General features: G+C 44.7%; 7 protein-coding genes across 24 annotated transcripts; 3 read left to right on the top strand and 4 right to left on the bottom strand.

Moving 5' to 3' along the window:
- Window positions 1-9,474: 9,474 nt before the first annotated feature.
- On the bottom strand, window positions 9,475-16,073 carry CORT (cortistatin). Of its 4 annotated transcripts, none has more exons than XM_009461028.2 (4): window positions 15,695-16,073; window positions 14,409-14,556; window positions 12,999-13,094; window positions 9,475-9,804 (listed from the first exon to the last, which is right to left on the bottom strand). In XM_009461028.2, exons 2-4 carry the CDS (start codon window positions 14,526-14,528, stop codon window positions 9,589-9,591), a joined length of 432 nt encoding a protein of 143 aa, XP_009459303.2. In that variant the 5' UTR covers window positions 14,529-14,556; window positions 15,695-16,073; the 3' UTR covers window positions 9,475-9,588. The 4 variants fall into 4 exon arrangements, with proteins under 4 accessions (XP_009459303.2, XP_087611605.1, XP_087611606.1 ...); XM_087755479.1 differs by lacking the exon at window positions 15,695-16,073 and adding an exon at window positions 14,661-14,690; XM_087755480.1 differs by lacking the exons at window positions 12,999-13,094; window positions 15,695-16,073 and adding an exon at window positions 14,661-14,690.
- SRM (spermidine synthase) lies at window positions 15,700-27,161 on the bottom strand. Of its 4 annotated transcripts, XR_015704332.1 has the most exons (11): window positions 26,952-27,161; window positions 26,657-26,777; window positions 26,243-26,335; window positions 24,868-25,021; window positions 23,942-24,025; window positions 23,459-23,604; window positions 22,408-22,530; window positions 21,566-21,823; window positions 18,300-19,687; window positions 16,083-17,708; window positions 15,700-15,835 (listed from the first exon to the last, which is right to left on the bottom strand). XR_015704332.1 is itself a non-coding variant. In XM_087755477.1 (8 exons), the coding sequence occupies exons 1-8, from the start codon at window positions 27,095-27,097 to the stop codon at window positions 21,806-21,808; spliced, it is 885 nt and encodes a 294-aa protein (XP_087611603.1). In that variant the 5' UTR covers window positions 27,098-27,161; the 3' UTR covers window positions 20,630-21,805. The 4 variants fall into 4 exon arrangements, 1 of the variants encoding a protein (XP_087611603.1); XR_015704331.1 differs by having other exon boundaries at window positions 16,083-19,687; XR_015704333.1 differs by lacking the exons at window positions 15,700-15,835; window positions 16,083-17,708; window positions 18,300-19,687 and adding an exon at window positions 19,708-20,494.
- Window positions 27,162-29,290: 2,129 nt separating this feature from the next.
- On the bottom strand, window positions 29,291-44,709 carry EXOSC10 (exosome component 10). The gene is made up of 25 exons (XM_087755498.1): window positions 44,543-44,709; window positions 43,576-43,712; window positions 42,991-43,114; window positions 42,392-42,496; window positions 41,804-41,969; window positions 40,919-41,030; window positions 40,550-40,625; window positions 40,296-40,406; window positions 39,722-39,865; window positions 39,193-39,383; window positions 38,318-38,474; window positions 37,516-37,664; window positions 37,150-37,200; window positions 36,247-36,358; window positions 35,531-35,581; window positions 34,914-34,992; window positions 34,630-34,751; window positions 34,222-34,317; window positions 33,513-33,587; window positions 32,954-33,041; window positions 32,639-32,712; window positions 31,918-32,086; window positions 31,367-31,428; window positions 30,078-30,151; window positions 29,291-29,465 (listed from the first exon to the last, which is right to left on the bottom strand). The coding sequence occupies exons 1-25, from the start codon at window positions 44,702-44,704 to the stop codon at window positions 29,435-29,437; spliced, it is 2,718 nt and encodes a 905-aa protein (XP_087611624.1). The 5' UTR covers window positions 44,705-44,709; the 3' UTR covers window positions 29,291-29,434.
- A 715-nt stretch (window positions 44,710-45,424) lies between these two features.
- Window positions 45,425-111,600, bottom strand: MTOR (mechanistic target of rapamycin kinase). 7 transcript variants are annotated; one of them, XM_087755222.1, is made up of 59 exons: window positions 111,514-111,600; window positions 110,063-110,226; window positions 109,592-109,700; window positions 108,039-108,271; window positions 107,468-107,668; window positions 106,614-106,748; window positions 105,874-106,149; window positions 105,444-105,552; window positions 104,357-104,543; window positions 104,038-104,166; window positions 102,954-103,198; window positions 102,560-102,775; window positions 101,673-101,878; window positions 100,995-101,117; window positions 100,557-100,646; window positions 100,370-100,462; window positions 99,717-99,851; window positions 99,243-99,372; window positions 98,813-99,063; window positions 97,904-97,945; window positions 96,693-96,779; window positions 95,929-96,096; window positions 95,551-95,663; window positions 94,978-95,140; window positions 94,625-94,717; window positions 93,767-93,913; window positions 92,819-92,961; window positions 91,500-91,662; window positions 91,204-91,349; window positions 75,274-75,349; window positions 73,170-73,309; window positions 70,397-70,497; window positions 69,418-69,533; window positions 67,981-68,058; window positions 67,464-67,571; window positions 65,308-65,433; window positions 64,523-64,654; window positions 61,627-61,742; window positions 60,189-60,306; window positions 59,197-59,403; window positions 58,475-58,575; window positions 58,114-58,210; window positions 57,385-57,483; window positions 56,679-56,801; window positions 55,878-56,060; window positions 55,100-55,234; window positions 54,638-54,812; window positions 54,269-54,404; window positions 53,408-53,555; window positions 52,575-52,697; window positions 52,027-52,109; window positions 50,418-50,490; window positions 49,986-50,060; window positions 49,340-49,475; window positions 48,871-48,936; window positions 48,083-48,163; window positions 47,699-47,779; window positions 46,947-47,052; window positions 45,425-46,412 (listed from the first exon to the last, which is right to left on the bottom strand). In XM_087755222.1, the coding sequence occupies exons 2-59, from the start codon at window positions 110,180-110,182 to the stop codon at window positions 46,397-46,399; spliced, it is 7,608 nt and encodes a 2,535-aa protein (XP_087611348.1). In that variant the 5' UTR covers window positions 110,183-110,226; window positions 111,514-111,600; the 3' UTR covers window positions 45,425-46,396. The 7 variants fall into 7 exon arrangements, 3 of the variants coding, with proteins under 3 accessions (XP_087611348.1, XP_087611349.1, XP_087611350.1); XM_087755223.1 differs by lacking the exon at window positions 97,904-97,945; XR_015704269.1 differs by lacking the exons at window positions 45,425-46,412; window positions 46,947-47,052; window positions 47,699-47,779; ... (1 more) ...; window positions 48,871-48,936; window positions 49,340-49,475 and adding an exon at window positions 51,464-51,604 and having other exon boundaries at window positions 49,995-50,060.
- On the top strand, window positions 84,346-88,993 carry ANGPTL7 (angiopoietin like 7). Of its 2 annotated transcripts, none has more exons than XM_009460944.1 (5): window positions 84,346-84,724; window positions 86,090-86,190; window positions 86,529-86,723; window positions 87,585-87,783; window positions 88,824-88,993. In XM_009460944.1, the coding sequence occupies exons 1-5, from the start codon at window positions 84,346-84,348 to the stop codon at window positions 88,991-88,993; spliced, it is 1,044 nt and encodes a 347-aa protein (XP_009459219.1). The 2 variants fall into 2 exon arrangements, with proteins under 2 accessions (XP_009459219.1, XP_087611352.1); XM_087755226.1 differs by having other exon boundaries at window positions 86,087-86,190.
- Window positions 111,601-111,902: 302 nt separating the features above from the next.
- On the top strand, window positions 111,903-118,086 carry UBIAD1 (UbiA prenyltransferase domain containing 1). Its single transcript, XM_009460947.2, has 3 exons — window positions 111,903-112,141; window positions 112,413-112,970; window positions 113,891-118,086. Exons 2-3 carry the CDS (start codon window positions 112,448-112,450, stop codon window positions 114,376-114,378), a joined length of 1,011 nt encoding a protein of 336 aa, XP_009459222.1. The 5' UTR covers window positions 111,903-112,141; window positions 112,413-112,447; the 3' UTR covers window positions 114,379-118,086.
- A 37,531-nt stretch (window positions 118,087-155,617) lies between these two features.
- On the top strand, window positions 155,618-258,734 carry DISP3 (dispatched RND transporter family member 3). Of its 5 annotated transcripts, XM_087755309.1 has the most exons (24): window positions 155,625-155,718; window positions 171,449-171,822; window positions 213,346-213,421; window positions 214,124-214,318; window positions 235,833-236,769; window positions 238,052-238,271; window positions 239,902-240,038; window positions 240,473-240,607; window positions 240,833-240,993; window positions 241,359-241,498; window positions 242,286-242,431; window positions 243,935-244,096; window positions 244,527-244,688; window positions 245,121-245,243; window positions 245,855-245,991; window positions 246,677-246,858; window positions 247,315-247,445; window positions 247,553-247,728; window positions 248,767-248,893; window positions 250,056-250,201; window positions 250,564-250,723; window positions 251,099-251,212; window positions 252,214-252,380; window positions 253,116-258,734. In XM_087755309.1, the coding sequence occupies exons 4-24, from the start codon at window positions 214,268-214,270 to the stop codon at window positions 253,476-253,478; spliced, it is 4,077 nt and encodes a 1,358-aa protein (XP_087611435.1). In that variant the 5' UTR covers window positions 155,625-155,718; window positions 171,449-171,822; window positions 213,346-213,421; window positions 214,124-214,267; the 3' UTR covers window positions 253,479-258,734. The 5 variants fall into 5 exon arrangements, with proteins under 5 accessions (XP_009459224.2, XP_087611434.1, XP_087611435.1 ...); XM_009460949.2 differs by lacking the exon at window positions 171,449-171,822 and having other exon boundaries at window positions 155,618-155,718; window positions 247,556-247,728; XM_087755308.1 differs by lacking the exon at window positions 171,449-171,822 and having other exon boundaries at window positions 155,618-155,718.
- Window positions 258,735-259,664: the final 930 nt, after the last annotated feature.

Here is a 259,664-nt window from a genome sequence, read left to right as displayed (position 1 = left end):
TTATATAATATCTGCCAGTGACGTCCGCTAGCCACCACACAGCCGCAAGAGCTTACTTTGCTCCAGCAATGTTCAGCTCTACCGGAAAGGCAACCAAAATCATTTGGCTATATGCAGAGTTACCTTGGTACAAGGATATTGGATCTAACCCGGATTCCAACCTGAATGCCAATGCACTCACAGCACAGAGTACTTAACGGTTTTAGTCAAGCTCTGAGCCTCCTTAGCTAACAATTAAAACTAAAAGAAGAAACTCTGGGGCGTCAAAATGAAAATACTTTGGGTACACCTCTGTGTGGCAGGCAAAAGGGAAACAGTCGTGCTATAGCATGTGTTTATCTGAAGTGGCAAGAGCAATACAGAGCCACCAAGCAGCCAGCAAATTAAAAGATCATTGCATATAATTTAAACGTTTGGCTGGGATCCCCTGAGGCCCAGTGGGAAGAATCTCTGAGGAAAGGAAGGTATTTTGTTTGATATATGCTAGCAAGGAGGAAACTGAGCCAGAGAGCTAGCACGGCTGGAAGAATTATTCTTGCTGAAGTCAGATTACTCTAACTTGTCTGTTAGCCTCTGCTTAGCAGCACTGTAATGACCCAAAATTGCAGCTGACAGATTGGTGCTGAGAGTTTGTCTCATTGAGGCTACCGCATGTGGATGGGCCATTATTCTTTCAATTTTGGTCTCTGATGCCTGTTAACGTACATTAGGCTTTTCCATATGGTGCTTTTTAGCCTGGTGTCCAGGGCAGCTGCCTGGGCCTCTGAACCCACCCACATGCTCAGGCCCTGTCTAATGAAAATGGATGACGGCCCCAGCTTAGTAATGGGACACAGATGGACCAAATGGTTTTTCGCTTTGAAACATATTTTCATTTAAGAAAGTCTCCAAAGACTGTGAGGTTTTTATTCTTGTATCACTGTAATATTCCCCCCTAATACACTGCAATGTTCAGACAGGTGAGGAATTCAAAGTTGCAAACTTTCAATTTAACTGAAGCTGGAAGTCTACAGACCAATGCCCTACTCTAGTACTGCTGTTCTGCTGATGGCCTTGACAGTCCCTTGCATGTTCTCTCACCTTCCTCCTCTCCTATCTCACCTCTACTACTCATACTGAAAGATCTTCAGCATGAGAAGCAGCATTTTTTTGGGCAGACCTTCTGTTAAAAGAAGGTTCTGTCAAACCAGCCTCAACTGAGGGACTGTACTGCCTCCCACAACACAACAGTAATGATTGATTAAACAACTGTTTTACTATTATGAAAGCCTTGTACAGACATAGCAAAAGGAGTCTCCAGAGCCACATGTGAGAACACGACTGAGGGGACTGCGCAATGGGCATGGCAATCAATGGTCATCTCCCAGCAGGACTCCTCATTCTTCAAGTTATTCTTCTTCTTAATAATATTTGTATTTCAAGAACAAACAGACACAAGCAGAGACCAAATGCCAGAGAAGAGTCAAACACTTCCACATCATTTCTGGGAAAACAAAGCTCATCTTTTAGATGACACCAGTGTAGTACCACACACTCACCAACAAACGTGCAGAGTTAAGGTATGCAGTAGGCAAACATCTGCTGCAAGATGGGAGCCATCTGTATCTTGGGCCAACCGTCCTGTGCCATAAGTTGCCACTGCAAGCCTATAGCCCAGTAGTGTTTTGCAAACAGCATTTCACACACCTCTTATGCTAACTTGCTCTTGGTGGCCAGCCTGGGACATCTCATACTCAATTCCACACTGACTAGACAGGACTCGGTTGCAGCCTGCATTGCCACAGTGATCTGGGAAGCCACACAGAACGATCTCCCCTTTGCTGACTGCTTTGGTGACCCACTTGTTCTGCGGTACATCCTCTAAGAGATGGAGATCCCTTGCGTTCCGTGTCTGTACTCTGCACTGGGAAGTTCCCAAGGGCTCATGAGGCTGTCTCCAACTTTCCCAAGTGCTCCTTGTTATTTATGGTTTCTGCCCTCGTGCTAAGTCTTTTCAAATAATTTGGAAATAATCCCCTTAATGCTAGGGCAGTTTGCCCATGACATCTCATTTACCAGACAGTCTATCTTCCCAGAGAGGTGAAGCCTAGTTAAATGTTTCTGAGGGACAGGGCAAGTGTCTGTATGTGCATGTGTGAAAATGGGATAGGACTCAGGAAAACAATTCTCCTCGAATCTCTCAGCCTTCATTACAATTCTTCTTTTAAGTGCCAGCTCTGATTTATGGCCTGTCATTCAGAGGCTATGGGGGCCTGCAGCCAGAACTGACCAGCTGTCAGAGCAGGGCTTAGAGAAACAGGAAACATATTAACCTGTCTCTCCGCCTGCCTAGATCCTGCAACTGATAGAGGAGCTGACAAAGATGGGCTCTTCTTGGCACATTACTTCCACCCAGGGCACTGCTTGGGGCTGTGACTGTTCAAAGGCGGAGGCACCCAGAACCACGTCAAGATTCCCCAGGTGCAGTAATTTGGACATAGCCATATCTTGTGCCCCCAGAGAGAGACTTCTTGGATCGTGGTCCCCACCCTCCTGCTTGCTTCCTGCAGGATCTTTGATACATTGGGTGGTACTTCGGTTTGTCTCCTGTTAAATAGGAATGATTGTTCTTGTTTGATACACAAGAATGCTGGCAAAGGTGGATCATCTCACAAAGACTCCTTCAGGAAAACTACTAGTTAAATAAAAATGGAAGCAACTACTTATCTGAAAAGAATATGCAAATACAGCCATGCACAGCCACTTTCTCCTTGCAGCAATAACACTCAGTAATTTCATATTTTATACCAAGCCACAGTAATAACATAAGAAGGTTGACAAAATGCAAGCCTGCCTGTGACTAAATGGTTAAAGAGAGGAGGACATTCCCTTACCTCACTCTACTGGGTTCATGTACCCGCTCACACAGCTTCTGAGTCACACACTGGACAGCTTTGCAATATGGAGACATTCCCATTTTTATTCTGGAATGGAGCAAAAGGTCACCAGTGGCATTTCTCCTCAGTTATTCTGCTTCTAGCCCACTCTGTCCCATGGCATGACAAGCTGCCTTCCAGCACTGAACAGGGTTCAGTTATCCTTTTCGGAAGAGCAATCATAAGGCACTTTCCAGCCCACTGGCTCCCAGCAGTAGGTAAATTCATCAGTTCACAGACGAAGATGAGCACTGCTTGCAAGCCAGTATTTTAGAGCACAAAGACTGCTGTTTGCTCCCCATGGTTCTGGGCTCCTAAAGTGTAAATCCACTTTTTAGGCAGCTGCAGCTCCCTGTCTGTACACCTGCACCTAAGCTTCTGGCAGGGCACCTCTCCCCACGGGACTGATTTACCTCTGACTAGATTAGCAGCACAAGGCCAAGGACAGAGGCAGAGCTCTCGGAGCAAAAAAGGCTTACGTGGAGACATGTCCTGACCTCTGGGTTTCACTCTGAGCAGGGGACTCCCTGCAGAGAGTCTTGTCCCAGCTGGAAGAGTTAAAAGCTCTGTATAAATTATTATCACAGAAATACTCTCCCTTCGCTTTCTCTATTAATTAAGCTGCTGCTTGTGCCAGGTTCAGCAGACCAATACACCCAGTGCTATCTAGACAATCTGCTCTTGTTTAAATACATAAATAAATTCAAAGCGAAATCAACCAGATTTGAAGACTCTTCCTTCTATGCAACAGTGACCAAAGCTACAATGTGTCTAAAATGATGGGCTCTAAAATCATCATCTAAGGGACCAAAAGTCTCCTGGACAAGTTCTGGAATGTACAAGCCAGGAGTGGGCAGCTTTCCACAGCAATAAATCCTTGGCTTCTTCCTCTCTGTCAAGAGGAGACTAAAATACACCAGCCAAGCACGGCCCAGTGAAATTGAAGACATTTTTAATAGCAGGCTTACCTAACCAACAAACAATCTTACAATAGGAAGTTGGCCTGGCTTCAAGCCAAATTCAACAAGGTCCCAGCTATAAAGATTGCTTATAATTTTTTTTTTTACACTAAATATTAATTGGTTTAAAACAAGAGTCCTCCAGGTCCCCAAGGTACTGCTAGAACAGAACTCCCTCATTCCCAGCTGAATGCCCTGAGCCCAGGGAAACAGTATGCTCTCTCCTCTGGCGCAGCAACTAATTCCCTTGTGCACTGCGGTCCTGCTAGACAACAACCTTTATCCAGCCCAGCCTCCCACTTAAGACTAAGACATCCTCTGGGGAGGTGGAAGACATGGATTTGAATTGTTCAGATTTCCTTCACCTCCGAAATACTTCCTCTGAGACTTTATATGAGCCCTACATAATTTTAACAAGTGGGAAGCAGACATGCTGGAAGGTTTTAATCTACATTCAAACAGCTCTCTCCAAAGCTCCTATCTTAAGGGACTGAAATGCTGGCTTTTCTTTCCAAAGTTCCTCTCTTAAGGGACTGAAATGCCAACTTCTTTTCATTTGGTACCTCCCTCTCAAGGCTGCAAAGCGAGATACAAATCTAAGAGTGAGAGCGCAGTCAGTTCCAAAGGTGCTGGAGTCAGCAAAGAGGAACACACAGATCAGACATGCCTGTTACACGAAGGCTCACAGGCTCAGCGCAGGTAGTTAAACTGATCTCCCTTTGCACGGGGTACAGCTGCTCCCCAGTAGTCTGGGTTTCAGGCTGATAGCTTTTAGAGTCTCTGGTTGTATTCCCAAGCTTCTGCAAAGGGCATATTCACACAAGCTGATTAACAGCACTGTGCTGGTCTCCATTAGCTCCTGTCTCACTTATGTGGCAGAGGCCCTTTGACTCCCAAATATTTCCTGCTTTAAAGGCTCAGTGATTACTATGAAATAAAAAGCAACTTTAACCGCAACTGATATTCTGCACTAACACTCTGTCAGAATCTTCATTCTGAAAGTTCCCCCTATGCTGACAAGTCCCAGTTTGCTCTGTACCTCTGGATAACTGATTTTTACCTACCCGCACTTCATCATCTACTACCTTAGTGGTAACTCTGACTGTAACTCCTTATGAATCTCCGAAGAAAAGCTACATCTCTTAAATCCTTGTTGGAACAATAGAGAGCACCTTCTGATTTCCCATCTCTCAGGCATTTACAGCCTTCACACTACAGTTTCACCAAAAAGCACAAAACATTAACACTGTCCTTCTGACCTAGTCTACAAAAACTACAGTGCTCCAGCAACTCCCTCTCGCTCCCCGGCATCTCTCTCAAATCCCTGCAAGTTCTATCAGGGTTCAGCAAAGACAGGAAAAAATCCACTGTGTAAGACATCCTCCCAATTCACCAAAAGGTCATGTGTACTCAGGATTTCCTATGTTGCACACGTCGTACATGAAGCTACTGCACATTCTTGAATGGTCAAGGTAATAGCTTATTTCACTGAGCGGTCTTCATGGAATATAACATGCATTACAGCCTGCTGTTGCTGAGGGGTTTGTGAATACAGAAGCTCAGAGAAGTAACTAAAGTTAAATATTCAAAGCCCACTTCACAAGTAAGAGAGGCTTTCAGAGCTCAGAGAACAAAGTCACTGAACAAACTATTTACAGTGAGTAACAAATAGACAGTGAAAAAAATGCTTTATTTGACCTGTGTTATTCTTCCACTCAACAAAACCTGGAGCGACAGGGAAGTCAGCAGAGCCACACGCAGAGCTACATGTGGCATCATGGTTAGAACAAGACAGAGAGCAATGTCTCTTGGATCGGTATCTCCCACCACCAAGCCCAAGGCAGAGACAAGGGAAATCTCCCAGCCCATACTGCCAAGAAAGATAAATAAAAGCAGTGCTTCTGTGTCACAGGGATGTTGTCAAGTTTGTTGCTATCTAAACCACCAACTCATCAGACAAAGGTTGTCAAAAACAAGCATCCCATCAGAACGCATTCTGTGAGCCACTACATCAATCTATGACCAGGAGCAACAGCAGAATTCACTCAACTCAGCAGAGAAAAGATTCCCCTTTAGTGCAAACCCAGTTACTCTTTTCCCAGTTTGCATCTGACTGCTTATATGCCATCAACCTCAAATTTTTTTTTTTTTTAAAAATAAACGGACTCACTGCTTTTCAAACATGTTTAGTGTTTCTGAGCAGAGCCAAATATGGTAACAGTGTGAGACAAAAGACACCATGCGCAACCTTATGCTTTATTGTCCCTGCAATACTAGGTTTAACCATAACTTTCTGTAGCTGTAATCAATGCTGAAGGTGCCTCCCAGGCCACGCATTGTTTGGGAATGTGAGACATAGGATCACCAGGCTAGGCAGTACTGTTGTGTTCCCACTAAATTTAACTCCATTTGCCAGCTACCTGCAGACAGACAGCATCTTTGTGAAGTCCGGTCAGATTGCAACTCTCTCCTTTGTCTGCAGCTGATTCCCTGCTAGCTTACCTGACAGTATATATTAAAACAACATCTTTACTACTAAAAGCACATACAAATAAGTCAACGTGGAGGATACTAAATTTCAAATTAATACCTCCCTAGTTCCTCCATCGTATCTGTCCACATACGCACATGCTTTGATCTCAGAGTAAATGAGATTTACTCTGTTTTCATCAAGGAATAAGCTACCTTGGACTACTTCACGTTTATTATGGGATAGGATATGCACACCCGGAGCTACCCCTGGGTACTGAATAAGCTGTATGTTCACAGCTGAGCTTGTCCCCATGATAATTTCTTCACTTGCCTGCAGCTTGATGCATAAGCATGAACTAGCTTGAGGTTAAAAAAATAAAAAATTAATAATTAAAAAAAAAAATACAGTGAATACCATTGGACCGTGCATTGAATTAGGTGAGGTCAGCACTGTGTGTGCTAGCTAGCATTAAAAGTTTGCCTTCTGGCATGTTTTTTACTTTTTTATGTGTCTTTTTCACTTTTTTAAAAATCTGGAGATAGCTCATAGGTATTATACACACACACAATTATTCTGAGCTGTGACAAGATTTTAAAACGCATTGCATCTAAAAAAGAAATAACATCCTCTCCCTCCCTTCTACTTGACATATACCATTATAAGACTCACAACTCTTTTGTGAAAATTTAAATAAAAAATGCCCATATATGACATGTTATTTATAACCCTTCGTTAAGCCCCTCCTGCTGAGTCTGATTTATCATGCCACACGCCCTAATATTAAATGCCATCATTAGGCAGGATCTCACATTGCTTCAGCCTCAGCACACTGACTTACTGAGGAAACTGCAAAATTAAATCCAACTCAAACGCTGATTTCAGCACTGATGAAAGAAGGTGCCTCAACTGCACTGGCCCCTATCCACAGCACGTGCACTGGCGGTGCAGACTTCCTGCTTGGTGCTCAGCCAGCGTGCCTCAGCCTACACTAGCAGGAACCATCTGCAGGGATGAAAGAAGTGTTCAACTTCCAAATTTACTTCCAACTTTGAGAGTAGCCGGACTACTCTCTCCTCCAGGAACCACTAAATAATACAGTATATGCAGTTTGCTGAACAGGCAGTCTCTGTTAGGGGTAATCTCTGTGTCCATGTGCTGTGGGGTTTCTCATTTTCACTACACATTGTCTTGAACATTACTATCACAAACAAGATTTAACGGTGGATAATAAGGTAACTCTTATAAGAACACTTCCAAGATACTAGCATCCTGGTTGGTCTCATACTGCTACACAGATCTTAGTAACAATAACGGCTACAATTAGCTCATATACAGCACTTGTCACCCATGTATCTCAAGAAAAATTATAAAAGGAGACAAGAGCTATCACCCCATTCTAAAGACAGGGAAACTGAGGTATTGAAAGGGAAGTAATGACTAAATGCAAATGCCAGCAGCAAAACGAGGCATAGAACCAGGTCTTCTGCGTCCTAGCTGGGTGCTCCAGGGAACACAGCTGGAAAGCTCCATATCCCATTACCCGTATACTGAGTCGCTGAGTTGCCCCAGCAAGGATCTTATTTTTCATTATGGAGTGAAAAATAGAACAAGCCACAGGGCTCCAACTCCTCCTGCAAGCCAGAGACACACAGCCAGAAATTTCTATGGCAAACGACGCAGTGAAAATGCAGCCTGACAGAGAGCAAAGTGGCAGCAGCAAGCCAGCCCATCTAGGTGCCAGAGTGGCTGTATCACTCATTATTCAGGGAGAGCAGGGGAGTTGGAAGCGTTACTTCAACTGTAAGAAAACAGGCTGGCTGCTGATTAATCCAAAATGCTGCTGTTGAGCTGAGAGACCTCATGGTCACTGGCCTCCAAAAACAAAATGCAAAGGTTCAAAAGCAAGCCACTACAAATAACTACCTTCTAGTTCTCACCAGTGGCCGGTCAGGCCTTGGAGATAGGCTCAGTAACATACAGCTGAAGTCTGTTATTTTGTGTGGTCATTCCCAGCAACATAATATAGCTCCAAAACTCAACTTGTTAACGCTAAGAATTAAAGCAAATAGAGCAACTGAATGTCATACTTTTTTTTTTTTGCCAGCATGCGAGACCAAGGCGTCAGCAGTCTCCTTTAAAGAGAAATACCTGTGCTGAACTCAAACATGTCTGCCTTTCTTACCTCTACGCTGTCAGTTCTAAAACTAAGGTTCAAAAAGCTCCTCAGCAAGCCAAAAGAAATAAAACAACAGGCCGTACTACTCTCCAGACAGCAAAGGGCACCCAAGAAGATGAGTAAGAGAAATCCGGTGTGTTTCATTTGTTTTTTTAAGCAAGATGACAAAACACCAAGAAACCACGAGAGAACCAGAGCAGAGTCAGAGCTGTGGGCCAGGGTCACAGCTGGTTTATTTCAATCAGTTTCAGATGCATTTCAGCTGCACATGCAGCCCCAGAGCACCCGGGGAACTGCTCTGCGGATACCTGCCGTGAACCAAAAGTTGGCCAGGGCCCAGCTCTGGGTACATCTCCCCCTCCCATACCCCCAGCAACCCCCAGACAAGGCCCCTGCACCCCCCAGCTGCCCAACACTGCTTGGGTGCTTCACTCAGCCACCCCCAAGTCACAGCCAGGGTGGAAAGGAGCACAGGGGGCTGCTCTCCCACATGCCCGGGACCAAACCATCCTCTCCAGATCGCAGCACAGCACCTTATCCTGACCGGGGGCTAGCACAGAGGGCCCTCCCCACGGGGCACAGCGCCTGAGGCCTCACCCTGCCCGCCCTGGCACAGAGGGAACGCGCACACCTACCTGGACCCTCTGAGGCCGAGGGGACAGCGGCACCCCTGCTCCCACCGCGGGGCTCCTCCAGGCGGGTCAGAGCGCCTCAGCGGCCGCCGCAGCCTCACCACACCCCCTCAGCCCCTCGCCGCCGCGAAGCCCCCTTCCAAAATGGCCGCCGCCCTCCATGGCCGCCCCACAAGATGGCCGCCGCCCCCAACGGCTCCCGACGGCCCCTGCGCGGCCGCGCCCGCCCGCCTTCCCCGCTGCGGCCGCGCACTACCCCAGCCCGGCCTGGCCCGACCCGGTGGGCGCAGAGAGGCAGAGACGAGTCCCCGAGGCGCCATGCTTTATTCTCAGGGGTGGAGAAGAAAAGGAAGGGAGCTCGGGGGACGGGGCGGCCGAGGGGAGGGGGGGATGTTCGCGGGCAGGCGGCCCGGCAGGGCCAGGCCGGGCGGCACTAGCAGGAGGTGAAGGTTTTCCAGAAGAAGTTCTTGCAGGGGGCCTTGCGGTCCCGCTGTGATAGCTGGGCAAACCGGCCCAGCACCGCCCGCTCCTCCTCCAGCTTGCCCTCCTCTTCCACGTCCGGGGAGGCCGCCTCGCGCCCCGCGTCCACGCTGTCCAGCAGGCCCGCCAGCATCTTCAGGATGGCGTCTTTCCGGACTGTGCTCTGTTCCTGTGGGCAGAGAGCAGGGGAAAGTGATGGACGGAGGCCCTGTCCCCCACGGCCGTTGAGGCAGGGGGTTGTTGCAGTGTGCAAACATCCCCTGTGGGGTCCCTTCTCATTTCTCTGCCTCCCCTGGTGCCCTGGCCTCGGAGCTGATGCTTTTCCCATCGGCAGAGCTCTGCTGGAGCTGGGGAGTCTGTGGCTGCAGAGGTCACTCTTCCCTTCTGTCCCCTGTCCAGCTCAGCCGGCTGGAGGGGGCGAGGCACACGTGCCATGTTATAACTGGAAAAGAGCTGCTAACAAATAGGCACGAATTGTTTGTAAAGTCCCTTGCTGCCTGCACTAATTAAATTTCATTGAATGCCAAACTGCCTTCTCTCCTAGTAAGCCCGTGCTCCCTTCACTGCTCTGACTGCCCAGCATCCACTGTGGGAAGATAAGGGAAGAGGCACAGAGTCCTGAGCGATATTAAATTAAGCGCACCGGGGGCTGCAACCCACTGTAAAATGCTGAGAATGAAATATAACAAAGGAGAGGGCTGGGTCGGTGGGGAGAGAGAGAGACCCTAAGTATCTGGAGCAAAATATTTAATCAGTGGAGACAGGCAGCTTGTATTTCAAGAACAAGAACCCATATTTCAATAGGCTGACCTTGGGGGAAGGCAGAATGAAAGAGGAGTTGCGGAGCTCCATCCCTCTGCCACAGCAGTATACAAAAGAGCACAGCCTGTGGTTTGGGGCTTGAGGCATTTCCATCAGTAATAAGCTGTGAGTTATCTTGTTTCTCTTAACTTTACATCCAGCAAATCTGAGGAATTACCTCTTGCCTGAGTATTCCTGGTCTCTGTGACTCATTAGCGGAGACAGCTGGTACAGGACAAGCTGGGATAGATGGTTTGACAGGAACAGATCCTATTTCCCATGCAGATGGGAATCTTGGAAACACATGTCCACGTCACTTCTCACAAATGCCTTGTTTACTGCTGGGACTGCTGTATCTATCTGCTGGCTCTGTCAGCACCAGAATTTGCTAAGGACCACTTGGTGAGCAACTCAAAAGATGGATAAATACAGGCAGCAGCAATTATTTTGAATTTACATTACAGAATGTTTATGGATATTTTTTAATCACTTTCTTAGCTCTAGTAACTAACCCTGCTTCCACACAAGAGAAACTGATGCACAGAAAAATTACATGCTATGTTTGGAGCAGAAGAAAAGATAAAAGCCAGCTTGTGCCAGTCCTGATTCCTACTCCTGTGCTGCAAGTACAGAAATGTCTTGAGCCTTTGGGAGATGGACTGGGACTGGGGAACCCAGCGAAATGTCTCTCCTGGGTCATGTCTTCCTCGTAAGCTTCTTTCCTAGCTGTAAGTGCTATGTTTTGAAATAACCTGCTCCAAGCAGAGCCAGCAGCTTCAGACTCAGGGGTGGGGAAGGCAAAGCTCAGCCTGCTGTTAGGGGATATTCCTTACGCATGATCGGCTGTGGCTCTTAGTGAAACTAGGCAGCTCTTCCCCTGCACTAATCCACTGCTAACATCCTTTCTGCTTGTAGCTGTTCCCGAGCTGCAAGAGACCAAGAATCTTTCGCAGCAGCTAGAGATCTTAGCACAGGTGGGTTGAGGCACTCCTTTGGGTAGCTGCTCAATTCCCTGTACTACATCCACCAGTGCATCAGAATGTGCAGATCTTTCTTTTGCGTTGTTATGCATTTTATGGTGGTTTATATGTAAAATCCTGATATTCTTCATACTTAAAACATTTGTCTGAGTTACAGCAGTGGTGACTGTAGGGATTGGTTCATCAGTATCTAACAATTTTTCAGTTTGTAGAATGCTCTAAAGAGAATCATTATATCTATTATATCATTATTTTTTAAGCAACAGCGTGTAGAAGACTAAGAGTCATTATGCTTGAATCCGTTTTTACCAAAGCCTTATTTACCGGTTTATTCCCTACAACTTGTTTCTTTTTTCCCCTACAGCTAGGATTTGCACCACAAAGAGTTTACTTTTTAAGTACTGGATTTGTTATTGTAAGAATGTACAGCTGAAAGTTTACAGTTATCCCCAGAAGGGTTAATCCCAGCCAGCTGCAGAAGCCCTGATCTCTAACAGAATGCTAGCCCTAGCACCTCACACTATACATTTCTTTCTTGCAGCCAGTTTTGTTGTTAATGGGATGTGAGCCCACTCCTGAAGCAGTAAGACACTGATGGATGAGCTGGAGCCAACGCTAAGACAGGAAAAACGATGTGGATACGCACAAAGGAGAAGTTAGTGCCTTTGAAACCAACACTGGAATCCTTCACTTCTCTGGGTAGCTCCTCTGCAGGACTGAAATAACAGCAGCCTTATGGATACAGCTGTGAACCGGACTGGCAGAGTGCAGGGTGATTAACCACAGCTCAGAGGAACCTCAGGGATGGCAAGGAACATGCAGGTGAGGAAACTGCGGGGCGAGGGCAAGCGGAACAGAGCGCTTGCTTGTGATTATGTTATGCTATTGCTTCCTACCCCTTTGGCTTCTTAGGGAAATAGTCCAGCAAAACAAAGTTATTATTTTGCCAGTTGGTAGGATAATTATATTGCTATAATAAGTTCTGCCACTGCATAGAGCTGTGCTGGTTCAGAGTGTAATTATTCTAGCAGAACTATGTCAGTATAACTCCCCTTGTGAATACTACTCTGGAAAAAGCAATTTTATTCTGATATAATTACTTCATTTATTATTCCTCTGTTACTTTCCTACTGAACCCATCTTTTAAACATTTGTCCTTCCCATGAGTCCTATTTAAAATATCATCTCCCTTGATCATTTTACCAATTACGTATCTTTTCTCTCCCTCCCTAGTACTCTGCTTTATTCTCTCAAGCTGCACTCTTTCAGCAATATTATTTTCTCCTTTTCCCTCTCCTCTCTGCTCTGTTCTTTTTGCTAGTCTTTGCTTAGCTCAGACTTCACTTTTGCAGCTCTCTGGCATCTGCCCTGCTAACTTTCCTAAATAAACTGGCTAGTAAGCTGTAGTAATAGCCCATGCTTCAGCAGTGCATGAAGCTGTAGTGCCTCGGAATATAGAGAGGTGGAAGAGTTGTTTGCATCAGGTAAAGCCTAATTGCCCTTATTACCCCTCCCCTGGCTCCAGCCTGCTTCTTCATGCTCCCACCTCACCGAGCTCCTGCACAGGGTGCGTTATACTCACCCTAGTGTTCTGTATTGCGAGTCTCTCTTCTCCGGGCAGTGCAGTGGCTCTCACGCTCCACACCAGCAGCAGAACGGACACCAGGCTGGCCACCAGCTGCATGATGTACAGGCTGTGACTACTGCGCTGAATTAGGAAGACTGGGAGAGGGAGCTGTTTCTGGGCTCTCTTCTGCCTCAGACAATGGCTGCAGCCCCTTTTATAGCCCTCCCCCTAGCCCAGTGGGTGACGCAAACAATTAAGTCTATATCAAAGGCAAATTAGACTTTGGAGAGGTTGTTAACACTTGGCTGCTTGAGTGGGATACTTCAGTGCCTCTGGGCTTTCCATGTGCCAGACCTGCAGAGACTGAAGAAGCAAAGGTTTGGGACTCTCCAGTACCATGCTGTTTCTTCACCCCGAGAAATTGTAGGCACTATCTGTGCCCCTCCTAGTTAGCTGAATTCTGCTTGGGAACATAATGTTGGATAGAATAGGCCAACAGCTTGCACAAACCTCTGGCCAATGCTAGATGATTCAGAGGGAAGAGGTAAAACTTCTGGCTACCAGTACTTAGATATGGGCTTGGACCCTCAGCCTGTGTGTCCAAACAGCTGCAGACTCTAGGGGTATTTGGATCTGGATCTCTGCATCCAGTGATGCATCTCACTGTGGAATGCCAATATGCCTGGCTTTCCCTTTACGGTAACATGGGGACACAGGCTGCAGCTATGCAGTAATATCATCTGTCTTGTAAATGTCCGTAAGACTACCTGGAAGCCACTTGGAGGTTACTGGGTTTTGTTCCTAGTATTGTTTCAATACATCTTGAACCTATCCCAGAAGTATAGGTCAACACAGTGAATCCTGACTTGCAGGTGCTGGGTTTAAATGTATTAAAGGGAAAACGAAGTACTGAAAGGCTGGCCAGAGCTGGAGCTGCTCTGCTCAGTGAGGCTTCAGAAAAAGGCTCATGGTATGCTGGCAATGACTGCAGGCTGCTTCGAGTAAGTTCCTACCGTTTCTGAGCTCTGGTTAGCAGTTGTTAATAGCTTAATAAAGCTTCTCCCTTTGCCCAAAACGCTGTCCTACCAGTGAGATTAGTTTGTGGGCCAGCAGAAGGTGCTATTAAGCACTGCTATCTGCTTTGCATTGCCCCCATCATGCGGGGATGGCATCCACTGTCACATGCCTGTGAGGTGCAGAGACAGAGCTGAGATCCCATCTCATCACTAGCCCTTTCTCCCGAAGCACTTGCCTCAGGGCAAGTCCTCTTCTGACCCTAACAACAAACTACAGTCAAAAGGTAAATTGTTATCCTAATTTAGCACATTAAAAAAAACCCACAGGGAGGTAACTTGGCCAAGGGGAGGCCACGGCAGAACTAAGAACAGAAGGCAGAAAAACCTGTTCCCCACTTCTACCACTTACCAGCGTTACAGTTCCTGGAAACAGCATGATGAAGCTTTGCCTGCAAATAATCCAGCTCCTAATGCCAGTTACACCACCCTGGATGCTCTTGAGGGAAAAGATGCCATCACTTCCATGCATATTGGAAAATAAATGCTGGATTCCTTCACTGAAAGATACAAACAAAAAACCTTTTCTGAGTCATATGGACTTGTGAGGAAAGGACAATCTAGCAATTTCTAGAAATCAATTTTCCTCAGAAAACTTTGTAACCTCATTGTTTCTCACCCCTCCACCTCCCCCTTGTGAGAGCTGGCTTCCATGCACCAGTTTCAGATGAAACATTATCTGTTTCCTTTTAAACTGATCTTGCTAGTTTATCAGAATTGCTGTGTTAGCCCTTCGTAATGGATTCTGTCAAACACTTCCCAGCCAGTCTGGGGCTCGAGACAGAGAGCAGTGAAGTACCAGGCTCCAGCAAGCAGACAAATTGCAGGGACTTGCCAAATGACCCACAGCCGATTTGCTCCAGGAGAGGTAAAAGTGGGAGAATAGCAAATGGAGAAAGCACACTTGGTTGCTCAAGAGGAATGAAGGGCAGGTACCTGTGAGGGTGAGATGTGCCTGGGCTGACAGGCAGGCAGAAGGTGAATCCCGTACTGTTGGTTATGAGGCAGGACTAAACCTTGTGGGCCTACTAGCCCAAAAGCTAGACAGACAGCAGAAGCATGCTGGGGGCCATCTGGTCTAACCAAACTGCTTGTTCTAATAAATATGGTTTTGTTTGCAGCTTTGCCTTCTGAATGGGCTGTTTTCTATAAAGCTTCATTGAGAGAATGGGGTCACAAGTATGACAATGCTCTTCTGCCAAAAAAGGGATGATGTGCTGAGTCAGAGGTCAGCTTCTGGGGAGGCCCACAAGGATGTAAACAGTGACCAGGCTGCCATGAATCTGTCCTGGGATTAAACAGCAGTAATAAAATAATTGTAACCTCTTGAGGGGGTTGGCTTTGGAGAAGGTTTCTGCCACCACCAAACCTGTGGACCTGCTGACGAGCACAGCGCAGCCAAAACCTGTACTTCTAGCCTGGGCAAGGCTGTGTGTCTCTTCCCAGCTGGGAGGGAGGGGATTAGGGACACATCAAAGCACTTACACTCTAGTGCCCACAGTAGGACTGGATCTCTAAATTCAAAAAAGTTCCCTCCAGGCTCTGCTACAGCATCCCTCCGTATCAGACACCTCTTTTCCAGATTCCTCTATCTTCCCTGGTGCCCTTCCCTTTTCCCACATTCCTCCTGCTGCTTACCCTACATTGGTCTGTACTCCTCAAGCTCTGGTCCTCTGGCCCCTTTGCAGAGACCCTGCTGGTTCTGCTACCACCACTGCTGACCACCTCCCCATCACAGGCTCTAGCACCATCTCCTTCTCCAAAGGAAGTAAAATAACTCTGTGGGGATAAAATTTGCTCTTTTTAGTAACTGGAAAGAGTTCAACATATAGCACCGGAATTGTACCTCACTCCTACTGTTCCCTGTCGCATTGGCTGTCTGACCTTTAAGAAGGCCCCAGTCATTTTTTTTGCCAACCCTTAAATGCTTATCACTCTGTACAGGAAAGGTTAAATAAATAAACATTTCTGACAATTCTTTCCTTGATTTCCTCTTATCGCTTTCTCTCTCCGTTATCTGACTCACCCCTTGAGAAGTCTTCTTCCTTGATGCTGTCTTCTGTCTGGAGTTGCACATGGTCTGAGTGAGTTTCTACCACTTTACAGTGAGGGTAGATCTGTCTGAAATCAGCATAGCCGTGAACACATCCATGGGAACCTGGTAAGGGTGGGGATGCTCCAGAAGGAAGTTCAGCATACAGTAACTTGAAAAGGCCTGGCTATCCAAGGATTTTGGCTCACAGTTAGCATGGCTTCAGCAGAGATGCAGAGTGGGTTCAGAAGTACAGCAGAATATGCTTACACAATCACATAAGACAACCTCCATCTTTTTGTGATTAAGGGTGCACAAGCAACATGCCATGGGAGAGGTTTTATCTTTCAAGAAAGAGGTCCCTGACCTCTCCTCAGTGCGTCTGTACAGCAGCGAAGACTGGGCATTGCTGGAATACAAAAGCTAAGACTATGTCTGGCACCAAATGCCACATTAAGGAACGAGATAATTTCTCAGTTGCTTTCCTCTATGACCTGGATATTTGCCATCTTCTGCCCATTTGTTGCCTGGGTTCAGATCACCATGCAGCAGAATTGCATCAGGCTTCCAGAACAAAGTCTGGTTCCCAAAGGTGAGGCACTCAGCTGCAGCTGAAGGAAGGGTCCAAATGCTTCTGCTTTCCTGTCATTGGAAACTTTTCTCTCTGCCCTCAAGAGTCCCTAGTTGCAAAGGGCAATGCAATAAATAAAGCAATAGTCAGCTGACAGTTGTGAGCCTTCCTGGAAGGGGAAACTAATTTGTTCATGGGCCTGAAATCACAGCTCATTTATCAGGCCAGGCTTGCAGTATTCCCTCACACTGCGCTCCCCAGGGGCCCCCGAGAAGCATGCAGGTGGCCGTTCCAGCCATGGCTTTTCATCGGCACTAATCTAACAAACCGAAGGAATAGACTGCGTGAGCGTGGGCTGGAGCCTACTGCTCCCACTCATCTCTGATAAGAGCTGCAGAGCAGGTGCAGGGAGGAGGAGGGGAGTACCGCAGGGATGCTGCTGTCAGAGCACGCACGACTACAAGCCTGTTACAGCTCTCTAGGGAGGTGGAGCAGGGGGAGTTGTGCTACCTTCTCTGTCTGTCGACCCCAAAGGGACTGCAGGAGGATGAAGGGAGGGTGAGTGTAATGCTTCAGTGGTATGCTCAAAACCTTCTGTTATTTTAAAATGCACGCAAAGTTAAACATTTCAGTTATTCTACCAAAAATCTTCCTCAAAAATAACTGCATGCTATGAAACACTTCTATTTCACTATGTTCCACTGAAAATGTTTTGCCCGGCTCCAAGTAGGAGGCATTTCAGGCTGTGAAGCAGACTGAGGACACCTGGGGTTACTGCCCACTGATGTATGAACTGAGCTCTGTTACACCAGACTCGTCCTGTTGATGGCAAGATTGGCGGGACAAGACTTGGATGGAAATGTTTCTTTACCATTTGGATTTCCTGAGGGATCGCACACGCGCTGCGCCTTGTGGGAAATCAGTCAGAAAGACCTCACCAGGGACATTAACACGCGGGACTGCCAGCACCGCAGCTCGGCTGGGAGAGCTTTAAACAGGGATTCACGCGCTCCATGTACTGTGGGGTTCTGGTTACTCCTCTCCTACGGCTGCAGGGGGATGAAACACATGCAGGGTCATCACATACATCATCTTGCCCTTAACCCAGAATTAGCTTTGTTAACCAAACTCCTTCTCAGAAATGCCTGGCCGTGGGCTGCTGCAGCAGCCGTTCAGTACCAAGGAGAGGGCAGCCCCCTGCTCCAGCCAGCCCTCCGTCCTCACCACCGGCACTTCAGACCCCATTAGCTACGAAACTGGCATCCCTGAAAGGCCTGCCACCGAGATCCCTAACATTCATAAGAATCTCCCCCGCCTTTATCTGCTTCACGCATCACTGTGCTGTAATTGAGAGTCCCTGGCTCTAATTCCCCACCTTTTGCATATTTTAAAAGCACTTAAACTCCATCCCATACGTGACCAGGAAAGAGCATCACCTAGACTTCTCAGTATTTAACTTGGTTAAATTTCTCATCTGACTTTTTAACAACATTTTGTCTGACTCTTTTACTAGACCTGAGCTCCTGTTTCATGCTTTTGTCCACACACTTCCCTCTTCTTCCCCCACCATTTTATCAAAAGAACTTTCCTCTCCCTGAACTTGGTGGCACTTGTTATTACTTTTTTGACTGTTTGCTTACTGAGGCTGCTGTTCTCTGATGAAAGATGAAGTGCCATTCTGACTTCAGCAGTCTCTTGCTCCAGCCAAGCTCCATCAGTAATTCAACCAGGCCTCGATAACATTAGCTCTGGATGAATACAACACTCATGCCGATTAACTGGCTGAAAAGGCTCAAGAGATACAGGCAAAAGATTTCTCTTAATTTTTTTAAGCTCTTTTCTGAACTTCTAAAAATTGAGTTATTTCAATGAGTAAAGCACAGAGCAGGGAGTCTGACATAGTTCGAAAGGCGCCAAGAAGCTTAAGCAATTGATGTGCTAAAGCCCATCAAGCTCTGTTCCTTCGCTTGTCTCCACCTGCTCGGACTGATACTACATTGTACATTACTTGGGACAAAGCCTATCCCTGTTCATATGCTCCTAGCTTAATAAGATGCTGGAACATAACTGCAGCATGTCTAGACAAACATCTTTATGGATCTTTGCTTATAAACAGCCTCGCTTGACTAGCCTTGGGCAAAAGCCAGCTACATCTCCAAAAAAGTTACTCAAGTATTTTAGTTGCCCACCTGGAGACGCTGCAAAGATTGCTTTCGAGCGTTCAGTGCTCAATTCTATATGAGGCCCCATTAGTTTTCTCCTGTTGGGCACTACCCAAATCGCCAGTCTCTTTTCAATCCCCAGCGTCCTTGGCCACAGCAGCCTGCAGTGTAACAGCTCAAACCTCATACATTTGTGGAAGGGATAATCAATCTGTAGACTCAGTTGCCCGAGAGATGACTGCCATGCCAAATACCATTCTAGCAGCTTAAACGGCATGTAGACCTTGTGGCAGCTCTCAGCACAGGGGTGACCAACAGTCACAAAGCACTCAGGTGGAACTAGCTGTAGATGCACAAACTCTTGCTCCCTCGCTTGCTGCACTGTTAATGAGTGCTTGATTCAGGCACTGATCTCTGTCTGTTGCAAGGCACTGAGGTATTCAAACCTGCCAGTAAAGAACAGTGATTTGGAGTTACTCAGAAACTATATATAGGACCCTATGGGGACAGAGTATGTGTGACTTAGATGGCAAACAGCCTTGTCTTCCTGCTCTCATCACTGGCCGCTCACTGAACTTACTTACAAATTTGGAGAGAGCTCAGAGAAACAGAAGGAATAATTAGCTGCGTGGGGGCTAGTAACAGGTTTGAGGAAGCTCTTTCCCTCCTGGGCATTGTTGTACTCACCAAGGGTGGGTGGAAGGCTTGAACTTGTTACTAGTTGGCAGCTGCTCTAAGGCCTTCCTGGACTACAGTCCTGGTCTTGATTCCCATTCCAGGGGAGCAAAAGTGCCAGAGGGCTGAATGGGGTTGAGGTCGCTCAGCAATTTAAACAGGAGTAGCTGGAACCAGCCTCCATTACTGGCCTGCTCTTTATAGGAAAAGTACAAGAGTTGAGCAATGAAAATGCCTCAATAGCCCTAACTAATCAGTAGCTGTGGGAGAAAGGAGACAGCTACTCAGACAGTTAAAGAAACAACATGGGTGTAATCTTCTCAACACAAGAATACAAAGGAGATCTAGACTCAGCTCTGCAGCTTAGCAATGCTTTGCAAACCCTTGTGACCACAAAGAAACTGTACTGATACTGGTAGTAGAAGGGGGCATGGGGAAAGAAGTAGTAAGTCTCATCAGAAAGGGGAGAAAGTAGGAGGGTTGGTACTGACACCACAGAAGTCCCTTGCTGTAGGCACACAGTGGCTGCACCACCGATGCTGTTTGTAGGGTCACAATTATGGTAAAGCCCAACCCCAGCCTTTGCAACAGTCTGCTCCTTCTAGTTTTCTCTTATCAAGCCAAAAAGCCTTCCTCAGAAGGAGCTTTTTTGTCTTCTCCAGATGCCACCTAGCGACTGTTCCCAGCCTGTTCAGCTTGAGTTCAGGCCCTCGGAGCCACTAAGCCACTGCAATTTTTGCAGAGGGAAGGATGGTACAACTGAGTGGGGCCAGTGATTGACAGGAATTACGTGATGCTAGCAGGGAGATGGACAGCTAGAAAACAGCTTAGAAAGCTGTACTAGAGGCAGCATTTGGACAAGAGAATAGCTTGGATAGAAGGTACTTCTGCAGCATAGAGGATGACAGAAGCTGGAGCTATTATGCAGTCAGGTTACAATACAAAACACGCAATGGGGTCACTCTTCAGAGCTTATTTTTGATGGTAACTTGTCATCCCTAGAGACAAGGGAGAGAGGAAGTCAGACCAACTACAGAGCACCCCTGGATGTTTTCTGACAAGCACAGCAAACTTTCAGGATCTCTGTTTCCACCCCCACTTTCCCCAAAGAAGCACACCGACCCACACTGATGTCACCTTAACCAGAGCCGAGTGTTTAATTCATTGCAAAGGAGTGACAGCCGCACAGTGGTTGTGCTGGGAAGATACCCACTGCACAGCGGTGGTACGGAGTCTTTAAAACAAAAGTAAAGAAGTGGAGGCAGATCCATCTCACAACAGAGTACAACGAAAAACAACTTACGCATCTGGGGATTCTGGGGGCAGCATTAGAAGTAATGATGCCTCCTAAGGACTAGCAAATACCCAGGCCTGAGGCATCCCAGCATGACTGAGATGAGAGATTTGTCAGCACAACTGACTCCCCAACATCAGTACTTAACAGCAGGCAATGGATCTAAGGTTTGTTTTTTATATATATATATTTATATTTATATATATAAAGCGCCTATCACCATATTGATAAACATTCTTTGGAACCACTCTGATGGCAGAGGTAAGAACAGCAGTCAGCCTGTTAGTACCTCAGCACTTCTGTTTTCAACCAATTAAAAAAAAAAAAAAAAAAAAGCCACAAGACTTTGCTGCCAGCCTGCCTGGCTGGTGTTTAATACTGCTACTCCATCAGGGTTGGAGGGAGACCTATTGTGAATGGCAACAGTTTGCACTGTGACTTCTCCAACTGTGCTGCAGAACAGTACAGGTGTCACAGAAGGGCAGTGGGACATGAAGGCTCAGACCCGTTACCAGTCAAAACGTCTCAGCAGCAGGGAGCTCCTATTAGGAGAGAGCAAGCTAACTTTGCGCACAAAGCTCTCGCTCTCTGTGCTTAAGGCTGAGTCAGTGACTCTTCTGGATTCTTCCCAGGTTTCAGAAGATCACCAGACAGAAATACATGTCAGTTATAAATATATCATGTCAGTTGCAGGGGGTGGAGGTGGGAGGGGGGCGCAGGGAGGGGAGAATTTAGAATGGGTGCAGGGAGGAGAGAAAGGAAAAAGACATCTTACGTTTCCAGCACTGGAAAGAACAGTTTTGACCTCACGCAATAAGTCACTGGACCTTTTCAATAGTCTTATCTGGCTTATGCCCCATCATCTTTTAACACATCATCAAAAGGAATGTTGGCTGGCAAAGGGTTAAACAATCCCACACAGTGGAGAGCAAATCTGCAGTCTGCTGGGAAGGTCCCCACCACATCACTGACGATCTCAGGGTCCAACTTGAAGGAAGGAAGCAGCTTCTCAGGCTCACACATCGCTCAGGGCCTGGAGACAGCCAAAGACAAAAAAGTGTCAGGATGGACCTGCTGCAGCTCTACCAGTCCTCAACAGAAACGTGGCTCTGAAACGCAACCATGGCATTCGCCTTCGTCCCTAGGACGCTCTGAGGAGTTTTTTTCTGGAACCTGCAACTGCAACCCAGTTAGGAGATGACGGAATGATGCAGGAATACAGACTATCCTTCAAGAAGGCAGACTACGCTAGAGCATCCTTTCTTTACCATCTGGTTTGCACTGGAAACCACCACCACATTTTATCTAAGACTTTGGGAGCACAGAACGGGAAACACCAAACTCTGCAAGCTCTTGGACTTAGTTTTGGTAGGTGAAGTAGGAGTGATCTGCCATGAAGGCATGGGACAGCAACACAAAGAACAGTTCCAAACCAAACTCTACTCTTCCCAGACTGACTCATACTCTGCTATGTCATACAAAATGCCATCCTGCTCCGACTTGCTCACAGAAGCCTTTAGGGCTGCAGGAAATCCTCAGTCCTGTATACTCCCACTTCTGCTGAAGCAAAGTCATACCTTGTCCTTGATGGAGGAATAGCAGCGCAGCCTCGCTTACCTTCCGTGCAAACTCTGGCAGAATGAAAGCTGCCCGATGAATGTCAGAGTTGTAGTATTTCAGACTCCTCTCCTCTACTTGTTGCTGTGAGAGCTGCTGCACAGGCTCCCGGAAATTTGTGTTCTGCAATAAAGAAGCCAGGTAGCTCTGTAGCGTTTGGGTAACGAGCAAAAGGCTGTGTGACAGGCATCCTGATTCATGGCAGAGAACCAAGAGGACTCGCAGGAAAACAGATGACTTTCTGTTCTAGTATGAGGTCAAAGGTTCTGCACAGCTCCAGCCCCAAGGGCTAGAGTTTACGCTCCGTACTTCGTGTGACTAGCCCTTATTCACAGATGTCAGCGTATGAGGTCAGACTGCACGTGAGCCATGTGCCAGATGAAGCTGTCAGATTGTGCCTGAGCATCTAAGAAGCAACGCTTTTGCTCTCGAGAGGAGAATCCACATCTGTGTTAAGCCAGGCACAGTGCATGCTGCCAGTGCCCCAGATAAATAAAATACAGCAGCAGAAGTGCCACTGGCTCCCTGAACCAATGCGACAGTTGCATTACAGGCTTGCTGTAAGGCAGCAGATTGGGAAGAGAGCAGACCTCAGTGGTCTGACACAGAGCCAGCCCACATCCTAACACTGACTCTCACTTGCAGGCTTCTGTATGAGCAGATTACCAGTCACAAGCTGATTCTTATCAAGCAGGTGCCTGCTTTATAACAGCCAGCATCACTAAGCCAAAGCCTTAACAGGCTCTGGAAATTGATAGTGGCTTCCTCCTCCCTCCCAAGTTTGATGTACTAGAGAGAAAACCTTGTCCTTTTCTAAGGCAATTGGTTGCATTACTGGTCAGTTCTGCACTTCATTCAGCACTGAGCAAGCTACATTGCAGCTCTGGGGCCCTGGGCTGGCAGAGCCAGGGCCCAGCGTGAGCCTAGAGGCCCCACAGCTGGGAGAGAGAGCTCAGTGCAACAGCTCAAGCTCTGTAAGGGAGAGCCTGAGGCAGGCTCTGCAGGTCCTTTCACGGAGTGGAAAAGGGCACTTCAGGTGCCTGAAACTCACCGGGTTCTTGCTGCAGAGCATGAAGCCAATCTGCCCGCTGGGATACGTGGGGATGGTGCAATAGGCATATTCCACAACAGGGAACAGAGACTTGCAGAACTGACGCATCTCCTTAATGAGATCCAGGTGCAGCCACTGGCACTCACCTACAGGGAGAAAGGAAGACAGGATGCAAGGTGAGAGCTGCCCTCTTCTCTGCAAAGGCCTGTGCCAGGTTAACAGTGGTTCCAAGTCCAAACCTGCTCTACTCTGCACAGCTCATGCGGTTTCAAAGGCAAGATAAGACCCTTCCGCCAGTTTTGCCAAGCGCAGTCCAGCAGTTAACGAGTTGACGTATACAGATCAAAAACACTCCTGTACCTGGGAGCTGAAATGGATTTCACTCCCTGCGTCATGTCTCCCCAAGAAGAGAGTCCCCTTTGTGCCTCACACTTTCCATGCAATGATCTGGCATCCGTCTCTGCCCAGAGACAGCATCCTCACCTTGGCAGCAAAGAATCCCATCTTCTCGCAGTGCTGTCTTCATCAGCTGGTAGTAGGATTCTTTGAATAAGCTTTCTGCAGGACCTAGGAGAAGAGCGAGTAAAGAGAGATGTCTAGAGAGACTTAGATGGTAAGCTTCTAAGAGTTTTCTGAACACCCAGACTGCACAGGGACTGCTCTGGAGAAGAGACGTTTCAAATGGCTTCTCAGTGATCATAAGTGTTGGAGAGAATCTGGAAGCAAAAAGTTTTGACCTTGGGTGAACCCCAGCCTGCACCTAGTGCAGCAGAACCATCAGGATTTTAGCTTTGCTCAATAGCAAGCCCAGGACCTTTATCAAAGAAAGTCCTAGCAGCTGCCTCTTGCTTCAGCGAGCATTTTTTAAACTCAACTCCCGCTCCGGACTGCCTTTTAGAGACACCTCTCTCTGTGTTGACTATAGCAAGAGTGAAAGTGACTCAGGCACTCGTCATTAGGTCCCTAAAATGAGGCACCATAGCTATACTTGGTCCCTCTCTACCTCAGCTTTCCCCTTCAGAAATACAGCAACCTCACTACAGCCATCTTTAGGCTAGGCAGCTACACCAACAGCGTGTGAGCCACTGCTTCATTACTGGGCACATGTGCAAAGCTGTCTTTGCCAGCATAGTGCTCTATCCCCCATGGGATTATTGGACTCAAGGATCAACTCTCTACCAGAAGCAATAGCTGCTGGAGTTGAATTTTGAGGACAAAAACGTGACAGCTGGCTTGAAGCCTTGCTAATACAATTTTCTGGTCTTCATCCTTCCCTTTCTCTACCAAAAGAACCAAGTCAGTGACAGTCTTTTCACTTGAAAGGAGCCTGGGCAGGCTGGCATTACTTCCAGGAGGTAGGCAGAGGAGGAGTGTGGGAAGCAGTACCCTTTTATGGCCAGAATTCTTACCCATGGGGTCAGACGAGTCTGTGATAATCACATCAAAGGCTTCTTGATTTTGTTTCATGAACTCAAAACCATCTCCCACATGCAAGGTCAGCTTAGCACTGGAATACCCCACTGCCATCCCTGGGAGGTATTTCTTAGATACCTGGATCACATCCTGCAACACAGAGAGCACAAGTGGGTCAGTGGGCACTACAAGGAGCTACTTCTCAGGCTACTGTGCAGCTGCAGCTGAAAGAACAGCACAATGAGTCATTTCCTTCCATGCCTTCAGCACAAATCCAACTCGCTAGCTAGCTAGATATTCCAGAGCTGTCAGCGTCTTCAGCCAACAAGCTACACTCAGCCCTTTCCTATGGCCTCAAGGTTCAGTGACACTGTTGGTCTGTCCTTGCCAAACTCAACAAGAAGGACTTGGAGCTTCAAAAGCTCCCTGAGGAGCTAAGAGGATACGATTACAGATCTGACTGCTCTCTGCTCCTTTTCCTTGTGGACATCACTTGCAGAGGTGATCTCAACTAGAGACTTTTTTTTTTCTTCCTAAATAAAACCATGCCAGCAGGTTTCTGAATGCAAGATGAGAAATATTCCCACCTCTGCTCTATAGTCATTATAGCAATCCCCTTATAAGATAGTTTTCTCTCTAAACCAGCTACAATGGTTAGACAGCCGCTGCCCCAGGCCCAGCAACTGTACTGAACACTACCACCTTCTCACAGCTGGCAGAAACAAAAAAATATGCTGGTGTCAGGCAGTGCTTGTTCAAAACCAGGCGCATATGCCTACTTAGCTTGGCAGATAGCGTACACAGTCTCGTATGGCAGCATTTCCCATTCCTCATACAGCCCTGCTTTGAGGAGACAGCAAAACTTTCTAAAAAAGTAAAATATCAGAACAAACCGACTGAGAGGAGGAGGACCAACCCATCTATCACAGAAACAAATACCCCCCGCTTATTTCCTGCTTTCAGTCGCAGGAGGCTGCTTAACAAAGCGACCATCCTCCTCTGGCAGGGGGAGCACTCTGTTCTGCATCAGGGGAGAGGGAAAAGCAGCACCTTCACAAAGCCAGAGCTCTCCTTCTCCAGATCCCACGCTTGGCCCACGCTGGCCTGGAAGGGCCTCTGCCATACGTGTGTGAAACAAATCACATGCAAGAGGCAGCCAGCTGCCACGTAGATGACTCGTAAGGCAAAGAGGTGGCGCTGTCAGTGTCACGCCAGCAGAACCGGCAGCAAATGCACTCGCTGCTGACAAGGGACAGCAGGTGAAGCAGCAGCTCCTGTGGATGCTGTGAAGTAGGGCTGCTTTTTGCTGGGCAGCCTGCCCGTCTGGCCGAAGCCCCGGGGCACCTCCACGCAGCTGGGATCCCAACGCACCTCATCGATTTCGCACTGCACCACAGACTCCACGGTCGGGTGTTTCACCACCTCTCGCAGCACTCCCCCGTCACCGCCACCGATGATCAGCACCTGGGAGAGGAGAGGGGAGAAAACCGGCCATCAGCGGGGTCAGCTCACGGGGGAACTTTCACAGCGTGGCCTAAAGAGAACGGCTCGAAACCCAGCAGCCCTCCGGGCTCCTCCTGCCCCGGCACTTGGAGATGCGCTCCGGGGGCCTACGAGGGCTGCTTCTGTCAAGCGCCCAGCGTGGGTGCGCCAGAAACGACAGCCCACGCCGGCCTCTGGCCGCGGCAGCTCTGAAGGAAGGACAGGGGCTGGTCTGCGGGCCCCGGGGCCGGCTCGCAGGCCCCGGCTGGGGAGACCCCGCGGAGGGGGCCGGGGTCGACTCACCTTGCGGGGGTCGGGGTGGCTGCAGAGGGGCAGGTTGGCGATCATTTCCTGGTAGGAGAACTCGTCCCGCTCCGTGCACTGGATCACCCCGTCCAGGACCAGGACGTTGCCGTAGGTGGTGCTGGGCAGAGCGGGGAAGCGGGGTTGGAGCCGGCCCCGGCCCGGGGCCGCGCTCCCCCGCCACCAGGCCTCGCCGCATGGCGCTGGGCGCCGCAACACACCCCCCCCCCCCCCCCCCCCCCCGCCGCCGCCGCCGCCGCCGCCCCCCCGGGGCGCCCTCCCGGCCGCGCCGCACCTGCGGAAGACGAGTATCTCCTGGTAGCGGGAGCGCTGGTGGTGCAGGAGCTCCTCCACCTGCAGCGACATGGCCTGCCCCGGCCACAGCCGGCACGTTTCGCGGAACCAGCCCTCACGGATCAGCGCCGCCGCCCCGCGCTCCATCCCGGCCCGGCCGCCGCCGCCGCCGCCTGACCCCGCCGGCGCGGGAGCCGAGCAGAGGGGCCCACGCGCCGCCCCGCCCCCGGCCGCCAGCGCGCGCCGCCGCCGCGCCCCTATTGGCGGGCCGGGCCTCGCCGCGCCCCCATTGGCCCAGGGCGGCGGTGACGCCGTGGCAGCAGGCTAGGGCGGCCGGAGCCCCCGGGCCACGTGGGGCGGAGCCGCCCCCGCCCCGGGGCCGCCGGGCCCCCGCGCCCCCGGCCAAGGCAGAGCCCCGGCGGCGGGCACGAGACCGGGCGCGGCAGCCCGAGCGCTCGGCAGAGCTCCGCCGCCCGCGGAAAGGCGGGCGACCAACAGTTTTCGGGAAAAAAAAGTCTCAATTTGGACGTTTTAAGGGCTGGACGTTATGAAAGCAGACGCCTTTCCAGCGTTCGCAAGCGTTACGGCACGTGCTGCGGGAGCAGACTTCGGGAGAAATTCACCACGGTCACACCAAGAGCGGTTCTACCACCAGGTTGTGCAAAGATCCTGAACAACTGCTCCATGACAGCAAAATAGCCTTGGATTACGGGATTCCAGTGCTACAACTTCATATGATTCATAGCTGTAACCAGGTGAATAAAGCCTGTGTGGATCTGCCAGTCACTTCCATTAAAGACATTTCTAAAACCTGTGGCAGTAAGCCGCAACTCTCAAAGGGAAAAAGAAAAAGGCTAAAATTAAGATCATCCTTGAAATGTCACCTTGCATGGAATTTTAAGCAGCGGACTTAAAGAAACTACAGAAACTCCAATAATCTCTGCAGCCAGTGGGGCTTTTGGCAAGAGTTACTCGTTCTTCAAGTTACAGAAATATCAGAAGTGGTAAAGCTGACAAGAAGGGCAATTGGCAGCCCCTGCAAATGCATTTAGAGACAATTGCTATTTAACTGCCTCTTTTCAAAAACATTCTCCAACATTCAGCCATGCAAGCAGATTTTATGAGCAGAAAGGGACTCTGTTCTACCATTACAATGCTGCTCGGTTGGCGCTGTTCATACTAAGATACCCAAGGAGGAAAAACCCTCCTCTGTTCCTTCCACTCCCCAGAAATGTGTGAAAAGACTGAAAACAAACAAACAAAATCCCAAACCTCCTCACAGTCTTTGTAAAATAAAGCCCTCAGGTTAGGAACGGAGAGGGAAGTTTTTACCACTACGCGCTCAGTCCTTGCACCGAGCCCAACAGTCAGAGAAGTAAATTCTCTTGTTGCCAAAACAGGTGAGCACGAAACGGAAAATCCTTTGTCAGAAAAGGAAATCACAGAGTAAAGACAAGGCCTTTGGGAAACGGAGCAAGACCCAGTAATCCCGGAACCAGCTCTGCCACTGATTTAATGTGGCTTCAAGCAAGGTCCCATCAGCCCTACCCTTCAGCACTCCCGACTGTTGAACTGTAACGTTGCTTACCTCTTTCACAGCAGCGTTACCAGCCTTCAGTTGTCAGTATTTAGAGTAAGCTCTGCTATCCATCCAGCAAATTATGGACTGATACTCTTTCTACAAAGACCTCAGGATAACTCACTGTGGGTATTTAAAACTATGAAATGTTAGTATAGCTGTACCGAGATTCAGTTGCAGCACAGAACCTCACTGGCTTTCCCCAACCCAATATTGCACTCTGTGTTTTTACCTTCCACCTAATGCTGTTGCTTTCACTCTCTAACTTTATGGTGAAAAACTTTCACTCTCTAACTTTATGGTGAAACCACTGGTCTCTGATCCAAAAAGTACCTTAACCCTTTCTTCCCCTTAAAATCTTTGCTTAAAAATACACAAACACTGCCAAGTAAACACAATTTTTCATATTACCTTGTCTTGTAAGAGATGAGCTGTGCAGTTCAATTTGTAAGCAAGATCTAACATAAAAGAGAGTCTGGCCTTATTTCCTCCTCTGGACTGCTGGGGTTTGAGTCACATTTACTGAATGTCTCTATTATTTTTGTGCTGGCTTTAGAAATGCCAAGAGGTTCCTCTCATACTCCACTGACATGCTGGTTCTGGACTTCAAGCAACTCCAAGAGGTGACCAGTTTAGCCTAACTGTAGTTTGAGGACACAGGATAAACTTTCAAAATTAGAAACAAAGCAACATGGCGAGTATAATTAGAAAAAGAACCAATGTGAATATAATAAAAGTGAAATCAATTAAGATGTTTTTCCTTTTGGAAAAAAAAGGATTTTAATGGGTTTAAAAACATTTCTGTACAAAAACTGCTCAATGACCGGTATTTGCCTTCCCATGGTGACAATACTTCTGATGATTGTTCTGTTCAGCAGCAACTCCCACAGGTCCTCTAACAAGGACTATCTCTTTGGCCAGTGGTGCCTGGAACCCCTGCAAAAGACAGTTACAGGAACACTTCAGCTCTTGCTCTAAATCCATTCAAGGTTGAAAACCTATGTTGGTTACAATGATACTATTGAGAAAGGGTCATGATGCAGACAGAACCTTTCTCCCTCCAATGCTGCTCTTACCTAGTGTTGCTTTTTTATGACTAAATAATACACAAGGATCAAGTCTTGTAAGCCACACATTAAGTATCTATTCAGAACAAGAATGTTCATATTTGGCAGCACTGTTCTTCATCTTCCTCCCAAGCTAGGCAAATGTTCTCCCCACTTCTACCTATCTTTGTGGCCAAAGAAAGCGACTCCCACATCTATTAACACAAACTTTTACCTCAGCATTTCAAACCTTCCACCCAGAATTGTCTTTGATTGCATTAATCCTAAGCTTTCTCTTTTTTTCTTTTTTTCTTTTTTTCTTTTTTTTCCTTATAAACTGACGTCAAGCTGAGTAGGTGTTACGCAACCTCTTCCCATTAAACATGTGCTTAAGCTCCCACACTCTGAACAGAGGACAATAGCTATGCTTTGCCCATAGCTCCAGGGCACAGGCATGAAAACACTCCACCACTGCGATGAGAGCAGGCTGACAACAACGCACCTATCGGCTTTCCCCGCCAGGTAGGACATGCTTCGGTTTCCAGACTGTTGAAGTTTGTTAGCTCCAGCAAATTTCTGCACAAAAAAAAAAAGAAAACACCACCACCACAGTGAGGTACCTGCCAAATACAGTATATTCCATGAGATTCATGTGCTGTCAGGTCCCTCCAACTTCAAGAAACACTGCTCGTTTACACTGTGAGCTTTATGGTTTAGGACTTTACATGCATATGCGCTGAATGCATCTGAGTAAGTGCTGTGCTACTGGTCTAACCTTGACACGTGAGGTACAGTACCCCACTGACAACAAATCTTACCCATCTAGACAGAAAGATCTGCGCAGGTTGTCTTAAATTCACCAATCGGTTTCTTTTTTTCTCCTGAAACAAGTTTCAACTGACACAGAAAAGGGATTGCACAGGAAACTCTTTCTTACACTATCAGGCATAAACTTGTTCAGCTTCTAAAATACAACTTTTAATGAATATCTAAGATGCTCCCTGGTACCATTTGCCTTCCAGTTAAATATGCAGGAAGGGTGAATGCCCAGGAAAGAGGCTGAAATGCAAGAAATGAGCTTCAGAACTTAAAATTAATGCTCGAGCACCCAATGAGTTCACGCGTGGGCATCCTATTACTTCATGCCTGAATGCCCACTGACATCGCACATCAGCACCCAAACCCTCCCCACGTAAGCACTATGCAGGGTTTTAGGTAACCCAGGTCTGCAGGGGTGACCTGGGCTGAGGCACAATGAGAACACAGGAACTGCCCTGTGCTGGTCACAGGTTTCCCTAAGTATGTGTTTGTTTATGTCTTCTTTCTTCTCTTCAGTATCTCAATTAGCAATAAATTAAGTAAAAAATTCTCTGAGCCGAGACAGTTTTCCTAATGACAGTACCTAGCGGAGAATGTGGGCAACACGCAAACCTGCCATGGCATGGAATAACTGGACTGACTTTGAGATTTTTGAGAGTGCCTTGAATTTGGTATTGGGAATTTGTGGTGTTGTGCTGTGGTCTAAGTGTATGGGGGTGTAGGTGTGAACAATGTATGAAGAGGTGGGAAAAAACAAGAGAGTTGGAGGAGCCCCAAAAAAGCTCTTCCTGAATGGGAAGAGGCTATAAAACGAAGTATGAGCTTGTGATTGGAAGCTGCACCTCAGTACCAAGTGCTGTTAGGGAACATTCTGCAGATCCAGAAAAAGTCATCCGCCTTCCCCAGCGAGTCCCCAGCTGGGCACATGCCATTATCGACATTTCTGCTCCTTCTTTCATGACGTGCCCGTACCTTGCCTGCGTAAGCTTGCTTGGCAGGATCAAATTGTGGCGACTGCTTCGATTTGCTGCTTCCTAAGGGAGAGAGGAGAGAAGCTGTCACTAAAATTTTCTGTTCAATGAAAGAACACTCATTCCATGGTGTTCCTCTGATGATAAGGAGGTTTCACTGCAGTCTCCCACATGCTAAAACCCACAACAGTCTCTTAAGAGTAGGAGATGCTTTTCAATAGATACTTGTTACAAAGGAGTCAAATCTCCTTTGCCTCCTAGTTCCTGGGGTCCAATTAAACAGATGACTCTGAACTACAGAGAAAAGCAGCAAAATATGAATCCACAATCCCCTTGGCTGACGGTTTCAGGATTTTCTTTCCAAATCAGAAAAGGGATGTTAAACTGTACATTCTCCATGTTAATTTCTTTTAATATTTCCCCACTGTAAGGTAAGTGCATTATAACAGTTTGTACTGCCTTGGCACCTACATTCACACACAGCCTTCTCAGGGCTCAGCTGGCAACATTTTCCACAGCCTGCAGCACTCTAGCAAGAGATCCAGATCTTACCCGCAAACACTTTGAAGTTGGACTTGCTGTAATCAAAGGGAGTAAACTGCTTCGGTGCTTCCAGCTCCTCTGGTTGCTGGGAGGCTTTTGGACGTTTTTTCTCTTGTTTTGGCAACTCTGTTCCCGTTTCACTCATGACTCTCTCCCTCTTCTTATTAGCTTGCTCCTGCTGTGGAAGCAACCCACAGAACAGAAACAAGGACAAGTTCAGGAGAGGAGAATGAAACATCTATGTACAGGCATGAACGCCAGCATGCAAATGAACTGCCCAATGGACCGAGGCCCCAGTGACAGCTATTGCCTTTGGCAATAATAGTGCGGGGAGAAAGCCCTGTGCTCTTCTTTGGGCCTAAACTGCTTTTATTTTTCCCCTTACAGCAGGGACTTTTCAGATGAAAAGCCAAGTTGTCATTCCACAGGACACTAGAGGTTGAGATCTGCTGTGGCCCCACAGGCAGATTTGGGGAAACCCAGGCAAGTGAGGAGCAGTGAGGTGCAGCTGTGGAAAACATTCCCTACTCAAGATAATGGAGGGATGCAAGGATTTGCACAGCACAGTTGCTAGGGGCCTAATGCTACACACAGGGCAGAACCACAGAAAGATGTATCAAAAGACTGTAATTCGGGTATTTCAGAGTTATAGGGCTTAGGGTTTCATTCTGAACTATGTTATAAAGGTCAAAAGGGGCAAAGGCTGGAAGTAGGGAATTGAATGACATACCATAGCTTGCTGACGAACAGACACAATATTTTCTGTTGCCTCTTTATACACCTTCTGTGCCTGGTCACGAGCAGCTATGGAAACAGACAAGCATTACTGTAAAAAGCAGGAGTAAGTTACTCAGGAGCTTAGAAAAAGCAAACAAACCAGGTTGTAGCAAGTCTCAAACTAAAAAGAGTACAATCTCTGTCAAACAAACAATCCCATCCATCAGGAAATCCATCATGTAAGGTTTTCTTCTAACTGGGAAACAACCCATGTGTATTGGGAAAAGCATGCTAGCCAATGCATTGAGGAAGGGAAGAATGGCTGTACCTGACTGCTGGGCTGCTTTCTTTTTGGTTTCATCTTTGGACTCCTTCTGTACTTGCGTCTGACTCATCAACTTCCATCGATTGCTGATCTGCAATGAAAAAAATTACCTGGGATCACCTTCTTTGAAGTTTTATGGCAAAAGGGAGTTTATAAACTTGCTACTACATGCTGGTCTTCATTAAGAGTACAAAAGATCAAATTGGATTGTAAAAGAGATTAAGATCTGCTGCACCAGGTAAAGTAAACCATTTGCTTTAAAAGTTCTGAGCTACAAACAAGCCATGAGAACGAAGGCAGATACAGACTTCAGTAATAGTTTGTAGCTTTGACAGACAGGGAATATACAGTGGAATGTCTCCAATCCCTGGTTCTTCGAAGGATACGAATGCTACAGAAACAATGAACTACAGATTCGGAAACGTGTCAAGTCTCTCAAAACTTAGATTCTTTTTCTAAGGAGAAAAAAAAAATCCTATATTGCTGAGGTTCCCAAAGGAAAATAATCTACTTATTCGTTTCTTTAGTACTACTTGGCAGGAAATTTCAGCGCAAGTCTTACTTCATAAATTTTTGATGACGGGTCAAACTTTGCCGATTGTGAGACATAGGCAGGATTCTGTTCTGAAGGTAGGTACTGTAGAGAGGAAAAAAACATTTTGCTTTAAACACAGCACATGACACTTAGCTCACTGCTAAAATGCTACTTAAAATGTTCCAAATCAAAAGTTCATATTTAAGAAACATTCTACAGATAGATCACCTTTTGGAAAAAGAAAAGTTACCACAGCTATGGCCAAGAGAAATGCTAAAGAAAAACCAAACAAAAAAACCCCCAAAAATCAACCCCCAGCCACACACCAGAAAAAGTTCTTTTCATATTATTTCCTAGTAATTTGCCGCTCTGAATCTGTAACAAAGTATTCTATTGTTCTTCTGATTTATTAGAAGAGTAAAATCAGCTCACTAACTCTAGCCATAGAGATGAAAATGTGATGCAAATTAAAAAACCCTCAAACTTGATTTAAAAAAAACAGCGAGTGATCTGTTTACTATGTAGAAAGACATATATCTAAGAGGCATTTCAATGTGTTTTGAAAACAAGTCCACACGTGCGTGCTTTGCAAGGAGGACAATCTCTCGATTCCAGTACGAGAGCAGCAGCTGATGCTATATCAAGCTCTTTCAGATATGCCTGGAAAACAGCTCAGAGCATCCTCTGCACTAGGTAGTTTATGAGTCCCACTACAAATATGTATTGGAGCTTTTACCATTCTAAATGGATTTTCAAAGGACTCCATTATACGCTGAGCTTTCTGCTGTGCAGTGGTTAAAGCCTTCTCATTTCCTTCATCTTCATCACATTCCTTAAAAAAAAAAAAAAGGAAGAAATATTAAACATTAATACTTTTTGGTTTTGGCTACTGCCGTTTCATGCATATTATTTCTCACTCTATCTGAAACTCCGCTGATGGCAGCAGCCCTCCAAAGAGATGTAATTAACTTGCTGGCCTCCTAACCTTGTCTTGGTTATGCCACATGCTTGACAGCAAGCCGGTATCATTTCCATGCACGTCCCACCTTACTATTTCTTGCAACACTTTCACACAGATTTATCAGATTATTAAGTACGTTTTCTAATACTTAAATACCGACACTATCACAAACACGTTGCTTACACTGAATATGCTGACAGTGGCAGTAGCAACAAGACATGTTGACTCTGGCTGAACATCCTGAATATTCATTGTCCTCTCACTGTCTGAAAAGAGACAACCACGTTCCAAAATAGGTGCAGGCTCTACGTGAAAAGGAGACAAAATTTTGATTAGATACTTGTATATTTTACCGCTCTTTTGTGTAACGAGGTTTCACTGAAAGTGTCTTCAGGGCTGCTTACTTCCCCACGTCAAAGCCACATCATGTCATTATTAGCACAGTTTTTAGGTTAAGTGCAAATTACCCAAGGCAGGGTTGTTCTGAAAATCATCCATAGGAATCCGGGAACTGTCATGTGGTCCAAAGAAGGTATTCTCCAGCCTCTGCAGAGATTCAAATTACAAACACCATTAATACACTACTCTATGAATCTATAGATGTTTTCACACATTGCAGAGACACATCAATGAAAATTCAAATAAAAGTGTGAAATTCAGAGACTGAATATTCTTCATATAGCTCACCTGCCAGAGCACATTGCATCTGGCATCAAAAGGAGATCTGTGCAAACACCCACTGGCTAATTCATACGCACGAGGAGAGAAAACGAGTCAGCCTTAGAAACTCATCTGAAACTTCTCTTCTTATAGATCAGTCAATATAGACTAACGCACATGAAACTGTCCAGCAGCTAGAGCATTTGCTGATGAAGCCTTAAGTGCTGCTATTATGGTGGTTTGTAAAATACCAATTTACAGCTGGTAATGTGATGAGTCTAGCACAGAAAAGTAACATTAAGCTAAAGTGACGAGTGACCTGTAAAATGGATGAGATCAATTTACTAGAAGCTAGAATTTTGCTACATTTGTTTCCGAGTTTAAGGCTTAAGACATTAGGTAACAAGTATTATGCAAACAGTACCTCAGGGCTGGACAGAGGTGCTCTCTTCTTGACTGCCAAAGTGATCTCTGACTAGAGTGGGAGAGAAAGGTAAGTCACTTAAATGCACCTGGCCCTACTTCTTCTAGGTTGGCCTCCTTATCAATGTTTTCAACACATTTATTACAAGCTAGCAGGTTAATAAAATTACATTCTTTCTTCTTCTCCTGCTGGCTACATTTAAACAAACATCCCACACAGAAAGGACAGGGTCATGCTCACAAATGGTTTTGTTTCGCTAGAGGAGGCCTGTATTAATATTAACATGCTGATAATGTATTTTAACTAATGAACCTCTTACACCTAGGTTTTTTCTTTTTGCTTCACCATAGTGGTAAAAGATTTATGAATCCATTTACATGGCCAACAAATTCCACAAGGTCCAGTTCTTCCTCACACAGGCAAACATGATGTGCAATGTAAGACAGACAACTGCACCCTGTTCAAGTAGTGTCTGTTCTTTTACTGCTCTAGTTCTCCAGGAAACTACACTGTGTGTAAGCCAGTACACAGCAGACAATAGACAGGCAGGAAGAAGTTGCAATATATCTTTCAGCTCTACTACAGAACACTATATTCACAGTGTTCAAAAAGCAAACTTCAGCATATACACATCATCATAGGTCACCATTTAGCTTCAGTCCCTGACTTATGGAAAGCAAGTGATGAGTCTCTTGCGTGGTACGAACTACTCCTACCTTGACAAGAGGCATCTCCCGGGCCTGCTGAATGAGAAGATGCAATTCATTAATCTGCTGGCGAACTAGTGGTGGGACTGGATTACAGCAAGCAATGATGCCCTGGGGTTCTCTAAAGAGAGATGAAAAAAATTCAGTGTGCTGTATTTATGGCTGATATGTTAGCCATTTGCATTCAAAGGATGTACAACCAGACATAACTACGGTCCTGACTGTGACAGAAAAAGACAAGTCAGATTAATCTGTCAGAGTTTATTCTCTGTGATGAAAAATTCTTTCATAGCAGGTTTGTGCAGATAAGGAGAAACCATTAACTCAGCTCTCCTCTCACTTATCTTTTCTGTGGTCTGTCTCTCTGTCCCCATCTTCATTTTGTTCCTTCTTCAGCATTCATCTATGGAAGTTGAGCCCAGCAGTGGACTTGCGTTTAAAGATGCATTTTCTTTTTTATTCTCAAGTATGGATGTTAGATGATGAGTGCCAAGTGTTTGAGGAAAATGTTGTATAAATTGCGTGTTTTAAGGAATCTGCCCCTTAGCTCCCCCTTCCACCCCCAATCCCTTTAGGAACGGAAAAAAAAAAACAAATAAATGTTATGGAGGAACTCATCCCTCTCTTGCTCTGTAATACTGTAGGAATCTCAGGGGAGATGTGTGACATATAGCAATGCAAAGGAATGTGTTTTATTAGTGGAATAAAATCAGAGAGATATATCCCAGAAGCAGCTTGGAGGCTTCTGAAGGAGTATTGCTATTTATTTCTCTTCCAAACTGAAGGACTATAGAGAAAAGCAGTATTGACAGCTGGAAGGAAGGGACCAACTGCAGAAGCAGTTACACACTAGGAAACGACTTGCTGGTTATTAAAATCAAATGAGACTCCTCAAGGGTGAAGAAAACTTACTTGGGCAGCTCCTCTGCTATCTTCAATAGCATATGATTTGGTAGCACATATCTACAACACAAAGAGGTGGTGTGAATGTAACAGAATATTAAAAACTCTTAAAAAATACCTTCAAAGTGCACAAGTCTGCCCCAATTAAGGTCTGAAAAGATGAAATCAGTTAAAAAGAAATTAAGTAGGGTTGATCTAGATACTTGTAAGAATTTACTGCTAACATAACAGGACTTCTGTGTAAAAAGCAGCCTGAGGTAGTACACTAATTTTTACAGGTAACAAAGTGGTTCCACCTCAGGGGGGAGGAGAGGGGCACAATCCAAGAGACTCACTGAAGTATTAAGCCAGTGTCTGTGACAAAAGACTTCCTACCCTGTACTCTCATCCTCTTGACGCGCCATCTTGTCTCTCCATGCAAACAGCAACCTAAATGCTGCTAGCTGCTGTGTGTTGAGATGTTTTTTCTGCCTCCTGTAGAGCTCAAGGTAGGATTCATCTGAAAAGAGGGGCTTGATGTATTTCTGGACAGGAAAAAAAGAAACACTCATGATCAGTATCAGATTTGTGCTTTCTAGTTTGCCTTGCTTCACTGAGACAGACAGAATCTCACACAGACATAAGGGGACTAAATAAACTCAGGTACAATGTGTCTTGGAGCTTTTGCCCTAAACTATCGGTAGGAGCCTATCCCTGAAAAACATTCATCTCATCCATTTTTAGGGGAAAACCACCCTTGCCAACTCCAGGAGCAGCTTTAAACATATACTATCTTCATGCTTTACTACATTAAACAAGGTCTACTTTCACAGACAGTGTTTTCCACAGGCACAATATAATTATCTCATAATGCAATTCCAGCTAGACTTTGAACTTCTAGGAACGTCCGGTAGAACTGGAAATGTAACCTCTCTCTTGGGAGAGACACACCTGAAAGCATCAGGAGGCCAAGGAGTGCCAGCATTCAAAAAACAGGAATAGGGCATCTGAATCTAAGGATTTTAGATAGTGAAACAAGTGACTGCACACAACTGAGTCAGAGTTTACACAGCTGTTTTCAGACACACAAAGAGGAAAAAAACCTGCATCTATGCAACAGACGTAGGATAGGTACAGGACTTTCTGTCCTACTAAGCCCATACTCTGATCCGGGTAATCCAACCAGGCGAAGCTTTACCTTCAGGCAGATGTCCTTGCTGCGTTGCCACACAACCTGCAGCTGAGTGGGCTGCTCGTTCCCTCTCTCCCACAGCGCCTCCCTTACTTTATCATAGATGTAGAGCAAGTAGTGAGTGTCATCACGGGCATACTGAATCATTTCTTCTGGCAAAGGGCTAGAAAAAGAGCCAAAATTATACTAATACATTTCAGTTGCCCTGCCAAACCGTCATTTTCCTCTTGCAAGGCATATTAGGGCAAACTGCACTTAAAACATGCCACAAACTAATAGGGAAATTCTTCTGTTTCCTTATTGAAGGAGTTGTTGGGCAACAGCAGTAACATGCTGTGCACTGTCCAATTCAGATGGCATCTTGTTCACATGCTGGAGAGCAGGATTGCCATGTAGCTAAGTCAGATGACAGAACTGCTTGCTATGGTATTTGTCGTAACTATTTTCTCTCTGCAGAGCCTACATTAAGTAGATCTGGGACCTCTGTGGTGTGCAGGGTCCATCTGCATAGTCAAGCTCATTGCTCCAACCTAGTGCAGGTGACTGAATGTTTTTGTGGGGGCTCTAGAGGAGCAAATACTGACTTTCTCCATAATACTGCAGTGATTAAGCACTGTTCCTAAGAAGTGAGCTTCCAGGAGCTTTTCATTACTTAATCTTTCCTGATATTCCCAAAAGAACACATTTTCTAAAGAAACACAGGAAAATACAACACTCATAAAAGAACTTAAAGCACAGCCAGGTAAACGCTGTGCTCGTTCACTTTGAGACTAACCTACAACTATGGGGCTTGCAACCAGAAACATGCTCCTGCTCTAATAATACAAACAAGGATAAGTGCTACCTTGCAGCTCCAGCCCATTTAAGGGGTCAGTTTTTACCGTATCCTCCAGTCAGCCAGCTGGTACTGCTTGTCAGCATCTACATTGCAATACAGCTTTAGCAAGTGGTCCAAAGAATGCCTGCCAAGATTGAGGAGACGAGCAGCTTGGTGAGTATCGAACATGTTCACCAAGTACAGACCAAAGTCTTTTTGCAGCCATTCCACATCTGAATCAGCACCATGAAGGACCTTGAAAAGCAAAACAAATTGAGAATGATATGAAGAACATTTCTACTCCAGGCTGGCAGTGCTGTGGTTTCACATTCATGTGTCTAGGACCAGATTTCTTTTCTCTCTGTCCTTCACTGTTAAGTGCAGAACTACTAAATAAGTGCACTTGGCAAGTAACTCCCCACTTACATCAAGGAAACACGCACGTGAACAAATTACAATGGAAACAGAGCCAAGTGACCAAGACAGAGCACACAGTGTGCTTTTAACTATAATAAAGCTTAAAGTAAGGGGAGGGAGGGAACCCAACAAAAAAAAGGAATTCTGGTGGTAAATTGGTGAATTTGGCAGCTGACCTTCACAATTGCAGGGTCTGTGAAGGTCTCGTTGAGAATGTTCATGTCGCTGCGCAATTCCAGTGTATCAATAATGAAGTCTTCTGTTCGGGTGGAAATCTGCATCAGGCATGTCAAGCCCAGGAAGCTCCTGTAGGAATGGTGCTGAAAAACATGGAAGAGAGATGTAATCTAGGATCCGTTACAGAAGTAATACTATAAAACAAAGAGCACCCCAAGTGAAGGAATAAAAAGTAACAGAGGACTTCTTAAAGAAAAAAAACAATTGGATGAGCAAGCTTTCTCTTTGCAGTCACTAACATGACATAAAGAAACATGGGATGAATTGAAAGACCAAATTCAGTATCGAGTGTGCAGCCAGTACCACCATTGGAAAACTTACAGTATTGACACAGATTAATTCAACCTTCTAGATAATAGCTGACAGGTCGGGGTCATGGTCTGTCTTTTCACGTCAGAAAGTACAAAAAGCAGGAGAAAGAGAAGACTACAAAACAGACTAGAAGAATATAATGGTCTCCTAGGTACTAACAGTACACATGGAACTTTTAAACAGAAAAGGCAATCTGATTACCTCTAAGTCCAGGGCAAATTCTTTACAGTTCATAAGCTTTTCATTTAGTTCTACGAGCTCATCCAGTGTGGTGATAAAATGACAGGGTGTTTCCTTGATGGGCCTGTACATCTGGCAGAGTAAATTATTAGGCATGGTATGTTCTCTGTCAATTCCCACCCCTGACCTCCACCCTCAATCCTGATATTCGTCAGGTATGGCTGGCTGTAAACTTACCGCATCTGCAGTAAGTTTAATTTAATGTGGGCACCAACCTGGGGTTCTGGTTTCTTGAGAACTCCATCTGGTGGAGAAAAATGCTCCAGTTCATACTGGTAAGGGTGAGCAAACCTGTGGAAATTAGGAAGACAGGCACAGACTAAATTTCAATCATCTTTATAAAGCCAGAATACAAGAGACTTTGAGAGCTATGGCAGTTTCCCTATTGAGTAGAAATTTTGTCTCTTATTAAGCATAGGTTTAAAATAACTGCAGATGTCTAAAGCAAATCACACGCAACGTAGTGTGCAGACGCAAACACATGCAGAGCTGTCACACATGAATAGCATCAGCACGACGGGACCATACAAGTACATGTTCACCAATGGTACTCCAAGCACCTGGCTGTCAGTTTAATTTCTTACATGTCTTGCTCAGTTTGCTGCGTCCTCTGCTGGTGTATGAAGTCTGCCAAAGCAGCTGGTACATCCAAGTCTTCAGGGCGCTCCTTTCGTTCCCGTCCACTTTTTGTGAGGGCTGAACAACCAATATGGAACAACTGGACCGGGTCCCACACATAACATGTTCTCAGCCTACTATGCTCTCCCCTCCACCCACCACAAGATCCTATTAAAATCATAAAGTATCAAAAATCTTAACAATTTAGACCTGCAGCTTTTGCCATCAGCAAGATTTCTGTCTGCGCCTCTAATGACAACTCAGTTACTAGGTTTAACCAGGCTGTTGTTAAGCAAGATGCAAGGTGGTTCTGCTCAAGAGCTTGGAAGGAGATTGAAAAATCTTCAGAAAAACCTTTCAATCATTCCCAGTTACTAAAAGTACAACCGCATCAGTGCAGACTATGGATGAATCATCAGCAGCAGAATAACATGTTGCCGAGACAGGATGTTACACTGGTGGCTTTGATAAAGCACCCAAAGCAAAGGTACGTCTAACCAAACACCTAGTGCTCCTAATTAGAAAGAAGTATCTGTAAAGCCGACTAGACTAGTCAAGACCACTTCTGGTGCCAGAGTGACTCTCATTCACATTCAATGGTGGTAAAAAGAAGCAGCAGAATATCTGTTTGGAACAAATTATTTACTGTATACCAACAGGAAGATGCTGTATGCTGACCTACCCTTACATTACCCATATGGAAACAGCGTCACAGAGCTTACTGCACCTAAATGGTCAACATCTCTGGCTGTTACCTGTTTTTACAGTCAATGATTTCTCCTCTAGACTTGTCTGTGAGGACAGATTTGTGTCAAATACTCTCAATACCCAACAAAAAATAAACCCCTTACCTTCAGGCAAAGGTTTCAAAGCATTTGGCTTGATAAAAAGTTTAGGTACAAAGGGAGTGTTGGAATTGTCAATCTTTTCCCGAAACTTGAGCTGTGGTCGAGAGATATTCTTGGCATGAAGCAGTCGGAAGGTTTCAGACTGAGTTCTTTTGTGGGATTCTCCCGCCTATTTAGAAAAAGGTAAACCACAGGTAAAACTCACATGACTTAACAGACGTTTAGTTTCTTTTACTCAGCCTGACCCAATACTCAGAGGAATAAAGTTATACCCCAAACTCTAAAGCAAGTCACTCTTTTGCAGTGAGTTCAGCACCTAATAATGAACATTCTCTAAATCAGGATCCTGAATTAATACGCATAAGCAAAAGAAAGGCTGTTGTGTACATGAAACTGAAATGGCAATAGAAAGCACACAGAATTCAGAATCAAGTTTGAATAAATAGGAAAAGGAACAAAAGAGGAAGGAAGTTAGGACATATAAAAAAAGCAATGGAACGTTTAATTACTCAACTCCACTAGAAAATCAGTAGTGCCAATGCTGGGAAAAAAAGCTACGATAACACAGCAAACTGAGCGCAGAGGCCTCACCTTGCGGTTCCAGCTGGAAATGATCATCTGTGGGGGCTGTAACCCAGCAGGAAGAACTGGTTGCTGGTTTTTGTTCACTCCTGCTGCTTCATCCAATAAAATACCCTAAATTCCAGAAAAGCAAGGTGAAAACCACACTCCTGTTAAATTACCATGCTCAGCCACTCTATTCAGACCGAATAAAGAAAGTCACACAGGTAGATACCTCCACAGCCATTTCCCCCAAATTCTGTGCAACATGAGACAGACTAATGCGGGAGGAATATGTTGAACGTCAAGGGTAGGAAGAGTTTCCTCAGCAAAGCAGCTCTATGAATTTACAGACCCGTTCCCAGTTGTATTCATTTTCCTCACAAGTCACGTATTACCTTCCTTCCCTTTGGGCCATAACCCATCTACCTTAGCTGCTGCGACCACTGGCCTAGCACATGGAAATGTTTTTAAAATAAAAAGGAAAACTAGCAGATTGAGGAAACACTAAACGTAATTGTGAAAGCACTACCACTGAAATTCTTGCACTAAAAAAAAAAAAAAAAAGACAAAAACCTTGCAGCAACTGAACAGTTTATAAGAACAACATCCAGAAATAATTTACCTACCACTCTTTCAAGAATGATGTCATTGGAGTCAACCAGCATATCAAATTTATCTTCCAGCTCTGTCACTTTGCTGCGATCTTTCATGTGGCTACGGCAGCCATGGTATTGCATCACCTTGCTCATGCTTCCAAAAGAACGGTACAGCTATTAGCAATTTGAAAGCAGGCATGCTGAACACTAAACCATCCAATTCTGCCCAACTTTCTACATCTTCAAAGTTTGAAAATAAATAAATGCAGTACCTATAGATAACATCATATGAGCAGTGACTAAAAGGAATATCTATACAGTATTAAGTGCTAGAATTAATTTCTTACAGACCATGTGACTTTTTAAATAGATAGACTAACGTGTTTTATATCAGCCTCTGCTCCCTGCACAGCTCTTTATCCAGATCATTATAAAGGCCCTCTTTCAACTTGTTACTTAAACTGTCAAGTGCTAGAAAAACTAGCTAAAATCAGGTAGGTGAAATAAACCATCCTTTTAGCTACAGCAAGTTCGGAGTCTCCAAAGAAAGGTGCTACCCTCTCTTTTGGATTGGAAGCTATTAGCAATGGCCCAGAGACGCAAATGCATCCTTACCAGTGAAGGAGACGGTCACCCTGTGTTTCACAGTACGCCCGGAAGCCAGGGAAGCTTCGGTAGAAGTCATACTCATCACCAGGCTGAGGAAGCCCATTAGATGCCTTTGTGGCAGCCACCACTGTGCCAAGAGCATACTGCGCAAGAATGTCATGTTATGAGCATTTTTTCAGTATTTTGTTCCTCCATTTACCCAGGATACTATGTGATAGAAATGAATTTCACCTAGCTTGTTTGAACTGCGTGGTTCTAATATGCAATACTATGGGACTTTTTAACACGAGTAAGTTTACAGTCATTTAGTTCACGTTGTCTATTCGGAGACCTTTAAAATGATGAAAAGTCTAGTAACAAAAACAAGACTTAAAACTCAGTCTAGTATTTAAGGTCTGAAAGAAAGCTTGTGACATCAGCAGGAATGCACGTAACTGCTTTATTATTTTAACAAAAAAAACCCCAACCCTGCAATGCTTCCTGCTTGAGCACCGTAGGTGTTCCCTCTCTTGGAAGCAGCAGCATGCACGGGTGAAACACAACGTGGCTGACGCCGAGATCTGCAACCCAAGGGGCAACGCCCATCGCCACACGCCCAGCAAGGGCCCCACGGGGGTCGCCGTTCCTCTGCATTTCACGGACTCGCGTCGGGGAGGCGGCAAACCCCCACCCCGGGACGGTGCGCGTACCGCACTCTGCTCAGGACAAAAGGCCCGAGCCCAGGGCGGTTACGAGGCCCCAACGCCCCGCTCCGGCCCCCGTGTGAGCGGCCCGCACCCTCCCTGCCGCGCAGGGCGGGGAAAGCCCACAGGGGGCTCCTCACGGGTGGCCCCTACTTAAGTGGGGGTCCTCAGCGGCCCCCACAGGACAGAACTACAGCTCCCGGCATGCCCCGAGCCGCGCACGGCACGCCGGGAGCGGTAGTGCACGGCGCCCGCCCCGCTCCCCCCTCCCGGGCCCCGCCGCCGCGCACCTTGACGAAGGCGTCGGCGTCGTCGAAGCCAGGCAGCACCGCCGCGGCCGGGCTGCCCCTCTCCGCCTCCGCGGGTCGCCCCGCCTCTCCGCGGCCCCCCTCCTGCCCCGCGGGGCTCTCCGCCGCCGCACTGCCGCTCCCCCCACCGACGGCGGCCGCCATGTTACCCCCGCAGCCACGCGACGCTCAGACGATCTCGCGAGAACGCGGTCGTCGAGGCGGCTCGAGGGGGGCGCATGCGCACGGGTAGAGGGCGCCAGGGCTGCCCTCTGGCGCCCCCAGGCGGCGTGGCGGAACAGGCCCCTGGGCGGGCGGGAAGGAAAGGGGGGGCCCCGCGGTTGGGGGTGCCGATGGCCACCCCGCAGGGCTACAGGCACTCGTGCCCCACAGGCACCCACCAGACAGAGCAGTCCCCATGACAGCCTCACCAGCACCTGGAAAGGGGCCAGGGGCACTGCCGCCCAAAGCCCCCGACTGCCACCTCCCCATTTCCCATTTTCGGGGCGCAGCACCGAAGCCCACGGAGCCGCATCTGGGACAGCGACGCACCCCACGCTGCCCCTCGAGCTGCGGCTGCAACCCTGAGACCAAGAAATCTGACATTCTTACCGCATGGATGACATCGCATTAGCTGGCAACTAAAATTTGGGGGTCGTATGGTCAAGTTTCTTTTATGCAAGTGACAGACACCATGCAGTCTTGGTAATTTTGCCTCCAGCTGCTATCAAAAAGCAAATATAGCCAACCACCTGAACTGATGCAGAAAAAGACAAGTCAAATCCATGGCAACAGGAAACACAAAAAAAAAAAAAAAAATCTTAATCTGCTTCCCTGTCTCTTCCTAAGTAGTATTTAGGAATAAACAAGAACCCAGACAAAATGTTTACATTTTGGTGTAATTTATTGGCACAAAAATATTCAAATACAACATGGCGTCTAAACATGGCTACTCTGTTGTATTTTGTGCATTGTTTTTAATACGTTTAATTCATAAATCATAACTTTATCTTCACCCTCATGTTTAATAACCATTATTTTCTGTTTCAAGTTATGACCAGTTCTCCCCACATCTGCCTCCTATGCCAAGTACTAACTTTCCCTAGTTATTTCCCAATACTGCTTTTTAATCCAGACACTGCGGGAAGCTCCCAAGTGGTATTTCATTTGTACCCTGCACCCAGTTTGCCACCGATCAATCCGCATAGAGGCACCTGACTTTGCTCAGCTCAAGGTCTCCAATTCTTGAATCTGCTCCGATATCCTGATCTAGTCTGAAACACGACTCCTGCACTAGTGTAATGAGCGGACATACAGTTTCCAATTTTGGGGCAAGAATCGAGTTTGAAAACAAGGTAACAGGATGAAACAATGGTAAAATTCTGCTTTCTTTCTTTCCAGTTATCCAGCTCACCCCCAAACCTAAATGAAGCCTCCTGCACAAGCGCATTGAGCTCACTGCAGCCACACCAACAGGACTGACCAGGGCAATAATTAATCTGCAAATGACTTAGTTACATTGCAAAGTAAGTCAAAACCCGTATATAGTTATTTTCGATGGATCACCAGTTCCCCAAAGACCAAGTGGAACCATAGACATCTGTGGTACAATCAGTCTTCACTGTCCTGGAAACCCAAATCAACTGTTGTGTTTCAGACAGCTTGTGTTTTTCCAACAGCAGCTATACATTGGCTTAAACCAACTTTTAATATACAATAACTCTTTTCATTTACATTTCAAAATATCTGACAAAGGCTGTATTTCAGTCCCAACGTTCAGTTTGTGTTTGTAGAAGAGCAAGTTTGGAGTGCAAAAGCCTCCAGAATAAAAGGCTGTGGATACTTTGGAATCTTCTGTTACCAGAAAGGACACCTAAAGAAAACAAAGATATTGTAGTAATGCCGACTTGCATATAGTTTCACAAAGGCAACACTGAGAAGGACTGAGATTCCATACTAATTAGGCACCATTTTAGTACAGGAAAAGTTGACAGGTGATCCCCATGCTTTTTTCCAGCTAACTAACGATTAAAAATGCAAAAAAATTCTATTTCCTTAAAGCATAGTCCAAAGTTAGCTAACTCTCAAAATGACATTTTAGAACATGTGGTTCTTCACTGTAACTGAAATCAGCGACCATCACATGCCTTATTTCAAACACTTAAAATGTTGAAGCTGATTGTGGTTTAAATGTTCTAAAATCCCTGTCACTACTTACACCACCAACCTTCTTACAGAGGACTGTCTATGGGATGGCTGTCATTGGCTTGCAAAATTTACCAGAGCAGATGCAACATGTGGTAAGGCTCCTACATAACTAACTACACAAGTGACATTTTCCTTAGCTGTTCTCTGCTCAGATTATTCGGAGAAGAACTTTGCAAGGTTAGCTGAATGACAAACTCACCATCCAATGTAGCACTGGCACAGATTCTCATGAGAAGTAGCTTGCTTAATGAGCAATTCTACTTGTGTGGGTACATCAAGAGTTTCATCATGAGAGAAGTCTCGACCTTTGAAATTAAAGGATGAAAACCAACATAAATGGAAGTCACAAATCATATAACATAACTTGGATGGCAAGTTAAGGACTGATAGGACTTCTAACTACCCTTCCCTTACAGTATACAAAATGCAAAATTTTCCAAACATGGAGAACCTCTAAAGGCATACAGAGCCTAGAACTCTGTTTTCCCCGTTATTGTGGTTTCTTCCTTTTACCTTTGCCAAGTAACGGATAAACCAACGATAGATAACTTCCCAGTAGCTGGAATCCTGGTCCTAATCCCTTCAAGTAGATTATTTGGCAGGTGATGGGTAGTTTCTTATCAACTTTAAGAGCATAAAATTTCGCAACTAAATGCTGCCAACTATAAAGCCAGGACAGTAGAAATTCAACTTCCACTAACAAGCTAAGACATGCAAAATATGAAGTTTGTTTAGTTACAATCGCCTCTGTACTTTTCAAATCAGGCTCCTTTGTATCTAAATGCAGGCATCAGTACTTCGGTGTTAGTCAAAACCAGGAAAATGGCCTCATCCACTTAATCAGAATATGTTAAATTCAAGGATTAACACAAAATACAAACACTAAAAGTAGTGCTGATCTATCTCACCAGATTTTATGTTTATCTTACATAAACTTAAAAACGTGCTCACCAGTGAGCTTATCTCGAACCCTGTTGATGATTTGAATTGCCTTCTTGTTTAGAGCTTCTGGCTTCACTAGACCATCTCCTACTAAAAGACAGAAGCAGGAAAGAGAATTAGGACTTCATCTGAACAATAAAACCAATTGTACTGCTGTTACATCTGCCCTTCTCAAACACCACAAATACCATTTTGAGAGCAAAGAAACCCAGATACCGGTACATTTTCTGTCACTTCTTTTTGGATGTGAGAACACAGATAATTATATTCCTCATTTGTGCTGACAAGGAAATGTATCTGTCCCATCTCACATAATTGCATCCGGATCACGATGAAATTTTCTGATCTAAGGACAAATTTCTGCATCAGTATAGAAACAACAATGAAACTTACTGAAGGAATGGATGGATTCAGGCACTGTGGTCCCAGTTTTCTTATGGGCTGTCTCACCCAATTCCACACTGTCCAACATTTCTGTTGAAAAACACCATGAAAACATAAAAGCATATATGTGAAGCTGAGAGGCAGATAAAATAATATTCTTCTGGAAACATTAACAAAACTGTTAATCAGCTCATTTGAAAAGCATATTTGATTGTGACCAAGTGTACTGCACATCTCTATCACTAATGGGACCATGTCACAGGAGCAAACATGATCTTTTCCCTACTAACACACCGAAATGCCTGATCCAACTTGTAGGAACAGTTTGTATAAAAGTGTAATTGAAGGATATTTTGAAATTACGTACAATTAACCTAAAATTACAATCAAATAAGTATGTTCATTTCTAGAACTCTCCATATGAAATACTGTCCCTATTCTGCAGTCCAATAGCAAACAACTGCTAAGATTCAACGCAAAGCTCTCAACATTCAGTCAGATGACTACTTGCCCGGTTTTGTATGCTAATATTTGGCAGCTAAGTAAATAACTATCAATTATACCTTGGATTACATCAGTTTGCATGTGCTCCAGAAGGGCATTCATGTAACTGTAAAGGAGCATCCGCTTTTTGAGCCGAAGTACTGAACTCACCGCTTCCAATCCTAAAGCTAATGATAATAAGCTGTTTATCTGTCTACTTTTGAGAAGACAACTGAAAATATTTACCCAGTCTTGTGCACTGCTAAAAAAACCCACTCCACACATTCATGATATACACCATCTTTTCTACTCACCTACTGACTGACTAGCTGAGTAGGAGTCTGTTCTTGTTCGTGAGCGCTTATTGCCCTTTGTATTTGCTGCAAGAAAATAATGGGTTGAAAAGTATGAACTGGAGTTCTAGTGCTTCATAGCAAATTTGTCCACAAACAATACAGACTTGATTGCCTTTCTCCTTCTCCAAATTTTATGTCACCTGAAAATAGCTTCCAATCTCCTGATGACAACTAATACAAAACCAACCCAAGTAATTTTGCTTGTAGCTTAGTTCAGTGTCTGTGCTTCAGGGCAAAACGGTTTTAACCACTGCGGTAATTTCACATTACAATCCCTAAAACTGTGTGCGCACAGAAATAGCGCTTGCAAAACAACAATTTCATCAGATTGTCTTCAAACAGACACTGGATGTCAGGCTTCTGGATTTCTTGTATGAAGTCAGACTGATTACTCTCTTGAAGTCACTGTTTTATCAGAATCACTTACTGTCCATCAGCCGCCAATTCAACAATGGATCATACACAAAGGCTTCAAGCACAGCCATGACGCTGTCCTTATGTTCACGCAGGACTTCCATCACCGTGTGACAGGTGATTCTGTAATTGCCATCGAGGCCTGTCACCTTCAGAAGAGAAAGAAGTAAATCAACCATGTTGCTTTGTTCACTATGCAACTCCAACCCTACCATTCAGGGAGCAGGAAGCAGCTTGTGCTTTGAACTGGAATTCACTTCCACTATGCTTTGTTCATTAAGAGAACACGATAGATGTTCATTACAAACTAAGATGCTCCCTTCTGCCATTACGATGATCTTTGTGAAGTACCATGCCATTGGCTGTGTCTGGTTGATGCGAACAGCTATTTGAAATGAGGAGCCTAAGGCAGGCCTAAGAAATTAGGGGAATTTCAGGGTTTTTTTTGCATCGATGAAAAAAATTGCTTTCCACTGCAATGTATTGTAAGTATCACAGGAGATATTTTAACTTAGAGAAAATGCAGCTGAGATATTAACACCTCTGATTCTTACAGGAGTAGAGAGGTTTAGCCACAACAGAAAATACCGGAAAAACTGAGAAACTGGTGCCATTTTCCCTAGGAACAATCCCCTTCATATTAAAGAGGAGTTGCTTACCTCCATAGCATTTGTCAGCATCCTTGTTAACCTAAATGGAATCTTCTCAGGGAACTTCTCTCTTGTCATTGCAACCTAAACACACAATGATGGAGAATTAGTAAATTAATACTTAACTTATTATTTAGGAGTTAATAAGTATTGGGTTTTTCTTGCTACAACCTTGAAGGTTGTATTCCAAATAGGAAATAAGTGATGTTAGCACTTCTTTCTTTGTTCCAGTGGTGAGCTAATCCGCAAAACATGCCTCTGAGATAAAGTATCTATTATTTTCATCTTGCTTGTAGGTAAAGTGAAGCCCAAAAGAGAGCCAAAGGGCTTGCCCAGGATCATGCTCCAAGGTCAGTTTGTCCTGGCCTATAGATTCATTTCTGTTCTGCCAGGAAATGTGAAATATCACAGAAAATTTAATGTCCAAGTACAAAGATTTACCTCAAAACAGTCCCCAAAGTCGATATGCAGGATCTTTCCACTCAGTCTGTCTAACATCAGATTGGAGGGGTGTCTTTGATGAAGGAGGAAGAGAAAAAAACAGTGACAGACCATTATAAAAACACAAAGTAAATCACAGCAGCTCCGGTCTGAAATGATATTTATCTTCATGGAAACGAACAGCCAGTGACAGCTTGCTTGTCTGAGATCTTCAATCTCAGGATGAACAAAATAGCTTCCTGACAGTGCATCTATCACATTATTTTTGTAATTACCTCTCAGGAGTTAGAGATCTTCTCACCTTGGAAGATAAACAACCTATTGGACCAGAGGCATCAGTACGTTTCTTGGATATGAACATTTATTTTTCAGTTAGGGTAAATTCTTCTACTTGTTTTATGCTTTTTCATTTTTTTCAGTAGAGAAAAATGTAATGAATTATGCTATAGGTGAAGTAATGCAAATTGGATTACCACCAGAAGAGAAGAGCATCAGTCCAGACTAGGAAAACCATGATGCTGCTATTCATGTTGGCTTGTTCCAATTTTGTTTTAATTCAGTTTTCAAAGGATTATAATTTCATTATGAAGACCTTTAAGTCAGGAATAAAAGCTTTTCTTGTGAAAACATTTGAGGGTTTAGCTGGTTTTGCATTACAGACCTTAAATCTAAAATATATTGTCTTCAAAAGTATTTTGGAAGTTATGACGTCCCCTTTTGACAGTAACCCATATACTAAATCAAACATTTGTTCATTTTATCTTTTTTTTTTTCATTATTTGCTCAATCCATTTGGATTGTACATACTTCTCTCGAGAACATGTCTGCGCTGCAGATCAGAAAAAGCACCATGTTAAGTAATAGTTAAACCAACATGAACTTTCATTTATTTTAAGTCTAGAGCAGTCTTTGGGGAGTATTTCTGGGGACTTCATGTGTCTCTGACAACTGCTGTGAACATACATAGCACTAGAGGTTCCTGCTTCACAGAATAAATATCCACCAGGCAAAAAAGTATGCGAAATAAGTAGTGTTACTGAACTCACTTGGAGGGAGAATCAGAAGACCTCTGCCACTAAATACTTTCTGCATTTCTTTTTGCTACTTCATGGAACAAAAACTGATGCTTGATCATGGTGCTTCTTTCTTCCCCAAAAAGCTGAATGTATGCATACAGTCCTAACAGACTTTGCAAAAAAAAAAAAAAAAAAAAAAAAATGCCATCTCATATGCATGAAGCACATGCAAGCACACAGATTGGTGGCAAAAGTCAACAATATTTCTGTTTTATAGAATGGATGGAGAAAGATTTCCCATTCTGTAAGTGAAAGGACAAAATTAGAACTTGTGGTCCTTGATGTAATTCTGTGTGTATTCCTCTCAATATGAAAAAAACTCTTATTTGCACTCAAGATACACAAGCCCTACATCTCATGCCTGCAGTGCTGAAAATAGTGGCAGCACAATTAGGTCCTGAAAGACAGTACCGTTACAACTCAGCAATAACCAGAATAAAAGATGTTATCATAAGAACAGATCCAAGGAATGAATTGATAGGCCTACACAGTCTGCGCTTTTATTTAAAAGAAACTTTTACAATTTCACTTACCTGTCCCCAAGGCCCAAAATGTACCCAACCATTGACATTACAGCTAATGAACGAGTGTAGTTTGTTCTTCTGTCAAACCACACCTACAAGGAGAGACAAAACAGAAAAAGCCAGGCAGGCATGTTGCATGTTTCAGCTTATATTTTAATTTATACATTAACTACTTGCATTTTGCACAAAGCGAAACTGTGATATGCTTACGTTCAATACACTCCGTAGCCTGAGGGAGTTCAAACATCCTGTGGCCTTGAATTAGATGTCTAAGCCATTAAGAGAATATATTCTGAGGCTCCTGCTTTTCTCTTCCCAGGCACAGTATATGGAGCTTCAGTCTCCAGTCTTGTACTTTGGACTGCACACTGGCAGCCACTGTGATCTGAACCTTATAAGGCCCCTTGTGAGGGGATACACATGTGTGGATACATGTTCTGCAGTGATTCATCTGGAGTTTATGATGAACAAACACCATCTCTCACTCATTCTGCAGAGAAGGTAATTCCACATTATGCTGATTGCCAAACACAAGCCATTACATGTGCTGAACTCACCTCCGAGCTTGGACTTTTCAACCACAGCAGTTTGGCAAGGTCATCACCAGCTGTGTTATTGACAGCATGTTCAAATACTTCTACTTTCTGCATCAGAGTCAGGTGGTCATAATCTGGAGCCATCTATAATTGAGAAGTGACACTCAGCAACTTAAAAAAAAAAAAACCAACCACCCTAGTAATCCCTAGTTGTACTATGAGAACACAGTAATCACAAATAATTTCATATCAAGTTTATATTGAAATTATTTGTAGACTGACCAGTATGTTCCCAAACACAGCGAGATGACTACCTGACAGTGAAGAATTCATTTTAAATGGGATAGCAAATGATTTAGCATCCACAAAGTATTCCATAGCCATATTTAATTAAAATACTGTGAAGGTAAATATGTTTCAAAAAACATTATCCAAGTCAGTCTTCAGGGTTGGCACATGCTTTCCTTTTTGGCAGGAAACTCAACTCTTCTAGTATTGTTCACTTTCTCCAGTCTATCTAATTTTGGCCCTGTTGCTTAGACACAATGTTTGTAAATGCCAGCAGCATGGCACTGTATAAGGCACATCATAGTCACGCAAAATTCCAAGCACATTTTAGTCACCAGATGGTAACAACTTGTGGTCACTGCTAAAACAGGAAAGGAGAAACAAATAAACGTATGGCCAATTTTACCTCTTTGTAGCATTTTATAACTCTCATCTGATATTTTTGCATTTATTACTGGTACCAATAACAATCAGAAAATGGGCGAAGGAAGAACAAGCTGCACACCATTATTCTTCATTAAGACACTGGAGTCCTAAAAGAATGTACCAAAAACTCTGCCCTTTACCCTCAGCATGATGCGATGTTCAATGTTGAGCAGGATCTTTTTCTTCTCTCTGTAGTCTCGGATGAGAGCATGCAGTGTGTCACAGTGGGGAACCCAACCAATCAAGCCTGAATTTGTAGACAGTGGAATAACAGCATATCTCTGGATGCTACAGGAAAAAATAGAGAATCAGAGCTCAAATTGTTGTGTGTTGTGAACTATTACATTTTGAGATGCTTAAAAGAACTACTACTAAATCTCATTCTGATCCAAATTGTCTCTTCAGTAGTTGCCCTGCTTTTCTTCTTTTCAAAAAGACCTGAAACATCCATTTGCATAGATTGCTGCCAGATAATCTACAGACATTCTCAAAGCTTACGTGGGTTTCACTAACACTGCTTTCAGAAGGTAGATGTTATGTCACACACGATGATCTATTATTTGCACATGACATTTGATATGTTCATGCTTGAAAGACACTGTACAGAACTGCAGTCAGTGACTACTCACCAAGCTATTTAGTGAGCTATTTAGTGACTATAATAAAAAAAAATCCTTGACAAAAAAAACCTGTTCTCAGGCTCCTACGGCAGTGCTCAAGCTATCTTGAAATAGGGGTTGCCTCAAAGACTGTAACTGTTTATGAGACGGGACTTCAATTACGTAAAGCAAATGATCCCCTCAGGGTATGTTTCCTCCAAGTTTGAATTCTTGAATGTTTCTTTCTTTCTCTCTCTCTCTTTTTGTTTTAAATTAACTTAGTTCCAAGATTCGTCATTTTCTCACAAACCAGCTGGTTGTGCCAAGGGTTACTTGGGAACGGCACCTATGTAGGGTGTCACTTGTGCACAAGCACATTCAGTGATTAGCCACAACGCATACCTGAGGTTTTTACGAAGAGAAGTTGGGTCATTTGCTAGCAGAGTGTTGACCAACCCAAAAAGCTGCATCACTCTCTCATCTTGGCGAAGGTCTTCGTGACCTTTCAGAAGGAACACAAACTCATGCCCATTGCTTCCTGCGAAAGAATTAATACGCAAAAAGTTTACTCTTGCCAAACTAACAGACAAGAGTAAATACACGTGCACTGAAGAACTGGAAAGTGTGGCAGTCAGACTGACCAGACTACTAAGAAATACCTCACTTGAAAGGAAATGTTAGAGATGTTTTACCTGGTAAATATGCAGTTTGACCTAAAAGCAACAACTGTTTAAATACTAGAATAGCTAAGTGAAAACTGCTCTGTCTTACCCATTAATGTTAACTTCCTGGGCCGCTGCTTGGAGGTGATGACCTGCAGCGAGGGTGCAATGGACTGAATGCGTATGATGGGCTGGTTGGGATCGTACGTTCCTGGCACTGCCAATTCCAGGTCCCGGCACATTAAGAGTTTTGGTGACACGTACTGTAGTTCCAATGAAGTGAGCTACCAAAACCAAAAGAAATACAACCCACCAGAATTTCAGTTAAATCTCACTGACACATTTGAAGAGTTCATGCTGTTGAGGGACCTAAAACCGTTCAGTCAGTTGTCAATACTTCAGATGCTTGCAGAAAGTGCTGCATAAGCAGCAAACTTGCAGCAAATCATATGCAGGTATTTCCAGAACACTGAATTTGAATGTTCTGAATAATCAGAAAACATGAAACAAAGATTGGTATTGGCAACTTGCACTGTAAGACCCACAACAGAACTGTACCGTCTCCCCCCACCTGAGGCAGCTGCTTTGAGATACGCCGGAACACATGGTAATAGAGATCCCAAGCCTGCGTTAGGTCTTTGACATTTCCTGATTTCATGTACTTCCTGCACCATTCCTGAGCTTCCATTAGATCTCTGCCATAGGCCTAGGGAAGAAGTGAAAAAAAACAAAAGAAAAACATTTCTACAGACTATAGTGGAACAGGTGGAAACCACTTAATACCTACATCACAGTCTATTTTCAAATTGCATTACAAATTCTTGATCTCCCATTTTTATAGCATATCGGAATTAAAGATCCAGAAATTCCTGGATTCAAGACAGGCAGCGAGTTTATTAGACAACGTTGCTCGCAAATAGACTTCACGATAGGAGGCAACAGAATGAATAGAATCACCCTTTAACAGTAGGCTCATGAGCTCAAATTAATTCCTTTTGCTGGCTTGAGAGAGGTCATCTGTACTAGTGGTTACCATGAAGCAAAGCAGACTGGAGTTAGAAGAATTAACTGCAGAGCAGTTGTATGTTTTCCAGACCCTATCAGGCACGCAGCTGATATAAGACTCCAGGGCAATTTGTACTACCATGGCCCCTGTAGTACTGTAGTCACCAAAAGCAATACAGATCTGAAGATAAGTGTCAATAATGAAGTCTGCAACTAACATGAGTCCCAAGAGCTTTACTCTGTGTTAGATTGCAAAGGTCCTTGTAACACATCTGGGGCAGGCGGCTGTCCTGCCTGTTTTTGAGGGCATGCAGAAGGTTATGTTCTCGGCCATTTGCTGATACCTGATTGAAGGATGTCTCTTTTAAAGTCTGAGGCCCACGCTCCATCATTGCATGAAGTGGTTCCAGCACCTCAAACATTCCCTTCACATTCCTTTCTCCAAAGTATAGACGAGATGCTTCTTCCAATCCTTCATGCCACATCTCATGCCATAGGATGGCTACACGGATTAGCTCTTCACTCACCTGTTTTAGGACAGGAAAAAAGATTAAACACTTAAAGAAAAACGCTATGACTGTATATTGACTTACAAATGCAAAACTACTTTCTTCTCTAATGATTATGAAATATTTGTTGCTGGCAGCTAGAGGGAGCCACAGGAACACCCACAATTCTATTACACTTTTTTTCTGCAAGAAGCTGATCAGACTTTTCTCACCCTATTTATTGCCTTTGAAATTTTCTATTTATTTATGTAGCGTGGCCTGAAAGCATTACTTTTTATTCATAAAAATCTTTAGCAAATGAATTAAATTACTCTTTCCATGCTATACTTGGTAAGTTTTGTTTCCATTTTTCATTAAGCAGAAATATCTATTTATGGAACAATGATTCTTCCTTTATTTCTTCTCTAAATCTATTCATAAGGACACACAAGAACTCAGTGTTTGAATGTTATGGTCCTTTTTAAATTAAAGCATTCTCTTGAAATTATACTAATACTGTAACTTCTTCCAAATGCAAAAAACCCAAATGAACTGTACTTGAACAAAATTAGCAACGAATAGTCATTCTGTGTTATTACACCTGTGGTACATCCATTCCTGAAACACAATACACTTTATGGGACACTAAGTACTCACCATCATTGCCTGCTGCACCAGAGTGTTACTGTGCTCGCACATGTTTTTCAAGATCTTATTTGCAGCGTTGTGGCGAGCAGTGGTTGTAGATTTAGAGGCCACAGTCAAAGGATAGATCAAAGCCTACAACGGATATCAACCAATAATATTTTAGAACCACACAGAAGAGCTACATAAATTGAAAGATTAGCAAAGCATTAATAAATAGGAGCCTTAAGGCTAGACAAGAGAAAGCAAGCTTCCTTCTGGAAAGAGGCGATAGGAATTTGCTATTCGAACTTTTCCAATCTGAAAAGCTTACAAGACTTTAATTCACTGAGTAGCAGAATGTATCAAACTGAAACAACAGAAAACTGTTTTTAGCGTTTTGTGATTTTCACACTGTAGGAAGAAATTCAGATAAAACATCTATGAGGTAGCCCTCTTAGTAGTCACTTAATGAGATTTAAGAAGGTGATTTGCACTACCCAGTATTCTATTAGACGGAGAGAACTTCCCCTGCTGCGTGGCTCATCCACCTCTTCTTTCTGTTTTTATGTGAACAGTGCTGAGGCGAAAGAAGCAGCAGCAGAAATAGTCCCCACCCTCACTATCCTCACTTGCTGGGACTTCCAGTGCAGGCATCTAGACTAGGTGAAATGGAACACAGGAAAAGCTTTAATTGGCTATCAGTCTACAGAAATTCCTCCTCTAAGCCAAAGCTTACCTGGGGATGATACCGTCCAATATCTGTGAGGAGCTGATGAATGAGACGTCCTACTAATGGTCGAGGGGTGTCAATTCTTGCAATGAGCTGAGGGATAACCTAGTAGTAAGGATAAGTAACATAAGCATCCCTGTCATCTCACGTGTTTAGTTCACAAGCTGTTCTGCCCTCTGCTAGAGACCTCACAGTCTCTAAAGGAGGCCACCACTCATTTTTGAGATGGTCAGAGGGTAACGCAAAGTTCCAAACAGTGTTAGAAACGCAGAACAGCTCAGTGAGATCACAAGTGTTCTGTGCAAAACTGTTACAGGATCCTCTTATGGAAAGAGTAAGACGTGTCTTGAAGCATAATGCTCAAATAAGAAATAAAACCTTTTTTTATTTATTTACAAGAGTTATTCTACAAAGCAATCCTGAAATAGACTGTCTGAATTACATCAGAGCAGCACAGTGGTGTTTTATACTTGATCACCACTTAATGCATGTCATCTTCAATTTTAAAAGTTTTCATTCTTCTCATTCATATGCACTAGTCTGCATATAAATACAGAAATGCATGCAAGAATGTTTCTCATGTCTCTGTTCAAGATGCTTGTTAAATCAGTGCACACTGCTCTCACCATTCACCTACAGAGGACTGTTTAGCAAAGGATCATCATGGATATCACATAACAAATCCCCAAGCTCCCCCCAGAACTGAGATTTGTCTTAGCCCTTTGTGTGCCTTACCTGCAGCCAAGTATCTATTTGGATCGCCTTGACTCCTTCTACCAAAGCCTCATTCACATCAGGCCAGTGACCATAGTCAAACCACAGAGTAAGGACTCTTAAAAAGAGAAATACATTCATTGGGAATGAAACAAAAAAACCCCAAACCATTCCAGTTGAATACCTTCAGACCCATTTACAAGTGACTCTTCCCAGAACCTAGAGATAGTAGGATAAGGGCTAATCCGCCTAACAAATTAGCTTGGACTGAAGCATTCTCTTAGTTTAACCATAACAAAAAGATCAGAAACAAGTTCCACCAAATCTTAAACCATGTGCCCTTATCAGCTGGATTTCATTTACTGTTTGCTTTATTATGTACCTCAGAGTGTCTTGCAGGTTGTTTCCTCGAGACAGAGATATGGATCGGAAGAAACCCTGGACAGCAGGGACTGTGTACATCAAGAGGGTTTTGGATAAATCCTTTTGGAATGAAAATTGCTGCGTTAGTTCTACACAAGCACGTTAATCCACACGAATCCTAAACTCAGCAAGTGGAAAGAGGGACAAATATGTGGAAACATAGATCTAATCTACATTATAGTTGACTTCTGCTCATACTCCTCACGGGACATGTTGCTCCTGGAATTTATGTTTTGCTTGACTACGCATAGGCCTTTCAGCCTGACAGGGAACATACTCTGAAGTGTTTTTACAGTTTCAGTTCATTGGCAAAACTATGGACAGCAAAGCAGCCTAAAAAATACAACCCTACTATAACTGGTAAGTAAAAGAGATGCCTCAGTCTTTCATGAAGGGCTTCAGCAGCAAAACTTGTTAACGCACATCATATCACCTATGATAGCTATCCATGCCTTTGCTAACTTACGATCATTTGCATTAATTTAGTCCTCTTCCCTTAACACTGAGTTAACATGAACTTCCTCACTTTTGCTGTGAGCTATGAGCATACACACACACACACACACACACACAGAGCTTCCACAAGCGAGGTACGCACAGTAGCTTGTTCCCTGCGAGAACATTTTTCTGCATTTAAGCAGTAAGTACCAATCTCTCAAGATAAACAGGGAAGAAGGGTACCTCAGTGACTTTTTTCTGCACTGGAGATGGGATCGGACTGTTCTCCGTGCTCTCTGCATCACTCTCACTATTACTGCCCTCAGTGTTAGCGCTGGTGATGCTGGCTCCACTGGCATGACGTAGTTTCTTCTTTTCATCTCTGGCCTGATTTTGGTGCTTGTAGTGAAGCACTGCTTCAAAGTTCATCACTGCCCAGGCATGCCAGGCCTGCCAACAAGAGAGAACAAAAGTCAATAGGAAGATGAATCCTTTCTGCAACCTGTACTTTCTAATTATTAGAGATAATAATCCAACCTTTCTGAGTCCATGGACAACAGTAGTAAGTAATACCCTGCAGACAACACAATGCTTTGCTTTCTCTAATCACTTGTAGTTTTAACTGTCTTATTATCTTAAATAATATCATGGTGAGTTCTTGGCCAGGAGGTCCCTGTTGGATATTAAGGCAAAGGAGTTCTGTAGCAAAAATTAAAATCACATTCCATTCACATACACCTTAATTTTTCGAAGCTTAAAATGAAGATTAATATGTTAGGACTAGGGGAAGTGTAACAGGAAGAAATGCAGAGCATGGCTGCCCCGAAGAAGATCTGGCACCACATATTAATTGAAATTTCACAACCCTGAAATCAAATGCTCTTTGGAGAATCAGCAACAAGTAGTTCAAGTATCCTAAGTGAAAATAAGTTAAACTTTTTCCGTTTAGATTATCCTTTCTCCTTCACTATTAACTGATGGGAGAGACAGTCCCAAAAGCAGGAATAGAAACTGAATTGTGGCCCAGTTTTAGCAGCCAGATAAAATTCTAAACAAGAATCTCATGGTTGCCTTGGGCTGCTTTCTCTGTTGTTTTTTTTTTATTCCTGCTCACAGCAACAAGGCAGATAGTTATACGAGATATTCCTATGAGCACCTTCCTTTCCTGTACTATGGGATGTGATCAGATTTACTGATCTCTCTGCAATGGTGCCTGGAACCTTTTCCTTACTGACCTTGTACCAGTTGCGATCATGCTCTGTTGCAGCACTGTAGTATTGCAAGACTTTGGGGATGGTACTCTCGTTGATGCCTTGCAGGTTTAGCTGCCACTCACCCAGTTTCAGGAAACACCTGGTTAAGCAAAGGGATTATTGACTCAACCTAGAATGAAAACGAAGCCTGCTGGATTAAGAGCCAGACTTCTTATCCGAAGTCTGAAAGACATTTCATGTGGTAAACCCACTCAGTAAGTCTCTGCTGCAGACTGGGAGTGTACAGGTTAGCATGTAAGGTTCAAAACACCTACATCCTGATTGTAAGTGTGGAGCTAACTAGTTAACGGTTTAACTTTTGGGGGAAAGGTGAGGGTCAAACTTTGTTGCTCATTTATATCGGTTGTAAATGTAAGAAGTAGCTAACAGTAGCATCAAAAGACTTCTTCAGTATTGATAAAATGCACACAGCATATGTGCTGGCTAGTTGTACTTATCAACATACGAACTAGCCTTCTGGAGAGAAAGCTGTGATGGACAAACAGTGGAAACACAGAGCAACTGCTCTTCCCCCAAGCCAGAACCCCATTAAGTCATCCCCTCCCCGAGGAAAGGAAAAACAACATATTTTTTACTGCAGCAGGGTGGGGCTGTGAAGGTTTGTGCAAAGCTTAACACTTTGCTCCCTCAGCAGGCTTTAAATACCACAGTTACACAGCTGTCCTTTCTGTATTTTGAGTTTTCCAGAAAGCATTGCGCAAGAAAAATATCATGCGCAACTCATTACTAATTTGCCTTCCATGATAGTCACTCTGAAAAATATGAGACGATGCTGTTATCAAGTTCCTATTCTCATAAAAGCAAATTAAGTGCGTGCCTCCCTTTAAAAAAAATTAAAAAAAACCTCTCAGTAGTAAGCACTATGGGATTTTTTCTTTAAATTTAAAACAACAGATCTGGCACCTCCAGATCCATAGAGGAAAGTGGAGATTATAAGATGTGTTTTTAATGCAACAATATTTTAAGAGACCATCACATGCTGGGCACCTATTGCCCAAAGCACTGCTGTTGTATTAAGGGCCCACGCTGCCAAGCACAGATGTGCCAGGCATGTGGGAAGTGTTTCTTTCCTACTGACTGGACCTCCTGAAAACCAAAGAAATAGCCATGCTGAGAGCTCTGCCAGTGAGCCACAGTGCTGGAAAAATACAACCAGCCGCCAGCGACAAATATAAGCTTGTTTACGCTGATGTGTCACAATAACATTTACTGAAAATTATGTGATAGATAACAATGTAATACCAACTGGGCCTCTAACAGCGAAATGAGAAATCCCGTGTTCCTTTTAATCAAAACATGCGCCTTGTCTGAAATGCGTCATCTGCATGGACCCTGCAACCTCAGGAAAGGCATCAGTTTCACTCTATAGTTAAAGGGTGTCCAAGGACCAGGTGCTGACCGTGCCATGAGCTTGTGGAGTTCCTGCTTGTGCTGCTGGTCCTCAGTTGCAATAGCATGCTGTGCCTGCTGCTGCATTGTCTGCACGAAGTGCTGCATGTGCTGGAACGCATCAATCTGTAATTGGATGATGGTTGCAGTAAGGACCACAGGGGTTAAATACAACTTCACAAGAGAAGACAACAATGTGGAAATAAAATTTTCACTGAAAGCAAAAAGTACAGTTTTGTTTTCTTTCAAAGCTTTTTAGCCATTTACACCCCTCTAAAATCAGTTTATACTCTAAATATGCAGCACCAAATAAATGAAGAGGTTAGAGATTCTTGATGTCTCAGAAATCTGGCCACTGAATTGCTACACTGAGGAACAAGTAACTGCATCCTTCCAATGCTAGGCACACCTTCACGTCATACCTAACAGTCAAAAGCATGACTGACCATAACATAAGCTAACATTGTGCACTGATGTACAAAAACTCAACTCCGGCAATGCAACAAGTTCATCTGTACAAGAAGAAAACTTCAGCAGCAGAGAATGTCATGTTACTGCTCATGCAGAGTGAGATTCTAGTAATGATATAGAGGTGTGTCAGTTGCAATTGAGCATGCACATCAAAGACAGTCCAGCAATTCCAACAATCAAACAAATGTTTGTAGCTTACAAACTGTATCTGACCAGGTCACTATCATAATAGACAGGATCACAAATCCAGACAAGCCTGTCTGTAATATACTATGGCCTGAAAAAAAACCCAATTTGAGAAAATAATGCCTGAAGGAAAACTTGCAGCTTCTCGATCTTCCCTCCTAACCCCTCAGCTTTGGCTAGGCTTACAGTACATACCATGGGACGTAAACTTTGAGTTGTTTCAACAAATTAAAGTCTAGATGTCTCCTAAGGTTATTTAAGAAGTACAAATGTACATTGCTCCTTTGCCAGCAGATTACATAAGGCAGTAGTGCTAAAGCAACTTGCACAACCAAATTTTGAGGGAAGACTCTTTTTGAAATTCCTTGGAAAGACTTACGGGGTAAGAAAACCTGAAATTACAGATTTAAGAAAAAAAGCATGCATGCTTTGCTGGAAACAATTAGAGTAAAGCTCTTGCAATCTGCAAGGTCATTTCAGGTCAGAAACTGCGGAATATGCTATTAAGAGTCCAATTTACATCTGTTCCATCTACAGGAATGAGCTACTTTAGAGTGAAACAAGAGTCACCTGAGCTGAAATGCCTCATCTATCCCATTCAAATGTCAGTGTGCACAAGTCAATTGTCAGGAAAAAAGGTTTTAGCCCAGGGTGAAATAAAAGAAAGTATCACACTATTAACATTAATGGGGGGCATTCCACAGTTTGTAACCTAGATACTTGGTTAGAAGGGGATGAGGGGGAAATAACGATCTTATAAATAGTTATGCTGTTATGCCAGACATTTGTCAAAAATAGGCAGAAAGATATTGCTGAACAGTTATGTGCCCCTCTCATATCCAGACACACCCAACAATCTGCTCTTCAGTTTCCATTGATATTGAAAACTGATCACCATAAACTGACAAGCAGAGCACTTAAGACTGAAAGCAGTAAGTTTTCTTTAAGAACTGAATTCCTAAGCTTGTATGCAGCCTTGTTATGGTATATATCTGTAGAATGCAGCTGCTAGCAAAGGTCCTCGTTAGAAGAGATGCAATAGGGTTTACTTATCCATATTTTTATCTGTTGTTTAAGAAAAGATTGTTGTGCAGCTCTGCAAGTGCTATGTGGCTGGTTCCATCTAGATGCCAGCTTTTTTCCTGCTGCTTTTCTAATCTTTTTCCTGTTTTCATGGGCTCCACATATTCTTGCATCAGTTGATTTTAGAGACATTCTCTTCCCCCATCCCCTTAATCTTTGTGCCTTCTTTCATTCTGCTTTCTACAACTGCACCAGTTTCTTGCATCTTGTCTGTTTGTTTCTTTATCAGAGGTCAAACACACAAAAGTCCACTTTCACTCAAAGAGGTAGGCAGAAAAGACCCATATACTTCTTGGGTCATTTACTGAAGAAGGTAAGAGACCATTACACTATTTTACAAAGCCAATCGAACAGGGCCTCAGCAGCAGCTCCTTCTGGTTTTTAAATTCAAATAAAGAATAGCTAGGTCATGGCAATGTTCCCATAGCAATGGCTCTGCTCCAGTGCTGGCAATCCCAAAGACAGGAAAAATAAAAAAGATGTGGCAGAATATGAGAATAAATGGAGGCTTTAATGTATATTAAAAAAAAGATAAAGTTATCCAGTCTGGAGCTTATTGGATTTGATTATGTAAATTCTCCCTGTGTTGCAATGTCAAAAACATTCACCCTAGGCTCTTTGGAGCCAAATTGTTCCCATGACAAAACCCTATGTACTTTTCAGCTGTCTTTCAGTTAGAAATTTTCAATAATGTCCTTAATAAAAGTCAGTTCTGCTCAGCAACTAAGTACAAACTGTTCAGGATATTTTTCTAAAACCCTGACCATAGGTACAGTGCAGAGACCTGGCAATCAGAACAGCGGATGAAAAGTGAAGCACCAAACCTACACAGTAAAATCCTGGTGAGGACAGCAGAGCTACTATTGACCATTAATCTTGGCTACATCCCTTGGGTACCTGATATTGGTTTAGCAAAAATAATCTTTCCACGTAGGAAATAAAATTAGGGCCAGGCCTTTTCTGTCACTACAGAGTGTTAAAAGAAAATTTCAAAAGCTTATCTCCTGAATAACAATAAGGAAAGGGATTAGTTACTCTTTTTTAGGTGAGCAAAAAGAAAACCTTCAGTCTTGACTTTGTTCTGTGGGGATTATGAAGAGCTAACGTGCATGCCACTGCACAAAACCTGAGCAATGAAATGTAGAGAGTACGATGGTTTTTTGTACCTTGCGGGCACTCTTCCACATGTGTTTCATGTACGCATAAGTCACTTGGGGATGTACTGTTGGCAGTGGGTGATCCAGCTGTCGAGATGGATCTACTCCCAAGAGCAGGACAAGTGTCTTATGGGCCAAAGCCTGGAGAAAGTTGCAAAGAGAAAAAGCAGGTTAAAACAAGCTCATTTCTACCTCCATGTCATATTGACTGCGGAGTTGCCCATCACTAAAAAATACTTCCTCAACATAAAACACAGACATAGCAGCCTTATTACCACTCCCTGGACTCTTGAGAATACCACATGATAAACCATATGTCTTCACTGGGATCAGAGTGTTAAATTCTCATTTCAGAAGCCAGTAGAGAGCGTAAAGTCTCGATTTCAATTATTTTTGGTAATAAATCTTGTGGTGAATGTTGAAATAGGATTGTAATGTTCAACAATAACAATATGACACTCTAGATTTGACAAAGAGTGCTTTAGCAGAGAGAGCCATTATTAATAATTACCAGTGCTGCATAAGAACTTTCAGGTATAGCATGCAACAAAAAAATTGGCCCTGAGGCTCTCAGGTATAATACTAGTCCCACAAAAATAACCTTGGCCACAAGCATGAGCTCTACGCTGGTTACAATTTTAGCATTTCAGCAATTTCTGACCAGTCTCCTCCTCAGAGGAGAGCCCATCCCACTTGGGCAATTAAAGTATTTGGAAACACTCAAGGTTGAAGCAGCATGACAAAGCCAGTCATCTAAAAACCTGCTGTAGAGGGTAGAGCTTGATAATGCTTACCAGTCTCCCACTCTTGCCACACAAGCTGGCATACTTGAGCCAAGTTCTCATGTCCTCATGAGGATTCACAACAAGAGATCGGACCATCAATATTCTTTGCCAGTCTTCCACAATTCGTTGGCAGCCCTGAGAGAAAAAGGAAGAGAGAACTTGTTAGCATTTTTTCTCCAATCTGCTCCACAGAGGCTTAATTCAGAATCTGAAGGGACTTTTCCCAAGATGGAGAGACTTCAGTACCCATAATTCACAGCAGGCTGACATTACAAACTAGCTGGCTATGCCTTTAATACTGCAATGTGTGAAGAAGGTTAAGTTCTTGACTCATTCTCTGCAGCCAGCTTGGTGTTTGCAGTCTAACGATACCCTCTAATGGAAAAAGGTGAAAAGCTTCTAAAGCAGAAATGCATCCAAAAATCAGGAAAGCTCTTTGTGCAATTCCAAAACAAGTCAAGAGTTTTATAACCCTTCTCAACCTAGTTTTGAAGCCTATCTTTGGTTTAAACAGTGACAAACCTCAATATGGAGATGGTACAAAACCAAATGGTTGCAAAGATATTTTTGTTATTGCCCTTTTTTGTTCTCCTTGCATGTGTTGCTTTTAGAGGCTGGCATGACTGAACTGATATTCTGCCAGAAGCTGCAGTTCCAACTGCTATGCTGCTTGTGCAAGCATTGTCTGGTTCTTGTCTGTCTGAAGGGAGAGGCACAACAACATTGTCAGTCAGAGCAGGATGAGTCTGTATTTCAAAAATTCAAGGATGCTACAGAGAGTTAGAATTGTGGAAGGGACAGTAACAACCAAACACATGGTGCTTACTGTAATGGCCAAGTACGTCAGGGTAACAGTGATGCTCTGAAGTTCGTAGTGATCCAGAGATGACTTAGACTTAGTTTTGAGGTAAACAAAAGAATTTCCAATGGCAGCAAGGACCTTAGCACCAAGCATCTATTTCTTTCCCTTTTTCCCCCAAAATTGAGGGCTGGGAAGTTAGGCAAAGCTTGTTCCCTAACACCCAAATAAACCTCATCCAATAGGCATTTTAAAATTATTAAAAAGCAGCTATAAAATGTGCAAGAACTGTATGTACTGCTTTCAGGACTATAAACAGCTGTATTCAGACATTACACTTCCTGTCACTCAGTTTCTCCAGCCCAGTGGAATGCTCCTGAGCTTTTCCAGACAGGAATGCAGATGGGAGACTAAAAGCTTTGTCACAGTTTCCCAAACAGCTAAAAAATATACAGCAGCAACAGTCTTTCATATGGAGGCAGATATAGCAGTCACATTGAAGAACTCTGCACAGGGAGAAATTCTTCCTCCAGGCAGCGTATCAAAATCTGGTATAATTAGAGCATTTTACCCTAATTATGGGGTTTTTTTTTCCCCACTTCCCTTGCAGAAATCACTTATTTAAACAGTATTCCTACATCTCATGATGTTCACTTTCACTGCAGGGATGCCTCTTGTAAGGAAATAATCTCAAAATATTTGGCTGATTTAAATCTTCAGAGGTGCTTTGGATTTTTGCTGTTTAGAGTAAGAAAGGCGCAAACTTCTCTTTAAATACAGGACAAGCAGCATTGGTAAAGGTCTCTTAAGAGGACAAGGCTAATCACAAAATCATAGAATCATTTAGGTTGCAAAAGACCTTCCATGTGCCTAAGTGCCACCAATCAATTGGAAGTGTTCTTGTAAGTAGTCAAAAAGGAACAGGACAATCTTTTACAAGTGTGTGAATTCTCTGTCCAGTTTTCCAGCATTGTGAGAGAATTCACTTCTCCTTAAAATGCAGCCAGCCAGGTAAAAAGTTCAAACTAGTCTTATCCAAACCAGTATTTCCAGGTGTGATCCAACACTGAGATAAGCAGCCTTGGAGATGTTACTAGCATCTCCATTCTATACACATCTATTTCGAGGCTTAAGTCACCCTACTAAAGTGTCACATCAGTAGACACCTCAGGAACATTAACCAAAAAAAGCGCAAACAACCAGGACAAGCACAAAGGAGACAGACAGCATGCAGCCATGTAAGCATATATGCTACTGGGATAGAAAGAGAACTGGAAAGATTTGCTGAGCCATCACACTGACTCGAAAGGAAGCTGTTCATGCCAGCACATCAGCATCTCCAGACTTGATCTTTACATAGACGTACCTGCAGTCTTTCCCACCAGATCTGGCGGATGATCTCACGGCGTTCTGGTACAAGTTTATACTGGATAACCTCTTCCAGCTCTGACAGCATCTGGCAGGATACCATAGCCTGAAGGAAACAATCACATTCCATCCCAATCACTACAGAACAAATCTATAATTAAGGAACAGTATTTTGGCATCAAAATCTTAAGTACATATGCTGCCCAACAGGTAAGGACTGACTGCTACATACTGGTATGTAGACGATCTGCTGATTCAAACCTTCTAAATGTCAACTCATTTCTTTTGGGGGGTGTGTGTGGGGGTGTGTGTGTGTGTGTAGCTCACTTCACTGTTTAATTTTTCCCAAAGCTGTTCCTACAAAGTTATATTTCTTACCTGACAAAAGCCATTTAGCTTGTGGGTCTACACAGGTCTTATATTTGATACAAGTGCTACTCAGAAGTTTTATACAACTTCTAGGGACAGTCTGAAGCAGCAATGAAGAGAATGAAGGCTGAGAGTTAGACACTTACCCCGTAGGCTCGACTGTAGCTCTCTCCTGCCATGGCAGTCAGCTCAGCATCTAGCAGATCTCTGGCTTTGTCAATGCACTGAAATAGAACAAGATATTGGGGCAAAGGTGGTATGTTTTATCTAGACTCAACTGTTGGAACTGCTATTCATCTGTTCCATCTCATGAACAAAGCTGGCATTGTTCCCATTCTCCAACAAGACCCAGGAAAGGATGCTATCAATAGAAAGAATTGACAGGAAAACAGTGTCCAGGGACAGGTATAGGGGAAGTCAAGGGGGCTTCATTTATCACCTGCACAGTCGGAAGTTTGTCTTTCTACCAAATCAAAGTTTGCAGTATTTCTAATCCTACTGTCATTGTAGAGATCATAATTAATAACATTTATAGAAAAAAAGAGAGAAGTTCACATTTTAGTGCAAGAGAATCAGTTACAAAAAAGCCTCAAGGAATGCCTCTTGATAATATACAATGATAGAAAATTGCTTTCACTGTTTTACATAACCCAACAGGTTTTTATGAATTTTACCGGACAGCAAATTCCATTTTTCTTCTTCCAACTAAGATACGCTCTTCAAGCATGAAATAAATCGTGCTCTGGTTCCAGTCATTATATAATCTCTCATCTATAGTTTTTCCTGTTCAAGATGTCAAAGGTTAATCACAAACTCTACCCCTTTGAACGCCTGGCTAATTTTACTGTGCACATCACCCAAAAACCTATGTATGGGTTTTGACAGAGCAGACCAAATTACTCCTTTATCTAAGTCGGCAAGCCAGCAGAGAATTCTGAGAAATGGTACTTAAGCTTCCTTGGAAAGTAAACAACATGCTTCACATCTATAGAGGGGAAAAAGTCACTCTGCAAATCTCCTCTGTGACAAACAAGCATACCAATATGGCTCTGTTTAATAGACTCATTCCTTGACTTGATTTCTCATCTCAATCTAAGATTTAAGATTTACCACTGCTACCAGAAAAATTAGAGGAAAAGTTCCGGTACATGATATATATGAATGCTTCACTGAAAAAGCTGCAACAGAAAGAGGCGTACAGAACATCCATGAAGAATCTTCTGTGTGCCTTATGCCATGAATGCCTTTTATCAAGCAGTGCCTTGCAGAATGGAACCTCTGCTAAGATAATCCTTGTGCACTGTCTGTCTAGAAAACAGACATAAAAGTAAAGAAGCATAAGAATGACTAAGGCATTCTTACACTCTACAGCACTGGACCACTACTATCTGTACATATATTCATTGCTGTGTTCCTGGAAATATAGGATAAGCTCAGTCACCGAGGTCATCAATGGGAAAAAGGTTATTGGGCAATTCATAGGTTATAGCCAAGTGCTTTAAAACAGCACGTCTTTCCATGCAGCAATATAGCCTAGTTCATCGTAAACTAGGTTTCGGGAAGCCAACAAGGAAGATAATTACCTGCTGAGCCAGCGAGAAAAGGTCCTGATGAAGAGCCAGTACAGCCCTGTAGAAAGCACCATCATGGGTGTCCCTAGGAATCATGCAGGTATATTCTTCCATGCTGTCCCACTGACCTGCAGAGACACAGATATCCTCAGTAATAAAACAGCCTTCTCTGCAAGGTAAGAACAGAACTATGCTACAGTCCTTAGACATCAGCGACTAGGCCTTAATGCTGTGTAGTACTTCTACATTTAATTCAGCTCTCCAACAGCTTGTCTTTGACAGGGACAGTCTGTGTAGTATACAGAAACTATATACACATACACAGAAGAGTTACAGACAAGCAAAAACATAGGCATTTTTCTTTTAGGCAAATTATTATCCTCATGGAAAAGGTTCTCGCATTCCTTGTGATGAAAGTTGAAATGCTAACATTTCCAGAACACTTGAGTGAATTAGTGTCCTACAACACAAAAGATTAATTTTTCTCAGCAAAGGCTGGCAGACAGCAAGTGATTTATAAGCTTCTCTAGTAAATATCTAGCTATCAGGATAACTGATATTTGGACCATTTATAGATGTATTCAACTTAAGGTTGTCTACTCAGCAGACACAACCTATCAAAATGCTCAGTGCATATTGTTCTAGTTTGTAAATAAGAGTCTGCCACAAATCTGAGAAATTCCATTAATCTCATTTTAAGTCTGAGCTATGTTTAATGTAAAACTAAGTAAAAGGGACCAGTTAAGCAACTGATTATCTGCTCAGACCAATAAGGCAGTCTCTTTGATACCTGAGACCACACTGGGAGACCTTATGTAAATGCAGGTTTTCCAAAGGGCTTCAGTATTGAATGACACTTACTTCATATCCCAATGTAAATAATTTTGTTCTTTGATTTTCCTGTTTCTTATATTTTGTAGTTCTGAAGTAAGTTAAAACTACCTGTGCTTCCACACTGTGGGTTGTCATATACTACCACAGGATACATTACCCAGACCCCAGGCAGCAGCAGCAGCCATCCTAGCCATCTTAGCTTGAGTTTCATCATTGACCTGTGTCCACTTTTCACAGCATTGCTGGTGGAGCTGCCCCCTAAGAAGAATCCACAATTTCTGATCAGTGAAAAGCCTCTTAAGAATTCTGCCTTATTAAATAACCACTTTCCACAGATAAGATGACAACCAGCCCCATTGTTCTTTTTATATAGAGTGGAGAATAGGATTCTTCTCGTCTAACTCAGACGTGCTAGTCTTATTTTCTGATAATAGGGTATTTGTCATCATTTAAAGGCACACTATTCTTTGAAAACACAAATCCGGACAAAAGTTTGCATTTGTTCGTCAGCTGTTAGTAATGCCTGCTTTACAAACTGAACTGTCAACTCCAGTCTACAAATACAGAAAAAAAACAAACCCAAAACCAACCATTCCTGAGGAAAAAAAAGAAACCACCACCAAACAAGGGATGCTTAAAATTTTTTTTGCAAGCGTCAGCGCAAGGAACATATGATCTGAATAGTTGTGCATGGCTCCTGCTATCAAACACTTTGGATAAACACATCATCAAGTTTGAAGACAGAGGCTAGAGAATCAATGCTGCTGTAACCTAGTATGAAGACTTGTCACGGCAAGATCTCAGAGGGGATCTGAATCTTTCATCTCCAGTGGAGAGGAAGTATCAGGATTTTTTTATATTACTTCTTTTAAGTCAACTGTGAATGCCCCATTAATCAAACCAATTACTGTGGGTGTTGTGGGTGTCCAGAATTTCCCAGGCTGGATACTCTGTAGCAGTGGCATAGCTACCAACTGTGAGGGAAGCCAACTTGCCTTCTCTACTGTCATCCTCTACCCTCCCAAAAAGGAAGATGAGTTAGTCGAACAGAACCGATGGGCTGCCACAGGCAAGACAGTCATTCTGACAGCTTAATGGCCCAGGAGGAGAAAAACAAAACCAAAACCAAAACCAAACCCAAACCAAATGAAAAACCAAGCCAAACCTAGCAACAGCAGTAAATCAGAACCTCACAGATGCTAATAAAGGAGTATGGCTCTTGCAGACATAACTACATCAGGAGACAAATAGCTAAGAATATTTTGGCTGTACTTTCAAAACATCACTGCACAGAGTACTGAAATAATGATGCTGCATAGTATCAGTTCTAGATTAACTGTCATATTCTGCCAAGCAGACACCAGCAGCACAAATAGTCAAGTTGAACACTACTGAAGAATATCAGCAGCCAAACCATGGAATCCCCAGTCTCAGGATGATGTCTCCGACAGTCAGGTGCAAGGTAGCAGACAGCACTTTGCAAAGTCTCTTCTGAAGCGTAAAAAACATCTGCGTAGAGACAGAGTGCAGTTCCACAACAGCAAGCGCACAGATCTTTGTGAGGCTGTGATTGCTCTCATCACTACAGACTATCAATAGATCTCTAATACCTAAAGCATGATGCAATACACTCCGGGGGATGCCTGGGAGGAGCACCTAGCTCCAACAGAAGATAAGCATCCTTTTGTAATTTGTAATTTTGTAATTTGTCACTGATATGTGAAGAAGCAGGAGGTTCAGAGTGGACACTTTACACAAATACATGACCTGCAGGAGGGAAAAATTCCGTAAATCCCTGGTGGGAACTGCCTACTCCTAGAAAAGACGATTGAGAAACGCTCAGTAAGAGGATCTACTTTTTCCTACTGAAAAAGCTACGCCCAATATGCCTCACCCTCATCTAGAAACAAAAAGGGCAGAAAAATGCTGTCAGAATTCGGTTTCTCAAACAGGTCTGTTTCTCTAACAGTAAAATGACTTTAGTGAAGAGGAATCTCCTTACTGTGTGCCATCCCATGGGTTCACGTCAGGACCCATCAGGGGAGAGCTCTAGTGACATGAAAAGTTCAGTAGAAAGGCAGAACCTGGACCAAACCACACATGCCCCTGGGTAGAATTGCATGCTACAGTGCACAGGATGCCTTCTCCAATTATCTTCTTTGAATTGAAGTGAACAGGGAGAAAACCAGAAGCCCCTAGTTACCTAGCAAGCTATAAGTCACTACCAGCTCACCCTCTCACAAAAACTGACTCTAGTCAGTTACATGTTGACAACACACATTTAACACAGAGTTTGAAATACCAAATGTCCACAAAGACAATGATAAATGAATGCTAAAAAAGAGTAACAATGAAAAAAATCAGCCATCTACAAAATGGGCAAAAAGGTTTTAAAGGGGGGAGTAATTTATTCGGCATAATCTTATACCACGTGACTATTGGGAAGCAGACAATTTCCCTAAGTTGTGCAGAAGACCATGCATTCTGGATAGGCATAGGTCTGACCATGAATAAATACAGGAATCTCTCATGTTTTAATCAGAGCTTAAAAAGGAGGGCCACAACGAGCTCCTTTAATGATTGTTTTTGACAAGTGCTGCCCAGTTAATGTTTTCTGAGAGGCCCTCTCTATTTACAGTTTCTGTCTCTGTTACAAATGGGGTTGATCTGACCATAAGACTGCAGATTCTCATTCAGAGAGACCTTAACTTATCAGATGGCCCATCCCAAAAGCCTTTGAGATGTTGTTACAGATTCTGACTTCAATGAACTAAGTGAGAAGTTGCTGGAAATACTCAAACTATTAAGTAAGCAGGAGTAAATAGGAATTCAGGCAAAAAAATTTCACCTGGATGACAGCATCCAGAGAAGAGTTAGGTACCATTTTTAAAGGCAGCATTTTCCTCAGTCTTCAGACATTCCCCTCTTACCATTCACCAAGTGCTTCCAAGCAACGCATCCGTCCTAGCATCAGCTCAGGATCATCTTTATTTGTGTCCATCTTCTTGTCATAGGCCACCAGAGCATCTTCCCATTCATGAAGCTTTTCATACCAGGTAGCTTGAATTTCCTGAAGTGGGGGGGAACCAGAATGAATAGCGGGATTAATATTCACCGTTCTATATTAACTACCGCAGTTTTTCCTGAAAAGTTCTGTGTCTATGGTGGTCACTTAGCCCTTTTTTCATTCCAAATATCCTCACGGACTTCTACGATACAGAGAAAAGCCTTGAGCTAGTGCGAAAACAGGAATCTTGAGTATTGCTTAACCTGCACAGAAATGGATTCAGGTTTACCAGAGGGATCAATCCAACATCCTCCTCCTATTCAGTGCCACTGAAATACTAGCTCAGTAGCTGGTGCTTTTCTTTTTGGAGAGGGGGAGTGAGTGGAATAGGAAAAAGGCTAAATCTATAAAATATTCTACTTCCCATTGTTGCACATGTTTGCATTTAAACAAGAACAACAGTCCTGTGTTCAGGAATGGAGTGACTAACTGGAAAAAAACCCAAACCCAAAAATTACACTGTGTGTCTCGCTACTGCTAGGCCATTTTTTAATACAGCAGGTAGTATGATGTTTGGGTCTAATCAGGGAAAGGCTGTGGTTTGTAACAAAGAGTTTAAAAGTAAGCCAAGCAGTGATCCTTATCAGCTGCACAAACTTTTCTTCAGTCTTTGTTTCTAGATTTTGTTTCTAATTTTCAAGAAACAAAATGCCTTAATATTTTTTCCATACATATCTCTGCCAATGTTTTTCTGCTCAGTCCTTGGCAGCTCATGTCTTGACACAGGCTGCAGAACAGATTCTTTTCCCAGCCCTGTGGGCAGGGTCAGTATAAACCATGCTCTGCATGCCAGGTGTTTCACTTAGGACATTTATATACCAGTCCTTTAACTTCTCAGCTCAGTCATAATATTTCAAGTAAGTTTCTCAAAGTACAGCTCACAGCTCCTCTCGATTTCTTTTCACTGCCTATTCTGGCAAACTCTGTGTTTTGAACTACATTTACTGCTAGAACTACATTACTGCTAAAGAGTGAGGTCAGAATTAGGTAACAGAGAGCTTTGCTCAATCCACCCAAGGAATCACAAGAAGCTGCAAAGATGTTCTGAAGTCTGTACTTCTCCCAGAAAGGGCTTCTTTTCCAGTCTAGATCAAAACCGCACATAAACCTACACCACAGGAATTCCACCATTTTATGCTTATACCTGTTCCCACTTTCTAGTGGTTCCTAATGAAAGAGGCTAGTCTACTGTGCTTCCAGGACTACCTTCATTTTCCCAATCACCCTAAGGCACTGCAAGAATTATCACTGCAAAATCATCTTTTTAACAGAGTAGAATTGGCAGGAGAGCACGGTCCCTGAACACAAATTAAATGCTTAGAAAAAAGAAGAAAGAAAAAAGGTAAGTTGTGCAGAGAAAGACACAGAACAAATAGAGAATGGGGTTATTTTCTTTCTGTGAGCAGTCAAAATTTTAAGGGACTGGCTAATCTGCTATTCTAAATAATACCTGTGAACTCTCTGACAGGTTCACATGCCTCCTAGATGAGAGAGGCTAGAGGCACAACTTCCATTAAATCCTAACCTGGAAGGCGTTGATGCAGTTTCTCAAAACGCCTCAAGCATTTAAAGCTTAGAACAGAAACTTATTCCCTCCCTTTGCAGCTTCTTCTAAATAAAATTACTTATTTTGTTAAGTTGCTAGTTCCCCACAGCTGCATTTAGTGCCAATGATAGCTGCTAAATTCTCCTCCAAATCAGGTTCTTGCACAAGTTCTTGCAGCGTTCCCCAGCGTTCCCACTGCACCTGGATGCAGTGTTCGCTAGTATCCAGCTATGTACACAGTGTACATTCCCATAGGCAGCAAGGCACCTTCAGCATGAGCGAGGCAGTATTATAAGCGGGGATAGAACCTCAATGTGACTGACTGAAAAAACAGACCACCACCACCCACCCACCCAAGAAAACCCTACAAAAACCATGAAAACATAAGACACAAAGAAGAGAGTTATCGAGCAGGACTCACCAGCTCCCCAAAGTGCTTCATGGCATATTCCAGTACCCCAGCAGCTGCTTCTGGCTGTTGCAGTTTATTGTTAATGCTGAAAAGGTAGGAAGAGAAAGACCATTTAACACAGTTGGCAATTATTAGGGGCTGATATGAGCTTCTGCTTGATAATACCAAGCTCTGTCATTTAGAAATACCAATGGAACACCCTCCTTTTTCTTTAAAACTTTCAAGTGAATGATTAGACAACAGAAGACACAAAATGACTACATATTTGCAAAATAGGTGCACGCATGTTCTCTGCATTTATTCTCAAGACTTGTTACACAAAACAGTGATTGTATATGATTATCAATTCTAAATAGCAACCTGCATAGGGAGAAGACTAGTTGCCAATAGTTTGAAAGGCATAATTTCTCAAACAGCTGCACTTAAGAGCTTTACAGTACCGATTTTTTTCCCCTTACTCTTAAACAGACCACCAACTCCTTTAAAAATCAGAGTAGATATTTTACTGCTCCAGGAAGCAATCTACATCATCAGAACAGTTGACAAATGTCACCAGGAACACACCTGCTGACTTCACAAAAAGCTTGCAACCCTACTTTCAGTTTCGTGTTTCATATAATGCCTCTGCACTGGTACTAACCACTACTGGTGCTCTTCTCTTGCTGGTTTTCAAGAACGTGTCAGAAACTCCTGCCATCACAACCAGTCCTCATTCTGTAGCAGTGAGGCACCTTGCTTTGCAAGGGCAGCTGAATTTTGTGAGGCACAAGCAAACAGGCTGCTCATGAGCATGGTTCTCCAGTTCAGCAACATGATGCACAGCTATTCTCTTAAGTGCTTTCTATTTCACATTGGTTTTCTGATCTTACTATCAGAAATGGCTCTGTCTGCACATTTGTGCTTGATGATCAGCGCTTTTGCTAAACCCAATTTAATATGGAAATAAACTTTTTATGAAGCTCCTGCTATTTTATAAAGCTTATTTATGAACAGTCTCTGGCTCATTGCTCTCCTCTTTCCCTACTGGCACTGGAGAACAAGAGGTTCAAGTTGTCCAAAGCAACGTCACAACACCTGAGCATGCTACAACACACCCTACAGTCAATATCAATACTAGTTAACATTTGGAATGGAAACAGCATAACCTAGCAAAACATGTCAACTGAGAGCAATGAAAAGAGACTTTCAATGGTCTTTGAATATGCTGCTGTAGATATAGGCAGCTTTCAGAAATGTCCCTTCTTGCTTGCTATCATCAGAATGATTGCATATTTTTCCCCCCTATGAGAGGTCTGTTGATCAGTAAGAGACAAGGAAATCTATAGTATTAAAGGGAATACTCTGAACAGTCAAAAGAGGGAAAATTTTCAAATGAGTGCTATATTTCTTCTCTCTGTGGAAGTTTCCTTTTTGACAACTGAAGAACCAAGCTCCTAGACACATTCTGGATATCTGGGAAGGTCTAGTAAAATACTCTTAGGAGTATAGGACCTCAGAATGGCTTGAGCTCAAATCAGGTTTAGTCAGGCTAAGAATGCGCCATAATCACAGTTCAAAAAGACAGGCACTCAAAAACAGGAAGCACTTGAAATACATTCATGCTTTTTATTTTAGCAAGATAGTCAAAGAACATACTACCTCTACGCTTCCCAAGGGAAAGCTAGGCAGCAGCGTCTCATAAAAGTGATAAATGGCTGTCACATTTCATATCCCGATGATTTAAAGAGCCATTGGCAGACACATCACTTCCAGCATGTCAGACAGTTAATTACTTCCAACTTATCTTTCTTGTCAAGGCTTCCTGACAAAATTGGCCATTATCTTTTATTCTTCAACAATTAGCACTGCTCTTTTGCTGATGCTCCCTGGTGCACTCAATTACTCTTTTTTTGTTTCATACTTTCTCGGCTGTCCAAAGTAGAATTAAATGTTTCAAAGCTGTCTATGGTGAGGTTTAAGCAAAGGGAGGGGAAAGAAGGGAAAGGGGAAGGAGAAAGACTTTGATTTAAAAGAATACACAGCAGTACATACAATACTGTGTTGTCATTATTAATCATAAATTACTCTCTTGTAACAAACGATCTAGCCCACACAGTGAGTAAAGATAAGTAATTTTGTGGACTAGGATAAGCCACTGACTGGGAAATCTGTCACTTATTTCATGTTTTGATGTACCACATTAAACTAGCATATACACAAAATGGGAGGGGAGGGGGGGAGCAACAACATTCACTGCTTTGGCAGAAATGTTATTTATAGGTTATGTATATAGATATGACCTAAACACAGAGAAGTACAATTGTCAGGAAGAGTATAAAAATCCCTCCAAAGCAAGACTCATGCATCTAAGCGGGCCTTATTAATATGACTGAACATTCACTAACTTATTTCTTCAGAGTAATAAAACCTTGGTAATCACTGCATTGTTTTGCTATTCAGTTTTACAGGCTAAGGAAAACACAGTTGTGTGTGGATTAAGTTCTGATCTTGTGTTTTGGAGGTTTTTTTGTCTGTTTTGAAAGACCTTGGATTTCTGCTTTTTCTCATCCACTGGATTCAGCGTGCTCCGAGTGTTGGAAGTATATTGACAGTTCCCAAAAATCACTACTGCTACAGCTGATTGGAATGTGTTTTCAACAGACCCACAACTCTCTGCATACAAATTGTGAGAGGGGGCCTGCAGACAGGACTTCTCTTGGAAAAGCAATTCCACACAGAGCCCTGTTAACACACTCAAAATACATGTTTAGAACTCATGGCACTCTGTGCTTCCCTAACCCTTTCACCTTCCTACCATTAAGGCATTGCCCCTCTCCCCACCGATCCAATGAGGTCTGCGCTCAGGCAGAATTTTCTTGAATTCTGTAACACTCAAAGCACTACAGGGCTGTTTTCTAGTTATTGTGCTGGAGACTGGACAGAATGAACAACACTACAGAAAAGCATCCAGGCACGCAGAAGAGGCTCCGAAGGGCTAATATTCTGGCCAGGCAGAGTTGCCAGGGGGTTTTAGTCACAGTGTTGCTGCTGGAAATCAGGGCAGTTTACTGGATTAGAATCAGGGGGGTAGATTTCTCCTTGTATCTGGAAAAAAGATAACTACAAAACCTTTCTGGATTAAAGAAGACAGAAACAACGCTGCTGGCTAACTCAGCAGACAGTAACTTAAGTCTTTGTTTACTGGGTGGTGTCCTTGCAGTTGTTCCTAAATCAGGATAATATTAAGTTTAATATTAAAGGTGAAGATCAACTGTTCTCCATGTCCACTGAGGATAGAGCATATTCATCTCTTAATTTTTGTTTAGAAGCTAGAAAAAAGCCACCCCTACCACCTACTTTACTTGAAGGCTCAGCAGCAGGCCATAAAAGACAACTACCATATCTCCTTACTTGGAAGTTTGTAGGTATAGGTTTGGTAGGTCATAGGATACACGTCATCTTTCATGAAAGGCCTCAGCATTCAGTTATGCTGCCTGGTACGGACTGGCAGCCTTCCAGTATGAATGCTCAAGTAAAATGTTTCAAAATTCTATATTTTAAATGGCACATCTACGTACATAAAATCTTCTGAAACTATTTCAGGACAGAGCTGTCCTTATGTTTGCAGGTAGACTATTCAAATGGGAGTCCACAGAAATAACAAGATTGCCTATGTCATGTCAACAAGATTTTGATATAGTTTGAACTAATGTACTAATTTCACTGTTTAATATTCACCATTTGATTGCACATTTTATGCAATAAGCAAAGTGATTAGAAGAAACAACAAAACAACATTAAGATCCTTACACTTTTCTTCAAAATGAGGATTAATTAGTTGCAAAAGTGATTTTCATCAATAAAGTTTTGTATGAGTTTGGCTCACCTGGACTCACTGCATAATTACATAATGCAGCACAGTAGAATTAAAATCGATGTCAACCACAATAACAAAAGCATTAACTCCTGTATTCCAAGTGCACAATCTTCAGCAGCATTAAGAGGCAGCTGGATAAGGAAACGAGACTGGCACAGAAAGCTTTATGAGAGGACAATTAAATCCAAGATTACAGATAATTTTTCCCGCCTGTTTATTAATCAATGTCTGTACTGTAGCCAGGATAATATCCAATCCTCCTGTCCAACCCTAACCTATTTGTAGCACTTGATCATGATGAGTGGGATATTAAAATGTGACAAGCCTTCTGATGAAAAAAATTTTGTAGGGATGGAATGACATAGTAATCGGAAAAAGTGACTAGTAGTGAAAGGTTACATAAACCTACTGTTTAGTTATTAATATATCAAATAAAAATGTAAGTCTTAGATGTGCAAAGGACTAAAATTTAGCACACTGAGCTAGAATCACAAAAAAGAACACTATTTAAGAGAAATGTACTCCTATTGCTTGTATATTATAAAGGCTATTTAAACAGTAACCAGACATGAACTGGGAATGAAAAACAACTTTACTATCTTCAGCAGGAAGAGCACTCAAATGATGGACTTTTCTCCTCCACAAACCCCAGGCATAAATGTCTAATGCTTACTAGAAATATTGTCTTTTATACAGTCCTGGGAGCTTTACAGTCTTCCATTAGCTTTGAGGGTCTCTAACAATATTCTCTGTCACTCAAAATATATTAGATTTTCAAGAACTCAGAAGTAAGAGACTGGACTCTTCCCTATCTTCCCATAAACCCAAAAAACTTTCTTTTAACAGAGCCTTTTCAGGAGGTCCCAAGCCAATCTGTGAGGGAACACACACATTTCCTATTGCATCTCAAAACTTCGTAGAAAAACCTCATTTTTGCAATAAAGCAGCTTGTGTGCAAAGTCTAGACAAGAAGCCAAACTCTTTTTTTTTTTTTTTTTTCTTCAGTGTCCCCAGGTTTGTTTAAAAAGCTCCTCTATTTGACAGATTTTACCAACCTAAGTCAGTCAAGCTTGTTTTTCCTTCTGAAGTGCTAAGAGCTTGCTTCTGGGATTAGAAGTGGAAGGCACTGCTACTTTGTGGATACTTTGGGGAACAGATAATCCTCTGGCAAAAGGAATTGGCTTTGTTGGCCAGTTTCCCCAATTCTACAGTTTATTTGTGTTCAGGCATCCCTGAGTCAACAAACCTCAGAAAACAACCAATTGCCCCCCAAACAACTCCAAAAAACAATGCATTTCCATCACGCCACAAAAATTATTCCTATGCTGGAAACAAATACACTTGAGAAACCAATACCAGCAAAGAGCTGTTTTCAATAAACAGTTGTGCTGATTGACTGCTTACAGACCAGAGTAGCAGCCCCTTCAGCTTTTCACAGAAAGGGTGCACCACATTGCTCACAGGCATTAAAATTGGCCAAATTCCCAATCTTGATATAAACGCTTACAAAGGAAATAAAAACATTCATGAGTTTTTAAAGGAAAAGCAGTGAAAACTGTTACAATAAAATTCTTAGCCAGCCCTGCTGCTCAGGCTGCAAATCCAGCACCTATTCTTTATTAACCAGATTCAGTGAATGAAGAGAAGAAAAAAAAAATTGCAAAGGAAGATATTTAGCAGAAAAAGGTGAAACACAGAGCCAGAGTCTTTGTGTATTGGTTATGCAAAGAAAAGATACATTAAATAAAAAAATAAATCACAAGTGATTGTAGGAAGCATCAGTGTTTTGTTTCTCATCAAGCCCTCTCACTTCTTCCACCTGTTCCTATATAGCTTCAGATATTTACAATAATTATTTGCAGTAGACAACAAACTTATTTGACTTTGCTAGGGATTTAGTCATTAGTGTAAAGCTATAGCAGAGTGAATGTTAGAATATTTATGAACATTTCCAAAGCCAGAGGTGAACAGTTTCACGCTTCCTGGGAGGGGAAAGCCCTATTTCACAGAGCTTCGACAAAGCACGGACTCCTCCGATCTGTCAGCAGAGAGCTGATGAGAGCCTTTACCATCTCAGCAAGCACCAGGAATGCTAGATCCTAAGCATTTGCCGGATGCATATTAAGGGTTTTGCAATGACTGGCTACCAAATAAATAGCCACAGGGCACTGAGCTTTTCTTCTTGTCTCAGCTTCACATATACCTGCCAGAACAGCTTCCCAGAGAAGGCAGTCATTTAAACCCACCTCTGATTTAATCTGGCCCTCCAGGGACAACAGATATCTGGTTCTACTCAGGTAATACTAATATATTTTAATTTGGTAACATCAACCAACATTATAAGCATAGGGGACATACTAACTGCAACCACGTTTAGCCTCAATTCTCCCAACCACTTCAAACCTACATCATAAACAAACTCAAAAAGGATTCGCCTCATGTTCTTCACTTTAGGATCTCATCTTTTTAGCTACCATGCAGCAGAACATTTCCACATACAAAATATAATGGAGAAAATCTAGGGTGATGCATTTCAGACCAAATGACATTTGATTTCTCTATCAGTATTGAGGGAAAGGAAAAAAAAAATAGGACTAGGACCCACTCAGTAATCACAGAACTAATTTCTCCCTAGCTATGCCCAAAACTATGCCTCTTTCCAAAATATAACAGGAGCCTGAATTGAAGTTGTAAGTACATCAGTACATAACAGTGGAACAGTTTTCTACAGACTGTCAACTTCTACAGCTGATCTAATCTGGCAATGACTAGCATCAGTAGCTATTGCCGCTTAAGTGACTACAGTCAGTTCTCCATGCAACAGGGAAAGATTCATCTCTCAAATACTCATAAAGAAGTCAAATTCCATTACGGCTAAGGTCTCTGCCAAGAGAGATCTGTCTGCCCAAATCTCTCTTAATGCTTCCTCAAAAGTAATGACAGATGGGAAGATTTGTGCTGTTTTCCATTCCTGCATAATATGTCTGTTGTCATCCCCTTACACAGAACAAAGTGAGAGACCAAAAAAGTATTATCTCTGTTTTAAAACAGGTAAATCAAAGTACGCAAAAGAAAGATGGCTTGCATTAAGATACACAAATCAGAGACTGAACCCAAACTAAACCCCTGGCTGTCTCATTTCCGATTAAATACTCCAGTTTAGAGAGGGATTCAGAGGCCTTTCTGCACTGTTTCGTAACATCTGTGTGCAACGGAGTTTGGCTGAATCCTGGATCCTTCCAAAATTTGTATCAAGAGGGAATGCATGGACCTACAAGTGGCTCCCCTCTTCCACATCTGCCCCTCATGATGTGGGGGTGTGTGAAATTCAGACTGTACAAGACAGAAGAGTTACAGTGAGTGAGAGCAGCAGCAGAATGGATCAAAGTCCTATGTAACAGGGTGGGGTGTTAGCAGGGGGGCTTTTTGGGGCAGAGAATCCAGAGTCTGGCCTGTCCTATTCTTTCTTCCAACTTCGACAAAAAAACATTTCTCATCACAGGAAGTCCGAGAAGAATTTATCCCTGGGAATGACAGAAGCTCCAGCTGGAAGAGGGCTCAGACAGGATTAGAGGCAGAACTAAAAGGTCAGGCTTTCATCTGTGTGCAGTGGCACTTTCTGGTCTGAAGTATGAAAAGCAATTTTGCTATGGAAGGTTTCTGGAATGTCCATGACGAAAACGTGACTGAAGACTATGGTCTGCTGTGGAGGTATCCTCAGTACTTTAATCAAATTGTACTTGCATATCTCTGGCAGTATCTCAGGTCACCAATACCACACAGTAGCCTCGCCAGCTGATATTACAGACTACAGTGGTTTCTGCCTGAAGTACAGCACACAGCCAGTCACCCACAACAAAATTCAAGACATGCTGCCAGTTTGGAGATAGACGTCTATTAGTTATCACAACTGGAAACTTTGCAGGAAGATGCAAGAACCCACATGTCGGGCAATTACAGAGCAGCTGGCCTGTGGAGAAACAACTTATCCGTAAGGATCTAGAACAAACGTTGCAAACCTTTTGCAAAAGGCTGCACCATTGCTGAGACGGTTCTACTTTGGGATCAAACAGCTATCATCAACTTTTGAACTGTTAAAAGATATAAAAGAGGAGACTGGAAGGCACTATCTCAGCCAGCTGATACTTGACCTATACTCTGAAAGTCTAAAGATTTAAGATGTACTCTTAAACCTACACTTTATGTAACTGTGGACATTTTAATCACCCATAGATTTTCCTCTCTTAAAATCCAGTTAATAAACTGGGCTCCATAATGCTGGAGTTAGACCGATCTCATCTGTGAAAAACCCATCTCTTGTCAATTTTAATTAGACTGTCTTGCAGCATTACTTAATGTACTTTCACTTGTCCTCTATGAGTAGACAGAGGCATGGGTTTTGACTTACATGTTTTGCAGACTTCTTTCCATCCCCTCCTCAGATATCCCATCTCTAAAAAGAACAGCACTGAATTCTACAAAACGAATAGTGCAGAGACACCGGAGTCCAGAGAGAGGAGGATTAGATGCTGAACTGATGAATTTGCTAAAATATTATGTAAATTAAGAAACACTGCAGAGTTACCCCCTACACCTTCTGGGGAATGTATTAGCAGGACTTGTTGCAGCTAGGGCTGCCTACCTGCTAGGGAGTTACCTTCCTTGAACTTTTATAAACTCATCCTGTTTGGACAGCCTTTTCGCATTCTGGACCTCTAATGCTCTTACGTTACTGAAGTGCCAGAACTAGTCACCAAGAGGGCTACAATCCAATAGGCAATAATCGCTGGCAACTCTCCTCATTTCCTAGCCCTCTCCCACACCCCTTCAAGACAGAACTGAGTGAAGTCTCTCCTGCTCTCCCCAACCTTTCTTGGCTGAAATCTGTTCCAGTTTCACCCTGTAAACACCTGATACGAACAGATGAACTGGGAGGGGCCAGAAAGCTCTTCATAGTTGCAGAGGGTGGAGGTAAACAGCGAAATATTATATAAGATGCTTTGAGACAGACTTCCACATTGCATAGACTCTAACAGGAGGGGTCTGGAGAAAAAAAAAAAAAAAAAAAAAAGCTACTTCTTCAGGCTCCACCTTCAGAGACTCACTTCATTGGAAGAAAGCTAGGTACCAGTCTGCTGTAGCACTTGCAGAAAGTTTCATACCTACCCCAGCTGCATTCAGACTACCCGCAGTCAGCTGGAAGTTTTCTGTTGCTGTAAGCAAAAATGCCAGCAAGATCCACTGCTCAGCTGGCATGGCTCTGCATTGTCACTGTGTCTGTGGCAATCTATCCAGCACTGCTGCAGAAGCCTCCTAAAAGGAGAACAATCAATGGGAATGCACAGTCCAAGATGACAGGCTGCTGCGATGAGATTAAGGAGCTCAAGTTGCAAGTAGCCAACCTGAGCAGAATGCTGCAGGAGCTGAGCAAGAAGCAGGAAGGTGACTGGGTGAATGTGGTCATGCAGGTGATGGAACTGGAAGGGAGCACCAAGCAGATGGAGTCCCGCCTTATTGATGCTGAGAGCAAATACTCTGAGATGAACAACCAGATAGATATCATGCAACTCCAGGCAGCTCAGACGGTCACACAAACTTCAGCTGGTAAGAAGGGAGTCACCAAGCTCCCAGATACACCTCTTAATGTACAAAATGAACTAATGACTAGTTCTTAATGCTAGCATGTCCCATTAAGGTGATTAGCGAGTATGCATACTGAATACTTCTGCTTAAAAGTACTTCTGTAGGCAGGTGATCCTGAGAAAACTAGTTTGAATTTATCTGTCAAAAGTCCAAAGATCCGGCTGCACTTTAATATCTGTATGTCTGCTATCAGGGAGTGGAAAAACTGAACAGATACTGTATTTGTACAGTGAGGAACTCAGCTTAATATTTCATTTTCTGAGCACTATAGTACCAATCCAAAAAGAAAGGGAGCTGGTTTCGTCAGGGAATGGCTCTGGCAGTAATATCCTCCGAGTTCACAGTGCTGACAGGGGCCTAGAAGTTGGTAAAACAATTACAAATGCTCTCCAAGCATTACTGGAGATTTGTAATTGTATCTTTATGACTATCTCTGAACCAGAGTAAAAGAGTGATCCATTATTTGAATGCTAATTCTCAAGATGCAAACTGTGATATAAGCCTAGCCAGAACACAGTTAAATTGTTCAAAATTCTCTCTTCCCCGAGGGAAAATTTCACTGCACACAGTGATTGCACAGGCCTGTACTAAACGTGGAATGCAGGTGCATTTTGTAGGTCAGCTACCAGTAAAGCCACTTCTAGAAGAAAGTGTCTTTTTTGTTGACTTTTCTCTTAACATAAAATTCACTGCAACAAGCTTAAAACTTCCTTAAGAGACTGCTGTTGTCTGGGATGACTGGGTTTGCAAAAAGACTTTGTTTGGATTTGTTTGTTTGTTTTGAAATGCAAGGGAAAAACTTCTAAATCCATTTACCAAATTCTTCTTGCAAAAAGTTCTGCTTGGCTAGTTTTGACACACAACTGTTTACAGTGGGTCTTAAAACAAAAGTCTTACCATAACAAATCTCTTTGGAGCTGTAGTAAAGGTTTGGAAAAAACACAGTAACACACAGAAGAAACTGGCCCAGAAGGTATTTAAAACAAACACATCTCACCTCACCAGGTAAGAGACATTTAGTCTGTACTAAATTGAAAACTGTCAGAATGGATAAAGCCTTGCTTCATCTAGTTTAGCTTCCTCAGAAGAGTAGCTGTGCAGTTTACCACCTTGCTGAGAGCAAATACAAAGTCCTGGTGCTACAACCTCTTTTTCCAATGCGTGGATTGATCAAAACTAAACCATTTCATGGAAACATTAGACTTGTGGGAAGTCCTCTTCACTTAATTACTCCTTGTATTACAAACTAAGCTTTATAGAAACCTCACTTAGAGGGGAGTTCTCCTTGCTGTTCTGATTCTTACTTTCTGGTTCTGATTCAAGTAGATGCTGTCTATGATTGCTCATCACTTTACCAGAGGAACTACCGAATCTCTGGTGTTTACAAGCTACCTCCTGATGAATTTTTGGGGAGTCCAGAGCTGGAGGTAAGGATGTCAAGAACACAATGTACATTACATGTCTCTTCAAATATAATCAAGAAATACTTTAACACAGAGATGAATAGAGCACATACTGAATTATGATACCCTGCACTTTGAATCAGTATCTTTATGTAGGCAAACTTCAAGGAAGGAAAGAGTGTACATTTAAGAGGGAAAACAGAAAAAGGGTTCATTTAATAGATTTTTTTCTATGACTTTTAAACAAAATAGGAATTTCTTCAAGTTGTGAAATCTGGAACAATGTCTTGTCTTGTATTAAAAGAATTGAACTTTCCTAAGTCTGCTGACAAGTAAACACCGCCTTTTTCTTCCTGTTCTAGGTGTTCTGTGACATGGAGACAGATGGAGGTGGCTGGACTATCATCCAAAGGCGTAAAGTTGGTTTAACATCTTTCAATAGGGACTGGAAACAATACAAGGAAGGATTTGGCAATATTCGGGGAGATTTTTGGCTGGGAAATGAAAATATCTACCGACTCTCAAGACGCCCCACTGTTCTGCGAGTGGAGCTGGAGGTAATTAATAAGCTCTTAATTTCAGCAGCAAAAGGTTTTTTGTACAAAGTGATTCTCTAGTAGCAGATACCATCTCCTATCTCTGCAGAAGGGCCAAAGAATTTGCATGCTTTAATTACAGGAGAAGGAGGTAGAATAGACCTAGTGATACGTTCAAGGACAAGACAGAACTACGTTCTCTGCCGTGCAAAGTCAGTAGGACAACCTTCTGTCTGCATACAGATTGTGCCTAAGGGAACATGTGGGGCTCTAGAGAATCCTGAAGAACCCACTGCAGACAGAGATCAAACTCCTGACCACCACAGATTTAAAGATTCACAGAGATGTCTCAAAGTTTTAAAGACTCTTAGTCTTCTCCTTTTGCAGCACTTCCTTCCAGCCTGTGTACAAAAGAGTTTGCACTGTATTACCACAAAACAATTTCTACAGTCTACTAAAGGCTTGGGTTTTACTTAGACTAGTTTATAGCTGGTACAATAGCTTTGAGGGATAGGATACATATAATGGAAAAAGTGAGCTGAAAGGCTTTATTTCTAAAAGTCACTCTTTCAGAGAGAAAAAAAAAAATACTTCAGGCAGTACACTATGAGACAAGGATGCTGAACGCATCGCCAGGTTGCTGCGCACCAGGTTTCCACACATATTGTTTAATACCACTGCAGATAAGACTTGGAAATATGATGCTTTGCTCTGGAAAGTTTCTTTGCCTTAACAGAGAAGTTTCTGCAGTCTGAGACAGAAAAAAAACTCGTGAAAAATTGAGGACTGAGATACGTAACACGCACTGTATATAACCACAGATGGTGGAGTCCTTCATAACTATTCTAATAGGACCTATTTCATCTTCATTGTTCTATGCAGGACTGGGAAGGTAACATACGCTATGCACAATATAAGCAATTCACCCTGAGCAATGAAATAAATAGCTACCGTCTTTTTGTGGGGAACTACACTGGCAACACAGGGCGTGATTCTCTAAGGTACCACAACAACACAGCCTTCAGCACGAAGGACAAGGACAATGACAAGTGCGTGGACGACTGTGCCCGGTTCCGTAAAGGTAAAACACGCATAAACACCTTCCTGTCCTGAGAGAGCTGCCTGAGTAATTGGTAGAGAGCCCAAGACTCCCTCTTTCCAAGTAACTAGTAAATAGCATCTGGATGGCAAATCAAGGGAGAGGTGACCAATTCTGGAATACACACATATCGGTTATGTAGGAAATCTGGCAGTTAAAAGCTGATTTACACAGAGCCAGACTGTATGTTATAGACATCAGTACTCTTCAAATGATTTAGTGTATGCTCTCACCTACATACTGTTATCCGGCCCATTATGCATATCTGCCAATCTGCCAGACTGTCTCAGATGTCGATGCAATTCAGTGATGCAGGAAGTTATTCCTGTATATCTATAAGGTTTTTATTTTTTCTTACATTTTTATGAGGTCTCAAGTTCTAGTGTTAGGGGCTTGTAATTATTCTCCTATATTATTATCCTACATACACCTCAAGGTTCAACCTGAATTCTAATCTTTATTCCTACTCTATTAAGAGCCTCTAATGAGGTTACCCTCTTCATTCAATTTATTATCTTTAATCTTTGTCGGTCACAAAGATAGTTGTCTTCACTGCATCTTGCACTTTATTTCTAATTTCCCCATTGTGCCTTCACGTGACATGCAAATAAAATTGTTGATATCAGTCTCAATAAAATAGCGCAGCTTACTTGCAGAGGCCAGAAACCTTTTAAATGCCTTAAGATGCCCAAGCTAAGAACCCAAATTCATTTCCTATGCTAACTCTCAGAGTCAGTGACAGAAACATGTCAAGGAAATATTCTAACAGGAATAAACAACTAAATGAAAAGCTACTGGGCTAATTTGATTATGTAACTGTAAAGCCTTTATGTATTTAGCGTCTAAATAAAGTTTTGAATTTACCTGCAATCCCAACTATTAGGGCCATAGGCTCCAGGGATTAAGTGATGCATTGTGGTCACTCTCCTCAGGAAAGAGCAATAATTCTTATTTTTAATACAAAACATATCTGTTTTAAGTAAATGGCTCACCAGGAATCTATTAATTTGTTTTCTGAAAAGGTGGATATTGGTACAACTGCTGCACAGATTCCAATCTGAATGGGGTTTACTACCGCAAAGGAGAACACACCAAGAACATGGATGGCATCACCTGGTACGGGTGGCACGGATCAACCTATTCATTGAAGAGAGTTGAGATGAAGATTCGGCCAGAGGATTTCAAACCATAGAGGGAACCAATATTTGATTGTACAGCTACATGATGCCACTGCACAGAAGAAGGTGGGCAACGGACAGCTCAAAAATCAGCCAAATAATTGTTCATTTCATCTAATATGTGCAACAGCTACATACTGGCTATGTATACACACAGACACTGAGGCACACTAAGCACCAGCCGCAGCCACTAGTGTTATCAGGGCTCAAACTTATTTCTTCCTCTTAAGGCTCTTTCCAAAGGGAAAAAATAGTGTATTGGAACAGGTTAGAACAGAATGCACTTACAGCACCTTCAGAAAACCTACTGGTGTGTTTTCACTAGCATTGTGACTAGTGGGTTGCCTTAGTATTAACTAGCTAGGCAGGGACTGAAAAAGAAGGCCTCCTTGTTGCCTTTCCTTCAGTGCCTAGAGTAAGCATTGCTGACTAACTCCTTCCAACAGGGACTCAAATCACAAAAATGACACACTCACTTCAAACCAGAGGAATCAGTCAGAAGTGTCCCTGATGCACCTTTCTTTAGCATATAGTAAGTGGCTTATGTTCCTAAAGAGAAAAAAATGAAGCTCAAAAATTCTGGATTAATTACTATTGCCCAGGTTCTCTCCTGAAGTTTTACTGCCATCTCCTGCTGCTGCCTCAAATAAGTCCCCATAGAGGGCTGCACCCAGCAGACAGTAAGCCTGGAGAAAGTATTTGTCCCATACGCTCCGTGATGCTTATTCCTATCCACAAATCACCTAAAGGCTGGTAAACTAGAAAGCAACTTTCTGGGCTGCCATCAAATTATGTTCAGGTTAGAAGATAAGTGTGCTATATGTCAGTAAGACTAAGAGAGAACAACAGGTTAGCAAAAACATTCAGACCCAGCTACCGAGCCAAAAAGCTCCACTCCAACACTTAAAACCACTGTATCCATGAGGAAAACACTAATACACACCAGAGAATCCATAAGTGCCAAAAGTTATTCAAACGTAAGGGAATGTTTGCTACCATACCGCGCTGAGGAATATTAAAATCTGTTCTGAAAAACACCCCAATTACAAGTTACCTAGAGATGTGTCAAAAATCAGTATGTTTCTCCCTTACATAATGCAGCGTTAAAAATAACAGTTAAAAAAGGAAGAGACTCCTCCTGCAGTCATACCGTTGTTTGAATATGTTGGAAAAGATAGTTAATATATGTATTTTTATTCACCTTAAAGAAATTTGAATCTAATTTAAAGCGTTCAGTCTTGTGTGAAAGGTGTCTCGGGAATTACCTTATATATGTTTGACTATTCATACTGTAAATTTCAACTGTGTGGAACTATAGTTGGAACTATTTTAACTGTGGTTTTTAAAGGTTTCTAAACTTTTTCATTTCTAATAAATTGTCTTTCATTTTTAATCCTGCTTTACTTCAAGTCTTTGCTCCCTAACTTGCTTTTTGATACACAAAGAAACAGCTGCACAAGTGACTGAGGCCAGGAAAGGGAATACACTGAATTCTATGTTTTCCTCAGAAAAACAAGAAAGGACAAAGGATGAAAGAATAAAAGAGAAGAAAAAAAAAAAAAAACCAGGAAAGAGCAACTCCAAGGAAGCAGGAGGGCTGAAAAATTCACTGCATACAGACAAAGCTAAGTTTTTGCTCAACCAAAATCAATTTGTCCATCTCAAATGGTAGAGTTAACTGTGATATGAAACAGAAATTCACATTTTAAAACACATAGTTTAGTACCAAATCCTGTGCAGGTATTTCAGGCTAACATCTTTCTTGTTGACAAAGCTCAGGAAACAATACACTCTTGTTATAATATTTTCTATTTGATATACGAAGAATGAGACCTATCTAAGCTAGATGAACAGAATTTGATGAGAAATTTTAATTAAGAACTTCAGCTTTTCCAGCTTATTTATATGTAGGTGTAGAAATCTCTCTCATCTAACTTACAGCAAGGCCACAATATCCCATATTGAACTTGAAGGGTGAGAGGTGGAAATCAGAAGACTCCACTTTTTCCTGCATAACTTCCCATGGCTTCTATCATAATTTTAATCACGTAACAGAAGGGCAGAACTCAGCAGCTAGGAGTGTACATCTGCAAGACAGTTAGAAAGCCTACAACAAAGTCTTGTGGCAGAGATTGAAATCCTAAGAATTGTCTAGATTCGTCCTAATGGTATCCTAAATTGGGTACTGATGCAAGAGCAGAAATCCCACCAGTTGTGGTCCTACCTGATGAGAGACTCTAGAATGGCCGGGGTGGGACCCTTTTGAAATTCCAGCTCCTTGTAGTGAAGGGCCTTGGCATATGCTCGACATTTTGCAGCTCTTTCCCCCAGGAGGACAATGCCATTATCATCTCTCAAAGGCAGTGGACCCTGGGTAGAAGCACATACATCAAAAGTAGGATGAGTATAAAAAAAAAAAAAAAAAAAAAAAGCATGCACGAACTCTTCACACCCTTTCCATAGACTAGACTTCAGCCAGCTAGCCAGCATTAGCAAAGAGTTGCCTAACAGCATCTCTACCTTGTCACTGTGTTCCATGAATTCTGCCAAGTTCAGCAGTGTCTGAGTGACTTCTGCAATGTCCTGAGAGGTCAGGGCCAATTCAATGCTTCGGATCAGCTCATCCTGCTGGTCTTCATTCAGTTCAGACCAGCATGAAACAAAAGCAGCATTGAAGAGATCTCTGAGGAGGGAAGCAAAAGAGAGTGAGAGGTAGGGATTCATTATTCATGAGAAAAAGTCTATTTGACAGTGGACTTGCCTTCATACTCAGAAAAAGAGAGCTACAAAATGCATTAATATGTCTACCTGCAATAAACAGTGATTAGCTTTTACAAAGCTAACTTCTGTACCAAATACTTAGTGAAACCTGCATTTTAAAAATATATAATAGGATAAGATACTACAAGAGTAGAAATATTGTACTATCATATGCTAGCAAGTATTTTAGGCTAGACCAAACTCTTCACAGCAGCAAGAATGCTCTTCTCTTCTGCTATGAAGAACCAGGCCTAGCCTGTCTTAGATCACAAGTGAACGCAGTGAAAAAGATAGTTGTACATTTCTCTGGACACACATGCCACAACACTTGTGTTTTCTGTGCTCACTAGAGGACTGGAGTTTGCATTAGTGGCAAAGCTTGAGAAGGAAGAAAGGTGATGAAAAACAGATACAGTGACAGCCCTTGTCACTGCTAGCACTGTGCAGAAATACTGTGGGATGGGTTTGAGATGCATGGACTATACAGGGAGGACGTTAGCATTACCTCTGCCTACCTAGGAATTGCTGACTTCTCATCATGCTGTTTGCCCTTCTATTTCAAAAATTATAAAACTCACACTAAGACAAAATTAAACCAGGAATGAACACTTTTCTAACAGCAGTAGTCAGATTCATACACACTGAGATGTGCAGGTGCATATCATCAAGAAGAGATAAACAGGCAACTGCTTACAGAAACTCAAAGTTTCTCCAGACATACTGGTTGCAAAAGAAATAAAGCACTGCGACTTATTCCACTCAGAGGCATTTTTATTCTCCCACAGTAGATCCTCAAAACTATTTCATACACTGCAGTTTTTCCAGCTTCACTTTTATGTGCCTTATGTTATTTCTAGACTAATATGCAGAATTCCACTGAGAGATTTTGTGCATATCACAGAGCAGCCAACTGGGAAGGGTGGAAATGAAATCAAGTTGCCAGCTATTTGATTTGTCCCAAAGCAGGAACTCTCTCTATTTATGGAAACTAAGAGCTTTTAAGTAACTTTCTTTTTCCTTATAATATCTGGCTTGCATCTGCAATTTCAAGTGATCTGAAAAAAACAGAGTTACTCTACCGAGCCATGGGATTATATGCCTGAGCCAGGGCCCAGCATGAGCGCAAGGATGGTGAGGAGGAATCTTTCAGTAGCTCCAAACTCAGTCTTCTTAACCATTCCAACCAGTCATCTTTGGAAACTCTTCTTGCTGCTCCCCAGGCCTGCAGTACAAAGCAAGACAATTCAACTACCAAATGAAGCACTATCCAAAAGCAGAGGAAATCCATCAGCAGGCAGCATTACTTCTTTACAGCTCCAAATCACATTGCTGAGATTCCCTTTTCAATTCCCTGAAATCCGTTACCTTTACCATATAATTTGCAGTACTTCAGTCAAATTTCTAAGAAATCTTCCCTAAATGTATTCCTGTCATGACATGCCAAGTATTTAACATGAATAATTCTTTCCCTACAAAAATACATCAAGAGCCGAAGCCACTGTTGGAACATCAGCTTAAAAAATACTTAATACATTTAGAATTACATTTTTAAGTCCAGCATTTTCAAACCAATCCATCCCACTACTGAACTGAGTGGTACATGCATTAACTGTTCAAATTAGCTAGTGATAAGCTATTAAGTTCTATACTGGTTTCAAGAGAATATAGCACTAAGATATAAGAGAAGTGGCTGATAAAAAAAAAGGCAGAGGCTCTGAAACAGATGTCTCTAGAAGCTACAGATGACTCCTTGTGATCTAGGAAGTTTTGTTCATACTTCACATAACAAGACAGTGTCAAGATTACTTCATGGCCATTAATAGCCTGACAATTCAGCTGCTCCTATCTTTAAAGTTGCTTAGCACCTTCTAATTTTAAATAGAGTCTCAGACACAACTTTGACCTCAGTTTTGTACAGAACTGGCACAAGAAAAGAGATGTAAATGCACTGGACAAACTCCTTAGATGTGACACAATAGCTCCTTCCTTCAGTAGCAAACTCATGCTGTGCAGCGCTCCAGTCTTACCTTCTGCAGGTTGATGGTGCTAACATGCAATTTCTTCATGGGACCTGTTTCCACAGGACCACTGGCCAAAGTTTCTCCCTGGTTGCTTCTCAACATTCGGTGCTGATAAATCAGGGGATCCTCTTCTTCATCAGCAAGAGTATAGCCCTACAATAAACGGCTTACAATGAAGATCACAGCCACATAGACAAAAGCAATTTTTTACAAGCCAAATGGATGATAAAGTCAAAGCACTATCCAGTCTCACAGCAAAATTTGTAAAGCAAACAACCATGTTTATTATAACAATTACACCTTATAAACCAGAGAACTCGAATGATATACCTTTTCTATTTAACTTAAGAAATCTTAGCTGCTAGTATTAAAAGCCAAAATAATATACCTTAAAACAAACACTCTTTCCTATTTGACTCACTAGTAAGCCAAGAACAGCAGCATGCTGCTTGTTCCACACTAATCAAATCGCAAAGCAGTTATGGAGTTTCTGAAATGTAGGACATACTACAGAAAATACTGAAACAACAAGGTCTCCTTAAGTCCTGAAACTGTGGAAAAAATAGGGTAAATCCACATTTAAAAAATAGTGAGAAAAAAGTAATGACACTGGCTACAAGTCTAAGTTCTTACCTAGAACTTGCAGTGATTTTTCTATAGGAAATAATTGATACCAATTGACAATAAGTTTTCCCAGTGCAATCTCAAGGTCTCCTTGAAAAGCTGTACTTAACACACAAATACAGCAACAACCATTCTTCATTTTATGACTAACTCAAAGTGAAGTTTCCATCTACATCTGTTTCAACATGAAAACATCCCCAAAGTGCCTTTATGCAAACAACTATATACTTGCCAACTCACCTTTACAATTCTGCAGATAAGAACATCATAGCGTTGATGGTTAATCCTGTGTCGCACCAGAACTTTGTTCACCATCGGGATAAAAATCTGGTACTGTACAGGGGAATGCATCAAAAGCTAGTTACTCAGTCTCACCAAGAGCAGTAAAATTTCATTTTCATTTCACTGATCTTATAAGAAACCAATTCTGCAAGTTTTATTTCAGTAACTCCTGATTCCAGAAACAACTAAGAGAAGATAATCTGTTTTCTTTAAAATCCAGAATAAGCGCATTACAAATATTCAACTTTAAAGCCTTAATCTTTGGGACAGTCCCTCCTTCTATGAGCTTTCAAGCCTAAGAAGAATACTACCTTCTTTCCCAGCTGGAACACCAGAGAGGAGAGGGTGTCCATCGCAGTTGTTCGTAGCTCAGGGCTCTGATCTAGTGTTCGCACAATAGGATGAATAATCCGTGAAGCATAATCAGTGAAATCCAGGGACTCTGTCAAGCGGTCCACTGTTTCCAGAGCAGCTCTAAAGTCAGAGCAGAAAGAAGGGAGGACTTATCTCTTGTATAAGACAGGAGAAACGAGATGTAAAAATACATAAGCAATTCATGCTCAGTCCTCCTAGGCCTCAATAGTAACAGGAAAAACAGGTCACCAGAACCCTGTTAATGCAGCTAGTACTTGCAGGACAGCTTGCAAGTTGCAGGGACTAAAATACTGGCAGGCGAGAACCAGAAAGTAATAGTCTATACCCAAGAAAAGCTAGTAACAGTGCTGTGACATCCAATCAAAAATAACCTTCCATAATGACTTAACACAGAGAAAACCTGTGGAAGGAACTAAGTGATATTTCATTCTACACATGGCTAGGGCAGCCATTGCAGAACTTGGACATCACAGGCAAAAAAAGGAGACTGCAAAGCCACCAACACTTACTTGCGAGCCACCACTGGGACATCTGGGGCATCAAATAGCTTTACAATGGGAGGTAGTAACAAATGAAGGTAGTCATCCAGGTTAGCTCCAAAGAGCTGGATCGCATTCAGTAGCTGGAGGGAAAAACGACCCAGTGTGACTCAAAGTCATGAAAGAGATGCATTTTAGGTAAGTCGGTATCCAGTGAAAAGTTGCTTCAGCCCTGCACTTTAAACAAAGTACTGTCTGCATCATTTCACACCAAGCCACTGCTGAACTGCACCTATCCCATTTGCTTGCAACACACAAGCAAGAAGCCCTGCTGGAGCATGGTGCATTGGGCACACACCCGCCTTGGCAATACCCAAATCAACCCAGCTGCTGCAGCTTCCCACTCACCTTGACAGAGACAATGCGACTCTGACTATTGTCATGCATGAAGACCCGTAACATGTGAGGAATGAGCTGAGGCAGATAAAGTTTGAATTCGCCTCCTAGAGCTACGACAATTTGCTCGATAAGTAGGATAATTGTGCTCTGTATGGAGTTGTTCATGACCCAGAAGTCCTACAGAAGAAGAAGAAACAAAAAAAAGGGAAAAAATTAAACAGTTCTTCAATTGAGCTGTACCAATTACAAGAAACGCAAATTGTAGGAGACATTCTCTAGATAAATTCAAGATTGCAGGGAAGGACTATACTTCCCTTATAGACTAACATAAATTGGCAGTTTTGGTCCATTTTTAAAACACTCTGTGCCTTTAGTATATTTATAACTGTTAAAAACAACCTCTAGGCAACTGATTTTTCCTAATCCTTCTAAGTGTTTGCAAACCGTAAGTGAAAATGAAGTGAAATGCCACCTATTTATGAACTCCAAACACTTATTGCTAAAACTATGTTTCCAAAAGTAATAAGTGCACAAAATCTAAACACTCAAAGGAACTCAGACACTAGAAGCTAGGAGCTGCTTTTATTGCAGTTACCAGTAATAATGTATATTATTGTTTCAAATACACGTTATTTCAAAATACAATTATTATTTCAAAAGGATGGAATTCTACACTTCATAGGAATTTATGAAGTACTTGATATATTTGATAATGACAGAAACAACATCCACCTTTTCTGACAGCAAAATACGGGCTTAAAAATTGTACTCACTCTCATCAGGGTGACAATTTCATCCATATAGGGACGAATGTGACTTCTCACAAAGGACACCAACATCCCTAGCTGCTGGAACAGGAACTGGAAGGAAGAAAGGTGTAGATCAATGTAGCTTATTCAAACATCAAAGCAACGCTGGGTAAATGTTTCACAGGCCAATTGCAAGCTCATTTACCAAACAAATAGCATGCATAGCTCCTATATGCTCAAAATCTGGGGCTAAATTCTTGGCAGCTTCAGCTCAGTGGTTTTCTTTTTGGTTTGTTGTTTTTTTGGTTTGGTTTGTTTTTTGTTGGGTGGGGTTTTTTTTGGTGGGTTGGTTTGGTTTTTTTTTGGGGGGGGGGGGGGGGGGAGGTGTAGTTTGGGGGGTTTTGGTTGTTTCCCCACCCCCAACTTGCATCAAAAATTTTATCAGCTCAAAGCCTTAGACAGCCAAGCATACAAATAAGGGTTTATAATGTATCAGCAAATTTATAAAGTCTCAGAACAGACTTGCCAGCACAAACATCTCAACTACAAAGCTTTGTAATTTAGGTTTGAAGGATGCTTCCAAAAATTTAGCCCCTAATCTTTTCCCCCTGCCTGTAAACCAAACTGGCACACATTTTAAGATACTCTTTCTGTACTCTTTCCCATCCCCACCAAGATACATTGGTGAAAAGTTACTGGGGAAGAGAGTTTGGTCCTTGCCGGAAATACCTTTTTTTTTTTCCAAAGATGGTTGATTGTACCATAGAAAAATTTTGATGGAGACAATTTTGTTCAGATATACTATGACAGTTTTGCAATTCCTTTTGCCCCAACACAATCTTATGCACTCCCTCATGACAATGAATTTACTTTTGAGATTTGTATGAAATAATGTGGGTTAAATCACTTTGTCCACAAAATAAATGAATATGGTCTTTTTTCCTCTAGAAAAATAGGAAAATTTAAGATATCGTATATTAAATTTCATTTCTTCATGCAGTATTTGAAGGCTATAGTGACAAAATACAAAGTGGAGCTCAGAAAAAGAGAGAACAGATTTTTATGAAAACTAAGTAAGAAATAACATCAGCTACTTTAGTGAAAGCAGTACACCTACATTTACCAAAAATGAAACCTGAGCTCCTCTACTGTGCCTTTTTTTGGTGTTGTGAGAGGATGCTTACATATAGGACAAGGACCTGCCTCCTTTAGGCTTTAGTGTCACGCATACCCACCTCAGCTCTTCTCCCCAGTACACTTTCACCATCTTCTTTTACCTGAAAATTTTTAAACAGAGTGTGCACAACTGCATAGCTTTCAAGCAAGTTAGATCAGTCAGGTCTAGGAGTTCGGCCAACCCAGGCGTGTGAGATGTTTTCCTTCCAATCTGAGTAGTGGTTCAGTCTGGGAGAAAACAGCGGTTCTATAGCAGGGTTGGGATTCTGCTAAGGGAGCACCCATCCCACCTATAAAACACAGTACCAATAACTAGTACAAACTGCCCTTCCCACCCCAGAGATTATTTTCAGCTGCCTGAGGAAAAGGCTTGGCAAACGGCAGCCATCTCTGGTTAGGTGAACCTTAAGCCCATTATTATCTTCACACAATTCTCATTTCCTTCTAAAACTGTAACTTAAGTGGGAAGGAAGAGAAAGCACTGCTGTGGAATCACCACCCACACTGCCCTGAATGTTAGCAGACTGTAGCAAATTGAATTTTCCTTCTCACAGATGAGCCAAGTACATGGTTGCACCAGAAATTTAAAGAATCTACCTCTGTCATTTAATAATACTGTTTGCAACAGTACATTAATACAGAGATCACTGAAAGCTCTGGAAGCTGCACAGGCTGTTTTCCTAAATAAGACCAGCTTGATAAAAAAAAGAATCAAATATTGGCCTTCTAAGGATTATGCTCAGAAGCAGCTGTTTCAATAAGAAGCAGAAAAATTGTTTCCACTGGATATTCTACCAAATGCTCACAGGAGAGAAAAAGCAAAGCTGAACCTCATTTCTGCAGCATGCTTGGCAGCAACACATAGCACAGCAATGCCCAAAGCCAGTCGCATTCTCTTTTAAAAAATGGATTCTTATGTTAGGGCAGCGGAACAGGGAGGCAGAAGGAGTGGTCCCTAGTACACTCACCTCTCGGATGGCACCATCACAAACCCGTATTACATTAAGGAACGTTGGCATGACCTGGGGCAGGAACTGCACACACTTCAGCCCAAGAGATTTGAAAATAAAGGTGATGGCTTGAACTACCATAGTGTGGTGTTGGGACAAGGATTGGTCTCGGAAAATTCTCATCAGTGCCACCATAGAGACAGCTGGATAGAACTCATCCAGAGGGAGGTTTCCCATGTTCACCAACATCTCACTGGTACTGTAGTCCGCTAAGAGAAAGAAGCTACATGTTAAATGGTCTTGAAGCACCCGAGTATTAGGTGAAAACATGTACACTAATAGTTTGTTAAGAAGAGGAGACAAACTGCTAACAACAAAACAAAAACAACAACAAAATCAAGACCTGTTTGTAGATTATAAAGCTATTGAAAGAAATTCAGATGCTTACAAGAATCCTGGCTGGATTTGGACTCCGAGAGGCTGACAGCTGAAGCATCTCGTGACTGATCAATCATCCCAATGTTCACTTTGTGTTTGTAGGGGTCCAAAGCACCCAGTAACCCTAACACACGAATAGCCTGATAAGACAGAAGGAAAAAGAAAATTCATCAGAACATCAGCAAGGCAAAAGTCAACACATGAACCCACATGTTTGGAGAGGTTCTGAGGATTAAAGAGATCTAGAACTAAAGTGACTACCTGGAGAAAACATCAATGCTTTCCACTCAATGGCTGGTGGCCATTTCACTGACTCAACAAGTTCACCCTCTTAATTCCGCTTATTGTACTTCTATCAGCCACAACAATGATCTTTCATCTCCCTCCCCGCCCCTCCCCAAATCTATGCAGACACATTTATTTGACAACTCTCTCTCCCTGAAAAACTTTTAGAAATAGTTGTGTGATAGCTTCACGTTCATACCTCTCTACGGGTGCCCTGGTTCTGCTCAGTCTTCAGGAAGTTCAGAAGCACCTCCAGCAAAGTTGGGTACTTCCTGTATGGTTCCACCACATAACCAGTACTGGCCACAAGCTGTCCCAGTGTCCAAAGAGCCACCTGGAAAGATCAAGCCCAGAGAAGATTAGTTTTGACCAGGGAATTTATTATATCTCCTGATCAATCAGTCATTCAACTTCAGTAAAGTTTCTTTAAACATTTTAGGATCACACTGCAAACCATAGTCCCTCATTTGAAAGTCTCTATAAAGAGTGTTTTTTAATAAGCCATAGTAAAGAAAGTGATAATCAACAATTTGTTAAGACTCTGACTGCCATAACTGCCCTCTCTCACAGATACAATTCAAACAGGCATTCAATTTAGTGAGTCCAAGCCTTCCAATAAAAACTGCTTCCTTTTTTTTTTCTTCTTCTTTTCCTTTCACAATTCTGTACTATGTCACAACAGACAGGCACTGCAATCCCTGACCTGTATGCCCCGAGTGTGACCATACACTCCACAAGAAAGGCTTCAGCGATTTAAAGGTTCATTTTAGCAGCTATGATGGGACACATGGATATTTCGTTACAGCTTTGGTCACAGCAGATGGCAGTTTAGTGCAGTTGTCAAACACTTACTTGTCTTTTAGCCAGCAGGGAGGAGTCCTGCAGCATGTCCATAATTATAATAAAGAGCTCATCCACCCACTTCCTCATCTCCAGCCCACTGACCTATTAAAAGACAAAAATCAAAGTCCTTCATCTAACATTGCCAAAAGCTTAACAACTGACAAGCAGGCCAAAGAGGCACCTGCAGTATCCTTACCTGTGCAAGCTCCCCTATGGTAGCTAGGACATTGTTAATCACCCCTGGATTTGGATCTGGATCAGGATCTTTCAGTTTCACAATCAGTGCCTGGTATGTGACAGAGGAACAAATTAGAATGGAGGAACAAATTAGAATAACAACACTTAAAATGATCTTTCTTTTTGTTTACACCTGAAATTTATTCCACAGGGGCTTAACTTGCATCACGGTGAGCAATTCAACAGTAAATGAAACTTCTGTTTCACAAACTTTATGCAAATCCAGAATCAAGTTAGACTACACTGTCATATACATGCATTACCGTGGGTAACATCCACACCAATCTGATTTTTTCCTGCTATGATGAAGCAAAAGAACTGCAGCTCATGATGGTCACGTATCCGCTTGCACTATCATCTCACTCCAAAGTCACCAGGAAATGTACAGAGACTCTACCTTAAGAATAGGCTCCATATATGGACGAATGAGGCGTGGAGCATTAGAAACCAGGTGACCCAACATCCTGGCACTTTGCTCTTTAATCCTGCCAACACCACTGTGTTCCAGCTCTGTTAGAATCTGCAGAAAAGACAATGGAAGCATGAGAACAGGGAAAATAAAGGTAGGCAAAAATTCTTTGGATTTCCTCCTCTCCTGTCCAACTGACAACAAAAAGAAAAAACAAGCAATCTCAGCACTTGTAAAGGGCATTCTACATTTACACTCCATCCAGTCATTCATGTCTAAATGAAGCTAAAATCAATTAGCATAAAACAGAATAGATGGCTCCAAAACCATCTACATTTGTGAAGTGGTGCCACCCCTTCACCTAAAAGAAGCACAGAACATTCTTCCTCAATACAGATGGAAAGCACTCCAGCATGATGAATGTGGGGTGAAATAATGACTGCTATCCTTTCCTTTCTAATACATCCTTAGAGCTTCAGTCCAAACATCTATCACTAAAAAGACTTCCTGAAACCGACTAAGCTGGGTAATAAATATTTTCCAAAAGGGACACTATTCCCCCACTCTCCCACACATTCACTACAGCTAGATAGCCCAGTTCTTTAACACCATCTTAGTCTCAATACCAACTACTCTATTTTCACTGCAGGCATCCCTCTTCGTTACCTGGATTAACATCTTGCGCAGGAAAGGCATGACAAAAGCAGGGTTCATGCTGCTCAGGCGTCCCACAGTACAGATGGCCAGCTCTCGGATTTCAAATACTTGATCATTCAGGGCCACAAAAAGAGCTTGTAAATTTTCCGCCTGGGCAAGGTGAGCATCAAATCGCTCATCCAGAGAAGCCAATACACAGAAACGTATATCAGGGTCTGCAAGAACACATTTGTTTCTCTTTAAATGCAGTAAAGTCCTGTTCTTATTATTGCACTTATGCATGAACTGGCCTCAAAAATTCTTCACAACCTCAGAGAAATGCCGAGAGCTTCCCCAGCATGAGACAGTATACATCAGTGCTTGACACATGAGAAACAAGGTGGGTCAGCCCAACAGATTCAGTGCTGCTCAGTACTGCCCCAATACCCAGATCAGTACAATGCCAACCTCTTGCACCTACAAGTGGCACATTTGGAGGCAGTGTGCAGAAAATGAACTCATCTCTGATTAACATATTGCAACTGAAAGAATAATAAAAAAAAAACAACAAAAAAACCCAACAAGTAGGAAGATTCAACGGAAGGGACCAATGCCTTCCCAAACTACAAAGTTGAAGACCACCACACAGAAAACCAGCAACAGAGGTCTCAGGGCTCTACCTAGTTCAAAGGATTACCAAGGGCACAGTTTGAGTGTTTTGCACTAGTGTTCTATTAAAACGTCCAAAATCAAGATCTGTGAAGAGAAATTGGGAGACCTTTTTAATTTGTAAAGAATGACAGCTTAAGTTAGTGGCAAATATGTTCAAATTCTACCACAACCTTAATATCGTGACCTGCTCACATGCTAAATTTAACGTGTGGTAGGAGAACCCTTTTCTCTGAACCCACACTAACCTGGGTCGGTTATTCCAACCACAAGCAGTTTGCTGAGGACGTCAGCCACAACCTGCACTGCCGTCTGACTGACCACATGGGCATGACCACTGATCAAGTGGATGGAAGGCGTGAGCAAGCGAGAACAAGTGCGGGCTGCTTCCATTCGGATCTCCTTGTGTTCACTGTTCAGAAAGTGGTCTGCACAGTGCCGAACAAACTGAGTCAAAGAGTGGCCTAGAAAGAAGAAGATGGTGAGTTTAACACAGGTTTACACCTCAATTACTCGTCTTACCAGGGAACAGGAATTTAAAGAAAGTGCTCTCAGAGTTTTCCTGCTACTTGTACTCTACTCCAATGCACTAATGTCTATATCCCATACCCCTTGGCCCCCTGCTTCCTTCTTTCATCTTACCTTCAAACTCAAAGCTACCCAGTGTACGAAGGGCAAGGGTGATGCTACCCACATCACTGGCTTCTGGGATGTTGGTGAGGCTAGGGGAGGCAAGCTGATGGGCAAGGCCCTTTGGCATGCCTGGATGTCGCAGAGGCTTGTGCATTAGAACAAGGGAGAGCATTTTCAGCAGCCCATCCTGGATATCCTTCTTTAGCTGGGGGATCTGACGACTCAAGTCGTACAGCACAGCTGTTAGAGCAGGGCTGAGGGCAAGAAGCAGGCAGATAGTCATTAGAACAGAAACAATACGAGGTGCGTATTTCACCTTTTTGTTTATGCCTTTGCCCATCAGAAGATAATTGTGGGCATTCACACCTCACAGCAACACCTGCCAGCAGAGCACAAGGGTCCTTGTGTGAGCTCAGGCACATGAGATGACCTTCTTGTATGAACCTGGTGAGCAAACTGCTGGGACTGCAGCACACATTGCTACATTAGGCAATGTTGCTAAAATACTGTTACAAATCTAAGTGATTCCTTATACTTGTGCTTTTTAGACACAAAGGCAACTAAATTCACTTCCAGACAGTAACATTAATCTAATCTAAACAGCTTTGTGCTACCTGGATACTTTCTCCATACCCTCCTATACTAACAGCTTCAAAAGCTAGGAAATTTCCAATACGAACTGTCAGCTCCAAAGGTGAAAAACTAGGAGCAAATAATTCAGCGCTTCAATTCTCCTTCCCTGCCAATTTGATATGGCAGAAATCTGCTGGCCTTCAGAGGCTTTCTAAATTTTTGCAGGCTGTTGTCAAATGTGTTTGAATAGCGGAAAGTAAAGGAGATTGCTTTTGAATTCACTAGCTGTTCTACAAAAAGATATCTTTACACAGAGGCCAATGCTCTTAAGTAACTCAACAGACACATTAATACTTAAAACATATTATTCTTCTGAAACAGCTATACGGGTCTTCTGAAAGATCATTTAAAAGCAATAATCTTCCTTCTCAATCTGAAGACTTTCAAGGTCTCATTCTATATGGCCAACAATGCCATCCAGTGGCTAACAGAAAAATGTACTCCTGTGCCTTGTACTTACCTCAGGCCAACAGCCAGCATAGGTTCCAAAAGCTCTTTGATGTCCTGCTGGATACTGGGTCCCATGGCTCGTGCCAGCATACTAATGCAGGTGAAGACTGTGGCATCAACCTGCACAGACTTCTGCCTCCTGGAAAGGAGCCACATAAAAGTTCATTAAGAGGAGGTGCTATTTTTCAAACATCTTTCCTCATCCCACTTCTGTGTTATCAGTCTTACCAAAATACCTCCCATTTTAATACAATAATTTGATCCCACATCACAAAAATTACACAAAGAACAGGTGCTTCAGTTTCTTCCTCTAACCTTCACATACTTACTTGTGGGCAAAGTCCTTTGGTGGAAGAGCTGCTTTTATGATTTCAAGGACTTTTGGCAGGTAAGCTTGAAACTCAGACCTCACAGCCACAGAAAGCAAACCCAAGGCTTGGAAGGCTGCTGTTCTCTCCTTCTCCTTCTTCACACAGCTGAGAACATGATTCATGGTGTCTGGAAGATACTGATCAGCTGCCCCCAGAAGAGAACAATACAGATATGGGAACTCATTTAGGTTTATACAGTTGCACCACATTTGCAACTAAACTTTTACAAGTATAAAACCAGGGAATAGCCATAGCCATATAAAATTTGCTGACATGAGCAGTTGCACACACATGTGTATATGTAATAATATATAATATATATAATAAAATTTTCAAAGTCCAGAAGGCTTGCTTTTTTTTTTTTTTTTTAAATTCACCAAACTAAAAGAGCTATGAGAAAAAAACATTGCAACAAGTTCTATACACAAATAACATCCAAGCATCTTGTTTTTATAGTGATTGATCAGAAAGTTGGAATAATAACACAAAGTTTGTTCCAACCCACTTAGAGCAGCTTGGTGACTTGCCTCCAACCTTGGCACTCACCTAAGTTGGCTTGATAAATCAACTGAACTGCTTTAAGAACTGCTTTAAAGCCAGCAGGTAGTTCCTATTTTTACTTGATATTTCCTGGCACATGCACCAGAAAAAAAAGGAAGACAACTCTGCTGATAATACTTGGGATACATTGAGTGGGAGCAAGAGAGCAGAGTTCAATGCTGACATACTGAGGAAAAAAAACAAACAAACAAAAAAAACAAACACCACACAAAGGAGGTTCTATTTCTTATGGTATTGATCACAGAATTCAGACAATAGTTTTCAACCCATTTTCTTCATCAGAGCAACACTTTGGCATCAGATATCAAGTCACACTTATTCAGAAAAAAAAGACTGTCCTCCCACAGAGGAATTTGCCATCTTACAAGCACCATGTTCATACTGCTGCATTGCCTGCACAAGCTCATCTGGACCAAAGAGAGTTGTGATAACTTCCAGCCCAATTTCAGCAACACTTCTAACATCCAACCATCTGTCTTGTCACCTGTGAATGCTGAAGGACGGAAAGCTGCCAGCCGTGGTAGCAGATTGAGAACCGTCATCTGGATCAAAGAATTTTTGCTGGTTCTGCACTTGAGAACCCACTGGCACACCTGAAAGGAGACAGATTGGGCTTTGAAGGATCGCCATTGGCAGTAATGCATGAATGTTTACTACCTGGGTGCTTTAAGGCATTCTACTGACATTTAGCTTCAGAGTCCAGAGAGATGGATAATTAAGACTGCTTCCAAAGAAGTAAATCACTTGCTCTAAGAGAGACAGTGACAAAGCCAGGATGCATATAATTAATGAGTTTTGACGCCTCAATTCAATACTAGGCAGTATTGCCTGCTAAGTAAGGACATGGAGGACAATGGCTCTATAAGAACCAGTGTTGGTTATGTTCGTGGACAAGTTGAAGAACGAACGCTTACTTGATCAAACTTCTCTTCCATTAGATCCCTGCAGCATCGACTTTCTACCAATGTAGACTTTGCTGGGACAGGTGAGGTTGCAAAACCCATGATTCCTTGGTGGGCACTGTACCCCAGAAGACCAGCCAAAGCATTTGACTGAGAGGGCTGAAGAGACTGGAAGCTAGTGAAGGGAGTGATGTGGCGAGGTTTGGTACTGAAGCCCATCAGGTCTTTGCAGTACTTGTCGTGCACAAGCTGCTGCTGAGTGATCTCTTCCATCTCCTCTCTAAGGCGCTGGACAAAGTAGAAAAGCATGGTTTTTTAAAAAAAAAAAAAGTAGCTGAATAAGAGATTCCCAACACAGTGCTACCCAAATCTCCTGAGCAGCATCCTGTATAATTGATACCCAAATGGCTGTAAAACATCAACTAAGCAAAATCCAGCAAAAATATTTGGGTATCTAACATGAAACAAAGAATCCTCATTCTATATAAAATTCTTTTTCATTGTAATGAATCCAGTTAATAGCACTTTCCATCAGAGCTTAATACCTACTCAGCCCAAACTTGTCGCTGTTATTTCTCTGACACACTTCAATTTGTAATAATCAATCTCTGACTCCATGTTCAGATGACTTTTCAGCCCAACAACCCCATTTCAAACACAATGGAGTATTTCCACAGATTGCTGAGTTGCTACACATTGTCAATCAATCTGGCAACCAAAAGCCATAATCCCCATCTTGTTCATTTGCTCACCTCTCCCTCCATACTGCTGATTCTCACTAGCTCATTGAGGATCAGTAAGGCACCATGGATTCGGTCATCACGGTTCATTCCTTTCTCTTTGGCCAAAGTCTCATCAAAGCCCTTCTCAGCCTCTTCATATGTATGCTTGGGGGAAAAGAAAAAAAAAGTATCAGTGATCATGCAGAAACAAAGTAGTACTACCAGTCAAGAGTTACTGATGTCCTGTAATTTTCCAAGAGTAGCCATTAACCTCAACTGAGTAATAACTGAGTGTAACACCACAAAATTCAGATTCACCCAGAAGTTGTGGACTCTGTTGCAGAGCATTTTTAACAGCACTAATCAAACAGCCAGTCAACGATGCCATGGTATAAACTTAGTCAAATATGTGATGCAGATACTGATGACGAGGAATCCAAGTTCACAACATTTGACATTATGAAGCTTGAATTCATGTGACAGGCAGCAAAGCTAAGGTTCAAACAAAAGAATCCTTACCTTTTTCTGCTCATGTTTTATCTACACTAATAAAACCATCTGCTAGTAAGAGATGACAATAGATAGATGATTGCATGGCTGCAAAACTAGGTCAGGCCCAACAGCTGAAAACAGAGAGACAGAGCAATGGATTCTTGATGGAATTAAGTCTCTTGCTTACTTTTACAGTGGGCTAAAGGTACTACTCATTTTGTAAGCCATTGTATTTTTCAACCCTTTCAAGGGGAGGCAGTTTTCTACTGACAATCAGACATACTGACATAGGTGACACAGGTTCTTATCTTAGACAGCTCTTCTAAAAACTGGCACTTGATCATTTGCATTGCATTATGAGGAGCTGCTTCAAAACAAAGTTATTTTCTTACTCTGTACCACTGGGGCTTCTGCATCTCTTTTGGCTCCCGTTGAGTGGTGAGGATAAGGCAGGCTCTTAAGGCAGAAACAGCTCCCTCTCGGATGGCCTGTTTGGGATCCCACACAGCCACAAATATATTGTCAAAGAACGGCTGCACTTGTTGGAAGAAGAAGGTAGGCACGCTGATTGCCAGCTCACGCAGGACAAGAACCTAGAGGTGGGGAGAGAAACAGTAACAATCTGTGAGGATGAGCATCCATAGACAAACCTCAATTCCTAGACCATAGTGTCATTTATTTAGACTGTTAATGTCTGTGAGCCTGAGCTGTTTCCAGCTCTATACTTTTACAGTTCCCAGGACAATGGTGTCTCAATCTTCTTTAGTCACTGGGCTAAGGTAGAAGCAATGAAGCAGCACTATATCCGTCATGAGAGCATCACAAATTCTCAAACATGGACTGGCAGCCATTCTGATCCTGATCAGAGCTTTTCTACAGCTTTCTGTGCACATCTCCTACCCCGGCTAACTAATCCTAACCATTTTGTTCCAAGACAGGTGAAGATAAAAAAAGATCACTTACAGCTGCATGTCTTCGACCTTCATTCCTGTCAGCTCCCAGCCATTCCAGAGCTCGTTTCACCTCAAACTCCACATACTCAGCTGTGAACGTGTCACCAGCCATCGCAAGCCGCCCGATAGCCTTGGAGGCCATCTCCATTACAACAGGGTCGTTGGACGGCAAGAGGTTCCTCAGGTAGTTGGCAAACCTGCCGATACGGGTGGCGTTACCTCCTTCAACACCGATAAGGCTTGCTGTAGAGAAAGGGAGCAATGCTGTAGGTTCTCCCTAAGAGTCAGTGAGGCAGACAGTAGGCAATCCCTGGATGAGAGTTAGTATTCCCTATCTGTTCCTTAAAGATTCCCACTAACTCCTCCTAAACTGAAAATCCACAGGAAAAAAAAAAATAATCAAGCAATAGGAAAGGGCCACCATTCTTTTGAACCTGAACTTGTTAAATGGGCAGGAAAATGCATCCAGTAGCTTCACAGATTTTCCCCATTTTTAGTTTAAAAAGAGAAAAAAAAAAATCCACCCTGGGATCACAGACCCATTCCCAATAGAAAGGCATCCATCCACATGCAACTACTACGGCTGGTCCGCCTCAGTACAGAAGTCAAAGACTGAATGGACCAAGGAAATTGCTCTCCCCCTCAGCCCTAGACATGGTCTCTCCTGGCCAGGGTGGAGGCACGTTGGCAGGCAGCAGTGTGGCAGAAGCTTTCACTGCCGGTGCCTGGGTTGTACCTGCTCTGTAGATTAAGAGGCCATCAGTGTCCAGGGTTGTCAAGCCGGCACCTTTCAACAGCACTAAATTCACAGAAACAATTTTAAAGTGATACTGTCAGCTTAAAATCAGATGTTGTCAACAAAGATTTCTCTAGCTAAGGGACTTCCGCTGTCTTCAAACAGGTTGGAATTGGATGATTATGTGTGTGAGCCTAAATCATAAGCACCTCCTATTTGGTTATTAAAGAAGTAACTGCTACAATACAGGCTACTTGTGTGGAAGGCAAAGTATTTATGCAAGCTGATTTCCCTAAAAGTCAAGATGCAGGCAGCTCTGCCATGTCACAGCAAAAGCACAACCAGAGCAACTCGTGGAGCAGCTGATCAGAATCAAAGCAGAAGATTTGTGAGCCCCTCCCAGGGATGGAAGCAGCTGTTATTGAGCCAGGTAAGTTTAAATAACAAGAATCAATCTCCTCAGACAGAAGAGAGTTGAGGAAGTCAGCCCACTCTGATACATATAAATGGACAGTACAAACTGTTCTCAGCTGAGCCCAAGAACAGAATGTTCACATGCTCAGCACTCACATTTGATGCTCAAGTCCCGGAAGAGCTCAGGGCCCATTAAGCACCAGGTTTTCAGCCACTCTCGGCAAGCGCTCAGCAGCTCCCATGCTGACACTTACAGACAGATTTTCAGAGCCCAGCAACTAGCACACACCCAGCATACTGAGCAGTCAGACATAAGGCACCAATAAGAAAAGCTCGTTCCTTTTGAAAATCTGTCCCTAAAGACAGACACATGAAGAAAAAACTCACCATAGGAATTAAGCACTTTCACTCACCTATAGCCAGAATGCCACCCTTCCTTTCATTTGCATCAGAGCTAGAGACCAGCTCAAATATGTGATGGTTCAGCTGATCATAAAACCTTGTAGATTCCTCTTGACTCATCTGTAAAAGCAAAAAGTTCAAATCAGCTTTCATCATTCTTTCCCTGCCCCCAAAACCTCCATAAAGACAATGCTTCTTACATCACTTAAACAGAAAGAAATTCAATCAACCATATATTACAAACACAAAACAGTCTCTCTTCTTTGTGTCCTAGATGTGTCAAGTTTATTTATTCAAGTGCTTGACCACCCATCTGTGTCACCAACTCACTCAGCTCTCCTCCATGCTGGGGCAAAGATAAGCTCCCTGATATGCCCCACCTCCTCTCTAAGACCAGCTTCCATATTCCAAAAATCTCCATCCCCAAAGTACCCACACTCATATGATAAACAAGGATAAATGATCTCATTTGCAGCACTCACTTCACGGAGCTCCATGGTGACATAATGCTGCAAGTCCTTGGCAGCTTTTGCCCTCGTCTCTTCACTGCGACTCTTCAAGCCATTGGCAAATTGCTGGAGAATGGACACAGTGCCCGACATGATGGTGGTATGTTGGGGCTCGGGGGCATCAAGTCCTGTAAGTTCTTCAGAAAGACACTTTTTTTAACTTCTTTCAGCTATTGAAATCTCTGAGCTTCTTTCTTAATGCTGCCTCTGCTGCCTGTTTCCAAAACGCACATCCCATTGCATGCAAGGATGCTGTATGCCAGTAGAGCATAAAATTACAAGTAACAACCATATTCCTTAGGCCTTACAACCCTGTGATAAAACCGTATCACCACACAATATCTTGACTGCCAGCCTATTTGCTTTCTAGTTGCTCAAATACCGAAATATGCTCCAGTAGGTCAGGTGCCCGAGCCCATGGTGATCTAATTCTAAATCAAGGGTCATGCAATAGCTGAAAAATAGCACGGTCAGATTAGGGTTTGCAATTACCCTCTAAGCAGGCACAATCATTCCCATGATTAGATCATTATCGTGTCTGACTCCTCCTTGAACACTTTCATCCAAGTTTCTCCACAGAAATTCTAGCGCTATGCCACCACAAGAAAGGCTCAGCACTCCGGGCCTAGCAAGTGTTACATTCTCCAGTAGATATTTAGAGATGGGAAGTCTACTTATAGCAACACCAATCATTGCAACAAGATGTTTACTATCATAACATGTAACCAAACTTTCTCATGAATCTTTTTTTATGTGGAAAATATTTTAGAGGTTTGAACCCCCCAATTTCCAGATTACATAAGCCCGAACCGACCACTTGACAGAAGGGCCCACAGCCGCACAAGGCACCAAAACTTCAGCTCCTGCTTCCCCAAATATCCCCCACGCGGTCACAAAGATCCGCCGAGATTACAGCGTGAGGGGGCTCCAGGGCTTCCCCGCGGCTGGCAGCCAGGAGAAGCTCCCCCGGACGAAGCGAGCAGCCGGCGGCTGCGGCCCCATCGCGGCCGGCGGGGGTGCCCCCGCGCCGGGGCTCCCTCACAGCCGCACTGACAGAGGGACGCGACAGCCGGCGGGCGGGAGCCGGCAGGCCCGAGCCCCCGGGGGATCCCGCCGCCGCTGTTCCACAGGCCGGGAGCGAGGGAGGGGTGAGGGAGGGTGAGGCAGGGCAAGGCGGGCGCGGGGCCTCTGGCGGGAGCGCGGCGGGGGGGCGCGGGCAGGCTGCGCCGGGCGGGGAACCGCGGCGCGGGGCCGAGGCGCCCGCGGGAGCGCCGGTGCCGCTGACAGGGCGCAGGGCGCCAGCCCGGCGGGCATTGAGGCGGGAGTGCGCGGGGAGGGAGGGCGGGCCGTGACGGCGGGGCCGCGGCGGGAGGTGAGGGGAAGGGGAGGGCGATGCTGAGGGGAGGCTCCGGAGCCGCACTCACCGCCTCCGCCCCGACCGCCGCCGCCGGCTCCCCCGCTCCGGGCCCCGCGCCCTCCCCTCCCCCGCGCCTGCCGGACCGGCGAGCCGCTGCCGGCCAATAGCCTCCCAGAGGGCTTTTGATAGGCACCGCCTCTGACCAGTAGAAAAAGAGAAAAAGGGAAAGAGCGCTCGCAGCTCCACCCCTTCTCCCAAGGAGCCGCAAGGAGAGACTGTCTCCTCCTGGCCAATCATCAAGCCAGTCGGGAGCGAGTGGCAGTAGGGTTGACCAGTAGAAAGGCAGGATATGCTCGATTGGTGAAAAGTCCCCCCTAGGCCCGCCTTCCAGGCGCTGGCTGGCTTCCGCCCTGCTGTAAAGCCAGTGAGCTGTGTGCGCATGCGTGGAGGGAGCAGTGCGGTGCGGTGCCGCGCTCGGTGTGCGTCGCTGAAACGTGTCCGGCTGCCCGTGACAGGACCAAGGGCAGCCGGGGCGGTGCCCGTCTGTAGGCGCTCCGTTCCCGCCATGGCGCGTATAGCAATGGCGGGGCGTGCTTCAGAGTGACATCCCTCGCAGCCGCGCGTGACGACGCGGGCCGTTTCATGTTCACGCCGTGCTCCGGGAGGTGCTGGCGGGTCGCTCAGGCGCTGCTCCGGTACGCGACCCCTCGGCGGAACCCCCTGCGCCGGGCGGGGGCGGTGAGGAGGGGCGGGAGCGGCCGTTGCGCGCAGGCGCGCGGTAGGCGGGCGGTCGGGGCGCGCGCGGGGCGCGGGCGGTTGGGGCGGGAGCCCGTCGAGCGGGTAAGGGCGGCGCGCGCCGGGAGGCGCGCGCCTCCCCCTCAGGCGCGGCCATGGCGGCGGCGCCCCCTCCTCCCCGCTGGGCCCCGCGGCGGCGGGCGGGCTAACGCGCGGCCCTTCCCCTTCTAGGTGCTGCTGCGGTGAGACGGGGCGGCGGGGAGAGCATGGGGCCGGGAGAGCTGGTGCAGAAGATCAGCATTAACGCTGAGAGCCCCCGGGGGAGCGAGAGGAACGACTCCGGCGTCGCGCCGGCGGGCGCTGAGAGGGTCCCCCCCGGCACCTGGAGGCAGAAGTGTGCGGCCTACGTGCTGGCGCTCAGACCTTGGAGCTTCAGTGCCTCCCTCACCCCCGTGGCCCTCGGCAGCGCTCTGGCGTACCGGGCCGAGGGAGCGCTGGACCCGGGGCTGTTGGTGGGGAGCGCCGTGACTGTCCTGGCTGTGCACGGAGCCGGCAACTTGGTGAATACCTACTACGACTTTTCCAAAGGCATCGATCACAAGAAGAGCGATGACAGGACTTTGGTGGACCAGATTTTGGAGCCTCAGGACGTAGTCCGGTTTGGAGTCTTCCTTTATACTGTGGGCTGTATCTGTGCTGCTGGGCTCTATGCGGTCTCAACACTGAAGCTGGAGCACCTGGCCCTGATTTACTTTGGAGGACTTTCCAGCTCCTTCCTTTATACTGGGGGTAAGTGCTGTATCCCGTTTGCTGTGAATCTGAATGTAAACGTGACAGAATTAGCTGACTTGTCAAGGGCTTCCACAAGATGCAAGTGGTCTATCTAGTTAACCACCATAAAAATATTTGGTGGTGTTTCCTGGAGTACTGGTACATAAACTTGTGTTCTTTGCCACTGATTGTTGTGGGAAGGTGTGGGAAGAGGCACGCTGAGTTCTTCAGTTGGAAAGTGGTGTTGAGATGTTATTTATGTATATGGTTTTAGATACTATTGCTGAAATCTTTCATGATGTATCTCGTATCCCTCAGCGGTATAGCTCATTGCATATGAGCTTTTCCATTGGTGAAATCTGTTATCTTGTTTTGGAATGTTTTGTTGTTATTCTCTAGATGGAGTTTCATTATGCATATAGAACAGTTTGCGTTTGTTCTTAATAAGAGGATACTTTTATTGTCTTCTTGTGTTGGGTACATACAAACATAATTATTAGGAAAAGAAAAACAAACTCAGTTTTAAATCATCAAACTTTCAAACAGTTGTGTTTCCTTGAAAGAACCTTGTCAGTTTTGCATTTTGTTCTGAGCATTTTATGTATTTCTTTAGGATCAGGTTCTAGTATGCGTGATCACACTAAAGAGTACCTTATTTCTATACATTTCTGCAGAAACAGGTACTTCTTGATGCGAAGGTGGGTATTAGAACCTGGCCCTTAGTTTCTGTTACATTGTTTGACTGGAGAAATTCAGAAGCTGTATTTCCTTTGTTATCTTTGGAAAAAAGAGAAAATATGCTTCTCAGCCATAGCTACATGTGCGTTGGTCGTTGTACAATATTTGTGTGGGAAGGGCTGGTCTGTTATATTATCCATTCTATTCTGTCATGTCAGTTGTTTGACGATGCTTCATTTTATTCTTGTGTCTTGCCACAGGAATTGGATTTAAATATGTTGCACTTGGAGACGTGGTGATCCTGATCACCTTTGGGCCCCTGGCTGTCATGTTTGCCCATGCTGTGCAGGTTGGGTATCTGTCTGTCTCACCACTGCTCTACGCTATCCCACTAGCTCTCAGTACTGAGGCCATCCTGCACAGCAACAACACACGAGACATGGAGTCTGACCGGCAGGCGGGTATTGTCACCTTGGCTATCCTCATCGGCCCTGCGTTCTCCTATATTCTCTACACCGTGCTGCTGTTCTTGCCCTACCTGATTTTCTGTGTGCTGGCCACACGCTATACCATCAGCATGGCGTTGCCGCTACTCACCATCCCGATGGCATTTTCACTGGAGAGGCAGTTTCGGAGTCAGAGTTTCAACAAAATTCCTCAGCGGACAGCCAAGCTCAATCTCCTCTTGGGGCTTTTCTATGTTTTTGGTATTACTCTGGCACCAGCTGGTGCTCTGCCCAAACTGTAACAGGAGCTGTAGAGTCAGGCCCCAGAGTTCAGTTTTAATGCCAATTAGCAGTGGATGATGTTGGTAGATGACCCATTACGGACAGTGGGAAGAATGGAGTGACTGTCTTGCGCTGTTGATTGTATGTGAATTTTATCATTTCTGGTCTTGGTTAGCTTGTACAACAGACTTTAAGAATTTGTCAGTTCTTCGGAAGGGGTGAACTGTGCAGCTTTGCTTCAGGGGAGCAAGGTGACGTAAGGACAAGGAAACGTTTAAAGAACCTCATCCTTCTGCCACTGAATTCTTTCACTGTCAACTCAATGAAAGTAAGATTGAGCCTCAAATACAAACTCTCCATTTCCTTCACAAGCACAGTGATTGCTCTTATGACTCCTTTTCTTACCATGGTTAAGGAGTCCAGTGGCTCCTGTGTGGTAAACAGAAAACACTGCCAAATGTTAGCATCACAGTGATGTAGGTGCTATTACTTTACTCCCTTGTGAGCATAGTTCATCTTCATCTGTTGTATGTTTTAATTTTTGTTGGTTTTTTTTTTCCTAGCCAAATTTTGAGCTTTTATTTCCAAGCACCCTGAAATGCACTAGATACTAATTCATTAACTGTTGCTTCTGCTTGGTCCTTATAGTCTAGAAATTTCAAAGTTATGTATCTCTGTGGGATGTTAGTGCTAAACTGGAGCACAAATAGCCCACTGCACAAATTTTAAGCCAAAACCAGTAAATTTATATTCCGCTATGAAAGCTGAAGCTGTAAATGCAAATGATGCAACTGAAAAGCCCTCAATGCATAGAAAAAGAAGTGGTTTCAATTTTTGCATTTGCTTAGAATTTATTCTCTGAAATGACAGCCTTGGAGTTAAGGGGGAGCCGACAGAGTGCCAGATTTCTCTGGCTGGATATGGATTAATGGATACATGAGTGGAAGAACAAATTCTTAGTTTAAAAAAAATATTTTCTCAATTGTCATTCTCTGTTTATTTAGAGGCCCAGAGTATTATAGGCAAATGTCTTATTATAAGAAGCCCAGTTGAGCAAAGGAGAAAGATACAGGGTTAGAAAAAAGAAATCAGGATTATTGCATTGGCTCTGCATAAAAATTAGGACTGGAAACAGGAAGAAACCATTTTTGTTAACAAGATTTTTCCTAATAGAGTCCAGAGTTTGTGTGACTGAATCACATTTAAATGTTAAGCTAGCTCTGAAGTGCCTCACCTCTTTTCCCCCCCCCCCCACCTACACCTTATGATGTTGTTTTGTTTTCTCCTGCAGACCTTGCCACTTGATATTCATGTGGCCATTTGGAGAACTGATTGTTTCAGCAATTATGTAGCAGTGTGAAAAACATGCCAAACACAACTGAGAAAAAGTGTGACTTCCATTGCAAAGATGAATTTGATCTGTACCATGTTAGTCGGTGGTAATTGAGTTATCTTCTGTGTTGAAGAAAAAGTATCCATTTCCTGTATGCAGGGTTTTGGTGAAAAGTTTGTTTATAGGAGTTGTGGAAAGCTTCAGAGGAATTGATACAGGTGTTGAACTAGAGCTGCTGGTGCTTGGAGCACAACCTTGCTTTTGAACCAAGTGGGAGTGTGCTAACCACTATATGAAGGGCTTTTAAACATGAGCAATAAAGTAGCAATAAACTAGCATGGTGTTATCCTGCATCTGTCACAGGTAAGTTCTGCCCTTGTGGTGTTCATCTGAAAGTGCTGAGTGTTATATTAGTGGAGTGTACTGACAGCAGTAAAGCTGAGTTGATGGCACAAGATTACATGGTATAGGTAGTTAAGTGGCTGGTTTTATGGCTTCATGTTATCCACTGTTACCCAGCTGTTGGTCTCCTGCTTTACAGCTGAGCTGTAGTCAATGAGAATGATTCTTTGCAGGCGTATCTTATGAGCCACAGTTTCATCTTTTATTAAAATTGGGCAAATGATCTCTCTAATCTGACTAGGCACAAGACAAGAGGAGATGGACTTCAGCAACTGTGTGCTGCTTTCTACAGCAAAATACTTGTTTAGAGTAGAAACATGAGGAGAAAATGCAAAAGTTCAGCTGAGCGGGATGGAGGGAGATATCTAGAAGGTTTTGGAAACTGTTTTCCATACAGAAATACACAACGCAGTGTCCACTGTTAATTCTTTGTGGACCTACAGAATAAAAAAGAGCCTGGCTCCGAGACCCACTTCACTTCTCTGCAAAGCAAAAACTTTTCTAGGGATGTGGACTGAGCTGGTGAATCTGTTAACCTTGCAACTGGGGATATCTGGGTTTATTAGGTTAATCCCAGTATGGCTTTGTTGTTACCCTTTGTAGCAGCTGCGTGCTTTATTTTATCACAGCTTGTTCTTGCATAGCTATCAGTTTAAAACAATGGATAGTTATCTTTTTCTACTCCTTTTACATAAACTAGAGTACTCAAGCTAAATTCCTTCAGGTAACTAATACTTGGCTCATGTCTTTGATAACTGAAATTGTAACAGTGGAAACATCTAGGATATGATCATTGGTGGAGTAGTGTGTGTAACTAATTGTATCTAGGTTACCCTTTACTAGAAGGGAAAAGCCCCCTGTGTAGGATGTCTTCTTACTGCTGGAAAGGACCAGTGCTTTTTCTTACAGAGATGAAGGAAGAGCTCACTAGTACATGTATATGTTTGTGGAACACTTTTCAAGGTGGGGGGGTTCAAAGCATTTTAATAGTAAGAATGAGATGAAAATTTGGTAATTCCTTACTAGCAGATGCTGGTTGCCTCCAGTTCCCTGTCTGTGAAAAACAATATCATTCCAGGTTCTTAAGGGTATTAATAGTAAATAACACATTCTTCACCATGGCTTTGAGGAGGAGATCATTTAACTTCTCTGTGTCTCAGAAAACAGCTAATTTTTGCCTACCTCACAGGGATGCTGAGCTGACATCATTGTCATAGAGAGGTTTGAAAGTAAAAAGTGCTCTATCTCTGTGTGCTTTCCAAAGGCATGTTAGTACTAGAAAACATTTTAGGTATGAACTAACCTAACAGGTGACTTAACCAATGTAAGTAGACCAAAATAATCTCCACACAGACATTGAGTGGTAAGAGAGGTTCCTTTATTGGTTGGTTTTGTGATGAGGATGCTGGGTCTCTTTCTCTACCCTTCTCTTCCCCGTCTGATGCCACTTTCCCAGAATATAAACTTTTAAAACTTCTTTCAGGTCTCTCTTGATGAACTGTGTTGCAATGTGATGAATCTACACCGGTAGATGAATAGATCTGTAGCCTATCTGTTAATGTGTCCTAAAGCACCTCCTGGCCTTTCTTCTTATCCAATAAAGTGTCTGAATGTTATTCTGTTAATTATGCTGTGTTTGATTATTTTATATCACTCCAGTTGTATTTTTGCACCTTTATTAGAGCATCTTCCTGGAAGGAGGAGGGTCTTTGTCTGCCATGTTTATAGTATAAGTGCATGAAAGATCATATTTTTTTGTGTAAGAGTCCTTTTATGAATCACATAGTCCTGTCCTTCCATATCATCGGGTAAAAAGTTCAGTGGCAGTGGTCATCTCATACTAATGGCAGACTTCAGAGTAGTTTTGGTATTTTCATCAATGAGCAGAATTTTCTTTGATGTCATTTTCTGTGCCATGTACTGTTCAGCATTTGTAAGGAGGTTTCAGCTGAACTTTTAATCTTTTTAATAAAGATGAACTATTTCATCCTCACCTGTGTGGTCTGCCATTCTTGCAGTGCCATGGTCTCTGCTCCTGACCTGTAATGATTTTATCTGCTCTGTAGGGCTGTGATAGCATAACACCTCCCCTGTGTGTGCCATAAATGAGCCTAAAGCATGGTTTGAAATTTTCCTGTCTTGGCCACTGGTGCAGTCTACTATACAAATGTATGTACAATTAGCTTAAGGAGACTAGGAAGCCTTATTTTTCTTACATGCTTCATGGCGCTCTTTTTCATATGTGGTTAAAGTGGTTTGAAGGGTCTCGAGAAGGCTTTTCGCTGTGCAGCCTTTCTTGTCTGTGATGCACATAGCTGAAAACAGATACAAAGAAGACTTGATGTGTGAGGGATTTGTGAAACATTATTTCAGTTTTTGCTTCTAGTTTAAAATCCGTGTGAGTAGGAGAATGGAGAAAGTTCTTGCAGTAAAGTTTAGTGACTATAAACCATTGTCTGCTTTGAAGTCATTTCCTGTTTGGGTTTGCAGGACATCCCGTCATTCTAAGACAGCTAGGCCTGGGAAATATTTTTCAGCCTTTCTGAGGTGCAGAGTGGGCCCCCAGGTCATAGCATTTGGAGATCGTTTTAGAGGATAAAATGCAGAATAGCATGGCATCCAGATACACATGGGCTGTACTCAAGGATCCTCACAAAGAAATTTGATAACGCTCTTTTTCTGAATCTGCAGAAGCCGGTCTTCTGAGTATCCTTTAGCAAGACAGCATGTTGGGTGTTTTGTTGCTACTGTAATTGTTCTGCACTTGCTCTTAAAACACACCCTAATGCTTTGTCCTGGTAGCAGGCCGAGTCTGTTAGCAGTCAGCTTAAACTCATTTTAAAGAAACTGAACCTCTAATAGAAAATGTTGAGAGATTTGAAATTCATGCAACATTGAATGCTTTTTTGTCCAGTGCCTGTCTAGCTGGAGGCTGTAATTCTGATTGTCCACAGATGGCAGCATTGCTCTTCCATCACTGCTGCAGCACGCTGCGGTACCTATGCCCTAGGCTGAGAGATCCTCTGCCAGGCAGACAAGGGCCACTGCAGAGCACTAGGATTGTCCTGATACCCTTGACCTTGTTCCACAGTCTAAAAAAACCTGATTTCCCATGAGAGAAGTGGTGGACCAGATTCTGGTGTTGCTGCTCTTCTGCTGTTCTAAGAGGTTGATCCAGAATCCTAGGTCCAGTTTTTATTGAGTGGCAAAACGTTTTATGCAGCAGGCTGTATTGTTATTGGAGAGGGAAGGAGAGGCGTCCCTCCTGCATTTATGGTTTTAGGGGTTGTGCAGGCTCAGGCCACTGCATTGGTCAGCACTTCCTTCTTATTTGGGAGGATTTTTTTACAGCCATGACAGCTAGGAGGGTTTTTTCGTGGGGTTCTTTGTTGGTTGGGTTGTTTGTTGTTTTTTTTTTTTCCCTCTCCCCTACAGCCAGTGGATCAAAAATCTTCAGGACAGTAGAGAAAGGACACTTTCCAAACATGTACTTAAAACGACCTCATTTTTTGTCTCTACAGGAATTCATGTTAGCTGTGTTTGCAAGAATTTTTTAGTGTTTGTCTGGTTTTACCTCATTGGGTCTCCTTTGGTGTAAGAAAACTTGGAAGGTAAATGGCTGCAGATGATTATGTCTTGACAGATGCTTCTGGCCCAGGCAGGTAATGGCAGAAACAGCCATTTGAAGAAAGCCAGTCAGCTCTGTCTTATGTTTTTAAAGCCTTTACTGATGGCTTAATAAGCTTATTCTGGTCAGATGCTGAGGGATGAGCTTTCAAAAGAGCGTGGGCAAGCTGTGCATCATGGGTAGTACACTCGGGAAAAAATGCAGTGTCTGCACACTCCGAGATGTACTTCTGTTCAGTCAATTTCTTTTAACACTCACATCTTGAATCACTGTTGGAAAATCTTAATACTTTTATAGTGTTTTTAGGAGCTTGGACTATATTCCCCCCATTTCTTGGGTGAGTAGACTGAGTCTCTGCTGCTTAATCAAGGTCATGGTCCTTGGAGGAGAGTACATAAGGGTTCTCCTTTCCAGTCTGGTACCTTAATAGCTAGGCCTTTCCCCTCACATATTGGTTTGTCTTTTAGGTCATCACTGGTGGATTATATTTTATTTAAATCACCTTTCATTGCTTTATACTTGGAGTTTTGCACCTGGTGAATTACATATTTAAGGAATGAAATGCTGCTCTGGCTTTTTAAAACTATTTTTCATTTTAAGCTGGAGCTAAATATCTAGCCAAGTTCCTAATAAAGATTAAAATCTATAGCTCCCAGAACTGCAAAAAATTCATAAGTTTTATTAAAACCCAGCATGGCTGGCTTATTGCAGCTGCAATGTCTAAAGGACGTCTAAAGGAAACAGGCCCAGCACTGGATAGAATAATGCCCATGCTTTACTGTCTGAAATGAGGTTTTTACTCTTCTGTGTAACTTAGAGTAAGACCCAAAATGAACATGTTAATCAAGTTTTCTTTTGCACATTCTTCTGATGGTAACTCTTAATACTATCAGTGCTTATCCTTTCTGTATAGTTGCCTTTCTATATAGTTAGGTCACAGGAAAGCCCATATTCTAATCCAGGTGTTTCGGTGGCCACATGAATTTGTCTGAATGAGAAATACCTGAAGGACATAGTCCAGCATTCCTTTGGGGTCAGCTGAGAGAGTGTGACTTGCTTCAACATTCAAGTCTCACTGATCTGCAGGCACAGTGGGTTACCCACCAAGGTATCTATTCCCTTGGAAGGAAACCTGTGCCTGGGCATCTGTCCCAGACTTCATGCATGCCCTGTCTTGGGAGAGAAGTTCACACACTGGAATTCACAACCTCTGCACATGAAGACTCAAATGTTTTTTAAAAACAGAACAAATCCAAACAAAACTATAACCCATGACTGTCCTCTGCTGACTTCTCCTCAGGCTGCCAAGGCCAGAGTGGTTTGAAGAATTAAAAATCTATGGCACGCTTGTGCTGCTTTCTTATGAAAACAATGAGGAGGAGAATCTGCTCATTAATCAGGTGGCTCTGTCAATAATAAATCAAGATGAACGTGCTGGCTGAGAGATGTGTCACATAGGCAGTTTGTCAGGGAGCAAGGAGAGCAATGAGAATCTCGCTAAAAACCAGGATCTGGCATGCTGCTCTAAGAGCTTGAAAGTGTTGAGAGCTCAGCAACGGGAGAAGAGGTTAGGGTCTACCTCCTACAGTCTAACTCTTAGTTGGCACCTTTCAGATATGTATCCTAGCCTAGACTAATACCAGGCATCTCTGCTGTTCTGGCAGTGATTTTAGGTGCTAATTGAGGTGGGAAATCCTGGCATCTGCTCTTTGTTTTAGTGCTAGTCAGCGTCCAGTTTGTTAACTGGGAAATGCTGAATAGCCCAGTAATTTTAAGAAAAGCTAGAGTCTTCTTTCTTCCTCCTCTTTTAGGGTAGAATGGAAAGTTCTTTTAGGCAGTGGTTCAATTTGTGTGGGGAAACAGTGCCTTGTCACTGATTTAGCACAAAGAATAAAGACAACACATAATTTTAGGTGTCCCAGTAAGCAAAAAATGAAGGCCTGCTCCCTGAATCAGCTGACTTACTACCGGTAAAGGAGTACACCGAATGCCTGTTCCATATAAGGGTCAAATTCAGTCAGTTTGCATCTCACGCAGTGTTTGCAAATAAGGCTGTGAAACATCATCACACTGTGGGAAATACGCAGTTTCTCAGACTTTGACCTAATGGAAAGAGGGTCTAATAAACCATCTTCCCAGTCTTGTTAGCCATTGTCCCAAGGGTTGACGAAATTACTTCAGATAGATTATAAATTACTTTGTTTGGCATAATGCCACTGTATGCCACAGTTGAATCATAGTTTAACCTGTGGGGGGTAGCTCTACTACTGTATAAGCCTTATCTCTGGTCAATATAAATAAAGGAGAAGTAGGGAATAACATGCTAGAGATTCATGTGCTCTTTTTTGTGTGTTCTAGAGCTCAATAACGCCTTAAGAGTATACTTGGTGCTGTGCCATTCCATTCTTCATCTGGTCTTTCTTCTTCCCTAAATTAGTTCTTAAGTAGAAGTTAATTAGCCACCCAGAAACACAAAGCTTCCTCCCCAGTGATGTGCTGTAGGCTTTATATAAAGTTCCTTTCTGCATTAACCTCCTGCAGGATTCCAGCTTCTTCAAACCTTCGCAGTTGAGGTTTCCAGAAAAAGGTCGAACAGTGTTTGCACATGGATAGGGAGAGGCAGATTAAGGGGAAAAATAAAGAAGGGAGTTGGAGAGGACAGTTATGTATTAATGAACTTCAGAAGCTGAAATCCTGTCTTTGTGCCAAAAGATTTTTCTTTTTTTTCCCACTACCTCACAAGGCAGGAATCACATGCTGTTCTGTGAGCAATAGCGGGTCAGCGTGGCACACAGAGCTTCCCTGCGTCTGTCCTCCTTTCAGCGGTGATAGCCTGAATTCTAAAATCCATATCCCAAATTACCTAGTTTTCAAGGTCATTGGATCCTAGGATTTTAACTTGTTCAAATGCAACAGAAAGGATGAGCCAGGGAAGCTGAACCTAAACTATTCCAGGTTTTTAGTGGTTCTGTCAGTATCCCTGCATAAGAAGTGGATACACAGAAATTCAGGTGTTCTTGAGAAAAAAAAATCTCTTCTATGTAGGGAATTTTAGCATTTTTATATAGTGCTGCTTCTTCCACAGATGCTCAGCATTTTCACAAAGATGATAGTGTGACTCTTACGACTGAAGAGCCTGGGATTTGGAGAAGGGAGGTGACTCGCCCCAGTGTGTGAACTTTGCGTGTGCCTTCTGAGATTACAAGTCCTATGTATTTATCTACTGGCCTACTCCTTGTCCTCTGCAGCACTATGTCCTGGGAAACCATTAAACGGGAAATTGGTCTGGTCCCAGTGTATGTGTGTGTATAGGAGTCTCCAATGTTCATGGCCAGAAACAGCCAAGTTCTAAATTCCTCTGTCCCTTTCTGCAGCCTCTGATCCGTAGATACACGTGTGAGATACACCTATTGACAGAAGAGTACGGGGCTGAAGGCAGCAGCACCAAGGTGTTCCTGCATTCTACGAGGCAGGAAGGGTTGAATACATGTGCATACGTGAAAGTGATGCGCATTCCCGTTGAGAGTTAACTCATCTCCAGATGGTGAAGAAACACATCTAAGTAATTAAGGGGCCCTGAATGTCTCCTGAGGATTGAGATATAAAAAGAAGAATATCAATCTCTCCAACAAGCTAACCCACAGGAGAAAAAAATGATTTTTTTCTAGAGATCTGTGTGCTTTTTTGTGTGGGAGAGAAGGTGTTTCATTCTGACTTGTGTAAAAAGCATCTTACGGAGGAAGAGTTAAAGGGAATAAATGTTTTCAGCATTTACTTCAGCAAGGCTTTGTGCTTTCTAAGGAGAACTGAATTTGCTGTAGATTCTTTCTCTTACATTCAAAACCTGACCGTCCTAGTCGCCACTCTCCTGCTAACAGTTTTGGGGGAAAAACTGAAATTCTGTGAGGCCCTGTCTGTGTATAGGGAAGGGACAGGGAATAGTTGGAGTCTTGTGGAGGTGGTGCAGTAGAAATGTCTATCCTGCAATGGGAATAATGGAAATAGATGATTCAATTTTCATCTGCCAAACAAGAGCTTTAACAGTAAAATTGACCCAAATTGTCAGGCTATGGTGGTGCATATAGAAATGTTGAATTTGGAACTTGTGTAGCTTTGAACAGTTTGGCTGAAATAGTAGCATAAAACACCTTGGGGATGGGACTGACACTGATGGAAAGGGCCACCATCAAATGGTGCCAGTCCAGGTGTGAATGTCATAAACTGGCTCCTGTGACAGGAGGGCTGTTCGCAATACTAGCACAGGCATTTGTAAAATGTCAGTGGCCAAACACAGCCTGTGCCCTATTTTTTGTCCTTGATGTGAAACAGCTGCCCAAAGAGACTATGGTATTCTAGCAGGCCCTGCTTCCCCTTTACGGGGGTGACAGCCCACTTGGACAGGAAAGGACATTTGAGTGCTGGGAGCTTTGACCTCTGCACGTGATTCTTGTCTGTAAAAGATGCAGACAGCTGCATTATTCTGTGTCCTTGTGGTAGTAAATCAGTCTGGGGTCCTTGATCAGTTCAGGGATCAGCTAGAGGAGGAGTCATTTACAATAACAAAGCTGCTGTAGGTGGGCACAGAAGTAAAGGCATGAAGATGAAGGCAGTGCCTGGTGGAAGTCTAATGGTCTTATAATGCATTTCCAGAGCCCATTCCTGGCTGCAGTTTTACAGGTGGCAGCTGAATCAGAGATGGCAATGAAATAGTTTCATTATCAAGTCCTTACACTTCAATTTGCTATAAATTGTTCCAGTCACTGCCAAGTGAGTGACAGTAAAGAGAATCCCTTGGCTTGTTGCCTAGCCCGTGAATATAATTTCAATCAGTGCTCACTGTAGACATCCTGGATGGGCAGAATAGCATGTATATGTAGTTGCAAGGCAGGACCGAAGTGAGCTGCAGGAGCTGTTTATGGGGAACCAAGACTGGAAATAGAATAGGGCTGAGGGGATCTGGCAGAGCTGTCTAGCACTTGCTGGGATGTGTCAGGAGTCCTTCTGATCAAGAGGGAGCTGGCTAGCAGCAGTCCACTGCGCTCAGCCCCTGTCCCTGATGCCCTGCTAGCTCACCGCATCACCTGATGTTAGTCCCTGTGCTTTGTCCTGGAGCAGGGCTCTGCGGCTGATGCTGCAGTTTATCTTACTGCCTCACCAGTTGGGATTCTGTCCTTGCTAGAGTTCAAGGTTGGGCTATAAAAATCTGTTCCAGTTTGAAGTCTGCCATAAAACTAGTTACACGCGAATGGATGTGTTTACCAGGCTGCAGGGGAAAATGAGCTCAACCATTGATAAAGGAGAAAGTCTTGGTTTCTGACAGATATTTTTGTTTGTTTTATTTTCAGTATAACCTTAAAAAGACTATGTATTTTTCTCATGCAGGCTGTTAGCACACTTATTAGAAATTCTTTTTACCTAATGTAGCACACACCTTTGTGGTCCGCGGTGAATTGGAAAAAACTCAGCAAAATGTCGTCCATGAAAGCACTGGTGTGTGAGAGGATTCAGACAAGATCCCTGGCTGCTCAAAAGGTGTAGTTAACAACTTGCAAAATCATCTGTGTACAGTAAGCCTTACCCATATTAAGAAACCAGTGGGTTTGATTTATCTCCAGGAACCACAAGGGTTGAATTTTCTTTTTGCAATGCTCCTTGTGCTGCTGCAACCACTTAGTTACCTGGAATGTAACATCATTTTGTCTGATTGTCCATGGTCTTTATTCCTCTTTTGGTACCCGTCTTTGTCTGGTGTCTCATTCAGAAATGAGCAGTTCATTGAGGATGCTTTCTTTTCCAGAGACACATTCCTTCTCCTTACTCATTGGTAGAGTCCTTGCATGAAATATACAGTGGTTGTTGGTAGCAGTAATACTACCAACGAGGCACCAGATATAACCTGGACTATGAACTTCATTAGCTTCTGTGAAGTGTTCCTAAAACACCATTGCTGATTTTGGCTCCTAATTTTTTTGGTTTAGGACTAGATTTAAGCCCATTGATGTTTTCGGTTTATTTCCTGCTGAGATAGGGATAGTGTGTTTTACTTGCTTTCTGTGTTTTGTTCTGCATGTGTGAAGATGTTTTACAAGAGCTAGCTTGGTTCCACTGTATTTACAAGCTCCTCTGTGCTGCAGCCAAACACTTCACAGTCCTTGAGAGATTATTTTGTGATTTAATATGGGTTCTTTATAAAGAATAGAACACCTCCCCATCCCCCATGCTTTTCTGCCAATGCTATTGCCTTTCAGTGCCATAACCTTGAAAAAAGCTGACAACACAGCAGCAATACTACCTAGACAGCTTATCTTCTGAGCACTTCATGGTGGGCTGCCAGATCTGGGCTGGAGAGGTATTTATCCGGCTCTGTTTAGACAGAGTTTAGCATACAAGCTAGCCAGCCAGCACCCTTTAGAGAATGGACTCTATCATCCTTTGTGTTTGTGGATGTTGTGAGCTGTTGTTTTACAGCAGCTGGGAGAAAGGCATATCCCACTCTCTTCCAGTGAGGAACACAAGACAGAAGCTGATCTATCAGAGCCCAACTTCCCTGTACCTGCACCATCTTTGTTTTTTCCCTGCTGTGATGATTTGCAAATTGTTACCTGTCTCTTGCAGGCAATGCCGGAGCCTGCACTGGATCACGTGATAAAAAACTAATTGGGTACCTTCTGTCCCAGCAGAGTAAACGGAGATCATAACCTTTCAGGGATTAGGAATCCAATTATCTGCAGAAACAGCCACCAGATTGAAATATCCCTTCTAACCTCTTATTGCTTAGTATTCCAAACCTGTACCATCTCCCTGCGCTGGAAACTTCAAAAGTCACCTAATAAAAAAGATTAGAATTACCCTTAAATAGCTTCCATAAAGATTATTATTATCTAGTGATAATTCCATCTCTGAGCCTGTCTTGAGTACTTTCTGGATTCAGATGAGCCAAAGAGAGCTGATGGCTTTAAAAGACTGCACTTATTTACAGGCCCTCTAAGGTGAGGCAGAGAGCTTGTGGGACTAACTGTGCACTTCAAATGCCTAGGAGGAGACTTTCCTCTTTCTTCCCCGCTATTTCATGTTTGATTGATTTATGGAACTCACACTGCATGACAGGACTGAGAACTATCTACGAGAACAAAACTGAAGACAGGGTTGCAGATGCGATAAAAGGCAGCTGCTTCATTATGTTGATATTAGCGAGCATCTGAATAAGCACTTGCCTCGCAAGGTTTAAAATGATTATTGGGTCAAGAAGAGGTTTGCCTCCACAGTGTAGCACAACAAAAGCATTCAGCACTCATCATTACCAGCCTGTAATAGCCGGAGTGAACATCTCTTTCTGCAATGGATGAGAGATGATTTTAGTCTTTGAATCCCCTTCTGACTGCATATGCCAGAACAACAGGTGCCCTCAGTAAGGAGGATTCAGATTCAGTAAGGGGGATTTATTGTCTAAGCAATCTACTTGTTTCTGTTTACAGAAAAAGTGTGTGGCTCTCTGGGTTTCCTGTTTCTTGGATGAGCTCAGATGGATGAATGGGTAGATTTACGCAGTATATAATCCAGTGGAGCGGTATGATATGGAACAAGGAAAAGAATACTTGAGAGACTGAGGGTACAGTAAGGGAATGAGAGTATAAGATGTGATCCAAAAGAGTCTCCGTTTTATACAGAGGCCCAGTGAGGATTGTGTGGACTGAAAGCACATCTGTTTCATAACAGAGGGCTTGCATTTGCCAGACTGCTATTTAAGTATCTACCTTACCTGTAGATTTCTGCAGAAAATTCTGTATGAGCCAGACTTCCACTCATGGTCCAAGAGATGGTAATGAAGGAGGTCAGGAAAGCTCAAGAGTGCGAAATTCCAGCATGCCATGGGAATGTTTCCTTCTACTTGTTTGGTCTGACAGCAGGACAGACATGGTGGGAACCACAGGAACAGAAGAATTGTGAGATGCTGAGATTATTCCCTTCAGCACCACTGCTTGTGATTCCTCCCCATTTCCAGCCTTACAGAACCTGTTCTAGAGCTGAAAAGAGTTTTATGCTGTATTTATTGCTTTTTCATTTTGGCCTTACACATTTTTTCCCAGGTTTTCACTTTCTTGTCTTAACCTGCTGAGTCAGATAATGCATGTCTTTCCCCTTGTTGAGGGACTGAAGGGCAGCACTCCCACTGCAGTCAGCAGAGACAATTGGCAAAGTCAGAAGCATTTCAGGGGGAGTAGTGGGGAGAATTTGGGTTGAGTTGTGGAGGTCCCTTGCAAGCACTATACAGCTTCTATTAATTTCAAATGGAGCACCTCCAGGAAACAAGCACCCTATGAATTGTTGTTTTCTTTAAGTTTTTAGAGAGCAGCACAGAGGTGTGCATTTATTTTGTCGGCAAGATGGAAAATATTAGCATAACAGGCAATGTACAACAGGCTGTTCCTTAACCTGCCCACTGCTTGTTCTCTGTAGGATAGTAGTACATAGTGGGAAGTTTCCCACCAAAGAAGTTAGGAACTTACATAGTTTGTTCTTGTCTGGGTTTTGAGCACAGAGATCACTATGGCCATTGTTTTTTATTAGTTTAATGTATGTTGAAGTCTACAAATAAATGCTAGGACGCAGGTGGAACAGATGAGATGTGACTAAGTTCTTGGATGATTGATAATGAGCAGGGACTGGAAAATCAATTGTGTTAATTCCTGGCTTGTCACTGGGACGGAGAATTAATGAGAAAATCCGTCTAACTTAATGGTATTTACACATTATACAGACTGTGATAAAACTGTCTTCAGGCACTGTTTGGCATTACAATCATGGGATTATTGTAGATCCAGAGGCAGGAACAGAAATCCGCAAGCACAAAAACTCCCTTCACGAACAGCAAACAAGTGATGACATGGACCAGCTAGGAGGGACAAAGAGAAAACAGACAGGCATCATTTTTTGCTTCTTGTACTGTATACTTAAGAATTTATTGTAGAGGCTGTGACATTGGTGTGTGATGATTCATATTGTGTGTGGTGCTGTGCTTGTGATAAACACTATGCCCCGTAGGAATCCTTCCCTCCAGGGGTCTTAAAGCGCTTTCTAGAGAGCAGGGAGGCTGCTCATCTTGCAGTGCAGTGGATTCTAGGTAGCTGTTTAAAACGTTTGAAAGACTTGAGCCCCCATCTTCCTCTGAGTTAGGGAGTGGTCTGCAATTACACTCACTGAGCATGAAGAGTTTGTGCCAGACCAGCAGTAGTATTATGGCACTGAGGGTGAACCAGTGGTGCTAGCTTCCCTACACTGAACTACCAAAAAAGTCGGTAGGAAAGCAGCAGATGCCCGTCAGACTCCTGCAGAAATTTGTGAAGCTGTCAGTAACTCCTCTGCAGGACAGAACACACATGTACCTGCTTGAATGAGTGGGGAACGCTGGTCTTGATCATGACTGACAGAAAAGCGAATCCATCTCCCCAACTGCCTCTTGTCCACCAGGAATTTATCCAGCTGAGACAGCATCAGTATAATTGATGGTATATTACTGAATAAGTCATCCATAAACCTTGTGTACTCAGAACACCTGCATCCCTCTTGCTTTTCTTGTCAACCTCCCTCTCCTTGCTGTTGTGCTTCATATGCCCTCCCATCCTCCAATCTACATTTAAGTATGTCGAGTGCTTAAAATCCCAGCAGCTCCCAAGGCTGTTACAAGGGGAATAAAGGGACATGCTATATAGAGAGTGACACTAAATTTCATTGGTGTTTTCTCTCTAAAGATTTGGTGCAGGTTCTTTTCTTTCCGTCTCAATGTGTCAAAGTCTTAGTTGTGTTGGAAAGTTTTGGAAGAGAATGATAAAAAGTTCCCCCTTCTGAGCGGCAGACAACTACAGGGATGAGAGTCAGAGGAATAGGCCAGACCTCAAATGCCCCCAGAGCTGAACTCTGCTGGTTCTTGAGCTGTCTAGATAGCCTCTGTATAGCTGCCTCTATAGCCTAGAGGTCCCAATTTGCAAATCTAAATTTTTTCAGGAGAATTCCTACAGGGCAAGTCCTGGTTATCTCCTCTAGGTTGTGTTATCCTCAAGTTTTCTACAAGGGTCCTTAAACTTTCAGTGCCTTTCTTTGTATTAGCCAGATCCTATTGCTAGCAAGAGATGTAAGGAGCATCTTTCTGCTACAGTCTGCTTAGCAAGAAAGAGACACAGATTTTTCAATTTCCAGACTGCTCTAGCAAAGATTCCCAGGTTCTCTATTTGCAGGCTTTGAAATTATAGCTGGGTTGGATGCACTATGAGACTTGTCTGATAGTGGTTGTTTCAGAGATCGCAGGTAGAGGTATCCAATATGCTGGTGGGCAATGAGCAGAGTCAGGCTTTTCAGAGCTTTGCTGTGCATAATCTGCTATGAAACAAGAAAATAACACCTAGAATGAAACAATGTGAGACATACCTTTTTGAGATACAAAGGGGTGATCTTTGTCAAAGTTCAGATTTAACTAAATTTTTTCACAGGTGCTCAGTAAAATCCTAGACTCAGGCAGAGACAACCTATTCTGTGGCTATCTTTACATGATGGAAAGGAATTACCACGGTGCCATGAAGAAAAGCAGCTGAGAGCTCCCTAATTTGATCTCTGTCTCATGCATAGGTGTATTTCTCTCTCTGTGTGTTGCCTAACTGGGAGGAATTGATAACACTGCAAAAACAGGATTTCTAGGGTGTGACTGTGTTACATCTGGCAAGAGATGTAAAACTCAGTTCTTCCAGCTCTTAAAACATCCAGGAGAATCTCTCTTAAATGCTGGTATAAATGCACTCGTAAAAGTTGACTAGTTCTGATTCTCTCCAGTGGAGGATAACGGCTTGCCTGCAGCCTCTCAGCTTGACTATGCACCTCCACGTAGCCAGCGGGGAAATTTAGGAGCCGTGTGCTGAAGCGGCCTGCTCAAGGCCACACAGTGGGTTGGTGCTGTCGCACATATAAGACCAGGAAGTGAAACTATTTGCTAGTCCTTTACTTTTTTTGTTTGTTATTCATTTCATGGAGGAGGGAAGATGGGCTTAGAGGTAAGGAGAGCAATAAAGGATCATTCTTTGCCAAAACGCACTGAGAAATCTCTAAGCCCGAAGGAGTTTGCCACTACACTGTTCCTATTCCTCGGAACTCCTCGCAAAGGAAGCAGCTGTCCAGAGTTGCTGTGGACATGTGTCCAAGGTGATTTGGACTTAAGGAATGCATGTTGTTTCCCCTTCTGAATGTAACTGAATTCAGCCCTGACAAAGCCAAATGAGATGGCCACTGTGGCTGCCAACTGTAATTAAGAACAGAATGCTCTCTGAGTGAAAAGAAAGTGAAATCCCAAGCGTTCTTAATTCTCATGATTTCTGACAAGTTTGTGGAAAGCTGGCTCCTTAATCCCTAGGCTATGTTCTGCTTGGAGTCCCCCTGCTTTCATGAACTCCTGCTACGCCTGTGTCACATGAACATCAGACAGGAAGATCAATGAGCAGATTGTGCTGTGCCTACATGCTCTGACATACAGGTGTGGTGTCTCACAGTGCATAAGTACACGTTTGGATGGCCCCAAACTGGATCACTCAGGTGCAGAAAAGACAGGAGTTATGAGGCTGCCGGGTCAATCCGTAATGATGCATGGTCTGCTTGGCTGATGCTCTGAACATTGCTACCAGCAGTAAAAACTACTCTGATATATTGTGGGAGAGGATTCTCAGCACTGAGAGCCTTGAATGGTAAAACTCAGTGCAAGTCTATGCCCACTGCAGTGATCTGTCCTGGGAAGAGGGGCAAAGTGCTACTGAGGGAGAAAAAGGCTTGCTTCATACTGAGTTTTATGTTCAGGAGGTAAATTAAAAAAGCAGCTAGTGGTTAAGGCATTAGTCTGCAGCTTGCAGGCTCATATTAAATCCTATGCTCAGTAGCAGGTTTTGTGTCTGATAGTGGATCAGATGCTTCCCTTTCCTGGTCTCAGTTCCTCATCTGTAAAATAGGGATAATCGTTCTCATCTTGCCAGAGCGTTGTTGTGACACATCTGTTAAGACTGAGGTACATAGATACTGTTCTGAGGAAAGCTTTGTCAGTAATTAAGATGGAAGTTTAGATGTTTTTCTAGGTGATCTCCCCAGGCCTGGTTCTGGGGAAGGGCTTGCTGACAAGAGGCTGAATCAGGACTTCCTTTCTTTTGTTCTGCTCTTGTCTGCAGGGGAATTTTCCCTCCTTCTGTTGTGGGCTTAATCACTGGAAACTCTGTAGTGCATGATAAGACTGTGAAGAAAAAAAAAGATTAAAAAGCAAAAGGATTAAAATCTAAAGGGCTCATCCACTGTGTGCTGTGGAGAATCTGCTCAAACTGAAGCCCCTTGGAGAAACTGCATATATCTCTGTATTAGTTCTGACAAGGAGAATGTCTCTGTGTCTCTATTATTAAGGCTGAGCGACTGTGATCCTGGACCTTGGACAGCACTTAGGCATCAGTTTCTTCAGACCATGGCCTGGAGGGGACCTTGAAGATACGGCATGGAGAGCTGGAAGCTTAAACTGGAAAATCTAGGTCCTGTGTAATAGAGTGTATTTTTTGAGGTTAACTTTGTTTTCTTTCCTGGGGAAACCATGACAAGAGTTTCTCTGCTTTGTTGTTTGGTTTCTTTTGAAAATATCTTAAACATTGTGGACGGATCACAAGCATGTCTTGTGGCTGAATGCAGGCAGCTACATTCTTCTTATGCCAGCTCACCTTTGGGAAGTGAGTAGGACTTAGACCAAGCACTACATCTCAGCTCTGAGAGTCTGCAGAAGAGGGGAACCTGTGGTCTGACAAGGATGGAGTTTGTGGCTTATCCACAGTCATTGAGAGATTTCCTTGAAATTAATGGTATGAATTGCTTAGGAATTGAGAATGAGTGGTGGCAGGGGGAAAGGAGGGCATGGAAATAGGTCCAGGAAGAGAACTGTCTCTTGGGGAACAGTCAACAAAATAACAATCTCAGCATTCTTTTTGCTGCACGAGACTTATACTTGGATGGGTCCTCAGTGGCCTTTGAAGACTTTTATTTGGCAGAGCTGAATGCTGGCAGTGTATCAGTATGTCCTTTGTGGCGATAATAGTCCTGAATTTACTTTCAGGAAAAGCTACCTTTGCTTAATTCTTTAAGGGCTGGAGCGCTTGTAGAGATTCATTGTCTGGTTTCAGAGGTTCCTCTCATCTAACTCCATTCCTGTCTTAACAAGGGATTAATGTGTCGTCTGCTTGGCTTCTAAGTTATGATGGGAGAGTGGAAAATGATGGATTTGATGGAGTAGCAAAACTTGATGTTCATCTTAGGGAAGCAGATATTAAAATACTTCAACAAAAAAGAATCGCTGTATGTTTCAAAAGCTTGAAATAGCTGAGGGGTTGATGAGATGTAACAATAGGAACAAGGGGAAAGCTTATTAGCAATATCCCAGGAACTCAGAGTAGCTGAATAACTTGTAAGTATTTCATGAATTTTACAAAAATGAGGGATGAAATCCTAAACACTGTAGGTAGATATATAGAGAGATTTCTTTTTTATTTCTTTTGCCTGAGAATATCAGGGTAAATTACTATCTTTTGAAATTAAGGAACTATCTGGTTTGGGTTTATATTATTTTTCTGCAGTCTGAGAATCTATTGAACACTTTGTCTCAGAGTATTGTGATCTCCTTCAATAGAGGGAATGGGGGGGAGAGCTTTTTAAATAGGAAACAACAGATTTGACTGTGAACTTGTTACTCCTAAGAAGGAATGGGATAAAACAGGTAAACGAGATTGCACTCCAATTTATTGTGGGACCTCTGCGATTTCAGCTTGCAGTAAATAATCTGATTTGTGCCCCTTACTCTCTGCTGGTGGCCTAGTAAAATGTCTCCAGGAAACCAAATTTGCCCATCTCCCAAAGAGGGAGAGACCTGAGGAGAGCAGCTGGAGGATGCATAATGTGCATTTCTCTTTGTATCTGCATTCTTATATTACAGTTGTCATTGTAAAGTTGTCTGAGCCAGAGCTCACTGAAGTCTATGCTCAGAACTGAGTCCTTCTGATGGACTGGGACCTGGCCAACAGCCTTAGGCAGGCACACTGTGCCCAGGAACGCTGAGACATGGCACAGCCTATTTTATGTTGCATGACCTATACTTTGTGGTGCTAACAGGGGATTAGACAGGAGTTAAAGCCCACTCTCCCCCAAAAATCCACGCAGAAGGTTCAAAAAGAAAGGAGACACAACTAAGCAGTACAGGATAACTCAATGGAAACTGCAGGCTGAGGCTTTAGTGGAGAAGGGCCATTGAGGAAAGAAGGCAATTTGGAGATTTGCAGGCTTACAAGAAAGTTCTGTCTTACTCCAAGTAGCTATATTTCATCCTGTGCTGGGAATCTAATCCTCATTGATCTTCAGAGCTTTGCCTGTGATTCCAGAAGTGTGTCAGTCTCAATGCCAGCTTGTTGGGGGGGGGGGGGGGGAAGAGGTCAAAAATCAGAATGAAATATGATATGGCAGCAAATGCTTTCAGAGCAGGCAATGAGAGAGAAATATGCTAGGGACTTCCAGGCCTTGTGCCTGGAGCTGGGAAGATCTGAGGTTCCATATAAAGGATCCTCATTTGCTTCCCTAGCCTTCATACCATTTTTATGTCTGTTCCCTCCATAAATAGTACCTCGAGACCCATCCATGTTTACTTCCTCTAAAATACAGTGAAGTTTAGTGGTTGTATTGGTATTTGAAAGCCCAAGTAGTAAGATCTTATGCCCATTTCTTCTGTAGAGGCAACGTTTTCCTCTCTGCTTGCAGCCTCAGGTTCTCCAGTTGCTCTACAGAGTGCTGTGAGCAGGCTGCACCGTGAGAGCTCTGGAGGCTAAGAAAGCACTTAGCATCCTTCTACTGTGAAACTTTTTCAGCACGTCTGGTTAGAAGTATGAAGATACTTTGCAGTATACATGATAGAATCTCTGGGAAGAGAGAACTCACAGCTGAAGAAACTTGTCTTTGAGTGAGAAAATTGTGGCTTTCTCTACTTCTGTGCAGGCATGCAGCTAGATGCTGCATTAACTCTGCAGAGAAATGGGATGGCACCCACAACAGTTCGAGAGCTCCCACCAAATCCTAGTCTTGCTGGAATTGTCCTCTCACCCATGATGCTGTGCTTTGCACGTCCACGTTACATGCAGTTGCAAAGGCAGCCAGATACGCAGGCAAAAAAAAAAGCTTTATTCTTCTCTGACATCTTTTTATTGGCCTCTGTTGCTCAATTTTAACAAGCGCTGATGGAAAGCCTTGCGCGGGCAGCATAGGAAGCCCAAGTGCTCTGCTGCTACAGAGCATGGTTAGAAGTAACACTGTTCCCCTCAGGATGCGCAGTGTGGTTCAACCAAATATGCAAGCACTGATCTGCAACACCAGGAGTCCAGCCCATTGAGTGCGTGACTACTGAAAAGGCACTGCTGAAAAAGGATTAGCTGCTGACAGCTGTAGGAGGAAACTGGGGTGGGAGATCTGACTCATTGCAGAGAATTGCCAGGGCCTGTCTATGATGAATGTGAAGACAGTCCTCTTTGAAGCTGCTGGGCTATGTTTCACCCTGTTTTCCTCTAGCTTTCTACCCAGCTTCCCAGCAGACTGCACTGCCTATGCCGCACAGCAACTCTTGATACGCTGTAGTTACTGATGTCTCCAGAGAAATTCCAACAGGCAGAAAGGCCTTTTATCCCAGTGCTGTTCAATCCCAGATCCCTTGTGTCCAGCACAAAATACCTTGCATGCAGTGTCAAGATTGGCTGGAGATAAGGCTTCAGTTATATCACTAGATGGAGCTCACAACATAAGAAATACTTGACTTAGAAGAGCCAAATGCTGTGTTATTGACTAATCTGGGTGTTTTAGAAGAAGCTGATGTGGGAGGGGTGGAAAACTAGCGTGGGGGAAAGATGTAATGTGAAGAGAATGGAGTGGAGCATGTGTTAAAGGAACAGGGGTATTAGAGAATGGGGGGTGAGGAAGCATGAAGTTGAGAGCTGTTGCTTTGGGGTGAAGATTAAGCTGCAATTCAGTGAGACACATTGTTCTTTGAGGATCTGCTCTATCCCACATTTGTGGATAGTTTGGGCACCTGTCCTAAGAGCACGTTGCAGAAGTATGACTGGTAAGGACAATTACTACAGGATGATGGCATGTTATCAAGCACAGGTGTATGTGGACACATTGTCTCTACAGGCACATGCACATCACAGAATAAAAGGACAAATAGTCATCTGTTTGCATCAGTTTGTTTCAGCCTTTCTCACACTCCAGGCAAGTTGTCTCACTGACATCACTGAGAGGAACATACTTTCTGTATGAGGGAGGTGTCCAGATTGATTCCTTTGTGTTCACCTTCTATAACATTCATCCCATCCAATCATACTAGGCAGGAAGGAAGAAAATTTTAAATTCCATTTCTGTCAGCATCAACATCAGAATTAATCAAGGAACTCATCGTTTGTCGAGTCATGGAGCAAAAATAATTCCAAATGACAATTGTAACTAAGCAACCTAACCTGACCAGTGAGCGGTATAGAAAATGAAATTAGTGAAACATTTTGGTAACTGATTTCAAGTAACAAATCTGTTAGGTAAAAAAAATCTCCCTCTCTCCAGATACATTTTGCAAAAGAAGGAAGAAAAACTTGTTGAGAAAGTTATTTGTTGTGATTTACCTGGCTAGTAAACTCTTTGGGGCAGGGATCATCAGAGGTCTTTTTTTCTGTGGTTATATTGCACTTAGCACATGGGCTACCCTCTGCCACTTGTGGCCTATGCATATAACTAAATTCAAACAAATAAAAGTGGACTACAACCAGATTAAGGTACTTCATAATTAGGTTGTAAAGGCTCAACACATGTCTAGTGTCTGAGTGTTACATGTTAGGGGTTGGTATAAGGCACTCGATCATGATAAATGTTTATCAAAATCTGCCAGTCATTTATTAATGGATAGATCTTTAATGTTTGGTAACCACATTATTAATGCAGTTCCAATACGCGCAGTGATGAAATATTGATGAGAACAGTACCAGGGCAATTGTGCCAAACCTCAGCATCCTGATGGACTCTGCATGCAACCCAGCCCATCAGTGGGGATACGTGACTGGAGTTGTCTTCACACTTAAATGGTATTGGCTTTTCTAGGCATAAATCAAGAGGGAAACCTCATGGCCCAAAATCATTTCTGCCATGCTTGAACTGGCTAAAGCAGAATCATACTAAGGATGAATTTGTTCTCTTCTGCTATGTCACAGCATCCCTGAGGCTTTAAAGCCAGCATGGGAGAGATGGTATCTCTTGCTGCCCTCATATCTCTTTGAGGCTGGAGTCCTTCTTAAGCCTTGGGCATTAACATACTCCTCTGCAGCCGGCCAGTAACAGTAGCAGCATGTAGTGGCTGTAGTATCATTCTTTAGTTTCTTAATAGCACAGTATAATGACTAACTCTGTTACCATATCACTGACACAGAGCATTACTAATTATGATGATTAATGGGTTTAATTTACTTAGAAAGAATAATGTGCAATAATTCCATTGTCAAAGCTGAAAATCTGGAGTTCCAGCTTCAGATCCTGTCAGCAGTGTTGTTATAAACCCTTTTGTGTTGGAGAAAAGTCATTGAGAGATGTTTTTTCCCACATGTTTTAGAATACAAGCTGCCTTGGGAATTTTCCTATCCACTGATAAGGCTGCTTTGCCACCAAAAAGGCTATTAGGAGAAATTCTGCCTTACTTTTTCTTTCCTGTGCTTAGAATTTTCTTTAATGATGCTTTTATAAACAATAAGAAATATGTATTGCCTGTTGTGTGGAGGTAAAGGAGTCTGTTATTTTTTTGTAGTGGTAGATGAGAGATAGCTCTTGGTGGTAAAGAATATGAATGGTATTATTTCATTTGAGGCTGCTGGCTGGACAGGCTCTGTGGTGCTGTGTTTTCTAGCTCCCCTGCTAACTGGTACTGCCTGTTGCAGGTCTGCCTGTCTCCTAAGCTCGAAGGAGCGGTATTGGAAGGGATTGCTTACATCAGGGCAGTTTCATGCTATTCCTGTTGATGTGCAGTTTGAAAAAATCATTACGATTTTTGGTAGTGTCAAAGCCTCCAAAGATGATTGGGGCCCCAGTTGAGCTGATTCAAAGGTGGTATAGACCCTGCACACCCCATATCTCTCCGGGACAGCCTGGCTGCTTTTCTGATTTCTTCCCACTACCCAGGTTTGTCTGGCTGTGACTTCCATGCACCAGACAGTTAAGTTTCTTACATCAGCAAGATCACTTCTGCGCTCTGTAAGCAAGGGAGAAGAGGTCAGACACAATGCACCATTGTCTGTGATTCAGGAATCTTTATGGCTTTAATTGTTGATTTAGTTTTCTCTTCCTGTGAGCAAGAAACATTCCGCAGAAGTAAAATAATAAAAAAATAATAAAAAAATCCACATTTCCTCTCCCAGCTGTCATTGTGAGATCTAGCTGCTCACAGCAGCTATAAATAAACTGTGCTTAAGCCCTGGTGACTATTATGATTCTAGTGAGTCACCCAATTGACACAGCTTTGATCTGTGTATCTCTGCCTTTTCCCATTACTTATCCAGTATCACATTTTGTTGTGATCTATGCTCATGTCAGTACTTTGCATCAGGGTCTATGTCTGGCAAAGAAATAGCTCACATGCCCATAGCACTGTCTGTTAAGCCTTAATGCTGCAGAAGCATTAACAAATTAATTGCCCTGTGATTGAGGGGAAACTGAGGCAGGGAAAGGTCACCCAAGGCCCCCCAGCTGATTATTAAAAGACAGGAATAGCAGGATGTAGCTATGCCCCCTTAGCCATTGAATGCTGCTTTCTAATTTAAATCTTGTCTAATCTATGCTGCACATGGCATAGGTGTTCGACCTTTCTTCCAAAATCTCCTCTTAAGCTGCTGGCCGAAGCAGTTGCCCTTTAATATTGATGCACATGAAGGTCACAGTTGCTTGCTCATGATCCTTGATAGGAAGATATTTTTCAGGTACAATAGGGGAAGGAAATCTGAATGATTTACAATATTTAGCAAGGAGTTATCAGAAATCTGTGATTTTTCCAGCCAAACCCAAGTCTCACTGAAGCCTGTACTTAGATTTTTCTGGCTTCAACGAGAGTTGTATGAAGCTATTATGCTGCCAGCCACTGGTGTGGCAAGGCGCTTAATGCATTTAAATAGGGTATGTTGCTCCCTGCTTCCTGCCTCTGTCAGTGGACCAGTATCAGAGGCTTATTGAGGTGGAGGCTGCGTATCAGTAATGAGCAAAAAGGTGTCTGATGTACTCTGCAAGGCACCTGGAGAGTCAGTGCTTTTGGAGAAAAGCCCTTGTAGAAAGAAAGAATATTGCTCCAGTTATGACTGTCCTAAGAATCGTGACCTGGGCAGCCTGCCTTGTCCTTGCCAAGGCATTCAGAGCCAGCGCGTTGTGCTGCTGGGGCACCCCAGGAAGAGTGCTCCTTCTCTGCAGCCTTTGCTGTGTGCCCTCTTCTGTACCAGCCTGCATTGCATGCTGCTGGGCTTACATACCCAATGAACTGTCAGTTTGCCAGAAAGCTTGTTTAATTCTTCAGCTGCCTCTTTGGCTGCTAGCTCTAACCATAAAAAAGGAATCTGAAACCACCCACAGGCCATTGCGACAGGGAACTTTCTAGCAGTCTGTCTCTCACCTTATGCACTTTTCCTCTGTTTTCTATCCTTGCTTTGAGTGGGCTCTTTGCTACTAGTGTGTGCAGTAGAGGAGACGGTGCAAGATCCTCACTGAACTTTGTGCTTAGCCCACAGTTTTAGACTGTTTATTCCATCACTACCCCTTCTCTCTCTCACAACTCCAAGTCAGATAAATCTAAGATAGCCAGCAAAGCCTGCCACTGGCTACTGTTGTCTCCTTTCTCTCCAAAAAGTTTATCATCTGTCATAGTGCTCAGACATGGCCTCCAGTCTACTCCTGAGCTGGCAGAGCGTGGGATTAGACATTAGGAGAGCAGGTTTCTGTGCACTTCAGGAAGTGGCTGGTGAGACAGAGGGCAACTCCCATGTCTCCTCATTTGCAAAATAGAACAAGCCTTCTTTCCTCCCCATTTTTTCTCTGTTTTTAGATAGTCCCTGAGGTGTTGATATAGAACAAACACACTGTGCAGAAGGGCCGTAACTTCATTTGAGATCTTTAAGTATGCTGTAACATCCAAGGGGATATTTTGTAGCAGAAAAGAGGATAATGTTGAACTGTGTGTGATTCCTTACTGGCTCAGCTCTTATTCAACTCTCCATTAAATCTGTCTCCCCTCAAATGAAGCAGAATCTTCAGTATCTGTTCCCTCTTGCTCCACTGAAACAGTTAATAGATAATGTTCTTGCTTTTTGTCCTGCCAGGAGTTTTTTAATTACCTGTATGGTTTTATTACATAATGGCAGTGTTTGCTCCGTTAGGCTATTGGCATCTTTGCAGGAAGCAAACAAACCTACTGGCATCCATCAAGTTGAGTAATTACGGAGAGTTTGTTTACTTTTTTCAGTTTTCCTGATCAATACTGGCACTAGCTCTGCAGCTCGGGCTCTGAGCCTGGCTGCTCCCTTAGCAGCTAGCCTTATCCTGCTCCCTTAGCAGTCGGCCAGCTGGGAGATGATGAGGGCGTGATAGTCCTGAAAGAACAGGAAAGGGACGGACAAATGCTATAGTATCATCCCCAAGAGCACAGGCACAGGCAATGCTCAGGTTGTGCCCTGATCTCGTCCTGTGGCATTTTACAGCTAGTGGAATCTAGACTTTTGTACCATAGGTGTTTTTTACAGGGAGTTGGGAAGTGCCTTTGGCTGGTTGTGTTTAGGCAGGCTGGGTATCTATTCTGTGTAGCCTTCTGGGTTAAACATCTGTTCCATGTGCATTCCCCATTGTAGCAGGCTGGGTCCACTGGCCCAGCTCCTGCCTTTCAGGCCTATGTTTAGAAGAAAAAATTAAAAAATGAGAGCCCAAGTGTATTCTCTTTCATATCCTCACCCTTATGTGCTCAATTACACTTATCCAAGTAAGGTGTGAAAAGCCACCTAGCAGAAGGGAATCATTTTGCGTTGTAGCTAGCAATAAGATAAGGTGCAAAGTGGGAACAGTGTAACCCAAGGCACAAATACAATGTCACTCTCTCTGTCTTTCAATCATTGCAGTGTATTGCTGGGGCATTGTGCCAGCCAGCCATCTTTAGCAGTGAAATACTTGAGTGACAGACCAAACACACCCTTAGTAGTGGAAGAAATAGACATCATCATGGTAGAAGTGGCATCTCGTGCATAAGCCCTCCTTTCACGGCTTGTTTATACAAATGCTCCAGAGTGGGTCACTGCTAGCTTGTGGAGACCAGGAAAGGCAGAAGACCCTATTCAGCAGAGAGGGAAGAAGTTAAGGGACAGCGGGAAGTTCTAACTCCTCTTCTGGTGAGGGTAGAAGGGGAAAGAAAGGACCAGACACTGAACTAAGTGGTTTCCGTCCTGAACAGAAACAACTTTAGTGTGCAGAGACAGAACCTCTTCCATCTGTGTTAGAATTTACCTGGCAGGGCTTGGTAACGTGTAAGGATTGTGTGGCCTGACCCTCATCAAGTGGAATGCATTAGGCACTGGGAGAAGAGTGCAATGTCATCACTATCTGAGCAGTGAGATGTGGTATAGCCTAGTGCAACGATTTCCTGAAGCGAAGGGAAGGTGCAGTGAGCTCTGAGAAGAGGTGGCGAGACTGAGCAAGGATGGCAAAGGAGCAGGATAAGTCATATAAATGGCAGTGCTTTAACCCTCCTCTCCAAGCCATGATGAGTCTGAATGCCCTATGTCTGTGGAGATAACTACGAATGGGGCAGCCATAGGAGAGTAGAGGAAAAGCCACATATTCCCCCACTCGGTGCCTGTCACCTTTCCTCCCCCCAATGAGAGCCTTTGGGAAGTGGAACAGGGCCTTATGTGCTGACACGCTGTTGATCTGAAAACTGCTGTGTCTTGGAAAGTCAGAGCAAAGGTTCATAATTGAATCCAGCAGGCACAGGAACCCAGCCTGGGGGCTGATTGGTATTCAGCTCTGGTGCAAAGTGCTTAAGAAAAAACTTATTAATTTCCCCTTCCACAAAGAGCAGGAGTGCGACAGTAATCACAGTATCAAGTCATAATAATAAAAAAAACTCAATTGAAAATAGCTGTTAAGACTCTGGAGGGTTCAGCAGGGGAAGATTGTATTAAGATAAAGTACATTATAACACTGGTGGACATTAAAGGTTGTCATTGTATGGTAAATCACATCAGGAAGTCACAAAAGCTGCTCTTTACAGTCAGGGATAGAATACTCTGATATCGCACCTGATTTATTCTCTGCCCCCCTTATGCCATCCTTGGCAAACATGTAGGTAGAAAGATGAGAGGAAGGGAGAGACTTGCCAGCTAGACTGGATTTCTGAGCTGTGGAAGATCGGTGGGACTGGGGTGGGGCCAGACACATTCATCCCTTCGCCTTCTGCAGGGTGCTGGGGCTCTGCATACTTACTGCAATGCAGAGGCATGGATTGAAGCTTTCCCCCAAACCCTTCTCTCCTGTGGAGTAGCAGCGGTGATCTGAGTAGGATACACATGGTTCTAGTGCTGTATGGCCCACAAAGAGCATCCTGTGCTCCCCTTGATGATGGAGGCTGCTAGCTGGGCTCCCCACTATTCAGACTGTCTCCTTGCCACCACAGAGGCAGCAGCCCACCAGCAGTCCCCAGTGCCCAATATGTGCATATCCAGCCTGGAGCATACCCCCCAACCCAATCCCTAGCATCCCAAAAGTGTCCCAAGCACACCTACCTACCTTTTGGCTGTCCAAACCCTTTTGAAACCTGCCCCCTCCCTTCTTTGCCCAAACTAAATTGCCAAAATCTCTTTACTCCTTGCCTAACAGTTACAATCCAGAAACAATGCAAGAACACATTTAAACCCGCCAGACATTTACTGATGGGACTTTACACATTACATAGCTTGAGCAAAGCCCCTTCACTGTTGGAAGTGTGTATGTTGGTAAGCGGGCGAGACAAGGGCTACCAGCTCCCTCCTCCCTGGCCAATGCTGTGTGTGCATCTTCCCAGGAGTCTGACCCAATTCTGTCTCAGATATGGATTAAACTAATGCCTAAAATCACCCCCCTTCCTATTTTGCAGCTGAGTGCTTTCAAACTCCTGCCTATCATAGTTCTGTGCCCTTGACAGATAGGCAGTTGAAAGTCACTTTGTATTCTGCCCCAGATCTAAGGGTAATGTTTTACCAGATAGCCATACCAGCAAGGGCTGTGAAAAAAGCTGAATGGACAGGGCTCTGCGAAGGTCCTATGATTTTCTTCTGTACAGATACTACTGACAGGCAAAAGAGTCTTTTGCTAGTGCAGCTTTTTTCCAAAAACACCATTTTTTCCAACTTGCTTTTTCAGATCAAGCAAATATTGTTTTCACAATTCTCCCTCCAAACATTGGTGTGGAAAGCTGTATGGAAGCAGTATCTTTCCACCTTTTCCTAGGGAAATGTTATAGTGCCATTTGAGCCATTGAGAAGAGTGTGGGCACAGAGGTCTTGCTAAATTTGCACAAATGTCTCTTGCATAAATGTGCTTCTACAGCTAAAATGTATGCTTTTTTCCTGTCTTTGACACCCTGATCTCTCTAGTTCCGGGTAAAGAGTCCGTATGCTGGTTTCATTAGTGCTTCTGAGTTTTATGATCCTGAGAAGTCAAGGAGAAGGCATATTAAGTATAATAGGCTTTTGCTGAGATGAATGTTAGCCTGCGTAGATTAACTTAGTAAGTTGTTTCGCCACCTAATATGCACATTTAGGAACAATTTTAGAGTGTGAAAACATTTGAAAGGAATGCTAATTTCAAGCTGAGAGAAGTATGTTTGTGTAGAGAATAAGAAAGCCAGGACTGGTCAGGCAAGAATCAAACTGAGTTAATTCTGATTCTTCTGTTTCAGCTGCATTGCTATGTTTATTAATGTATTTCAGATCTTTTGCCCATCATGCTGCTTTATGAGCTCTCATGAGGTGGAGGGAGAAGAGAAATAAGTCGCCACATTCCTAAAGGATGTCAAGGGGAAATCATGTGAATAATAAAATGAAAGCTGTGGCAACAGCCAAAGAGCTGGGATGAGAATGGAATAGCAGGCTGCATATTGCAAACAAGCACTATGATTAAACTGCATGATTTCAGCTGACTTGCTAATGCATGGTTTTCCAAAGAGCAGCCTGGATTCACTCAGGTGCTGAGCTCTGTTGAACATATGATGGGTGTTGTGGGCACTGAGTCTGTTTGCATGTTCTGCCAAAATCATATTGTCCCTCCTGTTAGAAGCAGAAGAATGTTGGGGGAAACCTGACTCTTAGTTTGCCCCTGATACTTCTTTTCCCAAATATTTAAGCAGGTGCATTTTGCTGTACAGAGGTTTTTTTGAAGTAATTTGAAGCTGCATGCACAAGAACTCAGAGGAGTCAACACGAACATTTACACATTTCTGTGCTCTTCAGTTGGAACTGTTCTATCTGACTTGCCTGGCCAACAGCAAAGGAATAGCTGCTCAAGCCAGTGAATTTTTATCAAAATTTTATGTCCAGTACAGATTAACCCAGTGAACAGCTCTGAATAATGACTACACTTCTGGAAATTCTGTTTTCTATCATGGTAGAATCACAACTTGTGTATATTTATCCTTATACAACTCTGTGAAATGTGACAGTGCCAAGAAGTTGCATCCGGTTTATACAAAGGAAGCTAAAGAGGTGACTTGATCATAGTCTTTAAGTAGAAGGAAAAGATTTCTGATAATAGAAGGCTCATTAATCTAGCAGTGGCTACAGTGAGATCCAGTGCCTGGAAGCTGAATAGCTGGAAGTGTGTCTAGTCTGACTCACTTAGGCTGAAAACAAAACTTAAACAATGCAATAATTAGGTATTGGAACAGCTTGCTTAGGATTGTGGTGGATTGTCTGTTAGTAGAAGTCTTTGAATGAGGCTGGGTGTCTTTCCAAAAAGTGTATGATATCTTAGGTGGCTAGCCTTGTTGCAGAAATGAGGTGGTCTGTTTTCTAGCTTGTGCTAGGTAAGAGACTGTGTTACGCAGGTTAATGATCAAAATGTTTCCTTTTGGCTATAACAGCTAGTAGCCTTGCTCTTGCTTCCACATCACATCTACCTTCTTATAGCATTATAAAAGGTGTATAGAGAGGCTGTGGATAAAATCCCACAGCTCATTAAAATCAGTCATGGGTTGGTCACCGACTTCAAAGGGATCAGGGTTTTACTCCTTCTTGTTTTATTGCTGGCTTTGGTTCCTCCAGCCTTTGTCTATGGCACGATGGTCCCACCAGGAGAGCCGTGCCTTGTAGGTCCCGACACTTGTTGTTCTCTTCTGCTGGCTGGTGCAGGGACTGGTCTTTTCCCATGTGAAAACCACTTCTAAACTTGCAGCTAGTGAGACTCTTTCAACACAACTGCAGGGTGTCCCTACCTGGACTCTGGCTGTCCATTACGGCTCTGTTTCTCACTGAATGTTAGTATTTGAAGCAACAGAGAAGCCTAGGGTCAAGATCCTGGGGCAAGGAGAGAGAAGTTATAATCTGGAATAGACCAGCCAGAAGTAGTTGTTGTGGAGTTTCCCTGACAAAACTGAGCTCTGTCTGCTTTCTTGACATTGGGAAGCCAAAGAAACTGTCTCCTTTAAGTCATCTCTACCTGCTTCATGTAAACTATTTTCCAAGCACTTTTCTGAGCATTCTGTCTTGCTCCCTCAGGGGGATTCCTACATGATTTTCCCAGGGAGTTTCCCTCTGGGTCTTGTGCCAGACATGCATTCTTCACATGCTGTGAAGTATAACATACCCAGCCTGAAACTGCACATACAAATATACTCATGAGGCTGTATGTTTGAGGCTTTAGTTCCATCATCTCCTGTTGTCAGAAGCCTAATGAGCTGTGTTATTAAATGGCTCTACATTGCTACCTTGTGCTGATGACAAACATGGCCAGTGGGCAAAGAGGAGCTAAGCTTCCCAATTGTATTGATTTCTCCAGTGCTCACAAATTCTGGATTGCATTGCTGACAGGGAGTTGGTTTAGCACTTTAGTGACTGCCCAGAGCCTCATCCCACCTAGGGAAGGCAAATGTGACCCATAGAAGTTGCGACAAATTAGGCAAAGGAGGGAGCTCAGCGCAACAGCTGTCTCAGGAGAAAATGTACCTTGTGTATTTTGAATCCAGCCTAAGAACTCCCTAAGGTGGGGAGTTTCTCTGAAGATGCTTCCCTTGCTCTTGTTTCGCCAGGATTTGAGGCTGGGTTTTCGCTATGATTTCTACTGTGACAGTACATGGAATCCCAAAGGGCAGGTTCCTGCTCTATTAGATACTGAGAGACGTCGCTTCCCCAGAGAGCTTGTGGTTGAGGTAGGTAAGATAGACAGTGGACAAGTGGAGAAACAGAGGCATACGCTGACTTGCTTGTCCACTTTATCTCACCTTCGTTGGCCGGAGGGTGGTTATTCCAGTTCAGTTGTTACACGTTATATTGTTAAGCCCCAATTCATTACTTGCTCACATGTCTGAATGCCAGGGCTTGCTGTGAAGGAGTGGCTGGGAACCTGAAGCTGGTGATGTGGTCATAGTAACACTCAAGCATGTACCTGTTTATTGCAGCCCTCCTGAGAAATAGCTCTTGTCCCATGAAAGGGACATGTCAGGTCCTGTTCAGAGGGCAGAATGTATGAGTCAGCATTTGGAAAGAGAAAAACAAACTAGAAGAAAGTGTGTGTCATTACTGAGTAGCAAGTTGTTGATAACTCCCATTCCTGCTGGCTCGGAGGGAAGGAGGTAGTGTCCAAGTATTTCTCTCTCCTAAGGGCAGTTTTGATTTAGGAGAAAGGAACAGGACATAACTGTGGTATGAGACACAGGTAATGCAATTATGATGATAGAAAACTAACCACAGGCACATCCTGAGTGACAGAACGAGGCTAACCTGTGTCTGGAGTGTGGCAGAGTGGTGCCTAACTTTCCATCTGCCTCCCTTGCCTCATAGCGGATGTGCTGTAGAGAGCTGGAGCACCAGCAAGGGGTGACAGGGCTGTGAAGGAAATAAATGTACCTGTACAGAGTGCTGCCCCCAGGAATGGCTTGCTATTAATAACAGTAATAACATATGCCAGGATGTGGAAGAAGCATCTTTTGTAAAGTGCTGATCACTGCCACTATCTGGGGTAGAAACAAATTGAAAAAAACTATTTCATTATTTTATAATGCACAATAATGCCACTTTTGTATTTTTTATTATTTCCTTGTGTTTAAATTTTGTATGTAGGAGAGCTGGGTTTTTTTAGTAGGCCATGCTGCAGATTGGCAGGTGAATCGGGGTGCTATAGGAGGAGGGTGCTCAGCAGCCCTAGACAGCCATAACTAGATTAGCCAGAACAGAAAGGTCCCAGAAGGTAGCTGCTCTGGAGTCTTATCCACTGAGACATGTCACGGTCAGCTTGTCCTCCGTCTGCCCCAGATCCACTGCAAATGGAACAATTTGGAATGCAGCCCAAATCCCACTGGAGCAATTGGGATGCAGATGGCGATGAAAGCTGAAGGTGATTTCCTCCTCCCCTTCTGCCATACTAAATAGTGAAGGTGCAAAGAGAAAAACCTTCCCTATACAAAGGGAGAAGGGCCAGGGGAAGAGACATTCACAGAATTCAGACAGTTCTTGAACCAAAGTCCACACCAAAAGTGAGCTGCCTTCAAGATTAAGGGATGTCCATTCCTGGGATTACAGTAAGTGTGGACGCAGTGCAGGGAATGTAAGCCTGTGCAGCACTCAGGCAAGGAGAAAGAGATCACCCTGAGTAGAGATCAAAGGTTGTTCTGAAGGAGTTAACCTGGGCAACATCTAAGTACTATAGCTTCAACAGCTTTTCTTTTATTAAGGAAAACATTTTTGTTGTTCTCATAAACTGTACTCAGCAAAGCCTCCTTATACTGAATCATTTATTTTTCCACGGGGAAAGATGGCTGTGAGTGTAGGCTCATTATGGAGAGAGTTGCAATGTGCTTGTTTGCATTGATTGAACGAGAGCATTTCCTGCTGTTCCCTGATGCAGTGAGTTTCTCTAAAGATGAGTAATCTCCAGTCCCTGAGGATATTCCCTTTGGGCAGACAGTGCAGGATTCAGGCTGGCTTCCAAGGCCCCAGCCCCAGTGCACACTAGGCCAGAACTTGGGGAGGCTAGTCAGAGCGGCAAGGATGCTTGTACAACTCTGCTAGTGCCATAGCTTACAAGAAATGTCAGTGCCTGGGTTTAGAGAGGTCACAGTACAATAGGGTTCAATGCCAAAGTCATTGGTACTCGAGTTCCTGTGAATGGAGGGCTTCTGATCAGCCTGGGTATATAAAACAGCCCTCAGACAGAGAGAAAGCAGGGAGAGCAGCTGCCACATCAGCACAGCGAGCTGGTGAATTGCTTAATAATCCTAAGCATGTCGCAGTGCCCTTTGCTGTGGCACTTTGGCTCTACCACATGTGAATAGTGCCCCTAATAGCGTATTACGTGTATGAGATGTCAAAGAAAATGCCTAGCAACTTCTTAAGGTTTCAGCTCTCTGCTCTTTTCCCAGGCAGCAACTGAAATGGCTCTGCTTTTTGCTCCTGTGCTGGGCACCCACGGAGAACTGAAAGGGTCCCCTTACCTGTGTTATCCATGTGGTCATATGAAAGTAGCAGCAAGAGACAAACAAGAGGGAGTTTTTCCTTTTTGCTGGGGCTGAGACACAAGGCTCTGCATGTGCTTTTCTCTTTTCTCTTTTTTTTACTCTCTTTTTTTTTTTTGTGAGGTGCACAATGAAAGGAGGAAAAGCAAATTTAATTATAAAGCCCTGTCTTCCTCCCTCTGTGTCTTTCCGGACTGGGAAGTGCAATCATCTCCCCTTTGATGCAAGAATGAATTCAGTAGCATACATTCTTAAATTATTATTTATTTAAAATGAAAGGAAATTACTTTCAGTTCAGTGCCAGTTTCTAGCCCAGTGAGAACAGCAAAGGGAGAAAATAAAGGAGCAGCACTTTAGGAGGCAACACCACATACAGGTATATGTGTATATGCATAGCTGCTAAAGGAGCTGGGACAACTGCACCAAAGGGTTGCGTGCTTCCCTGGACATGTATTCCCTCTTGCTAGCACACAGCTGTTACAAATGCAGAGAAAGCAGTGTCTTGTTTAACCCTCTGGAGCCCCCTTTACATGCTGAGTTGCACCATTATGACACCTAGACTCTTTAAAATAATCCACTATACTGAATTGTAAGACTCCAATTTGCAGATGAGGAAAGACAAGGAAAGACAAGTGAAGAAATATGCTCAAGGTCAGGCTATGGATCAGTGAAAGAGCCAGGAATAGAATTCAGTAGCCACAGCCCACCATAACTGCACGTGCCTCACATCTTTAAAACAAGCTCAGAACATCGAATGTGTTCTCTGGGACAGGGGCAATCTTCTTGGTATATCTTTGTACCTTGTGTAGCACAGAGGAGTCCTGGCTCACTGGCTGATGCTCCTACTGCTACCACAGTGTGAACAGCAGTATTTCACCAAATCAGAACCATTCTTGTTTGTCAGAACGTCATATTTCAGAGCAAGCATGGGTCTGAGGGAAGGGTAAATGTCAATGCTGCTTTTCTCTTGACCCATCACTTCACTTGTCTGTTTATGAGCCAGACATCCCTCTGTCCTTGCTGTGCACTGTTAAGAGGGAGGACAAGGCCATCCAGGCTTCAGTGCCTCTGTCTCATTCTATTTCTCTGGGCTGTGAGCAGCCTGGGACTTTGTGTAAGGCCTTACTGAGGCCCAAGCAAAGGTTGTCTTAAAAAATAAAAAATTCCTTTATGATCTGTGCTGCAGATGGAGCAACAAATGGATAATAAAAGGGCTGGAGACTGGAGGCAAATCCTCCCCTTAGATTAAGGGAAATTAAGTCCTTTGGGGGATGTGTAATGTATGAGCCTTCATTATTCTTCTTGGAGGAAGCAGTGTATGATCTCTTGGTCAGAGAGATAAAATGATCATAAACTCAAATGGCTCCACATAGTCCGTGTGACTCAGACGGCACCAGAGAATCTGCTGGGGGTAAGCTAGATACAACTCAGCCTGCCTTGTGCTGTAATAGCAGTTCCCGTGCCACTCGAAATCATATCGTCCCCATACTTTCATGTCTTCTCAGGGCAGGTAGATACATACTGTCTGCATGGATGTCTTAGCTGGGGAAGGGTCTTCTGGAGGCAAGTAAAAGACCCCAGAAGAGACACGTATCAGAAATAAACCGGGGTCAGGAAGTCTCTAACCCCTCCTTCACAGTCCCAGGTACTCGCTCTTCTCCAGTCCAAGTATTCCTACTCTCAGCCTCCTCTGCAGTCTTTCTGGCTGCTCCAGCTCATGCCCACCTCTTCTTTCCTCCCATGGAGGCTCTCCCTGACCCACACCCCCATCTCTCTGGCAGCTACTCGTGCTGGAGTTTTACCCACCTTGTGATGCCTAAATACATACATTGCCCCTACTCCCGGCTTCTGAATCCTTTTGTTCATTTGATTTTTTTTTTTTCTTTTTTGGCCAAATTTTCAGCTGATTTATACTGTTCTGAGAGGTCCCAACATGCTCCATCTTTCCTGAGCTTTGGGAGCACATGCTTAGCCTGTAATCAGCATGACTCAAAACAACATTGGTGTTTGTCCCTGGAGCAAAAAGAAATAATGTGCTTTGTTCTGCTGCTCCCTATTCAAAGGTAAATTGCTTTTCTTTCCTCCAAGACCAGATGCTCACTTCTTTTCTCTACCTCTCTCCCTGGTGTCATGGATTTAGGAGAAATCATGTTCTCTGGGTTTTTTATGGGGTTTGGGGATGGAGAGAAGTTGTGTTACTGGAGAACTTGACATATCTCTTATTATTGAGTTGTAGATCAAAGAAAGACAACGTACGCTCTTGTACTGATCATAGCACTACACAGGGGAGTGTGTCTCTGTGCATCTTTGAGTTTACCTTCTGTATTCCTGCAGTACTTGTAGATTCCACACACACTTATATCTGTGTGCGTGCCCTTTTCCTTTGTGTGTGCTGAGCTGTTGTACATTTATTTTTCTGGACTTGAGTGTATATGTGGGCCTTGTAGAAGTATCTTCTGTGTTCTTGTGACTTGGTGCATGCCTACGTCCTTGTCGGTCTGGGGTACGTGTATCTGTGTGCCTGCACTTTTCACAGGAGCAGGCTGGCTCCTGCTGAGGAGCGAGCATTAGGTTAGAGTACAAACTCTAGTGTCACATAGTGAAATGCTGCAACTTGCTTTATATTTCTTCAAGTACAGGGCATCAGATTTCTCCTCTGTAGTGGAGTTGGAGTTGATTCCTTCTGCCAGTGGCAGCTCCCTAACAATAAAATGCCCTTGCCATCACAACCATCCAGTCATCATACCTGGAAGTGATTAATACCTACCACAAAGCTCTAGCTAGCAAATGGCAAAGCCATTTCTGATTGCCGCTGGTATGGCTGACACCAGAAAGCCCTGCTCAGCTGTGTGAGGCATTGTAATTTGTGGCTTTAAAGCAGGACCACCTGAATCACTACAAATACAAAAAATATTTTTCATGTCTGTCATTTTGTTTTACTTCTGTGGCTCTGAAGTTCTGAGAAATCCTGGGTGGATTTTCCACTCTTGGTTCACTTTCTCTGTCTCCATCTTTTTCTTTTGTTTCTCTTTCTGCCCCTGCAAAGATGTCACCATGATGAAGCTCTTGATGGATTCCTGGGTGACTCCCACCCAGTGGTGATGGATTGCTGCTCTCTTTGCTGCACGCTCCAGCTGTCTCTGCAGTTCAGTCTGCTGGATTGACAGGGCCCATAAATCACTCTTGGAAGGCAAGGTGCTCTGAGAGCTCTGGCCCCATTTGTGATGTGCTGATGTGACATAGCCTCACATACACCACTTGCATGTGGACAGTGGCAGACTGGGGGGGATGTGGATCTCAGATCTGACTGCCAGGCTCTCATATGCCCCTCTTTGGATTTGAGGAGACTGGGATAGAAGGGCTGGGAACACGCTGTCTCTCCTACTGCTGTTTCCTTTCTGTGCATACACAATGCTTCACAGAACTGAAAAAGGAAGGAGCTGTGATCTGAGGAAATTGTAGAGGAGAACTGGGACAGTGGATGATAAGGAGGCAGGAGTGATGCACCATGCAGGCAGCCACAGAGCCTCCTCACAGAAGATGTGGGTAGAAAGTATGGGAAGGGAAGAGTTTTGACAGTGCTGCTGTCTTTTAGTTAGTCCTCCCTTGCCTTTTTTTTGTGTGGAATAGAAGGAGCTGAAGGGCACAGTGAAGAAAGAGCCTTGGGAGAAAAAAAGGGGAATCTCAGCAAGGCAAGCAGATGAAGCTGCATATTAGACTATGCTAGGATGCAAGAGACGCTTGATCATTGCATGAGTCCAAGAATTTGCCAAAGTTGTCCTTGGGAGCCTCTGCAGCAGTAGTACTTCATCCTCCCAATGCACATGCCCCCTGTGCACCATGGGTATAGCACAGACACCATCAATCATTCCTGCAAAGCATCCGAACATCTTCCTTGCAAATTCTGCAATTATTTAATGGAAATTCACCGGTTTCTTTACCCCTGGGTCTCATCAGGGTAATGACAGCCTCACAAATCTCTTTAACCACCATACCAGCTGTAGCTTCGTGAACCTCTAGTGTGGTCCCCAACAATTGGGGGCCACCATTTTCCACAGGGTGGCAGCAACATGCTTCCATTTTCCACGCTGAGTGATCCCACTTGGGTGCTTCTCTGTCAAGGTTCTGGCTAGGATTAAACCTGAAAAGAGAAATGTTTCTAGGAGGGAGAGAGGGAATTTGCATGTACTCCGTGCAGACAGCATACATTCCCAGATGAAGCATCCTGACAATGTTAAGAGACAGCAGGCAGAGCTGTGTGCAGGGTGTTCCTGCTTTTCTCCAATGCAGTATGAACCTGCCTTTCAGATTAACCCTACTGTTTTGTTCCCACACACACAGAAAGCCCTCAGGGTGGGAGAGAGAGGGATTTTGTTTCTCAGAGGTTGAAACTGTGAAATGACAGATGAAATTTTTATTATGATGATTTTTATTTTTGTGTCTGGGTTTGAAATGATGGTGAAAATTCTCAACAAAAATACCTCATGAATATTCAATTACAGTGCCAGCAACACTTTGCAGTCATGGATTATTTATATATGAAATAACCAAAGCTTCATAAATAATAAAATAGCAGCAATCTCCGCTGTGTTTTATGTTCCCCATAGCCAGCACGGGGGCGGGGAGGATGTGTCTTTGTAGCACATTTACATGCTGTATCAGCCCCTTGCAGGCTGGGAGCAGTGGGGAGGACAGAGGGAGCAGAACAAAGTGTGCAGGTGAAGGCACTGGAGGTGTGGATGTGCACAAGGCAATGTTTCATTTGCTCCAGTGCTTGTGGGTGCATCTGGCTGCAGAGGACTTCTGGTGTAGCATGAGACATCTGTGTTTTTGAGGGCAGAGGTGGGAGTACATGCAGAGGGACTGCAGCAAGGGGAGAGAACTTGTAGCCAGGACGTGTTGCGTGTAGGCAAGAAGATCAAGCACTTGGCTGCCTTTGGCTTGGTGTAGCTTGACAGCAGCTGTCTATATGCCCATAAACATATGGGATATCCCCATAATGGACTGCAGTAATAGCAGGGAAGGAAAGGAAACCCTCACTTCAAAGCCTTGGCCCTAATTGATCCATTGATCCATGCTTGGTGGTTTCAGATCATCCAAAAAGCCCCATGTTGGTAGAGCTAATGTTCCCCTCTTGGGAAAGGCTCAGGTTTGCCTAAGTGGGCATGGGTAAGGGGCAGGGCAGCGGGCTTTCCCTCTAGCCAGAGCAGCACTCACTTGCAGTCCCCTCTCCTTTAAGTAAACGTGCTTTAATTGCCAGGACAAATCTCTCTGACTCCCATTTCCCAGCTGAACAACTGGCATGTGCTATGCAGCTTGTTATACAAGAAAGAAGCATGATTCTGGGGAATGTCTAACGGAGTTCCTCTCCTCCAGCCTAACCCCACTATTCAGTCAATAATAAAGCAGAATAAGACTTAGTAGCTGCTTTCCTTAGCACCAGACTGCAGTGTGAGCACCTGATCTTTGCAGACTCCACTGCTTTCAGGAGAAAGGCTCTTCTGCCCACATGCCTTTGCTGGATATTCAGCAATGAGTAATCCTGTGGGGATGAACAGAGAGAATGGGGCCCTCCGTTTCCCATGGTCTTCCCTCCTTTCCTGAAGGCTTATGCTGTTGTCCCTCTCCCTACTGCTCCCACTGGGAAGCACTAAATGCCAAATCAGTAAAAGTGTCATTGGTTGCTCTGAGGGATGATTCATCACTCCAGTTTGGTGGCAGCATATTTATCCCCCCACCAGCCCACCTGGCAAGAGAAAAGAGATAAATTGCTGTCATCTCTTTTTATGGAACATATAATCAGGTGGTAACATGGAGAGTCGCCTCAGCTCAAAGTCATTCAGGATGAATTATTCATTCACTTAAAATGTCTTAAAATCGTCTCCCTGATACAGTATCTCTTCCTGGCATTGCTGCAGTTGGGCATTACTTGAAGAGTCCTGGTCTGATGCATAGCATGACGTATGGACAGTTCCCTACCAGGGTCCCAGGACCTTCTGCAGCTCTCTAATGGCTGACATAGCACTTCTGCACTGAAGATGAATCTCCCTGCTCAATGTTCAGGAACAGGCTCAAACGTTTCTCAGCATCCTCCTGAGGGCTTGTCATGGGGGCTTTGAGTGCACCTAGGCCTTTCTGGGCTGGATCTTTGCGCATGGGAGAATTTTAACTCCTCTCTAGGGTCCTCGCTGAAGGTTTCTCGCTTTTATCCCCCTAGGAAGATCTGTCCCATGAAACTTGTTCCCTCCACAAAGAAAACCTCCTCACAGTGAGCTCGAGAAGGCCATGGTTCTCAGAGAAAAAATACTGAGCTGACCTCTTCTGAAAGAGCTTCAGAAGCAGTCATCTAACCATGACTGTACCTCTGTCCTGCAGGAGCAGAGAATCCAGCTTTTAGAGATTGCATTTTTGCTGCTTCCTAGTCTGTATATGAGGACAAGTGATAGTTTATGATACCTTAAATTCTAATGTCCTTGCTTGGGATTCCTCAGTTGGAACTGACTGAAGCTCTTAACTATTTTTTTTCCTAAACCATCCTATATAGTAAAAGGCTTCTTAAAGAAGGAAAATTTATATAATAGTCCTGGAAGAACATCTAGCAGCTTGGAAGCATGTCTGAGGCTGCTGAGTTACTGGAGTGGAATTAGACATCTCCCATGGAACAGGCTTTCTACTGAGGTTTACTTGTCTTGCCAAAAATTTCACCCAACACTTTCTCAGTATTTTTAGCTTTTTGCTGAAAAGTGTGGGGGTTTTACCCACTGGAAAGTGGGCTTTAATTAAAACTTTCCTGAAAAATGTTGGTAATTGACAAATACGGACTTTTCATGATTCTGTAGTATGCTCCATCTGGTTATTTGGAATAATAATCAGCTTTTCATTTTTACCAAAACAGACGTTTTCAGGTTAAAACATGTTTTTGTTTGTCTGTATATTGAAAAATATTGATCATGATTCTGTGAAAAGTTTTGAAAGAACTGAAAATCAGCTCTTCCATTTCCCATTTCAGCTAACAAGGAAGAAGAAAAATGCTCTTGATACAGAGAAAATTCCTCTGTATCCACTTTCTCCATGTAAATAATTTGATGCTTATCTTTTTCCAGAGGAATAATATTGGGAAGCAGAAGTTGCTGAGAAGGAGAAAGATTCTGTACCCATATCACTGGAGAAGGATGTGGAAAAGAACCTCCCGATATTCCAGTGGCTTTCAGGTAGGAGATACAACACAGAGCACATGTGTTTCTGGAATTGCATGGTGGTTTGTTTTGTGCTGTGCCATGGGGAAAATGTCAGCTGATTCCTTACTGCATCCTAATCTGACTGTGCAAAAACATTAGAAAGCCCTTATAACCCCCAGAGCTACCCTTGCCTGCCTGCCCTTCAGATCTGTCTCCTCGAGGCTCCTCTTACCATGTTCCTTAACGTACACACACAAAAACCATGACAAAACAGACTGTCAGAATTCAGAACTATGAATGTGTGTCCATGCAATAACAATACTAGCAGGATGTGGAAAGGGTCCTTGGCATAGTCAGCTGAAATGTTTAGTTATGAGCAGTAAACTATTTAAACTTGGATCCATCAGGAAAACTTGGAAAGGTCTCACATCTTTCTTGATGCACTCTTTGGTCATTGTCAGAAAGCCATAATTGCTTGATGTATTTTATGTCACCTGTCAGAACAGTTGCAAGTGGTGTTTCTTAACACAGAGAGAGTATATATTTTAATAATGAGTACTTTCTGTTGCATGATCTCAATGTGCATGAGGTAAATAAACCCACTACTGTGAGGGAATGATATGTTTTATCCCTGGTTTATGAGTGGGGAAATTAAGGCAAAAAAGGCTACACAAGATACATGTGAGAAATCCGTGAACAGTCCCCTGACATCATAAATGGTAAAGTCACCCTTCCCTCCCTGCATTCTGGAGATTAAGGAACCAGTTATTGATGAAAACTCTTTGTTTTAATGGCCATTTCCTCTCTATTGCTCTTTTGGGGAGAGGGTCTTTTTTATTTGCTTTCCACTCATTTATCCTCACTTTAAATCCAATAATGGAAAAAAATTAAATTACTTTCTGCTAAGAACAAGGCCATGTGTCTGAGCTCCACTCTGTCCTGGAGAACTAGGGCAGTTCCCCTTTGCCATACAGGTAATTCAATTTACAAGGAGTTTGTAAGATAATGGTGAATGAAGCATGAGCTTGTTATGTCCATGGAGAAATTAGTTCTCAAAAGAACACTGCTGAAAGAAGTAGGGAAGGAAAAATGAGCAAAACGAAATGAGAAAGGTTATAAACACATTAAGCTGGGCTTCCCTACTTCAGTGTTTGGAGCTGTCTCTGCTATAAATTGTATTGATTAAGAAACTTATTGGAGCTACCTGCTGCTATCAATTACTTTCCACTTATTGCTTTCTTTACCTGCTGGGCAGTCGATAGTCTGACAGAACTGAAGCCCCAAGTTTTCTTAACCTAGAGCTCATGAGAGCTGGAAAACAGAAGAAACTAATTTCCACTACTGCTGTTTCCTACTGGAAACAACCCACATGGCTCATATGGGTGGGCTTTCTGTGGTATCTGGAAATGGGATGGGAGAAGTCCATGAGCCTATGGAATATGAGAAATCCTACAAAATGCTATGGACTTATGTGACAGGCAGTTCTCAGCATGTAGTCCTATGGTGGAGCTGCCAGTCCTGTCCCATGCAGTGTCTGAAGCTGAATACAGCCTCCAGAGCCTCGCAATGCAGAGCAGACAAAGGTGTTGTCAGGTAATGAAATACTGGTGTGAAAGGAAAGGATGGGATGGAAGATTCTTAGGACAGCATAATCCTCTGTTTTTTCCACCTAATGCTACAGTGACTTTAGTAAATTAAGGGAAATCTGATCTAACCCTATTCATTTTATGGTAAAAAGGAGGAGAAAGCAATAGATCCACAAGACCATGAATGTCAGCAGCCCTTCTGCTGTTCCGGAGTCTCTTTGTAACTCCCTTTTATACCCTGCAGTGATTCTTCTGTAGCCTGCAATTCTTGACCCTTCAGGCTCTCTGATGGTGAAGGAAATGATTGGCTGTTTTTGCTGATTCTTTATATATGTCTCTATATATAAAGAAGATAAAAAATAAAGCAAAGTCTAGCTCCTCTTTTCTGAATTCAGACCTCCAGAATCAGAGCAACCCACAGGATTTTCTTGGCAACAATCCAATAAAGGAAATGGAAATGAACATCCAAGTTGTTGAAAAGGCTTTGAAAACCTCAACCTAAGTCCTTAAAAGTCCATTTACTTTCTCACTGCTGTGACTTCAGGTCAGCTTGGGCTCTTGACTTCAGTAACTGCTTTAAAACTACCTTGAATTTCTCATCTCTTCTATCCTATGGGACTTTTCTTTCCTTGCCTTTTTTCTCTGACCCTTCATAAATCCTTTTTTTTCCCCCTTCTTGCACAAAACCAGCCGGACAGAGATGCAGGGCAGGGGCAATGCGAGGGTGTGCCTGGTTCAGAAATATGCCCCTGGCATGCCCTGCAGCCAGATCACCTCAGGCTGTTGTCAGTTCTTGCATGCTAAGCAAAATTGGGCTGGATGACAGATGCTGAAAGAAGCCTGGAGTTTGTAGGAGACAGTGTTAGGAACCTGTTGGCTTTGTCTGCACAAGGCCCTTAAGTGTGACACGGATTGGTTTGGTCCCAATGGTGCCATGTGGTATGCGGAATCAGCTGAGGAACCAGTGATTTTGCTCAAATGTTGCCCATTTCCATGGTATTTACTGTGAACTTAGCATTATTTCATCTTCTTTTTTCAACCCTGGAGATCCTAGAGGAACAAGATGCCACATGGTATTTTGTTGTATCCAGAAGTCAATTCCTGTTTTTCAAGGTTGCGGTGAAAAGCTTCAACATTTGACCCAGGTGCGACCTAAAGACTCAGAAGCCGGAAAGCAAAAGAGAGCCCTTATTTATAAAAATATCCTATTTGATAAGCCAATATGATGAGTTATAAAGTGTCTGACTTAGATCTGAATTCAAGGGACTTAAGGAAGTTGTAAAAAATGCTGGCCTGCCAGCAGCCCTCTTGCCCATATGTATCTAGTGATCGTGGGTGCCCAGACACTGATAGCATAAAGAGGCAGGGAGATCTGAGTACTTTCTAGAAACAAATCCCTCGAAGGCATTTGTCAGTAGGATCCTGAATTGTTAGTCATGTTTGAATAATCGGGCTTTATGCTGACTGTATGAGTGCTAGTGCCAGTGGGATTTTGGAGGATGCCGTGTGGGCTAATACAAACTGAGCTGGAAAATGTGACATTATCCTTTGTGCCTAGACTGAAGCGGTGCCCTAGCAGGCCCTTGGAGGCAGCTAGTGCATCTGGAGTACACTGTTAGCAGGGCTGTGCAACTGTATTCTTGACCTGGAAAATCAGAGATCTCGGGGCATTTTTACTTTTAGGGCACTGTTTTTAATTTCTTGTGTTGTGACCATGATTCAATACGGTTCAAAGGCACTGGCAGCCCATCTGAAGTCTTCCCCTATACTTCTAGCCAGATATGTGGGTCTTTACTTGTTTCCTGGTGTTTTGTACCAAGGGTTCTTGTGCTGTTTTCTACTCAAGAGATGGCTGCATTTTATTTACATGGACAAAAAGAGACTTTTTAATGTAAAAAGACAAACATGACTATATATTGCAAAGAGATATTACTTAGCATGCGAAAAAAAGGCAGTCTTATTCTGGGTGGCAGGAATTTGTTTTCACTTGTTAGAGTGCAGTATGAACTCGTTAATTTGATAGCGTATATATAAGTGCTGTCTTTCTATTTAAAATTGTGACAAATTCACCCCCAGACATCTCACAGTTACTGCTCAGCTTCATATCTTTGCATCTTGAAAAGCCATTGTGACAAACTCAGATCTGCCTGGTCCAAAATTAATCACTCTTCATACGTGCACTAAAGGAATTTGCTGAGGTCCTTTATGAGCAAGATACAGGTAAGGACTGCAACACAGATCAGCATCTCTGAACCTGCCCATTATAGGGCGATGAAGTGCTCATGTGGAAGAATGCACTGGCACATGCACATCTTTTGTCAGTTCACTTGCTTAGGGTGTATATCTCTCAACTGCCACATTAAAATTGTAATGCCTGTAACAGGTCCTGAAATTACAGTCATGAGCCATATTCCTTTGACCTTCTCTGCATTCTGTTTGGATTCACTCCTTCTGCCAATTTAGCCAGGCAGCCAGAAAGTAAATAAATGCTCCCCACCTGGCAGGTGCAGAAAGGTTAGATTTGCATAAAGTGGCCAGCGTAAATTTCTCCTGTTTGTTGTCACCTCTTCTCTCCAACTGGGAATTCCAAGGCAGAGATAAATGTCAGCTGGAAATAGCACTTCAGTGTCAGCAGTTTATCTCTTCTTGCTATTTCCCTGTAGCCACTTCGTGCTGCTCATTACCACATGGACCAGCCAATCACCTCTTGTGTAAGCGTCATTACTGGGATCTTCTGTTATTGTTTTACTTACAGTCTTGAGTTTCCTTTTACGTTTTTCATTTGTAAATTAAATTCTTCTCAACTGGTAAGTCACTGTGCTGAAATGGTTGTGAGAAACAGCCTGCTACCAGTTTCATTCCCTGAATGGTTCAATGTGTCTCTACCCTCTGTTCCCGAGCCTAGATGGATTAAGAATCACATAGATTCTCTTCTATGTGTTCATCGTATAGCAAGCAGATCATATGAGGCACTGTAAGTTCCCAGGCTGAGAACTTGGTTCTACAAAGCTCTAAGCTGTTCCTGCGGTCGCTGACTGCTGCTTGCTTGCCGATGTTACTGAGAGTCCAAAAGAGTCAGTTGGAGTTCTGCATCTTGGGCACTAAAATCTCAGCAGTGCTCTTCTGTAAGTGCTTGTCTCTTGCTCAGGAAGCATTGGCTAATGGGGATGCCACTGCTGAAAAGGAGAATGAGAGCCTCATGAGTGGGTCCAGTTTTTCAGGTCTTTGAATTGCATGCTCATTCAAGGGCCTGCTGCTGGTGCACCCTGTTACATGTTACGCTATAATGGTTGAAAAGACTTCACTCAATGAGAGCAGGGACGCCCCACTCTTGCTTCCCCACTTACTCTGCTTTTAACTCTGTCTGGTTATTAGTGCCATTTAGGACCCAGAGGACTCTCTAATCACCCTTTTCTCCAGTACCATCTCTCTCTGATTTTTTTCAGAAATCCCTTGCTTATTCTGACTGTTCTTGGTGATCTGCTCCATCTCTGGTTATTTTTTTTTCTTCATCCTCTCATTTCTTTTTCTCTTTCACATACACACACACACACACAAATGCCCTTTCAACTGTTAGTCTACAGTAAAGCTCGCAGCTCTTTGTCATAGCTCAACTCAGATCAACCCTTGTCCTTGTGTTTTGAATGGTAACCTCCATTGCTTCAGTTTGTACCAAACAAAGAGACATGTAAGTGTTCTTTGATTTACCCTGAATCAGACATAGCTGCTCTTCTCACTGGTTCCAATGAGATTTAACCTACCCCATAACAACAAGGTCCATATTGCCAACTCCCTTCTGCCTTGCCCATGTGCCAGAGTGATACTGTCTTCCAAGCAGCCACCTGCCCCCTCTTTTTTCCAGCTGCCTCTTTGTCTGTTCTCAGTAGAGTTCCTTAAGAGCTGTTTTCCTGGCTGGTTTGAATCAGACTTATCTGTACCCTTGGAATAAATTGTACGATTGTTTTGGCATTTCTCCAAGAACAGTTTGGCCCCTTCATGTTGGACTGTGGTGGAGGACGGCTTTCTGCTCTGCCTCCCCTTCTGTAATGTGTTCAAAATGCACTGTTTCAGACAGTTTCTTCAGTGCTGCTATTGCTTCCCTCAGTAAGAGGGAGGAGGAGAAAGAAATACATCAGTAATTTGGTTCTAAATCACTTTCCCAACAAAGCCAGTGCTGAAGGTCACTTGTAATGAAGCTGTCATATGGGTAAGGCCTCACAATCAGGGAGAAAAAGAGGAAAAGGAAAATGAGGCTGGAGATGAGTTCGTGGTAATCTTGAAGCAATTTCATGGAGATGCAGGTGTTTGCATTGGAGTCCAGGATGCCAACAGGAAGGTCACGAGAGATAAACTGCTTGTGTGGAGTTTCTCTGTTGGGGTAGGAAAGACTGCATGGTCCTTTAGGGGTGCTTAGCCCTAACTGTATGAAAACCTATGAGTAGTCCCATGCTCCAAGCTCTTTGGGGGAAGAAAATGATGAGATTAAACCATTGTGACCCTGCCTGCATGCCTACAAAGTGACTAGGCATAAATTCACATCCTCTGAGAATTGCAGGAGGGTTTGCATGGAGGTCTGAAGCCCTAGTTTGGAGACCCCAAATCCCTTCCCATAGCAGAGTGGTACTGTGGAGGAAAGAAGCTCTGATTTGCAGGAAAAGGAGCAAATAGGATTTCTTAATAAAAAACATTTATAAATTGTTGAAAATCCTTTTTTTTTTTACATTTACAATTTATGCTTTCAAATAAGAAATGAATTTACCAAAAAAAGTAAACACGTCTTTTAAAGGTTGACATAAAATGAGATGGTTTGAAATTATTGCAAAGAAACCTATTGATTGACCCAACTTGAATGTTTTTAGGCAGGGAGTTTAGGGTCAGGAGGATTTTTGTGGTATTTGATTTCCCATCTGGTTTCAGGATGGAAATTATTGTTTGTCAAGACTGACATTCTCTGGCTTCCATCTCAGGCTAGCACTGTGGCTGGGTGTGGGCTGCCTAGGGCTTTGGTGTCCAGTATGAATCCACTCCCTCTGCTGCCGTTGAGCTCAGACTGAAAGTCTTTTTTGGTGCAAAAATTGTACCTGTGTAGCCAAAGCTTGGGAGCTCAGTTCGCCCACCCAACAGCAGGCCCAGGACACTTAGAAAAATGCGGTGTGCACGGGGCTGTGAATTCACTTGCATGTGAATCCTGAGCAGTCCCCTTGGTGCTGTTTGTCCCTCAGCTCCGTGCCTCCGTTCTCATCTGCCAAAGTCTCATCCTGGCTCCCAGTGAAACAAATTGTTCATTGATGCAGCTTTTGATTAAATTTCTGGCCTCTTTTCCAGAATTATTTCCCCTGGGATTACCCAGAAAAGCACTGCAGCAGAGAGGGGTGGGAGTGAGGGAAGAAAGAACAAGCAAGGTTTCCCCCCTGATATACAGCCTTGAGAGCTACAGAGATGTTCAAGAGGGTGGGATGGGATGATCTGTCTTTATGGTGACCCTCTAGGGTGCATTGTAATAACTGTTCAGTGGAATCCATGGGAGGGGGTGTGAAATTTAGTGTGAAAACATTTCCTCTTGGTGTCCTGGGATCTAACTCCCTCCCTCCCTCCTTTTCACCCGCCACCACAGATTTCTTGTGATCTCTGGAGAACCCAGATCCCCAGCCCAAAGAGAGCATTATTTTAACTTGGCACTTAGCCCCCAGGACTCAGGGTGATATTTATACTGGCAATGGTGGGAAGAGGAAAAGAAATAGTGCACTTGCTGGGTTTTACAGTGCCTGTCATGTTTATTGTCATTGAAGTTCACGGGAAAAAGACTTCAGAAAAGACAAGCAGGAAGTAAATCTCTTTCTTCTCTGGGGAGGCTGTTTGGATTGTGAGAGATTTCCATGGCTAAGTTTAGAAGGAACTTTTTAAACTGCTAGGCAAGGGAATTTTATAGCATAAACTGTGGATTTCAGGGGGTATCCTCAACAAATAGTGGTGTGTCTCTTGGGTGCAGTGCCCTTTGGGGAGGGCTTTGGGCCACTGATGATGAAAAGGCATCAGTCATCCTTTACAGCAGCGTTTGACAGTTGCTTAATTGTGGTGTAAGAAACTGCAGGAGAAACGAGGCATGTTGAACTAGGCTTTTCAGTGTCTTTCAGAGCTTCTGGAATGAAGCCTGAAAGGAAAAGTCTTGAGGGTGTTTTGTCATGGGCTTTTGTTGGGGGAGGATCTCAAATGTCTGTGCTTTGGACATCACAAAGCCGGCATCCTTGGAGAGCTTATTATCACAACTCCTTGAACAACTGGCCGCTCCCAGAGGGCCGCATGTACAATAATGTAATGAAGAACTGTTGCCTTCAGTCTCAGGCTAGAGCTCTTCTACATCACACCCCCATCCTCTTTGTACAGCTCTGGACACGTGGCCTTTGTTTGGCTAATGAAGCTGTCTGGAGCTTTGAAAGCCCAGGCATGCTCCTAGTGCTCATTACCTGGCTCCTACAGCAGGACCCTCCACTAGCAGCAGCCTCACTTAAATACCCGTTATTTCAAAAGAACCGAAAGGATCAATGCAATTGGGAAAGTAAGCTTGGAGATGCAAACTCATTTAATGGGGAAAACAGTGCAGGTAATTAGGCTTGACAAAACTTTTTTGTAAGTGACTACACCTTTGAAGGGAATGTAATCTCCTTTCCTAAGCATCATGTTTGTACCCTGATGAGTACCACATGTGCATATAGAGACACAGTGGCATGCACATTTGTCTTTGAGCACATGACAATGTATATGCAGTATACACAGCTGATAATGCAATATCATGAACTTGTGCATGTAAAGAAATATTCTTGGTCATAATACTGCGTAATATTGCCCATATGTCTATAAGTGGTGATGCGCACACGTGACAGAAGCTTGGAAAAGATAAATAGTTAATAACTCCCATGCTCTGCTTGCATTTTCTGCAGTTACAAAATATGCTGTAGCCAAAATGTTGGTTTGTTTCCTGGAATTTTCCATCAGCGCCTCTCTGTCCTAATGTTTGGTTTTATTTTACTTGTTTATTTGCGTGTCACACCTATGACAATGCCTTTGTCAACATCCAAAAAAAAGCCTATCAATATAGTGGACAAATAAATAAGCCTCCAAGATCTAACTTACGCACGTTCAGATAAGCAGATCTCCCAAAAGCATACTTTTAAGTGGCGTCACCTGGTGTTGCCCTGTGGCATAGCAGTGAAAACGGATCTCTTCCAATATTTAAAAAAAAAATCTGAAATCTTCCTGCAGAGTTTTTGAACTAGAAAATCGTGTCCTTGGTTGCAGGCTCATCTGTTAGACAATGCACCTTGACGTCATACATCCTCAGCCAAGCCGTGGTCCATCGTTTCCTGCTAGAACACATAACTGGGCTGGGGAGCAAAGAGCAATTGTGGGATACAAAACCAACTCTCCACGGGACTCTTTGCAATGCTTTTTCACAGTGGGAGCTGGCCACGTTCCCCTGAGCTGCACAGATGCTTGAAAAGGGGGCTTGAATTTCCATGGCAACAGGCTGCATTCTGCTGACTCTGGTAGTCTGTCACTCTCCGGATATGTCTGTCACCCCTGGTGCTCTAAGTTTCAAGGCCAACAATGTGTGATGGACAAAGATTGAAGTGGGGTTGTGCTGGGGTCAGACATCCTGGTCAAGGGAATGTACAGCAAACACACTGGGGGAGAGGCACTGTGAAGTTAAGATGATACAGGCGAATCCTCCAGTCTGGCTCAGACATCAGTTACAATAGGATCCTGCTAGTTGGGCCGCTGTCTGGTTGCTAGGAAGCTCAAAGGCATCATGTCACAATATGATTGTGCCCTTGTCTAGCTGCTCTCATCTGAAGAGCTTGGTTTTTTATATATGTCAGATGACCCAGTCTCACAGTGTCTCTGTGAGGCAGTCACAGTGGGGAAACTGAGGCATCCCTAGGAAGTAGCTAGATACAGAAAATGCTAGTGCCAGAGCTAGGAGCAGGATCAAGAAGTTCTTGTTTCCTCTGTTCCCCTGCCTCATTGTGAGGAGCTATCACCTCTCATGGAATTTGTAAAGTAGGAGGATATTCCTGGTTATTTCTTGAATCACTTCTAAGAAGAAAAAACATTTTACATGCACATACTCAAAATAGTAGGTAAAAATGTTATAGTGGAATAGAGGACAGTAGCTATGGACAAATCTGAGGAAAGGGAATTGTGTGCTAAGAGATAAGGTTGGGATGGGCTGAGGAGTTTTCTGTTTCTGGGTGGGATGGAAGCAGAGGAGGAGGGCAAGGTGCATTAACAGCAGTGTGAGGCTGAGTGCAAACTCAGAGGGATAGGAAAGGCTCTGTCTGTCTTGAGTTTATCTCGAGTTCAGTGCAAGCCCAGGGGCTGGCACAAATTTTGTTTCTCATGACCCATGTATTTCCCATGAGCTGCAGGAAAAATACGGGTTGCAGCTTACAAGAGAGTGTTTACTGAAAGGGCTGTGCCTTACTAGAGCCAGAACATCGGACCGGGGGGAGAGGGCAGAGAGGCTCATAAAGGAGGCTGCTGTGATATCTTTAAGATCTTTGCCAAGCTGCCTAGAAATGTCTTCTTTTGACAAGTATGTGAGGATCCTGGTTTTCTGTTGTCACAAGCAGCCACTCCAGCACAGAGGCACTACATGTGGCAAGGTGGGCTGAGAGGAGGAGCTGGGGGAGAGGGATGGTGTGATGCCCTATTCCATCATGTGGCAACATACTGGTGTGGCTGCACTGCAAAATGGAGGGGGCTGGGAGGCAGAGCACTAGCCTCAACTAGCTACGCTAAGGGGAAAAAATGTGTCTTGGTCCCCTCGGGGACACCACTCATACTGTGAAAGAGATATCCAGTGAAGACATCACTTCTGTGTGCAAATGGGAGAGGAGTAGGATGGAGAGAGCTGCATCCCCTTTGAGAACTGGGTTATCCTTAGGGAACTGGCGTGCGGGGGAGGCTGAGCATCTGTAGGCTGGCAGGCAGCATTTGCTTCTGCTGAGCAAGTGTGTTTATCTCTAGAGCTCTCAGCAATGTTTATGGCTGAGGAAGGGTGTAAATCTCATTGGATTCAAGTCCTTGGTGGATAATTATTCCCTCCTTCTTCCGCCTCCACTCCCCATGCCCTCCTGCCCTGGATATGAGACACTTTTCACAGACTATAAATGGATGCAATGCTATGCTTAATGTGGAGAGACACCTTATGATCAGGTGAGGCACAGGGTGGGAGGCAGCTTACCAATTCCTGCTCCTTCCCACATGTAGTCAGTCCCTGAGCCTCCTACCATGCTCATCAGTGGGAAGCTCATTTCTTCCATTTCCCCTTAAAATGACTTGTAGCCTGTAAAGCCTGGAGCAGGGCAGCTGCGTGCTCAGAATCCTAAGGTGCTGTCCCTAACAGGAGAAGGTGGTGGGGTGTGGGGAGGGAGGCTGTGCCACTCTGATTCCACATCAGGGCTCTGGTTTGGCTCTTGCGGCTTATGAGGCTATCAAAGCCTCTCACTTAATTACAGCCATAGCAATCAATCTTTCTTCCTGTTCATTATGCTTCCAGCCAGGGTTAGCAGTATTTTTATTCTTGAGGCCTCAGGAGAATTTTCAGCTCATAAGGAATCACAGCCAACCATAGTGACTGGTACGGGTTGTATCTGTAGGACTGCATTCCTGCCCCATGGCTGGAGGAAAAGGGTGGGGCAGTAAAGCTTGGGACATCTGGCACTGCAAGATTTGGTCCTGTTTTGCACAATGAAGTTCCATTGAATGGGCCCTGTGCCTAGAGAAGCATACAGGGCTTTGCATTAACTGGACATGACCAGCTGAGTTGCTAGAGCCCTTGCACAGCGGCAGTTAGTTGTTCCAAGGCATTATGACTGGGCTGAGTGTAACATATCAAGTCATTACGGCATTATCTCTTCATTACACGCAAAGTGCTGTTGGAGCTCAGGGAGGAGCACAGGGACAAAGATGGAGAGGAGGGAAGCGGCTCATTAGCTGCCCAGAAGAATCAAGCTGAACATCTCTTTTTCTCAGGCAGAGGCTCTGTCATCACCCGCAAAGGACAAGTCTGTTAGAAATTAGGGTTTGGCTCCAGGACAGCTGTGTGTATCAGTATGTATATGTGCTAATACAGAAGTAGAGCGTGTCACCTACATACACCTCTACCCCTGGAACAACTAACACACATACAATGCACATCTTGGATACTCCCATAATGCAAGAACAAGCATCTTCCTTTCCAGCACTGTCCACTTAAATTTAGAAACACATGTACCAAAACATGCTCTTGCATGTACAAACATGTTCATCTGCTTTATAGGGACTGCTTACAACCATGTCCAACACAGTTATATTTAACAATCATCTCACACGTGCTTATCCTCCTACCAGAGAGCATGCACAGCAACTGCACCGAGCCTGCTCCCTGTGGACAGGGAGTTGTGTCTCCCCTGTATTCGTTCCTCTGTGCTCATACTGTGCACTCCAGTGCATTCTGTCCCTTCAGCTGTGAAATCTGCTCCTATGCAGATGCATTCCCCAGCACAAGTGTGTTCTTGCTTTTCCTTCCAGTTTTCCTTTTTGCTGGTTTCAATGAGTTCTGCTGGCATACAGTGGGGCTCCCGCAGGTTTCCCCACAATCATGCCCTGTCAGAACCAGCCAGAGCTCTTGCAGCAAACACAAGGACGGGCAGAGTAAGCTGGCACCACAGCTAGGTGAGCTTTCTGGTGTAAGGCTTCCTTTCATGGGGGCCAGGAAGCATTGCAACTTGCATGTCATTCTGGATGAACCACGGGAAACAAACTCCTGGTGTCTCTTAGCTCACCCACTGGCTGTTGGACTTTGTCTGCAGTGACTTTGCAGCACTCCTTATTCCTGCTGCTCTCCCTCTTCGGCCATGGATCAGGAGGCCATTAACTTGTTTACTCCATGCTGGCCCCAGCCTCACAGACTTCTTTCTGGACAATATATCAACAAAGAGCATTTGGCAAGATTTATGGGGCTGTTGCTGCCAACTGTGGACTGTGGAAAGTAAAAAATGTCCTTTCTGAGGCAATAAAATATAAAACGGGACCCAATTTCTCTCTAGGGTAGGAATCATTATGTTTGACAATGCTGTAAAACACATGGTGCTACAGCATGGGGGTGAGAGCCAGAGTAAACGCTGCCTTCAAAACCTCATTCATTGCAAAGCTGGGATGTGTGATTCATTGCAAAAGAAGACAGGAGGGGTCTTGGGTGGAGACAGTCTCCCTTCAGCCTTTCTCTTCTCTGAAAGGACCAGAAATCCCTTTACAAGCTTTGCACAGATTTTCTGAAACTGATTTTAAACTCATTGAGTTAAATTGAAGTGAGTACTCTGGGTATATACAGCAAGACTGGTTTGCTCCTTTATTAAATAAGTTTAGCTTAATTGGATCACCGAATGATTAAACTGGTGGAGTTATATGAAGGAGTTTTCACTAGTTAAACTGTACCAATTAGAAATCAGGCCTGGTAGACCTGAATCCTTCTTTTTGTGCCAGAGACTCTGGGCTTTGTACAAAAACTTTGTAGCTGTTATTGTGCTGGTCTGTATATACTGCGCATCTCTGGCAATGTTACTGTAGTGAAATGCTAGCTACAACAGTTTGATTTAAGTTACACTATGATAGGGAAGACCTGTATTTCTAAAATCTGTCTGAGGCAAGGGAAAGAGAAGGTGTTATGTCAGGCAGGAATAGAAAATGAAGGAGAGATGAGAGAGATGTAGCTGTAGGGCTCAGTTGTTCCCCTGGGTGTGGATGGGAAAGAGATGTTCATGCTAGAAATACAGTGCAAACTGCATTGTCTCATCCCCTCTGCACTGTTCTCTGCAGAGCATGTGTGCTCAGCAAAGTTATGTCAGCCTGGTGGGAGAAGCATCTTCTCTGGGTCCTTTTAACTTCATGTCAACATTTCCAATTCTTAATAAAATCAGATTGCCTCAGGACTGAAAACTCTTGATGTTCAGTTCTAGGAGGGCAATAATGAAAAGAGAGCCCTTTGAGAGGAAGAAAAAGTATACTGGGCAAGTCTGAGATTTCTGTCCTTTTCTCTAGGCCGACTTCTCCTGGAGATACACCCTGTTCTTGCTTTGTAAGCACTAACCACTTGCTCTGTGGTAGTAGTGGTGTCCCAACAGTCCTGTGCTTGGCTGAGCTTGATGCTGGATGCCTGGTAGATCAGGCAGTTTATGTTATAAAGGAGGCTGGAGAAAACATAAGGTGGACCTATCCTTCATTGTATGTATCTCAGGAAATTCAGTGTAAATGCAAAAGGCAGGGAGATCACCTTAAGCCAAGACAGCAGGGGTTTTTGGCTTACTAACAGCATACCTTGTATGAGCAGAAGACAGAGTACTCCAATAAGTGTTACTTTGACTGCATTTGTAGATGCAGACGTTTACCTGAGTTGGGGCACTGTAATCACTGACAGCTCCCAAGAGCACAGTAATAAAATTTTGAACAAATGCTATTCTGGATTAATGGCTTCAGTTACCACTACCAGCAGGCCAAGATTCCTTTGATCTTCAGCAGTGCACATTATTGTTAGCTTTTTCTTTCTCCAGTGGGTTCCTTCTTTGATGAATAAGTTTCATTTCTGAAATATTCTTAGATTCTGCTTACCTGGTTTCAAATGCTTTGTATCCAACTAGGGCATAATTTACACCAGAACTGAACATACCATATAGCCTGTAGTATGTGTCCCATTATATCCTAATAAATCTCTAGAATATGGACTATATGGGCTAAATTTTCACATGGTCACAAGCTAAGGCTGGACTATTTGCAAGAGGTAAGCACTGCCCTGATCTCTCAAATGCTGAACTATTTGGGGATTCTGATCCATGTGGGGATGAACTGTATCTCCCTGGTACTGCCTCCCCTTGCTTCTCCCCAGCTCCTTCCACAATCCGTGTTTTGTACATCATAGCCACTTTGGTAAACATGCAAAAAGACCAGTCCCCACTGGCTCTAAAACACTGGAACATTTTCACACAGCAACTGCTGCAGAATAGGTAAGTGTATTATATAAGGTACTCTTAATGTCAGGCAAAAGTGGTGGTGTGATTATGATGTGTGAAAGAAAAGGAAAGAACCCTTAAAAGCAAAGGAAAAAGAGGTGAAAAAACACATTGAGGGCAGCAATTTCTTGTTTGTACAAAAACTGGTTTTAGTGAAGAACCCCTCTTTTATTTCCCCTGGTTCTCCTTATCATCTCCCAAAACCGTATCTCCCTCTTCTATAAGGAACCTGCTCTGGGGTTTATTCTTTACTATGCAAGCTTGTCATGTCTGTGTTTAATGAAGTTTAATTATCTTCTGAGATTCGATGAATAATTATAAATCTCTTCAAGATGCAACCACAAGCACTTCATGGTTCATTAATGGTGGAAAATCAATTGTAATTCACGTAATCCCTCTCTCCTGACCAGCCATACACTTGTCCCCCTGTGCACCTTGTTGTTCCTCCCTCATTTCTACACTGGAGAATACATTAATCTATTTTCCTATGAAACAACTTAGAGTTTAGCTAGGGTAGGGGCAAAGGATTGGAGAATGCAGCAAGTGGGAAATGGGAGCCTAGACAGCGAGGTTAGATAAGTCTACATGCAAACTCTGCCTCATGCTGTGGGTGCTTTGGACATGTCATGAGCTCCAGATTGCCAGTTTCCTCGGTTTGGAGACACTCACCTCCAGGAGTGCAGTGGCCTCTGTTTGGGAATTGTCTTTGGCTGTATACATCTTTTCTTCCTCTTGATCTGGTCTTCAATTTGAACTCAAGTTACAATTTTCCCTGTTGAAAATCTCCTGAGATCTGTGAGCCTTTGCACTATTTGAAAAGTAAGGACTGAAAGTTTATTTTTGGTGGGACTGAAAAAGCTGGAGGTGTCAGCCCTGGCACAGGAAGCCATTCAGTGCTATCTTTAACTTCCCAAACAGCAGGCAGCATGTGAATCCAGCTGCACAGTGATCCTGGAGTGACCTTTCTAATTGAAACTCTTTAACCTTTCTGTACAATTATAGCTACAAAATCTTACTGAATGCAGAAAAGATGGTTGTTTTTAATTTTTTTATAAAGGTTAAAAGTTTGAAAAATAAAAGAGAGAGTGAGACAGAGAAAGAGGGATAGAAATTAATGCAGTTGATTTGCAGTTTCCAGCAGCCCCAGGAGAGCTCTGCAATGAAGATGACATTTCCATACAATTGACATTTCCCGGCTGGAGCAGTCCTCTGATTTGCAGCTGCTTGCATGCGAAGACCGTCGTGAAGAGGATCATTTAGTTTCTCATATTCATCAAATGGGTTTTAATTTTCCCTCATCCCCACATACCCCACATCCCCTTTCCAGAACTGGCACAAGCTGCAAACTCTGCCTTTCCTTCACCTTTTGTAGGGGTGACCTTTGTCAGACCTCCTGCTTTTTCAGCTCTCTGTGGAGTCTTGCAGAAATGAGAACTTGGGTTTTACTGGAAAGATGGATGGGATGGGAACGATGGCTCTCATGACTTCAGCTTCCAGTTTGGGAAGTGAGTTTCTGCATATTTTTCCATTTATTTGTATGCTTGCATGTTTGTGTGTACATCTCTTCTTGGCGAAAGTTGCTGTACGGCGCTACAAGGACTCCTCGCAGAGCATAGCTTTGTGGCTTTCAGGATCTGCAGGCTCATACATAGGCTTCCAGCATGTTACACACAAGGCCTTCATGGGTGATACTTCCTCCTGGGCACAGGTTGCTGTGGAACAGAGCAGCTTTTCTTCCAGATTGTAGAAATTTTTCCAAAGTGCATGTATCAAACTGGAGATGTATGCTCCATGATGCTACAACGCTTTGAATCTGCTTCATTCAATTTAGATGAGTAGGATATGCATCTTCAGCTGAATTATTCCTCTTTAATAAATATGTTGCTGCAGTAATCAATTGGCACGTAATTAACAAACAATAACTATCTTATTAAATCTAAATGAAATGCAAATGCAATTCGGATTCATTTAGATCCCCAGTGATGAGTTCCTTTGCTTCCCCTTCAGCCATTGTTCCTCTTGAACAAGAGCTGCTGCCGTGGCTGTCACTAGATACAATAATTGGCGTGCTGCCTTCTAGGGCAGTGTTGAACCAATGTTTCATGCATGCCTTGTGCTTGCACAGCAAGTCACTGTGGGCAAAGCTGGATCAATTCAGTCAGCAGCTGTAGGCCACAAGGCACAGTGCTTTTATTAACCCTCTAATCCTGATGCTTTCCTGTAGGGGCACTTCAGACAGCACAGAGATCAAGGCCAGCCCTTTCTTTTCACTCCTTGCCACCAGCTCTGTAGCTTCTGTCTTTGCCCCAAACCATGGCTATTCTCAGCCTCTGCCTCAGTCCCTCTAATCAGTGCTTTACTACCTCTCAGCACCGAGCTGCTGTGCAGCTGCAGCACTTCCCTAGACTGAAGCCACAGCTGCTATATGTGCTCTAGCTGCTTGCCCTGTCGCTCCGCTGTCCCTTATTGCAGCTGCTCCCCTGCCTGCCTCTCCAAACTGGGCTTTCTGAACATTGCTGCTCACTGAGCACAAGGGCGGATTAATGCAGTGCCTGGCTGGGAGCTGTTGTGTTGCTGAGAGCCCTGATGGATGGATGAGAGTAAACTAGAAATCCCAGCAACTTGGTGAAAGAGGCTTTGCTAGCAATCAGATAATGTTATTGTTCTGATCAAATCTGAATTCAGGTGTTTACCAGCTGTGTACCATGGGAGGGGATGGCACAAATTAGAGACAACATCTAAGTCACAGTTGTCCTAAATTGCTGTGTGACATTGGTATGCAGTGCTCATAACACGCAGTTTCAGCTGAGAAATGGTTGTGTTCAGTGGTGAATGAGCTGATCTTTACCTGGTGTCATCCAGGGCATTGGAGCAACACTCAAGGCACTTGAGCTTGTTTCTGGCTTGGCCAGTAATCTGCTGTAATACCTTAAGCAAGTCGTTTAATCTCTCTGTGCTTTCATTTTCCTGTTTATAAAATGGCTATAATGATACACACTTTCTGCATAAAAAGCGTCAATATCTTTTGCTGAAAAGAGCTGTGCAAGACTAGATGTTTTCTTTAATATCCTCTAGTTTGATGTTTTGCTAAAATAAAAGACACTACAGATGAGATGATTAGATACAAGTTTGATAAGTGTTGACAGATTGTTATTAGCAAGAAAGCCACTGGAAAGCATTCCTTGCAGATTTTGACCATCATGGGCAAATTCTTTCTTATAAAAGTACCCCCCAAATCTTACTTGAGCACAGGTTACCTTTTGACCCTGCTTACACTGAGAGAATTGATGACTGACAAAGAACTTAATTATTTAGGAGAGAAGCTGAAGGTAGGAATGGTATGCTGGTAGGTAATTGTGCTTCAGTTACACAGAGTAACAGAGAGAATTTGGTGAGTGGTATTCCTGTTGTCTTAAATGTTTCTACAAAAGAAGGCTACTCCTGTAAAACTAAATTGCCTCTGATCTTCTTTCAGAACAGAGATACATATTCATAGCATCTTTTAGAGAAGAAGTGCCAAGCAAAATAGAAACTTCTGCCTTAAATTTCCAGACTAGGATCTCCAGGCCATATTCACACAGCTTTTAATTAATTGATGGTTGAATTCCTGCATCTTGCAGGTGCAAGGTAAGGTAGTCCAAGAGGACACCCCAGATATTTCTCAATTCCTCATGCTGATTTAGGCCTGATTCTCAGCCCAGAGGAGCTGAATAGGAGTTTATCATTGGCTTCAATGGGGCAGAGGCAAGCCCTTTACAGAAGGAGGCTTTGATTACTGTGCAGTGATGGAAAGGGTCATTTACAAAGCCAGAATGTTTCGATGGTGATGTCTCAGAAAGAAATCCGTGTATGCTTCCTATGCAGACTACGCAGAGCCCAGCATTCAGAATCCACCGATCCATTGTGCATAGGCTATGGTGGATATAAACCGGCAATGGGCCACTGATCTTTAACATGTGCAGACTTACAGCTGCTGGGGATCTGGTCTAGGGTGATAAAATGGAAAAATACATACTTTTGTCCTTTATGAGATGCTCTGTATTTGTAGGAAATCTAGCAACTGCCCAGATTGAACTGTGGTTTTTGGAGGGTCTATACAAAACTGAAGGAATGATTTCATACTCTGTCATAGTGGTCCAGGCTCATTACTGAGCAGAGTGTCATCTACTGCATGCCAAGTATCTTGTTTACATAATTGTTTTTAGAAATTTTAATCTCAACACTTTAATGCACTTGCAAGTCATATGGGAGATGAAACTAGGAGGAAGCCACAGGGGACTCTGATGGGAAAAGAACTGGCTTATGCATTTTGAAACAGAATATTATGGCCAATGTAAAATGCAAGAGACCAAACGCAGGGTCTGCCCAAAAGCATTGGAACAATCCAGGGCTGCAAAAAGGTTATAGAACCCATATTTGTTTTCCCCAGTCCTGCAGCTGTCTGCCACGCCACTGAGTAGGAAATTGCTGAGGACTTCTGTAATGTATGCTGGTTACCCTATGAAGGTCTATGTCCTTGCTTCTGGCCATAAGAGAAGTGGGTGTATTTTTCTATGTATGTAAACAGAAAGAGAGAGGGAGAGATCACCTTCCTTCCGTGTAATTTTGATGGTGACACTCTGGAATATATCCCACCAAAGGGAGCAGCCCCTGGACCCATTTCTTTACTGCTTTTTACTTGCTTTCACCATTTTTAGCAGATAGGTGCAACACAGTCTCACTCCCAGTGGTGACAGTTCACAACTGCTTTGCACTAATACAAACTGGGATACAAGAGCAAGGTGAAGAACAGACAAGGCCAGTACCTGGTAGGAGTTTGCCCTATATCCTGGAAGCTCCCTGTCCTGCAGGCTCTTGCCCTGCTCTTCTTCGGGAAGCAGGGGTGACTTGTGTTAAGTGAGGGAGCTGCTGTTTGGGAATAATCTCTATTACAGAGCCATTAGATAGATGTTCCTGAAATAGCAGCAGATCAATTGATTCATAAGTAATTAATGCATTCCCCTCCCCTTGGGCAACTCAGAATCTATAGCTCAGGAATTAGATAACACAGCTCAGCTCCGTTCAGCTGAGAAAACACTAGCATTTGCGTTCCTCACGGCCCTACACATACTACTGTGAGCACCATCTCTTCTACTGCAGAGACCATCCCTTCTTGTGCTGGGAGCCCTGGCAATTATCTTCTGTGTGAGATGGATCCTTCTGTAGTTGCTGAAGAATTCTGATTTTAGCTGTTTAGATGGATGAATCACCTGCACGCCCCACACAACGCTACAGCTGTCTCACCTTTTCCCCCTTTTGTCTGGTAATTTCACTCCCAGTATTGTCGCCTGCAGCAGTGTGCAGAGTGAAAGAGCAAGAGATGCTTCTGATCAACACCAGTGTCACTGAAATCAGAATCAGATCCTTTGCAGTGTTACAGCAAGAGCTTTGCAGAACTTTAAAAAGGGAACGAAGTCTGGCGCATCCATCTCTGGAGGCTCTGGTGCACAGTATCAGAGACGGGCTTGAGGTCTGCATAGGCTTCTGTGTCTCTCTTAGTGGAGCACCAGGACTCTGCAGCTGTGTACCTGGGAACAACGTTTCCTAGGCTATATCACTTCTGACTTCACAGTAAGAAAAAATAAGGCTTTCTTTCGATTTCTGATCATAAACAACCTGTTCATGGCAGTGGTCCTTGTATGAGAGCTGACAAGCAGCAAAACCCATCAAACCTGCACTGTGGCAAGCTGGGTGGCGTGGTTCTTGGGAATTCCAATGGTGTTCTCTCTGCTGTCAGGAACAGTTAGATTAAATGGAAACAAAGACCTTCAAAAACTTAGGCTGAGTTACTACAGCTTTCTAATCTGCTAATATCCTGCAGATGCTCTGATTCAAACTGTCTGGGCATGCAGTAGCGATTGAGCAGTGGACATGCATTGGACAGAAAGGAACCAAGCTCCTAATATTTCTAAGGCTTACAGGAATATTATTATTTTTATTTATTATTTGCAGTCACCACAAACACTAATTAGCAGCCTCCCAGGGGAATCTGCTAGCTGTGCATCCTGCTGGGCTTGAAAACTACTGCATTTGTTTTGTGTTTTAAGTTGATGTTTTAATTAAACTGCCCCCTAATTATCTTAACTAGCTTTTAAATAATAACTTTCCACTGAACCAGTCACATCAGCTGCTAATTGGCTTCCTTCTATTTACATAGATCTGGCTGGCCCAGACAAATGTGGCAATGGAATGGCAGGTAGGTTTGGGAAGGGGCTACCCTCCCTTTCATACACTGTACTTCTGCTGTGTTGGCCTTCACAGTAATGAATCCGATTCCAGGGTGAAATGGAGATGGCTGTGCTGGCAAGTGCTTCACCATTTATTCATTTGCTGTGTGTGATGAGGGTATTATATGCTCATGTTTCCACAAGTTACTCCATCTTCAGGGGATCTGGTCACTGACCCAGCGGCAGATTATTCTGTGTTCACCCAGTTCGGACTAATTCACAGTGCATAATTAATGGACCTTGACCCTGGCTGGGAGCAGGGTCAGTTCTTGGCACAGACAGTGGCATTAATAATGTATGTAGTGGCTGCTGCAAATTGTAGAGGTTACCACACAAGTTCAATAGTTCATGGGCTTGCTGTGTCTTGTACTCAGTAGGACTGGAAGGAGGAGCAGTATATCCAGAATTCCAGGCATCCCTCAGCATGATGATGTTCTGCCTTCCATGGAGCCTGACGTGTGGACATGACATCTGATGCAGTGTTACAGCAAAACGTGTCTTTGGTGGTGTGTGCTGGGGTTTGGGGGTGTCTCTGTGTTACTGGATTACTGCATGTAGGCTTAGGTGTGTATGTGTGGGTTCACACACAAGTGTGTGCCTTTATGTACGTTGCAGGCTAGACCTGTGTGCACGTCTGCAAATGGCTGCATGTTTCTGCAAACTGTGGATAAGCAGCCATACTGGTGAGCAAGTACGTGACTGCACACTTGTTAGCACATGGGGATCAGATTTGATTCAGAGCTCTGTAGTCATGTGTTGTTTAAATGTTCTCTGCTGGATTGCATTCCCAAGGTTCTGATCTATGTATTATATCTCATGCAGTTTGTCAGCCTGCTTTTTCCATCTTGTTTTCCTGCGTTTGTTTAAAACCTCTACCACAAAACCAACAAAACATGGTGTGAAGAAAAGTGTCCCAGGGGTAGCAGGTGAATGTATGTAATCCTTCATTACTTGTGTCACCAATGCAAAACCATCCTACATGCCATCAGCTCCCATTTGGAGATGTGTGCTAATTAGACTTTTATTACAATGTGTATTTGAAAACAATTAGAATTACAGTGCCAGCATGTGGCTAATTCAACCTCACGATGTTGATTCAGTTAACTCAGCAACTGGTGACTTAGTTTGATTGCCAGAGTGCGTGTGTGTGTGAATAGCCTTTGATCACGTGCCACTGCAGCCACCTGCCATCAGAGAGGGACACACATACTCTTCAGTGCTCCTTAGCATCCTACAGGCTTCTGTCTAGATTTCGGGGGTATAAATTTCTCAGGGCCCTTGAACATTTATGTTGGGCCAGGAGAAGAAAGTATGCATGGTGGGTGACATGCCAGAATCGGGGGGGCTGGATACAGTCTGTCCTTTACCTTACCATCAGTCAACATTTTCTTCTGGGAACAGGGGAGCTGCTATGTCAGTATTTGCACCCATGTGCTCCAGTGCCAGGCTGTTGTAATGCGGAGATCATTCAGATAGGGGTGGAGCAGCACAGATCTCTGTCACGTTTCTTTTGAGTCAGAACTCCAGAAGTGCTTTTAGAAAGGACAGCACTGGAATTATTGACGTGCACTTGTTTCTGTGGTTTTCTGTAGCTTTATGGAATGAGACAGGACTGAGATCACCAATTTGTCTGACCTGAGACCCGCAGCAAACCTTGGGGCAGTGATCACTGCTGGCCGACTAGAACCATTACCTGAAAGAGAGAGACTTTCCCTTCGTTGCTATTCCCCTGATTCATCTGATATTGCTCCAAAGATCTCTGTTGCCAGAGGATGCTGAGCAGAACATATTCTTGGAGATAAGTGATTCTCGCCCCTTCAGGAATTTGCATTCAACTGTCCTCATCTACTCTTATTAATTTCCATGTCACAAGGCAAAATAAAGGCCTTCATCTTCTACCTTTCCAAACAGCAGAATTTTGCCTGCCTTATAGGAGAAGCCTCCTTTTGCCATCATCACCATCTGTTTTCAAATAGACTGTCAGGAAATCAGGTTTGGTTTTAGTTTAACAGAGAAGTCTTGCTGTTTGTCTGTAAATCCTTTTCTCTTTGTAAAGGCAACACTGTTTCATGTCATAATTGTGACAGGTTTAACCTCTGCTGCTGTACTTTCATACTTTGCACCCTGTATGTGGTTTTTCTAACCTGTGGGTGTTAAATCTAGAGCTCTGGAAAGGGGGGAACAGGAAGAAAAAGGCCATGTGTTTTGCAGGGAACAGCTAGTATGTGCATGGTCTCCCCAGCCTCCTCTTCTGAATGCATTGACTGGTGCCTTCTTTGGCAGCCTTTGTCTAGCTTCCAGTCTCCGCCTGGATTAATGCAGTGGTAAGGCAGGTTTTAAGCACCTTGCATGCACATCAATGGCTGTAATTGTCAGTTAAAATTTGCTACTGGAATAAAATAAAGACCCTTGAAGGTATAAAAAACTAAAGCTGGAGATAAGGAGCTGTTTTATATTGACTTTCATTCCAGAGACTGGAAGAAGAACATAGGTTTTTGTCATCTGAGCAAAGCCTTTATGCACCGAAAAGGACAGAAAAGCAGAGATACAGAGATTGACGGATGAACAGGAGGAGAGTAGGGAGGATGCATAGAAAATAGAGTGGTGAAAGGGATGGTTTCCTGTGATTTCAATTCTATATTAACAGACATTAAGTTGCTTCTTCTAAGGGCACCTTCACAATTCCAGAGCAGTGCAGATGTGAGCACAATGGCCCTTCAGCATTTTGCTGGCACCTAAGGGGAGCTTGTGGGCCTTGTTTAACAACACACACAGATGTCTGATGAGAGAACTACCAATTTTTGCATGCAGGCCAGAAAATGAATGGGAAAAGCTTTGTTCCCCTTTTGTGCATCTTCAACAGAGCACGGTGAGGCATGTATTTTTCGATGGGGTCTTTTTGTGAAGGATATGAGGAAACCCGAAGCTTTGATCTGCCCAGTGCTCACCCTGGTGAGCTGTCCTTACTTATCTCAATACACAGAATATAGCTCAGAGTTAGCAGAGATGAGAACTAGGGTAAATTCTTTTACATTGAGTCAGTAAATCAAGACTCAAGTGGAAGTTTTCCACTGAAATTACTGAACATTTTGGCACCAGATTCAATAGAATCAGGGTTTTGCCTTAGCAGTCTCTCTGAAAGGCACACTTTAAGCTAACCACAGGCTCTTGGACTCTGTGCAGCAATGCCTGGCTGAAATACTACAGGCTGTCCTGCACAGGCTAGATTACTGCAGGACTTTTAGAGCTGACAGCATCTCAAAATAGTCCAGAAAACCATACCTTCTTCCTTTTTGTCAAAATGCGACCTCATTCAAGTATTTGTGCCAGTGGATTTGGAAGTGCAGTGTGAGTTACATTGCACCACCAGTTGGGCCCCATGATTTATCTCCCTCCCAAACTCACTGTACCTGTCTATTTTAACTCTTGCTATAGCCGGACGCCAGAGCATGCTGAGAGAACATGCTCATTCTTTTTGACCAAACCCTCACATTTTCCTTCCTTTCTCAGGGAGGCCAAGAGAACTGAATTATATTGTTCAGCTTCCTTACCTTTATTTAAGACAAGCTGTGCTCATTTTCTCTGTTAATCAGTTTGAGCTATTAACACCACAATACAGAAACAATGGGACTTTGTGCCTGGACAGGAGTCAGATTAATGAGTACACTGCAGCTATAACACAAATGAACTTTGCCGTGAACACAAATCTTCAGAGAGCTCATGTGAGTGCCAGGTGTTATCTAGTGCTCTGCTATCCTGGAATGATGGAGGTACAGAAGGCTCACTGGATTTTGCTGTAATGGAGAAGCGGGTCTTTGGGGATAGTTTGATCCCTTTACAGCTTTAATGTTAGCAGAACTTACTCATTTTGGCCTGTCTATTACATTCATTGTAAAACTCAGCTTTATTGTTAAAACGTTGTAACTGAAAGAAACTGGACAAAGGAAAAGATTGGGTTTTCTCAGTGACATAATTTTCTTTTAAAACAAACAAACCATTTTCCAGCTGACAGGATTTATGTGGGTACTTAATCTGGAGCCAATCATAATCTCTGAGAATGCAGCTTCCTAGTAGCTGGCTTCCTGTAATACCTGAAGTTTATAGAATTGGTGCAGCCAATCTGGGACCCTCAGAGAACCGTATCATCCCAGTTCCTTCTGCTGAGAGAAGCAGCTTGCTTCTTTTTATGATGTTCTCCCACCCTTTCAGCTTCCCTTGATTACTGTTTTCTTGAAATTAGCTCCTTAAAATTCTTATAGCCAATCTCCTAGACCTCCCAGCTGACACATCTATCTTATGCTGCTGTTCTCCTCCTTCATAAGAATTCACACAGAGCACGTGAAGTACTTCACATTTTGTTTGCTAATAAAGACCATGGAGGGATGTTAAACTAATAGAAACGACCCTACAAGAAGATGGCTTGAAAAAGATTATACTGCTGTATCCTTTCTTTGATTCATAAGCTCACCTCCCAGTCTGGCAATGGTTTTAAACTTGATGTTCCTAAGAAAAACAAGAAATAGAGGTGGAAATAGAAGGCACTGTGGTTTAATGGTGAATGCACCAGCTGCCAACATTGCCACCAGCTCAGCTCTGTGGCTTCAAACCATGTAATGTCTTTATGTGTTTTTATTTCCCTGTGTGTGAAAAAAAACAATGTCATATTGCCTTTTCCTTCCCTCTCTTGTGGTAATCCCCCCTCCAAGGTATTTCTGGTATTTTATTCAGTGCACTTTAGTAAATCTGTAGCATGCAGACCTGCTTTAAAACTTGAACTACTGTGGAGATGATTGGGTAATGTCTTGCAGTTTGTTTATCCCTTATTTAGGACTCCAGGGTGAAGCATGTGGAAACCATTCCCTCTGCCACGCTCTTGTCTCTTAATTTGGTTTATTAATTAAGTATTTCTTTCTTTACTTCATTATTTCAGATTTCTAGTTGCCTCTCACATCTAGAGGAACTGAGAGAAATATTTAAATCATTGCCCCCTGCATATGCTGTTTCTTGGGGAATTCCTTCTGAAAGTGCTGGGCTTCTTTGGTGCTTTGTTGAGTTGCCATTTCTGAGTTTCATATTAACTCAATTAGCCAAAGGTGATTATTTATTCAACCGGAAGAAAAAAATCATAAGCAGCTGGGAAGCTTTATTTGTACTTGTGTTTTTCTTCTCAAATCTGCAGTTTGTTAAAACCTGCTGTATGAGTATTCAACAATCATTGTCTTTCCCTCATGTATGCCTATTTATGAGCGGAAAAATAGGCACTGATTGCATGGTGTAGCTGATTAGTTAAACAAATGCTCTGCAAGCCTCAGCCATACTGGAGCTTTCTCTATTGACCCCATATACTATTTCTCTGCACATAACAAATATCAGAGTGGTCTATATTCACACTTGGCATAAATTGGCATAGCAAGTGTTGCTGATTTACGCCACCTAAAGATGTATTTACCCTGCTAGTAATGATGGATTTCATCAAAACTCCTGATACCACTAGCAGAGCAGATTGTAATGAGAACAGGATAGGCTGGGATCGATAGCATTTTGATTTCCTTAGGTCTGCAGTCCTGTAGCAAGCACATTTTTTCATTATTATTCTTTCAGAACCATGGCCGGCAGCCAGAGTGGTTCCATGCACTGCACTGAGCTCTCTGAGGTATTAAGTTGTGTCTCTCGGTTACTGACAATGGCATGCGAGTCTCTGGTGAGACTGTGTAAATTCACTGCAGGCCTGAAAAATGGAGAAATGACTCCCCAAATACGTTTTCCTAATCCAGAAATGCAGCAGAGTCAGAAGCAACAAAAGAAAACAGATTCTGCCTTGTTTTAACAAAGTTTCACCTTCCCTGTATCTCTGGGGATCTAGTATCTCATTATCACTAAAGTGATGGTAGCAGGCACAAAGAGACTGAATGAATGCACAGGAGCTACTCATTTATTCTTCCAGACGAGACAAACGCGGAGAGAGCGGGCAGGGGGGAGTTGGCAGGGAAGATGCAATACTGCCATCCCCAACTGCTGCAGCTTGAAGACACATTGTTAGAAGATGTTCCCAAGACACAATTAGGGAGGTAATTAGATAATCCTGTGAAAAACATCCTGGGTAGCCAAGTGTATTGTAGGCAAGGACCTGAAGAAGTAGTATACTTCTGTAGTGGGTAGCCATGAAAACTGTTCCCCTTTCTACCATTGCAACAATTTGCTAAAGCCTGTTCTCCAATTCTATAAAAGCCCAAACAGAACTAAACTAATGAGAAGCATGTTGATGAAAGTGCTGTTCATGCAAAGGACTTTGGGCAGGATAAAGGGTTTGTCTAATCTGAAGTCTTGGATTGACATTAAATCACAGTGAACCTAGCATTTGCATCTTTCATTTAGCTTTTCTAAAGAACAAGAGCAGATGGGATGCAATGGGAATGCAGTCACAGAAAGAAGCAATGGGATGGATGTAAGCATACGTGAGCCACACACACCCAGGACAGCTGGAAAGCATGTGCGGTCCATACTGACATTTATGCTTCTGTTGCTGCTATGTGCTTGTTTGAAGCTGGCTCGGGTACTCACACTGCAGGCAGACTCCAGTTGCATTGCAGGTGAAGGTAACAGGATAAATCAGTTGCTAGTACTCATTTTTACAGGATAAGGGAATGCGGAATTCTGCAATGATCCCATTCAACTGGAATAATGTCAAGGCATAGGCAGGACTGTTTAAATTTTCTGGGTTGCTTTTTCGTTAGGGGACCTGAACACTCTGAATTGTGTAGCAATTATGGATGTAATAACTTGACAATGTTAAATATCATTAATGCCTGATCTAAGGGAACTTGCAAATGACCATGTAGTTACACAGTGTTTGCAGCATAAATACCAATTAACGATGTAGCTGTAGCTGTTTGTACTCAGTAGATTATATCAGGGAATCTTACAGCGTGGGAAGGAGCGTCAAATGATCTAACACAGGAGAAAAGGGTGATAATATGAAACTGATAATTAAGGAAAATTTTGGTCTTCCCTGTGATACATCTGCTAAAGCAATAGGGATGCTCAGGAGTCATATGCAGAAACCTGAATAGCAGTATGTATGTGTCTGTATCTGTATGCATCCATCTGTCCCTACCAAATTAGGCAAGGTAAAGGAATTACTATGGCAGTTAGCTCAAGAAATTTTGCTTTAGCTTGAGCTGCAGAGGCTGTATTCTTGGAGTAAAAGGCTTGAGACTCTGGATTTTGCTCTAATTTATACAGTAATTGTCTGCAGTATGCAGCACGTACGTTTCTTTTAACAGGAAGCTGGAACATGCTCCAGTGCAAAGATACTTCTGGACTCCCGCACTAAAGACCAGTGAGTGTCGGTCACAGTCACAAGTCACAGTGCTCTGGGAGTACCAAAATAATACACCAGCTCATCAACTTCAGCAAAGAGTTTATATCTCTGTCTGACACACTAGTCAGGAAGATGTTTGTCACTCTCATGAAAAGGGGAGAAAGCAGCCAGTTAGCCAGGGTTTGCTTCACAGGGAAGCTTGGGAAGAAGAGTTTGTATTTCATTGTAGACAGAAATTGCTGATGCTGTTTCTTTCCCCTTGCCTTGGCTTAAATGAGACCTGGAGAGAGGGACAGACAGAACAAGAAAAAAGAATTGATAAAATGCCATACTCATCTTTGGTCAATAAACTTATTTCTAATTAAGAACTACAGCAGCAGCAGGTGCACAGTGTATTTTTGGCTGTAGGGTACTCATCCTAATGGTAAGCAACCAAATTTTAATAATATTTGCATCAGCATGAATGTGAAGTAATCCCAGTGAAATAATGGTGTTTATCCTGGATTTATACCAGTATCAAAGAAAGCAAAATCTGTCTGATTTATGTCAAGGGCCTTCTTTACTCTAATGACTAAAACAGCCCTGCATTGCAGCTTCCCTTTCTGCAGGCTTAAGGATGCCCTTCTTTTCCTTAGTACAGGGTTTGGGGATTTCATTTCTTGGCCCAGTGGTAAACACTCTGTCCTTCCCTTCAGAGATGGTGGCCACTTTCCTGATTGGAATTCTTGGTTTTATGTTCCGCTCTAGTATATGTAGGAGTATCTCCATCACAAGTGTTGGAAGCAACATCTTTTATGCCTGGCCTGGTATCCCCATTTCCTGCTGGGGGCAGTAGTAATCAGGCGTTAGTATTTGAAAGAAAGAAGTTGTAAAAGGAATAAACACGTAGAAGTGTGGAGAGAGGGTTGCAACTTGTATGGAAGAGGCAGGAAGAAGAGACGAGAGATGCAGTGGAAAATTGAAGTGACAGGGGTGGGCATTAGGTGATGCAGATGGGCATCTGGAGTTCTTCCAAATCACGTCGGAAGAGGACCTGTCCCAGAACTCCCACCCCAATGACTGTTGTATTCAAAATCTGTCTAGCAAATCAATCTCAAGTGAATACTGGCAGCAAAAGGCATGTTGTAGAGTGAAGTCAAAAGACCTAGATGGATAGATGTGAATATCAAACGCACGTAAGAACTGGCAAAAGGCTTTAAATGTGGTGACTAGGACATGAGCATGGGAGAGCAGCACAAGGGACAGCAGCACAGGAGGCACTGTACTCTCTAAATGTGTCAGTCGCAGAGAGGTGACAGCTGTCAAGGCACATGACAGCCTGACGGATTGTCACCTGCACTAACAGACAAATGAGCTCTGCTTATTATGGAAGATTTTGTTTTAATGATGTGCTGCTTTTTTTCCTGTTTTCCAGAATCAGAGAGAGTTCATCTAAATTCTGATTCTCTGTTAGTTGCTGTTAGTGGTTTCCACTGAAATTGAAAAGCCTTTTATGTCTCATCAGAAGCATGATTTGGCTCTAGCTCCATTGGTCTCACTGGAGTTGGTCTTCTCTGAATGGAGTTGGAAGGATTCTATAGGCACAAATGCATGCAAGACCAGGGGATGTTCACATAACCTGGGGACAGCACTCTTATGTGGCCTCAAGTTAGTGTAACCTAGCAGTTTGGAGAGTCCATTAATTTTTCTTCTCTTTTCTCCTTTTTCCTCCATGGAGTTGAGGAGAGGTTGAACTGCAATGCTAACCACTAATTCAGAAGACATTATCTACACCTCTGCTTTATTAAACCATTCAGTTCTGCACAAAGATTAAAAAAATCTCCCTGCCAAAACATGCCTATTCCACTCAGTGTGTTGGCTGACAGGCAAGAGCAAGCAGCCTTGGAAATGCGTTGTTCATCATCAGATAGGCCAGGCAGTGAGACACCTCCTAGCCCCAGCAATTCTGGAGCAGATTATCAGGACATCAGTGTTTTGTTGATGCTGTTGTGTCTTTTTCCCTGCCAGAGAAGTGATAGCAAGGGGGGCCCTGGTGATTGTTTAGGAGACCGGATTGCCTGAACAGCAGGTGCAGTGTCACATCCCAAAGCAGCTGAAGGTACAGTCCCTCCATCAATGGCAGGGAGGAATTTGCAGCTGGGGTACCAGCTGAAATAGTTAATGGAAGAAAATATTCACCTAACCCTTAATTATTTAGAACTAGAGTTAATTTTGCAGTTCCTCTGGCAGGTTTCTCTGGTCATTAGGGCACTGGCAACGAGTCTTTCCCAGCAATCCAGCTATCGATCAATCTCTCTGAAGGCTAATGTGTCACTGAGAGGTTGGAGACAGCTGTGTCTCAGGGCAGCATCTGAGCAAGGCAGAATATATTCGTGCTCTTAAAGTTTACTTTTTCTTCTCTCCTCCCCCTCCTCTCAGAGAGATGATAAAAATAAAGACACATAAACTCAAAAAGAAAGAATAATGGCTTCATCCTGCTGAGGGACTGTATTTTGAGATTTTGCCTAGCTTTCATCATAAGTGCTGCTGACTTGAAGAAATTCTTTTGATCATCTAAACCCTGGCTGGATTAAATTGCCAAATCCCATTAGATTCCTTGGGATTTACAACAGATGCTGAATGAAAGATTTATCTGTGGCCCACCAGGCCTGCATGGCCATTCAGACCTCTGCTGTCCCCAAGAGGCATAGGGCAGCATTGGAGGAATCATCTTCAATGCCTCATCTTTTGTGCAAGGGTCTGAGAAGCTGTAGGGATCACCTGATCCTACCCAGGGCACAAGGATAACTTCTAATGGAAGGAGGTCCTGAACAAGGACACTCCAGCTTCCCTGGGAAAGGGAAGATCTTTTTGTGTGAATCCAGCCCTGGAGGGACAGAGTAGCAGCGTGTAGGAAAAAAGAATTAATTCTGGGCAACACTCTGCAACGTTTGTTTGCATTAGCTCTCTACTTTCTTGCGTTCTCCTCCTGTCCACACTTTTAACATCACACGAAGGTTTGGGAGTAGTGGGAATAGCTTATATGTTATTAATGCTTGTAACCAGTGGCCAGACTAACTGAGCCATTACAAAGTCAGCTCCATTTCATGCCTTCTTTCCACTTTCTCTGGCCTGATTTTTCTGCTCTATTTGTCTGAAACGAACAAAGATGAAGTGAAATGACTTACAGCCTCTCCCTGTTACATGCTCAAGACCTAGAGGGGGAGAGTAGAGTGTTACTGTGTCTGGCTCACAATTTGTGGCTGTACTGCAACGCAGCCTTTCCCTAGCAAGTGCTAGCATGCACAGAATCCTTCTCTCCCATTCAAAACCTAATTTGCATGCACCACCCCCTTCCTTTCTGCTCTTACTATCCCTATGCTCTGTACGCTTTTCTTCCACAGGCTGAAATCTGCCAGATGTTGAATGTTCCCTGAGAATTCCAGCAGTGCACATGACTACACAGGGAGTCCAGATGTGATAAGTGAACTAATACTTATGTGCTTCCTCACTCAAACCCAGAGGGACCTTGGGGACTCAGCAGGATCCTTGCCCTGACTCCAGGGAATAAACAAAGAGGCTACAAGGAGAAAATGACAGTGGCATTCAATTTGATGAGGCTTTTTCCTCTGGGACCCAACTGTAGCTTGCATCACAATTGTAAGGTAGACACACAACATCCATGACCCCCGTTGATATGAGATATTATAGCATTGCTGCTGTTGAGGCTTCTGCCTTGCAATACTGTGTGAAGAAGTTGGGAGTTCTGCTTGGAGTCAGCCAGCAGTGGGAAGCCACCACACACTGGGGCTGCATGAAGACCACCCACCAAGCATGTCTCCTTGTGCTCTTTGCTGGTTGAGGAAATTGTTCCAGCTCTAAGTTTTAATCCTTTCCGTACAGAAGCTTCCAACTGATACAGCTCATTCTTCCTGCTTAGCTAAATGTGTTTTCAAACACTAGCCTGAAACTTGGTGGATGGTAATTACACTTTGACATTAATATTTAAACCACAAACACAGTTAGCACTCTAATACTGTCCCCAAAGGCTACTGCTCATTTAAGTTTCATCCTTATGAGACTTAATTATTGTCAGGGATGAATCCTAAAAGGCAAGAAATATTACAGCTGGAAGACTAAACATTCTCTTGATTATTAGAGCTACAGAATTTGGGCACAGAGTATGGAAAGGACCTTGGCTGTGGTGGTAACATTTATACTGCTACTAAAATCTGGTGAGTTTTTAAATCCTAAAGCCTGATTTTAAATGGCTGCTGAGATTTCTTTGTACTTAAATTTATACAGAGATCTCAGCATTTGGTTAGTTTAGCCAAAGAATAACTTTGCAAAACTTAGATGTCATTAGCTCTGTTGTACAGATGGAGAAACAGCAGTGTTTTGAGGGCCTGACCCAAGGCAGCATCAGGACTCTCTAGTCTTAGCCTTCACTTCTCTGGAATAAGTAGCTGAGGTGGTGATAGTAGCAAGTATCTGACATTTCAAGCCTGCCACTTAACTATTCTTCAAGCTATTCTCCAGCATAATCTCTTTATAGACCTTTTATAAGAAAGAACCCTGGAATCACACATTTTCAAATCGGTTTGTGCAGCTGCAGTTAAGTTCCCAGGATACGAAGAGCTAGCTGGCCATTTTAGATGCTTTTTGGCATTCTGAAACACACTTTATTGTTTGCAATACAATAGAGCAATCTGTTACAGAAACACTAGTAAAAAAGTTAGGGTTTCTGCTGGTGTAACTCCAGAAGCATCAAGAGACTGGGCTCTGAAGGGAGTTTGGCTAAACACCACTGACTTGATCCTCAGTCAAAAACGAGTCTATTCAATTACTCTCTGGATGTCTCATGTCTCTGAGATAACAGCTGCACGCTGGGTGAGAGAAGAGCAGTGAACTGGAGCAGGGAGAAAGAATTCCTTGTGTGTCCCTACGTTGGCAGGCATCCCCAGTAGATACCACCCAGCAATAGGATGCCAACTGCTGTCAAGGAGATAGGCTGCTATTGATAAAAGCTCATGCTCCCAGGTTCATCATATGGGATGTATGAACTCAGCCAAGTTCTGCCCTGAAAACCAGATAATCTCAGAGGATTTTCTTGATCAACAGTCCTTAGCAGGCTTCAGGTGAAGGCTTGAATCAGAGCCAAATCAGGTGCAGTTAGAGGCTGTTTTCTGTCGTGGTGCAATAAAGGAGTCGGTGTGGTTAGACTAGTTCATGGCTGGAGTGTATCAGGATCAGGGTGTGTGTACAGAGCTGACTCTCCTTCACTTCTTCTCCAGCTGCACTTCACTGAGAATCTCCTGATTTTTGTTTTGAGTGCAAACAGAAATAGCCACACAGGTAATTAGCTGAAATCGCCAATTCCACCTGGCTTAGCAACTGCAGTTGTAAAATGGCTTGTTTCCAGACTTCTGAAGGGAAATCATGAATCTCCAGAAGTCTGATCAGAACTGAAGCCAGGTTTAAATTTGCCACCTTCTGTTTGGAATTGGGCCTTGGACAATGTTGCACTGGACCCAAGCTTACTCCAAAATTTTGCAAGTCTTGGCAAACCTTTGCCTCAGCCTGGGATGAATTTCAAACCTGAGACTGTACCCCAAAGTATGTGAGCTTTCCTATTTTGAGATGTCATTGTTTACATTTTGCATGGTTCTGATAAAAATCATAGCCAGGAAGCTGAATTTTGTTTTTCCTCCTGCCTCCCTTCCTCTTTCTCTCACCTTCTATGCTGTGCTGGCTACTTAGTAGTGATATTGTGTGTGGTGGGAAACCCATACCTCATGGAAGGAGAGAAATCCTTTGACATGGATCTTTAGATTAATTACTAGTTTCTCTAACAGTCTCAAAGCCTTTAATGAAGGGCAGTGCAGACTCCACCACCTGTGTCCAAGGAAAGGCAAGTCTGCTGCCGTCTGCTCCCTCAACCTAAAACTAATGAGTGCATTAACTTCCAGAGAGAGATTTGTAAACTTCCACTGCCTGATGATGCTATGAGCTGTTGATGTTTAAAAAGTATCCTCCAAAGATTGCTTAGCCAACTGTGCTCCATTTTATTTAGAGAAACCCATCAGAAGGCTCCCATTATTCACAAAAAGGTGTGTGGTTTTTCTGGGGGTGATAGCTGTGTTATAGTAGATTAAATCCATCATTTATGTTGCTCAGGAAGCAGGGTAGTAAGCTCACTCCTACTGCTCTGGCAGATGATTTAAAAAATAACAAATACAGGTGCAGCGGATGTGAAGCCTGTGTCCCCCTGCACAAACGTGTGATGTGTGTAGGATGCTGGAGCACCAGAGTGGCTCTTTGTATATTGATGTAAATGATGACCCAAGGAGCAGTGAAACCAGGAGAGTGTAAAGGACTCATATAAGGAAGCGAATATCAGGAGCAGGAACAGAAGTCACAGGTCCTATTCTGCTTCCACTTTAACCAGCATGAAAGGCTTTTTCCCATGCTGCCAGAGCACTGCATTAATTTTCTCCATATCCTTCTAGTCAAATTAGATTTGTCCTCCCTTTGAGTGTCTAATTAGTCTCTATTTAACATGCAAGTGCAATGTTTTAAATGAGAAGCCTTGATTTGTGGAAAGAGGCATTGACGTTCAATCTATATTTAAATTCATGGGCAAACAGCCTGTGGACTGAGATACAAGCTGACAGAGCCGTTGAAGTCCCCACGGAGGCTGACACTGAGAGCCTGAATCACTGGTGTGTTTACCCCCATAAATTGATGGCATAAATGCAGATTAATACAGGGGTGACTCAGGTACTTTGACTTTAACCCATATTGTTTGGCTGGTGTAGAGGTGGGGTGCACACTAATGTGCCTGCTTTAATGTCCTAGCTTGTTTTGCCTTGTATCTCAGTTGAATGCTGATCTGAACCGTTTCATGTACATTTTTCTCATTTTTAAACAGCAAGCCTCAAAATTTTCCAAGTAGCTCTTTGGGGCTTTAGCCATGTGACTCCCATTAAAGGCAACAGCAGTCACATACTACATTCTCATGTGTAAATTTATCCCGAAGCATCCTGGGATGCAGCTATCGGGAACCATTCTGCTTTTTGGCAGTTGCCAATCAGGGAAGGGTGGTGAATTTCCCTGTTGTGTTGTCTGGTGAAATGTTATGCTGTGTGAAGTTGTTGAGCACCTGCTTCTTCGCAAAGGGAGAAGGTTGAAACTGCTCCCTGATGCCCTGTAGACACTGCTAAAAAGATACGGAGGGAATTGGGGTCAGATGGGTAATTGCTAAAATGAGCAATGTGCTAAGTGCTCACACTTTTTAGCATTGCAGCTTTGTGCACAGTGAGTTTAATGAAATTAAAAAATGAGAGAAAGCAAGTTTTTGTTGTTGCCGTTGTTGGAGCTGACGTTCTCCTAGAGGGTGTGGTGTTAAGCACTAATGCAAAGAACTGCACAGCAGAGGGCATTTGCTCTACACAATCGTTATTATATGTAATACACAACTTCCAGAGCGTGGTCTACCGGCCCCTTATTTGTTAGCCAGCTGCATGTAAACAGATGTCTGGGTAGCATTTTGGTAATGTTTGAGATGCTACTGACCCAGTGGTGGCTGGTAAAGGAGTTTGGACAGTGACACAGCCTATAAAAATGAAAATGATACAGCACAGTTTTAAATCTCATTTTGTAAGAGACATGGCACCATTTCTGAGGTGCAGAAGTTAATTTTTTCCCTCAGATGAATGTGCCTAGTGCTTTAAAGAAAATATTGAGCATTTTCCAAGACCCACTTCTTCTATATGCGGGCGAGAGGTGCCCTGGGAATACTGATGATCAGACCAACTCAATGAAGGGCCCAATTCTGTCACAGCACCTGACTCTATTTAAGCAGTTGGATTTGTTGTGACATAAAATCCTGTTGATGACTCTGAGAGAGAGTTGCCAAGAGATAATGAAGAATAAAAGTGGAAGAGTGTTCATCTGCAATTACCTTAGCTGCTTTTAGTAACAAAAGAATGAATAATTCCGCATGCAAGTGAAGCTACGCAGAGATTAATTTGGTCTACAGCTTTATTTTTTTGTGAGTTCTCTGTACATTTTTCGTTTCAAAGTCTATTTTTCTGCTCACTGTTTGCAAAGAGAGATTGACCATGACACAGAATGAGCACATGGTAGTTTTAGGAGTAGCTTGACATGGCCCGTTTATCCTTTGATTGCAAAAGCACACCAGATAGAACTACCTATCTAGTCCTCCTCCTGTAATTCCCTCCTTTTCTTGCTTTTTTTCCTGTTCTTGAAAACTATAATAGTAAAATTGCACGAGAGCTGAGATCTTCTTGGCCAAACTGTAGCACAGGAGTAAGCTTTCTGCACCAAAACATGAAAAAGAAAACCTTGGAGGAAAGGATATAGGGAGTTAAGATGGAAGTGCTGATACAACCTTAACTCTAGTGTCATCCACAGCAATGCTTTAATTTATTCAATCAATTTCAGGGCCCTTAGGCTGGGAAAGGATAATGCTAGGATATTAAATCTGTCCCTCTCTCCAATCTGTCACCGGTGTGTCAGAACACATTGATTCTTCTAGTCCTGCTTTTATTAACTGTCTCCTCCCTGTGGCCTCTCAGTCTATCACACACTAACCTGCAATTGCTTGCTGAGTGCAAGACCCCTGGAAAACCTCTGGATTCTCTGCTGACCCCATTTTTTAGCACTGTCAGTGCAGATGTGATGACCTGCTATTAATGTACATCATTCATCCCCACGTACCTGGGAATTGCCATGGAAGACTAGACTTGGAAGTCTTCTACTCTCTCACAGACTAGTGATAGGTGCATCAAAAAAGATGTACTGTACCTAACTAACTGTCTTGTAAATCCCATGGCATGAGGAAGGGCGGTCTCAGGGATGTTCCTCCCAGATCCCCGTTGATGATGGTGTGTGGCCTGCAGGGTGGGAGCTGATTACCCTTGTATTTTGTCTGCAGCTTAGTTAGTTTAATTGCACATGCCATTCGTGTGGATGGCATTTCCAGCTTGCAGCTGTATTGGGCCCTGGGGCCATCTCTGTCAGGCAAGAGGCTGCCTAGGGCAGTGAAAGGTTTAATAGTTGCTTACTGTGCAAATAGCTCAGAGCTGAAGGGCAGGCATTTCCCAGTTTGACTAAAGTGTCAGAGCACCTAAGGCTGACCTGACTGTCCCTAAATTAACTCTGTGCTTAGGAGTATTATAAAAAGGGCTAAACTCATCCCTCCTATAGCTTGCTTAGTATGGATTCAAGTCCTTCTTAAAGGCGAAGTCTACTTGTAAGCATCCTGTGGATTAGTTTCCAAATGTACTAGTGGTTGGTGCCACTAGTTTTTTGGGTGTCCACCTTAGTGGCCAAAGCTGGCATACATTTATGCCTCTGCACGGCTTTGCCTCTGTGATTACTGACCCCCAATAGCACAATGAAGTACATAGTCATGAACGTTAAAGCTGGAAGCAAGATTTTGATCACCCACTCTGGCCTTCTGCCTAGCACAAGCTAAAGACTCTTAACCCAGGCTGCTTGTCTCCTCAGTTTGGATTGACTCTTACTAATTTTGGTTTTTGAAACTGCCAGAGCTGGAAAATCTACAAGGCTTCTTTCGTACAAGTTGAAATTAATCAGATTAATCAGAGAAGTGAATGCCCAGGAAGCTCAGCAGAGTAAGGGAGCCACATGTGCACCACACCCCATGTCACATCATGAGTGAGAGACTGAGGAAGTCCTGCCTAACAACCGTTGTCACGATGGCTTCATCCAGCCCTATGACTCCTGAAAAATTTGGAGAGAGGTTGTTTAAGGTTTCCCTAATCACCTTCCCAGCTGCAGCATCCAAATCCACTTGCGGCTTTGAAAATGTCAGCCTTTTGGCTATTTCCTGATTACATTATCCACAGCCCCAGAGTGCTTTAGAGGTGGTCCCAGTATTTTAAACACTGCAAAGCTGGCCACCAGCAGTGGGCTTCTTTGAAAAGCTATGAATTTTTACCATTACTGAAAACTCCCTGTCGAAAAGAGATGTACTTTTCCCCTCTGTAGTCTGAGTAATTGAGACACCTCTCTTTCTTGATTTATTTGCCCATAAAGTTCCAGGTGTTTTTGGCACTGTTTCTTTCCCCTGTAGCGTGAGCAAATATTTAGCAGCAAATCCTCACCTTAATTTCATTAATTATCTGCTAGGGCTGGAAGCCTCTGAAATAATATCTGATTTTAATAGAGATCTCGCAAGCAAAATAAGCTTCCAGTGCCTCCACTTCTTTCAAAGGTCTTTTTCTCCTTTTACTTTGAATCTGGGTTTAATTCCCTCTCTTTCACTTTCCAAGGTCTTTCACGTTTCTTTGTTCTCATCTGAAATGGAGAAGAATAGGTGATTGTGTTTCATTACCATGTGCAATACAGTCTGATCCAGGGTAAGTTTCTCACTCCCACAAATAAACAATGAAATAAAGTCCCTAATTCATCCAAGTGATTTTTCTTTTTAGTGCCTGCATGCATAGTTATTCACTGTGTCTGTCTGTGAAGATGAGGTTGGAAAGAAAGAAGCCATCTTGCTTTACTGTACACATCCTAGCATGAATAATATACAGAGTGAGGAAAGGAAGTGGAGAAGAAACAGCTGACTAAAGTCTTCCTGAAATGATCCTATTCAAGATGCAGACTCTTATTAGCTGAAGTTATGGCCAGGGACCCCAAAGCAGCTGAGAAACCAAGATTTTTTTTTTTTCTACAGAAGTCCCTGCTGCCTGGGGTTCTTATGAATTTGAATCTCGCTTTGATAATCTGTGATAGTCCTGATGTGTTCTGCTGCCCCTTACTTCCCTCCTGCTGCTGCAGCAGCACTGGGACTGAGAGGAAATTAGCAAAATAAAGAGACTCCCAATTGTTTAATTAAAAATTAAATATTCATGGTGATGGAGGATGGTGCTGAGTGTCAGGATCCCCACTAGCTTACTGATAGAAACACCTGTGTAAGCCCTTTGAACGCAGAGTTGCCTAGGAAAAATACCAGAACAGCCAAATAGGTGAAAGCCAGCTTAGGGCAGTCTCCACTGGCTGCCAGTGCCTTGAGGGAAACCATCACAGGCTATGGATTTCTGTCATTATTTTGTAATTGGTAGGGGAGAACTTCTGGTGGCTGAAAAGGCCATTTCTCTTCTGATAGAATTTGACCATCACCTTTCCCTTCTTCTCAGCCCTCCCCTCTGCAATCATTCAGTCAGGGCCTGCAATGATGGGCTTTGGGAATAGTCTTGGTCTGTGAAAACAATAATGTCCATGTCCCAGGATCTGACCAGGCCTAAAGTTGGCCAACTCACTTTCCAAGGATTGTACCGTGTGCTTTGGGGGACCCAAAGACCTCCACATTTCTTGCAGAGTAAGGAACACCATCTAATCCATAGTTTTATACTGGCATCACTGCCTCTTAATTTAGAGATTGCATTCTCTGGGTATGCTGCTTGCAGCCTCTTGTAGCCAAGAAGCAAGACTTTAGTCTGATTGTCCTTTTGGTTGCAGGCAGGCTATCCTGAACAGTAATCACATCAGCCTCAAAAAGCTAAGCAGGCTAACTTATCAGCTGGAAGCTCTCCATGGTGTCTCAAGGAAATAATGTATTTATTTTAATAGATCAAAGGCTGATCCATAGCTCCGCGCATGGAGGCAAGTCAGTAGTGCTCCTCCATCCAAGCCAGCTTGAAATTAAAGCCCAGCACGACATTTGGTTATGGAGAACACACATGTGCAGGATAGACACCCTCTCTATCATGACCAGCTGCTGAAAAATTGTGGTATTGTTTTTTGCCAGTTGCAGAGATTTGTCCAACTGCAATATATGTAATTACATCCTGCCGGTCCGTGCTTTCCTGTTCTTTCCATTGCATTCCTGGCTCTTACAGTGGGGGGCCTGGCACAGCTCTTCTCTTCTCAGTGGCAAGACCTTGTCTCGCTTCAGCGGAGCAGGGACAGACTCACACAGTCCAGACATCATTGCATGTCACATCATTATGCGCAGTTTAAATAGCAGTTGTGTTCCTCCCCAGACATGACCATACTGCAGGGAGCGGAGCATTTCTGTTAGCATGCACAGAGCAACGCTCGCTGGAGTCAGGCGAAACCTCCAGTCACTACAGCGGTGCCTTTCAGGCAGCCTGGTACTGCCTTGCTCCAGCAGCATCACTGACAGCCCCTGTGTGACTCCATCACCCTGGACAGATTCAAGACCTGTAGCATCTTAAAGTGGCAACAATGCTCATTTTTCAAAACTTGACTTGCAGTTTTTTAGAAAGCAGGAACGGGTTACTGTTATTTTGTTTGTGCCTCTCCACTTGTCCATCCTTGTCCCTTTCGAGAAACATCCAGCCCCTCAGCCTTTAGCCCAGAGGAAAACCCTCTCCTGCTGTACGCAACAAACAGGCACAGAGGTGAGCTGGGGTTTCAGCTGTTTTATTCCCCAGGGTGAGGAATAGTGCTCTGTATTTACAGGCATCTTTTAGGTAGGAATAGGAGGCTGTTCAGGGCACTGCTGGGTTTCCAGATAGGGAAGCTGGGGGCTACCACAGCAAATCAATCTCTTGCACATAAAATATCACTATAAACAGGGAACACATTTCTCATCTAGTCATTCTTTCTTCTGGGACAAACAGGCAGATCAAAAGTTCCAGGAAAATGAAATACATCTTGCAGAGGATAGATCGATGTGCTCGTTTATGGGGAAGAGCAGAGTGCGGACTGTGTGCAGGTGTAAAGGGGTGACAGCTGCTATCAAGTGCTTTCCAAATCCTATTAAAAATGTTGCAGTGAAGAGTTTGTGGGGAAGGCTCTGTGAGAAGAGAGATGAGGGAGCCAGACAAAGGGAGGAATGTAGGTTTCATTGAGCAAGTTTTCTTATTATCACTCCTGAGAGCAGTGTGTGATATGTATGAAGATGTGGTAGATTGGTATGTTAGTGAATTTAAGTGGGAAAAATCACTTTTGTAGGAAATGCTTTAAGACAGGATTTCAATCACTGTGAGCATGGAGAGCACAGTCATTTGCAGAGTGCTTGTAACTAGTTAAATACACAGAGGAAGGAAAGTTGATTGGTCAGGACAGTAATCCCAGAACTGGGAGAACTCACTTTAAGAGTGCCGTGGGAAAATCATTTAGAAGATCCCTCAGAATAATTAAGCGCTCTCTCTCATCTTCACTCCTAAATATATTTGTTCGTTTGTCTCTTCTTTTATCTGAATCTCATTTTCCTATACATGTAATAGAGGATATTAGCAGATAGCTTTTGGAGACTAAATATATCAGCCATTAACACAGTACGCAAGCATCCTGGCTGGAAGGATGCTTGGTGGGTGGACAAATAGCTAAGTAGGTAGTGGTAGATCGACAGGTAGACAGAGAGAGACAAGCAGACAGGCAAACAAATTGCTATGTGCTGTATGGTTTGCTTCTATAGCTTATCTAAGACTCATTGTTGCAAGTCACTTTCTGAATTTCTGCTCTTGTCAGGAAATGAGCGTGTGGTTTGGGGCCCACTCGTCGGCACGCTGACATTTAAAGGCTCGAGTGAAACCAGGTATTTGCCTGTTTGTGTTTGGTTGGAAATTCCTTCCAAACTTGGTGACTCTACCAAGTTAAATGGAGAATTGCAGCAATTGTTGCAATCAACTGATAGCAACATAGATTTCTGAAGAAGCATGTTGCATGGGGGAATAGCACACCTCAGGTAGAAAAATAAGGGCTAACATCTGTTTCTAGGCCTTGAAGCAAGATCAAAGTATATGGGCTGGAAAAGAAGGGTAGAGTTCCCATAAATAACTTTGCAGGCACTGACTAGCATACATCCACAGTCTAGAACATGCAGTTGCAGCCCCAAATTGAATTGCCTAGTTAGGTCATCTCTGCGTCTCCTAATCATGTGTGACACTAAACACTTATTCAATGAAACTCTTTTCTCCAGCACTAATTATTAAGCATGAAAAGTTGATATTGAACGAGGCCATTGAGCCAAGACGATTCAATAACTAGCAGGGAGGAGAGATTATTTCAATAAAATAAGTTCGCTTGAGCCAGATGGAGTTCCCAGGATGCATTGGGACAATATGACACATGAAATTGTCCTGTGGCTTGTGTTGACAACTCTAACTGTGCTATTAAAAAGCCATCTACGAAGTGGAGTGAGGAGTTGCAAGAAAGAACACAATGAGGGGGAAATTCAGGGCATTTTAGACAAAATGTAGGTAAGTGGTGAATATAAAATGCAGCAAGGCATGGCTGGGAGACTCCGAATTCCTCTGTGATCCTCAGTGACACAGATCAAAGAAAATTGTTGTATTTCTACAGGATTAACAGGCAGTTTTTATGTGACCTGCCCCTGCACAGTGGGACAAGCTTGTCCACCCAATGAATTTCTAGCTAAAAGACCTCTGCATCCCACCCCCAATTTAAGAAGGAAACGCTTTGTGTTTGTGCTGGGAAAAACCTCCAAGTGAATCAGTCCTCCCTTTACATATGGAGGCTGTTCCCCAAAGCTGTAGCTGGAAGACCAGTGCCAATATCTACCATGTGAGACCTACACACCAGTCCTGCTAGGTCTGTAGAGAGACACTTGGAGGTGTTTGTGCACTAAAAGACATGTTCATAGAAACAGAAAGGACATTTTGAAACCAAACTTTGTTCTGCTACCTTCTCCTCCTCCTTTTCTCTCCTCTTTTAGATTTGCTTCCTTCCCTTTCAGTTTCTTCACCTCTTTCTTGTTCCATATGCTTTGCCTTGTCCTGTTTTTCCCCCTCTCCATTACTAACCTGACCCTGAGAGGTCCAGTTTGTAACCACGACTGCTCAGAGCCAATGCCTCTGTGTCCTTACTTTTTTCTCCATACTTCATGGGACCTATGCCTCGTGTTCTCTGTCCTGGGATGCTGCTAACAGCCTCTTTAGGGAAGGAAATGCCATCCTATAACAAGTCGGGTGGTATATGACATCCAATTATCCAAACAGAATATAATGTAATTTCACCCATGGGCAGCCCTGAAAGGAATGAATTTCCTCTGAGTGTGATGTATGAAGCCGCCTCTGCTATCTCTGTTTGCTGAGCCTCTTGCTTCATTCCTAGCTCCCTGGCAAATCTCTAAAGCTCAGAAGACGCTGGAGCACAGCACGTTTCACAGCTGAGGAACCAAGATAAACCAGAGACATAGCAGTTTGTTGTTTAAATCCCAGAGCAAACAGAGGCAAATTAATGGGTCTATCTATATCCCTCCCTTTCACTCTTCTGTTTGTCTTTTCCTTTCTTGTTTTCTCTTCTCTTTCCCTTTTCCTTTGTTCTCTTCCTTCTTTGTTCCTTGTTATGATAAACATGATTCATGCCACAGTGGCATTCAGCCTTAGAGGTTTGCTTTATATCAGGGGAATGGCTAGGGCAAGACAGGACAGTTCAGGGGATTTAGCAACTTGTATTTAACCTGCTTTTCCCAAGGATGAAGTGCTGGTCAGGAAGGAGAATGGAGCTGTGCTGAGATGGGTTAGTTAAATCCTGAAGGGAAGGGCCAGCAAAGGCACTGGGCTTTTTCCAATCTTACATCTCACAGATTTTACTATTAAATAACTTAATACCTACCCTCCAGTGAGGAAGTGTGTAGCATTCCTGACTGACTCTGGTTTGGGACAAAAGTTCAAAGACAGAAGGAGAAACACATCTAGCAAAATGTTCAAAGCACCTAAGCAGTTTGGGTGTCTGACTGTGAATAGGAAGGGGTCGCTCAGCTCTTTGGATGCTTACTGGGGTCTTGCTGCATGAGTTTCTGCATCATTAGGTGCCAGCAGCCCACAGTAACTCTGGCCTTGTGTTTTAGCTCTGGCCAGTAGATGCAGGAGCCAACTGTGCAGCCTCTGAGTACTTGCACCATGTGTCTGCCTGCACGAAGCACCACATTGCTGCTCCTGAGTTAGAAACAGAACAAACCATATTTCCAAATGTACGGTGCCTCAGGCAGCTTTGGAAGGGGTAAACAGAGACCTGGATGTTATTAACATCCTACCCTGAGCACTTAAAACTCCCCTCTTAGCAGAGAATTGTCCAGATGTGAGCAGCAGATTATGCCATGATTAATGCATCACAGGTGTGAGAAAAGAGAAGGAGGAAAGGAGAGAGGAGTTGCTATTAAGGAATATGTTGGGTGTTTGTCCGATCCCTGGACCCAGCTCTGCTCCCCGACCAGGTGGATGCTGCCCCAGGGACTGCTGTGTGATTCCTCAGGCCAAAATTGGGCCCAGCTATGACACAGCTTCTGCGCTTCCTGATGAAATGCCTTGTTGCAGAATGGAATGAATGGGATTAAGGGTTGATTTTAGTCTTTTTGATGCCCTGTGCTCTAGGATAAGCTTTAGGACTTCTTTGTGGGCTGTCACTACTTTTGTGAGCTGAAAGTGGTGTCATTCATGCCACTGTGAAGTTAGAGCCACTCAGATCCAAGCAGAGGAGTTGCTTTAAATGTGTACTAGTCTAGCTGAGATTAGCTGTGAGATTACCAGAATGTAACGGAGTGATGGTCTGTCTAATCCAGGCCTGTGCCACTGGAAAATGATACATACTTCAGAGGGAAACATAAAACGTGTACACTGCACAGCATTCATCATATAAAGGCGTGCAAGTGGAACAGTGAGGGCTGTTTGCAGGACACTCTCAGTGTGAAATTGCTTTGGCTAATGCATCACGCCTGTGTCTCCTCTCAGGCATTCCCTTGATTGGCACTGGCTTTGTGCATGCTGGCTGATAAAGAGGCCAGGATACCTCTGCCCTGCAGCAGGTTAGTGGTAGATTGTTCCCTTCTGAAGGTTTGGAAGGGGGTGAGAGGAGAGTCTCGTCTTTGCAGCACTGGTGGGAGACTTAGGAAAGGCTGTGCAGGAGTGAAAGGAGCACCCAGCACTGCCCTGCACAGTCAGGAAACATGAAAGCAAAAGTTGTGTTAATCCTTCTGGGCTGGACTGTGATGCAACCTTTAATTGTAGGATCACACATAATCTCCTGCATCGTGCAACACTTCAAACGGCATGCTCTGCAAACTCCAGCTGTATTCTTCTAAGATGCTGCCTTCATGTTTATTTAAAAGAGCTGACTATGAGGCTTGTTTAAAAGTACATCCAATGGAAAATGACACCAAATGGTGCTGAGAGCAATTGTGCAGATCCCAAAGGTCTGAACGTAAGGGAAACCCCTTTCCTATGGGAACAGCACAGGGAGAATTGAGGAGAGCCAGTCCTGCCAGACCTTTTTATGTTTCTCTTCTCCTATCCTCCTCTGCCTTTCTCCTTGCTGTTTAATGTAAATACCAACCGGTTGCTCGAGGCATCTTTGGCCCTCTGAAGTGGTGGTGCCTATTTGATCTGCTATTTGAAAGGAGTTGTAGCGGTTTGGCATGTGTACATCTTTTCTGCTTCCTTGCTGTGTCTTTGTCAGGGGTATAATTTAGGACTAATTAGTTCTCAGCTCTCAGGCCTCACAAAGGAGCATCAGCACCTGGTGGACTCTATTTGCTAAAGCCTTTATGAAACAGGAACACGTTGTTCTTTCATCTTATTGTACAAATAATTAGAATATCTTAGCTGAAGTCCCCTGGGATGCGGTTCATGCTTAAAACACTTCCCTTCAGTGACTGGCTACTTTGGCATCCAGAGTACAGAAGAGCTGGAGGGCCGAGACCTCTTGCCTGTAGATGCTGCCAGCCTTTCGTCTGTATAGCTGTGGGCTCCAATCCTTTCTAAGAAGCTGTATTTCAGAATTGTGCCTCTCCTAGAGAGCAGCTGGAAAGTGGATGACATATAGACTTGGAAGAGGTGGGATGGATGACAGATTGTGTATGTGAATGCAGTAGATCGTCTAATGACTCTTCTAGCTTTGTGGTACAGTACATGGTGCATGCCGTGTTCTGGGGGACATGGGGGCCTGTTGCCTTTTTGTCAGACCCGTCAACTCTGTGTGGTTCTGGGTCACCCCATCAGCTCTGTACAACAGAGAAGCACATGCACATGTGCTCCGTGGAGCTATTTTTTGGCTCTGGAATGCCTTAGCATCTTTGAGGCCAGTGAAGTTCAACAATAAAGGTAACACCACCTCAGTCAAGTGGTTCTGCATGTTGCAGGGTTGAATCCCATTTGTGTCCATAAAGATCAAGATCTCTGAGATCTTTTCTTTTTGTGCGTGTGACATCATGTCACAGACAGACCTGAAATGTTTCACATCTCTGGGATTTCAACCTTTCACAGTCCTTCCACTGTCAGTAACGTGATCCCCTCACGCATATTCAGTTGCTGCCTTGGATGATAATTTCCCTGCTTTTAATGTATGTGCACATTGGGGTTGAGTTACAGTTGCTGTGGGAACCATAACTTTGAGTTTTATGATTCAAAAAGAAGAAAAGGAGTATATTTATATACTTTATTTTGCTTATGAATCAACATGTTAATATTGATGCAATGGAAGAAGAAAGAGAAACAAACTTCTAAACAGAAAGCATAACATCAAATACTGATCTGTTTATTTTCCCTTCTGCAAAGTTCCCGTAACAGGCAGAATCCCCACAATAAAAAGGGAAAAATTATGAACTAGGAAGCAGACAAAGGGGAAGAAAGAAAGCAGCAGATAGCTGAGAGCTTAAATTAAGTTGTTGAGAGAGAAAATGTTTGCATTTACCAGTCATAGATCGCAACATGCTAGGAACCTTTCTATAAAACCAGCCAATAACTTGAGACACTGAGATCGGCAGAGTCCAGAACTTATTATGGGCAATCCGAATCACACTGCTGTTGTCATTTAGGGGAGTGTGTAGGGAAACAAAACAGACGCTGAAAAGCACATGGGGGAGACCTAAAAATCTGTATATGGTGTCTCTCCCTCTGCCCTGGGGGAGCTCACAGGTTTGTGAATGTAAAGCAGAAAGGTTTGTTCCTCAGACTCAGAGGAACTGGAAAATGTTTGTAGGAGGCTTGAACAGAAGACTGCATTACACTCTCTTTTTCCCTTTCTCAGAATGAGGAATCTGGTTTTGATCTCATACTGGCGTTAAGTCAGAAGGAACTTTCTTCAAGTTAATGGTGTTAGATGGCATAAATCAGGAGTAATGGGGGAGAACCAGGCTGTGTCGTGTACTTCACAGGTGTTTCACTTCCCAGCAGTGGCCAATACTGTGTCCTAGTCACAAGTTAATATGATGTAGGATGCTAAAGTACATTGTATGTATACCAGTAGCTTTCTAACATGGGTACTTCTGATGAAGACACAAAGTTATCTTTTTTCAATTTCTCTCTAATTTAAAAACATACAAACCCTTTCCCTCTCGCAGCCCACAGCTACTCTTTCACTGGTCACACTGCCTACCGTGATTTAATTTGTTATTGATTTTTACTGAGGCAGTGTCTGTAACGGAAGTGAAGCAGCCCAAATCACAAGTCACTTTTGAAAATTGTGACCAGCCTTTTACCAGCCTGAGAAGAGAATGATTAAAAAAGACTGGAAAGGCAAAATCAATCGGGCTCCTTCAGAAAGTTGTTTGGGTGCGCAAAAAACAAAAAGCAAACATTATTATTAAAATCATATTCTTTGAAAAGCTTCAGCTGGTCTCCTATGTGACATAAATAGCTTTGTTTCCTAAACAGAGAGCAGGGATTTATTTCCACAGCAGTGATGGCTGAGGAGGAGTCACTCTAGTGTGTCTGATAAATAACGTGTGTTTCTAACATTATTTTGCACTCCAAAGCTCACAAAAGTCATAATGGCCTTCAAGACAATAAATCTAGAGAGCGGGTTATGGATTCAACATTTTAGCTCCTGGACAGCTGCTGTGAGAGAGATATTAAATGGGCACTCTGGTGGATCAATGGAATCTCAAGAGACACGTGTCCCTGCTCGGTTAGGCTCTGACCCCACTGTGGTGAAAGCACTCAGAAGAGTCCTGTGGAGCTCACTTGCAGCCCCGTGCACTCACCCCAGGACCAGCTCCAACTCCTGTTGGGGTCAAGCATAGTTTCAGTGATGTATTCACAGGGTTGCTATTTTCCTAGGAGCACAGCACGTGGATATTTATAGATGTAACCTCAGAGCAACCTCAGGAAGCAGTGAAGCGTTAGCATACCCATGGCAATCAGACATGTGCAGGCATTGACTTACCTGGTGCAGCCCAGTGTCTCACTCAGCACTTACTGCCAAGGTCCTCAGTGGGTATAAACTGGTCTAAATCCATCAGATTCACTGGCAATACACTGACCACACTGATCTACACCATGAGCCCTGGTATTTTGGAAATTGTGGTCTCAGATGGGGTTGAGGTGGTTGCTGACTGTGAGATGATGTATCGTGGTATGTCGATAGAGCAGGTGGCTGCAGGGAGAGGGGTCCAGCAAGATCTCTCCATCTCCTCTTGTAAGGCATGAGCGAAGTTTGCCAGGCCGCTTCTGTTCTTGCCTGTCAAATGTGCTAGTTCCGCATTTCCATTACATCAATTATGGCCACAGCAAATATTTGATTTCAGTGAGACGTGAAAGGAAAGGAAACTACTTCTCCTTCCTGGCTCTAGGTGGGCTGGATGTGAGTCGGAGTAAAGGAGATGGGGAGAGAGCTGGGGAAGCAGCTCTCACAGTTTGTGGATGAAGTGCCATGAATATGTATGAGACTGTAATTGGCTCCCACACGTAACCAAGGTGCCTGAAGGCCCAGGCGTCCTGGCTAATTGTTGCAGACAATTAATAACTTAGATTCTGTTAATTCCATATCGTGCTGTGCAACTCATTACAGGAGCAGAGAGTGAGATTCTCTGCAAAAGATGCTTGGAGATAGGGAGTGTTTGGGGATCCAGGCTCAGGGGCAGAGAAGGTCACAACTGGGCTGGCACCACCCTTGGCTCAAACACCAACAAAGAGTCATCATAAATCACAGCCACAGCAGGAGACAGTGACACTCCGTCTGTCCTCAGCCTTTGGCTGAGTTCTGGAGGCACAGTGAGGGAGAGCTCTCATCCTCTTGCTGCTCCCTGGAAACAGGAGCTGGATAATGAATCCATGGGTTTAGTAAAGCACAGAGCAGATCAAACCACATCCTTGTCCTGTGGCCCAGCTTACACATAGACCCTTCTTGTGATGATCTGAATCCCATAAGTCAAAAACATATTTAGACTCCCCTGTGTCGCACCCATAGGGATCTCCTGCAAACTGGATGACTAGTGGTGGTATGCGAGTTCCTGAAGCCCACTTGAGGCTTTCATGATAACCTGCCACTAAAACCAAGTCTCCTTGAGAGGAAACACCAGTAATTGTGAGAAGGGGATGTGGCAGCTACCCAGTTTGCTCTCTGTTGCAGGGCCTGGAATAGATGCGGACAGTGTATGTGGGAGGACTCATGCTGGCATAAGCAATGCCTCCTGCATGCCCTCGGGAAAGCTGGTATCACTCTCAAGCCAGACTGTTTTATAAGTAGTCTGAGCAGTGATGGACCCTGGTTTTCAGAGTCTAATAAAGCTGTCTTTCGCTGGGTTTAACGCACTTGTCACAGAAGCATTCGTCAAAAGCAAACAGCACCTGAGAGAGTGCAGCTCCCCAGTGCTTGAGCGCCCAGGAAATGGATGGTGCTCCAAGCCGAGATTTTGCAGGCAGCATGGAGCACATTACGTCTGGAAGCAACTGATTTTTTTATGATGTTAAAACAAGCTCCTCCATTAGCTACCTTTCCCTTCCCCTTTCTCCAGCATTCATGTACTTCGGCTTGCTGTGGTTTTAACTGCACAACTAGAGTCGCTTTCTGTTTCTTATTCCTGTTTTAACTTTCTCCTTTTTCTTTCTGTTAAAATTTTTCCTGGAGTTTCATGCTAGATGTAAGAAAGTTCCTCCTCTGCAACCTTTCTATCCATCTTTCACAAATTCTGTAGCAAAGATTATAGACACCAGTCCTATGCTGTAGTTTTCCTCTTCTGTTGTACCATTTTTAATCCCCTCACCTGTCTCCTTCACGCTTTTTCTCTTTTGTCTATTCTCCTTCCTGTACCCACCTATTCCCCTGCTTTTTCACTTTCCTTCCTGCTCTTTTGGACAGCCTGACCACAGCAGAAGAGGTTCTGGAAGACCACAGTCCTATCCCTGTGGGCTGAAAGGGGCTCAGTGTCCCACAGATGCCTGGGCTTGGATTACGAGGGGGATCCTGGGAGGGATCCTGGATGCACTGTTTTGGGGCAGGGTCATGTGAGCTACATTGTATGGTTATAGAGATCCAAATAACTATAATTCTAAAATGTAACTGCAGGGAAAAATGGGAAATAATTATAAATGAATGAATGTAACAGACTGCTGATGGGCCCTGGTGGAACTTTAATCTCTGGACCTTATTAAAGTAAACACATCCACGCCACCCACCAGCTCTGGCCATTCTCACTGCTCTGCCATCTGTTGCGGGATGGCTGGATGGACAAAATTTCCGTAATTTGCAGAATGTCCTCATGTGAAGTGCAGTAAGAAGGCTGCTGATATTTTCTGGTCTTCTGGCTCTGAGATGACAAAGCTGGGTTTTCACTATAGGGAGGAGATCCAGACTACTTCACGTGTAACTCTTTCTCTTTTGAGTTTTAGAACTTGCAGAACTTTTCCAGACTTTTAAGAAATTCTCCTCATTTTTCCTCAGGGACGATGAATTTCCAAAACATGCCAGGGACTGCAACTTCAACAAAACAATTCTGTGCCGGCACCTCAGGCAGTCTGGGAAGCAAAATAAACAAGTAAAACCCAAGCCACACACACTGCTTGAGCTTAATGCAAATAAATCACAGAAGTATTAAGTTCAGTTCTAAATCTCTCTCTCCATCTTCCCGTCTTTCATGCTGTCTGTTTCTTGCCTAAGAATATTTTATCAATCCACCAATCTGGCTTTATGTACAGTTTAGCTTTTTCCTATGGCTATGTTTTGTCTGTCTGCTTGCCTGTTTCTACTTCTCACTTTATCTTTATACTAATATCACTGTGTTGGTAAATAGGGGCATGCCACCAAAAGCAATTGCAAAAGGTATTTCTCCATCCCCACCTCCCAAGGGACACTTTTCTCCATTTTGAGAGACCAGGGGCTCTTTTGCAGTGATGGTTCTAGTTCTCAGCTACAGCCACATGCCCTGCCCTCCGCTGGAGATCACCACTTCCACTCTGGAGGCAACACAGCTGGATCTGCCCCCACACTGCCATGGCTGCGGTTCACAGCCTTCCGTATGAACACAGACCCACTGACACAGGTATGAAGGGCTCTAGTGAATGATCTGGAGCCACCACAACAGTCAGAGCTGGCCTGTCAGACCCTGAAGCCACCCTCTTTGGCAAAAGGGAACCCGCATCTCCTGTCTGCCTGGGCTGTGGTGCTCAGACACACACGTGGCCCCTTTTCTTGCTCTTTCAGAGAGCACCAGACCAGTCGTTGGCTTTCTCACCCATGGGGTGGAACAGCCTTTCTTCCACATCAGAAGTTCAAGCAGGCTGATGCTTAGATGGAAATGTCTGCACAAAGCAATATACAAAGCTTCACTGAGAATAGGTGGAGGGTTTTGATTGTGCTTCCTGTTTGCTTGGGGTATGAAAACAGCACAAGCTTTTATTCTGTTTCATAATCTAAGGCAGGATGCTTTTCTTGGCTAGGTGGAAGGACCCAGAGATGAAAGGAACGTTTAGCTCCTTGGTTTCCCAATACATAAATAGCTGTTGCTGAGATAACTCTGTGTGTGCTATTTTAGAGGGGGGACAAAAGATTTATTTGCCAAGCGGATACCATATAGAACTCCCTACTATTGGGTGTTTGAATAGACAGGTAATGAGTCATATGCTCCATTGCTAGGAACTGGCCAACTTTTCTGAGGTCAAAATGGAACAGGACTGATTTATAGCAGCTATGAATTTGGTCCATGTTTTCCCTCCACGCTTGATTTTTTTACACAATGGTAACATTAACAGGAAAAATACCTGATATAAATGTGGGAAATTTGAATAGCATCTTCTCTTGCATTAATCATTCTCTTGCATTAATCATTAGGCCAGAATGTGCCCTGGGTTTGTTACGTGCACACTGGAACATTTCCCACATATTGTTCACAGCGATTTACACCAGGAGAAGAAGGTTTGATTTTGAGGAATCCTTTTGCTTGCCAGGAATTTCTGACCTAGAACTTTCCTAGGAATTTTTTGTTTTCTAGGAATTTTTTGAGCTAGAACCTTGCTAGAATATTTTTTTTCTTGTGAATCTTTTCTGTTTTGTAGGAATTCTTTGCTTTCTGGTAATTTTCTGACCCATAATCACTTCTGCAAGCTCTCCTGGTTTTCCAGTAGCTGAAAAGATTAGTAACATTTCCTGGTGTTTCCAAAGTGGTAATGGGTATGCACCCTTGTTTCAGCATGTGAGTGGTTGAGTTTAATTTCTTGTCCTCCTCCTTTTTTTTCTTATTCTGTTCTGGCCTCCTGGAGCGGACATTTCTCCCATCTCATTCTCAGAAGCACTTTCATACTGCTACTGCCAATATGCAAAACCTTCTGATTGGCCCCACTGCGTAGCTGGTGGGGAAGGAGTAAGAAAGGATGCTTTGCCTAAGCATATTTTATTTTTATTACTTCAGAAGGGAATATCTGAAACCCCAAATATTTCAGCTTAAACTAATATATTTTGGTACCAGACAGTGCCTCTTAAAGATTTGTGTTTCCAGTGAAGAGCTGAAATTTTCTGCTGGTACAGTAGTGCATTTTTTGAGAAGCTCTTTATTCCTATTTTGGAAACAAATGGCCAGGTTTGAAAAGCTTTGAGCACTCACATATTCTGTTACAGGTAGTGGGAGCTTCAGGTATGATGCTTAGGGGTTTAAATATGGATTTGAAAACCTACCTTTTGGCATCTGGATTTTAACATCTTGGCTTTTTATTATTGGAATGCCCTGACTTTTCCCCAGTGTGAGTGCTTCTCCTTGTGGTGTATTTCTCCTTTGTGATCTTGCCTTCATCAGAGAGATAATTTCTGAAATGCATCAGGACACAGAAGGCTCTAAGTGATTTCTGTCTGTGACACACAGCAGCTGAGAGGACCTGAGACTTCTGCTACATGAAGGTCAGGCAGCTGCTAGGGCATTTCTGTCAGTGAAAATGCAGTTGAAGAGCTCAGTTAACAGCTCTCCCTCCATGGTATCGGGGGGGCTCAGGGGACTGGTAATGGAATATGGCACTCTCTGCCTCTGGTTTACCAGTTAATACTCTCTCTGGTGAGTAATAAGTGAAGGCTAGTGCCAGCTGACTGTGATTTTTGGCCTCTTTGATGTGACCTTGGGGAGTGAACTTAGTTTCTAAATGCCAGATTCAGCAGCCTTCCTTCAGTGCCGTACATGGGTGAGAGCATTGCTGGATGTGGTGGGAGGAGGTACGTGCAGGCTGTGGGTGGAGAGTGCAGCTTTGAAGAGGCAAGTTTAGAAATCACCAATTTACCCTTCAGAGTTCACTAACACTGCGGTCTGAGTGTGGTGAAAGCAGCTAATAAGAAGAGGCAACAGTGGACAAATAAATGACATCCCAAACCTCTTCCACCACCAGGCTGTACAGAAGGGAGCAGAAGGCTAGCGGAAAGCCAAGGCAGAGATAACCCAGAGTGACTTATTCAAGATCCCAGAGTGGATCCTGGGGGTCCAGGAATAGAGGAGTCCTCTGGACTGCGATGTGCCTCAGACTATCCTGCCTCTTTATAGATTGTTATTATTTATGTTCATACCATGAATAAATTGAAGAAAATCTAGCTGTAGTAACAGTTCACTTATTATGCCTTCCCTTCTATGTTCAACTCCTACTATGATCTGTGTGGTGGAGTCTATTTAGGGACAGTTCTTTAACTAGAGGGCAGGTAAAATGGTATTAGATGCTCTACAGGTGGATGTGAAAAAGGAGAGTTGAACAATTGCAGAGGGCTTTCTACAGGCTCTGGGGCTCAAGGAGGGGACCAGCTCTATAGAAAAACACAAAGGAGACACAAGGGCCAAAGATGAACTATGGAATAGGAATAGGGATAGGAATAGGAATATGAGAGGTTGAGCAGCATCTGCCAGAGGAAGACCATTACGAACAGGGCAACACTATGCCTGTTCATCCGTCCCAGCAGGGAGACAGCTGCTACATTTGTTCTGCTGACTTCCACCTCAGAGTGGCCTATAATGTATAACTCACCACGAGGCACAGAAATGGCCTCATCGCTCTCCCCTCCCCTATGTCCTCTGATGAGAACACTGAAATAGAGGAAAGGATGTCATGTTCAAGGTCGCATAGTGAGTCAGTGGCAGAGGTAGCTGGGGACAAGCCTCAGGGCTTCTTGAGTCCCTGGCCTGCATCCACTGTGCATTCACTGGCACGAAGCAGCTCTGCAAATCCCGCATTCATTACAATACAATAAAGCTTTGCTGCATGGGTCTTTTTTTTTTTTTTTTTTACAATGTTTCTCAAAAACCCAAGACTGATTTGCATTTTAAAACCACCAGTTACAGCTCAGGAAAATGCTATTCAGTAGTTCCTGGAGCTCAGGAGTAAAGATTCTCTCTCAGTTGTTCTCTCCCAGTTCTTTTGCCTAAAATGTATTTTTGTCCAAACTGCACAATACTTATTGCTAATGTTTATGTCATGAATATTCATGACATCCTGGGGCTTCAAGACTCCAGTGGAAAGGCGAGCACAGGAGGCATGGCAACCCTGATACTCCTACACGCCATACATGCTGGGTAGAGGCGTCAGGGTGAGAAAGCTTGTTTGGTTAGGGTGCGAGCTGTGGGATACTAATGCAGTCTGGAAGCCTTTGGGGAATGCTGGTGAAACTCCATTAAACAGTGCAGTGAAGACCTTTTGAATGAACAACTTCCATAAAACCATTAGCTTCACTTAATTGCAAAGAAAAGGCCCCACATGCAGTGGGGGTTTAGAATACACGCTGTCTCTCTTTACATCTGTTTCTTTTTCTCAGGCAATCTGCAGATGGGCCTCCCTTTCCCAGAGAGCTTCAGGACTGGGGAAACTCTTCCTGTCCTGAAAGGTGTAGGACTGTACCTGTCAGCAGTGGCGATTTAGGTTTCCACGTGCGAATTTACGCTGTCGCCTGAATGCAAAAAAGCCTGCCCCTCCTGTGCTGTCCTGTGCCCCTGTGCCCAAACAGAGGCAGCTGCCCGCAGGCAGCGTGGGCCCGCAGCTGCACGCTGCCTGAGCCAGAGCAGGCTCCCGCGCTGAGCCGCTGTGCACGCAGGGCTGGGTCACGCTTCCCTTTCGCTGATGTGGCTGAAGGCTTCCAGCCTCACTGCTGTTCAGATGGTGCCATCTGGCTCTCATGAAATATATGAGAAATGTTATCCAATAAAAGAGGGGGCTGGCTGGCTGTGTGCCTTCACCTCTGTGCTCTTTGGGGAAGGGATTGTTTCTGCATCTGGGAAATGTTTAACATAATTTTTGAGTACTGGTGTTGCCTGAGTAAGAAATAATAGGCTGGCAGTTTGAATTCAGGCCCGAGTCAGTGGTAACTAGAAGCTGTTTTGCTTGATCAGGTCAGGGCTGAGGTTTATAAATACATGGCACATAGAAATAGCTTGTGGTGTGGCTTTGTTAGTTTTGTGGACGGGTAGGAAATATCCCTTTCTTTGATGTTCTGTCAAGCAGGATATTTGGGTTAGGAAAGACGAGGAGGAAAGGTCTGAGTTCTCTGACAGGAAGAGAGGAAACAAAGAGCACAACTTCAAAAAGGCTGAGGGATGTTTCTAAACTGAGCATTTTGTCCCCACTCCCCATTCTTTTCCTCTGAAAATATGCTTTATCTGCGGCTCAGTATCCTTTAGGGATTGCCCCCAGGAGCTGAGGGGTGTTGGATGTACCTGCAGATTCTCCTGGGACACTGAGCTGGCAACTGATGAAACAGAACCTCTCTGGCTTTGGGGGCTATTGCCCTTTCTTCCTGGGTTTCTCCATTATTTTGTCCCCATTTTATTAAGCTTACTGGTGTATTCAAACAGCCTTGCTTTGAGCCCTGGCTAACAGCAAGCACTTGGAGAAAGCTGCTCAAATAGGAAAGGTCTGAACTCACAGAGCCTGATTCTGTTCTCAGCTGTGCCGCCATAAACCCCACTGACTCCTAAGCACTTACTCTGCAGTGACATTTGTGTAGCTGAGATCAGGCCCACAGACCTAAGCCCACTCCTTTTTCATGCACCCACAATCTTGCTCACTCACTCACGCTTCTCTCTAACAGCCAAGCACACACATTCATTTACGCAAACACTGGTAGCCTTGTGTATTCTCCAGGGACATGCTGGCAGACTCTGCGTGCACTCATGCGTACGCACTCACGTGTACGCATTTCACCTTCCCAAGCCTGGCTCCCAAGCCAGCGATGGTGTTTAATAGAAGTTCAGTTCTCAGTTGTTCCCAGCCTTCTCTGCTGTACAGCTTGCTGTCTGGTACAAACTTGAAAGCCTTTCAGGCAATCAGGCAGTAATAGACATTGTGGAAGCTGAAAGTCCCCCAGATAAAATTTACAAGGCCTAAGAGAGCCTGCCTGGCATTATTTAATGCTTTAGTAATGAGCACCTGAACAGGAAAGATTGCTTGGGTAGTTTTATTCTGCATAGATGAGCAGTCAGAATTTCAAAGAGGGGCCATAAATATAAGCATGCGGAATGGCCGATGGTACCTGATTTTGGCATGGAAGGCAGTCGTGCTGAGACTGTGAGAAGGTTAGAGCGCATGAATAAAGGGGAAGATGTTTTCCTTCAGCTTCCCAACTCCAAAAGGCATCCTTTAGCCAGGAATGGCTTTAGGTGCAGTAGCAATCCTTTTCCTGCCTGCTTGTGACTGCGTGCCTCTGTGCATGTGGCCAGGCATTTCTGAATACGCAGCTTACTAATGAAGACTGCAGTACAGTGCTAATGTCTCTTGGTGTCACGCGTGTGTTTGTGTACCTGCGTGGTTAATGAGGACAACAGCGGTGTGCAGCACATCAGTCTGTGTGCTAGCTGTTTGCCTGTGCATGTGTGGGGTTAATAAAGGCCACAAATAATGCTAATTCTTTGTAAACTCATTTGCATTGTTAGTGGAGTCTGCAGTAAAGCACTGAAACCTTTGCGTACGGGTATGTGCAAGTAATGTAGGTTACAGCTTAATACAGTTTCTGTTTATGTGCATGGATATTGCTGCTTATGTAGACAGTTCTAACTTCCGAGTAAAACATGTTCAGTGTTGCTGTTTTAAACTAATAATGAACTATTTATTCATTTTGGCAACACATACGATTTAGTTGAACACTTCTGTGAGGCCTGAGGGACAGAAACGATAGCAGTCAGAGGCCGATGCTCTCTGAGCACAGGGGGGCATGGAAGAAAATGTTAAGCCAGGTGTGAAGATTCCCACTACGCACCATCCTGTCCCTCCCGTCGCCAAATATTTGAAATGTTTTATTTCCTTCCAATGCAGAATGAAAAGAGACTGAAATCACAGAAGTTGCCATAGAGCTGGACTGTCAACCCCCCAGTCACCCCTTCCCATCCAGGTGAGTATTCCATTACGGGGCTTTTCGTGCTGTGCGGACCCCTGTGTGTTTGTGGAGTGATATTTAACAGATGAATGTGGCAGTCTGCGTGTCTCTGTATTCACAGGGAAAGGCGTATTCTTCATGTATATATTGTAGGTGCTAACGTAGCAAGAGAAACTTCTAGTTCAACTAGGGCTAGCATAGCTCTGTGGCATGTGCGTGGTGAAGGAAGGTGTCACATGTGTTTATGCTGTTGGAAAACCACGTACAAGTTTTAAAAGCTAAAGCTGTCAAGTTGATGTACTTCCGCGTGCGGAGAGGAGATGGGTACAGTTCGTCCGTGAGCAGGTGTGTCAGCATCACTTTGTGTCTGTTTGCCCGTGTGTGCGTTGCAGGACTCGGTGCACTGCATGCTTGTGAGAAGAGGGGAGCAGGGGGCCGACGATGGGCTCACACGTGTGTGCCTGTCTGTGCCTGGAGGGCTGTCGGGAACGCTGCCGAGGAGGACCGTGTTATTGTCTGAGTGCTCGTGTGCAGCACTGACTGATAACTCCCTACAGTTTGCTGGGCTCTGCTGTGTGATTGATTGAGCGCTGTCCCTCACATCAGCGTGGGCTCTGTTCGCATCACCGGCAAAGTTAGAAAAGGCGATTTTTCCCTTAACTGTACACTTGCAGTGTTCAACAAAATTGCTAACCCTCACCATCACCTTCTCTGCAGAAACCTCCGTCACTGGCAGAAATGCGCAAAGCTGGTGGAATGCAATTTTACTTCAGGAGCCTCATTAAATTTGCATTCCTTGGAGCCCCACAAGGAAGATGATGGTCTGGCTTTGTCTGCCTGGCTTCCTGTTCTCTTTGGGCGATGCATCAGAAAGAGCCTCCGACACAGCCGCCTGCCTGGAGACAGACTCAGGTGATGGGCCTATGTTACTGTGCTGCTCTCTGTTATTGACTTGACAAATCTGTCTAAAAACTGGGGTGGGGGATATTTTTCCTAGGCACCATCAACACTCAAATAAACAAGAATATTAGGAAAAACATTCTTAGGTCACCTCTGTAATGTAGCCTGATTAAAAGCCATTCCCATCAGGTAGTTGTTCAGCAATTTACGGACATAATCCTGCTCTTGCAGGAGTCCACATTGTAGTAACAGGTCACCCCAGTAAACAGGCCAAGGGTGGGGGGAATGTTGTTCTCTCCTTGCCTCCAAAACTGGAGTGGGTCACAGAAGAGTGCACAATAAACAAACGCAAGACCGCTGTATCCAGCACAGTCATTAGAGACTCCTGTCAACACTGAGCAAAGCCCCTGTACTCAGGGATGTCTTTATCATAAACAGGACTCTTTCAACTCCTGGAAGCCAAGGCAAGGGTCCGTGGTCAAGTTAGATGACCAGCTGTGCAGAATGCCTAGCTGCATAAGGGACAAGCATGAATATAAAAAAGATTTTCTCTACCACCCTAGTTAATAGCCTTTCCACCTCCCATTTAATGACTCCTACTTAATTCAGGGATTGTTGCTGCATAGCGCAGCCACTGAATGAGTATAGATGTCTCCTATATGGAGCATTTGTCTAGTGGTGAGAGTACTAGCAAGGAAACCAGATGAGTCCTTCCCAGAGCCCTGGCTCTTAACTCGGGGTGGACCTGCAGCACTGGCCAGTTGCTGCAAAAGTTTCTGGCAGTTTCTGTTCCAAGATCCGCCTGGTACCGGGGCAGTCGTAGTGCCTGCCCTGGCAGAGCCGGATTCCCGCCCCCTAGTCCGGAGCTTGTTAGCCAGGGCATTGCCTTCGCTCTTCAGACGGCAGCCTGCAAACCAAAGGCTCCCTCCGAGGGTGGGCAGGGCAATCCCGGGGTGGGCCCGCATCCCCGGAGGGGTCCAAGTGCACCCCAAGCTCCTGGCCTCGGCGGCCTCTCCCGTCACCCGCCCTCTCCGCGAAGGAGCTGCACGGGGAGGGCAGGCACCGGGGACCGTTCCCAAGCGCCCTGCGCCGCTCCCCCCGCGCCCGGCGGAGGCGGCCGCTCTTGCGCCCGGGGCCGGGCCCCCGCGGCGGGGCTGCCTCGGCGGGGCCGCGGCACCGGGGGCCGGCGCGGGCGGGGGCCGAGGACGGGGCAGGGTTTATAGCGCGGCCGCAGCGCCGCCCGCAGCCCGGCGGGGCGGCAGCGGGCAGCGGCCGCGCCCGGGCGCGGAGCTCCGCACCGCTCCGCTCGCACCGCAGCGGCGGGGGCTGGCGGCCGCCCGCCCCTCCGCCCTCGGGGGCCGGCGGGCCGTGCTAGTAGTCGGCCGCGGCGCACGGCGGAGCGGCATTAAAAGGCGGTGGCGGGGCCGCGTGAGGGCTGCGGGGACCGGGACCGGTGCACGCCGCCGCTGCGGGGCGGGGGGACGCGGCGCCGCAGGGCGGGCATCCGGCACCGCGGTACCCGGCCCTGCCCCGGCATCGCTGCGAGGACACGGCCGCTGCCGCCCGGCCGGGCGGAGGTGAGTGTTGCGCTCCGCGAAGCGGCCCCGGGTGGGGGGGGAGCAGCCATCTCCCGTTGTACCGGCTCCTCGCTGCCCGCCGCCAGCTCCCTAGCGCTCGGCTCTGCCGGGGAGGGTGGCCCGGGGGGGTCGGTCGGGCTCCCGGGTCCCGCTGGGGCAGGCGGTGGTTAGAGGAGAGCACCACTTGCAATCGCTCCCCTTCACCCCGCCCCGCTGTTTACTTTTTTTTTGAGCCCTCCGCCACCCACCCCCCCTTTTTTTTTTGTGCTGCGAATACAGCGGATACATCCCTCAGTTGTGTGTTAGCCAACTCTCCTTGGAAGCTCTGGAGAGTTCATGAATATGCACAGAGGAGAGCGTTTCCCGGGGAGGCTGCCTCTATAATAAGCTGATTGAGCTGTGCCTGCAGCAGGGCTGTTCTCCTGGGGGAAAAGTTGGGCGCCAGAACTGAGCAGCTTTGTGTCCCCGACTTCACGGAGGGTTGGCCTGCCTCCCTGAGGAGGAGGGGAGCCAGCAGAGGCTCCATGCTCAGGGGTGTTAGCAGGTCCAGCCAGGCAGGATCCTCAGCTGCTGTCAGATGTTTGTCTAGAAGATGTAAAGAGAATCATGTACCTGACACGTGTAAGGTAACCTTCCTGTTTTATACTGGCTTGTGTAGGAATTGACTTTTCCTGCCTAAAAACCCCGGGTCGCTTAGTAGCGGCATTGCATTGCTTAGCAACAGTCCCAACTGCAGCCCAGTCCTGGGCCCTTACTATTCCAGGTGATCTCCAAAGGCATGCTGGCAAAACAGCCTGTGTCCTGGAGATAATGAACTCTTTCATGTTCTTTCCTATTTGGTGATGTGATGATCAAACCGAAAGAGTGGGGCTGGTTGCCACTGCCCAGGTATTTGAAGGCACTTGAGAAGGGTGGGAGCTGCTGGGAGCTGAGTATAACTGAAAACCTCCGGGACAGAGAGAGTAAGATGAAAGCGGCAGGTCCCTCGGGCGTGTGTAGGACCTTGCATCTGCCTTTGCCGCTGTATCCTCTGTCGCTGGCACTTTTGTTTTGCGCACAGGCACAGCAGCGTGCTGGTTAGCAACCTTAGCTTATGCAATTATTAGGATAGTATTTTGACAGCTGTGCTGAGTCTGTTAGGGTTTAATGTAATATGCAAGCAAATAAGTTCCTTTAAAACAAGGCTGATGCATGCCCTCTTCTGCGGCTGCAAGACATGACTCAAGTTAAGTGGGATGAGGACTTGTATATTGGAAGAGAAGTACTTTTACAATTCAAATGACAGAATAAACACACAGACTTTGTGCTCACAAAGCCACATGTGCATATACATAAAATCTGCTACCCTAAAAGCTCATTTTTTTAAAAACAATTTTCCCATGAAAATTTGGGTGAGCTTTTGAAATTAGCTTTCTATTCTCACCAGTAAAACTTGGCTCGGGGACAATTTTTCCTTCTTCCTCCCCAATAACCTTGTGAAGTGTTGATAAAGATACTATGCACAGCATCAGCTTCCTTTGATTGCTCTTTTAGGCTGTGTGTCTAGATGGAAACCTAGCAACACTATAACTGTATTGAAGGGAGATGTTTCAATAGCTACACTTCTTTTATCACACTGGATGCATCTTCAGAGGTTAGACTCATCAAGCCAGTCTCTTTACCCCTTTGGAGCCTGGAATAAAACAGACCTGAGCTAGTGAAAAAGACAACAAAGATGGAATGGAAATGCTTAATACGATAAAAGATCCATTCCTCCTTTCTTCCTGCTGCCCCTGTGAATACCTACTGTATTCCCATGGGGAAAATACTCCACTAGGGAGGGAGAATGCCCATCTAATAGAAAAATTATTCAAGGGGAAACTAGCCATCAGTATTTGTGACCGTTTCACCTAGACATGCACAGGGAAGAGCTAAGAGACAAATGGCCCAAAGCAATATGTAACGGTATAATATGTGAGAACCAGACTGGCATTTGGGAAGTAGCATCAGCATCGTTCTAAATCACTCACTGTGGTGAAGATTGTGATTCAGTTTCTGCAATGTACGGGGCAAATTCATTCTCGGGTGAAAAAAAAAACCCCACCACCTAAAGTTACTGACGCTCTATCTAGATTTACCTCCCTGGCTATATTCTAGTGTTCTTAGCTATATTGACAAATACCCTTGTTGTGCATACTGTCTCTTTACAACAGTGGGGTGAGGCACTTATAGGGAGTCAAGGTGACAATATCTGACTGGCTCTGTGTAATTTGGGGGCACAGAAATGAGGGATTTCACACTGGTGAAATCTCTGTTAGTTTTCAGGTGTTTGGGGAAAATGCCTTTGCTAGGTGCTAAAAATTCTCTCAGTACCTAGTAGGTCCTTGGCCACACCTCCCAAGATCTTGTACTTTTTCAGTATTAATGAATTAAACATCACAAACGCCTTTGTCAGGCCAATAGAAAAAGTGGTGAAGTTACAGGAGAACTTTGACCACTTCTGTATCTGTCATTTCTGAACTGTCAATGAGAAGTGTTTTTAACAAGCTGTATTGTGCAGGAGTTTATGGGGGTAGCTGCGCTGTGTGTGTATGTATATGTAACTGTATAGCATGAGAGTGATAGGGTGTGTGCATTTTGGTATTGCACTGGGGGAGGGTATGAATACGGTCTTAACTTTTGCATCCAAAAAAACACAGCACATCTGAAATCCTCTTGTGATGCCAGTGCTTTGAGATAAGTGCTGCTTATACAAAGACTTGCCTGTTGGGTACAAGTACTTAATAAGTAAGCTTGACTGAAACTGGAGAGGGATAGGATTCATACCTTGATGGCATATCGAAAATCTAGATAAGCTGTGATTCCTATTTCTGAAGTTTGAACAGGTCCTACTGTGAGTCCCAGGGTCTCTGGGTGATGCTGCCATGGTCTCTGTGCATGCCAACATGCAGTAAATCCTGGCAAGGCTCTCTTTAGCACGAAGTATTTAGCATATAGCTGGTTTAATCCTCTAATCTTATCAAGCACTGACATAAATGAGAACTGCACAGATCAATTCATTCTGAGAAATCAAAACCCTGTTGTATTTCTCAATGTAGTGCGCAAGACTTCTCCTTTCACTTACCTGATTGGCTTTTTTTTTTTTTATCCATTGTTTGTTTAAAAGTATCTGACTGTAAATTTGGGCTCAGTGGTGAAAGGTAATCAGCTCTCCTGTAACCTCAGTTTTTCTGCTGTTTAAGTAGCTTCAAGGGATTTCAGGATCAGAGCTGGTAATGTGGTCTGGGAGGCTTGGTTACTGGAAGTTGCAAGGTTGGCAGAGGAAGGAGTTGCTGGTAAGTGCGGGTACTTGTTACCTCCTTGGTGACAAGCAGTCCCGTTTACTTTTTGTTCCTTTTGTGCCAGTCAAGAAGAGTGGAACCTGTCTTTTTGCCTTCCTCCTTTCCACACACCTCCCTGTTCCTCTCTATATAGAAAGATAAACCAGTCCTCACGAGATGTGTGCACAAGCTGCCATTCGGCTCTGTGAATGTGTGGCCAGGGGCAGGGGAATGTGTTTCCAGACCTTGTGATGAAGTTGAACAATGAAATATTAGTTTCTAACACTCCCTTATGTCTCTCCTGTGATACCACAGAACAGGCTATCTCTTTAAATGATTGATTTCACACAGATTTACTTGAGTTCATCCATCTTGATGCGGCTTTACCAGGGTGAATTTTCTCTGAGGTGTAGCCTTACTGATGTCTTTTCTAAGGGCTGGATCCTGCCTCCTTTCCTCTTGCAGAGGAGTACCTTATTTCATGAAGAGCTCTGCTGCATACAGTGAGACTGTTTAAAGAGTAAGGTGCTATGGTGCCTGTGACTCAGACTAATGCAAATCAATTTAAAGGACAGATTAAGCACAGTGTGAGTATGGATTGCAGTGCCTGGCCCTTAATGAATAATTCAGGAACATGGAGGAGACAGTGTAAGAGTTAAGTGCTTAATCCAGCTCTAGGTGAGGTCACCAAGAGACTTTCCATTGACCCCAGTCCAGAATATGTTTCAGCTTGAGCTTAACTGTGAGTTTGTAAGTTGTCCCATTGATGGCAGTGTGCTTCAGGCATGAGCTAAAACAGCTGTCTGAATTAGCACCCAGCAGAATATTATGACCCTCTTGCCTGTCATACTGTCATGAGCTGTCCTCTGCAGCACCATGAGAGAAGTTTTCTGAGGTCTCCGCACTGCTATTGAGTCATGCTTTTATAGTATTGAAAAACAGAAAAGATTAATAACTGGAGTGCCACACCATTAACGGGAGAAAATATAGACATGAAAAGTTTGGCAAAACAAGCTACAAAGGTTTAATTTTGGTTGCTGAGAGCTGGGGATGATGCTCTCCTATTGCAAGAACAAGGCACTTCCATGTCATATGGATTTCACCAGCACTCGACACTCAGCACTTCACAGCTCAGGAGTCCACTTGTGTCTACTCCTGCCAGTGGCTGAGCGCGATCCGCCTGCATGGGGGTGAATTGAACCCCCAGGCACTGGAACCGTTCCTGGGAGACCCATTGTGGTGGGGATGGCAGAGCAGCTATCTTCTGCTGATGGGAAGCAGAGGATGCTCTGTACCCGCAGCTCTTGTTTTGTGCTGTGGGTCTGCAGTAACTGTGGGAATCCTGTCCTTCCAGCTGGCCAAGAGGGATTTGCTTTCCCATAGAGGTACAGTTCAGCGCTAGTTGTAAGCAGTGCTGATTTTTCGATGGTAGCAGCATCATTGACTTGGAGGGGCAGAGCATCTCTTCTTTCTTGTTGTAACTCTGGAAGTATAAAACTTCCAGTGAAACCTGTGCCCTTGCTCTCAGCCTGCAATTCCTGGCAGCGCAGCAGGCTTTGCTCATCCACAGGGAGGCAAGGATGCGCATTGCAGAGTAGGGCACCCCAGACATAGGCTGTCTCCTGCACTGAAATTAGGGCTTCACAGATACCTGACCCTTTTTTCCTATTTTGAGTTATCTCTGCTTGCTGGGAGAAGACTTTTGGGGAACAAGGCTGGGATACTTGCCCTGCCATCTGCCTTAAGGCAGCAGGCTAGAAAGTTGGCACAGTTAATTCCTGATCTTTGCCAAGCTCTGTTAATAGAGAACGACTCCTCCTGAATAGAAGGCAGTTCATGTTACAGAAATAGTGGAGAAGGGGGAAAGGCCACTGTGTTTGCAGGAGGTGAAAGACACACTGGCAGTCGTCTGGTTCTTAAACTGCTGCTGGTCTTGACTCTCTACTTTTTTATGGGGGAGAGTCAGAGGTGAGAATCATTTATTTTCTGCCTGGACTTCAGGGTGTGGATGCTATTGCTTCTGGGGCCTGGCTCTCCAGCTGCGATCTCACTCACTCTGTGTAAATGCGGTCACGTCAGTGAAGTCACTTTGGATTTGTTACTGGGAATGTGAGCTCAGGATCTACCTGCTAAGATGACTAGAAGGACGAGCTTGTATGGGCTTCAGGGCATCCTGTCTGATGCTGCCACATATTTTCTTCCCATCTTACTTTTGCATAGCAGAAATTTCCTTGACTTGAACACAGAGTAGGGTTCTAGGAGACCGCTAGTTTTACTCTGAGCTCGCTTGGCTGTCTGATGTTGGGCTAATGAGTCGCAGAGTCTCTGTTTCTTCATCTATATGTGGTGATATATATTTAATAAATAATAATAATGCCCTGCATTAAACTGGCACTGTCATTTCCAGGGTCATTTGGCTCAATACATTGTTTCTTTCACAGTCTATCTACAAAAATGTATCATAGGAGCCCTGTTTCCCTCTCCCTTCCCATGTTCTTAAAGGATCTGTGTATTTGCAGACTAATAGCAGAGAAGGAAATTCATGTGTTAGCATCACAGGCCTCTGCTGGGTATTAACTTCTTTCCACTTTATGATATTGAGCATGGGAGGAGCTGGGGCATCTGGTAATCAAAGCAGAGGATTGGGAAGAGCTGGGTCCTGTTGTTGCTCTGCCACAAATCTTGTGATTTTGGGCAGATCTGGAAGGTCGCTGTAGCAAAAAAGACTGGGTTTTGGATGCCTCAGTTTCTGGGCACCCAGTTTGTGTCACTGTTAACTGAAGTGGTAGGTACCACTGCTGCTCCCCAAACGGCAACTAAAACCAGAGTCCACTTAACAATATTAGTTGTAACTTGCCTGGTCTGTATTTAGCTTCTGTTAAAGTCAGCAAAAGTAATGGCTGAATTCCAGCAGAGCTGGAGCTAGACTGTGGAGCCTTACTTAATTCATTTGTAAACTTGCGTATAATCCGACCTATTTCCCTAGAGGAATAAGGGAATTGGATCCGATAGGTGTTCGCAAAGGGCGTATGCAGTCTCTGATAGAAGCTGATATGATGCACGAGTGCAAAGTGCTCTTTGCTCCTAGGGGGATGTGCTATATGTCGGCTTGTTTCTTGACTCTGTTTTACACCCAGGAGCTGAGAATGAATTGCTTTTGAGTGCTGTATTAAGGTGTGTGGAGACAATTCGGGGGGAAAAAAAATCCTAATCCTTTCTACTGTTTGGGGAACTGAGGAACATGCAGCACACTTGATTCCCTGAATGAAATAATTTGTCTTTTTGTTCCCCCTTTTAACAAAGCAAATGAATTCCTGAAGAAGATGGGGCTGCAAACTTAGCTTTGAACTAGAGCCCAATGGGGCATTTTAAATGTGTCTGAGAAAAGCCCAAAGCAACCCTGGCTCCTGCTTGGAAATCAAACCTGGCCAAATCCTCTATCTTCATATTTCCTCTGCCACCTCTTTTCCCTCCACCACCTCCCTCCCACTTACTCTCCAGCTAACAACTCATGTGCCAAGTTTAATCTCCAAGCCAATTTTTGTGGCTGAGTTGAAATGGAAAGGTGGACAGGTCCACAAGAGCATGAAAGTGACTCAGTAAAACACTGGGCTCCATTTAAACTGAGGGCTGTGAGTCTGGATGGTATAGACAACAGCTTGTTTTGAAAGCTGAATCTGTTTTGCTGGGAAGCTTGGGCTGGTTCTTGAACCATGCAGAAAGCTGCTCCTTCTGGTGCTTCCTGCCAAGTTGCAGTTTCCAGACTCAGGCCTAGGTATTGCAAGCTGTGATTCTTCAGGACCCATTGAGCATTTGTCAGTGCCTTGGACTCACCTGAGTGTGAAATCTATAGACATGCTTTTAAATGGAGTGTCTCAGAATCTGATGTATATGGTTTGAGCCATTTTTTTCCACATCCAAACTGAATTTTACTTCCAAGGCCACCCCTTCTCTTTCTCCCAATCCTAAACCTTACATCGCAGCTCTGTCACTTCACATGGGGGTCTTTGAGACAGGCAGCAACTGGGCAACTAAGCTGTGGTCTTTGGTGTTCTTTGGTCCCTTTCATTTTTGTCACTGATGTCAATAATTGTGCACAGAGCGTGGTAGAAATGCTGTAGGATCATAGGGAGCTATAAAACACCAGCCTATGACAACTGGAAACAAGATATATCAGCAGGTAAATGTTTCATCCCCCGTGGCACTGCTTAAGCTGAAGAAAAGAAGCTTCATTCCTGTAAATCTACTACATGGAACCAATTCCTTGGTAAAAGGTACCTCACACTAACTGCAGAGTTCATAGCATAGGTTTCTGTGTAAGTGGTGCAGTAAAGCATTTGACCTTATTTAGATTCCAGTAACAGAGAGCTATACTGTACGTAGCAGAGACAGATTAAGTTAAGACTGTGATGACATTTCCTTTACAGACCTCTTGCTGTTTCTTGTATTTCTCCTGTATTTCTGATGTGTTGTGGGGGAGATCATTCCTTCTGGATCCAAATCTTGGCACACCTGCAGCCAAATTCATTCCTGCGTGTACGCCACCTGCCTACATTCCCGTCTATTCGGCTATGTTGCAAATCCTGGTACTGTTTGCATTTCCATTCCTTTGGCTGATTCAGGGAGTGGCTGCAGTGAGTTTGCTCCCTTACTCGGCCAACTGGGCCTGGTTTCCAGAGGGCCAGACACAGTTCCACTTCAGCATAGGGCAGTGGAGTAAGTCCCTTTGAAAAACAATTTACAAATGTCTGTGCAAGAATAGCCTGTGTTTGGTTGTGGAGGGGGATCCCAGGAGGTTTTGGGACAAAGGATGTTGTGAAAGGATGGAAGATGGGGTCTCAGACTCCAGAATATGAGAGCCATTCGGAAGCAGATGGTGTGATTTGCCCCAGGAAAGCTAGAAAAACTGATAGCAGAGCCACGAATTTTTCCTTCATTTTTGTTTGTGTTTGAACTGCAGGACTTGGTCCTGCAGTTAGCACAAGTACATCTCAGCCTGGCTGAGAAGTGTGGGATGCAGTAAGGAACTGGGAACCATTGCCTGAAATGCTTTGATCCTTTGCCAGATGGCAGTCCCTTGGTATCCTTTGGGTTGGATGATTGCCATTCACAAGCTCCTGAGCTCGTGCAGCTCGCATGGCTGATAATCTCTGAATCTCTGGTGGTAGAAGGGGAATAAGGACAAGGGTGATGTCTGCCTCTTACTGAACTGCTCCCGTGCTAGGCTTAGATCATGCTCCTCCAGGTCTGTGCTGGGAGGGAGGAGAAGAGGGAAGAGAGAAGGGATGCTGCTGCTGTCTCAGCTCAGTCCTGGTGGCCTAAATCTGTATCCTATAGCCATGGCTTCACTGGCAGCTTCTGGGAGCTGCTGCCAGCACCATTTCCCTCCCTTGCACAGGGACTAACAGGAACCAGCTCTTAGTGGCTCTTGTCTGTGTTAGGAAGCATCCTGGACTCCCCCCGAGATTAATGTATCATTAAAGCCTGTTTGCTTATTCTGAGACCCTGTCCCCTCCTCTGCTAACAGGCTACAGGACTGTGCTCATTGAGCTGTGGTAACATTTAATGTGAGTTTCTGCATGGTTGGTCCAGCTGGCAGTAAGTCCTTGTACTGGCAGGGGTTCTGCTGACGTGCTGTTCAGGCACTGAGGCATCTTGTCTCATCTCCACATCCTCCCCTTCTCCTCAGGAAGTTTTCCTTCTGTTCTGAAAAGCCTTGTGTTCACCCAGGTCCTGCTCTGGAGCAGTCAGCTGTGGCACTAGAGGCTCTCCAGCCTCTGGGTTGTACACCTCTGCTTCCAGATTTCTCACTGATCCTGGGAAGATGAAAAATCAGTGCTAATTAATCTAATTCCAGAAGCACCAGGTTTTCATGGGAGGAGAGCAGCTAGCTGCATATGTTTCAGGGAGAGAGAAGTGTGGGAGGTAAGAAAGACATACCTGCTCAGATCCCACTTCATAGGCTGCTGAGAGCCAGCTAGCTACAAGCTGCTTTGTGAGTCCCTCCTGATCCGGTAGTAAGTTTTCCATGGGTGACAATAGAGCATGGTTTACTGCAGTTATTCCCAGCCAGCTGTAGTGACTGTGAGGATGAATCCTCCCCAAAATTCAGGCCCTCACATTCTCAGAAATAAGAGGCCATGTCTATACCACAGATGAGCTCAGCTCAGTGCGTGGAGCTGGAATGGTGCATGAACGACCTTGGGTATGTCTTCTGCTCCCTCATTTGTGAGAGGATTACAGCATCAGCCAGTCCTCTTTCATGCTGGTATGTGGAAAGCCCTGCTGAAGAACTGAGTATGACTGAAATGCCGTGGGAGCTGTGTCCCCACCACAGATTGCAGTCCTTACAGCCTTCCTGTTGTGAATCTGGCATTTTCTGATGTCAGTAAATTATAGCAGCAAAAAGGCAAGACCTTTAGATCCATCAGAGTGTAGGTAGCCTCTGGAGTGAGACTCTGACCCATAAGACTCCGACACATGTGCAGATGGGACTTTCTACCTGTACCTCCTTTTTCTGGAAGGTCAGAGCATGATGAGCAGAGCTGGCTGAATACAGATGCTTCAGGTGAAGGGGAGTACTTGCAACATTTTAACCTTAATTGTACTTTTTATGTTGGAGTGGCAAGAAGTGGAGATGAAATAGCTGTCTGTGCTGTCATTGGCAAGGACTGGCAGCATAGGTTAGCATTCCTGCGTTACCTTTCATATTGCTGCCCACAGAACCACAACCAGCAAAGTCCCGTCAGCACAAACTGCTGCTTAGGCTGCTGGCGAGAAAGCAGCTCACATACACAGTGAGAAAGAAATTGCCCTCCTCCTTCCCAGTAATGAACTAGCAGCTTATGGGGAGCCTCTGGAGAGGGGCCTTTAGGAGAGGGTGTTTTGATTAGTCCCAGAAGCACAGTGTGCACACAAGCAGGCTATTGCTGGGGAGCTGCAGATGGAGCAGAGTGCACAGCCAGCCCTTGTCTTCATACTTCCTCCTGCTGCAAGGAGCAGGTGTGGGGAGCAGGGTCAGAGCTGGGAATCATGCAGCTGAGCATAGAGTGGTATCAGTGCCCACGGCGATGTAAACTGGGGAGCCTGAGCATGGGGTGGAATACCAAATGACTGGCAGGGGCTGACAGCAGGACTTGGCTTTCCTTTTCAGGGTGACAGTGCTGTGGGAAGCTTGAGTTTGTCTATAAAAGAGCAGCACACAAGCTTTGGGGATGGCTGTTTACTCCAGGGGCTTGGGAATTGGTGAATCTTCTCTGTGGTCTGAGATTCCTTCCTGGAGTGAGTGACACTTCTTGGGATAATAACACAAGGCCCTGGTTTGTGGCAGCCGTCTGTATTTAATGATCTGTAAAGGCTTTGCTATGAACACGGGTGCTCAGGGGTAGACACTGGAGTGTGAAAATCCACACACCTTTAACAAGCTTGTTATCTTGGGCCCCTGGCAGGTGGGATCCAGGGTACTTTTGAAGTCTGTGTCAAGGCACCCAAAGGCACACAGCTCATCCAGAAGCCAGCCCTTTACTTAGCAACAGCAAGTGGCTGGGGCTCAGACAAAATCTAAGTCATTTTTGTAGTGGCTAGGTAAGTAATTTCTGAAGGATATCAGAGTCTCAGCTTGCTTGGTGCCTGTATGCAGAAACCTGTAAGTGCCATGCGCCTGAGTGACAGCGGGGCCTTATCATTAACACAAGCAAGTAACTCAAGTGGTAAACATGGCACAAGGCTGCAAGGCATGTTTTGTGAGATTATAACCAAGAAGCTGTCTTCCAACACCCACAATCATTAGTTACAATAACCAGGAGCAAATTATTGTATCAGGAAATTAATTTCTTTGGCAATGACATGCATGTTAGCGAAGTTCTTGTGTAGGTTTACCTCTGCAGCAATCCTGGGATGGCAGGGCACTGAACATGCATGGTTTGATGCCAACAAATTCTGGTGACCTTCCTCTTTGAAAAGTGCCAGTGTCAGTACTTTGAAGCAAGTATTTTGGGGCAATTTATTGTGTTCTTTTGGATTTTTTTTAAATCTGTCAGCATACAGATTCTTCCTGGAGTCACTTAGGAAGTAGCACTCTAGGACAGACCTCACAGCTGGTATCTGCTGGAGCCATGGTGGGGCTGCCTCAGTTTCCCAAACTAGTGCCATACAAAGGTCTCCCCCTGATCCAAGACTGCGGGATCAATCTTTTTCCTATATAGGAAACATTCAGGAAAAGTGTCATGTTAAAAGAGGAAACTCGGATGGCTGAGCCTAGTTCTTATATGGAGGCATCTTACTCCTAGCAAAGCACAGTAGAGCTGCTGATTTCTGAAAGCAACAAACAAAAGCAAAAGCTTTTGCTGTACATCCTTGTGTGGATCACCGCTGTAAGGTTACCTAGTTCTTCTGTCCACTTTCTTCTTGGTCTGTTCGGTGTGCAGGTATGGCTTCTCACATAGCATAGCTTCATGTTGCAGCTCAAATTATGCTCACAGAACAAAGCGGAGTTTGCAGTTTGTTGCACACAGCCCCCATCTGTGCTGTTCTGTGCGGTCTAAGAAATTAGGTATCCTTGTGTGTGTTAAATTAGGCACCCAAAATAAGTGTCTATTTTTTTCCTTCTGATCTCCTGAGCTCCCACATCTGTCAGATGCGGACTACACCACCCCCTCCTTCTCAGAGATGCTAGGAGAAAATTCAGTTCAGTCCTGTTCGTTCAGCCCTCAGACTCTGTCGTGACAGGCAGTGTTGAAAAGCTCATGAGGAAATTAATAATTCTGCCTCTGAGCCAGGCATGAGCAGCGTGCAGGAAATGAGGCGTGAGACCACACACTGAACAATGAGGAGAGAACAAGGTAGCGAATAGCTGCTGGGTTCAGGGAGCATCATCCATCGCTTGCACTGGTGGAGGCCGGAGTCCTTGGCTTTGGACACTGGGCTTGGAAGAAAAACTGCACTGCGAAGCATTTACAGAAGGGGGACAAATTAAGGATGCTGTGTCAGCCCTGAATTTGGCATTTCCTGACTGGTGAGTGCTTGACTTTGCAGCTAATCTTTCCATGCTGTTTTTGGCATGCAATTATGAGTAGATCTAATCAGTGCTTGTCAGACACCTGGAATAGCAGGCAGGTGCAGGCAGGAGATCCTCGATGCGTAGGCTAAGAGTGCTCCAACCAGCCTTTGTCCATTCTGAAAGCAGGTCGATAGATCTGACTGGTTCCTTCCGTTTCCAGCTGCTCTTATCTTAGCCAGGGTGTAAAAGTGCCTGTAAGGGGAAAGAAGGGTAGGACAGTTAGCAGTGAAAGAGTTAGGAGGGAGTGTGCATGCACGTACTTGATTTCATAAAGCTTGGGAGATCAGACAATCCTCCATCCTGTATACAGCCCTATCGTCTTGCCTCCCATGGGTAACTGGAACTGCAGATGATAGAGCTTGAAATATATATATTTTTTAAAAATCGTTTTGTTGAAGTTTTTTCCCAGCAAGCACACATTTACATCATTGCGCTGCAATTCCAACAGCACTGGGCTGCTGGGGCATTTTGATGTCATTCTGATCTGCAAAGTGCCTGGGGTCTGACAGTGTTTTTGTGCACATTTCCAAAGGATTTAAAGCAAGTGCGAAGGGAAATGCAAGGGGCCCAGAAAGAAAACAGATTAAAGGCTTGCTTGTTTCTGCATTGTGCTGTACAGCTGGGAAAGCAGACCTGCTTGATTAATAACGGTGGAGCCAGCCCAGCCAGCAGTTTAAATCAGTGACTTTAAGCACCATGTGCATCTCTGGGTTTGTATCCCACTGAAAGGTGTTCTGGGTTGTATCCTCAGGCACAGGTTCTGGTCAATGGCTGAATTAAGCCAGTGTTTTCAGAAGAATTTCAGGAGATTCAGGCTCAGGTGCCCAGTCTAAGGTTTCCTGGGCCTGCTTTGCTTTTCCAGGAGCGCAGCACCTCTGAAAGTCGGACCTCCAATTAGGGGCCCAGAAGTTGTATCTGGTTCCTCCTTACTGTTTCATTTTTCCTACTCACGAAAGGTAGTACGAGTTGTCTGCACTGGCAAAGGGCAACACATGGCTTACTCTATGCACTCGGTTACAGCTGTGTTGATAAAGGGAGAGCAGGGACCTGAGAAAGCCCTTCTTGGCTGTTTTTTAAAATGATACTTCTAGACTGGTCTCAATGATTCAAGTGCAGAGCAAAACTCTGCTGCTGAGTCTCAGTGTCACTGTGGAGCCCTGCTTTAGAGTGGGTATACATTAATGATGCCCTCCAGTTGTTTTACACGGCCAGAGCTGTGTACGGTGTTCTTCAGCATAATGGGGCCTGGGAGGCACTGTGTCCATCCCTGCTATCAACTCTGCATCATTACAGAGAGGTGGCTTTTTGCAGGAGCTGGGTGCTCTTAGAATGATCTTGCAAGCACAAAGCCCGTTTCTCTCCCTCTTAGAGGAACTTCACATAGCTAACAGAGGGACCTAAAACTCTAAGAGTTTTCAGGAATACAAATAGGACCGTACAACTGCTAGCTCTGCTCTGACAGCTTTGCCCATGGGAGAAACGAATGTGAAGTTTAATTATTTTGGCGATAGGAATCTTCCCTATTACAGAAATTGTCTTTCCCTCCCCTTCTAGCCTTGTGCTTTCTTTCCTTTTTTCTTTCTAGCTTGCTGATGCACAAGGCTTCCTTTTTCCTGTAAGAAGGAACAACTGAGTAATTGAAATGGAACACTAGTGAGGATTTTTTAATCTGAAAGTCAGCATTAATTAGTCAGGTCGGGTGTAATTAGCTTCCTCATCTGTTGCTGCCTCTCCCCAACTCGTCAATGACTTTCTTCTATCCTAGATTTCACCGAAAAGAAAGAACTCTCTCACGTGTTTTTCCTGGTTGGGGTGCAAGTGAGTGACAATACCTGCAGGGCTGTTGGGATCTGAGCTGGATCCCACTTGCTGCAGTCAAGGGCAAAACTCCTGCTGATCTTAAGGTCTCCCAGGTTTGGCTTTGTCCCTTCTTTTCTGCTGTGTGTCAGGCTCACAGGAGTCATAATCATTCCTACCCTGTGCTCCGTATCCCTGCAGTGCTTTAAGTGCTTAATTCATTACTCCAGTCGGACTGGTAAGTTGCAGCAAGACATGGAGGATGCCCAGGTTAAATTGCTGAACAGGGCTGCAAATATTGAGGGGCTTGGATGCCCAGTCTGCCAGTTACTGGTGCATCTGTGACAGTCGTCCAGGGAAGAAAGGGGTGAGCCTCTTCCATTGGGCTCTGGTAGCATTCATGGCTGTGGTGCTGAGGTTCAGCTGCAGGGTGTCTGGTGTGCAGGGCTGGGGGGGTGGCTCAGATCTGATGTGAGATAGCCTCTAGACAGAAGTGCCTTTGACACTGAAAAAATAGCCTTGGCAAGGAGACCTTCTTTGTCTTTGTCCTAGTCATGTCTCCACACTGCTGCTGTGGCCGTGAAGAGGCAAACAAGATTGTCAGCTGGATCCTGGCATTATTGGTACCTTCCATAAAGATGTGTGTCTTTGTACCAGCACAGGGTTGGAAGGTGTGAGTCTCTTCATGGCCACACGTCTCTTCACTGTGATAGATTTTCTGAACTCACATCTTCAGATCAGGAAGGATCTTCATCCTGGGAGGATGCTGAAACTGCCTGGCAGTCTGAAGGCTGAATGCAAAGGGAGGAGAGTTTATGTACTGTATTACAGACTCCTCCTTCCCTTCCCCTCTTGAATCCCCCTCCTACCCTCCCTTTCCAGCTCAGTTACTTTTCTACAAGGTCCCTCCAAGCTCAGCTGTGCTGCTGAGTCAGCAGCTCACTTGCCTCTCCCCCCTTCCCCTTTCCCAAGTGGTTCTTGGCTGGCTGAACTAACAAGGCAGTGCAGATGAACGTGTGCCGATGCCAGGCTAGGAGGTGGGTGAGCTGGACATGAACTGTGTAGGCCCAGCTTTGCCAGAGGAATGCAGGTTCTGTGGTTTCTATGCAGCCATTAGGCAAAAGGTTTGAGATTGTCCGCACTTCGCAGCATACTCTCTGTAAGCAGCTCTGCAGAGCAGAGCTATGCAGCAGAGCTATGCAGCTCTGCAACCCTGCTGTTGAACTTCATCTATACCATGGTAGTGTGGGGAAGGGAAAGGGGCCCACACCCCACATCTTCCCCGTGTCGGATACCCTGGGGAGACCTGCCCCTTGCTTTGCCCTTGTCTTGCTCTGTCTGAGCTGGCTGTCCAGTGTGCACAGCCTGCCCACACAGTCTGCCCTTGCATGGCTGTGCAGAAAGCAGGAGCTGCTGTGTGGGTAGGCTTGAGGAGCTCAAGCAGCTGGTTCAGGGTCTGTCCTTCACTGGGTGTGTGGTGGCAGCCTAGGCCCTTCTCACCACACATCTACTCAATGCTTGCGTGTTCCTGGTGGAAAAACCTGAAAGCATCAGGACAGTGGGACAGGGTCCCTGACGTGAGGCACCCCGTGGTGACTGCAGCTGTGGCTTTTGCTTCCTGCCTGCAGTCTGGATCAGGGCTGTCTGTAATGTGGCATTGTAGGTTCCTGCAAGATCTGGCTTTGTGTGGCCAAGCATGTGGCTCAGGAAGCAGATGGTACTTTGTGAGGCAGACCTGCTATGAGGTGGTGGTGGAGGGAGGTTTTCACTTAAAGTACTTATTTACTAAATACTTTGCCCAGTTTCCTTTACCTTTCTCTGACTTAATGGAAGTTATGCCTGTACCAGCACCTTAAATCTAAGCCAGAAACCTTCTTTACAGGAGGTTCTGCCACCCTACAGAGTCCTGACTGGTTTTGAACCAGGAGGAGGCCTGTTTGCTTTGGAAGGGACAAAGGGAAGCCCAAGAAATCCAAATGCCTACCTCAACAGGCTGAATCAGTGCCTGTTATCCAAAGAAATGGATCCAGGGCTCCTAGGAGTGCTTTTGTCCTCTGCTCCTTCCAGCCTGGAGCAGATAAGCTTGCACAGAAGTAAGGCAGAGCTTTGTTTAGGGCTGCAGGATTAGGTCCACTATGCATATCCTGGAATTGAAAAAGTAACTGGGCAATGCTTCAATGCTGGGAGTCCCTGGGTAGTATGGGAAATGGTAGAGGGAAAACAGGCCAGCCCCCAAGTAGAATTCAAGCAGAAAAAATGCATTTCACTCCCCTTCTGGCTGATTTCAGGGTTTATCTCCCCCGCCGATTCGGTTTGCCGTGTTTTGGGTTGGATAAGCTTTCATCCTGACCCAAGCAAGATCTGACGAAGGCGGTAAAGCCAGACAAGTCCCAAGGGCAATGCTAAGTGAGCCGTGTCTGGCTTTGCAGCCGAATCATGTAGTAAACTCTCTTTTGAAGGGAGTTCAGAGCTGTGGTGGAACTAGGGCAGGATGCACGCATGTGCTTACCCCACATGCAGAGGGAGGCTGTCACCGTTAGGGACAGCACAACCCAGGTGCCTCTCTGCCTGCCCTTGTCTTTCCGCCTGGACCAAATCTTGATCCTTCCCTGACTCAGTTCTCATGTGAGTGCATATTATCTTGGGGCTTTTCCAGCTTTTGCTGTGCTGGGGTTTACACCAGCATCAGAATTTGTACCAGTCTTTAGCTAGAGGGTAGCATGTGTTGGCCTTCATACATTGTGGGTGCCCATCTGTTATAAGGTGGGTTTTCCAGTAACCATGAGAGTGGATGGGAGAGCCAGAGGGAGATGCCTAAGGTCTGATCCCTTCCTTGAGTTGAGGATTTAGCTCTTGGTTAAAAAAAGAAGATGGTATGATCCTTTTTCTGCTGGCTTATTACTGTCTCAGTCTCTCTTATTTCCCTTTCTTGTCACGTGCAGGCTCTTCTGTTTCAGGATTAGAATCTTTTCCGTCCTTCTCAGTAGCTCAACAAATGGGAAATTATTATGGCTCTTTACCTCTCTTTCTAAAGAGAGAATACATAAGCTTGATCAGGTCTTGCAGTAACTCCATTCTGTTGAAGGAGAGCCCATGCCAATGGGAGAAAGGGCAGCTGGGTGGAGTGGAGGTAACTGCATGTACACACCAACTTGCCCAGATGGGACGAGTGAGGTTTGCACCTGCATTCATGCAGCACTGATCTGCACTGCTAACGTGAGCTGAAGTTGTAGCTTTGTGGTCTCTTAGAGGCAGAAGAGTGATAGTACTTGTCAGCCCAGCAATGGATGGGAGTTACACACTGGCCAAGGGCTTGCATGTGCTGAGGGTGTCTGTCTGCAAAGGTGACCAGCGTGGGGCGAGCTGTGAGCTGGGGCTGGCACTGTGCTGTGTTCGGGGGGCTGGTGTGCCAGCAGCCTTTGGACACATAGGGGGATGTCACTGCCCTCCACTGCTTTGTCAGCATTGATGGGGTTATTGCTGCTCTGTGGGGAGAGTTTGGGAGTGTGGAGTGTGGGAGAGAAGGCAAAACTGCAGGAAGGAGCAGCTGGGAGAGGATTTATGTGCAGATTCAGGGACTTGGGAAAGCCTCCTCCCTGTCATGATGCAAGTAAGACTCTCTGTAAGCAACAACAGAAGAGCATGTGGGTACGCGTGCCCATGAAGTTGAGGCGGAGGAGCACCCTCGCACCAGTAGCTGTCTTGTGCAGCACTGTTTGTATGCTCTTGGCCTTGCCCCAGGGCCCAAGGCTCCTGCAGTGATGCATGGCTGTTCAGGGAAACTCAGTCACTCCCTGGCTGTTTAGAATTATGCATCCTGAATATTAAAGAAATCTTAATGGAGACTGAAACCAGCTAGATTTCTCCTAACCTTTCCAGAGACTTGAAAAGACACCCCCCCCCTTTGCTTTGTTCTTGCTGTCTAACAGCCCTACATGTGAAGGGGAAAACACACAGCAGAGTTTTGTGAGCCACCCTCTCCTCACCCTATTTCTTAGCATCCTGAGGATTTGGGGGTCTGTCAGAAGAGGGACTGTGGCCATCTGCCATCAGTGGTGCCCATCTGGTTTTGGACTGTGAGATTGCAGAGCAGGAGGATTCAGCACAGGCTTACACGTGCCCTCCTGCCCAGCTCTCTGCAGCCTGGCTGCGGTGGTGAGCCAGCTGCCTGAGCCGAACCACGGCGAGGGGGTGTGAGAGTCCCTGCTCTCACACTGACAGGAAGTGTGGGGTGTTTTGAGACAACATCAGTTGCAGATTAAAGCCACTGATCAACATTTGTGCTTTCCTTGGTGTGGGCAGGAGCAGGGAGGCTGGAGCTCAGTGGTTCCCTGTTCTCCACAGGCTCTGCGACACTGGGAGTGCTCTGCCCAGCGTGCCAGCACAGATGCTCTCCAGACCGGAGTGAGTCCCATGGGACCTGTTGTACCTCCCCTGAACTCCCTGTGAGCAAGGCCACAGGCATCACCCAGGCTGACCAGAACCAGGGAGATAGCTGTGACCCTTGCTCCTTTGCACATTCCTCTTCTGCCAGGGAGCATTTCTGCCCCATTGCTTTTCCTCTCGGTCCAAGTTCAGGCAGCTCCCAGGTCTTCTGAGGACCTAGGGTTAAGGGGTGCTGGCAATTCATCTTCCTGCTGATAGAAGTCCTGTTAAAATAGAAACACTGGTTAGGAGCAAAGCTCGTAAATTGCTTCTGGCCTGTGTGTAAATTGCTTGCAGCTATCAGGGTCAAGCAAGGAACTGAATCTGCTCATTCGTTCAGTGAGGGGGGGGCTGCAGGCTTTGCCGGGAGCCAGGAAAGAGAGTGACACTTGTAGGGTTTGGGCTTTCTGGTCTTTGCTCTCAGGGACAACCACCTGTGGCTTCCTGGCTTGAGGGGCTTCCATGCAACACCCAGGAGGGGCACATGGGAAAGTCTAAGAACCTGTGTGTGCTGGCAGCCCCCTGCAAAGGAGAGCACCGCCCAGAGAGTCTCCCTTTCTTTCTTTCCTGCCCAAGCGTGGGCTGATCAGGGAGAGTTTCCTCATTGTCATTGCATGGCAGCAGTGACTGCTTTTGCTTCCTGACTTTTCCATAGGATATGGGAAAACTCACTCCAAAAACAATATCCTGCAGGAGTAGAATGAAAGCAGGGCTGTTCAGCCCTTTCCTGTCCCACACTGGTGGTGGATAGCCCTTCAGGGACTAGAGCAGGGTTACAGTGAGTTCTCTGTGGGGATCAGTGTGTGGAAGTACATGCATACATGTGTGTCTGCAGGCATGGGTGCGTGTGCTTCCGGTTCTGTGTGTGCACGCACATGCATGCTTTGTGGGGAAGATGAGTACAGCTATAAATAGGTGGGGGGAAATCTATTGTCAGTTTTAAGGAGAGGAAAATAGGGTCCCTTGCATTTTTTATCCGGTAGCATGAACTCTTCCTAGGCACGAGACCCAGGCTAGCTAATTAAATGTTCCTGCTGCCGCAGTCTCCATGCCTGCTGTTCCTGGACCCATGCAGAGCCCTTTGCTGCTGCAGCACTCAGCTCTGGCACTGTAGTTTGAACTTCTTCCCTCTCTGGTTCTTCTACCAGGCAGGGTGTGGGATATCCCATGGCGAGCCTGTTCTTTCAGTGGCTGTAGCAAATCTATAGGGTTTGAAAGGAGTCATGCTTTGCTGCTGAGGGAGCTGGAGTGTGCCTCCCTCCCTGGCTCTGCTGCTGAGACCCTTTGGCAACTGCTATGGATTCATGGCTGTGCCTGGTGACACCCAGTGCTGGGCCTTGCTGACTGCTTTTCTCTACCCCTTTGTGCAGGCACTGGACATGGACACAGAGGATGACCCCTTGTTACAGGATGCCTGGCTAGATGAGGAAGATGAAGAGGTAGCCTTCAGCTCCCGGAAGAGGCAGGAAGGTCCTCTGTCGTGTGGGAAAAGCCCATGCAGAGTCAGGCCCCTGCGTGTCACGCTGCCTGTGTCTGGCTTCTGGAATATGGTTGGCTGGGTATTTACCAACCCGTACTGCGCTGGTTTAATCCTTTTCCTGGGCTGTGCCATCCCTGCTGTGCTTGCTGTTGTCATGTTCCTTCACTACCCAGCCCTGGATATTGACATCTCCTACAATGCTTTCGAGATCCGCAACCACGAGTCCTCTCAGCGCTTTGATGCACTTGCCTTGGCCCTCAAGTCCCAGTTCGGGTCATGGGGGAGGAACCGCCGGGACTTGGCTGACTTCACCTCTGAAACACTGCAGAGGCTCATCTTTGAGCAGCTCCAGCAGCTTCACCTCAATGCTTCCCATCTCGGGGTCAGTGCACGGGTCAAGCGCAGCACCCCGGAGGGCAGGACGAGCTCCCCCAAGCCTCATGCCCACTTGAACCCAGGAAACCGAACTTCCCGAGTTGGGAGGGGTGCTCCACGCTGGGACTACTCCAGCACTTACATCAGCACCAACACACAGACGCATGCCCACTGGCGCATTGAGCTCATTTTTCTGGCTCGGGGGGACTCTGAAAACAACATCTTCACCACTGAGCGCCTGGTTACCATCCATGAGGTCGAGCGCAAGATCATGGACCACCCTCGCTTCCGGGAGTTCTGTTGGAAGCCCCACGAGGTCTTGAAGGACCTGCCCCTGGGCTCCTATTCCTACTGCTCCCCTCCCAGCTCCCTCATGACCTACTTCTTCCCCACAGAGAGAGGAGGGAAGATTTACTATGATGGCATGGGACAAGACCTTGCTGACATCCAAGGTGAGCTGAGGGCCGTGGGCGAGGGCTGGCATGTTTAAGGCGTGCATCTCCTGCAAGTTCAGGCAGTCACTTGCTGGTGTGCAGCTAAGGCAGGTGACTGCCTTGTGCAGAGAGGAAGATGCTGCCATGTTGTGCCTTGAGGAATTGTCTTTTTTGTGCTAGGGCCACTCTTCTACCCTTTCAGCAAAGCCCCTGTAACCCCAGTCATGGGTCACGCAGGACCCAACAGGCAAGCAAGAGGGACAAATGAGGGGGAGTCCTGCATTGTACAGATGCCTTCTACTGACTCTTGTCCCCTGGAAAAAACTGTGGTTAACTAGAGGAACGTCAGGTCTTGGACAGACAATAGGGATGAACTTCCCTGCACAGTGGAGCAGGTGAAAGAGGTCTGTGGGCTGCTCTGGAGCTTGAAAGAGAGCTTGTGAGTCACCAGCTGGAAAGGCTTCTATAAGGAGAGGAGGAGGAAGGCCCTGCCTCCTCCTCCCAGCTCTGTACCCTGTACTATGCCCCTCTAGTAGAGCAGAGGCTCTGGATGGTGAAAAAGAGGTGAATCATGAGGAGTCTGTGGGTGTGATGTGGCTGTGGGATGAAGCCTCCATCTGTCTCCCAAGCATAGGCTGCAGATGATAGCTGTCCAGGAGCCATACAGGGAGCAGGCAAAGAATTAACTCCATCTGCTCCAGTGTGAGTAACAGTTCTGCTACCAAAACAGGAAAGAGTGTAGTTTCTGGGTCTTTCTGGTGTGAACTCAAGGGATTTTGGGGGTAAACAGGCAGTGTCTCTAACTCAGAACTAGCTGAGTGCCTCCATCTCTGCATCCCTCATACCATCAGATGGCAGAGGTACCAGGTCACAGCAAAGCCAGGACTCCTCATCTTCCGTGGGTGTTGTTTAGCTCTTGTGCTTCCCAGTGTGATGGAGTGAATGCTGGCCCAGTGTATGAGAACTAAGTGCATCCAGCAGTGGGAGTATTGGTGGGGATGTTGTGTGCATTGCTGCTTGGGAGACCTGTGGTTCAGATCAGTCAAGTGGAAGGATGCGTTCCTGATGGGGAACGGCATGTAGGCAGCACTGCAAGCAGAGTCACAAAGCAGAAGTGGAACGTGAGTCTTTGCAATCCAGGTTTCTCCAGCCCTCCTTGCTCTCTGCAAGGCAGCAGCAGTCAGCATCGCTCTGATGAAAGACAGGATCACTCCCAGTTTCCCTTTGTCAGACTAGACCCTGTGCCTTGCCAAGTCAACTAAGCAGGACCTAACAAAAGTGGCGCTGCTTTCTTCCGCAGGGTCCCTGGAGCTGGCTATGACCCACCCCGAATTCTACTGGTATGTGGATGAGGGCTTGTCTGCTGAGAACATGAAAAGCTCCTTGCTGCGGAGCGAAATCCTCTTTGGGGCACCACTGCCAAACTACTATTCGGTGGAGGACCGCTGGGAGGAGCAGCGCCGCAAGTTCCAGAACTTTGTCATCACCTACGTGGCCATGCTGGCCAAGCAATCCACAAGGTGAGGTCTATGCAGACAAGGCAAGTGCCTTGCTGGGAGTGGGCAAGAGCAGGGAAAGGCAGAGGTTGGGGAGGATGGTGCTTTCTGTTGCACCAAAGGAGTGGCTGGAATAGGCCCTTCAGGGTGTAAAAACACGGTCTTAAGGTTTGTGCAGGGCAGACATGCCTGCTCTGCTCTGATAGCCCTGCAGCGTTCAGGCTCACCTGAGAGGCACAGAAGGCTTGGCATGCCAGCTCAGACTGCTGGTCAGTCTCAAACAGTGGCTCCACATGAAGGAGAAAAAGCATCTCTTGAAGTTGGGCTCAGGCACAGTGCTGTCAATGAGGGTGGGGAGCATATGGCAGAAAACCACTCATATGTTCCCTTTAATGTCACTTCCTACTGTGGCAACATGCCAGAGACGTCAATAGAGACAATGAAAGGAAGCCAAAGATTGAATCCAGTGCCTGCCTTTCCACTCAGCCCCTCTCTGGCATTGGATTTGTTTGCTTCCATCTCACAAGTCCAATTCCACTGGCTCCAACAGAGCTGCTTCTCTACCTTCCTCGTCTGAATTTGGCCCCAGTTGGTCTGATCCAGGTCCTTACTCAAGGCATCAACCCATGGGTCCGATTCTGCTTTTGCTCATGCCAGTGTAATTCCTTCCAGAAGTGTTTGCTCTTTGTACAGAGATGGGGAGGGGAGTTTCAGGGCAGGATAAGTTTCAGGAAATGCAGGCTTTTTTCACGACCACGTCTGTATGATTTTGGTTGAATAGAGCTTTGCTCAGTGCTTGAGGGAGGGAGATGGTAAAAGAGAGCTAAAAGGGCTGAAAACGCAGCCCAGTATCCAGACAGCTGAGGGAAGGCAGTGAGTCCCAGTCAGTCAGTGGTCCTTCTCAGTCTCCAGCTCTCTACTGCTCTGAATCTCAATAGGTCCCAGAACGAAGGGATACCAGTCTTCAAAAGCAGAGTGAAATGCAGCCAGCCCTTGTCAGCCCTGAAAGCAGGCAGCCACAGAGCGTTCTCAGCAATGGGCTGGCAGAGTGGGTTGCAGTTATGGGAAGCCGAAAGGGAATTGGGGCCAAGGCTTGGTTCTGAAGCTTGGATTCCTGATAGCCTCCTATGGTGCAGTGTTATTGTACTCCTGGTTAAATTATCTTGGATTACTTCTGCTCAGAGTCTGCTTCCAGAAGCAGAAGCTGGTAAATCATATGGTTTCCGATAAGCTCTCACTCTGCCTGCATCTGCTGGTTATTACCTTTGTGGTTAATATAATAAGCAATGATGAGGATTCCAGATGGAATTGGCTTTGGAGGCTTCAGGAGCTGTTTGCTGACAGCAAGAAGTCTATTAGTGCCAAAGACCCACCATGCACTGGAGGAATTTCAAAAATATTAGGCCTGCTTTTTTATTTATCTCCCTTCTTGTGTGAACTTCACCTCCAGCAGCAATCTTGTTCAACTTGCTCTCACCACTCTGAGCTGTTTCCTCAGAGAACTGCCAAGTTTATTAGAGCAGTGACCTCCTTTGGCTCTGGGGGAGACTTTGTGCTTTGTTAAATCCCCTGCTTTGTTAAATCCCCTGACTCTGCTCTCTTTACATTCAACTCTGTCTATTCCTCTTCCTTCCTTCATATCTTCCCACCTTAGCAAAGTCCAGGTGCTGTACGGAGGGACGGATTTGTTTGACTATGAAGTGAGGAGGACCTTCAACAATGACATGTTGCTGGCCTTCATCAGCAGTAGCTGCATAGCTGTCTTGGTCTACATCCTTACCTCCTGCTCAGGTAGGCTGCAGTCACGGCTGCCCTGCTCTTACAGAAAGCCAAATATGCCGTGACTCCCTGTGTCTGTGCAAGCCCCAGGAGAGGGTCTGATGCCCTGACACCAGCCTGACATTGTGGCACAGCAGCATGCAGAAGGTTATGAAAGTCTGATTCTCCAGAGCAGAGATTTGTGGGCAGGATGGGGGGAAGGCTTACAGGAGAACAGGAATAAGATGCAAATTCCTATCTTACTAACGCTGGTGTAAAGCTGATGTAATTTCATGGATGGGCCTCATGGGAAGGGGTCTGCAAGGGGTACTCTTGCAGCCCTGAGCTATTCTCTGTCACCAACACACTCCTGGGAACCAGTATTCCGACAGGGCAGGTGGGAGGTGTCTGTTGTCCCACGGGGTGGCCAGCAGTACTATTTTTTCCATGTTCCTTTTCTCCTATAGTGTTCCTGTCATTCTTTGGCATTGCCAGTATTGGGCTAAGCTGCCTGGTGGCTCTGTTCCTGTACCACGTCGTGTTTGGGATCCAGTACCTGGGTATACTCAATGGTGTAGCTGCCTTTGTCATTGTGGGGATTGGTAAGCATGTCCTTACTCAAAACCTACCTGTGCTGCCTTGCCATAACTCCTGTCTGCAGGAGAGAGAAAGGTGATGGTGGCAAATGCAGACTGAATTTTCAAGGCCTTTCCCTCCATTACCTGTAAGTGAAATATTTGCAGGTCAGATGTTGAGGGGAAATAAGATTTTTTAGCATGTGTCCCTACTGTGAAAAAAGTATCAAAATCTCCCCCCTCTTTTCCCAGGGGTTGATGATGTCTTTGTTTTCATCAACACCTACCGGCAAGCCACCCACCTCAAGGACCTGCGAGTGCGCATGATCCATACTATCCAGACAGCAGGGAAGGCCACCTTCTTCACTTCCCTGACCACAGCTGCAGCATATGCTGCCAACATCTTCTCTCAGGTACACTGCAGCTTTGGGATTTGGGGCTTTCTGTTTCTGCCAGAGGCCCTAATAGAGAGGGAAGCTGCCAGCACCATCTTTCTGCCCTCTCCTCCATCACAGGGGCATGCTGGATTTGCTTGCCCTTGAGGGCTGTCCCTTACCTCCTCTAAGGCAGTGGACGCTCTCCCTGTATCAGCATCCAAGGCAATATTTCCTGTGCCACTAATCAGCTCAGCTCTGTACCTACCAGGTTTGCTGACTACCATGACTGAGGTCAGCATGTGCTATTCTCGGGTTCCTCCAGATATCTCTGTCTGGCCTGATGTCTCTCCAGGTCTCCTGCCCCAGCTGATCCCTACTCCATGTTCTCTCTCTTCATGTAGATCCCAGCCGTGCATGACTTTGGACTCTTTATGTCACTGATTGTGTCCTGCTGCTGGGTAGCTGTGCTCTTCACCATGCCAGCTGCTCTTGGAATATGGACCCTTTATGTGTCCCCACTGGAGAGCTCCTGCCAAACCAGGTAAGTCCTGGAGCCTCCTTGTGTGGGTGGGAAGTTGTTGTGGAACTCATGGCCAAGGTAGTGTGCAAATCCCTGCTCTGTCCTCTCAGTTATCCTCACCCCCCTCAGGCAGCTTGGCTTTGCCATTCCCTGTTGATCTCTAACAGAAGGGAGATTTAACTTCTGCCATTCCACACTGGAGAATAATGGAACGGACAGGTCCCAGTCTTATTCCCCCTGGTATATGCACAGGTGCCTCCCAGGAGCCAGACTCTACAATGCCAGTTATACCTCTTCATTGAATCCCATGGAGTATTGGAGCCATTTGTGTCCTCAGAGCACTTACTGCACGGCTAAATCCTCAAGCTGTGGAGAGATAGGCCCTGCAAGGCAGATAGATCAACATTTCTCCTGCCTGTGAGCACAAGCAGTGCATGCAGATTTGTATTTGAAAGTCAACACATTTCCCCTTCCCCTGCTCTTTAGCAGTGCAGATGACCTGGCCTGATTTAATTCATTAGCAGGGAGATGAACTGCTGAAACTTCCATCACTCAGCACCTAGTGTTCATGGCTCAGCCCTGCTCTGTGTATCCAGCCCAGCCTGCTACTGCTTCACCATAGCAGCTCAGCCCCTGACCTCTCAGCACTTAGCAATGGAAATTGCTCATGGCACTGCCTGTTGTCTTTCCAAGTAATTGGAGCAGGCTGTTGCTGCTCTCCTTGTCACTGAAGGAGCCCACTGGTAACTCTTTGAAGGGTATGTGGCTTAAAACTGATGCCTTTGTCTTCTTCCCTGCTCCAATCCAGCTGTAGTCAGAAGTGCACCAAAAAGAGTGCCTTGCACCTGGCTGAAGATCTCTTCATTGCCTCGGAGGCCACCTCCAGAGCAGGCAGAGAGACGCTTCCCTATCTCGATGATGACATCCCACTGCTCAGTGTGGAGGAGGAGCCTGGTATGTGCCTGCTATGTAATGCCTTCGTGGGGACCACATTGCCCTCTTCATCCTGCAGTTCTTCCTGTCCCTGCCACTGGTCCATGCCTCAGTTTCCTTACTTTTAAGCTGGAGGTGGTGCTGTCACAGGAGATTGTAGCAGTCTGAACTCACTAATGGTTGTAAGTTGCTTTGAGTTCTTCAGTGGGTGTCAATACATGCTTTCTAACTACTTTGGTAATCCTGTTGAGTCTAATGTGGATTGTACTTTCTGGCTGGAATCACTGATGGTGACATGGATGTAGCCATGAAACATCTAATCCACAGCACCAGGACAGCTTACCTTTCAGTAGAGAGTTTTCCCCTGTTCCCTGCCATTCAGAGCACTGCATTTGGGAAGCAGGCAAGAGAATACTTTGTTATGCTCCAGCATCACCTCTTCAGGGCATGTCCTCCGTCATGGCAAGAAGAGGGCAATGACTTGCCTGAGACCACATAAGCAATCTAGAAAAAGAGCCCAAAAATTTCCTATCTCTTGTTAGCAGGAGATGATTCTTATAGCCCTGATGAAAGATAAGGGTGCTTACGGGGTCATGCTCTGTTGTAGTTGGCTTTTAAAACTTGCTGGGATCTCTTTCTTTTAAAACCCACAACGGGAGTCATCTGGGCAGTGAGTAGCCTTCAGACCTAGCAGCAAACTGGAACTGGAGGCAAATGGATCAATGGCTGAGAGCCCATCAATCCCACAGCAGTGTGCAGACCCCCTCCCTGCAGAGCAGGCTCTGAGCTGCCTTTAACAGGCAGGCAACTAAGCTTTGGGACTATGCTGCAAGAGCTGTCTCCTTAGTATGCCAGAGCCACATGCAATGGTGATGTATGGAAATAACCCCTTCCCTTGAGCAGAGGAAACAGCAAGATGCTTGTCTCCAGGGGCCCTTGGGTATCAGGTAACTTGTGAAGAAGCAAAGCAGCTTGTTCCAGTTGGTGACCAAGCATGGTTTGTGGGTTGGCTGGACAGCAGGCCAGGCACACTTGGACACCACTACAGCAAGTGCCTGCTTCTCACCTGTAGAGAAGGGGGCAGTTCCCTAGGCATCCCTGAGCTGGAGTAAAGAGATCAGATAGGAGCCAGGCTGCTGTCATGAAGAGGTCAGCTGTGTGTAATTCGCTGCAAGGCATACTTAGTGGGACAGGGACAAATTCTGCTTGGCCCAAGAAGCATGCGGTGTCCCTGTGACCATATGGACAATGTTAGTGGGATCTGGCAGAGGAAGAATAGCCTGAAGCATAGGCTTGGACTGAACTATGGGTTTAGAAGTGTGGCTGTCACATGGCAGTGACTTGAGAAAGATGCTTCCTATGACATCCTGGGCAAGTCACTGCCTCTGCCCGGGTCTTACTCCATCTCCTTAGCCTGAGTTGTACAGCACCTTGCAGAAGATTTTGTAAAGGAGAGCAGAAAGCTAAGAGAGACACTCATGACACTGAGCACTGAGACTGCCTTTGATTTCTTTCTCTTTCTAGTCTCCCTGGAAATGGGGGATGTCCCCTTGGTATCTGTGATGCCAGAAAATCTGCAGCTCCCTGCAGAGAAGAGCAACCGGGGTCACTTGATAACTCATCTGCAGGAGCTGCTGGAACACTGGGTGCTGTGGTCTGCAGTGAAGAGAAGATGGGTGATTGTGGGTAAGGAAGGAGGGGGGTATTCCATCTGCCTGGATTTTAGTGGGTTTGACAGCATCTCAATCAGTCCCCAAGCCTTGATTATTAGTCACAAGAGATTGAGAAAAGAGACATAATAGATGGCTTCTAACTCGGTGGAAAAGTGTCCCCAGAACAGTCTCAGTCCCTAAGGGAACTGCATGAGGAACTCTGAGACTTTTCCACCCCTCTCCTTTCACTCAGATCTGAAATGGCAAGTCCTGATGGGGTTATCCAGGCATGGGGCTCATTACAAGAAAGCCCAGCTGCCAGTGTGCTTTAGGGGCTGTTCCTTTTTCTCATTGAAAATACCATTAAATTATTGAAAATTCTGCCACACCCCTGCTGTCTGAGTATGTCCTAAGTGGAAGATGCATGTAGGGTCCCACACACTTACCTGGGCTTCTCCTTGCAGGGCTCTTTCTCCTTGTTTTGCTCCTGTCCATATTCTTTGCTAGCCGCCTCCATCCAGCTAGCCGTGCACCAGTCTTGTTCCGGCCAGATACTAATATCCAGGTGCTGCTAGACCTGAAATACAACCTGAGTGCTGAAGGCATCTCCTGCATTACCTGCTCAGGTGAGAGTGCTGGTCCCCAGATCATGGTGGGTACAGCCTGGCCTAAGCCCTGGGCTGGAGGAGCTGAAATGTGAGGTAGAGGCCTACATTGTTCAAATATCTCACTGGATGGACTCTGTTGAAGGGGAGGCGCACATTGGGAGTGGGATGGTTGAGTTGCCTGTAGGAGTGGAATATTTTGAAAAGTATTTCCTGCTTTAGCCAGGAACTGCCTGAGTGTTTCTGCTGGAGCAATTCCTTTATGGTCCATGAAAACTGACTACTTTTACTCATAAGTGCTGGTCACATGCCAGTGACCAGCTGGGCATCTGTGGCTCTGTGTTCTCTGCCTAGGGTTTGGTGTTCAATAGCAGAGTCCGTGGTGTGTGCGGGGCTGGTAGGTCCCTTGTCATGCCGTTCGCTCTTTCCTCCCTGACTAACCTTGTGGGACAGGTTTGTTTCAGGAAAAGCCCCACAGTCTGCAGAACAACATCCGAACCTCCTTGGAAAAAAAGAAGAGGGGCTCGGGGTCAACTTGGGGAAGCAAAGGGAGCATAAGTGATACAGGGCAGCAAGGTAAGTGGGGCATGATGACTCTGACCACATTTGGGTCCGGGGCCCACAGATCCTGTCGGGTAAAAAATAAATCATATGATCTCTGAATAGCTGATGGGGAGTAATTCTCTTCAGACCCTGCTCTGCTGAGCCCTAGCTTGGTGATGGATGTGAGGGGCATCATTACAATTCCCCTTCCCCTGAATGTCTACTGTTCTCTAGGACATCGTCCTATAACCCAGGTGGCAGTACAGTCTAGTGACAAATCGCTCTGGTCTGAGTACAGGGCTAGGAGCTCAGAGCTTTTGCATCCCGGTCCTGTGTCACAATCCTGTTGGCAGGCCATGGGGAGAGTAAATTCAGCCTGCTTTGTAGGAGATTTTGAGGATAAAAGAGTTATTGGGCCAGGTCCTGAGATGACATGAATCAATAAGCCATCAGGAATTACTGCAGCTCAGGACATATTTGTGAAGACCTTTGAAAGGTGTGCTGTGCTGCTAGAAGGCAGAGGCTGTGCCTGCTGCCCCAGAGGAGACAGCACACCAGAAGAACCCTCCTTTGCTGCTGCCCATGTCTGTAGGATTTGCTGATTGAGAAGTACCACTAGCCCTCATGCCCTCTGTTTTCTTCAGATCTCCAGGGGACTGTGTATATCTTCAAGTCCAGAAGCAAGGGAAGGCCAGCCATCTACAGATTCTCGCTCAATGCCAGTGTCCCTGCCCCCTGGCAGATGGTGTCACCAGGAGACGGGGAGGTGCCTTCATTCCAGGTGAGTCAGTCCAGGAATGCTGGACCCCTCTATCAAGAGTGCAGCACTTAACAGGTGAGCACAAGAGCCTCCTCCTGTTTCTTCACGGGGTCCTAGGTAGCTCAGGGTGAAATTTGCAGGGCATTGCAGTAAGGTAGCTGACACGGAGGGCATTGTGCCTGGCATCGTTAGAAATTATGCCTCACAGTGCCGCAATACTTACCTGTTGCTGTTGCAATGTGACTGTCAGCAGTGGGAGCAGAAGTGTAGGTGTCTGTGGAGATCAGATGAGGCCTGGCATCATCGGCTGAGCTCATTCTAGTAGAAACTGCAACTGAGACAGCTGGTTTCCCGCTGCCTCCTTTTGTCCATCCACAGATACAGGCAAGCAGGCAACACTGCTTGTGCACAGGCCATACTGGGGATGCACCCCCCGAGGGGGACTCATTTTCAGATGTCCCTCACCCTGGACAGAGCAGCTACCATTCAGCCTAGGCCACAGAGAATGAGGGTGGTGAGGGGCCCCATCACCCACTGGCCAACACTGGGAAGGAGGCAGGCTGGGGGCTGGCTGGATTTGTGCCTGCAGTGCTCATTCTGTGTGGCTGTGCCAGTGCTCAGGGAGGAGGGGAGTGTGTGATGCTAATGTGCAACAGGCTGCAACCCTGTGGAGTTAAGTGTCTGTTTTCATTAATCCATTGCTTAGGTGTATAGAGTGCCTTTCGGTAACTTCACCAGGAAGCTGACAGCTTGTGTGTCCACAGTAGGGCTGCTTAAGCAGACGAGCCCCAGGAAGTGGATGATGACCACCTTGTCCTGTGACACCAAGAGAGGCTGGAAGTTCGACTTCAGTTTCTACGTGGCCGCCAAGGAGCAGCAGCGAACACGGTAACCTTCCAAAACCCACTCAGGGCCAGGCAGCAAAAACAGCACAGCCAAGTGGCTGATATGGGATGCCCAATGTCCAGTGCCAGTCCTGCCCTCAGTTGGTGATATCCATGGCCCTAGGACTCACTTGGCTGCAAATGTGCCCCATCTTTGCAAAGTTATTTTGCAAGCCCATAGCATCATTAATGTGCCAAGGGCTTGACACATGCAGGACTGTGACTGGAGCCTTCTTTGGGTGGCAAAAAGACATTGCTGATCTTGGTCTTGCCCTTACCCACCTGAACTCTTGGGCTTAACAGGCAGCACAGAATACGCAAAGGCTAGGGATCCAGGTCTGGAGTTGCTCACCTTTTTCCTTTCCTTCTGTCCCTAAGAACATCTGTTTCCATGTAATGCTTTGGACACATCATCTTTACTGCCTCTGGTCCCCCATAACAAACTTTCTTTGCTGCACAGGAAACTGTATTTTGCCCAGTCGCACAAGCCCCCTTACCATGGCCGAGTGTGTGTAGCACCTCCTGGCTGTCTTCTCAGCTCTAGCCCAGATGGACCCACCAAAGGCATCCTTTATGTTCCCAGCGAGAGAGGTAAGCTGATGAGGACCTGTTCAGCCATAACTGGCTGTCTGGGCCAGAGGGTCAGACCTTTTTTTGCCACCATCTGATATAACGAACCTTTCTTCTGTATTTGACAGCAGCACCCAAAGCAAAGCTGTCAGCCACTTCTGGATTTAATCCTTGCATGAACACAGGCTGCGGGAAGCCAGCGGTGCGGCCACTGGTAGACACGGGAGCCATGGTTTTCGTAGTGTTTGGTATCAGAGGTGTTAATCGCACAAGACAGCCGGACAACCACGTCATTGGAGACATGGTACACACATCCTGGCATGCTGGGCAGGCATGCTTGGGGCTGATGAGTGAAGGATGGTCTCCCTGGATGGTGTTTACCTAATCCCCACAGCCCATGCAGTGTGGTCCAGCGGTCTAGACAGATGGAATAGCAGAGATGGTAGCGTTGTGATGAGTCAAAAGTACATTTCTGTTTTAGCAAATTCACAAGTAATAGAGATTAGGGAGCCCTTACTGAAATCACTTCAGACTTTTCAGAAAATCCCTTTCTGAGTGCAATATCTAACTTTCTAATTTTGAATCTAAATCTGGCTTTCCTGAGGATTTTAGAAGCAAACTAATCTTGAGCTCAGTATGAAAATCTCACTACAAATTCAAGATCCAGGGAACTGATATTTTTCTATAATTGTTTGTCTTGTTATGAGATATTAACGTGAAAAAATACATATCAATTACTCCGGGGAAAGGTTACTAAATGTGACTTTTCCAGGAACAGCTTATCTCCCAGATCTGATACCTTAACACATTCACAGCCTTTCCCCAGAAAAATTATGCTTAGCTCTGGTCACTTGGCAGATGCACTTCAGCTTTCTTCTTCCTGCCTTCTGATTTGGGGGCACTGTGCAGAATCAGCCTTTGCCTGTTTCCTCTGGAGGGGGCAGCGCAAAATGCAGGCAGTGGAGTGGGCAGAAAGCTGGAGTTTCGTGCTGGGCACTGCTAGGGATTCAGAGTTGCTCCTGAGGCAGACCCTAGTGGTTTGGGGCATGGCATAGTGGCTATTTGTTTATCAGTGCTTCTGTCACACTGCCTGACTTTTTTTCTTTTTCTTTTTTTTTTTTTGGGGGGGGGGGGTGGGGGGGGTGGGGGCATGTAGTTTCTTCCTGGGTTATCTGGTGAGGCAAAGATGTCTGGTGGGTTTTTCCACCATATAACCTGTGGTCTGTATAAGCTAGTCCCAGGCTGTGTAGCCAGGAGAGGACTCAGCTTCTGCCTTCTCGTGCCAATTGCTGTGTGTGTGCCTCACGTGTGGTGCTCTTATTGTTATGTCTCCTTGTGAAAGGGCAGCGTTATCTATGATGACAGCTTCGACCTCTTCAAAGAGATTGGCAACCTGTGCCGCCTCTGCAAAGCCATTGCCAGCAACACCGACCTGGTGAAGCCAGGAGGGGCTCAGTGCCTGCCGTCTGGTAGGTAGGACTAATGCCAGCCACGGAGTCCTTGGGGTGATCCTGGGTCCCTGGGTGGAGACTGGTCCTCACCCTCCAGTCTGAGGAGTGCAGCTGCCAAGGGCTTTTAAACTTTCAGATCCCAGCTTGATGAAGCAGGGAAAGGAAAGGGGAGGTACCAGTCAATGATAAATGCAGGTAGTGCAGGGAGGAGAGGTGTTTCTCAGCAGTCAGCTCTCCTGATCTGGCTGCAGCACAGCTCTGCCTGTTTCCACCTGGCTTAAGTCACAGCTCCCATCTCCATGGGCCATTCACCTCATACTTCTGTGTGTTGTGCCAGCCATTTTGGGGATGAGAAATACACAGTGAGTGGGACAGGAACATCAGACTCCTGGTCTGCAGCTCTGCTTGCAGCAGTGTGTGTTTGAGCTGGGGTCCTCAACAGCAAACCAGAAAAGGTGACTGGTTCTTGTTGCCTCCTTTTCTTCCCAAGGCAGCTTTACCCTTCTAGAACATGCTTCTGGTCATGCTTTCTGGGAGATGAGAAAGAGAAATGGTCTCTAACTCCAAAGACACTGAGCATATTCTTCAGGATTTAATTCAGTGAAGATAAGAATAGAATTGCATCCGTTCTTTCCAGTCACGGATATTGCGTATGATACCCTTAAAATCTTTGGACAAGTAAATAGTTTCTTAGTAGCTCCTGAATAACCAGCAAAGCACACCTGATCTCGTTGTGATGAGGCTACTCACTGCCCCTGTGGCTTCACATACCTAACCAGTGACTGCCTCTTCCAACTTCAGAGGTCACAAATTTGTGGAGCTGAGCCTAGGAAGTGTATACTGGCTTCAGGCCAATCTCATGCCTGGAGAAAATCCCTGCCAGGCCAGGCACGCAGCTCCTCAGCGCTTGCTGTTTGTACTGCTTCCTGACGCTGAGGACAAACAGCTGTGGTAGTGTCCTGTCCAGTGCTGATGGCACAGAGTGCCCTTTCAAGCCAGCATCAGCTGAGGGCTCTGGTGCTGAGACCTCAAGGGCTTTGGCAAGTCAGAGTTGCAAGGGGAAGCAGCTGCTGACAAACGGGGCCTGCAGCTTTCTCTTGTTTTTTTTTCCCTCGCCTTGTTCCAATGTGCTTCCTTTCCTTGTCCTGTTGTCCATCCCTTGCTCTTTCTTTCCCTCCAGGTTACAGCATCTCCTCCTTTCTGCAGATGTTGCACCCTGAGTGTAAGAACATCCCTGAGCCAAACCTGCTGCCCGGACAGCTCTCTCATGGGGCAGTGGGGGTGAAGGATGGGAAGGTGCAGTGGATCTCCATGGCATTTGAATCGGTGAGCACATGGCATCGCCATCTATCCTTGTGGCAGTTTCTTCTTGTGACTTCTGGAGGTTTAGCTCTGCTCTTTCTGCACTGGCCACTTTGATTTGCAGCCATGATTTAGTGTTTGCTAGTGTTTGTGCCCTGTTGCAGACAGATGCCTCTACTCACATGTTGCTAGAAGTGCCTGTTTATGCCACAATGCGCTCTTGCCATGAGAGCTCAGGCAAAGAGCTGGTGGCAGATTTGCCCATCTGCCACTGCCAGTTCTGCCTGGTGCTGCAACTCCAGCTGGCTTGTTCTACCTCTTCCCTTGCCTTGCATACCCTGCCTCAAAGAGCAGGGCATGAAAATAACGTGTTCATCTTCTTACAGACAACCTACAAAGGGAAATCTTCCTTCCAGACGTATGCTGACTACCTGAAATGGGAGACATTCCTGCAGCAGCAACTCCAGCTCTTCCCAGAGGGCTCTGCTCTCCGGCACGGTTTCCAGACCTGTGAGCACTGGAAGCAGATCTTCATGGAGATTATAGGCAAGTGACTGCCATGTTTCCTTCCTGAGGAGCCCACACTCCCTGATCTATCTTCACAGCACACTCTGTCCCATCTGATGGACATGTGTTATATCTTCAGTCCCTTCCCATTGCTGTGCAAACTCCCAAAGCCTGTTTCTGCCCGAAGCAGTGTATACTGTCAAAATCCTAGACAGAGCCCGGGGAAATAGAGAAGGGAAGGGACTCTGCCCTGCTGATGTGAGAGGCAAGAAGTTGATAACCCGCTTTCATCCTCCCCTTCCCATCTCCCTCAGTGTGAGTACCTGCCTGCCTTGTTGCTAGCAGGGGCACAGTGCCTTTCTCATCCCAGCTGTTACCTTCCAGGAATCAAATTAGGTGGCTCTTTTCTTACAGGAGTGCAGAGTGCCCTGTACGGTCTCGTCCTCTCTCTGGTTATTTGTGTGGCTGCAGTGGCGGTGTTTACCACTCACATCCTCCTCCTGCTGCCAGTGCTGCTCAGCATTTTAGGTAAAAACACCAATTCCAATGTGTTAAGCTCTCCCTCTGTCTGAAATTGGTGGGTTGTGGCACTGCTGAGTCTCTGGTGATTTGAACTGAATTGCTCTTACTCTGTGTAAACCCTTTTGGCTTTCCAGGAGCCAGTCCTCATATACCTAGGTGAGCGGGAGAAACTCTCAACAAATGCACAGGAACTTCATTGGGAAAGTTGATTTGTGTGTCTAATTCCCAGTGTGTTTTATCTACACAATCCCTTCTATTTGTTTAAATAAGGGTTTTAGCTACACAAATGCCATCCCTGCCTGTTATGTATAATAACGTGATTAAGTCCCACATGCTCTGAATAACAATTGCACTACTTCCCAAGGATCTGCACGAAGGCTGCTGTTTCCAAGCAGTGGGAGATTTTAAAAGCTGAATATTTTAGTGATTTTGTTAGTATTTGGAGCAAATTTGTAAATAGTTCCCTCTCCCTGGCTGGTGATTTGATGATATTGTGGACTAAGTGTGTTGCTAAACTTCTCAGTTTAAAAATCAAATCTGTCATTTTAAAACCTCTTAGTCTCCCACATATGACTCACAAACAAACATCACTCTTGCCTTTAAGAAAAACCTGTGCATGCACTCAGCCTGTGTGTAACTCCAGCAAGCAAAACAAAGGGCCCTCTTTCCTGTAGCGCTTGTGTACACACATGCACACTTGCCTGGGCTTGGATTCATTTAGCAAGCATTAGTCTAGATTGGCATCAGTCTGTCGGTTTGGCTAATATTTAATTAGGTGCTTCACTGTCCCCAGCAGGTCTGATTACCTGATTGAATGGTCCCCGTGGCCAGTGGAAGGTGAGGGATGTGTGGGTGGGAGGGAGTGTGTACAAGATTCAGACTGGCTAGCGTGCATGTCTGCAGGGGTATGATCCCAAACTCCCCAGTGATTGAATACTTGTGTCAGTAGGCCTGGACAGCAGTCTGAGAGTCCTTTAAATTTGCCTAACGTGACCTTCTTCACACAGGGGTGGTCTGCTTGGTGGTGACCATCATGTACTGGTCTGGCTGGGAAATGGGAGCTGTGGAAGCCATTTCCCTCTCCATCCTCGTTGGCTCCTCTGTCGATTACTGCGTGCACTTGGTGGAGGGCTACCTGCTGGCAGGGGAAAACTTGCCACTACACCAGGCAGAGGTGAGCTCTTTTCTTCCTATAGACTTGCATCCATTCCCTTCATGCCCTCTGTGCCACTCGGCTGTGATGCAGGACCTAAGGCATGATGGGCAAAGGGGGATGCGTCTTGCCACCCTCACAGCATGCCTGGGATGCTTGCTGCTTGTCCAGCTGACTGATCAGAGACTGATATGAGCTTGTGTACCTCAGTACAGTAAACCCAACTGAGGGTCCAACCCACATGGTTTTCCCTTTCTTACTGGCCACAGCTGTGTCGAAAGCAACCCCCTTTCGTGCCCTGGTGAAGACAGTCTTGTGCTGGAGTGGCCCTACACTCATTCTGTAACCTCTGCAAATTGCTTTGCTCTGCTGTGCTGGACCTCCAGGTCTTCTCCAGCCTTGTTAACGTCTTTTCCTTCTTTGGGAAGAAGGAGAGCACAAAAGCTTGGGGATCTCCAATCCCAGGTATAGTGTCTGCATGCAGTGCCTCTGTTGTGTAGGCCCAGCAGTCAGTCTGATGTGGCTGGAAGGAGGCACAAAATCCAGCAGATTTTGCCTCTACTGGGTTTTAACCTCATGGCTGTTTGCCCAGTGTGCTCGGAGACTGCATTAACTGTCTGATCTGCACTCACACAGCATCTTTGTCCTGGACCAGGACCCCATAAGCTAAGCCACCCTCTCAAAGGCTAAAATATCAGTGCAGACCCTTGTGCTTTTGTCCCCACTCCTCCTTAACACTGCTGTCCCTTCTGCCAGGACCCCACAGCGTGCCGCCAGTGGAGGACGATTGAAGCAGTCCGTCACGTGGGTGTGGCAATTGTCTCGAGTGCCGTCACTACAGTGATTGCCACCGTCCCGCTGTTCTTCTGCATCATTGCCCCTTTTGCCAAGTTTGGGAAGATTGTGGCCCTCAACACAGGAGTCTCCATCCTGTACACATTAACTGTGAGCACAGCCCTGCTGAGCATCATGGGGCCTGGCACCTTCATCCGCAGCAGGACTTCGTGCCTCAAGGCTGTGGTGGGGGTGCTTCTTGCTGGCCTGCTGGGTCTATGCATCTGCCTCACCCTGCTGAAGAGTGGATTTAAGATCCCTCTGCCTAATGGGACAGCCCTGTAGACCCTATGCCAAGAGCCACATGCTCTGTCCTCTTGCTCCCTTTCTTTTTTTCTTTTTTTTTTAAAGGATATTTTTTGTAAGAAAAAAAAAGAGGAAAAAAATCCCTTTTTTCCAGAAGTTTTTCAACTCCAGATGCACTTTATTTTCTAATGGGTTTTGCTCTAAACTTGTATTTATTTCAGTAGCGATGGATGGATGACGGACAGTGAGGGCTGCCCAGGGAATACCTCAGCCCTTGAGTAGGAGGGGAGGAGGTCTCCTCTCAATTTTCTTTCTGCTTTGCTTTTTCTTTTTTCCTTTCTTTCTTTTTTTTTTTTTTTTTTTTTTTTAAATGAACAGAGCTTTCTGGAACCGCAAAGCTAAAAGGGGAGAAGTTGGGAAGGCCATCCGATCCCTTTCAAAACCCTTCCCTCTGTCCCTCCCCTCCCCTTGGCCGGGGTCAGCATTGCAACGATGGCTCTCGAGGTGATGTCCTACCCCCATGCCAAGCCTGTGCCTCACTCTCTGAGCCTTTGAAAACAGCAGTGAGCTGTTAGACGGGCCTGGGAAATAGTGTTGTCTGGACCCCTTTGCCATGCCCTGTGCCCAAGCTAGACCCGCAGTGAACTTGCTGCACAGGAGCTCTTATGGGTCTTATTGTGGGATCCAAACTAGAGATGTTGGGTGGCACCACCTGCAGTGACCGGCTTTCATCATTCGTGGGGGGCGTCAGGACACACGGCTTTCCCCTTCTTTCTGAAGGGACAGCGCACCTTTCGCTGGGATCTCTTGGGCCTGTGAACAGCCATCAGGAATGCAATCGGTGCCCTCAGTGGCCTGCCATCCTCTCCCTCATCGCAGTAGTGAGGCCAAGGCAGTATCGATGCCCAGTCCCACCTCCTGCTCAGTGTGTGACCTCGCCAGTCACTGCCTCTGCTCTTCATGGTGGAGAGAAAACAGACAGCCTTGAGGTCCCTGCAGAGCCTTTTGGTTATGGTAGTCAGCTCTTAGCCTGAGGACGAGCTAACTACTGGGGCCAGGTAGAGCCCGTGCCTGGTGGCATGCACGAATGAACAGTGGTGCATCCTCTGTGACAGCTTAGAGACACCCTCCATTGTGGAGACATGAGGGCAGCGGAGCTTCAGCCTGTGACTGCTGCCTGCTTAGATGATTTATATTAAAGTAAAATGAAATTGCAAACTGGTGCCATTAACAAGTACATTTTAAGCATCACTGATTCTATCATATATTTAAAATTGAAATAGCTAAGTGTGTGCATTGATATGCAGCACATCTGGCCCTCGGCAGAAGGGGAGGGCTTGGGCCCACTGGGAGATGCATTAAACATTATTTACAGGGATGCCAATAGAGGGGGTTGGCCAGAAATCAGCCTGACTCCATTTGTTTGGAGATACTGTGTCCCTTGTGGCTTTGTGTTCTCTGTCTGGACTGACCCCCTTTTTCAGTTGGAAATTCCAGGAAGCCCATCCCTGTTGCCAGCCAAGTTCTGGGGACTGTGCTGCTGAGACAGATCAGCAGCTGCTTCTGCTTGGCTGGGTGTAACCCTGCTCTGATCCCTGCCAGTCTTACACCTTCACATCGTGTCATCCCTGTGAAACGGGATCAAATGTTTGTTCCTAAAGTAGGTTCCCCAAGGTGTCAGCTGGAGAGAGGAGTGCTAGGACAGGGTTCTCATTGATGCCAGGGGAAATCCAGAGCAATCCTGCTGCAGGCAGTGAGGGTGGTGAGAGCGTGAAAAGAACAGACCTGGTTTCTTCCTCGCCATCTCATGGTGCAGCTGAGTTACCCCTTTCTGCAGAATGTTAAATGTTCCTTGGCACCTACCTCTGATCTGCACCAGTTCCTTCAGAATGAACCCTGTGCCCATGAATAAATGGTTCTGGAAAGGATTTTTTACTATCCTTAAGCTGTGCTGCTTTGATGGCTGCTGTGCACAGTTCAGCCCCAATATTGATCTGTAAGCCATGCTTTTCCCTATGTCTGTTCTCCAAATTTAATTACTGGTGGTGCCCTGAGCACTCCTAAGTGGCAACAAGCTTAGAGGGCAGTGTGCTGATGATACACAGCCCCATGAGAGCCATGTGGCTGTGTGGGTGCTGCAGGGGAGAGCAAGGTAGCCCTAGTGCTGCTGCCAAGGATGCTCTGGCTGGCAGCTTGACCTGAATTTAGCTAATGCTTCAGACTCCTTGGGGTGATTAAAGCTGATGGATATTTCCAGGTCACCAGACAAGAGAATAAGGTGCTGAGTGCATCCTTAGAGAAAGTTCCTCCTTCTGTGAGCATGAAGAAGCCTTTAAAGGTCTTTAAGGCAAGGCATAGATCTGCTTTGAATCCTGAGAAGTTTAAAGCTCGTTTAAGTCCCTGGTGTCCTATGTTTGTGCTCACTATAAAGAGGCTATGTAAGCCCCCCACCTCCAGAGTGATTCTGGACACACCATGCTGGGACCATTCATTCAGCGACTCTTGGAAGGCAAAGATTAATTTCAAAGTAGTGGAAAACCTTTTATGTCTCTTGGGTCTGATCTGGCAGCGTCTGATCTGCAGACAAAAATAACAGAGCTCTTGGCACCTGACAGGATCTGTCCTGTTTTCTGGAGCAGGCAGGGGAAAGGACAAGCTATCATTTTCCCTCCTCCTCTCTGGCCAGCCCAGGCTCACTGAGTGCAGAAGGGCTGGCTGGCACTAGCAGGAGCAGGGCATCACCTTGCCGTTGTTTGTCCAAGGTGGTACTGGGAGAGCAATAGCTGGAGCGATTCAGAAAGGCAAATGAGAGACTGAGATAAGTGCAGAGCTATAGCAGATGATTCACAAGGGCATATTGAGGAGGTTGTGCCCCTCCAGCAAGGAAACTGAGGCAAGGAGAGGATGAGGAACTTACTCCAGGTTGTAGTAGGATGGCAGAAGAGCTGGGAGGTGATCCTAGGTGATGCTTTTCACTACAAGGACCCACTGTATGTTGGTAAGCTGAAAACTTGATTAAACATAGTCATGACACTTGCCTTAAGATCTAACTAGACATTTGCTCCATCACCGTTTCACTCTGCACAGCTCTGTGGTCAGGGTGGCCGGTGCTTTCTCCATGTGCTGTAGAGTGAAAGAGGCTTAGAGGTGGGGCCCAACCTTCCCCAGAATGCTTACAGCACCCTGAGCTCCCCAAGCATCTGTGGAGACAATAAAGCAGTAGCAGATGTGTACATCCATCTCCATGTAGGCAGCGTCCTCCTTGGGATTAGAAAATATTCATAAAATTGTAGACGTAAGAAAATGGATGGGTTTATCTGAGCAAATGCGAAGGTGGGGCTGATAGCCCTGCAGGGAATCAGTGCTCCGAGGCAGATGCTTGTAGCAATAAAAAGCAAGGCCTTACCTGTCTGGCGCTGTTCCGGGAGCAGATGCTTGCCCTAAATTAATTCCTCCCACATCTCTGCCTATCTTCTTTCTCTGATGACTCCTCTGTTTCCCAGACCATCTCTTGGGCTCTGTCATCTTGCTGAGCAAGGTTCAGCCTTCTCTGTGGTAGCTGCTCATGCCTAAGATGGTCACAGAGTCTGGACTAAAAGTGGCTGGAGATTGTCTCGGTGAGAATTTCTCAGGCAGAGGAAGCTAGGGAGTTAAAATGCTTCATAGGGAGCTGTCAGTTTTGATGTTTTTAAACAGTAGAACACAGCAGACTAGCCTTGCTTGGAAGAGAATGCTCCGATTTTTCATTTCAAAACAATCTTGCTGCAATTAAAAAGAAACTTACGCGAGTTCTCAGTTACAGCACACTGCAATGGAATATTTCTGTTAACTGCCCACTCCTTTTATTTCTAGTAAATCCTGTTTTGCAGGTTACGTTCTGAAAAGTTGATGTTAATGCTTCAGGATGGAGGTCATTCTGAAAGTGTGCAGTCTCCTACAAAGTGGAGTGGGTCCTGTCCTGATCAGAAGCTCTCTCCCTGCCAGCCCAGGGCAGCCGCAGAAGGGCACTGCTCCCCAGTGTTGAAGCACTGGGAAATACGCACAGAGCTGGTGTTGCTGCTCATTGCCTTTAGTGGAGCTGCTGAGTGAGTTTAAGGCTCCCTATGGCTGTGCACACTCAAGGAGCGTCTCTGCTCATAACAGCCCTGTCAAAATCAGCTTTGGAGCGAGGAGGAACAGAGCTGATGTGATTTGCAAAGATCAGTGTCAGAGGAAGGAACAGACCCGGCTCTCCTCGCTCTGTTTATTTCCTTATGTCATGGTGCCTCTTGAGGTGCTGCATTCACACAGGTCTGTACAGGCAACTGGGGCATCAGGTTTGGCCACCAGCATCGGCAATTTCAAAAGCTGCAGATGCTGAAAAGGGATCAGTGGCTGAGCTGGGCTGTGTTTTTCAATCCCTGCTGGATTTGAAGCTATGCCAGAGCAAAGCCAGCCTGGGAAATATCCCCAAAGAGGACATGTGGCATGCTTACAGAGTTACTGAGACTGCTGATACAGTCGTCTGGATGCAATGGTCTCCAGAGACCCCCAGCTTTGTCTCTGCTGGAGCAAACTGGGATGTTGCTTTGTGACATGGCATCTAATTCTTTTTGCTTGTCCTGCACTGAATTTTCTTACCAAAGCAGCCTGCCCTCCTGGAAGATTATAAAAGACTTTTTATTTAACCCTGTGACATGTATAAATCCTCCCATGCTGTCCACCAAGGAAGCTGTGCTGATTGATTTGCAGCCAGGCAGGACAAACTCACAGTCTCTCGGTTATTTCTTCCGAAATCACTCCTCACCCCAGATAGCACACAAGCCATAGTTCACAGGTTGCACTTTTTCAAAGGTCTCCGCTAACGGCTGTGCTCTGACTTAATACCCAGGGTCCCAGAGCTAAGAGTCTTTCAAATCCTGTCTCCATCCTGAGGACGTAGTTGTTTGGCTTTCTCCTCTCCGCTCCTCCTTTGGGCAGTTGCTGGAGGAGATGGGAGGGCGATGGCCAGGACCAGAGGCAGAGCTACAAGCAGATGAGCAGAAAAGTTTGCAGGGGGAAGCAGAAGAGAACAAATGGGAGGGAGGATGGTTCAAAAGCCAAGGGGAGAAGAGGTGCAAGCACGCCAAGGAGGGAGGGTACTGCCGTTTCACCATGTCGTGTGCAGACCTTAGGTTGTCGGTTCTCAGAGTGATGTAGCACAATTCCTGACGTAACGTACACGTGTTACTTTTGTAAGTCGTCTCCTACCCTCACTATTTTCAGTGTTCCTTGATTTTTGGAGGCTGTTGTAAATAAAAAATTTTGACATTCGCATCTTTGGATCCTTCACTAATCACTGTGTCACTGTTGCATGTAAGTGTGGCGCTGGCCAGAGTGGCACTGACGTGTTGTGTGTGTAACACAGTGGGGATGAGGCCACAGCACCGGTTCCCAACGTGCACAGGATTGTTCCTCCTGCTGAAATCGGGCCCCTTGAAGGCAACTTAGCACAACCAGAAAAGCTGACAGTCAAGAAAAGCCAGCCCAGGATCCCACACAGGTCTGCAAGAGGGCTGGCTCAAGTGGGAGCTTTATCCAAGTTTTGTGGAGGCCTTCTACTCCTCCACTCCATACTGTGCTACTTAGAGTGCGTGAAGATTGCACCTCTGTGCTGACCCCACAAGAAGGGGGTTCATCTGCCTGCTCCTGCGGCATCACAGTTTCTCACAACGCATAATGCCTGGCGTGAACAACTGGTCACCATTTTGTCTCTGTGTCCTGTGCTGCAGGAGCAAAGTGCTACTCTGCACCTTGCAAGACCACGCTGAACCAATGCATGCAGAGGCCAGCAGCAGAATAGGAGGAGGACCCAGGCATTTACCTCTCTCTGCAGCTGTCCTGAGTGAGGTTTGCTCCCTTCACCCTCTCATTTGGATGTGCTCATGCTGCACCCAGCGACAACGCTGCTGGGAAGGACCACACCAACAGCACATTGCGGCAAAAACCTCCCATGTTTTCAAGCCCTCGCTTCTACAGATGAGGCCAAAGTTACTGGTGAAACCCCTGCTGTAATAAATAGCAGGAAGGCTCAGGGTTACAGTCTGACAAATAAGAAAAATATGCGGTATCCACAGGAAGGAGGAATGTGGCCCCTTTAATGGGAAGTTGGAGATTGCAGGTAGGGAGGGTTTATGCTCAAACCTGCTGCTGGGAAATCACCAAGCAAGGCTGGAAGGGGGTTGGTTTTGGCTGCAAATTCAGCCC

This window comes from Nipponia nippon, unplaced genomic scaffold, assembly GCF_047370975.1.
Source record: "Nipponia nippon isolate SJK-2023a ecotype South Korea unplaced genomic scaffold, ASM4737097v1 scaffold_19, whole genome shotgun sequence".
In the NCBI taxonomy this organism is placed as follows: Eukaryota; Metazoa; Chordata; class Aves; order Pelecaniformes; family Threskiornithidae; genus Nipponia; species Nipponia nippon.
Note: the sequence above shows the minus strand (reverse complement) of the source record. Positions and strands in the feature narration are given on the sequence as shown.

Excerpts from the sequence above, each read along its gene's own strand:
- MTOR (XM_087755222.1), bottom strand. The coding sequence starts at position 110,182 with ATGTCGGGCACTGTGTCCATTCTCCAGCAATTTGCCAATGGCTTGAAG. Across the intron at positions 99,852-100,369 it reads CCCTGCTGGCTAAAAGACAA|GTGGCTCTTTGGACACTGGG; the intron begins GTAAGTGTTTGA and ends TGATCTTTCCAG. Across the intron at positions 50,061-50,417 it reads ACTTTGGGGACTGTTTTGAG|GTTGCAATGACAAGAGAGAA; the intron begins GTAAATCTTTGT and ends TTGTGTGTTTAG.
- UBIAD1 (XM_009460947.2), top strand. The coding sequence starts at position 112,448 with ATGGGGCCGGGAGAGCTGGTGCAGAAGATCAGCATTAACGCTGAGAGC. Across the intron at positions 112,971-113,890 it reads CTCCTTCCTTTATACTGGGG|GAATTGGATTTAAATATGTT; the intron begins GTAAGTGCTGTA and ends GTCTTGCCACAG.
- ANGPTL7 (XM_087755226.1), top strand. The coding sequence starts at position 84,346 with ATGCCAGCAAGATCCACTGCTCAGCTGGCATGGCTCTGCATTGTCACT. Across the intron at positions 84,725-86,086 it reads GGTCACACAAACTTCAGCTG|TAGATGCTGTCTATGATTGC; the intron begins GTAAGAAGGGAG and ends TTCTGATTCAAG. Across the intron at positions 86,724-87,584 it reads TTCTGCGAGTGGAGCTGGAG|GACTGGGAAGGTAACATACG; the intron begins GTAATTAATAAG and ends TGTTCTATGCAG.
- SRM (XM_087755477.1), bottom strand. The coding sequence starts at position 27,097 with ATGGAGCGCGGGGCGGCGGCGCTGATCCGTGAGGGCTGGTTCCGCGAA. Across the intron at positions 26,336-26,656 it reads GCCACCCCGACCCCCGCAAG|GTGCTGATCATCGGTGGCGG; the intron begins GTGAGTCGACCC and ends CTCCTCTCCCAG. Across the intron at positions 23,605-23,941 it reads TGGGATTCTTTGCTGCCAAG|GTGAGTGCCAGTGGCTGCAC; the intron begins GTGAGGATGCTG and ends TTCTCCCTGTAG.
- EXOSC10 (XM_087755498.1), bottom strand. The coding sequence starts at position 44,704 with ATGGCGGCCGCCGTCGGTGGGGGGAGCGGCAGTGCGGCGGCGGAGAGC. Across the intron at positions 43,713-44,542 it reads ACGCCGACGCCTTCGTCAAG|TATGCTCTTGGCACAGTGGT; the intron begins GTGCGCGGCGGC and ends ATTCTTGCGCAG. Across the intron at positions 39,384-39,721 it reads CAGACCCTGCAATTGTGAAG|GTCCTTCATGGTGCTGATTC; the intron begins GTCAGCTGCCAA and ends TTGCTTTTCAAG.
- CORT (XM_087755479.1), bottom strand. Across the intron at positions 13,095-14,408 it reads TTCCAGGAACTGTAACGCTG|CTGGTGGCCAGCCTGGTGTC; the intron begins GTAAGTGGTAGA and ends TACATCATGCAG. Across the intron at positions 9,805-12,998 it reads TCGCAATACAGAACACTAGG|GAACAGAGCACAGTCCGGAA; the intron begins GTGAGTATAACG and ends CTCTGCCCACAG.
- DISP3 (XM_087755308.1), top strand. The coding sequence starts at position 214,268 with ATGCATCAGAAAGAGCCTCCGACACAGCCGCCTGCCTGGAGACAGACT. Across the intron at positions 245,992-246,676 it reads GGGAGGTGCCTTCATTCCAG|GTGTATAGAGTGCCTTTCGG; the intron begins GTGAGTCAGTCC and ends TCCATTGCTTAG. Across the intron at positions 247,446-247,552 it reads TTATGTTCCCAGCGAGAGAG|CAGCACCCAAAGCAAAGCTG; the intron begins GTAAGCTGATGA and ends TGTATTTGACAG.